At 37.7% G+C, this 288,358-nt stretch overlaps 4 long non-coding RNA genes across 6 annotated transcripts in view; 3 read left to right on the top strand and 1 right to left on the bottom strand.

Annotated features, from left to right (window-relative positions):
• The first annotated feature begins 68,942 nt into the window (after positions 1 to 68,942).
• On the top strand, positions 68,943 to 75,160 carry LOC115520273. The gene is made up of 3 exons (XR_003970744.1): positions 68,943 to 69,149; positions 73,469 to 73,725; positions 74,780 to 75,160. It is a non-coding gene; the product is annotated as an uncharacterized LOC115520273 (long non-coding RNA).
• Positions 75,161 to 102,106: 26,946 nt separating this feature from the next.
• On the bottom strand, positions 102,107 to 264,417 carry LOC116738279. Its single transcript, XR_004344023.1, has 4 exons — positions 264,353 to 264,417; positions 204,092 to 204,146; positions 182,869 to 182,998; positions 102,107 to 103,192 (listed from the first exon to the last, which is right to left on the bottom strand). It is a non-coding gene; the product is annotated as an uncharacterized LOC116738279 (long non-coding RNA).
• On the top strand, positions 206,831 to 253,059 carry LOC115520271. Of its 3 annotated transcripts, none has more exons than XR_003970741.2 (4): positions 206,831 to 207,088; positions 234,431 to 234,628; positions 236,129 to 236,249; positions 252,696 to 253,059. It is a non-coding gene; the product is annotated as an uncharacterized LOC115520271 (long non-coding RNA). The 3 variants fall into 3 exon arrangements; XR_003970742.2 differs by lacking the exon at positions 252,696 to 253,059 and adding an exon at positions 241,493 to 241,966; XR_003970740.2 differs by lacking the exon at positions 252,696 to 253,059 and having other exon boundaries at positions 206,835 to 207,088; positions 236,129 to 236,860.
• Positions 264,418 to 286,887: 22,470 nt separating the features above from the next.
• Positions 286,888 to 288,358, top strand: part of LOC115520274 — an 11,839-nt gene continuing 10,368 nt past the window's right edge. Inside the window, exon 1 of the long non-coding RNA XR_003970745.2 lies at positions 286,888 to 287,174. This is a non-coding gene — a long non-coding RNA (uncharacterized LOC115520274). The remainder of the gene's footprint in view (positions 287,175 to 288,358) is intronic.

Raw genomic sequence — 288,358 nt, 5'->3', positions numbered from 1 at the left:
GAATATTCTTACCCTATGTTAAGCTTGCAACTTTACTGTTCTCTATTTCTCAGAGTGTATCCCCCTTCCAGGACACAGGAAACCACAATGAGCCTCTGTCTCCCCTCCCTGGTCCTGCCTGGCATCCCACCCATGCTGCAGTTTATTGCTTTGGTCCAGGGCACTAGCTAGAGACTGCATGCTGGTTCTGTCTCCTGCTCCCAAGTGAAGGAGAATATGGGCATGAGGGATCCCCTGTGACAGCACCAAAGCAGAGATGGATCGCTGTCCCCTGCCACATTTGGTTGGCTGATTTCTAGCCCAAAGACTTTTTCTTCCTATAGGGACAAAATAAAAGTTTTTTTTCCCATTTTTTTCAGGCTATTAGAATAGACCATTTGAATTGAGTCAGAAACAGTGGAGCAAGGCTACTCTAACCCCAAATCCCCACTGATCAGTAAAACCAGTGACAAGAGAAGTTGTGACCAGTGATAGCACTATGGAAGATTTCAGACCCCACCCACAGGGATAAGAAACCAACGAGAAAGTGCATATTTAAGAACTGGAAGAAAGGATAGATTTGAAGGGAAAAGAGCAAAGTTAAAACGCAGTTCAATAATTCTGTGTTGTTGAATTTGAGCTGGTGCCAAGTGCACACAGGAAGACTTCTTAGTTGTCTGGTTCACAACGGTAATTAGTTATAGTTTTGTTCAAGTTGATAGTTTTACAAAACAGGATATATTAATTCATGTTACATGGGCTAACTGGGGTTGTTTCTAAGTCTTTAGTTAAAGAGAAATTATCCCCTTTATAATAAGCAGAAATATCAAAACCTGAATGTCTTCAACTGGCCATTTGCTGCCATTTTACTACCCAATCAATAATTCCCATTGCATTGGGGTGGCTGGGTGGCTCAGGTTGTTAAGCGTCTGCCTTCAGCTCAGGTCATGATCTCGCCATCCTTGAGTTGGGGCCCTGTGTCGGGCTCTGTGCTGACAGCTCAGAGCCTGAGCCTGTTTCAGAGTCTGTGTCTCCTTCTCTCTGCCCCTCCCCACCCACACTGGGTCCTCTGAAAAAAACGAATAACCTTAAAAAAAATTTTTTAACCTAATTCCCATTGCATTGAGTTTGCTTAAGAACCATCTATCCACTTCTATCATTGATCCTCAACGCTTAATCATTTAGACATTGTAGGGAAACTCCATTTAAATGACCTGGTAACAGGGATTTTTCCTACTTCTTTTGAAAGGTGGGTAAATATTCCATTGACATCTAACAGGGAATCCCTTGGATTTATTGCAGAATAAGACATTTATATTAAAAATTTTGAATCTACACTAGAAAAATACTAATCACTCATTCAGTACTGTAATTCAAAGACCATGTTAAAAGTGTCTCTTTGAAAAATATTAAAAAAATATTAAACATTCCAAATAAATGGAAACAAATATCTCTTTTAAACTCTCTTGGGAAATATACTTTTAAGGAAGTATAAATATTGAACAGTTCATTACCAATGACAATGAGCTACACAGTAATATTACATAAGCAGAGTTGATTAAGAAACTAAAATCTAGCAATTCTAAAACTGATGGGGAGCGCCTGGCTGGTTTAGTCATGGAGCATGCAACTCTTGATCCTGGGGTTATAAGTTCGAGCCCCATGTTGGGTGTAGGGTTTACTCAAAATAAAATCCTTAAGATAGATAGATAGATAGATAGATAATAGATATAGATAAAATATTTATCAAAGAATTCATGTGGTTTTGACATGATCTTAGGTCTTGTTTTTCACCGTACTAGGAAATATCATAATGCATTTTTGTCTTTCCCTTGAAAAATAGACAATTGTTGGAGGCATTACATTGCTTGTATTTTTTTCTTGTGTCTGATTAATCTTGCAATACTCAAAAGGGAAGCAGTTGGGATTATTCTTTATGCTAAATTGATAACCTTAAATTAATTACTGGTGTTGTTTGGAACATGGCTTTTAATCTCTTGATTGAAAAGGACATTAAAACAGATCTTTAGCTCTCTAATGACAGGAAACCCAATATCAGAGTGGATCACAGCGTTGCATATACTTAAGGACATATTCTTAACACAATAAACTAGGAAATGTTATTTTGAGGAAATATCTTGGAGGTACCTATCATTTTTTTTTCAATTATCTCAATAATTTAAGCCACCTCTAAATGCAAATCTGGCCACTTTCATAAAATTTGTTTGCAATTCAAAATTTTATCAGAATGGAAATAGTCAGTGTCTCTCTTGACTACTGAAAAAATGTCAACAAACAGCTGGAAACTAGCAGGGAATGCAACACTACCAACTAAAGTAACAAAGTAAGATTTAAAACAAATTGGTTTCTTAAGAAAACATTATTTTCTACATAATAAATAGACTCTAATGTTATCTGCTACATATTCAAGCGAGCAGAAAGACAATGTTTCCTCAGAGAGCACCCAGCCCAAATATCAGTAGATTATTTGACTATGTGACATCCCCAGAGGCAATTCTGAGCTGAGTCCATAACTGCCTGTGGAGCTCACCAAAAGGCCAGATGTTGCTACTAGAATGTTCCAAGGCTTGGCATCTGGCTTTGGCAAGCCCCAGAGATAGCCTTGGGTCTTGTGTCTATTGCTAAAATAGAAAACGAAAGAAAGTTCCACAGTGGAGTCTAAATGATTTTGAAGAAATATAAAGGAAGGAAAAGTAATTCAAAGTAACACTAGCTTCAGTAAATTATCGGTTTGTCTATACCACTTAAATCTACTGAGAGAATGTCAAAATAGTTTCAAGGCTTGGAAAATCATTTTCATTGACTTTAACTATGTTCCACAGTAATTGTATCAATTGGTGGAATTAGATTCCGGTAACTGAGCATGCACATTTTTCATTAGTGAAAGGAAATAACAGAAAGAAGGTAGTCATAATCTTACTCTCAGACTTTAGGTAGTTTAGTAGAGCATTTTTAAACTATTTTTAATCCCATTTCTATTAATTTAAGGTCTGAACTATAGAAGAAATAATATGGCTGTTGGTGTATAAAAGGAATTATACACCAGTTGTAGATTTATAGGTAGATTCTTAGTTGTAGATTTATAGGTAGATTCTGAGAAATTGCATGGCAGTAATAAGAACCTTGAAAAATTCACACTTTTAAATTTCCTCACCTCTTAGGAATTTGTCCTAAGAAATTAATTAGATACAGGCAAATGATTTATTGAAGGTAAATAGCTAACTACTGACACAAATATCCAGTAATAGGGGAGGTTACACACAATAGGGTATCTGTACCATTAAAATAATTTTAAGGACCCTTTAATGGCGTAGAAAATGCTCATGATATATTAGAGTAGGAGATAAAACTATATAAACAAGAGAAACTCAACTGGAAAAAAGTCAGGTGTATGCTGACTGAAGACTAGAAAAAATATCTGAAAGTATTAGCATATTATGAGGTACAGGTAATGTTTATTTTCCTCTTCTTAGTTTGCATTGTTATGTATTTTGAAAAGACTGTACATAAATTTTAAAAATATTATGCAAATAAAATTAAAGCAATGTGCTTTATTATTGTATTAGCAGAATGTGTATGGTTTGAAAATGCTGAAGATCAACCACAACGTCTTTAAACATGAAACACTAAAAATTCTTTAGCTGTTGGGATTTCTTTTTTGTCTTTACTGAGGACACAGCAACAAATCTGAAGAGGAATTCTGATACTCTTACTCTGATAGGAAACTATACGTGAAAAAGAAAGGAAAAATCCATTTTTAAACTAGAATAACATTTCCGGAATATATATATAGCAGTGCTGCATTAAGAAACAGTTTTCAAAAAGGAAACAATTTCATGATGATAAGTCCCCTCATTATAATATTTGTTTATTTCAATTTATTTCAAATGTTAAATCACTTACAGTGCCCTTCCCAAGATATACACCCTGTCCCATTTCTCCTATACTTAACACTGAAAATTAGTTGTAGCATTCTTACTGGGGTTTTTTTTTAGAGATTTTCAGTATTTCTTATTTTATATTACCCATTTATTTACGTTTAGCGCCTCTTAAGAGTATGTATCATCATATCAATGTATTAGATTATATATATTTGCAAACATACCTGGAACTTGAATACTTGAAGTATTTAATACCAATATCTATGTTTCCATGCAAATCTCGTATTTAATGACAAACATAAAACTCTCCTGCTTCTAATACCCTCTTGGCAGCTGGCTTAGTATTTTACTTACTTGGAGTTTAATTTTCACTGAACAGATTTTTTTTTTAATTCCAAACAAAATCAATGTAATCTATGTTAGATGCTCATTTAGCAATATTTCTGAGAGGTGGGGCTGCCTTTCAACAGTGGCAGCAAGAGAACAATACATTAAATCAGATTCCTTCTCTTTCGGAGGATGGCAGTGTGAGCTCAGCTGGCCCCCAGTCCTCAGCTCAGCCCTCGGCAGAAGCAGTGAATTCAACCATAGCTACGGCAGAGTCTGATCATTCTCCTGATGAAATTACACTGATCTAATTTGCACGCTGTGAAGACATTTGGCACTGGCTGGATCTGAGCCTTGACATCTTCATTGGAACTAAAAGTACACTAAGAAATTGACATTACATTTCACATTCTCTTCTGCCCAGGTTGTGGCATTTCATCCTCTTTAAAGGCATTATTTCAAGAACATTGAATTTGGCTTTGATATGCCTGCCATTTTGCTGGGTAGAACATACTGTGCCAGAAAAAGCTCAGCTGTAATAAAGTTTGGCACCAACAGCCCACCATATACCTGCACCATCCTGTGCAATTTAATTGGCATTCAGTGGGTTGATAAATGGATGTGGCTTAATGAGACAATATACTTGACATATGCAGGACTCTCCTGAGGAATAGGATTCATTTTTTCACTTCACACATCAACATGTTACAGATACCAACACAGTCACCTCTAGCAGTGGTGCTGTAGCCAATGGACGCCCTCCACTGGACTGACCAATAGCATTGTTATCTTCCAACTGTCTCCCTCCTCTCCCCGTCAGTACCAAGCAGAAGACGGCTTTTAAATATCATTGTATTTGTATTTTCCAAGACACAAGGAAGAAGATAACCCCCATGCTTATTTACATAAGTCTGTATTTTCCTAGGAGATCAAACAGCTTTGTGGCCTAAACAGATTAGTTTGACCTGCTATAAAACCGTGACTGTCGTATAAATAAAGTAATAATGAATTCTAGGTACTAACTACTGACATGCAATCATGTATAGGAGCGAGTGGGTGCCATTCTAGCTTCAGAAATGCTAGTTTCAGGGATGAATTAATTAAAACAACAAAGAGACACCATTTTTCACTCCTCAGATTAGCAAAGATTAAAAAGAACCATAACGCTGAGCGTTGGCAGGGGAGCAAGGAAACAGTGCGCCATGCTCTGCTGGTGGGATTCTAAATTAATACAACTTTTCTGGAAGACAAACGGTAATATGTGTCAAAAGCCTTAAAAATGGGCAAAAGAACATTAACTGGGCACTTCCACCTTGGAAATATATCCCCAAAGAAATAAAGATAAATTAAAAAATTAAGATGAATATTCAACAATGATCATTATGCTGATTATAACAGGAAAAATTTTAAAACAATCTAGATGTCTTATGAAATGGAGATTGCCTAAGTAAAATATGGAATACCTATATGCTCGAATGCTCTACAGCCATTAAAATAATGTAGAAATATTTGTCATGAAAACATGTTCTTGATGTCTTTTATGCCAAAGAAGTATTCTAAAACACTAGCTTCATTATTAATCAACTTTTTGTGAAAAATTTATATATAAATGTATCTAAATATTCATACCCAAAAAAAGTCAGGTATCAAAATAGTCACAAGGCTTGCTTGCCTCTGGAGGTGGAGTTAATTAGAGGCCTGTTTTTCTTGATGCTTATTTTTAAATAATTTACTTCAATGATTTAATGAAGATGGCATTTTAAACTTCTCAAGGAATTTCTGACAACTCCTTTCGGAAACTCTTTTACCATGTCATAAGTCAAATTCAATTCTCGTAGTTCCAGGTCATTTAATATTGTGTTGAATAGCTGTTCAGATAGATAATCCATCTTGGACAAATGAAGTTTCTTTCCACCTCCAGTTTCCTGGGATTTCTCCTTTCACTAGTAACAGCTTAGTAGTAGAGAGCAGCATATTTTTAAGGACGCAATTGACATTCAAAAGACTTCTGGAGTTTACAACTTGCAGCAACAATCCTTATTAACTGGAAACAGCTTTGGTCTCATTTTTTTGTTTTTACAGTGCTGATGATTTTTTTTGAAAGAGAGAAAAAATTAGAAAATAAGGATGCAGACATGAAAAGGCTATTTGTGAAGGCCCCATAGGAACCATATCGTGCCTGGCAATAGGGAAGATTGGGAGATTGGGTACCTGCCTTCAAGTCTGCCCAGGCAAATAGAAAAGGAAAGGTAATCGGGATGGAATGAAAGTGCTTCAAGGGGCAGATCAGCTTAGGGGAGCCAAAGTGCTCCATAAAGACCAATTGGAAGATTCGGTTAGCGTTTCAACCCAGGCAGGGTGAGGCTCCATGTGAACGGCGTCCAGGGCAGCTGCGCCGCTGGCAGCCTCGCTGTCCTCGGCGTCCCCACACTACCTGCCTCTGGCTTCCTTCCTGCCTCTGAGCTGGGGAGGACGCCCACGAGCCACTGCTCCTCATTTCAACTGGGTGCCAGTTTGATGCTCTCCATTCTGCTCCAAAGGAAGTTCCAACATGCAAATAAGCCCAAGGAAATGAAAAAATGAAACGGTGTGTGACAGTTTCTAATTACTGCATAAAAACAACATATGGAAACTTCATTGTCCATTTCATCGCCCAACATGTACCATCAAGTCAGACTTCTTTTACTCAAATCACTCTCTCGAGCATTTGGACCTGGTTTATTTACTTCAATCAGGTTTTTGTTTTTGTTTTTGTTTCGTTTTGTTTTGTTTTTATTTCTGATGGGGATAATAGTATTTGTTTTTTAATTTTAAACATCTCGATTGTTGGGAGGTTTTTATAACCTTGCTCTATTTTCTTTTTTTCTCGTTGTATTCTAGTTAGTTAATTCTATTCCCTGGAGTTACCTACAACCTGGATTGAAGTTGTCCATTCTTCAAAAGTTGAAATTAACTATCCCTAAGTACCTTTTATAAATGCTTGAATGGGCCCCTAATCACTTATTAGAGGAGGCACGAGGACTGATTCAGCACTTGTAGTCTGCTTCAATGTTCTAAAGGCATATGAATGGGAGGTCAGAAAAGAAAAATCAAGCAGGCAATGTTTGGTGACCTAAAAAAATAACAATAAGGCAAATGAGTGAAAACAATGTGCTGAGGTAGAAGGCTGGATCCAGAGTCAAGAGATGTGGGGTCTGTCCCCTGCTTTGTCACAATTATACCTGTGTGATCCAAAGCAAGTTCTTACCTTCCTCATCTGCTTTGAAATAGGATTTGGACTATAAGATTTCTAAGATTTGTTTCCTCTTTCCTGCCTTCTCAGCCTGTATAGAATGATTTCAGTACTATCTGTTTTCTGTACAAAACACTGCTCACCAAAGGTTGCTTGCATTTAAATGCTAACCTTGGAGTAAAGTTTAAAAGTCGAGGCAAGACCAAAGAAGCAAGGCATATATCAAGTGCCCGTTTGCTAAAAGCAAAACCTTCCAGTTTCTCCTCTCATCCCCCCTGGCCACAGAAGCAGAGTCGGTTAATGAATCAGAAAAAAGCTGGTTACCAGATGTCCTGGCTTATTAACACGCACATCGCATTCTGTAATGGCATTCAAGAGCAAGCTGTGTGGAACCGAGAGATGGCAAAGGCAAAGTTCTCCTCTCAGATGAGCTTCACAATGTGAATATGTTTTGATAAATTTCAGGAGTGGTTGCTACACAAGTTCATTTCGGCCATTGTCAGGCATTCTATCTAGCGGAGGCTTGCCTGGGTTATAAGGGCCTCTTCTCGGAGGTCATGGGATAGCATGCCTCTCTCAGACCTTCCTCCTTCCTCTGATCTGTGCAGAATTGCTGACGTGATCTCTTATATGTGGAAAGGAAGACAACAATAATAAACTTAGGAGCAATGCAAAGGAAAAGCCAATTCTGTTTGATTGGTTTTCACCACAGCTAATTTTAAAGCCACCCATTGTTCAGCTCTGCAGTCTAATTTTATGTTAATATCCTGAAAGTTGTCAAATCTTGGCAAAACCTATGCATAAATTACACAGAAAGTAGCTCACAGGAGGGGGAAAAGTAATGACTGTCATGGTTAGCCAAACCCATTAATAGTCTGACAAGCAATAACCCAGGAGCTCTGGTCAACTGCTGTAGACATCTGTGAAACTTTTGCAATTAATATCATTTTTTTCCTTTTTTTTTTTTTTTGTTATTGTTGTTGAAAGAGGTATCAGCTGTGAAATAGCATGCAACTGACTGATCATTATCAGCTCCGCCTGTAAGAGTTGGGTTTATCATCTCTCTTGGTTGACCATTGCCCTGCTTTTCTCAAAAGGCCACTTCTTTTTTTTTTTTTAAGTAATGCCATGTTTTTTAGCACAAAAATTGATAGTCTCTAGAAAACAGTTACCAATGGTGTGTGGCGACTCAAACAATAAAAAAAATAAAGATGCTTTAGTCTCTAATTTGTTACTGATTTTTCTCCCTGTGAGTTTGGAAAGAAATAAAGATGGAGACTTAAATTCCCTCTTCAAAGCTGCACCCTAGGTCCTAGCCTCGTTGGTAGATCATCTTACTATGCCTTCTCCTACCTTTTTCCATATGTTTTCTGTAGATAAGAGCTTCAGGGAAAAATAAATGTAGCCATCTGATTGATGGCTAAAACATTTTGAATATCACTCCATATGTATGTAGGTACTTGTATAACGTATACACATACAAACCTATTACTCATTTTCCCAGAGTATACTGCTGGTAGAATTAGCTGGGTTTCCAGGTATGCCTATAAAGAAAGGCTTCTCGGTCTTTCCCCAGAGCTGTAATCATTGATGCATCTAGCATCAGTACCCGGCACTGAGTGGATGCTCAAAAGCATTTGTTGAATGAATGGATAGATGGATGGATGGATGTTAGCAGGGTGTTCTCCCACTTATGACCTTGCCTTTGTAGCTTCATTTGTTGATTTTATACAGAAATTTCTTGCTGCTAAAAATCATTTCCTGTGCGTAGCATTTTCTCAGAAAATGCTGACAGAAAGAAGACTTGCTCTTATTAAAGCTTATAAGCAATTTGAAATGTCTGTATTACAGAATCATTTTGTACCCAAACTCTGTGCCAGGACCTGTGCTTGGGGGCGGGTATAAGAAGATGAATAAAACAGTTTCTGCTATCACAGAACTCACAGAATTGTCAGAGGCAGCTGTGTAGAAAGATGATTCCAAATGAAACACAGCACTTGCCATGATATAGGTTTCAACAGACTTCAAGGAGCAGCCCATTCTGCCTGGTATTGCAAGGAAAGGAATCATGATAGACATTTGGGCTGGATCTCAGTAACAAAAAGGACTGGCAAAGAGAGTGAAGAAAGGCTTTCAAGGCTCAAGGTATGCGTGTATCAAGACACAGAGCGGTAAAAGGGCATAGAATTTTAGAAAGTCATGAAATGGTGAGTGGCTAGAAGCAGAGGGCATAGGAAGAAGATGGCAGTTCATCCTGCTGCAATTGGAGGTGAATGGAAGCCTTGAACCAGAGAATCAATGGACAGTAGTGGTCAGGAGAGGTGTGAGGGGGATGGGAGAAGAGAAAGGGGCTGCAGAATCATGATAGGAAGGCCAGTGAGAAAGTCATTCCAATAGCCTCATAGACAGATGATGAGAAAGGAGAAAAGGCAACAGATTCTGAAGAAATTTCTGCAGCAGAACTGTCAAGATTGGGTGATTGACTGCATGTGGCGGTAAAGTAGCTATGACAGAGGAGGACTCCCAGCCTTGTGTAAATAGCGACACCTTTAATTAAGACAGGGACACAGAAAGTGGCTGGTTGGGGTAGACATAGGAGTGAGGAAACCACAAGGATATAGGAGAAGACAACATGTAAATGTTCTGGAGATAAGTCTTAGGAAAATAGTGAGTAGCCATACACCAAACCTTTTCCAATCACCACGGATAAAGCCAAAAAATCAAATGAGAACAAAATAAAATCTAACAGATGCATATCAAAGGCAAATGCAACTGGAAAGCCTTCTGTTTAAGGAAATATCAGGAAGAAAAACAACTAAAATATACAGATAATAATTAGTCCTTTGAACTTACATAAAAAGAGCTCATTAACAGGAAGCTGTTTATATATAGCCTCTGAGCTCTGAGCATTCTGAAATGAGTACTGAATGAAATGTGCAGTCTGACCTATTTCGCCTTCCTTTCCTAAATATTATAGTAACATTTACCAAATGAAAATGATATTTATAAAATATAAAGCCCGAAACAGTCTCAGTCTTCAGTTTGGCAACACATGTGGCTTGCTCTCCAGCCTTGTCAGAACGGAACATATTCTGGACAAATCAAGAAAGAAGAGAGTATTGGAGCAATCACATAAATGAATGCCAGTTGTCTGAAAAACAAGTCTGCTGTCATCTTGGGACACATCATTTTTAGAAACAATGACCCATTTGGCAGCCTCACACATGTTCCCATCTCTGAAGCTTTCCAACATTCCAGGCCTTACTTTATTTAGGTTTGAGATTTTCTTGATTATAAATCTTTGGTGAAGCAAGTGCAGAATCTTAATTCCATTCAGTATTACTCATTCCTTTCACACTATTTTTTTTTTCTCATTGTGTTACTGACCCTTGTTTTACTGCCTCAGAGACCTTGTCTGGGTACCTCATATCAAATGGCAGCAGTGTGGAATGTCTAATTATTTCACTATTGAACTTGTACAGCTGTCCTATGTGGTCTGTTTAGTAGTGCTGGTCCTCTGGCTTTTGAAAACAGCCTTTGTTACATGGCTTTCCTTATTAGAAAAAGTTACATTTTGGCTCAGTCAACATCTGAAGGGCTCTCAGTTAGTGCTGTTCAAAATATTAAGCTCCACTTTTTTTTCATTTTTTAATTGAATTTTTATTGAATACATAGAGTTTATAAAGGGTAGGAAGTCAGATGCCCAAAATCCAGAAAATATTCCACCTGTCTCCCAGCATCTGACACTATCACTTCTTATTAAATTTTGACTTGAAATGGTTCTCTTAGTATGCAGTTAACTCTAAAGTCCAAAGAAATTTCCTGGAGAATCTCTAGCCTGTAGATCTAGGTTGAGAGAGATTCTGGGGAGTTCAATGTTTCCGTTTGGAAAGGGAGGTCAGACTAAGTTTCAGGGAAAGGAAACAGGGTCACAGAAGTAAGAGTGGTAATTCAGTCAGAGAATAGGCCCCTTTGTTGGGGAAGCACAACATGGTAGAGCCATAGAAGCAAAGAGACCCTGTCTTCAGTGAAGGCCTTTGACTTCTGAACTCACCATCTCTTCATCCTTTATGGGGTTTTCTTCAATGTCAATTGCTCTTTTGTACATGTTTGCCTTTTAACCTGATTTCCATCGTAGGGTGATGATTCTACCCTCCCCATATTTAAGATCTTTAGACACAAATAGTCAAAATGATTCCTCCAAGTTCTTTGTAGGAATAGCCTGATAGGCTGTTTAAATTTCTGTTTCATTCAGATGCTCAGTTTTAGTTCTAACTGTATTGCTATGAAATGAATGTAATGTTTTCCCAAATTATTATAACCAGAACTAGTTCGTTCTTCATCTTATAAAATCATTGTCACAACAAAGTCATGTATTAATTCATAATCCTTGGATAGTTATTACCCTGAGACCATCAGAAGTAACAATTTAAAAAAGTTGAATTAACTCTTTCAAAGACAGTTTGCAGATATTTACATAGGCCAAATAAAATAATAAAATGTTAACAGTCCTCCTTTATAATTAAATGAAAACAAAATTTACCACTTTTCGTGCTCCCAAACATCCTTTAGGAAAACACTAAAATTGAAGTCTCTGTTTTCAGATTATGTTTGAACATGAATGAAACAACATTTTGGTTATGTTTTTCTGGTGAAGAAAAACTCAATTTTCAACGCTTAAGAATATTTAGGGGGAAATGATTGTGAATTGTATTTCCCAACTGTATCAGTTAACATGTATTCTTAAGTCTATGGATACATTCAATAAGTTGATGACATCATTGTGTGAGTAAACACATTCTTTTGAAAAATTAGTACATTACAAAATAAAAAATATACAGAATGTACTACAGTAGAGATCCCTTTTTCCCTTTAAGATGAATGGGCTAATTCACAACTTGCTGAGGGTCAACAAGGCCAAATGCTCTGAGCAATGTGGAGAGAAAACCCATAATGAAATGGCTAAAGACTACAAAGGAGTAATTGATTTATAAAGTGTGCAATCTTCTGGTCTCTGCTTTGTATTATGGACATTCCTTTATAACCCCTTTATTTGTGGATCAAGTAAGTCAGCCAAAGTGGCTGCCATGTAGAGGAAGCCTGGGGCCCACATTTGAGCCTCAGATCAGTTTTTTAGTAATTCAAGGTTATAACTTCTCACTTTTCCCACCAAAAATGAAGAAGGACTAGAGAATGCAAGATGCCATCTAATATTCATTCTCTGTCTCTTCCTCAGGAGCAAATATTTATTTGGGGTAGAAAGCAAGCAACCCAAAGATTACGGCTTTCTTCCTCTCTTACATGTAGGTGTGGCCAAATGAGGTTCTAGCCCATGAGGTGAAACAGAATTCTGGATAGGCTGCTCAAAGGGAACTGATTCAGCAGGGATATTCAATGTTTTGTTTTTTCTTCCTAATGTTTGGACTGCAGATGTGGGAATGGAGCTCTGGTTGCCATCTGGAATTATGAGGTAAACTTGAGGGTGGAATGGGAACCAAAGAAAAAGGATTGTGGATTCTTGATGATTATGTGGCTGTCACACCAGCCTGGACCACCTAACTCCAGATTTCTTCTATATGAGAGGGAAATAAACTTTTATCTTTTTAAAGTCACTATTACTATGGGTTTTCTGTTATATGGATCTAATTCAAGGTGGTAAGAGGAAGGGTATTATTTCAGTTCTGCTTATTGGGGGAGGGCTATATGACCTTCACTTTCTCCATATATATATATATATATATATATATATATATATACACACACACACATATACATATATATATACACATATGTACATACACATGTACATACACACATACATACATACATATACATGTACATATATAGGATTACATGTGATAGCATATAATTATAATAATGATATTACTATTATTTAATAAAAACTTTACGTGAGCCACCATCCAAGTTCTTTTTACAGGCTTTTACATATACAGTAAAACCTTGGATTGCGAGTAACTTGTTCTGTGTGCATTCTGCAAGATGAGGAAATATTTCTAATAAATTTTAATTTGATAAGCAAGCGATGTTTTGCAATACGAGTAGAGTGTGATGCCAAACATCACATGATCCAACTTAGCCAATGGTTCTTGAAATTTGTTTTGATACACAGTGCTTTGGATTACAAGCATGTTTCTGAAACAAATTATACTCGCCAACCAAGGTTTTACTGTATATATTTATATTGTAATTTAAAATATATTTATATAAGCAAATATATATACACTTTTACAGGTTTTTAACTTAATGTTATATATGTATGTAGTGTAGTTACTATATATATACCAACAAAACACTGAAGATAGGTGTTATTATTGTCTCTCATGAATAAGGAAACTGAGAAGCCACTTTTAAATGGTACAGCTGGGAACTGAACCCTAGACCAAAGTCCATGGTTTTAATCATGAAGTTAGTTACACTGCCTCCCAGTGAAGGTACTAGCCATCTCCTGAACATTTTTCCATCCTAGGAATAGTGTATTTTCATTTGTTATTCTTTTACCACCAATATGCCTTTGATATAAAGTGGAAACTCCACAGACTAGGATGTGTATATATAGATTCCTAGTCCTATCTTAACAGATTTAATCACAGAGCCCTAGGAGACTACCAGCTGAGCAAAATCACTTCTCAGACTCAACATTGCCAACCCTAATTGGAGTGTGGGGTGGGGTGGGGCAGGGGAGTATAGGCCAAATGGGCAGTGCTCCGTGACAAATAAAGTGTCATATCACTGTGGAAAACTAATCAACCACTATGCATTTGTCTTCCAGAATTCTGTTCAGGGTCTGCTTGAGTAAGGCAATAATAACACATACTAATATCGAAGCAACCTTGGAAGGCTGAACAAAGAAAGATCCTTGAAACATCTTCCAACTGTGAAGTGGAAAAGGGCATAGTCTCACTATTTTAAGATAAAAGAATTAACAATATCATGGAAAACAATAGCTTCTCTTCCATATTTGTTTGTTTTTTGTTATTGCTACTGCTACTTATTTGGCATGAAATACCATCAAAATATACATAGAATAGGGGCACCTGGGTGGCTCTGTTGGTTGAGCATCTGACTCTGGATTTTGACTCAGGTCATAATCCCAGGGTCGTGGGATTGAGCCTCGCATTCAGCTGAGCATGAAGCCTGCTAAAATTCTCTCTCTCTTTCCCTATGCCCATCTCCCCTTCTCATGCGCGCTCTCTCTCTCTCTCTCTCTCTCTCTCTCTCATCTCTCTCTCTCCTTAAAATATAATTAAAAAAAATATATATATATATACACATAGAACAACAGACCATTGAAACTGAATACTTTTTTATCAGGATAGTGTAGGCTTCCTACAGGAAAAAAAAAAAAAACAGAACTAAAAAAAAGATCTGCAAATCACAGAGCCCACAGCTAGGGACAAGAATTGCTGATATAAATAATCTGGCACTGCTCGTTAGTCACTTTTTTTTTTTTTTTTAATCAACTGCATCTAGTAATAGTCAAGTCTAAACCTCCTTTGGCGTCATTTGCAGATAAAGTCAAACCAGAGAAAATGCTTATGCTCCATGAAGCTCTCAGATATCCACTTAAAAATGTCTGCTGACAGCAGCCTGGTTTAACTCCAAGAAACTAACCATTTCTGGCAACTGGATTCAAAAGGGAGAAAGGACATGAGAAGGAAGTCCTTCAGAATAGATTATGGCTGATATCCTTGCAGGGGAAAAGGAAGGTCACTACCTCATTGTTTGTGGACTCGTAGAGAGAACAGTATCGGTGACGTCCTGAGTATTTGCGGAATGTTTTAGGAGGATTTGGGAAACATAAATAGAGAAAAAAGAATTTCAAAGCCTGATCAGAGTTTGTGTGGCATCATTAGACAAATACATGGGTCATAAGGTGTTTCCTTCCACCTTCTACATATACTATTTAATAAAAACTCTATGATGATAGTATTTTTCCTGACAATATTTTTCTTCACTCAACTATGTTTTCTTTTTTCTCTCTGAACAATTCTCTGTATTATATTTCATCAAAATTCCTAGTATCCAAATATTTCAACATATCCAGGTGCTTGATAGAAGTTTTCATTCTGAAATCTATTGTATCTAAAATCATATAATTCCTGCCATGATAAACAAACATAATTGCTATTTTAATGGCATACACAATGCAGTTACTCCTCTGCCATAATTAAAAAATATATTTTTGTTCTCTTTACGCTTTTAAATCTGGTGCGTTTCAGAGACAGCTGGAAGTCATTTTTAGCTAGCTATCTGTCCTGGGCAGATATAATGGCCCTAAAGTTCAAGATCTTGTGGCCAATACTAGGTATACCTGCATTCCACCTTAGGATCATTACTATTTGACCAAGTTACCCATTCCTGTTTTTGAGAAGCCACAACACATGCCCGTTTGTCTGCTCCTTCTGAAGGCAGGGCGCAAAACTATGTTGGGAAGACAGTATGGTGAAGGGAACAGAGTTGAATTCTATGTATCTCTGCAATCTTCTAAAAGCTTTCAACCACTGCTTCCAGTTCCCAGGGATTAATGCCATTATTAGAAATGACCATCCACACTACAGAGCCTTCTTTACCTAGACTCCTTTGTTTAAACTTCATTTGTTCAAAGTAGCATTTTCCTTAGATTGTTTTCTTATATCGTTTTAGAAGTTCTGGCTATTTTCTGACACGAGAGGAAACATGGGGGGTGGGTGTTAGCATTACCATTTTGTGATTCCATGTTGCTGCCGATAGAGTTTGTCAGTAATGACGGCACAAAGTGTATTTTACGAAGGCTGTGGGAAAGCTCCAACCAGGTCTGGAATAAGCAGGTCCCTTGACCATCTGCCACAGAAGGAAATAAAATTCCACCATTTCTTCTGCCTTTGCTACACCCTGACCAATATTCAAAGCTTCAGAATAGGGAGTTTTATTGACTAAATTTATTTCAGGGCCTAATGGAATCTAGTGGAAGAAACAGAAGGGAAAGCAGTTAGTTTTTCCGCTCGAGTAGGACTGCACACAGTGGGGAAAAGAGAATTCCCCAAAGGAAAGAATGAGAAGAATGGAGAAGGGGTTCTGGCTGACCGACAAGCAGTAAACGTTCACCTCTCCTTTTTGCTTTTGTGGGACAAGTGACAAGACTCACTGTCAGCAGAAACATTCCATGAAAGACCAAAAAAAAAAAAAAAAAAAAAAAAAGCTTACTAAAAAAACTGAAGCTGAAGAAAAAGGATATCTTTTTTTTAATGTTAGGCTGCTTTTTAAAAATGTTTATTTATTTATTTTTAGAGAGAGGGTGCACAGGGAAGGGACAGAGAGAGGGAGAGAGAGACAAGCTCAAGCAGGCTCTGAGCTGTGCTGTCCCAGAGGAACTCAATGCAGGGCTCAAACTCACCAACCAGGAGGCCATGACCTGAGCCAAAATCAAGTCAGAGCCTTAACCAACTGAGCCACCTAGGCACCCTGAAGGCAGATATCTTTATGCTGAATACAAACAAAAGATAATAAACTAAACAAAATAAAAACAAAACCTGCCTCCGAGTTGAAATAGGGCTGTTAACTTTTAGTGTCAAGATGTTTCTTTTTCTTTCTTTTAATTATTCTTTCTACCATGATATTCTGAAACAGAGCATAGCAAGGCATACCATGTAGTTCTACAGGTCCTACCAATTTGCTTGACTGGTTGGGCTACTGACTTTTGCAGTATTATTCATTGTTACTTATTTACCTAAATTTCCAAGCCAGGAGGATATAGTTTTGAAGTCTGGACAGACTTTACTCAAGTGGAGGGTAGATAAGGCTGGGTTTGGAATATGCTTTAGCTGCAGAAAGGTGGTGTATTGGGGCGTGGAGTAATTTGAATTCAAAGGGATCTTTGGCATCAAATTGAAACGTGACTGGAAAGGCTAAAAGCACAATTAAAGAACAAGTAGTTAGGAAAAACATACGGTAGAATCATAAAATCCTACGGTCATTACAGAGTTACATTGATTTGGGATGGCAAATACTTGGCTTACAAACTCATCTGATCTTATCCTATATTCAAAACATACCTCACAGATCATTCAAGATGCTCTCTACTGATTAGCTGCAGGGAAAACGGCCCATTGTTCTGCCCCTTCCCAGCCCACCTACCTTAACATTGTTCTCATCTTTTTAAAATTTCAAAGTAGATCTCTAAGACTCTTGACAGTCTTGCTCCAAAGGCACTTATTCCCCAACTCACATCCTCTGCTTCAAGTCACAGTGACCTTCTTAATATTTTCTTGAACACAACTCCATCGCTCGCGAGTTCATGACTCTATACATTTGGTTTCCTTTTTTCTCAAATACTCTGACCATCTTACCCACTGGCGAACTTCTTCCCATCCTTCGGAACATTTTGGCCCCTTTTTATCTTTGAGAACCTCCTGAATTCCACCGAACTGAGTTTGTTATTCTCATCTTCTGTACTCCTATAACACCTTGCGTTTCTCTAAGATAACTTTCACTGAAGTTTAGCGTTTATAGGTCTGTGTCCCTCATTAGGCTTCATGCCACTTGCAGGTAGACATACATCTTGTTCTTCTTTTTATTTGTCTTAACTTGAGGACAGTCTGGCCATGGTGGATGCTCAATAAGTGATACTGATTGGATAAATGGATGTCATTTGAGTTCCGTAGTCATCCCACCATAACCCCTGAGAAAGGAGGGGTCTTTAGACTCAGTGTTACATTTTTCTTCCCATTGAAAGGCACATATCTTAGGACTCGTGTGTATGGTATACGACCTCCCTTCACTTGAAATATTAAATTGAAGTTTATAGTTTTGCCTGTTTTATCTTGCTTTAGGCTTACTTGTGTATTGGTCTTTATAAATATAAATTAAAGTCTTATGCTATTTAGGGCAGCTGAGAGTAATCAAAACCCCTGTGCTTTAAACAAAATATCCATATTTATCACGTGAATTATATACAATTCTGTTTATTTTAACAACATTTTTCTGGATACAGTTCTGAATCCCATTGAGTAGATGTCCATTTTCCACCACATCTCATCATATAGTATTCACAGGAGTGTTTTGTTTAAAAATGCACAAAGGTATCTTATTAAATAATGTCACAAACATGAAGTTCATTATTATGCAAATGCCATCCTTGGAACAGATTTGTTAATTGCAACTCATTTGCATAATTAATGAACTCCCAAATGAATTATGCCTTTGCAGATTTGTGCAGCATTGTTTTAAAATAAATTATAAAATACATGTCAAAGGAAAAGTGCTTTCTGGGTTCCCATAGCATTGTTTGAAAATTAATTACCAAATGCTTGTCAAATTAAAATGAGTTTGTAGTTTTTACAATGTTATTTTAAAATTAATCACAAAATAAAATGTCACTGCATTAAAGTAAACAACTTGTTATTTTCTCTAAAAGAACCACAGAAAACAGCGTTTTAACTTCAATTATATTGTTTGGTATAGCGATTCTAGTGTTTTATTCATTTCATTTTTACACTGTGACTTAACAAAGTTGTTAGCATGTTAATGTTTTGGTAAATTGAGATTTAATTTAATTTTATTATGTAGCTTATTTTATACGGTTGATGATTAATGCATCGCATATGAACCCAGTATGGGTTTGTTCATGATAAATTGTAGTTTAAAAAACATTCAAGGTCACTTAAATCTGTTGTATAAATGGTATTTTTTAAGATTTATTTTATTGAAATTTTGACTGCTGCCAGTTAAAATGATTAAAAGCATATAGCTGGGATGTCTTTCTATCTTTTCTGACAAATACAGTACTAGAATTCTTTTCTTCAGTACAGTGAAAGCTTTTGGTCCCCCACACCACTTTCTTCACTCTCTGGAAATTCACCATTCTTGTACAGAAGCCATAGCTACTCCCCAGTCCTGGACTCCCCAGTCTGCATAGAACCCCCATCTGCCCAAAAGTTAGATGGGAAATACCAGTATACTTAAAAAATGATTCGGCCGAAATGACTTTCAATAGATTTGGCAAATAGTTTTCAGGAATTAATGTTGCCAACAAAATGCCTTTCAAAACATTAAAATACAATCATCATCACCAACATCATCCCTGCCTAGCGTTTATAACACCCAATCGTGAAAAACTCAGTCACTTAAGAAGACTTGTTTTTTTCTTTTTTCTTTCTTTCTTTCTTTCTTTCTTTCTTTCTTTCTTTCTTTCTTTCTTTCTTTTTTTCTAAACAGTAGTATCCTCTCTTTGCTCATCTCTCCTTCTCCTTATTCTCTGAAGCAAACCAATTGTCTGTGGTTTATATTCTATTTTGTCAGTTCTTGACCATGGAAAGTTAATCTGCGGGGGAAGGCCTTTGTTTGACATGAATGCAACTATGCAATTTGATTCCAACTAGAAAATAATTCTTTTTTTTTTCATTTTTTAATGTTTATTTTTGAGAGAGAGAGACAGAGTGTGAGCCTGGGAGGGGCAGAGAGAGGGAGACACAGAATCTAAAGCAGGTTCCAGGCTCGGAGCTGTCAGCACAGAGCCCAACATGGGGCTCAAACTCACAAACTGTGAGATCATGGTCTGAGCCAAAACTGAGCCACCCAGGCACCCCTAGACAATAATTCTTAAGTAAAAGGATAAACCATTTTCTTTCTGTTTTTGTTGTTGTTCTATATATAGCTGCCTTTCTAAACCCCTGGGAGCTATTCTATGTTACCTTTTCTGTAAACTGATAAACACAGTAGTCCATTTTGAAGAGACAATATTTCTTCTAATTTATAGCTGGTGTATGAATAAGAACACAGTAGTTCATGTAGAAATATGGACTTAAGCTTTTGCCATTTCATGTTACATTCTGGCACAGATATTACTCAAATACTTAAAAAATATATATATATATATATATATATATATATATATATATAATATATATAACAATCAAATCAAATATAACTACTATTATCAAAACTATGATGCTACCCTGTAAGTATTCCTTTGTTTAAATACCTTGGGATACTTTTACTTGACACCCTTTTCTGAAAGTCTACATCATTATGCTTATAAGTACAAGACAATAAAACACCTAACAGACAAACTATCTCATAACTAACATTTGAACCAATAACCACATACTGAAAGCATAAGTTAATTTGTACAGATACAGGATATTTGAATTAATTAAATTAAATTAATTCCCATTGAATTAAAGCAGAAGTGTTCTAAGAGAGAATTTGATCCACAGTTTATACTCTTCAGTGAAATGTAGTCTGCAAAGCAAGCTGAAGGCATTCCAGTCTTTGGAAAATTTCCTAATGATGAGAATACGAGTAAACAAAGACATAATTTTTGTTGATTGAATGTCAACCTTTTGCGAAGCTTTATAAGGATTACTGGTTTCTCTCGATATCATCTTCATTTTATAGAAATGAATTCAGTTACACTTGAATTTAGGCTTTTTAGACTGCATTCATTTCTGTATTTCATTAGACAAATTCCAGAATTTTAGACTGAATTCATTTCTGTATTTCATTACATGAATTCTAGGACATGAATAGGATTGCTATCCTGTGAAATAAACCAGAATCCAAGCTTTCTTTATTAAAACCATGGCATTTCAACTGAGTCTGGATGTCAATTTATACAAAATATCATACATGTCGGGCTTGGAGAGGACAGTGGAGTTTATCTCTTAAGCTCTCCTGGAGGCCTTTCCACATCCTCCAAAAGAAACCCTATTGGTTTTTTCTCTGGGGGTTTCACCAAGCAGCTTTATTGTCCAGATCAAGATGAAAGCCCATAAAAACTAAGTCTACCTATCCCTTATTTCCAAGAGTCTGCCAAGTAGAAATAGGCTCCATCGTGCTTGGTAAATCAAAACTATCTTTGAGGCTGCCATGTCTAGAATGTTAATTTCCTATGTTTTTTGTTCTATTTATCTGAAATCTACTCCTACCTTATCCTTTTCCTGGTGGTATTTCTAGGCATTAAATATACGCTATTTCAAATTTGTAAGTTGTATATATATTTCAAGCTACAAGTTGGAAAACATACATTTCTCCCCAAACAAGTGATGAGTTACTTTTGTATTATCACTGGGCATCTGTTGGTCATCTCCTTCATAAATAATTTTGGAAAATAAATTATCTTATTTATAACAATAGAAATAATTCTCTTACACAACTTTTATACAATATTGCTATATTTAAATATCTATAAACTTCAGTCTCTTTGATGGAGGAACACATTTAAAAATGCTCAATGTTATATGGGTAAAATAACTGAATCATATTTTTCCTTTTTCAATTACATGTTTAGTTTGTGTAGATACATGGAAAGAATAATAAGCATTCTGTGGCTTTGTTAGTAATACAGAATTTAATTTTATTTATTTTCTCATTTTTGTGTGTACCTATGCTTCTTTCTGAATCTTGTGATTGAAAGATTCACAGACTTATTAAATATTAATGCATGGAATTTGAGATCTTTCTTCCCTAGAGTTCAAGTTGAAATACATTGTTGATGTATGTCCACTGTGACATGATATGATACTCTTTTGCAGTTATTTTTAATTAGATATAAAATATTAATCCATTTGAGTTTGTGTAGAGAATGTATTTGGAGGAGGAGGAAACTTGAATAGGCATACTGTGACATAAATTTTAATTTATTTTAAAGAGAATCACATCAACTTGAAAGGCAAAAAAAGGTTTGTCTTTAATAGTCCCCTTTGTGGTCTAAAGGAAGGAATTCCCAGTAACTACAAGTTAACAGAGAACACTAAATTCCCTGTATGGTTTGGTTCCTCTTACTAACCCCAAATGGATAAAACAACTTGTTTTCCCCCAGGCTTAAAAAGCAAGAAGCTGAATTTGTGTATCTTCTTCAAATCATACATTTCTACCACTAAGGATATCACTTTATGCCGAGTTTCAGTGAAGACAAGGTAAAGCATCTAAAGAAACTATACTGGTAGCTGGACCCCCATCATGCAATTTCAGTTTCCCTTCTGAAAAGAGGTCTAAGGCCTAGAATTTAAAGAATTTGTGAAGGGTTCTCTGCTGAGACTATTAGATGACTATTGCTAAGGAATAAGAGTGACTTCCACCTCAGTGGTATTTTGGAGATGTGATTATTTAGAATTCCATCTGGTCACCACCGTTGCCTTCTTAAATCACTGGGTAGCATCAAGAACTTAGTCTGTGCATACACTGTGAAAACTCTATATGCATGACTTTGTCAGTGAATGTTGAGCCATATACTCTGATTCTTAAATGGTTTTTAGTTCCTTCAATTTGGTTCTATCAACTAAAGTGGTGGGTTTGGGGGACAAAGATGACAACTGAATGAGCAATTATCATTTGATACAATAAGCTCAATGATGGTGGTGTGTGAAAAGGCTGCTAGTAGAGCTTGGAGAGAAGTGAGTCAGAGAAGCCCACATGTGCTTCCAAGTATTTTGGCATCGCTGGAATTTTCCCTGCTTAATCCTTAGAAGTTATCTGACCCATCTATCTGATCCTATATGAAAGTATACTAGCAGAAAGCTGATGTAAGATTGGTGATTGCCCTGTGCAACAGCCTAGTACCCTGCAGTATAGGTAAATGTGGACACAGTATTATAGAATGTTACACTAGTTCAGTAAAGACAAGTCAGCCCAAATTCTCCACTAATTAAACCCTGAAGTTATCCTATATGCTTTATGTTTAGAGATTCCCCAAATAATTCTGAGCGGGGATTTTATGGGGATTGCCTACACATCACATTACTAATTTGGTTTGTCCATCATTTGGTCATCCTTTCCATTTCCACCCCCCACAATTAAATGCTGAAATTAGTTCTCCTTTATTACATCAAGTCAATGCAGAGTTAGATATACTGTTAGCCTTCAACTGACTCTGCATGAGAAGGAAAACATAATTGTCATTTCATAAAGTATGAATGGCCAAAATCTATCTCCTTTCATTCTTAAAAATAAGTACTAAGTGCTTTACGTATTTTATCTCAATTGTAAAAACTGTTTTGGTAATACTATTATGCTCATTTTACAGGGAAATAATCTGGTCTCAGAAAGGTAAGGATCTTAAAGTCATGAGAAAGTAACTTATTGTGTATTTCTGTATCCATGCTTTTAACTACTGTGCTATGTTGGCTCTACAAAATCACCATACTCTTGACAACACTATGTTGGCATATGCTTCCAAATTCTTTTTGCCTTGCCATAGTAGAATGGCATATCTAAATATAAAAGAAATTGAAATCCCTATGTTACACAATATGACCTGTCATATTCCTCTGATATTCAGAACTTCATCAAAGGTTGTAGCTATCATTTGTCACTCAGTTCTGTCCTCAGGGTGGAACAGCAGCAGCAACAACAACAACAACGACAACAACAACAACAAAAACAAAAATATTCAGTCTTGACACATTTTTCCAGTTAAGGGGCAAGATCTCTCCACAAAGTTTTCTCTGTGAGCCCAGGCTAGAGCCCCAAAGAGCAGCATGAGTCACGATTCATTCATGCATTTAGCAGATATTTACTAAGTAACTAGTGGGCATGTGGTCTGTGCTTCCCTAGAAAAGTAACATAAAAGCTGAAATCTCAAGAATGAAGATGAGCTGAAGATAAGAACGATATAAGAAAAGGATAGGAACCATACTGAGAAACTGGACATTTGAAGACATTCCAAAGATGTAAAAACTATGATGTAACTATGGTTTAGAATAAGTCTGATATGATTAGAACCAAGATATCCAACTAAAAAAAATTGGAAAGATGATGATGATGATGATGATGATAGTTCACATTCATCTCGAACCTACCACAGGACACATTGTTTTTAGCATATTACAATGAACTATGTCATATAATATTCATAACAAACCAAAGATAGAAATATTATTAGCAGCTCAATTTTATAGATGAAATAATTTGATCATAATCACATAGTGAGCAAGTGGCAGAACTTTGAACCCAAGGATTTTGATTCCAGAACCCAAGTGACCTCTGCTGCCTTCAGATTATGATGGGCCTTTTAGGGAATAAGAAGAATTTTAGTCTCTATCTTTGGCCAGGATTCTCAGTGTATGCTCCCCAACCCAGACCTACGAATTAGAAACTATGGGGCAGGCTAAGCCATCCATGATTCCACAAGCCCTGTAGGTAAATCAGGTACTCAGTAGTTTAAGAACTTTTGATATAGGCAATGAGAAATTCTGCAACATTTAAAAGATTTTTTTTTAATGTTCATTTATTTTTGAGAGAGAGAGAGCAGGGGGAGGTGCAGAGAGATGGGTACAGAAGATCCAAAGTGGGCTCTAAACTGAGAGCAGCAAGTCTGATGTGGGGCTCAAACTCACAAACCATGAGATCATGACCTGAGCCAAAGTCAGACACTCAACCGACTGAGCCACCCAGGTGCCCCATAATACTGCAACATTTTTAAGCAAAGAAGTGATGGTGTTTCCTGAAAGATGATCATTCTCTTATTTTTATACCTAAATGGCAAGTCAAAGGGTTGGGTCTGATGGTTCGCTCCTTGGAGTGAAGGGAGACCCAAGCTTTCTCATTTTCCCCCTCTGCACCTATAAAGAACCATACCTACTTTCCTTCACTTAACACAAAATGAAGTTAAAAATAAATACTACTAAAAGTGGTAGGACTAAAGAGCAATTGAGCCTTCTATTAGAGGACCTCATCTGACTGCTGAATTGAAAGAGATGAAAATATCCTTTGTGATCCTATTGCAAGAAAGATGCCACTAATCAGACAGTTGTGACTTAGGTAAATTTTAATCTATTAGACTCGCTTAGTTTTATGAGCCCCCCCAAAAAGTGCACATAGTTATTATATTTCTCATTCCCTGACCAAAGGATATTTTTCACTAGAAATAGCTGCAGTAATAAAAAATTATACACATATTTTCCAAAATATATTTCATGGTATTAGAGTTACATAAAATTTTCACTCCTCTATAAAGGGGCCAAATAATAATATGAATAAAAATCCAATAATCCTGCCTTTAGAAAGTCACATTCAATATGAACTCCAGAAGGATTACCATAGAATAGTAATTTTCAATTTGAAATTGTTTTGTTCCTTTCAACTAAATTACATCCATTTCATTAACTTGTGATGAATTCTTCCCCTACCAGTTTTCAAATTTTAATGTCCTTTAATCTGACTTTCAAGGATTATATTTAGGGTACTATGATTTATTTACTGAAACTTCAGTTGATCTAGGAACCAGAAATTGTGAAAAACTTTTCAAAAAACATTCATTTAAAAGTTGATTAAAAATCCCCAATGTGAGGAACACCTGGGTGACTCAGTCGGTTCAGTGTCTGATTCTTGATTTCCACTCAGGTCATGATCTCACAGTTGGGCTCCGCACTGGGGATGAAGCCTGCTCGAGTCTCTCTCCCTCTACCTCTGCCCCTCCCCTGCTTGTGTGCATGCACTCTTTCTCTCTCTGTCTCAAAAACAAACCAAAAGTCACCAATGTGAAAATGACTAATAATGTATATTCCCTTGAAGAATATAATAAATAGAAGCTAATAAATATTGAAAAATTAACAGAGCAAATGAGTAGTTTTCCCTTTAACTTGACTTTGAAATAATCTTAAGGATAAAAAAAGGACTTAATCTGATGCCCACACCTACCCACATTAGTGTAAATTATGGTAAAGAAAAAGAGTTTTCCTATTTGTCATATGGCTAGAATTCAACATGTTATGCTTTATTTTTAATTCACAGAAGAAAATGCAGGCTTTCTCTCTCTCTCTCTGTGTATGTATATATATATATATATATATATATATATATATATATATATATATATTTAAATAAGAAACACCATAATATATATAACTATACACGTAATCTTTATATATATAATCTATCTTATATATTTTTATATATAATTTATAATAGTTACATACTTTATATATAATCTATAATAGTCAAATACCTCTTTAAGCCAACCTAACAATTTGATAAACAGAATTTTAATTCTCATTAACTGAAGGATATGAGGAGAAGTGAGGGCTCAAGGAAACTGATGCCTTGCTTCCTTCTTCCTGAAATATTTCTCTCCCTCTCTTCTCCTCCCACTTTTCACTTATTCCTTACTAGGTCTTCATGACTCAACCTTAACATCATTGCCACTTTTCCATATGACCAGGATAGATTTCTATAAGCTCTCATGTTCTCTGTACTTCTTTGCTGCATTTATAATGATTGTAATTAAGATAGTAAACATTAGTTTTCTCCAAAAGTGTAACCTCCTCTAAAAGATTAATTTCCATTACGACAGGAAGCATTTCTGACTTGGTCCTTGTTATAAATTCAGCAAGTAATAGAGGGAAGGTAGGAAGGACCTTGCATGGGAAGGGCTCCAATAGCAAAAAGAGAAACACAGACCAGCGTTCTAAGCTAAACCTTCATGTGACTAAATACCACTGCATTTGGCTACATGAACTCAAAAAGCTCTACATTAATCAATATCTCCATGTTTAGGTGAATTATCATATGCTTATTGATGATGAGTGAAAGGAGACAAAGTTATCTTTCTTAATTCAAAGTGACTACAATGCATTTTGGAAATTATCACACGAATAAGGAAAATTCTGACCAAGGATGCATTGGGTATACCTACTCAGCAGAGACAGATAAATCACTTGATCGAGGGGGAAATAGCATAATTGATCTACATAATTCATGATCAAACATTTCCAAATAGAGGCCACTCTGATCTGGCATGTGGCTTACAAAGGAAGTATGCCAAAGATATAGTGAAATGAGGATCATGAAGAACATGTCTATATAAATAGCCCAGGTAACCTGCCTGTTGCTGCATAGGTGGGCTGGAAGTGCACACTGCTTTCTACTTCTCATAGCCAAGAAATCAGCTCCTGGAAGCAGCTGTTGAAAGAGTCAACCTTCTACTCAGAGTTATTGGAAATCAACCTTTACGTCTCATTTATTCAACCACATTCGACAAATATTTTTTGAGTACCTACTGTGTGCCAGTAGTGTTCTAGATGCTCAGGACACTTCAGTAAAAAAAACAGAAGCAGTAGGTGTGGAACACTGTTCTGGGCTTATAATAACTACTAAATATAGAATAAATACAAAAGGATAATAGGCACTAAAATGTATAAAATGTAATCCTGGTTGATGCACATAAAAACGGCGACCTACCATGAATAACACATGATGAATGTCAGATTGTCTAGTGCAGTAACTCAAAAATTTATTTTACATGCTGAATATGTGGGATTATGTCAGCGAGGAGACCACTTTGAACTTGGGGGTCCTGGAAAGCTTCATGAGGAGCTATCTTGAGTGGACCTCCCAGCCAAGTTTAGAAAAGCAGACAAGGGGAGCAAAAGGAAAGATGAATGCTCTCTGGAATCTCATGTACAAAACCCTTCTTGAAAATCATGTACTGGCTACATTGATCAGCTGAGCACCTGCTGTGAGCTGGATATTATAATATGCTCAGTAGAGTACAGTAAAGTAAAATTTCACCCTCAAAAATTTATGGACTAGTAAAGAAGTTGTAAAAACGTGCATTAGTCACTAAAACACAAAGTAGAAAGTTCTGAGAGCGATAAATAAGAGAGGTGCTGATAAAGTTTTATGACATTTTAGAGGAGAGAGACGTTCACTTATAGCTGGTTATCAGAGGCCTCATGGAAAACAGCTGGCCTTCGGTGGGACCTTACAAGATATGAATGCAAGAAGGAGAAAGTGACATAATGGCAGACTCAGGAAAGGAGCCTGATACACAAATGGGAGAGATTAGAAAGTGGGAGGGTCATTTCAAAGCTTATTGCAACAGTAAAGGTAGTTGTCCAGGTAAAGACACAGATATTTGTTGACTGGTTGATTTTGTAATTGGCCACATGTACTTTCTTGTTTCTCTCCCATCTCTTATAAATTATTTTGTTATATTGTCTGAATCATAATATAATGTGAAGTTCTCCTCACTATTTAACATTTGCATCCAATTCACATGTTTTCTTGCTTTTGTTTTCAGATCTTCAGATTTTTTTTGTAATTTTTAAAATGTTTATTCATCTATTTTTGAGAGAGAGAGAGAGAGAGAGAGAGAGAGTACCCACAAGCTGGGGGAGGGGCAGAGAGAGAGAGGGAGATGCAGAATCTGAAGTAGGCTCCAGGCTCTGAGCTGTCAGCACAGAGCCTGACGTGGGGCTCTAATTCAAGAGCTGTGAGATCATAACCTGAGCTGAACTTGGACGCTTAACTGACTGAGCCACCCAGGTGCCCCGAATCTTCAGATATTTTCAATCCCACATTTCATCATCAGATTTGATTAGTCTTCACAATGTTTAATATTATTTTTATAATTACAATCTCAGTTTTACCTGTATTTTCTTAAATAGAGATCAAGGCTTATTTTTATCTATTTTCTCTTGTTTGCTGCGGTCCCTGCGTGAGCTTTCTTCCCTGCCCCACTGACTTCGTATGTTACATATAGACTTCTAGTGATTTATTTTATAACTATACTGTATGTGGTGAGTTATCACATTATCAGAATAAACAACACTAAAATATATAACTGCCTTCCAAGTATTTCATGGTCTTTCTCAGATAGTGACACTAAAGAGAATTGTGTGAAGTGCCTGATTTTTTTCTCTGAGGTCAACTTCAGAAAGCTGAGAATGTACTTGAAATAATATAGTTTTCCACAATATATTTTCTCTGTGAAAGGGTCTGAATGTATGCTACGTGAACAGTGGTATGAGAATGGCCTTGGCCATGTGTGAAAGCAGCAATTTTTTTGGTAGTGCACTAAAACCTTTGCTAGTCTCAGAATAAATTATGTCCCATTCTTATGTCCCTGATGGTAGGATATCTGACACCCAGAGCCAAAGGGGGAGGGATTGAGTATGGGCTGAGTAGAGGTTTGGAGAGGGGAGAGGAGCTTAATACCTGGGTCCCCTCTGCTTCCTCAAGGGACCCCCACTATGCACAACAGCCCTAGAAAAGCTAAGAGAAGAATGAATGGAGGAAAGCAGAGGTTTCTCTACTCTTTTCTGTCTACCCATTATTTAATTTAAAAAAAAAAAACACACATTGGTTACCAACTTTGTGTTGGGGATGTAGTATGAGTTATACTTCTGCCATGAACCTTGACTGCTTTCAGTTCGTAATCCAGTGGGGGTGACAAACATGAAATGAATCACTATGAGCTATCACATCATTACAATTGTGACAAATGCTTCAAGGTGAAAGTGCAGAGTGCTCTGAGGAGAATGGCTAGCGTTCTGCACTGTGGCAGAATCCATCCCCAGAACAGAAGTAACAAGAGCCAATTGTGCTTGAAGCGTAGCACTTACTATCAGGACAAACTATACGACTCTCCTTTCTTGGGGCAACAGCGGTATAGATGATATCACAACAATGGCAAGGCATTTAGAAAACTTTGGGCACGTGATAAATTACACATAAAGTTTTGTTATTGTAAAGATGACAAGGAATCCCGGGACTGCTCCCCCCACCTTTTAATAACACATATTCCTCATAAAAAGAAGAGAATCTCAATTAAAATCCTATGCACCTGTGTGGCTAGCCAATTATTCACAAAGCATGATGGGCCTGATATATATTTTCTCTACCTAATTCTGTTAGACAGTCAATTTGTAAGGCTAAACAAAATGTGCACAGGAAACTTAAATATAGCATTTCAGATATTCTATGAATATTCCTTTATTGTTTATTGTGGGATATTTACAAAAGTCAGATGTGCACACACATCATCTGAGCACATGTCCATCTGTCATCTAGAATTGCCTATAAATATAAATAGTAGCAATTAAGAAAAGAGACTCTCATAATGAGAGAACTAGGAATGGATCATATAAAATGATCACAGAGCCACATAAAGATAAGTACCAGACAAGTCACAAAAATACATAATAACACGAGCAGTCCTTGACAATTTCTTCAAATACTCTATTTCTAAGGATTTTTGAGGTAATTTTTATTATGTAAATTCTTTCCAAATAAATGAGAAAAAGAAGAGTTTGTAAATGTACTCCACTGGAAGGAACTTAATTCTAGAAAACAAAACCCAGATTTTATAAGCCCCTCTCTCTCACCCCTTAAAAGTGGAGGCTACTTTTGTCTTTACACAATATAGTCATCAAAATTCTTTAGTTGCATTTACTAAAAAGCTATGTCTGGATATATCATTCTTGTCAGCATTCCTGAATTCCAAGCATCTCTAGCTGATATTCTTTTCCTGGGTTCTAGTGCACTTGGGGAGACAGGCCTTGACTTAGAAAGGAAACTCTCTTCTTGCTTGAATAAAGGTCTCTGGGATGAGGAGTGCAGAAGGAGCCGATTTTGAAAGTTTCCTGATCTTTCTAAACCTGCCATTACAATTAGTAAATGAGAAAAAAAAAAAGGAGCAAGAAACCCTTTCTCAAAAGCACCTGCCATCCAGGGAATCTCCACACACACAGAAGTAAATGTGCTCCTGGCTTTGCATTGTAGAAAAAATAAACCAAAGGAGCAAATAATGCATCTTCCATTAAAATAAAAATACTCCTGTTTTATAACATTCTTCCTATTGTCATAAAAAATTACAATAATGTATAGCTTATGTAGAGTGCTTTTCAGACAATAAAGACTTCAAGTACTGTCTATTACGTCAGTTCTCTTCTGAGAGGGCTGGAGTTGGTCATGGACCCACCCACATGTGGACAGTAAACAACTTGCCAAGTTATTAGAGCAAAAATCCCCAGATATATATATATATATATATATATATATATATATATATGAATGAAAAAAAGCTTCTTAACTGATGAGATTGAAACTCACAGTTACTTGTTTATTCAAAAAAGTAAGTTTAAGCTGGGAATCATAAAAAACAATACACAGAAATCTTAACATACTAATTTAACTAAAGGAATACACTACTCATTTCAAATACACCCACTCAAGTTCAAGTGTAGGGCCAAGATTATTTCTTTGGTATGGGGCTATTGGCTGGTGCCCTGAGATGATCATTTGCACAGACAAATCCAAACACATCTTCAATGAATACTACTTATTTTGTTTTATTTGTTTTGCATATGTTTTGTTTTGTATATTTGTGAAATAAGAACTTAAAGATATAGATGAGCGATTTAACATGGAATCTAAGGTTTTCTGATTTTTTCCAAATCTTTTCTGTTTTCTCACCTGCACTTAATTTGATAGCAATGTTAAAGAAATTTTCAAAATTTTCCAAAACATTAAATTTAGTGTTCACAGACATAAAAACCTTTTACAATTACATTTTATTTATTTAATATTTAATTAAATTTTATAGTTACAAAATGAGAAACAAGTAGCATAAAGAAGTTCAAGAATAAACACAAGTAATTCATGTTAAGAATAAAGAGTTATGTGCTTATCCTTAGGAAGAGCCTATTTTAAAAGATCATATAATCCAATAATTCCACCACTGGGTGTTTACCTAAAGAAAACAAAATACTAATTCAAAAAATATATATGCACCCCTATATTTATTGCAGCATTCTCTACAGTAGCCAAGATATGGAAGCAACCCAAATGTCCATCAGTAGATAAATGGATAAAGGTGTGGTACACACACACACACACACACACACACACACACACACACTGGAATATTATTCAGCCAGAGTGAAGTGCTGCCATTTGTGACAACATGCATGAACCTAAAGGATATTTTGCTAACTTACAGAATTCAGACAGACAAAGATAAATACCACAATATTTCACTTATATGTTCAATCTGAAAAACAAAACAAAAAGAAATAGACTCAAAAATACAGAGAACAAACTGATGGTTGTCAGAGGGGAAGGTGGGTGAGGGATGGGTGAAATAGGTGAAGGGGATTAAGCAGTACAACTTCCAGTTCTAAAATAAATAAGCCACAACAACGAAAAGTACAGCATAGGGAATATAGTCAATAATATAAGGTTGTATGATGATAGATGGTGACTATACTTGTGGTGAGCACTGAGTAATGTATAGAATTGTTGAGTCAATATGTTATACACCTGAAACTGATAGAACATTGTATGTTATGTTATACTATACTTCAATAAGTATCTTTTTAAAAGAGTAAATTTCCACAAGCATGTGGGTGTCATGGGGCAGAAGGAATGGAGAGTTAGCAAGTCCAGAAAGTTGGTCAAGTAGGAGGTGTATTAAGAGAACATCCATTGTGGGGCAGCTGGGTGGCTAAGTCAGTTAAACAACTGGCTTTTGATTTCAGCTCAAGTCATGATCTCCAAGTTTATGGGATCAAGCCCATGTCAGGTTCCTGCTTGGGATTCTCCCTCTCCCTCTCTCTCTGCCCCTCCCCAACTTTCTTCCTCTCTCAAAATAAGTAAATAAGCATTAAAAAACAGAGAGAGAACACCCAGGGGGGCCTGGGTGGCTCAGTTGGTTAAGTATCCAACTTCTGCTCAGGTCATACTTATCTCACAGTTCATGGGTTTGAGCCTTACCTCAGGCTCTCTGCTGTCAGCACAGAGCCCACTTCTGATCCTCTGTTCCTCTCTCTCTCTCTGCCTCTCCTGCACTTGGCACTCTCTTACTCTCTCAAAAATAAACATTTTTTTAAAAGTTTTTAAAAAGAGCATCCAGGGGTGCCTGGGTGGCTCAGTCGGTTAAGTGGTCGACTTCGGCTCAGGTCATGATCTCACGGTTTGTGAGTTCGAGCCCCGCGTCGGGCTCTGTGCTGACAGCTCAGGGCCTGGAGCCTGCTTCAGATTCTGTGTCTCCCTCTCTCTGACCCTCCCCCGTTCATGCTCTGTCTCTGTCTCAAAAATAAAATAAAATGTTAAAAAAAATTAAAAAGAGCATCCATTGTAATTGCTATATTCCAGGTGTTTCTCAATAATTATTACGGTGAATAAATTAGAATTAAATTTATTTAAAAGCATTTGATAAAAAAATCATTTGATAGTTCTACATTGAATGTAATTTTTTAAAACAGAACATTTCAGGACTATTGTTTGGCATGACCCAATGCTCCTACTCATATAAAGGGAATCAGTGACTCTCCTGGCCAAATAGTAGTAGACCTATGCCTACATAGTAGACCTATATGGTATTCTTTTAAAAGCTCCAGGAATACTCTGCATTGCACGCAAATACATGCCTTGCCTACCACTGATACCTGTCCATTTTCTACCCTAGGAGCTATGTTCATTTCAGCAAGTGGGTCTCAGAATTTCAAGGGCATAAGAATTACAGAATGAACCTTGAAAATGCTGATCAGAGGCTCTGACTGATGATTCTGACCCTGTAGTAATGGAGGGAAGCTCAGGAATCTGCTTTCTAACACATCCCAGGTAATCCAAACACTATTTTTAGACGCTATCTACACACAGAAAAGTTTCAACATTATTCAAAATTTCATCATCAAGGACCATGTCTTCTGTCTTTTGATTCCAGCCATCCTGGACTACCTTCAGTTCTGGAACAAACTAAGATTTATCTATCCTCAGGACCCTTGTCTAAACAGTTCCCTTTTTTAGGAATGATTTTCGCATACTTTTTAGATCAACTTTTTCTTCAGGTGCAAATATCATTTCCCCAGGGGAATCCCCTGCCTCTGTGGACTAGTTTATGAACTCTTGCCATACACTCCATCATACTCTTTACCTTTCCTTGACCAGCAGGTACTACTTCTGTTCAGTGTCTTTCTCTTTGCACTGGTCCCGCTTCCAAATCATGAGCTCCACAAAGAAGAAACCATGTGTGTCTTGGTCATCATTTCATCCCCAACACTTCTCAAGGTGCTGGGCAGAGTGACCACTTGGCATCATTCCGTGAGTAAAAAACATGAGTGAAGGTCAATATGCAAATCTCTCCAAGACAGGCAGTATTACCTGCACTTCCTCAGTTAGCTGCCATTTAGATCCATTTTTTTTTAAGTTTACTTCTTTATTTTGAGAGAGAGAGAGAGAACTAGTGAGGGAGAAGAGAAAGAGGGGGCAGAGGATCCGAAGCAGGCTCTGTGCTGACAGCAGAGGGCCTGATGGGGGCTTGAAATCATGACCTGTGAGACCCAACTGGGCTGAAATTGGACATCTAACCGACTGAACCACCCAGGCACCCTGGATCCAGTTTTAAGAATAGGGTTTAGTAGGGAAAAGAAAAAGGGTATTTATTTTCAGAAAGAAACAGGAGGATATGAAATTTAAAATGGCTCACTCTATTGTTAAGAATCATTTTTTAATGTTTATTTATTTGTTTTGAGAGAGAGAGAGAGGGAGCGTGCAAGAGCAGGGGAGGGGCAGATAGAAAAGGAGAGAGAGAATCTCAAGCAGGCTCCACGCAGTGCAGAGCCTGATGTGGGGCTCAACCTCATGAACTGTGAGATCATGACCTGAGCCAAAATCAAGAATTATGTTTAACCAACTGAGCCACCCAGGCACCTCTGTTAAGAATTATTATACACTAACAATGTCAAGGATGAGAGTTATGAAACTGCTGCTGAAGATCTTGGAAAAGAATTCTAGAGAAAAATGGGATGGTTAATTCCATGCTAATTCACTAAGTCGGCTTCTACTGTTAGATTTTGAGGCATTCGATTGTGGCTATTTAGCATGATCTCTCAGAATATAACAGCAACAAAACTGAGAAAAAATGTTTAATTGATTTTTACTAATAAAGCCATCCATTCAATATACATTAAATAAGCCTGACTGTTAGACAAAATTAATAAAACAAAGTTCCTATACTCAAAAGGTGCTTAATCTGGTTGGTGATTCCATCAACAACCAAGCTGAGCAGCAAGGAGAAAAAAGAATAATAAAAAATGACAATGGGTTAAGGGAACTTAGTGACATCATCACATGTAATAGCATTTGCATCATAGGCATCCCAGGAGAAAAGAGAGAAAAGGGGGCAAAAAATTTATTTGAAGAAATAATAGCTGGAAAAAAAATAAAAAAGAAATAATAGCCGAAAACTTCCCTAAATCTGGGAAAGGAGACATCCAGATCCAGAAGGTACAGACAGCCCCCAGCAAATCAATCTGAAGAGGTCCACATCAAGACATACAATAATTAAAATGGTAAAACATAGTGATAAAGAGAGAATTTTAAAAGCAGTGAGAGAAAAGAAAACAATTACATTTATGGGAGACCCCATAAGGCTATTAGCTAATTAATGTTTTCATCAGAAACTTTGCAGGCCAGAAGGGAGTGGCATAATATATTCAAAGTGCTCAAAGGAAAAAAATCCTGCAACCAAGAACACTCTATCCAGCAAGGGTATCATTCAGAATAGAAGGAAAGGTAAAAAGTTTCCCAAGTGAAAATTAAACGAGTTCACCACCACTAAACCCGTCTTATAAGAAATGTTAAAGGGAATTCTTTGAAGAGAAAAAAAAGGCCATTGCCAGAGGTAAGAAAATTAGAGAGGAAAAAATTTCACAGGCAAATACAAACATAATAAAAATAGAAGATTAATCACTTATAAAAATGGTACAGAGGTTAAAGCAAAAAGCAGTAAAATCAATTATGTCTATAAAAATCCATCCAGAGATTCATAAAATAAAAGGATGTAAAGTAAGTCATCATATACATAAAATGTGTGTGGGTGAGGGTAAAATTTTAGTCCTTTAAAAATGGGTTCTAACACAAATCAGGGAACTATAGATGCTGGAGAGGATGCGGAGAAACGGGAACCCTCCTGCACTGCTGATGCAAGCCGCTCTGGAAAATAGTGTGGGGGTTCCTCAAAAACTTAAAAATAGATCTACCCTATGACCCAGCAATAGAACTTCTAGGAATTTACCCAAGGGATACAGGAGTGCTGATACATAGGGGCACTTGTACCCCAATGTTTATAGCAGCACTTTCAACAATAGCCAAATTATGGAAAGAGCCTAAAGTCCATCAACTGATGAATGGATAAAGAAATTGTGGTTTATATACACAATGGAATACTACGTGACAATGAGAAAGAATGAAATATGGCCTTTTGTAGCAACGTGGATGGAACTGAAGAGTGTTATGCTAAGTGAAATAAGTCATACAGAGAAAGACAGATACCATATGTTTTCACTCTTATGTGGATCCTGAGAAACTGAACAGAAGACCATGGGGGGAGGGGAAGGAAAAAAAAAAGAGGTCAGTGAGGGAGGGAGCCAAACCATAAGAGACTCTTAAAAACTGAGAACAAACTGAGGGTTGATGGGGGGGTTGGTGATGGGTATTGAGGAGGGCACCTGTTGGGATGAGCACTGGGTGTTGTATGGAAACCGATTTGACAATAAATTTCATATTAAAAAAAATAATAAAATAAAATAAAAACTTTTAAAAAGTTAAAAAAAATAAAATAAAATAAAAGGTACTTTGAAAAAAAATGGGTTCTAAGAGTATACTTAACTTGATGAGTACAGAGAAATGGATTGAATTACTGACTCATTATATGATATACCTGAAACTAACATAACACTGTATCTTAATAATACTTGAATAAAAAATTAGTTTAAAATATTTTTTAAGAAATTCATTCTTTTACCAAAACAAGCAAATGCCCAAAAAACAAAAACACACACACAAAAAAACCAAAACAAACAAAAACCCCACACACCTGTGAAACAATGAGATACAATGATTATACAACAATAAACATCTGTTATGTGTCTGTGAAGTTTAGCTTATCTACATGGGTTCACTCATGTGTTTGAATGTAATTTGGGGGCAGGCTAATCCAGGCTGGTCTTGGCTAGATCAACGTGGCCCTGCTTCCTATGTCTCCTGCTCTTATCGTGGGGCCAACAGGCTAATCTGGGCCTGGTATTTTATGGCAAAGGCTGAAGTACAAGAGAATAAGCCCAATCTTTAAAGTACTTCTTCAAGTCTCTGTTTGCATCACATCTACTGATACCCCATTTGGCCAAAGCCAGTCATGTGCCTAAACTCAGAATCAAGAGGCAAGGAAAATACTTCACCTCTTGATAGGAAAACTGCAAAATCACATAGCAAAGGAAGGGAAGAAAAATCGGCATTTAACTCAATCTATTATAGTAATATAAACAAAGAAGCAAAAGATTAGGATCTAGTAAGAAATGGTCAGGAATGTCAGGATCGAGAAAATCAAGTGTATTACTTTATTTTTATACTATATTTTTAGCACAACTCTACTGACTTATTTTTAAACTTCAGCAGCAAGTCAATATGCTTGCTAAAACCTTACTAACTGGTCAAATTGAAGATCTATCTGAAGGATCAAGAATTCTCCATAAACCCTTGAATCTAAGTTTGCTGAACATTAGAAAAACATCAAGTAGCAAGAGTTTTAACAGCATGGGATAAGAGCTGTGGGAAAAAAAAGTGCTTTAGTGCTATTTTAAAACTACTAGATATCAGAATACCACAAGGAGAATGCTCTGAATTGTGTTTCCATTCTTTATTAAGATGCTTTGTGTAATTAGTAGTGTTTCTATCAGAATAAATAGTAATTTGGAATTCATCCAAATTAAAAGCCCAAATGAAACAGGAACATTAGTGATGAGTAGAATGTTAAAAGAGTCAAACTTCTCTAGGGTAGATACGTCTGTGCAAGTCGGAGCAATTTAAATCAAATCTGTAGAATCCATGTGGAGCAAAGCAGAATAAATAGAGAGGATGTTTGTGGGAGGAGGAACCAGGAACCCACACAGACTTCTAGCCAGAAGGGAAATTCACTTCCAGTTTTCTGAAAACTCAAAAAAATTGACTAACTTCTTTATGTGCCACTGTGAAATCTGCATTGGCAACTTAAAAAATAAAACAGTAAAAATGTGTGAAACAAGTTAAAGATATAAGATATAGTTCTACTAGAGGTGGGTGCTACAGAATGAAGAGTAACTTCGTCACATATTATAATTCCAGGACTACAGATACAATCTTCCATAGGGAAGGTTGTGAAAGCACTTTCAATATCACTTACCATGTTATCAAGAAAAGGGACTGAGGCCACATCATCTGGATCTAATTTGTTATCATGCCACCAGCACCTTCTTGTTTCAGTGTCTGTTGGCCATATAACAATGATTTGGCATGCCCATACACAGTTATATTGCATCCAGGGAATGATGACTAGTCTGTGATATTCAAAGTAAGTCATGTATAATTCCAAGGATAAAGTCAACATGGCAGTTCTGGCCTGTGCCTATCACAGAGGCAATTAATCACGAGCCTGGGATAATATAAATAAGTGTAGATATTCAGACCTTACCAGCTCCTACAAAACAGTGAAGATTCTGATGTAGTGGGCAGAGCTATGACCTACCCTCCCCCCCACAATGAACCTCGTATGCAAAGAAAATTAAGCTCTAGGATTAGCTCATACCATCTGTAGAACAACTAAAATTATGAAACTTCTAGGAAAAAACACAGGATAAAATCTTTGTGACCTTTGGTTGATCAAAGATTTCTCAGATAGAATGACAAATTGGACTTCATGAAAATTAAGAACTACTTTTCAAAAGACCATGTCAGAAAGAGACAACCCAAAATCTGTTAGCAAAACATCTACCTTTTAAAAGAATTATTCAAAATATATATAGAATCCCTATAATTTAATGAAGAGAAATGCCACAATTTTTAAAATATTTGACAAAAGATTTTGACATTTCACAAAAGAAGAAATACAGGTGGTAAAACAAACACATGTTAAGATTTCTCAACATCATTAAGTCACTAGCTAAAATCACAGTGAGAAACGACCTCACATCTACTTTATTAACTAGAATTAATAAACGGGAAATACCAAGTGTTGGAAAGGATGCAGAGTAATCAAACACTCACACATTGTGGTGGAAATGCAACATGGTAGAGCAACTTTAGAAAACAGTTTAGAAATTTCTTGTAGCGTTCAGAATATACCTACCATATAACCCAGCAATTCCATCTCTAGATGTTTACTAAAAATAAGAGAAAGACCTGTATAATAAATACAAAATAAATACAAAGACCTGTATGAGAATATTCATAACACTTTTTTTTTCATAATAGCCCCAAACTGGAAATAACACTGATGTATATTAATTGGTAAAGAGATAAATTATGGTGCAACTGGTACTCAGCACCAGGAAGAACAAACTACCTCTACGAGCACAAGTCAGATGAATCTCACAATCATTATGTTCAGTGACAAGCTAGACACACAGGATACATACTTTAAGATTTCAGTTGAATGACAATCTTAGGATAGAGAAGAGATCTAATATTGTTACTGGTTGGGAGGGGTGAGGCGATTGACTATAAAGGGCCATGAGAGAACTTTATGGGATGATGGAAATGTTATGTATTTTCATTGTGGTGGTAGTCACACAACTGTTTACATTTGCCAAAACTTATCAAACTGTAAAACTGAACATGAGAATTTTATTGTATATAAATTAATCTTAATAAGTTGACCTTTAAAAAAATGAAAGAAACAATGGTGGTTTAAACCAGGGTAAAGAGAGGAAACGGAAAGAAGTGAAGGAATAGATAGAAAGTTGGTGAATATGGTGCCTTAGAGGCTCCTGAATTCCCTTCCTCTCCACAGACATACCAAATGTACAGCCTCACACAGAGCAATTATCTGTGAGAGAAATTCAGAAACTAGCTGAGCAACTCCTACACATCAGGTGAATGAGAAAACACCCACAATGAAATGGGGAAGACTGGCACACTCTTGCCATAAACCCCAACCTCGATACAGTGCTATACAATTGGAAGAGAATTCCCAATGGCCTGCTTCTCTCTCAGGAGAAAAGGGTTCGGACTTCATATTTTTTTTCTTTTTTTTATGTTTTTTATTTATTTTTGGGACAGAGAGAGACATAGAAGACAGAGAGGGGAGGGGCAGAGAGAGAGGGAGACACAGAATCTGAAACAGGCTCCAGGCTCCGAGCCATCAGCCCAGAGCCGGACGCGGGGCTCGAACTCACGGACCGCGAGATCGTGACCTGGCTGAAGTCGGACTGGACGCTTAACTGACTGCGCCACCCAGGCGCCCCTCGGACTTCATATTTAATGCCCCCAACTTTTAAGACTTCCATCAGAGGGATGAGTTCCCAAAACACCTAGCTCTGAAAACCAACAAGGCTTTCATCCACAAGACCCACAAAACCAAAGCAAAGGAGCAGTGGTTAATAGGCATGGAAACTCCTCTCTTGGGGCCCAATATAGAGGGAACAGGCATAATCATCCACGTCCCAGGCTTTCCCTGAAAGGGGCCACCCACATAATTTGAAAGCTGCTACCTGCTGCTGATTAGCACACATCTAGGGACTTGCTGTGATCCTCCCGTGAAACCAAGGAAGTTAGTGGACACCTTCCCTTTCATCTACCTGTAGCCTGCTCACTACCTCCTTGAAAAACACTTATATACACACTTTCACCCCAAATTTGGAAGCTACTATCCAAGAGACAGGTCCCCAGATCACCTGGTTCTGATAGCCAATGAGTTTTCCATACACAAGTTCCATGTATAGGGGTAAGCTTCTCAACATTGGTCTTGGCAATTGTTTTTTGGATATAACACCAAAAACAAAGGCAACAAAAGCAAAAACAAACAAGTAGGACTATATCAAACTAAAAAGCTTCTGCTTGTGAAAGGAAACCCTTAAGAAAATAAGGCAACTTAAATAGTGGGAGAAAATATTTGGAAACATCATATCCAATAAAGGATCAATATCCAGAATATACAATGAACTTACACAACTCAAAAGCAAAAAAGCCCACAAGTAACTCAATTAAAAATGGTCAACAGGTACATGAAAAGGTGTCCAACATCACTAACCATGAGGGAAATGCATATCAAAATCATTTCAAACCTATTAGGATGGCTATTATAAAAATGATAAGAGATAACAAATGCTCTAAGGAAGTGGAGAAAAAGGAACCCTTGTACACTGTTTGTGGGAATTTAAACTGGTACAGCCACAGTGGAAAACACTATGGAGGTTCTTCAAGAAATTAAAAACAGAACTATTGTATGATCCACCAATCCCACTTCTGGATGTATATCCAAAGAAAAGTCAAAGATTAACTCAAAGAGATATGACCTGCCATGTTCAATGCAACATTATTCACAATAGTCAAGGTATGGAAATGATTCCAGTGTTTGTCAACAGATGAATGGATAATGTAAATATGGTATATGTATAGAATGAAGTATTATTCAGCCTTAAAAAAAAAGTCTACCATTTTGACAGCATGGATGGACTTAGAGGGCATTATGCTAAGTGAAAAAAGCCAGAGAAAGAAAGACAAATACTGTGTGGTTTCACTCAAATGTGGAATCTTTAAACACACATGCAAACACACACACACACACACACACACACACACACACACACACACTAAAAAGAAAAAAAGGGGGCACTGGGTGGTTCAGTCAGTTGAGCGTCTGACTTCAGCTCAGGTCATGATCTCACTGCTTGTGGGTTCACACCCCACATTGGGCTCTGTGCTGATGGCCCAGAGCCTGGAGCCTGCTTCAAATTCTGTGCCTCCCTCTCTCTCTGCCCCTCTCCCACTCATACTCTATCTCTTTCTCTCAAAAATAAATAAACTTTAAAAAAGAAAAAAAGAACCCATAGAAACAAAGAGTAGAAAAGTGGGTGCCAGAGTGTCAGGGCCTAGAGGATGGGGAAATAAGGAGAAGTTGGTAAAAGGCTAGAGACTTAAGGATAGAAATCAAGAAAGATTTTATCATGTAAATTCTAAGGAAACTGAGGACTAGGTGGATCATCGTGAGCACATTGGAAAGGGCAGGAATTAGTAGGCTGAGGGAATATAGGCAGGAGGAACATTCTATGCAATGAGCAGTTTGTTTGAAAACCCAGACACAAATGGTGCCATGGTGCGTTCCCAGAATCAGTAGTGTTGAGGGTGGCTTGAGCACATAGAAGTGCAAAGGGTGAAGTTGGAGAGGCAAATAGAGTCCAGATTACACTGGGCCTTGTAAAGCATCCTAGGTATTTTAAACTTTATCCTTAGAATAATGGGAAGCCGTTGAAGCATTTTAAACTGGGACAGATCCATTCTAATTTATGCTTCAGGAAAATTACATTGGCTTCAACATAGAGGACTACAGAAAGTAGTGGTGAAATTAATGGAAGGATCAATGGACATAGTGCAATGGAATGGAAAAAAGTGAAGGATTCCACAAATTCTTGTAAAAGTATAAAATCCAGAGATTGATTGGACATCAAGTATAAAAGAGTGGTAATAGTCAAGAATTATGCCCAAATTTCTGACTTAGGCAACTTGGAGAATGATCATATCAATTATTAAAGCTAAGAAATATCATAAAGGGAGCATGTTAGAAGGGAAGATGATGGATACTACATAATCATCATCAATTATTATTATTATTATTATTATTATTATTATTATTAGGTCATGCTCTAAAGATGCTAGTCGCATGGTATATCCATCCCCTTTTTTTAAAAGTCAGTGTTTCTGTGATATTCAGAACCGTAATTCTTTTGATGTTAAGAGCCTTTAATCTTCTCACTTTACAAGACATTTTCTTCCTAAGTCTATTGGCACATTTTTACTATCAGAAAAGGATACAAAGGACATTGGAGCAAAAGCTGCTTATGACAAAGATGGTGGTTAAAGACTCATTTTCTTTCTCCTCCTTTTTGAACTGATGAAAGATATGAGCCAATTATCTGAGTTTTAGGCAGAATCAACTTGTATCTTCTTATAAAGTTGCCCGTTTTTTTCTTTATCCAAGTTTAATATGAATTTATTTCTTTTCTACATAGCTTTGCAATTATAATTATCTTTTACATTCATATTGTTTTCTGTTGTCTAGTACCAACTCCTTCTGTCTCGAAGACAGAGGTTCTGCTTATTTTGAACAACCCAAGTAACTTGGAAAATCCTATGAATTATGTGAGCACTTAATAATTGTTAAATGACTAGAGTCTGTATCCTGAACCTGCTCATCTAATAACTTGGTTTAGGGGCACCTGGGTGGCTCAGTTGGTAAGCGTCCGACTTCAGCTCAGGACATGATCTCACGGTTTGTGCGTTCAAGTCCCGCATCAGGCTCTGTGCTGACAGCTCAGAGCCTGGAGCCTGCTTCGCATTCTGTGTCTCCCTCTCACTCTGCTCCTGCCCCACTCACACTCTGTCTCTTTCTCAAAAATAAATAAAGATTTAAAAAAATTTTTTTAAATAATAATTTGGTTTAAAAAGTCATTCCATTTTTTAATACTTTTTGTCAAATCCTTTAGCACCATCTACATTACTAGAACAGATGATGAAGTCTTACTCTAAATAATGTGGGGATGGAGGTGGGGAGGTGTGAAATGGATGAGGGAGGTCAAAAGGTACAAACTTCCAGTTGTAAAATAAATAAGCACTGGGAATGTAATGTACAGCATGTCAAAAAAGTAGAGTAATAAAAAAGAGTTCCATAAAGAAAATTCTTTCATAAAAAATAATTTAAAAATCAATCTTTAATTTGTTTGACATTATTCCCTTTATTTTTAAAATATTTATTTAATTTCAGTCCTTTTAAAAATTTATGAGAAAAGGCAATTTATCCTTCAAAATGTTTAGTCACTCAGACGTTAGAATACTTAAACTATAGTTGTCTAGGATGTGAATGATTGAGTGCCTTTTATGAGTAGTGAGACCACAATAGTTGCAAAAGTACTACGAAACACATAAACCATGAAAACCAGAATGTATGACTTTCCTCAACTGTCACGGATTGGTTGTAAACAGTTAGTGTGGTCAGGTGAAGCTACAAATGATGTTACCAAAACTGTACAGGAAGGTCGTAATCAGAACTTGAATTGTGTTTTGGAATTGGCTATAAATGTGACTTGTGGTTTAGTTCAAACATACATTGTAGGTTCATTGCACTTGCATACTTTCCTGATAACTGAAAGATTCTCATTTGTTTGTTTTTAACTTTTTAAAGTTTATTGATTTATTTTGAGAGAGAGAGAGAGATAGGGAGAGAGAACAAGGGAGCATGAGTGGGGTAAGAGCAAAGAGAGAAGGAGAGAGAATTCCAAGCAGCCTCTGTGTCAGCACAGACCCCGATACCAGGCTTGAACCCACGAACTGTGAGATCATAACCTGAGCTGCTATCAAGAGTCCAACACTTAACCAACTGAGCCACCCAGGCACCCCTGTTTGTTTGTTTGGTTGGTTTTTTTAATTTATGCCATCTGGTTAAGAAAACAGAGCTTGTGATTTGGGTTTTAGTAAAAGATTTAGTCTATTAACATATATGCTATCTGAAAAAAAAAATCCATATCCTCCAAATGACAGATTTAAAAAGCAAAAGGAAGGAAATGGAAAATGCGTGTTTACCTTGAGTCACTACTTAATCTGATACAGTACAGGGAATGGGTCTAGTATCAGTAAAAACGTCACTGTTATCTGAGCAAGGCCCACATGGCAGCAAGGCAGAGTTCTTTACTCATGGAGGAATTCATCATGGTGTTTGGGAAAAAAATAAAATACATTCCAGAACTACTATCTATCAGTATTTGTTTTAGAAGGGTAAGGTAGTCTAGGGATTAAGAACCTAAAGGCAGGGTGCCTGGATGGCTCAGTGGGCTAAGCATCAGGATCTTAATTTTGGCTCAGGTCATGATCTCATGGTTTATGAAATTGAGCCCTGTGCCAGGCTGTACAATGAGAGTGCAGAACCTGCTTGGGATTCTCTCTCCCTCTCTCTCTCTCTCTGCCCTTCCCCATTCGCTCTCATGTGCTGTGCCCTCTCTCTCAAAATAAATAAATAAACTTAAAGAAAAGAACCTATATGCAAAATTTGTTATAAAATGTCAAATAAACACCCTGCTTTCTTGGAAGCATCCTTTTTCAACATCATACAATTTTATCTTACAGTTTATATGCCTTTGAGTAGAAAAATAACAAGTATCACTTGACCATATTATAGCAATTGTGAACATGGTCGATTGGTCTATATACTTCTCCCCTGGAACATATACATATATAAAGAGAATAACAGAACAAAATTTAATTCATGCCTTGAATCTCTAATAATTCAAAATTTGGTCCTATTCCAAAGCCTATAGGTCTTCCTTTATAAAAACTGAATGGCCTACAAACATTTTGTATACTGGACTTTTTATAAAAATTAGTGGATGTGTCCACTAATAAGTTTTCTGTATATGAGGAATTATGTGTTATAAATATGTGATTCAAGAGAGCAGGCCAATAATTAAGTCAGAAATAAATTCCTTGTCTTTCAAATTTCACAGAGACAGGGGGGCTCTGAAGTCAACCAGGAAGGGATAAAGACTAGCTTATGAGCAGGAACTGTTTATTTTCTTCTCATTGGCAATATTCAACAAAAATAAGAAGGGCATGGGGGATTTACTACTTTGTGAAATAAATTAAGTTTTAATCTACATCTGGCTTGGTTCTCTATGAACTAGAGAACCTATAGCAATTATTTTTCCATATCATCAATCATTCTATGATAAGAAAAATTCTGATTTCTGAAACTCAGAAAAACAAATTCTTTGGTATTTAAGTGAGCAGTGAATATATAAAAACACTTACCTGATGATTAAAGGGAACAAGAGCTAATTGACAGTTTACCATATGGAATAAAAGGATTATTTGATTGCCATATCCTAATATACCAGACAGCTAATGCAAAAAGAATGAATTTCTGGGTAAGTTGTTATAAGGGAAGAAGATAGGAGAAAGAGTGAAAAGGAGACAATGAAAGCCACACATTTGGGCAGTTGTGCAATCTGAGGAACTCCACGACTACTTTGTGTCCAATTCAACATCTCTTTAAGGTACAAAGAGCTTTTGCAATGAATGTGATTATGCACTGACAAAAAAAATGTCTACTCTAGAACCATATGTATGTGACAACAAGGAAAAAGCAAGCATTTCATCACATAAAGGGTGATACAGGATCACATCTCAAAACTCAGCCACTCATTCTCAAGAGATTTCATGAGTCTACATTCAACTGTAACGACTGCATCTGGGTTCAAACGTTTTGCATCTTTGAAAATCTTTGTTCAATTCAAATCTTATACAAAATATAATATCTGAAGCATGTAAAAATGGAACTGCTTTGGTTTTGGGGTAGGGGGTGGCATTAGCAACCCCAAATAGTACCCACTAGCAGCCTCTTTCCCTGCTGTTCCTATGTGGTAGCTCTCCAGGTTAACTCAGTGGGATCACTATGGTTGAAAGATTTAAAGAGCAATTTAGATGTTTCAATAATACAGAATGAAAATACTTTCTGTTGAAATTAGACCTACTGTTTGTTGATTCCCCAGATCCCTGGCAAAAACACAAGGCTTGACAATTGTCAACATCTAGTTAACATGGCAGATTGAACAAATGTTTATCACTGCTCTCTAATCCTTAACACTCCTCAAGTAATAGTAAATCAACATCATTACTCACAAAGACAAAAGGAAGAAAAAGAGAAGCCAGTGTTAACAAATGTTGGGCAGATGGAAAATTGAAATCTGTAGGTCCTGGGAAAGTGAATTGATTCATGCCACAGAACCCCAGAACGGCTTGGGAATTGAAGGCACCAGCTACTACTGAAGGTTGAAATAAAGAGAGAGGATTATTTGAGCTAAGTAACAATCCCTCAGTTATCTTTCCAGGAAAGAGAAGGTTTAATTTCTAGTGAGGACTCAGACTCAAAGATATCTTCCTATAAAAGAAAGTTAAAAGAAATGTGTACTCTCTTTCAGCTCTCTTTCTCTGTTTAGCCTTTAGAATATTGAAAATGGGTGATTCAACACATACAAAAGCAAAAGAAAATCCTCAGGTGGTGGCTCTGTACCATCCTAGAAAAGCCAGTCTAGAATGCAATAGAAAATGGAAAGATACCAGAAAGGCCTCTCCAGGAATGGTGCTTTTCCTTATTAGCTTTACAGTACTTTAGTGCAGGTTGTTTTTTGTTTTGTTTTGTTTTGTTTTGTTTTGTTTTTTAAGTAGGCTCTACATGGGGCTTGAACTCATGACCATGAGATCAAGACCTGGACTGAGGCCAAGAGTGGATGCTTAACTAATGGAGTCACCCAGCCAAACCAGGTTTATAGTACTTTAAACAATCATGTATATGTATATAGGATAAAAATAAATTTCATTACAAATAAAGAATACTCAGTGTTTGATTACCATTCAGGTGAAGGAAAAACAGTAACATAGCTTTTGAAAAAATAGATTTCTAAACATCATTTATTCTTGTCCTTTGAAAAATAGTTACCTTCTTAACTGTCTCTTGATCAGATTCATAAAAAACATTCTGTGTTCAGTGACTACTTTGGGAGGAGATAGGGGCTATAAAAGTTTACAGGAAAGTAAGGACTAGTAATATCTATTATTGTCGTGGATAATTCAATCACAAATAATCCAGTTCAAATAATCCTGTTGACCACTTAAGGAGAATCCCTCATTTGATCATGTATTGTCCAAACTGAATTTTTGGACACATTATACCACTTCAGAGTACTAATGTTAAAAAAAAAGAGCCAAATCATATTTCTTCATATACTGCATAAATGGAATTTGCCCCCTTTAAAGTCGAGAGTGGTTTCTTACTTTCTGGCAAATTCATCTGTAAAGATTTCCAACTGGAAATGTATTTTGCATGATAACAGGTTGAAGTCATGAATCACTTGGTAATTCATTAGAGTGACTAGCATCAAAGGATCCCTTAGGAATTTAGGGGAAAGGTAGTTAAGCAATTAATGAAGTTATTTAAAATCCTGATATGGTTGAGCCTGCTTTGAAGACTGCTAGGGATTAATATTTATTTAATAGATTGTCAGTTTCCATGCCAAAAAAAGAAATGTGACAGAAGTCACCCTAGTCTAAATGTAAAAAGGTAGCCCATTTGGAGCATATTTTATTGCGGTAGTTGACACCATTATAGTCTGTACCATTATATCACCATACAAAAGCCATCATTCTCAAGCTGAAATTAACATTGCTGTTGTTTTCGATTAGAAGAATTGGCTCTAAATCCAGCAATTCTCTGCAGTGATTTATATTTTAGTAGCTGCCATCTTGCACCAGGAGAGAACATGGCAGAGTATAAGTGCTCTCTGATGAGACATAAGGTATTAAAATTGATAGGAGATGACAAAATGGGAGAATAGCATTGTAGGGGTAAAGTTTTCACTTGAGAACAGTCTCTGTTATGGCTTCATTCCTGAGACTCTCTGCTAATCTTTATGCTTGATTCAGAACCTAGTTCTTCCCATGGAAATGTAGAGGATGTGAGTCTTGTGTTATAGAATTGGCTCTTATCTCTTGCATAAAGTACTGAAAATGTATTAAGTGCTAGGAAGATCTCATTTGTAAGAATAAATGATAGCTGAGTTGAATGACAGAATGAACTCTCCTAAAGACGTTTGGGTAGTTTCCTTCATTGTATCAAGATTAATTTTTAGATGTTGTAGCTGGTCCCGCCTACTTTTATCACTAACGTCTTTTTTAAAAGCGGTGTAATTAGTGACTTTTACCCTGAAGTTCAGGACTAAAATCTCAGGATATTTCATAATATTTTATCATACTATTTAGTTTTTAAACTACCTTTATCCCTGAAAACAATCAGAACCCTCTAAAATCTCCATTTTGGATTTCTCTTCCTCACCCATGAAGCATTCTGAAGCAGGGCTGCCATTAAGAGATAATACGCATAAGTAGAAACTTTTTTCATGTCCTTAGCACAATACCAGACCCCTAAATTAATGAATAAAATGCCACAAGTGTTAAAATTTATGGTAACATATAATTGTACAAAAATATTAAATACCAATAAATAAGCATGTTAGATTTGATTTCTATTCTGGGTCTTGAGGAGAATGTCCTTTAGGGCTCGTGCATTCCTTATGTCCTAGATACAGTATACTTTTTTACTCAAGGTGCTTTCTTAAGGACTGCATATTCTCTTGTCTAGCTTCTAAAACAATGAAGTTGCCAGTGAAGGCTGGTAACTGTCTCTATCGTACCACCTCTAGATGAACATGCAAAATAAATAAAAAATAAAAATAAAATCTTAAGCTTCTAATTTTGCAACAATGGCACAGTGGTAGCCATGGTTGAATGGAGTGGTAAGGTTGGAGATGGAAGAGAATGTATTTTCAAGTGGCTGAGAGCGGCCAAATATCAGTAAATTAGTTCTAATGCCTATATCATAAGACCAAGACCTTGAAATGCATAGTCAATGCCCTGTGAAATGCCTTATGTAAGTAAGACAGGCCAGACAAGTAGCAAGTCAGGCAAATAAGGCATGTAAACAAAGAGTCTTACTGACTGTGACTTACTCAACAGAAAGTATTTTATGCCATAACATCAGTTTACCACTCACCACCTAGAAATAATTCAATGTCCAAATGTCAAAATAATGTCACCTATTAATAAGTTAGAAAACTTATTAGTTTCATCCCATAGTAATCTTTTTTTAATGTAATATTATAAACACTGAAAATGTGGATATATCTGTGTGAATTCTATCTCCTTTACCATACTTTTCACCTCTTTCCCAACTTCATTTAATAATAGAAAAACCAAGAACCTAGTATTACTGTCCTTGGAAGGTAAAGTTATTTTGTGCCTGGGTAAAAATACTGTATGTTTTCACTCTTATGTGGATCCTAAGAAACTTAACAGAAGTCCATGGGAGAGGGGAAGAAAAAAAAAAAAGAGGTTAGAGAGGGAGAGAGCCAGAGTGTAAGAGACTCTTAAAAACTGAGAACAAGCTGAGGGTTGATGGGGGGTGGGAGGGAGGGGAGGGTGGGTGATGGGTATTGGGGAGGGCACCTTTTGGGATGAGCACTGGGTGTTGTATGGAAACCAATTTGACAATAAATTTCCTATTTAAAAAAATAAAAATAAAATAAAATGAATAAATAGCATTAAATTAAAAAAAAAAAGTCATTGTGTAGAAGAAGAATTGTATTACTGCATTCAAGAGAAAAGTTCTGAGTAGGGTTTTCACCAAGCAATTCAGAGATGCTTTTTATCTGCCTGAGGGTTTGTTACCTCTCACCAGTGACTCTACCAATAGAGTAAGACACATTTGAACCCCTCTCTCAGATGTTTGAACGTCCAAATTTCACAGCTGCATTTTCCTCTTATCTATAGCTATTCCTCCCTGGTCATAACAGTGGCTACCAGCCATATAACCTAGTCTTTTCGAAAACCACATGATATGCTTTCCCTTCTCATCCTCTACGTCTATTCTCCTCATACATTGCTAATATGTCTGCACAGAACCACCATTTAAGCTTGAAATTCTTTTTTGACTCCTTTCTGCTCTCTGACATTTCTAAACACAGTTTCTAAACTATCCTCAAGCTCCCATTATCTCTTTCTCTCTGCAATTGTAATATTCTCCTAGAGTGCATTCTGAATTCTCATCTTTTCCTTGCTGCCAACCATCTCTATGTATTCTCATTATAACCTTACTAAAACCAATTTCCTGATTATTTCACTCTTCGAATATCATAGCAGACTCAAATGCACAATTTTGTGTTTATCACATCATGTCTTCTTCCCAGGGACACAGAAGGACCGCATTTCCTAGACACTAGATTAGAACCTCATGACTATATTCTGACATATAGGAAGATGAATCGACATAATGTGTCACTTCTGCCAATGACACATGAAAGCCAATATGCCTCTGCCATTTGTCTCTTTCCCTTCCTTAATTATCTGGGAAGCCATGTCTTCAGATGACAGTGTCATTAGATGGAAGGAACCTGAATCCCCAACTAGGGGAAGGACATGACCACCTCACAGCAAACATCTCATGAGCAGGAATTAAACCCTTTTGTACTAAGTCAGTGACTTTTAAGGATTTGCCTGTTGGAAAACTTGGGCTTACTTACCTAACATTCTCAGGAACTTTCATTTCCAGAAAACAACCTCTTACTCAGACACTTAAAGTTCTTCATGATCTGTTCCTAAGATAAACAGGCCCTGATTAGATGCCAGGCCCTGAGTTTAACGCTACATATGTTGTTTCATTCATTTTTATAACAACCCAGTGAGGGAAACAGAAGTTCCAAGAGGTAAAATAATTTACATTAGTTCACACAGCTAACAAAGCGTGCAAGACCAACACCAAAACCCACTCTCTTAACTACACCCAATTTTTCTCTCTCTTTGGCAAGGCCTCTCCTAGAGATGTGTCAAAAACATGCTCTATAGTCCATTGGGCTTGAGACTGCTGTATGTTATACTTTTCTTTAGCTGTGGGTCTAGTTAGAAATGGGGTCTTAGTTGCCTTGGAATAATTACAAGCACCAAGGAAGTTCTTTCTGATTACAGGGCAGCCTATTTATTCACACTCATTAAAAACTGAAGAGCACTATGGAAAGGGAGGCATGTGAATGTACCTGCTCTAAGCTGAACATGACATTCTATGCCATAGGAATTTCTGGGGCCAGAGCAGGTCCACCAGCAACAAATCTTACTGCTCTGTTAAAGGACATTGTGAACCAATACACGTGAGAGAGCCTTGAGAAGTTAGGCAGCTCTATGCAAATGTGAAGTAGGACTGTTTACTTTCTCCCTAAGTCTCTATGGAGTGATATCACCTGACCGCCAAGGCAACAAACATTAGGACCCTTCCATCCTGACTTTCAAACTCCTCTCATGTTTCCATTAATATCTGGCAAAACTCCACTGACAGCTGCAAATTTCCAGGGAGCTGTGCAAGCCGCTCTGAAGAATGAGTATCAGTAAATGGCAGAAACGAAGCAGAAGAGAAAGCTTATTTATAGTCTTGGGCAGACCTAGCTTCTAGGGCAGAACAGGCTTTGTGTTCAAAGACTCCTCTTAGGTTAAAACATCCTATTTTATGTAAACAGAAAGTCTCTGCTGGCAGCTACACCACGTTGACCAGATATAGGATTTTCTCTGTTACTTGGCATAAAGACATGCAAAAGTTTCCTAATATGATATTCTTGTAACTTGGAAAAATTAGTAACTCCCACCATGCAACCCTTGTAGGATCATGTGCTAATGAAGAAGATGCTCTAATAATTAGGCCTAGAGCCCACTGAATGTAACACCTTCCAATTAGCACTCCCCAGCATGAATACTGCCATTATCATTAAACAACAAAGACAAAAATGGGTATCAATCCACATAATAGAAAATAATTGATGAAGTTGGAGGGCGTGATTATTTGTGATTACTTTACAGTCATGCACAGAAAGTAGGAGAACCACAGCTAGTGGTTAATCTCTGGCTACCTCTTTGAAGATAATGAAATTGGCTTCCTACTGATGATTATTCATTAACAATTAATTCTTTCTCAGTGATCTGCCTCATTTTCAGCTTCTCACTACAAACATGCAATGGAATAATTACAAGTGGAAATGAAAAAGCAATTAGTGGCAGATAATGCCAACATCTGATTAAAAAACAGTAGAACAGATTAGCAGTTTCGTAACTGCGAGTCTGCTGCCTTCAGCAGGGAGGTGTAAGTCACCCAGTTATACTGCAGTTCAAGCTGTGCTCTCTCTTTTATTGCCTCCCCTCCATCATGGTCTGCCACATTAAATGCTCTCTTTTATTCTAGGGGGCATTGGCTGTCGTAAACACTTTCCACGGATTAAGTAGCGTTTGAGATGATTTGTGGTCCTACGTGCTGAAATACTAAAGGGCACTGTCTCACAGTATGAGGGCTAAAACCTGTATCTATACACCTTGCTTTGGGGACCACAGAAAATATCATCCTACATTGCTTTGCTTTTGTTTCAACTCAACCCTTGTTTAGTTAGGTGTCTGCAGAAGACGGGTATCATTCAATAAAAAACCAACACCTTCTTCAAGCAGGTTGACTCTTTTGTTACCACATGCATGGTTGCCTTGGTCTCGTAGGTTGGTTTCTCGCTTTGCATAATGTGAGACATAAACTGGCAGTTCGTGGATTTTTTACTTAATGTTTATAAAGGGTTAAGATGGTTCCGGCTGCTGTATAAATAATCTCTCAATAAAATGCTTATAATTTCACTGTTCTCAGCAAGCCAGCTGGTGTGTCAGTATTTCATATGATGTAGAACTACATGGGGAGTGTCAAAACCATTGGTTCAGAAGGTAAAAATGTAATTCTCTTTTAAATAATTTGGAAGATATGTTAATTTGAAGCTCTGGTAAGATCTCGCCACAGAACTCGACATGGTAGAACCATAGACCAGAGCTGTTTTAGGAAATTGGGTTTTGTAAAGAACTACGTTGACTATAATATCATTTGGTTATATGTTATTTTACCAGATCCACAAAGATCGACATAATACAGAAAGAAGGTATGACATGGAAATAAAGCAAACTTTCACGGCGTGATATTCAGCTGATATGTACCAGTTTGGTGCTTTTATGAACAGTAAAACAACTGTTCAGCATGGCTGTTGGAGATTTTTAGTCACCCCTGAATATTATTAATTTTATTATTCAGATTTTATTAAGCATCTTTTATGTACGAAACTGTGTAGGGACATCGATATTAATTAGATATAGCACCATAGCCCTCCAGCAGTTCCAACTCTAGTGGGAGAGAAAGATATGTAAAAAAAATGAGTGGAAGAAAATGTAATAATTGTCACATTGGGGCATTTGCAGGGTAGAAGAGGGAGTTCTGCAGGGTACAAGAAGGGGCAATAGTGACTGGAATGACTTCATAAGCAGCTAATGCTTGAATTAAGCCTTAGAAAGTGTCCTTTAACACAGTAGTAAGACTTGTTGCTGATAGACCTGTTGTGGTCCCAGAAACTCCTATGGTACAAAATTCCATATCCAGCTTAGCACAGGTACATTCACCTGCCTCCCTGTCCATTGTGTCCTACCGTTCTTCAATGAATGGGACTAAATAAGCTCCCCTTTTAATCTGAAAAAACTTCCTCAGTGCTTATAATCAGTCTCAGCTAACCAAACCCCTATTTCCAACACCCAGGGTAGTTTTCAAGATCATCTATATACCGGTGACTTCCAAATTTATACCTGCAGCTCTGGCCTCTACTCTGAACTCAACTTGTGAATCCCACTGCTCAGTCAGCATCTTCACAGGATGCCTACCTAATAAGCATCTCATATCATCTGGTTTTAAACTCAAATCTTGATTCCAGCTCCTTCCCACATCTGCCCTTGTCCCTAAGTTCCCTTCATCAGAGAATGACACCAAAAACCCAGGAGCTGTCCTAGATTCATCTCCTTATCTGTGTTTGTCTGTTTGTTTCTTGATCTTGTATTCTACATCCAACCAATCCACAAATATTATTTACTTTACCTTAAAAAATATCGGAATCTGACTGCATCCAATCTCTCCCATTGCTACCTACTGGCCTCCTTATCTGTCACCCAAACCTCTGCAGTAGACTTTTTTTTTCATTTTTTTAATGTTTACTTATTTTTGAGAGAGAGAGAGAGAGAGAGAGAGAGAGAGCAAAACCAGGGGAGGGGCAGAGAGAAAGGGACACACAGAATCAGAAGCAGGCTCCAGGCTCTGAGCCGTCAGCACAGAGCCCGATGTGGGGCTTGAACCCACAAACCGTGAGATCATGACCTGAGCTAAAGTTGGACGCTTAACTGACTGAGCCACCCAGGTGCCTCTGCAATAGACTTTTAACTGGTCTCCCTGTTTTCCTCTTGTTCATTCTCTCCAATGACAAGGAATTCTTTAAAATATAAATCTTATTACTTCTCTATTCAAAAGTCCCATGGTTTTGCATCATTCCTTGCCATGACCTGTATGCCTGGCCATGATCAGGCCCTGGGTCACCACTCAGTCGTGTTTCCTGCCACTTTTCCCATCACTCACTTGGCTTTATCACAGTACTCTTGCATTCAGGGGATGAGAGTACAAGCTGGTTCACGGAGGGTAATCCAGAATTCAGTCAAAAACATACTGATTGGGACATCTGGGGGGTTCAGTAGGTTTCAGCTCAGGTCATCGTCTCAGAGTCCCTGAGTTTGAGTCCCCTTGTCAGGCTCTGTGCTCTGAGCACTCTTAACGTGGAGTCTGCTTGGAATTCTCTCTCTTTCTCTCTCAAAATAAATAAACTTAAAAAAAAAATATTGATCTCAAAATCCCTTGACACGTCTACAGATGTCAAGAGAGCAGTTGCAAGACAGATCTTACGTCTCAGCGGGGAGGTCCGGGACTAGAGGTATGTATTTGCAGGTCACCTGCACATAGTATCAGCTGAAACTCAGCATGGATGTTCCAGAGAGAGGAGGTAAGGGACCACAGCATCTGAAGACCTAGAGGAGGAGTATGACATTATAAAAGAGTCAAAGAGACAAATAAGCAGTCCCCAAGAGGCAGGAAGAAAATTGGGGGAGTGATTTGGACGAAGCCCAGGGAGGTAAGAAACAGATACAGCTGGTATCTGCACTTCTTCAGAGAAATTTGGTAGTAAGGAGGAGATGAAACGGTTAAAGTAGAAAGATACGTGATCAAGTAAAGTAAGTTACTGTTTTAAAATTTTTAAGTTTATTTATTTAGTTTTGAGAGAGAGACAGAGAGAGTGAGCGGGGGAGGGGCAGAGAGAGAGAGGGAGACAGAGAATCCCAAGCAGGCTCTGCACTGTCAGCACAGAGCCCGATGTGGCGCTTGAACCCACAAACCGTGAGATCATGACCTGAGCCAAAACCAAGAGTCGGAGGCTTAACCAACTGAGCCACCCAGGGGCCCCAAGAAAGTTATTTTTATACCTGTGATTTGAACATACTTAAAAGCTAAGAATCACACAACTGAAGGGAGAATGGTAAGTAAAATTTTAAAAAGGGGGCAAATAAATAGCATCTCAGTTTAAGATGGTGGGATGCCCCGGAATCACAAGCACAGCGAATTAATTTTGGAAGCTAATCATGTAGAAAATAAACATTTAAAGATGTTTCTTTTAAAAAAATGAATGGTTGATTATCTAAATACAAACCTTATAGCTTAAAATTACTAGAGAAGAAAATAAATAAAAGAAATCTCAGATAATAAAAGGAAAATGAAACAAAGAAACAGGGATAAGCAAATAAAATTAAAGAATAAAAGAAACAAAAAGAGAAAGAGAAGGAATGGGAGGGCCAGTCCATAAATAATGATATAAAAATGAATAGAGAGAATCCATTGTTGAAATAGAGATTCCCAAAGTTTGGTCAAGAAAATGAAATCCTACATGCTACATACTTAAGAGCTACAGAAAACATACATAATAAAAACAAATGCAGCTCAGAATGAATGAAAGGAAAACTGTTGGAAAACATTTCTTCATTTAGAGAACAAGAATTTTAACTTGTTATAAAGATGGCCACAATCTATGGTGAAGGTATAATTGTTGTAAGCTTAAAATGCTGAATAACTTAGTATCAAAGTATTTATGAGGCAAAACGGTAAAAAAAAAAAAAAAGACAAAGAAAAAACAAAACGGTAGTGGGAAACTTAACTAGAGCTCTCTCAATCTTTGAAAGGACAAGCAGATAAAAGTGAATATGGATATACAGAGGACATGAATAATATCATTAATACATTTTATTTATTGGCTATACCATGAGTTCTATGCCCTACAAAGGGGAGAATCACCATTTTTCAAGTGTCTCTTGAAAATTTACAAAAAATCAGCTATAGGTAATAACCCCCAAATAATCATTACAAATATCCTAACATAGACATAATATGAACCATTTGCACAGATCACAGTGTAATAAAATTCCGTAAGTAATGTTCTCTCAAAGAGCATTTGGAAGAAGCCATTTGCAGAATGTATTTTAATATAAAACATGTCGGAGATAATGAAAAATGTAGAGCTTACCCACTCACTAGTCATTCTCCTTAGCCAAGTATTTATGAAGATATTTATCAAGTGAATATTCATCATTTTCAGAATATTTTCAGTTACTTCTTTCAAAGAATTGTTTACAAGGTAATTCACACCACTATAATAATCTAACTCACTCAAATCAGGGTATGTGTCCCGAAGATTCAGATCTGCAACTACCACATTCATTTTCAATTTCATGTGGAATAAAGTTCACTTGCCTTGAAAGGATAAGTTTAGTTTAGTCAAAGGAGGGAAATATGTATCTTTAATATGCTGATCTGCAAATCCAATCCAAATTATGCATATGCTTTTACGCATTGTGTAGATTTTATCACCAAAGACATGAAGTTTTTCTTCAAGTTACTGCAGAAACCAGTAATTGGTTGCAATCGATGTGAATATTTTCTTTAAGGTGAGAAAAAAAATAGAGAATTCAATTTGCTTGTCCCTAATGTGATTAAAAATCTTTACAGCTTGATTACTTTCTTTCCTTAAATTTTGAAAGCCATTTCTGATGGTGAAAGCTTTCCTCATGCCCGAAATAGTGAGTAGATCTTGTTTCCAGTACGACAGCTTGAATACATGGAACAAATTGTTGTCATTGGATACCACTGCCTCGGTGCCATCTGTGCATACCCCAATGCATCACTTGCATGTTACTGTTTATCTTGAAGTTATCAGTAGTATTAAAATCTCTTCTCCAGTTGTAAGAGTTAACAAAGCCTGGCCAAACAACACGTCTTCGGTCTCCTTTATTCAGCTCATATCTGACAAAAGATCAGTTGAGACGCTAATACCAGGGAATTCATCTTGGAGTCTCCAGAGAATATTTTGGAGTTTTCTGTACTAAGGATAATAACTGCTGCTCTACATCTGGGCCATATCTGTCACTGTTGGATAAATTATTGTATTTGACAGAGTTGCCCCATCAGAATTTCTTGCATTGTCCCAGATAGTGTCACTTGACTGGCAGCCAAACAGTAATTGGTGTCTCACCAATCAGTTGAACAACTGAACCTTGGCAATTGAACCTACCACTATAAACAAGGCTTCTGCAACTTTGGTGATTTCATCTCCTACCACCCTGTGCTGATGTTTCTGAGTTACTTGAATACCTTCCTGCTTTGCTTTTAAAAAGTCAAGACTTTCCACAGCAGTCTTTGCACATTTCAGAATTGGTGTTTGAGATAGAATGTTTTCTTGTCAGAATTTTGAGTGTCCCCAAACACTCTGTACCTACAGGAAGGCGTTTACCGGCCTTGTCAGTCCACTGAAATCCAAATTTTAAATAACTAACATGATATTTTTACACCATATTTGCATGATATTTTTGTTTTCTTTGCAGATGGTGTTTTTACAACAGTAAAGAGTGTTTGCAGGTAATTCATCCATTTGGTCTTTATACCATATCTCCAAAACTGATTTTATCACAATTACCATTGTACCTACATTTCCATCAGAATCTTTAGCATTCTGTTTCAGAAGACTTATTTTTAAAGCACTGATCCATGATAAGCTCAGGAGAAAAGAAAATCACAGTGTGTATAATCTCAATTTCGATTTATAATTGGTATTTTGCATATTAAAATGATACGCAGGTGTATCACTGAAAAGAATGGCATAATAACAGAAATTTTCAGTATATGAGAATCTATCTTAGTGCCCAAGCAATCCATATTATACTTATATCCTAAAAGCTGAACTACTAAGAGTTTCAATAGGTATGCCTGAGCACCACCATAAAATTCATGTGGCCTATGTGGGTTGCCCACTGTGATCACTACTTTAGCCTCATTCCGCACAAAAATATTTTGAACCATAGATTTGATTAAAGTTAAACTTTTAAAAATACATATTTAAATGAATAACTTTTGAAAAAGTTTAGCTACCACATGTGTTCCCTTAAATCTCGTGCTATGCATATTACACATTTGGAAACATCATGTTTGAAACCACACTTGATAAAGCAGATTTTTTCGTGATTAAATTTCACCTCTAACACTTCATAACTGCAGGGCATGGAACAAGTTTCATAACTTCTCTAACCTTCAGTTCTTTTACCCATAGAAGGAACAATACTAGTACTTTTATCACAGAGTTACTGTGAAGGTTAGATGAAATTTTTCACGCATAGTGCCTGGAAGATAATAATCTTGGCCGCTATAATGGTATACGCTAGATTTTTATAGTTAAAAGTAGCTTTTTAAAAGTTTTGTTGTTGTTGTTAAATAAGAGTATTAGTATTAGAATTTGCATTTGCATATTAACCCATCAGTTCTAGTCTCTAGGTCCTTAAGCAAGAGCAAAGGAGACAGATTACATAGCATTTGAGTCCGAACTACCACCCAGATAAACTCAGAACACGGCTGACCCTATCATAAAAAGTGGCTACAGTGATTGTAGCTCAGTTCACATGTTTTAACTCAGGGTATGCTCATAGAACATTAGGTCACACTCAGTTACAACCATCCAACCTCTGTAAGTTTGGTAATATATGTCACTACCATTTGCTTGAAAGTTACAGTAGTTGTTATCATTTTCAAAATGTGGAAGAGTGCCATTTTGACCCTGAAAAATGAAAGGATATTTGGTAGGCCAAGCTTAAATTAAAGCTTGAAAATTTCCCCAAATTTGAAAACAAAGTATTATGTTTTAAAATTATTTTCTAACACTCGGGACACCGGGGTGGCTTAGTCAGTTAAGTGTCTGACTCTTGATTTTGGCTCAGGTACTGATCCCACGGTTTGTAGGTTCAAGCCCCGCATCAGGCTCCATGCTGACAGCAAGGAGTCTGCTTGGGATTCTCTCTCTCTCCCTCTTTCTGCCTCTCACCTGCTCATGCTCTCTCTCTCTCTCTCTCTCTTGCTCTCTCAAAAATAAATAAATAAAACCTAAAAAAGAATAAAATTATTTTAAAACACTTAAAAATTAATTTTGAAATATTTATAAGTATCTAAAATGTTTATTTAAAATGTTTTTCAGGAGTGAAAAAGAAACATTAAAAGTGCTACATTCATAGTGGCTGAATTACAACTTCATTATTAAGAAAACTTATCATAATGGGGTTATAATGTACTTTAAAATATTCTGTCATAAATTTCTATTTTTCTTTCATTAAAAAATGTATGTGGCAGTTATTTTACTGGACACTGGAGAAATGTAGTAAACAAGGCAGAGAGGTGCTTACCCTCAATGAGCTTATCTTCTAGATCGTCACTACAGTCAACTGATAAGAGAATTTCAGTAGTTTGGAAAAAATTAAATAATACAGAGGTAACTTTTCAATGGCTTAAAGGCTAATAAAATTTTGAGTCCTGTGGATTCAGTTTCTTTCATCTTACAAACATAAAACAATCTGTAGCTAATTCCAAAGAAGCCGGAAAAAATCCTCAGATTTTACAAGTAATTTCTTCTTTCCTGAAAATAAGTGAATAATTTTATAAGCCACAATCTTATTTTCCTTCAGATTAAAAAAATAAAAATATTTATTTATTTGAGAGAGAGAGAGAGACAGAGACAGAGAGAGACAGACAGAGTGCGAGCAAGGGAGGAGCAGAGAGAGAGGGAGACATAGAATCCAAAGTAGGCTCTAGGCTCTCAGGTGTCAGCAGCCCCGATGCAGGGCTCAAATCCACAAACTGTGAGATCATGACCTGAGCCAAAGTCAGATGCTTAACTGAGCCACCCAGCACCCCCAGATTTTTTTTAATCAGCAGTATTCCATCACTACCATCCAATAAACACTGGGAGTTGAAATTGTGGCAGAGAAAACAACAAATTAATTATGAAAAATGATAGGAAAATTGAGAGGCTGAATTTCGGCTCCATGGAATACAATGATCTAAGAATCATCTTTTAGTGGCATCTTATAAAACTAGGGCATATCTGAAAGGGCACAAATGATTCTATTAGTATGTTTGCCACAGTCCATTATATGGCAGTGGGAATACCAGCGGCCAGAAAACTCTATTTCATGATTTGTAAAGACATCATCTTTGAACCAGTACTGTTGGCCACATTTAGTTTTGAAAGTCAAATATAGATGTGCAACTTCTATTTGCTCTATTTGAAGTCCTTTAAATGTTTTACTTGGCCAAGTTTGGAGGACAAATTGCAATATGGATAAGGCTTCTTTATTCTAACGGCGATTAAACAAATTTAACTAAACACAGTCAAAAATTTTCTGAATATTCCTTTAATTGAAAATTTCCTCTGCCTTCTGATTTATTTGGTATTGCCATACAAAATAAAAATCTCTACCTCGTTGATAAAGTGTAAAACTTAACTTCTAAAGTATTGGTGGAAGAAATGCCTTTGGAAAAAATTAAGTTCCTTGTACAAACCTGTTAGGCTCAGGGACGTAAGCAGTAATTCTCCACCCTGGTTTCATATTAGTCTACAGAGCCTTAAAAAAAAATGAAAATAAAAAATAAACGTAATGCTGGGACTCCAGCTCAGAACAACTAATTCAGAGCTTCTTAGTGGGGCTCAGGTGTATTTTAAGTGTTTCTCAGCTGATTGTAATGTACATCAAGTGCCGCTAACCCCCATGTTAGAAAAACCGTGCAGAAGGGGGAGCAAGGGAAGCACAATGTAACCGTAATGCATTAGATCATTGGTATCACATCGAAATACAAAGTGAGTAATTTTAAATACTTTTATATCTACATTATAAAAAGTAAAAAGAAATAGGTGAATTTTACTTTAATAAATTTTACTTAACTCGGGGCGCCTGGGTGGCTCAGTTGGTTAAGCGTCCAACTTCGGCTCAGGTCATGATCTCACAGTTGGTGTGTTTGAGCCCTGCGTTGGGCTCTGTGCTGACAGCTCAGAGCCTGTAGCCTGCTTCGGATTTTGTGTGTCTCTCTCTCCCCTCCCCTACGCATGCTCTCTCTCTCTCAAAAATAAAAAAAACAAACATTAAAAACTTTTTCAAAAAAAACAATTTTATTTAACCCCATATAATCAAAATATTATTTTGTGCAATGAATAAAGTTACTAATAAGCTATTTTACTTTTTTATAGTAAATCTTCAAAATATGATGAGTATTTTACACTTATACTTCAGTTTGGAATAAGCATACAGTAAGTGCTCAAGAGCTATATGTATCTACTGGCTACCATATTGAAGAGTGCCTTGCGTGCTCTGTATGTATGACTTATAAAACCCTAAACTTCATTGAAAAATGCTTACTTCTGATTATATGATGGAAGGCTATGGGCATTCACAAACAATAAAATACTTAGGCATAATTTTAAGGAATTATATTCTATAGATAAATTAGAGATGTAAACTCCCACCCTCCCTCTCTTTCAAAACATAGATTACCCTTACAAATGGGTGCATAATATAAATTTTGTATAATGTTTAGTTATTTATTTTGAGAGAGAGAGTATCCACAAGCTGGGGATGGGCAGAGAGAGAGGGAGAGAGAGAGAATCCCAAGCAGGCTCCGCACTGTCAGCACAGAGCCCAATGCAGGGCTCAAACTCACAGACTGTGAGATCATGAGCAGAGCTGAAACCAAGAGTTGAATACTTAACCAACTTGGATTGAGCCACCCAGGAACTCCAGGTACATATTCTATATACCTTTATAATTGTTTATATGGTATAACATGGAATAAGACTGACTGGGTTTGTATTCTGGCCTCACTACATTCTATCTGGGTCATTATAGGAAACCTCTCCATACCTCAGCTTTTTAATCTATAAAATGAGACTGAAAATAATAAATACATCACAGAGATATTATGAGGATTTAATGAAATTTACAAATAAACCATTCACTAAGTGTTAGTATTAATATTAATAATTTTACCATTTTATTAGCATTGTTCATTATTCTAATACTTGTGTGTCATTCCACACTGTGGATATAGAAAACTTAATTTACCAGTTTTCTGTTAGTGACATTTAGGTTGTTTCTAATCTTGGGTATTACAAAAATGCTCCAGTGCGTATCATTGGGCATGCATCATTTTGCACATTAACCTGTATATGTAGACGATAAATAAGTACTTAGAAGTGGAATTTCTAGGTCAAATTTTATATGCTTTTTACATTTTAATGTATGTTGCCAAGTTGCTCTTCACAGAGGCTCTACCAATTTACATCCTCACAACAATATATGGCAATGTCCATTTCTCCTTTCACGGGAAGTTAGCAATTTGAGGTGTTTTTAACATGACATGTGAAATGCAACCCGATATAAGAAGCACTTCTGGGCTTGATTGAAGAAAGCATATTGAACTGATTTTGCATGAAAAAAAATCATCAAATAATTGATTTTAGAGTTTTAAAATGTAGATCTTGGAAGTCTTAGAACTCTAAGAAGACATACAATATAGGAGAAAAATAAGAAAAGATATCACCACTTAATTTCTCCAATATTTTCTTCTATCTGAATGGAGAGGTCTAATATTTCAATGTCTCACAATAATTAACAAGTTAATTTCACTAATTTATCACTTTAGAAAGTTTAATTATTTCTATAGATCATTTTGAATCACTTTACATTCAATTAAGAAATAAAAGTAGTGGACCTATGGTATTACAATTTAATTTATACATTATGGTTTTATAACTAGCTCATATTATTAAAATAACTTGTTTCAAAATTAGACTCCTTGATTACCGATCCGTGAATTACTACAGCCTATGATTATAAAGGACTAATGATAAAGCTCCTGGGAGACCCCTTTGTCCTTATTCTAGTTAGGCCCATTACCCCTGGGTCAGGGCATGAGCTGTGCCAAAGGAGTGTGCTGCCTCAGGCTTCCCTCTCATTAGCAAGAACAAGAAAAAAAGAGGAGGTCCCAGAAATTTTCTGACAAGGTGGTAGCAAGTACTCACAGTTAAGCAAATTGAATGAATCTGACAATACCTAGGAAGGCAAATTTTTAAAATGATTATGCTTTAGATCGACTGGGAATAAAGATTTTCTTTCTTTTTTTCTTCCATTTGTGACCACGGAAACTCTGAACACCTGCTTCTCTCCTGGCTTTGTTACTTTCAATTCAGAAAGAGATTCCCGTTGAGCACTGAGAGGTTAAGTGCCCAGAGATATTGCACCAAAGCATAATATTGTAGAGGGAGAAAATCGGCTATAGAATAGCCTCACTTGGGGGGCTATTGTTTAGGGGAGGTTTCATCTTGGAATTTTTCCCAAATATCACCTTTAAAGGAAAAATACAGAGGCAACAAGTCAGCACTGTGAATGAAATCCTTCTTTGGGGATCTTTTTTTCCTTTAGGATTAATATTAGTCTTTTCATCTCATGAGTTCTTCCTGAATAAGATGGATGGAAGGATGGATGGATGGATGAATGGATGGATGGATGGATGGATGGATGGATGAGGAAATAACATATAGATATGGGATAGGTATGAGCTAATGAGAAAGGGAGAGAGCCTGAAAAGAAAAGAAAATAGGAGAAACTTTCAGGGAAGTAATACATGAAGTGAAGGATGGTGAAACCAGATGACTCCCTGAAAAATAAAGTACACTGATATTTTGATATTTATGAGTTTGGAGTCCCTAACAATGGGTAACAATAAAACTACCCATGTCATATGCCTTGTAGGGGTGATCAGTGTGTTCATTTCTAGAGTGATAATACTGAGCAATATTCTACCTTTTTCCATAACCCTCCTCTTCATACCTTGAAATAAAATGGGGAAACATTAACAGACAACCCATCAAATTGAAAAATGGGTGTGTATAACAAAAAAAATTATCATGACCAACTTCACTAAGAGAAATTAAATATATAGGACTAGTTTTTTTGTATTTAATGTTTTAGCTTCAATCATGTCCATATTCTCTAATTCTGTATTCATTTCTGTAAGGAGTAAAAATAGGAAAATACAATACTCTTGCTATATTCCAAAATTTGGTAAAATATTAGTTATATATTATTTGTTGTTATATTCTATGCATAGCATTAAGGTTTTATTGCCTCATAACAAAAAGAAAAATCATGAGTCTTTAATTTGTCTTTTTCTTAGGTGAGATTATATCTGAAAATTCTACATGAGAAAATTAACTTGACACCATAAAAATTTTCTATGTGCTTACCTATGTAAACTCAAATAGCCAAATCAAGAAACAGGAAGAAAAAAAGGAAATGGGTTATATAGCTGCTGTAAGTCAAAAGCGTACTAAACTCCGCACAAAACAAATCCCCAAACTGTCCTACTTTATGGTACAGTATCAAGTAGCAAGTCTAAGCAAATAATTGATCTATTCCTTGATATTGTATTTTCACCCTGCGCTATAAAATACTCTCATAAGTGACATGCCAAGTTTTGTCTCTACTGTGTGATTTCACCGGTGCCTTCTCACAATCAGATGTCTCTATGCTGTGTCTCATGAGCACCAAGAGAAAAGACAATTAAGCCAAAGAGGTTCACCCAGAGTTTAAAAAAAAAAAAAAAAGTGGAGTCGCCTGGGTGGATCAGTCAGTTAAGCGTCCGGCTTCGGCTCAGGTCATGATCTCACAGTTAGTGAGCTTCAGCCCCGTGTCGGGCCCTGTGCTGACAGCTCAGAGCCTGGAGCCTGCTTCGGATTCTGTGTCTCCCTCTCTCTCTGCCCCTCCCCCACTCATGCTCTGTCTCTGTCTCTCTCTCTCTCAAAAATAAATAAAACGTTTAAAAAATTTTAAAAAGTGAAAGATATTTGTGTGCATTAAAATTCAGGATAGGCAAAAGCACACATTAGAAGAGACAAAGTTGTAGATAATTATAAATACTGATAGCAAAGAACTTATCTATCCACTACATAAAATAACGTTGAGGTAGTTGTTTTTTACTTAACATGACTGAAATCATTGGCTCCCATGGAGAAACTCAACCACTGTGGCAATGCTTTTAATAAAGGAAGAAAAATCAAAATTGAAAATCAGAGTGTAAGAAAGGAGAACTCAAAACATGGACTTGAGGGTTTGCGTTTCTGAGTTTTCAGCAGCGAGTACTGGTTTCAAAGGTAGTGGCATAGGGCGTGTAGCAGGTGTGATGCTAATGACATTTACCATCTCCCTTTTTAGAGTCTGCTGCTGGTATCACTTTTGTCGATGCACATATCGTACTCAATTTCCTCATTTATAAAGAGAGAGTATTTGATTGGGTGGTTTCTAGAATCTTCTCCAGCCCTCATTTTCCTAACCTTACACAACCTCTTTGGGGTAGTGACAGCGTGTGAAGAGATGCGAGCAGAGGGAAATTCTCCTCTGTTGACCATTTATTTACATGAGCTCATTCCATCTGCCAAACCACACTTACACAATACAAGCCTTCTTCTCTTTTTGCCAGGTAAAGATGTGATGCCAGGAAGTGGAATAGCTTTCCTCACACAGGTGAAGGGAGCAGGAGCGTTGGGAGTCAAATCAGTGACCAATGGACCTAAACACTAGCTCTTTCCATGCCAACACAATGCTCAATATTTTATTTGACTTTCCTGAGACCAGTATTTATGTAAGCCATCGACTGCATGTTTCCTCAGACAAATTTCTCCAGAAAAAGAGCTGAAAATATTATTTTAAGAAATCTATATTTTCCTTAAAGTGAATAAATATGCTTACATCTGCTTTTGCTTTTTACTACTATGTAAAAACAGTACTGTGAGGTTCCTACAAATTAGAGTGAATTTTTGCAAGCCTGTATGGTTAAGACTAAAGCAGCTTATGCCTGGCAAAGGGAAAAGCCATGCAAGCACCTATTACAAAACTGTACTTCTCCCTGACTGTGCACCAAGATGGAGCCCACCTACCAAATATCTGTAACCAAGTTAATATGGGCTGGAAAAAGAAAAACCAGTCAGTCCTCAGGTACCGTGCTAGACACTGGTGTGAACTAAACAGGAGCTTAGAGTGTAAAGCTGGATCAGCCAGCAGGGTCCCCACTAGTTTCATGTGGCTATTTAAAAATAAATTAATTCAAGTTTGGGGCGCCTGGGTGGCTCAGTCGGTTAAGCGTCCGACTTCAGCCAGGTCACGATCTCGCGGTCCGTGAGTTCGAGCCCCGCGTCGGGCTCTGGGCTGATGGCTCAGAGCCTGGAGCCTGCTTCCGATTCTGTGTCTCCCTCTCTCTCTGCCCCTCCCCCATTCGTGCTCTGTCTCTCTCTGTCTCAAGAATAAATAAAACGTTAAAAAAAAAATTAAAAAAAAAATAAATTAATTAATTAATTCAAGTTTAATGTAATTTTTGGGGGTACCTGGGTGTTCAGTCAGTTGAGTGTCCAACTCGTGATTTCAGCTCAGGTCATGATCCTGAGGTCTTGGGATCGAGTCCCACATCAGGCTCTATGCTGCGCATGGAGTCTGCTTAAGATTCTCTCTCTCCCTCTGTCCCTCTCCCCAGCTCTCTCTCTCTAAAATGAAAAGGAAAAGGAAATTCAATGCAATTTTTAAAACTGTTTGTTTATTTTGAGAGAGAGAGTACACAAGTGGGGCGGGGCAGAGAAACAAAGGGAGAGAGGAGGGTGGGGAGGAGAGAGAGAGTTAGCAGACTCTGGGCTAACAGCACAGATAAGAGAGGCTTTTGATCCCATGACCCTGGGATCATGACCTGGGTTGAAATCAAGAATTGGCCACTAAACTGACTGAGCCACCCAGGCGTCCCCCCTCCACTTTTTTTTTTTTTTTTTGAGAGAGAGAAAGCACAAGCAGAGGAGAGAGGCAGGGGAGGGGGAGGGAGAGAGAGAGAAACAGAGAGACAGAGAGAGAGAGAGAGAGAGAGAGAGAGAATCCAAAGCAGGTTTCATGCTCAGCGCGGAGCCTGGCACAGGGCATCTCATGATCATGACCTGAGCCTAAATCAAGAATCCAATGCTCAACCAACTGAGCCACCCAGGCACCCCAAAACTGAAAATCAGAGTGTAAGAAAGGAGAACTCAAAACATGGATTTGAGGGTTTGCGTTTCTGAGTTTTCAGCAGTGAGTACTGATTTCAAAGGTAGTGGAACAGAGCGTGTAGCATGTTTTTTTGATTTCAAAATTATGTAGATAATATGTATCGAGCCTATTGTGTGTTAAGAACATTATATGCATTCTTACTTGATAAAATTTCTCACAACTGTAAAGTATAAATTATCTAGTTTATAGATGTGAAATCTGAGGCATATAGAGATTATGCAATTTGTCCAAGATATTTAAGCTGCACCTATCTAAAACCAAGGCCTGCACCTATTAAAAATATGAAATATCACTTCCTTTAGGAAGAAACATCTGTCAGTGTCTCAGTCATACATAATTCCATAAAATGAATGCATTGGGTTTCACGAGTGTTATATCAACCTGAAAAAGATACGAGTTTTTACTGACTGTGATTTTAAAAGGTCAGGGAGCACTGGGCTGAATATCATAGTCTAAATTAAAACAATATCACACCAAAACTCAAGCAAGTCAGTTTGCAGCCTGGTCACTGTTATTGCTTAGCCAGGCACATTTTCTTGGTACAGTCAGTCCCCCTCTGTAACATCTTCTCCTACTATACAATGGGATAACACATCCACTCTATCTTTCAGAGTTATTGTGGTAATAAATGAGTGAACATGCATAACAATGCATGGGGATAATAGAAATATTCAGGCCGATGATATCTAGAAGCCATTTCGAAAGCTGACCTAGCAAATTGCATAATAGCTTCAGATAAAGAGACAATTTAATCATAGGTCAACCCCTCTCCAGAACATTCTGCCTCACTTAGCACATTTTGTTCTTTTCATACTAAGTCTACAGGGTGCCTAATGGTCATTTAATATGTTTCCAAGCAACCGTATTTCTTTAACCTAGAAATAGCAATATTAATAGGTGCCACCATGTAGGCAATATTCGTCAGAAGGTCTAACGATTTCAATTATTTTTATGTAGGAAGAATCTGAAAGAATTTGAAGGACGTATTCTTACAAAATGTATGTGGCTTTCATTTTCAGCACTTCCTATTTTCATTTAGTATTTTCTCACGGGACTTACACACTTCTGCTTCTAGATGAACAGTTGAAACCCTAAGTAAACTTGCAGGAGGATCATCATTTCTTATTTTACCCAAACTGACTTATACATCTCTAGTTTCATTCCTGAGTCAGTATAATCGGTTTTGAGGGAGAATTTACAGTGAGGAGCTGGGGGGGAGGGGATTTGCTTTGTTCTACAAAACAGCAGCTTTCTGATTCACCATGTATTGTATTTGGAGATTTTTTGAATGATTTATTTCTCTAGAAGTAGGTCTTACAAACTCGTGAAGCGTGTGACTTGCTTTTCTTCCTCTCTGGGCATTACCATCTTCCTGTCTCTGCCATGATATTACCATTTTCCCAGCAGTATCTTAACTCACTCTAGCATTTCCTTGCACCATGTCCTTTCTGTCCCCAAGGTCCCTAGGGGAGAGCCACATCCACTTTAGAGATGAGAAATATAAGAGATTTTGCAACCTGCCCAGAGTGATTAAGCTGGGCCTGTCTAAAGTCATGCAGAAGAGAAAGTCACCTATCTGCCACTTTTATCCTTATCTAAGCTGTCCCAGTTTGGGCTTTATTGCCTCAAAATTCAGCTAATCTAGCTCCAGTGTAGCTCCCTTCTGAGCCCCTGCACATCTTCTCATGCCTCTACCCACAAATTCCCCCACACTACCATTCCCTACCTCAAGTCCTGACTGGAAGTTTTTCCTCTGTCCTGTCCCATTTATACCAGGGATTCTCAGCTTGACTGAATATTTAACTCACTTTGATAGCTTTTAAACCATATAAATGCCTGGACTTGACCTCAGACCTGTCAAATAAGACTTTCTTGGGGTGGGACCTGGACATTCGCCACTTTAATATGCCACCAGTGTTGAGAATGACAAGCTTAAATCTACACATTCTTTACATGCCATTCTAGTTTTATTTTTTTTAATGTTTATTTTTGAGTAGGGGGGGCGGAGAGGGAGAGGCAGAGAGAGAAGGAGACAGAGGATCTGAAGCTGGCTCTGCCCTGATAGCAGTGAGCCTATGCGGGGCTCAAACTCACAAACTGTGAGATCATGACCTGAGCTGAAGTCAGATGCTTAACTGACTGAGCCACCCAGATGCCCCTTTAAAAACCATCCTAAATCCCAGTTTCTGAACTATAGCAACCCATTTGGCTCTTATGCTCCTCTGAAGGCCTTCCATGTAGTTCCCTAAATTTTTATTATCATTAATAATTATTTTGGATTTTTTCATTATTCATTTAATGAGCACTCGAGTACCTATTGAGTGCCTATTACTTGCAAAACCTTATGTATGTCATATATATGATTTTCTCTCTTCAACTAATTAAAACAAGCTTGAAGTTATGTCTGATACTTTTTCTCTAACCAAAATGGACCTATTGCAATTATAAGCTCATTTTGTATCTCAATACTATTTGGTGAATTACTCTAGTTTTGGATTTTGTTCTTTTAGCCACCCAGTTTTGCAGTAAATATTTGTTGAATTCCTAATTATGTAGAAGATACTGTGATAGAATTTTTCGTTTTAAAGTATAATCGTAACCCTGCCTGTCTATAACACCCTTATTTTCTTCTTTTATGGTTTTCTGTTTTAATGTTTTGAAGTGACTTGTGGTCTTTTTAAATTTATATTGGACAATGCATCATAATAACTAAACGTATTAAATCTTCTTATATGTCAGACATTTATCTGAGTTCTTTGCATTTATTAATTTATTCAAAAGCCCAGACTTGTGAGATAGTACCTTCACGGGGGGTACTTTCTGAGAGGAGAAATAACTTTTCCTAAGGTTATCTGTAAGTAAGAGGCAGACCTGGGACTCCAACCCAGACCTCAGAGCCCACCACTTTGCCTCAGGAAAGAGACATTTTCTGAAGAGACAGTTTTAAAGTAAATGGTATTCCTTCACTTCAGGGAACATAGCCACAGTGTCTTTAGATCCTTGGGCTATGCATGATTATCAACTTGCCAGAAGAATTCAAAAATAATTGTAAAGCAAAACCTACCATTACTGGAACTAAAAGTTGTTCCCACTCAAATGTCACTGATAGCACTAAAATATTTTGCAGAAAAAAGATCTAAGAAACCTCAACAACCAGTGAGAATAGCCTATTTGTTTTAAATCTTTGTCACTTTAGATTATTAAAAAATATTTTGAATCTCTACAACGCCCCCCAGATGAGGTTAGCATTTTTAAGTAGCCGCGAACAAACTTCTCCCTTCTAACTTCACGTTTCATTTTTTTCAAAGAGGAAAAAAACAAAGGTTTCAGTTACTAAAGTAAACAGTCTATAAATGTACATCCTGTCTAAAGAGGCAGAGAATATGAAACCAGAGGATTCTCAAAATTCAAGAAAGGCTGAAATTCATAGCTAATTTACAAATATCTTTGTTCTTCTGGACATTTTTCCTTCACCTGGCCGTATCATTTTTCTTCCCCCCGTTTCCCTCCTTTTTCATAATTTATCACCTTTTTTATTTCTCTTTCATCTGATTCGTTTTTGAATCTCTTTGCAAGTGTGAACAAAATTCTTAAGACATTACAGAAAATTTTCAAAATAATAAATGCTCTTCTCCTTTCCTCATGTATCTGTCTTCTTCATCCATCCTACTCTGCCCATCTTCTCTCTTTTGTCCATCTCTGCACAGTGACAGTCTCCACATCTCACTCTCCATGTATGTGAAATCATAAGGCGTCTCGTTTCAGCAAAACCCAGCTCTTTATTAGGAACATCTAACTTGTGAGGAGTTAGGAATTAGGTGCTTCTTCCTCAGTGTGATGTTAGTACTATTCAAAGCCTAATATTTACTTAATAAATTTATTATCAAGCCTCTTGCCAGGCACATTTAAGGTACAAGTTAAGACGATATAAATGGTAAAGGCTCATACTTAGGCAGAATTGAGAACTGAATCAACAGTGAGAGGAAAGAAGACAAGTAACATGAAAACTCTCAGACATGTCTACCAAGCTATGTATCAAATAGGCATGAACATTTGCACTGAACTGTCTAAAAGAGACCAGGTATGTCTTCTGGGTCTAATCCATCCCGTCCAGAAAATACTAAAACAACTGATACCGGCAAAGAAAAGTCAGCTTCTTCTTGGACCCTATGAACTGACTGTTTAAAACAACACTACCTAAATGTGGCTTGCTTGTGGTAACTCATCCTATCCAGAAACCCAATCAACGGTTTTATACACCAGACCTAAGAAAATAGATAGTAAACATTCACGGTAAATAATAAGTAGCACATTTTCTACTCTTGTGGCCAAAGGCAAAAGATGTTGATTACTAAGCCACAGGCAAAGCAGGTATTTTTACCTTCCCAAGTATGCAAAAAAGGTCATGGTTAGTGTTTGTGTGTGAGTGCGTGCGTGTACATGTGTGTGATTGGTAGAATGAATAGTATTGTTATCTTTGCCTAAAGGGCTTGAGGATCTTTGAAAGAGAATACCAAAACTGTTAGAACAAAATGTTTCCACTTCACACATAAAAATGGAAATATAATTGAGAAATGAGAACACTCAGCAAGAACTACATTCATGTATATTTACTTCACAAATATTTATTGGGCACTTAATTTGTGATTTACAACACACTGTTCGGTTCTCAAATCAAGTTGTCCTGAGTTCCCCTCTTCAGTACTATGAACTGTTAACTGTAATACAATTAATAAATCCTTTGTAACATTAGCTTAATAATCTCTTTGCAGGGTGAAATTGTATTTATATTTTATTTATCCAGGGAGGTAATAAACTTTCTATAATCTAATGAAAATTTGGAACAGCATTGCTCACAGCTGTCAAGAGATGGAGAAAACTAGAAATAAATCCATAACTGATCATGTTTTAACTGGTATATTCACATCACGGACAGGCGCTCACTGTCCTTTATCAACACTCACAGGCCAACTGAACACTCATTGTGAAGCATGGAATTGTCAAGGCTTGTGTTTTCCTTACAGACCCCATTTTGTCAACATACCTCAACTGTTTTAACACATGCTCTGCAAGATAAGAAAGCACACCACATTACAGATATGTATGTGTGTATCTGTATATCTATATGTCTAGAGAGAGAGAGAGAGAGATACACTCAGAATTGGTACCACAGGTTCAAACTGTCACTATAGCTCTCCAAACCACAAACAGTGCCTCCACTTCGCGGGGAGAACAACTGAAGTATTTTAAGCAATTTTCTCGTACAATGGTTTCTTTTCTGTTGACAGTTAGCCTGAGCCTCTGCCTTGGCTTGCAGGTCAAGGAAACTGTGCGCTGTAACTTTCGATGCCTCTCCTCTGCTGACTCCTGTGTGGAATCCTTCCCAGTCATCCCTAAGAGGACTCTGCCCTGCGGTGAGCGCTGCTGTGCTTTGTGCGTTGGTTCCACAAGGAGTCAGGATCCAAAGGCCCACATTTCACGCTCTGAACTTCAATCTACACTTTCATTGTTTCACAAGACGTATTTCCCGAAGCACACTGGTGCTTCTCAGTTTAAAGCCCTGCGCTTACCAAGGTATGTGGCACAATTTACAAACTTCCAGTGAAGAGTAAATGGCTCCCTCTCACTCTTTCAAAAAATGTCCCCCTTCTTTAAGGTACACATCGTTGATATCAGCGATTAGTTTAAAAAAGGAAAATAACCAAGATTTTTTAAAATCTCCAAATTTGTGGTATTGTGATGGACAGAGCACAATTGTTGAGGTCAGGATAACCCCTGTTTGGATCTCACTTAGGACCTATGTGGCTTTTTTCACCCCCTACCAGGACCTGTGTGTGTGGCCTTGGGCAATTTACCTAATATCTCTGAGATTCAAGTTCCTCACCAATAAAATGGAGAGAATAAATATTTACCTCCTACACTTGTGTGGGGTTTAAATGAGGTCAAGTGTCTGGCATTCTGTGGACACTCAGTGAATATTAGCTCCCTTCCCTAGTGTGGGGAAGAAAGCCAACTAAGTTCACAAGCTTTGATTATCATTGAACAAATTTTCTATTATTCTGAGGGGAATTCACAAATTTAAATTATAATACAAAGAGGGGCGCCTGGGTGGCTCAGTCGGTTAAGCTTCTGACTTCAGCTCAGGTCATGATCTCACGGTTCATGGGTTCGAGCCCCACATCAGGCTCTGTGCTGACAGCTCAGAGCCTGGAGCCTGTTTCAGATTCTGTGTCTCCCCCTCTCTCTGCCCCTCCCCTGTTCATGCTCTGTCTCTCTCTGTCTCAAAAATAAAGAAACGTTAAAAAAATTAAAAAAAGAAAAAAGAATAGTCCTCAATCTCTTGTCAAAGAAGCAAGCTTAAACACCAATCTGTCATGACCCATAGCTAGATAAACTCACAAATTTTCATCGTTAATGAGGGCAATAGATATAGATACTCAAATCTCCAGTTCTAGAAGAGATTTCAAAGAATCACAACAGTCAGACTTACCACAAAACCCAGTTTGTAACCATGGCTAATCAAATACCACGGCAGCTGTGGAGTCAGTCAAAGACAACAAAAGGATCATTTCTGTGTCATGTGAAGAAGAGGGCTCCTGTTTGATGCCAACTTTCCCTTTATTGCCAGCTGGTTAGGTGCTCTGTGGACATGGCCCACGGAGAAGGACAGGCATGATATGATTCTAACTCTTGGATCATACACAGAGTGACAACTGGAAGCTAAGACTCCAGGACCCTGAATGTACTGCAACCAAGATACCAAGGTGTGGGTAATCTTTTTTGCACCCTTGACATCAAATTAATAAATGAAACCTGCTGAGATATGGCCGCCGGTCCTTTCCAAACTGGTACATGGACTCTGTAGTAATTTTCGATCCTAATTCTGCCACTTAGCTGTCTGGCTTCGGGTAAACTACTTCCTCATCTGTAAACTGGGCATTTTACTAGTCCCCACTGTATAGGGTTGTCAGGATTGTTAACTAAGTTAATATATTTGTACTTAAAACACTGGCTGGTCTGCAGGAAGTTATTTCATAGACTTTCTTAAATAAAAATAGCACATTTCTCACACAGAGGATTAAGATATTCAGAACAATAATCTCAGATCTATGCCAAAATCTTATTTTCAACTAGGCAAGGAATCAGACAACCAAGTTTTTTAATGATTGAAATATTATTTTACTTATTTAAATAAAAGAATCAAATACCTAACATCATATATGAATGGCATATATTTAAAAGAAATAAGGAAATATATAAATCACATATACTATACCTCACTTATTATCTATTTAATTTAACATGCGAAGGTACAGGGTTCTACTTTTAAGTGTGATCAATTTCAAGATCAGACTTAGAAGTATTTAGTCTGTGTGTGTGTGTGTGTACAGTGTTTTCATATAGCTCATAACATTTCTATCCTGCAATCAATTAGTTAAGAATATGATTGACTATTGTGAACACATTATCTACACTGCGTTATTTTCAAGTTAATGAAAATCCGATTTTACAAAGTTGGCTGTGCAAAGTCAAGTCACTGACTAAACAACCTTTATACAAAGAAACAAGATTATGATGTGGTCTTAACTTAAATAATAATCACATTTGTGGTCCTCATTCTTTTTGTTTGTTTTTAAAGTGTTTTATGTATTTTGAGAGAGATAGAGAAAGCAGGGGAGGGGCAGAGAGAGAGAGAGAGGGAGAGAAAGAATTCCAAGCAGGCTCCATGCTGTCGGCGTGGAGCCTGACATGGGGCTCAATCCCACGAACCATGAGATCATGACCTGAGCCAAAATCAAGAGTTGGATGCTCAACCGATTGAGCCACCCAGGTGTCCCATGTTTGTGGCCTTCAATTTTTTTTTCTTTTACATTTTGTTTTTGTGACAAGGTGCATGTCCTTCATTCATTAAAAATATTGTAAGAGGATAAGGAAACAGAGGACTTAGGGACTCTCATAATTTACATTAGAACTTCCAGCATGTCTTGTACATGTACACTTCAAAATTCTTCACTCTGGTTTGCAATTAGGAATACTGCAGAGCTGTTAAGTGGCTCCAGTTTTTCTCCTCTGTGAATGAGCGTCATATTTCTATTGACAGGCCTACCGGTGGATATTTGAACATATATATTTAAAGCATCATGGGGTATTTTTTGTGGTTTCTCAATATCATATTTGAAGTTAGACAAGAAATTTTTAAATATATAATTATAACCTAATAACCAATTGAACAATAAAAACAAGATAACATTAAGAAACAAAACAGATGAACACAGGAGAAGGCAAAGAAAAAATAAGATGCGAACAGAGAGGGAGACAAACTCTTAAATACAGAAAACAAACTGAAGGTTGCTGGAGGGGAGTTGGGTGGGGGATGGGCTAAATGCATGATGGGCATTAAGGAGGGCTCTTGTTGTGATGAACACTGGGTGTTATATGTAAGTGATGAATCACTAAATTCTACTCCTGAAACCAAAGTTACACTGTATGTTAACTAACTTGAATTGAAGTTAAATCTTGTAAGAAAAAAAACAAGATATCAAATCAATGATTATTTTACTTATGTGGGGATACAAATTCTACTCTCAAAAAATGTGTTGCATTATTTTTCTATCTCCTCCAATAAGAAATGCTTCCTGGGAACTATGACCCTCAGCTTGGATAACACATTATTCATTAAAACACACACACACACACACACACACACACACACACACACAATAAGCATCCTACCTATTTCCTTCTTGAGCTGGCATTTTTTGCATAAGTTGAAAATGGTTCTTTAGCCATCAAAACAGTGTAATATTGGATTCAAGCAGGAATTGAAATCAAAGCCCTTGGGGTGCCTGTGTGGCTCAGTCTGTTAAGCGTCCAACTTGAGCTCAGGTCATGATCTCACAGTTTGTGGGTTTGAGCCCCATGGTGGGCTCTGTGCTTACAGCTCAGAGCCTGGAGCCTGCTTCAGATTCTGTGTCTCCCTCTCTCTGCCCCTCCCCCACTCACACTCGCGCGCGCTCTCTCTCTCTCAAAAATAATAAAATAAACATTAAAAAAAAGAAATAAAAGCTCTCAAATGACATATTTTGGGAACCATCAAAAAGCTGACTTCATAGGTGCCTGGGTGGCTCAGTCGGTTAAGACTCAGTCAGTTAAGTATCTGACTCTTGGTTTTGGCTCAGGTCATAATCTCATGGTTTGAGTTCCAGCCCCACATCGGGCTCCGTGCTGACAGCGCAGAGCCTGCTTGACATTCTCTCTCTCCGTCCCTCCGCTGCTCACTCTCTCTGTCTCTCTCTCTCAAAAATTAATAAGTAAACTTTAAAAAAAAGCTGACTTCATAGTTCAAATAGGGATCACCAGGAGTCATGTGTACACAATGCACATATACAGGTATGGCCATATGCAAGGATAGGATTTTTGCACCTAAATTAGTCATTCACAGCTGAAGACCAAGATCAAACTTTTGTTTAAAGCTAAGGCATGGGATACAATCTGCTTTAGTATAATAAATAGCACAATAATAACTGCTTCATCGTAAGAAAATCCTGGAAAAATTGCACATAAATAGTATTTTCGATAATCAAAACTGTTGCAATAATCCAGGAGAAATTGGATGAGGCCTGAACTTCTGTAATTGTATTGCTATCAAAGAGAAGGGGACAGTTTTGAGACACAGGTGTTAGAATGCACAGGTCCTGGTGGTCCAGTGGATGTAGGAAGGAGGGAGGAATGAAAATAATGGTCTAGTTTCAAGTCTGAGTGTATGGGTGGGTAATTGTACTATCTGTTGAGATCAGGAGCACAGGAAAGGAAGCCGATCTCGAGCTTGGAAAGAGGGAGAAGCCTGAAAAGATGAGTGTGTTTGGGATATGTTTGAGGTATACATGGAACATCCAAATGAGGATGTCCAGTAAACAGTATGTCATTGAAACAATGAGGAGCTACACTGAAAGCATAAATTTGGAAGTATTGCAACACAGGCAATCATTGAAGCCATGAGTGTGTATCAGATCATTCCAGAAGATAATGTAGAGCAAGAAGAGGGAAAAGCATAGGTAAATGGTTTGCTATACCATTAAAATGGTCACTAAGAGGTATGGCTTCATTGAAACATCGAAATATTGAAAATATATGCTATGATAGCATTGAGTGATATTGTTTAGCAATAATACTGTAAAGCTGGGCAAGGCTGTAAATTAATTTTGCTTTCTAACCCCTCCGACATCCTTTTGTTACCCAAGTGTGGTTTGCTCAAGTTACCACACGTAACTCCCGGGGCTGTTGAGGCCGGCTGGTTTCACTTTATGCCACACAAACAAGCATGTGGCATGAGGTTGAATCCTCCTAGCCACACATCTTATTTATTTGTGTTTTAAAAAATATAGACTTACAACTAAGGAATTTAATTAGCATTATAAAAATCTTCTAATTTCTCATAGATAAGTTACTTGTGCAAATGACTGATATCATACATATTTCACAACTGCCCATTTTCAACTTCCTCTCCAGTTTTTTTCCACGTCAGCCTAAAAGAAAAGAAATAAGTGATTTGAGTTTTTGCTTTTTTCCTCCCAAGCTTTGTTTCTTTCTCTCTTCAGAGTCCAACACCTCACTAATCCCAAGATCTTTGTCAGATCCTAACAGAAAGGACATTCTATAATTTTTAAACTCTATGTTGAACTTTACTAAAGAAGCAGGATTCCATGTATGTCTCGTGAATTAATGTTAAACGAAATCAATGTGCACAAACAAAATAATCCCAGGTTGTATGTGTTACTACACACGATTCTTAAACTGGCTTCCAAGACCGTTAGCATTCTAATAGCTGCTATGTACTCCTATGAGATTGGTCCATTTTCTTTAAGTAAAATTTAAAAAAAAAATTTTTAATGTTTATTTAGTTTTGAGAGATAGAGTGCACGCAGGGAAGGGGAAGAGAGAGAGGGAGACACAGAATCTGAAGCAGGCTCCAGGCTCCATACTGTCAGCACAGAGACCAATACCAGGTTAGAACCCACAAACCATGAGATCATGACCTGAGTCAAAGTCAGATGCCTAACCAACTGAGTCACCCAGGTACCCTGAAATTTTTTAATAGTTCAAGAAATCTGAGTTACCTCATAATATCAAATATATGAATCATTTCTATTCCTGTCATAGAAACCAGGGTTCCAAATTAATTTTTTAAATTATCTTTTAAGTCTGATGAGCTTATGAAAATACTTACCCGCATGTCAATTTTACACACACAAAATTCGTCTTCATTTATGTTTTTATACATTATAAATTTCCCTATTGGAAAGTCATTGAATCTTCCTTCTCAGCTACAATATCACTAACTTCTATAACTTAAAATGTCTATAAATGTCTATTAGAAAGTCAGATTGTTTCCAAAGAAAGGCTGTAATGAGGGCATAATGCTCACTCTGACAGTGTGAATATGACACATTTCTGTGATCTTTGGTACCGTGGGGTATTTTTACTTCCCCTTCATCTTAAAAAAAAAATGACGTGTACTCTCAGAATATTTAAGGCAGGAACTGACTCTGAAAGTTTTAGGTTGCCTGTGGGATTAAGGAGTGTTTTCCTGGCTGTTTTCCAAAAAAAAAAGTATAAAGCTAGGTTGAATATTTCAGGAATTGTCATTTGTTAATAGAGTAATATTCAGACTCAGAAAAATGGTGGGGAAACTAATACTTCGGTGTGATCCCCCAAAAAGAATCTAACTGCTTCCTCATGATCAAGTGAATTTTCTTAAAATGGAAACAAGAGAAAAGCACCATCACCTATCCTCTATATACTCCTACTGGTTTGAATGGCGTTCACGAGCATCACCTTTTTGTAAGGGAATGATGTGTGCCTAGAGAAATATTGGAGAATGCTGTGGTGGGTCTGAAGTTCCAGTACTTGCAATCAGGTCAAATCAAAGACAATGTTTTCTCTGCCCTATGTGTAAAATAATAAAAATTATTTGAACATATTTCCTTCCTCTTTACCTTAATCTTGAATATTGATGGGCTAATCTGTCCTAAACACTCAGCCTCTAGGTTACCACACGACTGTTTGTACTGTATCTGCTGTACTGTACTTTAGCAGTCTGCTTGTTAACCTTCCTTTGGACTCGGAGCCCCTCAGGGATAAGAATGGATGCAGAATGAATGAATGCTCATCTATATAAACTCAGCATCCGAAAAGGTATCCGGCTCATCACAGGCAATAATAAGTGTTTGCAGATAAATGTACCAGATAGACTAAATGGATCATGGCGATATTAATTTAGAAAGAGAATAGGGAGGCAGTATGAAGTTGTTAGAGCATAGCTTCTGGCACGTCAACTGTAGGTTTAGCTCTCAAATCCATCATTTACTAGCCACATAAATGGGGAAATTGTTTAGCTTTCCTGAACATCAGTTTTCTTTCTCTAAGAAGGGAATAGTAATGCCTGTCTTTGAGGATTATACGAGGATTAAATAAGAAAATGTATATAAAGCAGTTATCACTGAATATGGCTCAGAGTAAAGCTTTCAATAAATGATGACACAAACAAAATGAGTTTAAATAAACAAATATCTCTAAAAGGAGTATTTTTTTTCTTATTCATTGTTAAAAAGGAACTGGACTTTTGGTTCAAAATAACCAACCGAATGCCTATATTTATCTCACCTCTCTCCTGTGAACCCATTTCAATGACAGTAAAAACTGACAAAAAGAATAAATCTGTGACAGTGTTAAAAATAAAACCTCAAGAGAATTAAAAACAAAACTAGCCACAGTGGGAGAAAATATTTCCAAAGGACACCATATCTGATGAAGAACTGTTATCCAAAGTAAACAAAGAACTCTTAAATTCAACAAGAAGAAAATGAAGAAGCCAATTGAAGAATGATATAAACCTGAATGGACACCTCACCGAACAAGATACATAGCCGGCATATTCAACATGATATGTCACTAGGGAATGTCAAATTAAAACAATGAGATACCACTACATAACTATTATGATGGCAAAATCCAAAACAGTGACAACACTAAATGTTGGCAAGCACATGGTTCAATTCAAACTCTCAGTCATTGATTGTGGGAATGAAAAATGATACAACTGCTTTGGAAGACAGTTCGGCCCTTTCTTACAAAACAGAACATGCTATTACCATGTAATCGAGCAATCCTGTTCCTTAGTATTTACCCAAATGAACTTAAAATTTGTCTCCACACAAAAATTTGCACATACACATGGATGTTTATAAAACTTTATTTATAATTGCTAAAACCTGGGAGCAACCAAGATGTCCTTTCGTAGGTGAGCGAATAAACTGTGGTACATCCAGATAATAGAATATTATTCACTGATGAAGCGAAATAAGCAATTGAGCCATGAAAAGGCATGGAGGAAACTTAGAAGCCAATTTGAAAAGACTACATATTATATAATTCTAACTACAACACAGTCTGGAAATGGTAAAACTATGGAGACAATGAAAAGATTAATAGTTGCCAGGGGTTAGGGAGAAAGGAGAGATGAATAGTCAGAGCACAGATGATTTTTAGGGCAATGAAATTAATCTGTATGATATTACAATGGCAGATACATATCATTATACATTTGTCAAAATCCAATAAATTATACAATGTCAAGAGTGAACCCTAAGGTAAACTATGGGCATTAGATGTATTAGGTGGGTTCATCAATTATAACAAATTGATTCTTCACTGTGGTGAAGAATGTTGATAGTGAGGTGAGGGAGTTTGTATGTGTATGCATGTGTAGTAGGGACATGGAACTCTGTGTAATTTCCACTCAATATTGTTGGGAAGCTGAAATTGCTCTAGAAAATGAAATTAAACAAAAAAGAAAACATATTTTCTTATATTTAATTAAAATATAAATACATGTGTTATTTTCTTCAAAAGCAAAACAAAAAATCCTGGTTATTCACATGCAACGTTATTTGCTACATTATTGCTTGCTATTTTAACTTCATTAAATAATCAGTTATCATGTGATGATATTGAGGGCATCACTTCTAAATGTTGGACATTCTATAATTACTGGTTTCTTAAGAAGTATCTTCATTGATTTCTAAATATTTCATCACATCCCCTTTCCTCTTAGGGTAAAGTATTTTGGAGTTCTCTCTCATATTTTGAGGTAGCACAACTTCAAATACACACAGCTAAGTGATAAATATTTTTATAGGTATAAAACATACTGGATATTAAACTTTTATTAGTTCATATCCCCTGCAGGATAGAAACAGGAGTCTTATAAATCAATATATGTTAGTTAATAGTTTTCTTCTATAAACTGCTACCTGCCTGAAGTTCCTATTTTATGGTTAAACACAAGCAAAATACCTCAGACATGATTCAGAAGTATCAATGTATCACTGCAGATCTGTAGAAATTAATTTACAGATTAACATGAATCATTTTTATTTCCGTGGAAAAGCAATTAACCACTAATAGTAACCTAGTTTAAACCTTAGTCATTAGATCATTTGTTCTCTTCATTGCTATGGCTGACTCAAGATGGAAATTAAAATATTGATTTAATTTTTACTTCTTATCCTAAGTGTCTGGACACATATTTACAGCCCCAAGTGGTACTGGATTTGAATCCTATAATTAAAATGTGTCCTCATGAAAATTTCCAGAGCAGGGGCGCCTGGGTGGCGCAGTCGGTTAAGCGTCCAACTTCAGCCAGGTCACGATCTCACGGTCTGTGAGTTCGAGCCCCGCGTCGGGCTCTGGGCTGATGGCTCAGAGCCTGGAGCCTGTTTCCGATTCTGTGTCTCCCTCTCTCTGCCCCTCCCCTGTTCATGCTCTGTCTCTCTCTGTCCCAAAAATAAATAAACGTTGAAAAAAAAATTAAAAAAAAAAAAAATTTCCAGAGCAGTTTCGTGTAACAAAAATATGACACAGAAGCACAAATAGAGAAAGATCATGCATGAGAACAAGATAAAAAAGAAATTTGAAAATCTTTTTCTTGTATTTCTCCAAGCCAAGTAAACACACATGCATGCGCGCGCGCGCACACACACACACACACACACACACACACACACAGCAAAAATTAATATTACATAAAATAGAGATTAAAATGGGAAAAGATGCATTCTTTCAAATAATACGTGGCACACACCTTTCTAAGGCATTGATTTGCTGTGACATTCTAGGTTGCTTTATTCTGTTTTGCTAAATTTTCATGAGACAAGGGAGGCACAAGTGATGATTACCAAGGTGGACAGGAGAAGGAGGGGTTGGTATTAAAGTGCATAGATGGGGATGGAGCGAGTATTTTAGATTAATCATAGTTTACAGGAAGGAAGAAAAAATTGGTATAAAAGTCTTCTCTTACTTTTTGGTTCCACAGAATTCACATTTCTGTTGCATTATGGCTTGAAATATGTGGGAAATACAGAATGTTTATAATCCTATCTAGATCTATTGTCTATGCTCAGATTATCTACAATGACAGATCAAGTAATTATATCAAAGTCTGAATAAATTACCTAAAAATATATAATGGCTATTCTCTGGTTCTTTAAGAGCATGGTTTTGTCTATGTAACATCTCTCTGTCTCTCTCTCTCTTTTATTCTTTTTTTAACTCTATTCCAAGTTCATCCACAGCAATTCTGCTCAGTTGTATCATTTGGATTCATGTACCACCAACCTGTGCACCCACTCTTTCCCTGGCCTCAATGGAGTTCCTCACCGAGCTTAAATGCTACTTTCCCTTGACCATGGTGATTTGTTCAGTGGTGAGGAATGTAACCAAAGGCAATTCTTCCCAAGAGTTTTGTCAGGGATATCTGCAAAGCTATTGTATGATTTCAGAAATATACGAGCAGCATATAAAGAACTGGTAAGTTGTTTGGAAGGATATAAAGGCAAACTTAAATACATGGAAAAGCATACCATATTTCTGTAAAGGGCAGGAAGACAAAAATTGATAAAATATTCTCTACAAATTAATCTATACATATTATTAATTGTAACCAAAATTTAAGAAAAAAATAGTAAGAGAATATTGTTTATCTGAAAGAATAAATGTATCAGAATAATTTGGATGGAACAGATGAATTAGATTTAAGTGTAAAAAAGCTGGAAAAGGACTATGACCCTCAGGTATGACTCTATTCTTAAAGGGGAAGTGATTTGTGTTACCACAGATCTCTATATGGTGTGGTTTCCAGGAATGCATTTTGGACATAAATAAGGACTGGTTGTACTATTCCAGGATGTGACAATGGAATAAACCAACATTTGAGTGAACACTCAAATGCACCCAGAAATCAACTACTGTATAAGGTACAAGACAAATAATGATTCTAATGAAACTTGAGGAACACCACTAAATGAAATTTAATATATTGCTCCCTAACTTATCTTTTTTTTTATGACTCTATATGGGGCTAATTGTTTTCCTCAAACCTGTGACAAAAAGAATTGGAGGGAACAGGAAAAGCAAGAACAATCTAGTCTCAGTCAATTCTCAATAAATAATTGTTGAACTGTAAAAACAAACAAACAAACAAACAAACAAATAAATAGGGGCGCCTGGGTGGCTCAGTCAGTTAAGCGTCCGACTTTGGCTCAGGTCATGATCTCACAGTTCATGAGTTCGAGCCCCACATCGGGCTCTGTGCTGACAGCTCAGAGACTGGAGCCTGCCTCAGATTCTGTGTCTCCCTCTCTATCTGCTCCTCCTCCACTCACACTCTGTCTCTCTCTCTGTCTCTGTTTCTCAAAAATAAACATTAATTTTTTTTAAATAAATAAACAAAATTGACAAAACTTTGGCTAGATTCACTAGTAAAAAAACAAGGACTCAAACACATAAAATCAGAAATTAAAGAGGAGACATTACAATTGATACCACAGAAAAACAAAGGATCACAAGAAGCTATTATGAAAATTTATATGCCAACAAACTGAATAATCTAGAAGATGTGGATAAATTTCTATAAACATACTACCTTCCTAGACTGAATCATTAAGAAATAGAAAATCTGAGCAGACTACTAGTAATGGAACTGAATGTAATTTAAAAACAAACAGAAGTCCAATACCAGAAGCCTTCACTGATAAATTCTACCAAATATTCAAAGAAGAAAGATGAGTCTTCAAACTCTTCCAAAAAATGTAAAAGGAAATACTTTCAAACTCATTTTATGAAGCCAGCATTGTCCTGATACCAAAACCATACAAGGATACCACCAGAACAGAAAATTACATGGCAATATCCCCGGTGAACATAAATTCAAAAATCCTCAACAAAATTTTAGCAAACCAAATTCAACAATACATTAAAAGGATCATACACAATGATCAAGTGGATTTATTCCAGGGAGGTAAGAATGGTTCAACATCCATAAATCAATGTGATACACCCCATTAACCAAAGGAAGGGGGAAAATTATATGATCATCACAATAGGTACAGAAACAGCATTTGACAAAATTCAACATCAATTTATGGTAAAAAAAATTTCAACAAAATAGCTATAGGAGGAATGTAACTTAACCTATTAATGTTATATATGACAAGCCCACAGCTAACATCATAGTCAAGGGTGAAAAGCTAAAAGATTTTTTTCTAAGATCAGGAATAAGACAAGGATGTCCACTCTCTCCACTTTTATTCAACATAGTATTGGAAGTTCAGGCCAGGGCAGATAGGCAAGAAAAAGAAATAAAAGACATTCAAATTGATAAGAAAGAAGTAAAACTGTCACTATTTGCATATGACATGATAATATATATAGAAAACTAAAGACTCCACTGAAGAAACTGTTAGAACTAAGAAATTCAGTAAAGTTGCAGTATACAAAATCAATATACAGAAATATGTTCCATTTCTATTCACTAAAAACTATCAGGAAGTGAAAATTCCATTTACAATAGCATGAAAAAGAATAAAATACCTAAAAGCAAATTTAATCAAGGAGATTAAAGACCTGTACTCTGAAAACTATAGGACATTGATAAAGAAATTGAAGAAGACACAAATAAAGAGATACTCTGTACTCATGGGTTGGAAGGATTAATGTTGTTAAAATGTCCATACTACCCAAAGCAATCTACAGAGTCAAGGCAATCCTTACCAAAATTCCAACGACATTTTTCACAGAAATAGAACAAATAATTCTAAAATATGTATGCGACCTCAAAAGACCCCAAATAGCTGAAGTAATCTTGAGGAACAAGAACAAACCTAGAGGCATCATGTTCCCTGATTTCAAAACCTATCACAAAGCTATAGTAATCAAAAGAGAATGGTACTGGCATAAAAACAGACACTTAGATCATGGAATAGACTAGAGAGCCCAGAAATAAATCTGTGAATACATGGTGAATTCATTTATGACAAATGAGACAAGAATATACAATGAGGAAAGAACAGTCTTTTCTATAAATACTATTGGAAAAACTGAACAGTTACATGCAAAAGAATGAAACTAGATCACTATCTTAAACCACATGCAAAAACTAACTTAAAATGGATTAAAGATTTGAGCGTAAGACCTGAAACCATAAAACTCATAGAAGAAAACATAGGCAATAAGCTCCCTACATTAGTCTTGGTGGTGATTTTTTGGATTTGGCATCAAAAGCAAAGGCAATGAAAGCAGAAAGGAATAAATGGAGCTACATCAACTAAAAGGCTCTGCAGACCAAAGGAAATCATCAACAAAATGAAAAGGCAACCTATCGAATGAAAGAAAATATTTGTGAATCATGTATCTGATAAGGGGTTAGTATCCAAAATATATAAAGAACTCATATCACTCAATAGCAAAGAAAAAATAATTTTTTTAAAAGTGTGCAGTGAATCTAAATAACTATTTTTCCAAGAAAATATACAGATGACTGACATGTACATGAAAATACCCTTAGCATCACAAATTATCAAGAAAATGCAAACCAAAACTAAAATGGGATATCACTTCACATCTGTTAAGATAGGTATTATTAGAAGGACAAGAGATAATAAATGCTGGCGAGGATGTAACTATTGGTAGGAATATAAATGGGTGCACTCACTATGGAAAACAGTGTGGAAGTTTCTCAAAAAATTAAAAATAGAACTACCATATGATCCAGCAATTGCACTTCTGGGTATTTAGTCAAAGAAAGCAGAAACACTAACATGAAAAGATCTATGCAGCCCATTTTCACTGCAGCATTATTTACAATAGCCAAAGTAGGGAAACAACCTAAGTATCCATCAGGAAATGAATGGATACATAAAATGTAGTATATACGATTGACCCTTGGACAATAGGTTTGAACTACACAAGTTCACTTATACACAATTTTTTTAAATAAATATGGTACAGTTCTGTGAATTTATTTTTTCTTTCTTATGATTTTCTTAACATTTTCTTTTCTGTAGATTACTTTGTTGTAAGAATAAGGTACATAATATTGTAACATGCAAAATACGTATTAAGCAACTATTTGTGTTACCAGAAAGCTTCCAGTCAAGTAGGTTATTAGTAGTTAAATTTGGAGGGAGTCAAAAGTTATACTTGGTATTTCATCTGCATGAGGGATCAGCACCCCTAACTCCTGCTTTATTAACTGTAGATACAAAGGAATATCATTCAGTCATTTAAAAAGAAGGAAATTTTGCCATTTGCAACAATGTGCATAATCTTGAGGGTATTATGCTAACTGAAATAAATCAGACATAGAAGAACAAATACGGTATGATCTCACTTTTAGGTGGAATCTGAAAAAAACAAGAAGAAACAAGTCCATAGATACAAAGAACAGATTGGTGGTTGCCAGGGGTTGGGGGGCGAGGAGTGGGTGAAATGAATGAAGGGAATCAAAAGGTATGAACTTCCAGTTAGAAGATCAATGAGTCACAAAGATGTAATATACAGCATCGTGACTATAGTTAATAATACTGTATTGCATATTTGAAAGTTGCTAAAAGAGTGGATCTTAAAAGTTCTCGTCACAAGAAAAAAAAATTCAGTAATTATGTATGGTGACAGATATTAACTAGACTTACTGTGGTGAGCAATTCACAATATATACAAATACCAAATCAGTATTTTGTAAAGTTGGAACTAATATAGTATTGTATGTGAATTATACCTCAATAAAAAAAAGAGGGATTTGGTTAACAAATGAAGACATAATAATAAAATGAATGCTAAATATCCATTAAAACATATACAGAGATCTATATGATTTTATATGAAAAGAAATTTCTGCCATATTGCAGGATAAAAGATTTTAATTACAAAATGTTATAAAAATATGCAATATTAATTGTAATTCAGCTTCCATCTACTGAGTGCTTATCACATGCCAGGCACTAAATTACACACCAAGTGCCATGTATGCAAAAACACACATGTGCAAACACGTACTCATGTATACATGCGTATATGCATCAAACTTTTATTACCTTTGTGGAATGAGATTTCTGGAGCAGAGAGTGGGGGGCAGGGAGAGGATTGAAAGATAAAGAGGCCCAAGAAGGCTCAGGTTCCCTTTCCTACACAGAGCAGTATTTGCTTCAATTATTTTTATCATGGACATGTATTTGCTCTATTATCAGGAGAAAAATCAAAGATGCTTTCATTTTGAGAGAAAAAGAAATATATGATATTTTGTTCATTCTTAGAAAAATTTTCAGAAAGATCAGCTGCAATTTTTGTATAATTTTTATAATCTTTATAAAATATGATTATTTTATAAAAATATAAATATATATAATATAAGCTATATTTTATAAAATATAACTTTTATAAACTTTTCATACTTTTTATTAAACAGTATAATTTTTTGTACAATTTTGTATAATTTTGCTGTATAATTTACTTTCCTAAATATGGCATCTTATTCATATTTGCTTCTCATATAGTTTCTTCACATGAACAATTATTAATAAATGGTGGCTCAACTGAATGACAATTTACTTTTATTAGAACGTCTTGGGAATAATAAGGTTTTATAGATTGGGTCTATTAATTAAGAAATTAATGCTATAAAATATTCAGTTTTTAAAAATATGTATTTCTCAGGGGCACCTAGATGGTTCAGTCAGTTAAGTATCCAACTCTTGATTTTGGCTCGGGTCATGATCTCATGGTTCAAGGGTTCAAGCCCCACACTGGGCTCTGTGTTTACAGCAGGGAGCCTGCTTGGGATTCTCTGTCTCCCTGTCTCTGCCCCACTCACACACTCTATCTCTCTCTCAAAAAATAAATAAACTTTAAAAAGTAAAAATAAAAAAAATATGTATTTCTCCATAATATACTTATTTAAAATAATAAACAAAAGTACAATTTCAGTTTTTATGATTAATGTTGCTCTTTGGATATTTAATATTTTCTTTTTGTTGTTTATTTATTTATTTTGGAACAGAGAGAGAGAGAGAAAGTGCAAGCAGGGGAGAGAGAGAGAATCCCAATCAGGCTCCTCACTGTCAGCACAGAGCCCTATACATGGGGTTTTACTTCAGAAACCATGAGATCATGACCTGAGCCAAAACCAATAGTCTGACGCTTAACCAAATGAGCTACTCAGGCACCCCTGGATATTTAATATTTTCAAACACAAACATAGTTTATTCTGTTCCCTTTGGTAAAGAAAAATTCAAGTAAATTTATTAACTACATATTATAAACAAACATATGTATGCACACACATATTCTGAATATCTTTAACATATATATTCTGAAACTGATATGGTCTAAGATAAGAAAAATCATTTGTTTTACAAGAGTTACTCCAGCAAATAGCATCTTATGCCATCACTCCTACAATCCCTTTTTAGGATATATTTGGGCTCAAAAACACATGATTAAAATATCTTGTCATATAATAAAACACTTTGACTCAAGGGGCAGAACTATCCACCCAGATTTAAAATAAGGAGAATGACAAAAAGGGGTCTTAAATTCAATTTTAAAATTCATAAAGGGTCACTGCCACAAGAAACATTTATCACTGAAGGTTTGACATTCTGCATTGCTGTATTGCTACCTTTTTGTGCCACTTATTTTATGAAATATGACCGCATCAACTCTGAGGGAGATTATCCCATTCAATCAAATGAAACCAAATAACCTGAAAAGTTCTCACCTCTGTGGGTTGGAGGATTTTTTCCCCAACAGTCAGGTGGCTATGTGTCAAGGATCCTCTTGATTAAGACGTTCCATATCTTTGGAAAAGAAATACTAAAAGCCAAATAGCATTGCACTAAAGTCACATGTGGAAGTATGGATTTGAAAATCACAAATACAAAAGATTGAAAGATTCATTATTTGACACCAAGTCACCCTCCTGAATATGATGCCCTCACTGTGAAAGTGTGTGTTAAACAATAAATGGTAATGTTTTCGTATAAATCCCTGCACTCTTTTCCAGGAATACACTGCTGAAATGATTTTGACTGAGTATTCAAGGATATGGGGCAGCTGGTCTACAGAAGGACTGTCTTTCACAAGAATATATTGTACCTTTTTGCTACAAGATATGTCTCAACTTCAAAATCAGACTTTAAAAATTGCCATTTTGACTCAGAATTCATATATTAAGTAATTATAATTTGGAAAATTGTATGAAATATGATCTTTTATGAGTGAAAACTGTTGGGTCCCAAGGCAAGAAGATATTGAGTGACTGAATGACTAACTATTTTCACTCTTAATTAATACTAAATAAAATTAGCTAAAAGAAGAATGAGGTAATCCTCATTATGAATAAGCAGATAAAAAACAATTAAGAACTGAGCACACCTACATTAAAGGAATATGTTATGGAATAAAGATATGAGATATGTCTTGTTCCCTTGACACTATTTTACAAAGCATTTTGTAATTATTTTGTAAAAATTAAATTCTCTTCTTTGCATGGACAAAGATTACTTTAAGATTACTTAAAGTAGATCTTTAACAGAAAAATCACTTTGAAGAAGAAAACACTTCAGTTTGTGTTTTTGTGTGTAAGAGCGATGAGACTTTAGCATGCCTACAACACTGCTTGCTAATTCAGCCCTTGGAAGCATCCTATTGGGTTGGTCGTGGTCTAAATGAAAGGTCTGATAGTGATGTTTAAATGCCATATTAAAATATTATCATACCTTTAATAAAAAAATCTTAGAATGTGAAAACTAAACTAGAAACCAAGAAGTAACTCTTTGGCGCCTGAAAGTACATAGAAAGATACAAGAAGGCAGTTTGGGCAATTAATCCCAAAACCTTATGTCTTGTATCCATTTTTTAAGGGGGAAAATAATGGGCATACCTCAACGTATTAATTGTACAAAACCAGAATTAACCAGATTTTAATCTTCTATATTTCCCTAAAGCTAGGTATACTGCTTAGCAACATAAATCCGAGTCCACAGGAATTGTGGGTGAAAAATGTACTCACCAAGACTAGTATGACAAAAAATAGCAGAGACCTATGCAGACAGTAATCTGAAAGAATTCTTTGAGCAGGAGGAAAAAATACACCAATTGTTAGCAATGATATTTTGCATGGGAATATATGGATTGTTCTGTGGTTCTAAAAGATGAGAGAGTAGAGATGTGGGGGCAATGAATTTCTAAAGCAAAGGCCATCTCCAAAATGTTTCTTAGAAGGATTGGTTTAGTTTGTTGTCTTGAGATTTGTCTGATTACAAGAATCACATGGCATACTTGTTAAAAATACAGATTCCCAGCGACGTTCCCCCCAGTCCCCATTCCAAACCAGTAGGCTGGAATGATGACTTAATCTGTATTTTTTATAGGCATAAATAAAGTAGATTTAGGAAATCCTTTCCTATTCTCTTTAATTGTTCAACCTTGCTCTTGACCAACATGCCTGATTACTAATCATTCAGTACTGAATAAAGAAAACCACCCTCATTAAAACAAGCAAGATCTATGAGAGAACAGAGTTTACATTAGTTCAATGGGCACCAGTCAAAAAGTAGAGTAGTTAATTTATGTCTTTTGCTATCTCAAAATTTTTTTTAGTTATAACGCTAGTAAAAAGTAATTTCCAGAAGTCATAGCATGTTTTCATACTGTTGTTATTTGACATGGATGTCTTTTCATTTAAATAAAAGAATGAAAGAAATATATTTATTGCCGCTTCTCCAGTCTTTATTCCATTTTGCCCAATCTTCTCCAAAACAACAATTTAGTAATTCTTAACATACAGCACTGCTACTTACGTAATTAAGATTTTCTGGTCTTCAGTAGTTTTGATGATGTGCCCCAGTCATCTCATGTTGAGATTCTGAAGCCATATTCAATTATTGCTGATATGTATTCAATAATTCATATTACATATTCAATTTAATGAAGCAACCCATAAATCAGAAAAAAATTAGAAAGAACTATTTTGCAATTTTAAAACTTTTTTTAAAGAAACTAAGCCCAAGGACAAGTAATTTTTCTTTGCCATGATTATTAAAAGTCTTTAATATTGAGTAATCCTCTGAGGATTTTGGGTGACTTTCTTATATTATCACAAGGACGCCAATCTTCCCAATTGTTTCTTTGTTCCCAAAGTGCATGAAGCTATCCTTCTTCAGAGGATGAGCTCAAATCTGCTCTCATTAAATGCCAACTGAAAATATTGTCTTAAAATAAGATGGCTGCATCTATCTCTTAACTTACTATAAGTACTTCCTTAAATCAATGAACTGGACCAGGAAAAGGCTACATAGTTGAACTGCACGAACTTTGTTCTTCGTGGACAACTTCACTGAATATCTATTATTAAGACTTGGGCTTTTGTCAGAGGATCAAACAAGGAACCACACGTTACTAGTTTTCTTTCAGGAATATATTGTTGAAAACATGACCCATTGTTATCATAAAATGCATAAAAGGTAACTATGTTAGTCCTAATGATATACAAAGACATATCCTCCCATACAAACGGGCACAGGCACAAACACATCTACACACATATTGTCTCTGATTTTCCTTTCCCTCCCCCCCAAATACTAAGAAAAATCCTACTTCTCATTTTGAACATTTTAGAAATAATCCACTTCAGTATTTTGTGGGACAAGGAAGGATTTCCTACTCCCTTTCTTCTACTCCTCGCATATTTACTACTACCACCAGCACCAGTACTAACCAACAATCATTTACTGAAGTTTGGTCCTAGGTCCTAATTTTTTTAAGTCTATTTATTTATTTTTGAGAGAGAAAGAGCACAAGCAGGGGAGGGGCAGAGAGAGAGGAGACAGAGAATCCAAAGTAGGCTCCAGGCTCTGAGCTGTCAGTACAGAGCCCAACACAGGGCTTGAACTTACAAACCATAAGATCATGACCTGAGCCAAAGTCAGACACCCAACCAACTGAGCCACCCAGGCGCCCTCCTCCCCACCCAGTTCCTAATTTAATCCCATCCACTAACCACTGTGATATGTTGTAAATTTTAAACATAGTGATATTAAAGAAACTCGAAAATTTGATTAATTTTGACAGTATAATTATTTGAAATAATAAACAACTGTCATATATCAGTCTTTATTTTCCATTTTTAGTCAGTGATATTTGTATCTTACAAACAGAGCTTCGTACTTTATTGGTTAGGGGCTGTGTCTTCTTTTTACTTTATACCATAACAATTCAGGAGGTAAGTCACAGTTATCAGAAAAAAAATGGCAAAAAATTGTCAACTGTTAAATAAACAACTACTATTAAACAAAAAGAAATTACTCTCATGTTACTTAACTATTCTAGACTGAAATGCAATACTCCTGTTCTGCTTCACTATTAGGTTACCTCATCACCAACATATTGTGTTATACTCCAAAGTCAAATTACTAACAGAGATGTTAGGAGATATCTATAATGAGCCTACCTTACCTGATTCCCCTCTGGTTCTACGTGCCTCCTCAGATCCTAAACCTAATTCTAGGTCACCAGGTACAAGAAGTACACTCTATTATATCTGCCTTAACATAAAATTAGTTTCTTTGCAATGCTCTTCTTAGAAAGATGGATCTTGGAATGCCAACTAGAAGGTAGCCGTCTACATTTTCTGCTAGTGGTAAGCATAAATTAGGCTGCAGATTCTTGGAATACTGCCATGAAGGCAGGTGGTCCCTAACATTTTTATTCAGGGCTCATATTTCTAAGTGCTGAGAAACCACAATGATAGATGACATGAAATGCATGGCTAGATATTCAAGGAATTAGTTTAAGTCAAGTATTTATCAATTCTATCTTTTGACATTTGCTCTCTAGAGTTAGAAACTGGATTTTCAGTTGCCCTAGTCTATCAAGTCATGTCATGGTAGACCTCAAAGCTTTGTATGAAATTTCCTATAAGGCCTGTTCCTCATTTCCATGGAGACATGCAGGATATTCCTGTAAATATGAACGATAAAGATCGGCAATTTATACCAGTTTCCTCAAGCTATTTATTAGCAACATTGAAACAACAGAAACCAGTTTTTAACCTTGCTTGCATTAAATATATATTTTGAAAATGTACTTTATTGCTTTACATGTATACCTAGATAAAGAAAGGTAGCAATCTTCTTTAACAGTTACTTTTATTGGTATAAAAGTGAACCAAGGTTATGGAAGTTCCACATATGCCCAATTTGTACAAGGCAGAAATTACCATCAATCATTCCAGCATCTTATCAATCACTATCAAGTCATGTTGCTTCTTAGCTTCCACATCTAATCAATCATAAATGCTACCCATTGAACTCCCTTACAATTTCTCAGACCTATCCCTTCCCTCCATCACCACTGACATAGCCATTGTTCAGGTTACCATTGTCCCCAGTCCAATTAATTACCATTGTCTCCTACCTGGGTCTACGTCTGTCCTCTTCCCATTCATCCTGTATACTACTGTCACAGTGTTATTTCTAAGAGCCAGGCTTAATCGTGCCCCGCTCTTGACTAGAAACTTTTAATGACACGTAACCAACTAAAAGTTCTAAGTCCTGTTTAGTATGTCAAACAAGGTTCTTTAAAATCTGGCACGTGCATACCCTTCCAGGATTACCTCTCATCATTCACTCCACTCCTCCACCACAGGGATTAGGAAAATGCTTTACACTCAGTAGATAATCAGTATTTGCTAAATTAATAATTGTCTGAAGACACTGATACACAGAAAAGTTAAGTGACTTGTTCACAGTCTATACAAGTGATTTGGCTACCAAATATTGTTTTACAACTTTTTAAAACCATCAAATAATGAAAGAGGTATGCATTTGTATTGACCTTTGCACGATACATCCATTAGCTCACACTTTCAACAGGCAAGCATTTTGTCCTGAGTAAAATTTCTCCCTCCTTTCAAGAAGACAGACAATAAAAAATGGATACAAATGGGGTCAGGCTCTGAGTCAAGTTAAGAAGTTGCTCCTGTATTCATATTCTCTATTAATACCTTCCTCGTTTTGCCATTTCACTGTATAGGCACATCTATTCAAACCATGTGCTGTGAGCTGCCTTGCATATACTTCCCCTATGGGCTATTTCAGGGAAATTACCAGCTTTCAAGTGAGTTCTTAGAGTAATGTGTGGGCTCCAAGCAACTGTGTGCTACTTTACCATGATCCCTTATGTCTTTGATAATTTGCAATTCTATAAATCACAACATAAACATAATTTTAAAATAATTTTATTCATATGTTCCTACTCTCATAGGAAATTTTGCTGTGCTTAATGCATTTAATAAATCATTAAATAAACCAAATGAAAGCAGAATGTGATATAAATAGACATGAAAGGCTTTCCCTGGATAAAATTTAAGTTTACAAATGAGCCAAGAGACTTGACCAATGGGAAGGAAGCCAGAATGTCTCTAGGGGGAGAAAAAGCAATATACAAACAATTGCATATGGTTCCATGTCAAAATGACTCCTGCCTGTTTCCCCTGACATATCGATACAACTATTGGGTTTTATGTTTCATTTGCTCTGAATTTTAGAACTTTTTAATGTTATCCTTTGATAGGGATCATCATATAGTGATAGTATTTCAGGTTCTTCTAAGTTCACAAAGGTGAATTATGACTCTTTCTGCCTGAACACTTGAAAGCTCTCACTGCTTTTCCTATGTTCTTCCCAGCATCCCCAGTATTTTAAAAATGTACAATAAGTTAAATATGATTCCTGCCCTTGGTATTCAGTGCCAATATGTATTGGGAATTAAGGCTTGTACTATTCTTTCAATCATCTCTTCAACCTTGAAATCTCCAATTCTTTTTTTTAATTTTTTTAATATGAAATTTATTGTCAAATTGGTTTCCATACAACACCCAGTGGTCATCCCAACAGGTGCCCTCCTCAGTGCCCATCACCTACTTTCCCCCTCCCTCCCACTCCCCTTCAACCCTCAGTTTATTCTCAGTTTTTAAGAGTCTCTTATGGTTTGGCTCCCTCCCTCTCTAACTTTCTTTTTTTTCCTTCCCCTCCCTCTTGCTCTTCTGTTAAGTTTCTCAGGATCCACATAAGAAATCTCCAATTCTGAGTTTGCAAAAGTAAAATACATAGTTAATTATGTCAATAAATGTTATAAGTATTCTTAAGACTATTCTTAGAATCATGGATCAAAAATACACTATGCAGCAACTTACGGTATATAAAAAAAAAACAGTCACTGTGAACAAAAGTTGAAATACTTTTTTCTAATAAGACAGACAGGGAAGGTTCAACCAGTTTTTCTTTTATACCCTTATATGTAGAGTCACATCAATGAACAATAATGCTTAAAGAAAAGAAAGAGAGATTATGGAGAAAGATTTTTGTGATGTACTTTTCAAGTAAAGATTTTGCTCTTTTGGTTGTATTTAAGATTATAAGGCCTAATACTGATTACATACAAACTAGTTTTCAGGAAGCTACCTACTCTCCACTAACGAAATTTCAATTCCTTAATCTGGAAATTAGAAACATTGGGTTGGATGGCTTGATCTCTAAATGTTCCCTAAAGCCCTTTGTGCTTGAAGCATTCTGTTCTTCATGTATATTATTTCTCAATCCCACTCTACTAATTTTCATGTCTGTCAGAAATGCCTTATTTATTTTATTTATGGCTCAATGTTAAAAGGAATACTTTCTTTGCATGAACATTGAGGGAACATAACATTTTCATAGCATTCGGGAGGAAGAAGCACAACCTCAGAGAGACAAGATACATCATAAAAAGTCTTCCAATTAAGGTCACATATTTATTATAATCATACCTTGAGAATGGGTGGTCTGAACTCTTTATTTTTGAGATCAAATGGTTATCTAGAGTGAAGAATGTTTTAACTGGCCTTTCAAGACAATAAAAAATATTGAAAGCTATATAATGGTCGTATCTAATATTTTTGTAGTTTTTATTGCCAAAAGACTCAGTGCTTTCAAAAAAAATATGTTCTAAACAATTGTCACTCCTGAAGTAGGAAAGCACCAAGGAAGCTACTTGATTTTCTACTTAACAAGAGCATTTGAGTCCAATTATTTTCTATTGGATAATGAAAAAAAACTATATAGTGGAAACTATCTTAGGACATCTGCCCAGCCCATATCATCTTTGAGAAGTCCCTCCCACTGCCCTGTAGCAGCCATTTTTTATACTTTGCTTCCTGCTCACAGATGATTGGACCAAGAGTGGAAACCCTTCCCTAGCATAGTCAATCCATTGGCTGAGTTGTTAACAATCAATACTCTCAATAATTGTGTCAAGAGATACTAGCCATTTGGTCAGTGTCACTCAAGCTGGAAGTCCGTGTAACCTAAGAATGGGTACCATTTGCACTTTAAAGTATCAACAGAGTTGGTGTGCCTGGGTGGGTCAGTTGGTTAAGCATCCGACTTTGGCTTAGGTCATGATCTCACAGTTCATGGGTTCAAGCCCCGCGTCGGGCTCTGTGCTGACAGCTCGGAGCCTGGAGCCTGTTTCAGATTCTGTGTCTCCCTCTGTCTCTGCCCCTCCCCTGTTCACGCTCTGTCTCTGTCTCAAGAATAAATAAACTTAAAGAAAAAGTCAAGTATCTACAGAGGAAGGAAGGAGAGAGGAGTAAGGGATAGAGAGTGCCATATTTTTACACTTAAGTTGTGTTCTAAAATCTACATTCCAAATAAATTCTAACTCAATCTAATTTGCTTTTTTATTCCTTGTAACAAATCCTTTCCTAAGACCCAATGACTCTGAACTTATTCATGATTCTCTCCCTAAACCTTCTTTTACTGGAGCAATGTGCTATCTAGTTAATGCCACCAACATTTGCAAAAGCAGGTAAGGAGAACTGCAAGGTATAAAACAGTCTCTAGAGGTGCCTAGGTGGCTCAGAGGGTTAAGTGTCTGGCTCTTGATTTCGGCACAGGCCATGATCTCATGGTTCATGGGTTCGAGCCCCACATCAGACTCTCTGCTGTCAGCATGGAGCCTGCTTCAGATCCTCAAACTCTCTCTGCTCCCTGCCCCCATTCGTGTTCGCTCTCTCTCTCAAAATTAAACATTAAAAAAAATGTTTAAAAAAGGAAAAAGCATAAAAATATGACTTCTGACTTTAACAATTTACCCCTAATTTAAATCCCTTTTTTGCGTGTGTATCCCTCAGGTTATATGGGTACATGTGGGTATACCACGTCAATTAGAAAAGCAGAACCATTATGAATGATTTAGAAAAGGGATTTATAATGGACTTAGAAAAGGGATTTATAATGGGGTTTTGATCTTACACAATTGTGGGAGCTGGTTAAACAATTTTTGAACACTGTTGCTTCTGCATCTGGTGCTGGGCCTGAAGTCAGGCGGGCAAGCAATAAAGAAGCAAAGTATGCGAGGATAAACTAGAACTAAAGTCAATTTCTCACAGCCTCCCACGAGGATGGTGTGGGTGTCCTTCAGGAGAAACTCATACTCCTTATCACAGAGCTCAGCCCGCACCTGGCCGGGGAGTCAGAGCAGCTGAAGTTCTGGCAGGAGCTAGAGAAGCTTCAGGCCCACCACGGTCCACACCAACAAGGTGAGTCAACGCCTGAACAGCAACCTCTGTGAGCTGCTGGCTGAGCGCCGTTCGGGTGCCCTGAACGGGCCTTCTGAGCGTAGAAGAACACGCTTTTGGCTTCTCTTCCACCTACGAAATTTCACACACAGTGCCTCTTGCATCTCACATTGACGTGCAAGTAGGTAGGCAGGAAAATTCTGGAAAACTTATTTCCAGCTTCACTAAGTTGACATAATGCAAATCCACCATACTGTGGTGATTGCTTGTTAACATCCTCTTATCAGTGAGAAACAAACAATACCCAAATCTTAAATGTCTCCGTTATTTGACAAGGTATTCTTGTGCCGAAACAAGAAAAATTATAAAATGGCCAAGCTTCAAGTTCCCATATTTTCCCACCAGGAACCTGTGGTTCCTGGCTAATAATCAATGTTAATAATTAATATTGCTAAAGTGAATTAAATCTGATTGAATTAGGTGCTTTGCAACCCATAACCTGGTACTTGACCTCATCCCTTCTTTTTATCTGTGTCAGTCAGTGTCCCTTGATCAGGTCAAGTCCATATTTATTCTTCATTTCCTTTCTCTTCCCAGCTCTTTCTTGAGCAATTGCCAGTAATGTACAACATACTGTAACCTATGATTAGTTCCCATGGCTCTTTAAATTGTTCAGATTGTAAAGAGACGGTGTCTGATGACAAATAGCTTGGACTTCTAGAATATCCATCCAAATGGAAAATATGTTACTGGTGTTGTAGTGTACTTGTTTGAAAGCATAAATACAGCACTTTCTTTGTTCTACACTTTGGCTATTTGCAAAGCTTTTTTGGGTTTTACAGCTCATTTTTCATACGAGATAAACCCTTGTCTCCTACTATTAGTGGAGCTCTGGTTTCTCCCACAGTTTCTTACTATTTGGACCCTCATGAGAATGTATAAAGGCTATGCACTCTCCCTTCAAAAAAAAATACAAATAAATATACATGTATACAATTTTAGAAGAGTCGATGACCCTCTGGAGCTTCTCTAAAGATCCCCTGAAATACTTATCCACCTGAAATTAAGAAATCCTACTTTTTTTTAATGATGATGGTTATAAGGAATACGTGACATCTCTAGGATATTAATCAAATGTATCTTGTTACATTGAAATCCCCTTAGGATGGGGATGCTTATGCCACATTTTTAAAAGACTTAATGAGTATCTACACTAGGCAGTGACTATCATTTTGAAACTGTTTTGGGGTTTAAAGTTTGTCTCCCCCCCATCCAAACTGTGTCTTATATTTTTGTTACGGTTTGATCACCCACCTGGTTTTCTAACAAAATTTTTTGCACTTAATTGATGCCTGTGCATGTATTTTCATACATTTAAAATTACCAAATAGTAATGGATATTTTATTCTTTATGAAAATGTTTTCAAATTTTCTAATCCTACTTTTCTATTTGGTGCATAGGCCTCAACGTTATTTTCATTCCCATATGGTGCTGATCGAATATCAAGGTTTGGACCCTGGAGACAATCTTGAAACAAGGAAGAGATTTCAGTTTTAATAACTAAACCCAGTTACATTTGGAAAGTAGTTTCCCACAATTTAAAAAAAGTCCAGTTTGCATGGAATGTTTTTGAGCCTACACACATCTGTATATATTGTCCATCATCTAAATCACAACATGAGGCTCTGATTTTTAATTTGTTCTGGCATGAAATTGAGAGTAACATCTGTTTTGCACATGTTTCACCTTTTTACCCGTTTTGCTCATTATGATAGTTTTCTACCTAAAGGTTTCCAACTGCAAATTTTTTGAAATCTTGATCCTTTTTCTTAAAGATAAGAAGCTTTAAAAAATCAGTTTACTGTGCTTAAAATTCAGTAAAAATGATATACTACCAAGGTGAGGAAATCTATCAATTAGGAAAAAAAAAAAGAAAGATTCACATAGCTTTGTCTAAAACTGGCTTCCCTTTAGCGAGGTGGTGAGGGAAGATATAAATTATTATTACAGTATTATCATGCCTTCCTGATCACTGTGGTCTTCCCTCACGCATGGTATTTGTATAGATCAGGCTCCATAGCTCCCTGCATGGCTTTGGAGGCTAATCCGAAGCTAATTAGCCAGAGCTCTACCTCCCTGAACATCATTCGAATGACTCCCAGAAAAGTAAGGAAGAGGGAGAATGGGTTGAGGGACTGGTACCGATGTACTGTATTCAAAAGGTAAAGAAGTCATAGCAAAATGGTGTGAGTGTAGACAGGTGATTGCAGTATATCTTAAGTAATTTAATGGATTTTTTTCCACCTATGTGTTCTGTTTCTTATACCCTCAGATTTCTAGCTGGTAAACAGGCTTAAAAAATTTTTTTTAACGTGCATTCATTTTTCAGAGACAGAGAGACAGAGCATGAGCAGGGGAGGGGCAGAGAGAGAGGGAGACACAGAATCTGAAACAGGCTCCAGGCTCTGAGCTGTCAGCACAGAGCCCGACACGGGGTCCTAACTCACGGATCACGGTTCGAGATCATGACCCGAGCTGAAGTGGGACACTCAACTGACTGAGCCACACAGGCACCCCTGGTAAACAGGGTTTTAAATTTCTTATCTAGAGATTCTTTTTCTCTTTTTAATTTTTAAAAATGTTCATTTATTTTGAGAGAAAGAGAGTGTGTGCTAGTAGGGGAGGGGCAGAAAGAGAGAGGGAGAGAGAGAACGAATCCCAAGCAGGCTCCATGCTGCCAGCACAGAGCCTGACTTGGGGCTCAAACTCACGAATCGTGAGATCATGACCTGAGCAGAAATCAAGAGTCAGATGTTTAACTGACTGAGCCACCCAAGCACACCTAGGGATTTTTTTTTAAGTTTATTTATTTATTTTTGAAAAAGATAGATTGAGAAAGAGGCAGAGAGAGGAGAGAGAGAATCCCAAGCAGGTTCTGCACTGTCAGTGCAGAGCCTGACATGGGGCTCAATCCCACAAACTGTGAGATCATGACCTGACCCCAATTCAAGAATCAGACGCTTAACCCACTGCCACCCAGACACCCGTTGTCTAGAAATTCTTAAGCCATTTCCTTCACTCCCAGAAGACATTCTTCTAGGTGACTGGGAGGGGAGGATGGGGAGGGAGGGTGGGGTGGAAGGAGAGATTCCCTAGGACATGAACACTAGATAGAAAGAACTCTGCAGGTCACGTGGGTACGTGTGTGTGTGTGTGTGTGTGTGTGTGTGTGTGTGTGTGTGTAGGGGTTCCTGCAGTCAGAAGTCACATGCATATGACACTGCCATGTGAAAATAGTAACCATCACCCACCAGTGTCTGGGAAAAAAACAGGAATAAATACACCAGAAAATTAAAGGACTTGTATTGAAATGGTTTGCTCTTCTACTAGTCTGCATTGAGATTTTTAAGTACTAATTTCTTTTTTAGTAAAAAAAGAAACATTTTCACAAAACAAAGATATTAACCTCTTTTAGCTCTGTTTTTCAAAATGGGGGTGATTAGAAGCAGGCCAGTTGGAGCGACATAATTTGGGTGCTTCAAGATGTTTTTCTCCAATTACTGCAAGAATTTCTCTCCACACCATTATATGGTAATTTTAAATATACCCACACATGCTAAAGCATTCTTGAAGTGCAGTGCTGTATGCAAAGTAATGCTAGACGCCACAATAAAAGAAGCCAGATATGTGCTAAAATACAAGGTGAAAATTAATAAGAAAGAACTCTCAGAGTAACTTTTTAACATATTCAGTATTGTGCAAACTTATCAAAACTGTAGTTTCTCTCTACACATATAGCTGAAAAGCTCTAATTTGGGAGATGTCTCTTAAAATAACTTTTTCAATTATTTAAATCTTTGAGAAATTCCAGTAACTGAAAATATTAATTGTATGGTGAGTGAGGAAATCACTCATGAAGAAAAACAACCTGAAATCCATTCTAAAACAATGCCGAGGGCACAGGGGTGGCTCAGTAAGTTAAGCATTCGACTCTTGATCAGCTCAGGTCATGATTTCACAGTCATGAGATCAAGCCCTGCATCAGGCTTTGTGCAGGGTATGGAGCCTCTTAAGATCTCTCTCTGCCTCTCCTGTAAAAAATAAAAAATAAAAATATTTAAAGCAGTGCTATAATTTGGTTGAACCATATCCCTTGGTAAGTCACTTTCGAAATGAACATTTAAGAGGAATAAAATTCCTTTTGCAAAATAGTAACTACAAAAAACATAAAGCTTTCTAAATCTGCCTAATTATATCTTCACTTATATGCATATTTAATGAAGAACTCAAAGTAATTGCTAACTCTGTAGTAAGTAATGGAGTATACAAACCTATTTATTTTCATTTAAAAAACACACAGCTGTCCCTTTGAGAGCCTTCAGGAGGTGGTTATATGAGTCACCACTGCAGGAAGTTCCCAGCATTTATAGCTTACACACGCAATTTTTTTCACAACTTGTTCTTTACATTTGGTAGTGAATGGCTTAATTTGGAAAATGCTATGTCTTGTCACTGAAAAATAACACTACACTCTGTAGTCTAAAGACTTCTTTTATACTCAGTAAATTTCTGAAACCCAGAGTGTAAACATGGGTGTAAAAAAATTCCATCAGCCAAGTGTTGCATCTTTTAAGTAGCTTTAAAAAAATAAACTTTCAGGGAAATCGCAGATATTTTTGTCTTCCAGCTTAGACCTACATTACTCTTTATCAGAAATGGGAAGTTTTGCTCTAAATTAATGCAGATTATGCCCTGGGAAGTTAACAAGATATATGATAGTATAACCATAAATAATGAGACAGGTTTTCTCTACCACAAATGGAAATTTTGGCATTGTATTCATTTTCTTACATGGCAAGTAATAATGTTTTCACCAGGTAATTCAGGGTGGTGGGCAAGGACACAGAACAAAGGACAGACAGCATCTGAAAGAAGGGAGAATTGTGTCCAGGCTGTGTTTTTCCTTCAGGCACTAACTCACTCTGAACCTTGGTCTTCCCACCTGTGGAATGGACATTATAACAAGCACCATACATTTGATGTGAGGATTGAATACTATTATGTCTGGAAAGCACGTAGTCCAGTATCCCACGTAGGAGTCTTTGATGACATTGATATTACTGTGATCATTGCTATGAGGTCAATAGAAATTGTGGCTCATGTCTGTGGTCTGCCAAATTCCCTCAGTTCCCTTCATATTTTCCTGGATCTAGTGTTTTACCTTCCAAAAGCCACAGCTGTGACACTTCATCAGAAGGGTAGGCTACCCTCAGCCTTCCAGAGCCTACTTTCCCTACCTAGACAGAGAACAGAAAGAACCTGGAGATTTGTGTTGTCCAGGTACTGCCTGTGGCCACTGGCTGATCTTGTGTGGGTATTAATACACCAGTTCCTAAGACCTGGGCCACGGCAATTTGAGGTGTGGCCCACATGCCTCCTGAGTTTGTTAATGGAACTGAGTCAAAGTTAACCTTCCTGGAATTTGGCTTAATATTGCAACCTTACTTGGCCTCCTCTCCAGTCCTACCGTCTGCTCCACTTCCATTTTTTCTTGGGGGCATTTCTCAGTAAACCACTTTTCTACAAATTCTCATCTTAAGGTCTTCTTCTGGGGAACCCTGATCCAAACTAGTGATGAAGAAGGAGACAGAGGGGGATAGGAGGAAGGTGAATATCATGGTTAATATTATGCATCAACTTTATTGCATTCCAAGGTACGTAGATATTTGGTTAAACATTATTTCTGCGTGTGTCTGTGAGGGTATTTCTAATTTTTAAAGATAAATATTTGAATCTGTAGATTGAGTAGAGTACCCTTCCCAGTGTGTGTGGGCCTCATCTAATTTGAAGACCTGAATAGAACAAACAGCTAAGTAAGGGAGAATTCACTCTCTCCACCTGATGGCCTTCAACTTGGGACAAACCTTTGGACTTGGATTGGAGTTTGCACCATTGGCACTCCTGGTCAGATCTTGGGACTTCTCAGCCTCCATAATTGCATTAGTCAATTCTTTATAAGATAGGTAGATAGCTAGCTAGCTAGCTAGCTCCTATTGGTTCTATTTCTCTGCAGAACCCTGATACAGAGGAAGATTCAGAAGTAAAGAAGTTCCTAACATTCTTCCTTCCTTTGAGTTTGAGTAGGAATGGGGAGTAGGGGTGTGCAATAAGCCTGACTAGAGAGTTTCTATAGTAGCTGATGGAGCCAAGACCAGTGCTCCTCTCTCTCTTCAAGGAATATGTGGGGGCACACAAAATGTGAATCAGAAGACTTTTCTTTCCTGTTCGATTTCCAATGGATACAATTACTGTCAATCTGCAACATTTCTCTGTACTAGTCTAGAATTATGCTCCTATGAGCTTTCTTAAGGTCACCTGCTTAACATAAGGGGCCACCTGTGAATCCCCAGTGCGTATTGAATATTTGATGCATATGTTAGTGGTTGAGTAAATCAATAGAGCAAACTTTACAGAATTATCCCATAAATGCCATATTTTGAGCATCATATTTCATAACATGTGTCTTTAAGAGAAATGACACAGCATGATGAGAAGAACAGAGCCAAGAGTCGGGAGCCCTGAATCCTGACCATTGTGTTGTCACGACATACTTCCCTGACTTGGGACAAGTTGCCATTTTTTTGAAGTTCAATTCATTTACATTTTAAATGTTTGAATTTTGAATATTCCATTAGCTTTTGTAAATGTTTATCTATTTTGAAAGAAAGAGAGAGAGAGAGAGAATGGGAAAGAGAGCACGAGTCCAGGGGTGGTAGAGAGAGGGAGAAAGAGAATCCCAAGCAGACTCCATGCTGTCAGAACAGAGCCAGATGCAGGGCTGGATCTCACAAACTGTGAGGTCATGACCTGAGCCAAAATCAAGTCAGTGGCTTAACCAAATGAGTCACTCAGGTGCCTCCAAATATTCCATTAGCTAAACATTATAGTTTGCTACATGAAAAAGTTTGGCTGGGGAAAAAAACAAACAAACATGATTTTTGCATTTAAACAATGTGTAAAATTCAGAGTGATGACTAGAGACCAATCCTAAGACCTGGGGCATGTAGAATTTTGCAGCCCCCTTTAGGACTACAAAGTTATAAATTCAAAACCCTCTACAAAAGTGTGTGTTTTTTTAGACAAGAGGCATTCTTCATTGAAAATGAGAATGTTATATGAACAACTATATAAAACATGCCAGTGCCTAGCCATTTGTAAATCAACATTGCAGTCCATTAATATTAATATGCAATTTATGAAAGGCTGTGAGTACAAAGGTCTTTTTACTTTTTTATTTTTATTTTTTTATATAATTTATTGCCAAGTTGGTTTCCATACAACACCCAGTGCTCATCCCAACAGGTGCCCTCCTCAATGCCCATCACCCACTTTTCCCTCTCCCCCACCCCGCCCCCCATCAACCCTCAGATTGTTCTCAGTATTTAAGAGTCCCTTATGGTTTGCCTCTTTCCCTCTCTGTAACTTTTTTTTCCCCTTCCCCTTCCCCATGGTCTTCTGTTAAGTTTCTCAGGATCCACATATGAGTGAAAACATATGGTATCTGTCTTTCTCTGCCTGACTTATTTCACTTAGCATAACACTCTCCAGTTCCATCCATGTTGCTACAAATGGCCAGATTTCATCCTTTCTCATTGCCATGTAATATTCCATTGTATATATAAACCACATCTTCTAGGATCCAGCAATAGCACTACTAGGAATGTATATTATTTTAAATGAGAAAAAAGTCAGAACAAATTACAAAATTCAAAAGCTAATAAGTGGTACAAATAAAATTTAGGAAACTGTCCTAAATTTGTTGACTGTGTATTTTTTTAAGAGAGAGAGAGAGAAAGAGCATGCTTGCTGGGGGGGTGGTCCCAGAAGGAGAGGGAGAATCTTAAGCAGACTCCACACCCAGACTGAAGCTCAGACTCACAATTGTGAGATCACAACCCAAGCCAAAATCAACCTTAACCAACTGAGCCACCCAGGCATCCCTTGGATGGGTGCTATTTGATTGCCTCTCCATACGATGATAATTTGCAACGTCAAATAGAGAATAGGAATATATTTAGTCTTGCTTTTGCATGATTGGAAAGTTGCCTTTTATTGATTAGAAAATACTTTAATGATTTTAACATTGGAGGTTTTAAATTCTATTGTAAATATGCTAAGGGGGTATTTAACATTTCAAAGCCTCTGCCAGCCTCCTATCTTTTTTTTTTTTTTTTTGGCTTCCACCATACTTCATACCAGTTATATTTGAATGTTGATCTGATTATCAGTTATGAAAAATATACAAAATTAAATTGAAATTGTCACACATAGTAGGTCAAACCATTTGCTGCTCCACGGTACTGAGCACTATACTTGTGTAATAAATTCTTCTATCATATATATTGACTTACTGATAGATATATGTCAATTTCCTTTCCTGTAAACTAAGTTGATTTTATAGGGTGATTATTTTCATTATAAACTTTCAAATATAGAACAACAGCACAATCCTCATCCATATACCCACGAACTGGACAATTATTAACATTTTACCGTATTTACTTCACATATATATTTGTCATTTTACAGTACCAGTAACTATGTTGCATGCTATTTCATCTGAACCTGCCAGACTTCCTTAGGTAAAGATGAGCAAGATTCTCTAAAACATAATGTGCTACATTTAGATACACAAAACATGCAATTTGCACTCAGAGGTATTCACTGTATAGTACAGCACTAGAGTTTCTGACAAATTCTATTTTGTGTAATTCCTCCACATAGTGTATATACTGCACATTTAACTATATGCCACATTGACCAGTATATTCCTGATAGAGGAGAACTTGCTTTTTGATTAGGCATGCATGAGAATCATGTCCTTAGTTTCCCAATTTGCTCATATTCTGATTGGATGGCCTTTCCCAGATTAGCTGTGGCTCCACTGATGTTGACCCATTGTTTCCTTCAATCCCCAAGTACTTCCTGCACCAGGCACTGTAGTTCATGTTGTTTTAAGACTTCCGCCAATGGATAGTAAGAGTGTTCCTAGAAGTCATGCATATCCCTGGAGAGCTAGCAATAACTTCACATTGCACAGTAGTCATTGTGAGCAAACTAAGTACAATGTTTTAAGTGCAATCCTAAATATGTTCACAGTCATTCCAATCCCACTTTGATATGAGTGTGTGTGTGTGTTTGGGGGTGAGGAGCAGGGGATACTGCAAGGGAGGAGAAGCCAGACTGAAATGCAATAATGGTCTTAAGCAATTATGGCTAAGACAGTTTTCCCTGACAAGTTTAAAGTAAATGACTTTAAAAGGAGCCTGTATAATTGGGAGGGCCAGAAGTTGTAGTGGTAAGAGCTTCGTGATACATCTGTCTCTGTCTGACCTCTCATATATCTTTGTTGAAAACTAAGTCCAAGACATCCAGAGATAGGACTCTAAAATCATCCTTTGAGTGGGCTTCTGATCATGGAGGAAAATATTTTTAATTTCTTAATATAATAAGCTGAAGTACTTAAAGATGAAGTGTCCTGACATCTATAATTCATTGTAAAATGACTCGACAAAATCATAAATAGGTATACATGCATGGATGAGGCAAATCGTGCAACATATTAGCAATTGTTGAACCCAGATGCTGTATATATGAATGTCCATTGTACCATTTCTTCTACTTTTCTGTGTGCTTGAAAGTTTTTATTAAAAGTGTCTAAAGGGGTACCTGGGTGGTTCAGACAGTTAAACATCTGACTTTTGATTTATGTTAAAGTCAAAATCTCAGGGTTCTTGGACATGCTGACAATGTGAAGCCTGCTTAAGATTCTCTCCTTTTCTCTCTCTCTCTCTGCCCCTCCCCTGCTCATACATGCATACATGCACACTCTTTCTCTCTCTTAAATAAATAAATAACTTTGAAAACTGTCTAAAAATAAGGCATCAAATAAACTCACCTACTCAACCAAAACTGAAGCACAGAGAAGCTAATGGATTTGGCCAAGGTCACAGCACAAGCCGCTCTTCCTTCTCTATGGCTGCTTCTCCTGACAAGAGGAACCAGGATCCTGCTTAGGGGCTTTCCCGTAGTAAAGATCAGGTGTTCATTTGATTCATGCTGCAATGGTTCCTTTTTGACACAACAAAAATACACGGATTGTGATAACAACATGCTAGAGAGTATAATTGTTCCCTTCTTCCATTCATGAGTAAGACCTAAGCCAGATGATGACTCTGCTGCCCACTGACAAGCCTGGGAGCCAACACAGAGCACTGTAGCTAATCTCCAAGAGTGAATTTCTTGGTTACATGCTAATTCTGGTGTTTCCTTTATAGATGTTTGGCCGTTTTCTTAGCGGGTATATGGGGTATTATTCTCCCAAAGGAAGCAGATCACTTGGGAAAATCTAGAAGACACTTTCTTCAATGTAGGAAGTTTGCAACCATATGAAAATGGACAAGGAAAAAACTAAAGAAAGGGGAGTCTATCCAACCTCAGCTGCAATTTCTATCGCACTGTGTGGTTTCACTCTAGAGAACCATCCTTGGCAGTTGGGCAGTTCACAAATACGTACTGAAGATTTTTCTATGTCCATATCTATCCTAGTACAAGGTTGTTACAAGGTAGACAGTGACTGAAGTAAAGATGCCAAGAGCAAAAAGTACAGGAGAAGAATGCAATAAATCATCTGTGAATGAACAGCTCTCCAGAGTTAGAGGCATAGTGAGAGTCCCAGTGGAGCAACAATCTTCAGAGCCCCCAGATGATGCATAAATACCACCTAATTAGGGTGATGAGCCTGTCAGAGCCTTAAAAATGCTCACTTTTGCTATTCTAAATTTCTTATATAACCCCACCCGTGGACTGCTTTAGAGAAGCTGGCTCTATGCCTGCTTGCTCACCAGATCAGATAACCAACATCAAACACTCCTCCATATTCCTGGTAATTTACTGTGAGACTCACTGAATGGAAGGTCCCAGGCATTCCAACTCTTCAGGATAGACTTCAAGCCTGTCAGGGAACCCTTCCCTATAGCAGGCTTCTGGCAATGCAGCAGTGATAAAAATGCAGCCACTGCCCTTACAGAGCTTAGAGTTCCGTGGTCAGAAAGACATTAAACAACATATTTTAAAAATTGTAAGTAATTGCAAATTCACAGAGCTTTGCAAGAAAGAAAAGGGAGGCAATCATGTAAATATGGAGAGCTACCTCTTGGTCTATCCAACAGATACACACAAGTACACTTTACTCCAAATACACTGAGAGCCTTGCTATCAATGGTAACTTCTCTGGTTACAAAGAACAACTCTTAAATAAGTGCTCTCAAGTATATGTTAAAATAAAAAAGGGGAGAATCTCGGACATCCTGCTGGGCCTCATTGAACCCCACAAGTCACAGGAGCTCAGTCTACAGAGTCCCTAAACACGCTAAGGAACTAGAAGTACATCGGTTTTCCAGAGTAGCTCTTTCTACTTGGTTAACTATTTGCACCCCTACCAAAAGAGTTGCATCAGTATCAATAGCATTACTGAACATAGATTAGGTCATAGACATTATTCTAACTGCCTTACTTTGATGGTACATAGAGAAGGAAATTAAAACATAGGAAATTTAAGTGACTTCCCGAGTACACAGAGCCAAGATTTGAACGTGGAAGCCTAGCTCCAAAACTCTCTCTTTTACTTTTCTTGCTATAGTTAGTTAATGTTTCTCTTTTTGTCATTACTCACTAACCACCTTATCCTCCACTCTGGATAGTACTCACACTCTTGCTTGTTAGGTGATGTTTCACAGCTTCTGCCACTGACTTTTCTCTGTGTGTCTTTATACTCCTGTTCTTACTGTCAACCTACTTTATCTCTCTATCTCAAGTTCAAATTTTAGAGGAAATTAAATTGTCCCTACCAAATAAAATTCTGGGAGTAAGCCACATACTCATTCTGTAATTTGGCGGTCCTCAGGTCAGATGCTTATCTGTCTTAGTTGTCTACTGCCGTGTAACAAGTTACCCAAAACTGTAGTGGCATAAAATAGCCATTTATTATGCTTACGGATTTTGCGGGTTAAGATTTCGGATGAGGGAGAGTAGGGACCACTTGCCTCTGTTTCACTATGTCTGGGCCTCTCTCAGCAGACTTGAAGTCTGGGGACTCTAAGTATCTGAAGGCTCATTTTCTCACTTATCTGGTGATTGACAGTAAGAGGAATCTTGGAAGTTGGGGACAGGAACAGCTTGGTCTCCTCGGGCATCTCTCTCTATGTCTATATCATCTCTCTAAATGATCACTCTGGGATGGTGGCCTCAGGGTAGCTAGTTTTTATATATCCCAAGAGAAAGGGCCAAGGGCAAACTGTATTGTTTTTTTTGTGTGTGTGACCAAGACTTGGAAGTCAGGAAGCATCACTTCCCTCTTAGGCTCAGACTCATCCAAACTCAAAGGAAAGAACCCTAGACCAAAATTAGGAAAGGGACAGTGGCACTGATAAATAGGGAGATGCTTATGGAAATACTTATCTATTTGCTAGTTTCTTCTACGGGCCTCCCTGGCCTCAAACTCATATTCTGCATATCCTTTAGAGGCTGTGCCACAGTCATTTGGTCCAAATGTTAGAACTATGACTGTCCTACTAGAAAACTGAATTGTCTGAACTGATTCCTTGTACTTAGCTTGTGGTTCTCTTCCAGTATGGCACCTTCAGGACCATAAAGCAAAGGAGCTATTTATTTTCAATGTAATATGAGTTCATGTGGAAAGAGAAGTAGCTACATTATTACATATGGAGAGTATAAATGATTCTGGATGCCATTTTCTACCCCAACCCTTTGTCAGTGTGGTATCTTTCCCAACCTTCTGGACAAGAGTCAGAAAAAATATCTCCTTCAGTTTTGGATTGAGCCAAGAAGATGCTACAGATTCTATGCTATCCTGAGAGAAAAGGGATTCTATTCATCCCCCTTTTAAAGTAATTAATTTGCATGTGTTTTACAAGTATGATTGCACTATTCCTTCTATTGTTACAGTCCAATTGTAAACTCTCCTATATTAAATTATGGTTATGTTCCCTAATCTACAGTATGGCAAGTATTTTGTATGATAATATTTTTAGAGAATAGACAGTTATCAAGAGACAATGATTCCCTAAACACTAGAAACATTTTTGATTCTGAGGAGTTCTAAAATAATACAATCAACCTTTCCCTCTTGGAGCTATTATTTGCAGTTAGATTTACAGAGGCCTTTGGTGGTTTGTTTCATTGTTGTTGTTTTCAACAAATTATCTTCTCAAGGAAATCATACTATAATGCTGTATTTTTTAAAGAAGATAGATTTCTCTTTGCCTTTTGATTATAAGTGATATATTTTCCCTCCATATTAAATTTGAAAGCTAAAATCACTGACTCCAGACAGATAAAATGTGAACAGAAGCTTCTCTTTTGGGGCATTCCCCTCATAGATCATTAATATCCTAAGCATGAAATTATGCAAATTTGCAGCAAGCTTATTCTTTTCTCTCTCCAACACCTTAAGCATGCATTTAAGGTACCCAAAAGATAATTCTTTGACAAGACCTATCAAACTGATAAGCCTCCAGCCAAAATGTCAGGGGAAAAACAGAAAAGACGCAAATTACCAATACTAGGAATAAGAAAGGAAGCATCTCTGCAGATTCCAGGCTATTAATGGGATTATATGGATAATGAAAATTTCATGTAAGTAAATTTTAAAATCTAATTAATTAATAAATTAATAAATCCCTTTGAGGACACAAACAGTGAATCATCACTAAAGAAGAAATGCTAACCTGAAAAACCCTATATATAATAAAGGAACCAAAATTATAGTTTAAAATTTTCTCCACAAAGAAAACTCTGGTTTAAATGGATTCATTGACAAATTCTATCAAAAACTTAAAAAAGAAATTATACCAACTCTCACAATTCTTTCAGAGAATTAATGCTCATTCTATGAAGTTACCACTTTTCTGAAGTCAAAACTGAAAAAGATAGTACAAAAGAAGTAAACCATAGGTCAATATATTTCATAAGTATAAGCAAAAAAAAACCTGTAAAAACAAAAGCAAGTCTAATCCACCAATATATAAAAAGGATAATATATTATGACCAAGTGAAGCATTATCTCAAAAATCCAAGACTGGTTCAACAACTAAAAATCAATCAATTAAATTCACCATATGCAGAGACAGGGAAGATGGTGGCATAGGAGGACGCTGGGCTCACTTCATCCTGCTGATTGCTTAGATTCCACCCACATCGGCCTAAATAACCCATAAAACCACCAGAAGACTAGCAGAACGGACTCTCCTGAGCCAAGCATAGACAATAGGCCCATGGAAGAGGGTAGACAAGAGGCCCATGGAAGAGGGTAGGAAGGGCGGAGAGGCGGTGCGTGCTACACAGACTGGTGGGAGGCAGCTGGGGCAGTGGAGGAGCAGCCGGCTCTGCAAGGCAGAGCCCCCGAGTCTGGCTTGCAAAAGTGGAGGGGCCGGACTGTGTGAGTTCTGACAGCCAGCAGGACTTAACATCTGGAATGTTAAAAGTGAACAGCTCTGCTCTGGTGGGGGGGGGGGGCAAGAGGACCTCAGAAGGGAGAGTTGTTGAGTCCCAGAAGGACAGAGCTTGGGGAGGGGGAACAAAGGCTCTGGCAAGCACCTTCTCCTTCTCCCATCCCCCAGCCAAAATTCCAAATGGAACTTGCTTGCACCATGCAAATGCCTAAGGCTGTGCTTCTGTGGATCCATCCCTCCCATGGGCCTGCCTCCCTCCTGGTGCTGCAGGGCCCCTCCCACAGGGGACCACCGAGGATGGCAAAGTGAGCTAAGCCTGCCCCTCCCACCCCTGTGCACCTTCTGGATCCACCCCATCTGATAGGCCCTTGGCCAGATCCCGTGGAAGCAGCACCCCAAGCCAGGCAGTGTGCAAGCAGCCCAGTCAGGGGTCACACCACTCCACAGTGAGTCCTGCCCCTGGGAGAGGGGAAGATAAGATAAACACCTGTCTGACTGTGGCCCCAGCAATGGCCTGGGGGCAGACATCGGGTCTGGCTACAGCCCTGCCCACCAACACAAGTTTCTCCGGACAGCACAGGGGAAGTGCCCTGCAGTTTGGAGCTATCACAGGGACTACCCAAAATGATGAAATGGAAGAATTCTCCTCAAAAGAAAGTCCAGGAAATAGCAACAGCTAACGAATTGATCAACAATGATTTAAGCAATATAACAGAACAAGAATTTAGAATAGTAGTCATAAAATTAATCGCTGGGCTTGAATCACAGCAGAGAATCTATTGCTACAGAGATCAAGGGACTAAAAAATAGTCATGAGGAATTAAAAATACTATAAATGAGATGCAAAATAAAATGGAGGCAGCCATAGCATGCATTGAAGAGGCAGAGGAGAGAATAGGTGAATTAGAAGTTAAAATTATGGAAAAAGAGGAAGCTGAGAAAAAGCGAGATAAAAAAATCCAGGAGTATGAAGGGAGAATTAGAGAACTAAGTGATGCAATCAAATGGAACAATATCTGTATCATAGGAATTCCAGAAGAGGAAGAGAGAGAGAAAGGGGTAAAGGTGTACTTGAACAAATCATAGCTGAGAACTTCCCTGATCTGGGAAGGAAACAGGCATTGAAATCCAAGAGGCACAGAGAACTCCCTTCAGATGTAACTTGAATCGATCTTCTGTATGACATATCATAGTGAAACTGGCAAAATACAAGGATAAAGAGAGAATTCTGAAAGCAGCTGGGGATAAATGGGCCCTAACATAGAAAGGTAGACACATAAGGGTAGTAGCAGACCTATCTACCAAAACTTGGCAGGCCAGAAAGGAATGGCAGGAAATCTTCAATGTGATGAACAGAAAAAAATATGCAGCCAAGAATCCTTTATCCAGCAAGTCTGTCACTTAGAATAGAAGCAGAGATAAAGGTCTTCCCAAACAAACAAAAACTGAAGGAAATCATCACCACTAAACCAGCCCTACAAGAGATCCTAAGGGGGACTCTGTTAGTAAAATGTTGCAAGCACCACAAAGTACCAGAGACATCACTACAAACATGAAACCTACAGATATCACAATGACTCTAAACCCATATCTTTCAATATTAACACTGAATGTAAATGGACTAAATGCTCCAACCCAAAGACATAGGGTATCAGAATGGATTAAAAAAAACAAGACCCATCTATTTGCTGTCTACAAGAGACTCATTTTAGACCCGAGGACACCTTCGGGTTGAAAGTGAGGGGATGGAGAACTATCTATCATGCTACCGGAAGTCAAAAGAAAGCTGGAGTAGCCATACTTATATCAGACAAACTAGACTTTAAATTAAAGGTTGTAACAAGAGATGAAGAAGGGCATTATATAATAATCACAGGGTCTATCCATCAGGAAGAGCTAACAATTATAAATGTCTATGCGCCGAATACTGGAGCCCCCAAATATATAAAACAATTACTCATAAACATAAGCAACCTTATTGATAAGAATGTGGTCATTGCAGGGGACTTTAATACTCCACTTACAACAATGGATAGATCATATAGACACAGGATCAATAAAGAAACAAGGGCCCTGAATGATACATTGGATCAGATGGACTTGACAGATATATTTAGAACTCTGCATCCCAAAGCAACAGAATATACTTTCTTCTCGAGTGCACATGGAACATTCTCCAAGATAGATCACATGCTGGGTCACAAAACAGCCCTACATAAGTATAAGAAAAATTGAGATCATACCATGTACACTTTCAGACCACTATGCTATGAAACTTGAAATCAACCACAGGAAAAAGTCTGGAAAACCTCCAAAAGCATGGAGATTAAAGAACACCCTACTAAGGAATTAATGGGTCAACCAGGCAATTAGAGAGGAAATTAAAAAATATATGGAAACAAATGAAAATGAAAATACAACAATCCAAACACTTTGGGATGCAGTGAAGGCAGTCCTGAGAGGAAAATACATTGCAATCCAGGCCTATCTCAAGAAACAAGAAAAATCCCAAATACAAAATCTAACAGCATACCTAAAGGAAATAGAAGCAGAACAGCAAAGGCAGCCTAAACCCAGCAGAAGAAGAGAAATAATAAAGATCAGAGCAGAAATAAACAATATAGAAACTAAAAAAACGGTAGAGCAGATCAACGAAACCAAGAGTTGGTTTTTTGAAAAAATAAACAAAATGGATAAACCTCTAGCCAGGCTTCTCAAAAAGAAAAGGGAGAGGACCAAAATAAATAAAATCATGAATGAAAATGGAATTATTACAACCAATCCCTCAGAAATATAAGCAATTATCAGGGAATACTATGAAAACTTATATGCCAACAAACTGGACAACCTGGAAGAAATGGACAAATTCCTAAACACCCACATACTTCCAAAACTCTAATAGGAAGAAATAGAAAGCTTGAACAGACCCATAACCAGCGAAGAAATTGAATCAGTTATCAAAAATCTCCCAACACATAAGAGTCATAAGCCAGATGGCTTCCCAGGGGAATTCTACCAGACATTTAAAGCAGAGATAATACCTATCATTCTCAAGCTGTTCCAAAAAATAGAAAGGGAAGGAAAACTTCCAGACTCATTCTATGAGGCCAGCATTACTTTGATTCCTAAACCAGACAGAGACCCAGCAAAAAAAGAGAACAACAGGCCAATATCCCTGATGCATATGGATGCAAAAATTCTCAACAAGATACTAAGAAATCAAATTCAACAGCATATAAAAAGAATTATTCACCATGATCAAGTGGGATTCATTCCTGGGCTTCAGGGCTGGTTCAATATTCGCAAATTTATCAATGTGATACATCACATTAATAAAAGAAAGAAGCATATGATCCTGTCAATCGATATAGAAAAAGCATTTGACAAAATTCAGCATTCTTTCTTAATAAAAACCCTCGAGAAAGTCAGGATAGAAGTAACAAACTTAATAATCATAAAAGCCATTTATGAAAAGCTAATATCATCCTCAATGGGAAAAACTGAGAGCTTTCCCCTGAGATCAGGAACACAACAGGGATGTCCACTCTCACCACTGTTGTTTAACATAGTGTTGGAAGTTCTAGCATCAGCAATCAGACAACAAAAGGAAATCAAAGGCATCAAAATTGGCAAAGATGAAGTCAAGCTTTCACTTTTTGCAGATGACATGATATTACACATGGAAAACCCGATAGATTCCACCAAAAGTCTCCTAGAACTGATACATGAATTCAGCAAAGTCGTAGGATACAAAATCAATGTACAGAAATCAGTTGCATTCTTATACACTAATAATGAAGCAACAGAAAGACAAATAAAGAAACTGATCCCATTCACAATTGCACCAAGAATCATAAAATACCTAGGAATAAACCTAACAAAAGATGTTAAAGATCTGTATGCTGAAAACTATAGAAAGCTTATGAAGGAAATTGAAGAAGATACAAAGAAATCGAGAAACATTCCAGCGCATGGATTGGAAGAATAAATATTGTTAAAATGTCAATATGACCCAAAGCAATCTACACATTCAATGCAATCCCTATCAAAATTGCACCAGCATTCTTCTCAAAGCTAGAACAAGCAATCCTAAAATTCATATGGAACCACAAAAGGCCCCGAATAGCCAATGTAATATTGAAGAAGACCAAAGCGGGAGGCATCACAATCCCAGACTTTAGCCTCTACTACAAAGCTGTAATCATCAAGACAGCATTGTATTGGCACGAAAACAGACACATAGACCAGTGGAATAGAATAGAGACCCCAGAATTGGACCTACAAAGTGTGGCTAACTAATCTTTGACAAAGCAGGAAAGAATATCCAATGGAAAAAAGACAGTCTCTTTAACAAATGGTGCTGGGAGAACTGGACAACAACATGCAGAAGAATGAAACTAGACCACTTTCTTACACCATTCACAAAAATAAACTCAAAATGGATAAAGGACCTGAATGTGAGACAGGAAACCATCAAAACCCTAGAGGAGAAAGCAGGAAAAAACCTCTCTGACCTTAGCCGCAGAAATTTCTTACTTGACATATCTCCAAAGGCAAGGGAATTAAAAGCAAAAATGAACTACTGGAACCTCATCAAGATAAAAACCTTCTGCACTGGAAATGAAACAATCAACAAAACTAAAAGGCAACTGATGGAATGGGAAAAGATATTTGCAAATGACATGTCGAACAAAGGGCTAGTATCCAAAATCTATAAAGAACTCACCAAACTCCACACCTGAAAAACAAATAATCCAGTGAAGAAATGGGCAGAAGACATGAATAGACACTTCTCTAAAGAAGACATCCAGATGGCCAACAGGCACATGAAAAGATGCTCAGCGTCATTCCTCATCAGGGAAATACAAATCAAAACCACATGCCAGTCAGAGTGGCTAAAATGAGCAAACCAGGAAACTATAGATGCTGGAGAGGATGTGGAGAAATAGGAACCCTCTTGCATTGTTGGTGGGAATGCAAACTGGTGCAGCCGCTCTGGAAAATAGTGTGGAGGTTCCTCAAAAAATTAAAAATAGATCTACCCTATGGCACAACAATAGCACTGCTAGGAATTTACCCAAGGGATACAGGAGTGCTGATGCATAAGGGCACTTGTACCCCAATGTTTATAGCAGCACTTTCAACAATAACCAAATTATGGAAAGAGCCTAAATGTCCATCAACTAATGAATGGATAAAGAAGTTGTGGTTTATATATACAATGGAATACTACTTGTCAATGAGAAAGGATGAAATATGGCCTTTTGTAGCAATGTGGATGGAACTGGAGAGTGTTATGCTAAGTGAAATAAGGCATACAGAGAAAGACTGATACCATATGTTTTCACACTTATGTGGATCCTGAGAAACTTAACAGAAGACCACGGGGGAGAGGAAGGAGGAAAAAAGTTACAGAGAGGGAAGGAGGCAAATCATAAGAGACTCTTAAAAACTGAGAATAAACTGAGGGTTGATGGGGGTGGAGGAGAGGGGAAAGTGGGTGATGGGCATTGAGGAGGGCACCTGTTGGGATGAGCACTGGGTGTTGTATGGAAACCAATTTGACAGTAAATTTCATATTTAAAAAAAGAAATTCAGTCTATAAAATTAACTCTGATATGCTGTGATGAAGCATAGTTATGACACAAAGCCAAAAATAAAAAATAAATTCACCATATGTATTAACTAAAGAGGAAAACCATATGATCATCTCAATAAATGCAGAAAAAATATTTGATAAAATCCATCATCTGTTCAAGATAAAAAAAATCCTCTCTGCAAATTAGAAATAGACAAAAATTCCATCAAGCTGATAAAGGATATCTAGAAAATGCATAACCAACATTATACTTAATAGACAAAGACTATATTCCCCCAAAGCTATAGAGCAAAGCAAAGATATCCATTTTTACAACTTCTATTCAAAACTACATTGGAAATTAGCCAGTGCAGTAAGGAAATAAAAGTAGGAAACTTCTCAAACTCAACACCCAAAAAGCAAATCATCCAGTGAAGAAATGGACAAAAGACATGAATAGACACTTCTCCAAAGAAGACATCCAGATGGCCAACCAACACATGAAAAGAAAAAATGTTCCATATCACTCATCATCAGGGAAATACAAATCAAAACCACAATGAGATACCACCTCACACCTGTCAGAATGGCTAACATTAACAATTCAAGCAACAACAGATGTTGGCGAGGATGTGGAGAAAGAGTATCTCTTTTGCATCACTGGTGGGAATGCAAGCTGGTGCAGCCACTCTGGAAAGCAGTATGGAGGTTCCTCAAAAAATTAAAAATAGAACTACCCTACGACCCAGCAATTACCTACTAGGTATTTATCCAAGGGATACAGGTATGCTGTTTCAAAGGGGCACATGCACCCCAATGTTTATAGCAGCACTATCAACAATAGCCAAAGTATGGAAAAAGCCCAAATGTCCATCGATGGATGAATGTATAAAGAAGATGTGGTATATATATACAATGAAGTATTACTCGGCAATCAAAAAGGATGAGATCTTGTCATTTGCAACTACGTGGATGGAACTGGAGGGTATTAAGCTAAGTGAAATTAGTCAGTCAGAGAAAGACAAATATCATACGACTTTATTCATATGAGGACTTTAAGACACAGAACAGATGAACATAATGGAAGGGAAGCAAAAATAATATAAAAACAGGGAGGTGGACAAAACAGAAGAGACTCATAAATATGGAGAACAAACAGGGTTACTGGAGGGGTTGTGGGAGGGGGATGGGCTAAATGGGTAAGGGGCACTAAGGAATCTACTCCTGAAGTCATTGTTGCACTATATGCTAACTAATTTGGATGTAAATTTTAAAAAAAATAAAATAAAATAAAATAAAATAAAATAAAATAAAATAAATAGCTAAATATATAAATAAATAAATAAATAAATAAATAAATAAATAAACAAAAAGGAAAAAAAAATAAAATCTTTAAAAAAATCGTGTGACCAAAAAATTTCTAAAATTTATTATGGTGATGGCTGTCTAATTCTGAATATACTGAATTGCATACTTGAAATAGCAAATGGTATGGTATCTGCAATATATTTCAATGAAGCTACTTTAAACAACTGATCTATAGAGCTAATGCAATTCCATCAGCATCCCAGCAAGCATTTTTTTTTAATTTTTTTTAATGTTTATTTATTTTTGAGACAGAGAGAGACAGAGCATGAATGGGGGAGGGGCAGAGAGAGAGGGAGACACAGAATCAGAAGCAGGCTCCAGGCTCTGAGCCATCAGCCCAGAGCCTGACGCGGGGCTCGAACTCATGAACCGTGAGATCATGACCTGAGCTGAAGTCGGACGCTCAACTGACTGAGCCACCCAGGCGCCCCATGCATTTTTTTAAAGAAATCTATAAACTGATTCTAAAGTTTCTATGAAAACACAAAGGAATTAGAATACCCAAAAACATTTCAAAGAACAAAGATAATGTACTCACATTACCTGATTTTCAGACCTGTCATACATAAATCATTACAGTGTAGTATATTGGAAAGGACAGACATATTGATCCATGGCACTGGATAAAGTATCCAGAAATAAACTCTCACTTATATGGTTAATTGATTTTGACAAAGGTATAAAACACATTGATGGAGAAAAGATAATCTTTTCAACAAATCGTGATAGAAAAATTGAATATTCCTGTTTAGTAAACACAACTTCTATCGCTATCTCACACCATATACAAAATATTTGCACAGTTATTTCACCAAAGAAGGTATGCAAGGGACAAATGAAGACATAAGATACTCGACACAATTAGAAATTAGAAATTTAACAAATGCAAATTAAAACCACATTTATATTCCAGTACGTACCTATTAGAATGCGTTTTGAAAAATGGCAGTACCAGTTGCTGACAATGATGTAGAACAACCAGGACTCATATATTGGTGGTGGAAATTCAAAATGGCATAGCCATATAAACCTACCATATCACTCAGAAATCTCATTCTTAGGTATGTAACAACAAAAATGAAAACCTACGATCGCACAAAAATGTGGATGGTAATGTTTACATTGGCTTTATTATTAACCCCCTAAACTAGAAACAATCAAAATGCCCTTCAACTAAGAAACAGGCAGACAGGGGGTGTCTGGGTGGCTCAGTCAGTTAAGCATCTGACTTGGGTTCAAGTCATGACCTTGTGGTCCATGAGTTTGAGCCCCAGGTGAGGCTCTGTGCTGACAGCTCAGAGCCTGGAGCCTGCTTCGGATTTTGTGTGTCCCTCTCTCTCTGCCCCTCCCCTGCTCTCACTCTTTCTGTCTCTGAAAAATAAATAAACATTTAAAAAATTAAAAAAAAAAAGAAATAGGCAGACACAGTAGGTGACATCAACAGATCGAGTACTATTCATCAGTAAAAAGGAAGGTACTACTGATATATGCCATAAGATGGATGTCGCCAAGGGCACTATGCTTAGTGAAAGAATCCAGACACAAAAAGGTAAATATTGTATGATTTCACTATGTGATGGTCTTGCAAAGGCAAAACTATAGGAAGAGAAAAAAGATCTGTGATTGTTAAAGTCTAAGAAAGGTGGAGAGATTGACTACAAAGGAGAATGTGGAAAATGGGGAACACGGTGAGAGAACCATTCTATATCTCAATTTGGGTTGTAGTTACACAACTGTGCTAAGTTTGTCAAAACTCACAAATCGTACACCAAAAATTTGGATTTTACTGTATCTAAATTACATATTAAAATGGAAAAAAAGAAAAGCAATTAGACATTTATGACTTAAAAAATTTTTCAGAATATTTTATTTTTGATGACTCCAATTTTATATAATAAAAACATTCATAATCTAACTCAAATTCATGTTTCCAGGTTTTGGCTTTGACAGATTTTATGATGGCACCACTATCCAAAACCAAGTCAATGAGCTCAGTGAGTTTTCACAGTATCAGGACCATAAGATAGACTTAATGGCAGAAGGGCTTGGAGAGAATAGAGCCAAGTAGTGATCCATTCCAACACAGTGGAACATGCATCTACGATAAACAAGCAGCTCACTTTCAGCTAACTCCCTAGATATCTGTGAGTTTAAAGAGCTGCTACTTTGTTCCTTTTTACCCCATAATATTTTAAACATACTTATCAGGGTGAAATCAACAACCTAAGAGTAACTGAATAAATACAGGCAATGCATGTGTATTTCCTCCAGCATAATTAGAGTTCAACTAGTGAAGTAGATGCTTTCAGAAGACATAATCCCTGTGGGTAGAAAAGTGAGGAGGTAGAAACAATATAGAAAATGAAGATGTGCTCCTACGATGGGTATTTTCAAGATAAAATATTGTTATTTCCAGCTTTACAGGTTTTTTAATTTATATTTTTAGACCAAAAAAATAATAGAACTTTAATGAGGAAAAGTAAATCTTCTTATCTCACTAAACTGTACTTTACATTTAAATCACTATCTATTTACTGCTTTCATCTGAGGAAATCATTCAACAATAGAATTTCAAAAGCAGAAGAGATCTTAGCTAAATAACCCTTGCCCTTTACATATGAGGAATCTAAGATTCAGAGAAAACAAGACAGTTGGCAAAGATAATTCAAATAGTTAATGCCAGAACTGGTACTAAAATTCAGGTCACTAGATTCTTCAGGAGTTTCAAATTATAGTTTAAAAAACTATTACTAGCTATCTTCACAGTAGAGAAGGAAACAGGATGGGAAATGTTTAAAATGGCATTAGTACCAAACTTACAAGTTACTTTAGCAGATAATTTAAGATCCTGTTTTAGAACTGATACAGGTTAAGTCCATTGCAATAATATATAAAATAAAGGATAAGAAACGTGATTAAGGAACACAAGACATAGTTTATGTTATCAAAGTTGTGGCCATTTTCCTAAACATTTCAGTTTTCCTTTTTCAATGTTACTGCAATAGTTTAAAATACATAGGATTCACTAGAGGACACTGTGTCCAATTTTGAATTTTACATAATCATTCCTGGAGACACCTTCAAGTCAAGTACACTAATGCCCTTCTAGAAAAGTCCTTGGAGAATTGATAATAAAACAAAGTAACTGAGTTTATTTCTAAATGATTCATGTAATTATACTTTAACATAATTGGACATGAATTTTTATTGAAGTTTAATTTCTGTATTCTGGAATATATATGGTGGGAAACGTTTGGTCGTAACGCATCTTTCCTTCTCTCAAGGATGTAAAAGCCTTTGACATTGCTGGATGATTCTGTCACTGAGGAGATGGGCACCATCTGTCCCTGCTTAGTTGTGTTGAGAATTTTGACCTGACAGCATTTAGCAGAAGTGAAGAAACCTGAATGAGTATCTCCATTCTTTTTTAACATAGTAATAAGTTATCTGGAGTGTTGCAAAGCATATGAGCTTGTGTCTGCAAAATGAAGACAGTAGAATTATTCTCAGTCTGCAAAAAGATTAATTATGGGAGTTTAGAAAGAGAAAGACTTACACAGAAGCTATCTGAGTTCAGAACCAATAACCTTTTCCAGCTGTCATACAGAAGTAAAGGGGAGAGACAGAGATTCTCTGTTTGCTGATGATCTAATTGAGACTGCCGAGTTAGAGACGTAGGTGAGGGAAGGCATATTAGTGTGAAAAGAGGCTACATTGATTGAGGACATTGTATGATTAGATTACAACAATATTGTACTTAATTCCCAGTAACTTGGGAGGATAGATTTGTAATTGTAATTCACCTTTCATTTTAGTCTATTATAGTCAAAGACCAGAAAACAGACACAGATGTTAAACAACTGAAGAGGTTTTATTTTCTCTAATTCAACATATCTAATTTTATTAGCCCATTATCTCCACTAATATTATATATGTGTAACTAATTAACTCATTGTGTTCTCTCTGAAATATTCTCTTCCTCCTCCTTGTGTGCTCTCACTTTCTATTAATGGAACTAACATCACTTCAGTTCCAAAACTTGGATTCATTTTAGCCCCATTTCCCCATCAGTTGCTTGGTGATTGATTCAACTTCCACAATTTATCTCCCATTTCTTCCCTTTGTTTTCCATATTGCAATCACAATTCCTTTTTTACCATGTGTTTATTCTCTTAAGTATTCACTAGCTGTATCATGTATCCCCAGTCTTCTCTATGGTCTGATCTATGATTCATTTTCCTAGAGAATAACTCTAGTCACATTTCTATGATGTAAAATTTTTGGTTATCCTGAAGTATCTATTGAATAAAGCCCCGATGCAAGCAATCATCACATCCCCTTCAGTGACTTTATATTTCCTCTATCCGCCTTCATGTTCCCTGCTCTGAGTTTGTCTCTTTATCTTATTTATGGAGTTTCCTCTGCCTGGAATGTCCACTCACTTTCGATTTATCCTTTAAGACCTATGGGGCACCTGGGTGGCTCTGTCGATTAAGGGTCCGACTTCAGCTCAGGTTATGATCTCACAGTTTGTGAGTTCAAGCCCCACGTCAGACTCTGTGCTGAAAGCTCAGAGCCTGGAGGCTGCTTCGGATTCTAGGTTTCCCTCTGTCTCTCTGCCCCTCCCCCACTCATGCTCTGTCTCTTTGTCTCTCAAAAATAAATAAATATTAAAAAATTAAAGTTAAAAAAAGACCTAGATAAAATTTCACATTGACACAGAACTTTCTTGGGTTACACAGCTATGAACAATTTTTTGCCACATGAATGTTCAGAGAGTGGGACTAAAAAGTAATCAGCCAAGAATTTTATGGGGACGAGGTGTTGAAATCATAAAACTTGACCAACATATTTATCTTTGCAGTTTAGACCACCATGTTACAAAAGAATGGTAGACGGCCAGTATAACTCCCTACCCTAAGATACTATCCAAGTATGACTCTGGAAAATAAAGATTGGTCAGCTTTCCCCCCACACCTAGAAATTTGAATAAACTCATAATAAAAAGAAGCACTAGTAAAAACTTAAACACACACACACACACACACACACACACACACACACACACACAAAATACCATATGAGAGGGGGGAACATATTTTTAAAGAGAACAAATGCTTGAATAAACCACTAGATTTTTTTGAAAGGATAGATAAGCATGAAAGTGATATGGGACCAATAGATACTGCAGTTAGACTTCAATGCCAAAGGAATATTTCCTTTCACTCCATCCCCCATATCTATAACAATCTTTTAATATTCTTCACAGTTCTTTAAAGAAGCCATTCTATTCATATGTCTATGCTTATTCATCTTCTTCTTGCTTTGTGGGGATATATTAAATGTTATCTCTGTTTAAACCTTCCCCCAAAGCAGAGAAATAAATTCACTTTCATCTTTAATCTCCTGGTATTTTGGTCCTATATCAATTATGACACCTCTCACTATAGTGCCTTAAATACCTCTAACTTATAGATAAGTCCCTGGACAGTAGTGCCTGAATAATTATTCATTCATTCTATCACTAAAATTCAGTGAAGTGCCTAATACATAAAAAAGTGTCCAATAAATATTAGATAAATGAACGAATGAATGAAGTTATGATAGAGACTACTAACCCCAAATTTAAAAAGAAAATGAGACTCAAAATTTAAATTAGTTTTGCTCTATCCAGCCAACTCATCAGTAGAGTTAACATCAAAACCCAAGTTTTCTTACTCCAAGGCCAATGCTCATTTCCCAAATAGATGGACTCACTTGAACTTGCTAAATCCTTGAATATTCAAACCAGGCAACACTTTTGGAGTTTAGCTAGGTTTTTGAAAAACAAGAGGCTTGCTTACTTCTTTACACAGAGGCTGGACTGTAATAGGATTAAATACAAATAGCCACATAAAAACAATTACATTTATGAACAAGACACATTCACAAAAGATTATTAACGTAAAGCAAAAGATATTTTAAAAATTCTTAACTTTGAGAGAAGCATGCTTTTCTTCACAAACCTGCCCTTCATGTAACTGTAAAGACAGACTTGAACGCAATGAATCTGGGTCTGAACCAATATTTGGTTCAAACATATTTCAGCATGATAAAAGACTATGGAGTGCCACTTGGTGTTTGTGATATTAAGAGAACATAAACTGATTAATGCAACCTGCTAAATATACCAATTTATTTTTTAGTCAGGCAAAAGAACTATATGACTAGGTTTCAAAACACATCAACCAAAAACAATTGAAATTGTTTTAAGTGCTTGTAAGTGGGATAATAGCAGTCAAATCTTATGTCCATATTGTAAACTGATTAGCCATGCACCCCATTTCATGATTGATTCCAGCTGTGTCTACAGGCTTGGCCATTGAGCAATTCCAAGAAAAATTTCCACCTATCAACACTATCCTTCTCACTGGCAGGACTACTGGCAGAGATAAGAAGGATTGGTTAATCTGCTTATACCAGTATTGAGATGAAACACTCTAAGTTTGACAGAGATAAGAAGAGAACATTTTTAAAGGAGCCATTCTGCCCCATCTGATCTCCTTTATTAATGAATTTTTTTCCTACCCAAACGTGATATTGGCTACTTCGAGGATGAGAGTTCAGACTATGTGGATCGTTGGTATGATGCATTGTAGCCATATTTGTGTTCTTGCCTTATGCTCTCCTTAAGCACTCTTTCTCGGTGCTGATTTTAAAGGGAGATTATGCAATTTGTTGTCGACTTATGCAGAACTGCTGAAGTGTGATGTCACTTTGGTCAAAATTAGATTGCATGAATTCAGAAACCCTAATCTGAGATCATTCAAGTTCTCAAATTATTAGATGTACATATTCATAATTCCTAGGGTATTTTTCTTTTTACCAGATCTAATTGCAACCAGAATTTATGACTAGGGAACTTTTAAAATCCAAATGCAATGGCTAAGTGCTTCAAGCCTGGAGCCTTGCCACACTGTTACAGAGACCCTCAGTTGGGTCTGAAAGGTTGGGGCTTTGCATTTTACCCTGTTTTCCCTCACAGAATTGTTCACTCCACACTGTTTAATATATACTCACACACTCCCAGAAAACCCTACTGCCAAATGATGGCAACAAAAGCATTTGTGACCATTGATTCAAAATATGTTCACTTTTCTACAACATTTATCTTTATCATGATACATACATAAAATTCAAGAAATCATAATTTTTCTCCTTGGATTGATCTTAACCAATTTCCATAGTATCTATGAATTTGAAAAGAAAAAAAAATTGGAACCTGGTTTCTGTATGCATGTGTGTTCTGAGCTATGAGTTTTGAGTGTCCTGCCTTTGAAGTAACAGGATCTTCTTCAGAGGAAAGGAGTTAGTGAAGAAAATCCTGGTTCATTCAAAAAACGCTTATGCCCTTGATGGCTGGGAGAAGCAAGCTTTGTTTGGCGGAATATTTCTGTATTCAGTAAAGAGAGTTTATGTGTACATGCACATGCTTACTGGTCGGTTAAAGAGCCATCCCAAAGGCTGTAGTAGGTTGGGTTTAAATGCAAAACTCTTTTGGCCTAATGTAAAAACAAAATGAATGGCAGTATGTTTCTCACTAAAGATCTTTCAATGAAGGCTTCTTTAATGCATAGTCTACTTGGACAGTGATTAATCTGAAACCAGAGAAGAAAGTCTTCAGCCGCTAACAGCTGAGCAGAGAAGCAGGACCAAGACTGAGAACTGAAGTGGAAATGGTATTCCTCAAAAATTTCTCTATATTAAATTCAATTTTACAAATATTTTTGAAGGACTTCTCTGTGAAAGGCACAATTAATGTTGCAGATATAAAATCAGTTCCTGGGTCTTTATCTTAACAAGAAGAGTAAGAAAACTTCACAAACAAAATACAAGGTGCTAAATGATACGTGCATAGGTGAGGAGCAAATTACTGCTGTGTTCAGAGATTAAAGAGAGATCACATTTGAGTAGATAAGAAAAGGCTTTGTGGAATGCATTCATGTAAAATAGACTTGAGATAGAGAAAGAACTGGGTAGGTTGAAGGAGGGGGTGATTTTCTAGGTATAGTGGAAACACCACATGACCAGGAGAACAGAGGCATGGGACAAGTCTAGGTGATATTACATAGTTTGAATGTTCTAGGAACTTAACTAAGAAGACCAAAGAGCTGCTATTACAACATACTTTTGGGCTCATATTGGAAAGAACATTAAAGCCCTAAAGAAATTTTTACTATTTGTGTAGGCCTGAAAGAGGTCTTCAGCGGGAAATTGATTTTCGTTTACTTTGCCTTTAAGTAAGGGTAGAGAATTTAGAATTAAATTATAGTTTAAACTGTAGTCTTTGGAAGGGTTAATTAATATTAGGTGCTTATATAGCAAGTTAAATGTGAGGGGATGAATCAGTGGTTATCTAGGACTTATCACAGTAATATAGGCAGGGGATAAACTGGGTTTCAAATTGATCCCCTCCTTCATTTAACAATAACAATGATAGCAATAATTATAACAACTACTCACTGAGTATGGTAATTACTATATGACACAGTATATGTGACCTATTATTTCATTTGCTTATATTATTTCATTTATATTATTTATACTTTATTTATATTATTTAATTCTTACAACTGCCCTATGAGGTGAATACCCATTATTTCATACATGAAGTAACTAATATGCCAAATCTACATTAAATACCTAAGAATCCAGGTTAAACTGGCCAGGCTGCACATGCTTGACCACTACTGTCTCATGACTCCCATTGGACACCAGACAATTCTTCCCCCCTGTTGGTAGATGTTCAAACACAATTGTCCAAACAGAGCCTTAGAAGAACTTCACTAACCCACTTCTTCTTCAGATCAGCACCTCTGCTCTTGACAAAGTCTATGAGTATGTTACTAGCCCTTCAGGTTTCCCTGTCTGAGACTACCTGAAAGAGTAGACAGCATACCACGATGGTACAGCATGGAGTTTGAAAATGAGCTGCAGGGGCGCCTGGGTGGCGCAGTCGGTTGGGCGTCCGACTTCAGCCAGGTCACGATCTCGCGGTCCGTGAGTTCGAGCCCCGCGTCGGGCTCTGGGCTGATGGCTCAGAGCCTGGAGCCTGTTTCCGGTTCTGTGTCTCCCTCTCTCTCTGCCCCTCCCCCATTCGTGCTCTGTCTCTCTCTGTCCCAAAAATAAATAAACGTTGAAAAAAAAAAAAAAAAGAAAATGAGCTGCAGAGTTCAAATATGGTCCCTGCCACATGCCACGTGGGTGGGAAAATACCCCTCTACTCCTTGGTTTACTTTACCTAGAAAGCAAGGTAATAAAGGTACCACCCTCGTAGATTTGTTTTGAGTATTAAATGAGGTAGCATATGTGAACTATTTAAAATTTTATCTGGCAAATAGTGAGGATTCAATAAATGTTAGTTATTATTTTCAACCAAATACCAGACTCAGTTACACAGTTATACCAAAGGAGAACCAAAACAAATAACAGATTTCTTTATTTGGTGGCACCATGATGCTCCTATTTGTAACTCCCTTTCTCTGTCTTTGGATTCTTTCTTATTTCTATGTAGGTAAGCACAATCCCTGATAAGTGTCTTCCAAGAAACCCATAGAAGGTCAAAGGCAATGCATCTAAAAATAGGAGTATTTTTAAATCCTCTAGCCAGGAGATCATAAATCATTTGCAGAATACAAAATAAAGTTCAGTTGTAATTATAGAACAGGAGGAGCACAATTATCTTTTCAAAACCACTCTAGCATCATGTAAAACTTTCATCTGTTCTTTTAAAAATGGCAGAACTATTCTTTTTTTTTTTTTTTTGAGGATTCTCAGCTATGTGATAACTAGATAAGCAGTATGCAATGATATAGACAAGATAAAGAAATGAAGGGGGAAATGTAGACTGAAGTCTTATCTGGCCACTGAACACTCATGTGTTCCTATTTTCGACGACCATAAAATTCTCTTATTTCAATAGAATTGCAATTTTGTTTGGATTGTAGTTATAGAGAAGAGAAAAACATCAACATTTTCATCAATATTTACGTCCCAAAAGTTTCTTGGGAGGCAGCCCTCAAAACTTTAAAATACTCTGTGTTAGATAAGGCAATATGGGCTGGCTGGCTGTGCCGCATTTTGCCCAGATCTGTTCAAGTCCTTCCCTTCCTGTGCTCTCTGTTACAGGAAGCCACATTTCCCAGGCCCCCTTGCCCTCTAGCTTGTAGGTAGGTTTGGCAGATGGGAGGTAATGATAGAAAACTGGAGGAGTGCTAAGGAGTGAGGCCAAAGTATTTCTCCCATCCTCTCTGCCTTCAGTGACATTGTTAACCTTGACTGAGTCTCCTCTCTGATTCCATCTCCAGCAAATAGCTCCTCGCTCTGTGGTTCTAGCTTCCATTGCACAGTCCCAGTCTCTGGGCTCCAGTTACACCACTTCCGTTGTGTCCTTCCAGTCCTAGGGGGTCTGGTGGCTTCCCACTATGGTTAATGTCTGGATTTGCTCACCATCTCCTATTTGGCTCCTTGGCCCTTACATCACCCACGTAAACAGTGTCCAACATTAACTTCCCTCTGTTTGAAATATTCACATCGGCTTTTTTATTCTCTGACTCTACTAACAGTGTATAACCCTTTCATCCAAATGTCATTGGTCAAGGTTTCCCTTGCCACAAGTGTGAGGCAGGCATTTTGCCTTCCATTATTTCCTCTTTCTCATTTTGCATCCACATCCTAACTTCATGTTTCTGTTCAGGGACCTAGTGGCTTCAGAGTGTCAGCATATGATAACTCATCTCCCGTCCTCACCTAACCTGTGCCTTCTCAGAATGCCACATTGGCAAGTAATCAGAAAGTTAGCTTATTATCATAATATCTGACATGTTTATGTGGGACCCGTCCCAGGGTTATTTGGTTAAAGTCACTGTTTTCCCCCAAAGCCAGAACCCTTCCAGCATAAATTATATTTTGCAGTAGAATTTTTGCTCTTTTAATTCCTCTTGCTCAAAATTTACCCTCACCATTGTTTCTATAAGCAATTAGCTTGCTTAGGGAAAACCACTCTGGTCTATACAGATTCCATGAGCTGCTTCAGAAACAAAAGGGCCTTGGAGATGAGATGAGGTTCATTGGCTGGGTTTGAGTTTGGGTTGTGTTTGATCAGTGTCCTATGGCTAGCCAAATTCTCTGACATTTAGAACCATTAAAATACTGGGTTTTAGTGCTACTGATACATTTAAGAACTTCCCAAGAGACAAGCATGCCAGCTGTTGATATTTATGAGACCTCTATAAAATGATCAAGAAAGAAAATATGTATTTGAACAGTTTAATATTATAGATATTCTGCTAATTTATCTCAGCTAATGAGAGCTTCCAAAACAGCTCCTAAATCTTTTGCTGAACATCTGTGCTAAATGTAGGTGGTTATGATATACCAAGTAAATTCAGTTTTGGCTAATTTATTGCCACAAGCTAAAATTTATAACACAATTCTTTTATTCAAAATAACAAGGTGCTAAAATCATAGAACATAATGCTTTATATGAAGAAATATTATCCTATTTTCTTTATTTTTTGTAAAATTCAATATTCTAAATATTAGTGTCAAAATATTTTAGATGAAAAAAAAAGTATAGAAATTCTATACATGAGTGAAAACCTGTAATCACTTGTCTGCAACCAGTGGCACCTAAAGATGGCATGGCTAGTTTTGGTTCTCTTCAGGTCAAATTATCTGTTGGCATTCATCATTTTTTCTCCCTTCTATCTTGTGCTGGTCTGCTCCTTTATTTCCCAATATTAAGCCGGGAGAAATGTCTAGAGTAATGAAGGGGTATACTTATCAAGTGGCTGGCTCCTTTACTTTGCTTATAAACTCTCAGATGAGTGATTATATTGATTATAAACTTCTGTAGTTTTTATAGATGACTTTACCACTCACCCAAATCATTGGTTCCTCTCTGTCTCTCTTAATTCATTCAAACTTGAGTATTTTGAGGACATAAAGGATGACCAATGAGTTGACTATTCACAGTGCAGATCATTATAGGAGACTTTGCAAAAATCCAAGACCCCAAAGTTCCTCCACTAAACCCAATCTTCATTGTCAAGTTACATAGCATGACCATTCTTGAGAGAAGAGATTTAGTTCAAAGGGGATACAACCATCCATCTATCCTAACAGGAGAAAATGAGTCTATTGATTAATATGGGGTTATTTTTATAAATTTAGGCCTGAGAAAATAACAAATATTGACTGAAATAAAACTATAATTTAGAGGCCACATAAAGAAATTTTGATATAATTAAAACATAAGAAATAAGAGGAAAAAGGAAAAGCAAGGACAAAATTGATAGTTAATCTCTATTTTGTAAATATTCAGTCATTGAAGCGGCTAAAAAGGTCAGATAAGTGTATTTACCAGGAATTTGATAAGTGTAATAACAGAAAACCACTAACTCTGAAATAAGAAGAAAGGGAATCTTGGAATTCACACATGTACAGATATAAATTTACATTATTTATCTACATAATATAAGGCAAAACTATTTTCTGTCTAATTCCCAAATATTTAAGACATAAATATCTTCTTGGCTTTTGTTACCTAGATAAACCTGGACAGCTCACTCTACCTGACAATTTTTAAACTGACTTTGGCTTTAGTAGGGTGATGGGAGGGCTAAAGATTCAGGTAATAATTGCCATGCTTTAAATCAAGGAGTATTAACAAGCTCTATGAAAAAAAAAATAGATTTTGTATTTTCTTAAGTTAACTTAATCTTAAAATCTAATGAATTCCAAAGAGAATGACAATCAATTTTGGGGTAAAGAAAAATTTTTCTAGAAATCACTTGAATGACAGTCATGAAAAGATACAAGAAAATGCAGAAAAATGAACAGATATTCAAATATTGCAAAGTTAGCTTTAAAAATATATTTTTGAAGTAGGAAGAGAACACATAGGTATATTGATGGAACAGGATAAAAACAAAGACGAACAAATAAGAATTTAACATATGATAAGGTAACACTTCAAATCAGGAAAAATGGACTATACAAGCATATTGAGCTCAAATTGGTTATGAAATATATATGTATGTATGCATGTCTACAAATATATATGTTTACCTATATTTATTTACAAATAAATGTATGTATATTTAGATCGCTATCATGTACACAATATATATGGCTATACTATACTTTATACCAAATGCCTCCAGGTAAAGTAAAAGAAAAACATAAGCCAAAAAATATTTGAACAAAATAAATGTAAATATAATTTTTCCTCAATGAGGGAAAGTTCTTTTTAAGTTTTACAAAATGTTGAAACCATAAAACATGTAATTGGTAGATCTGACTACATGAAAATGTAGAAATTCTCTACTACAAGAAACAATTTTTTTAAGAAAAGGAAAAATGGGGGCATAAATATTTACACCCTATATGAGAGACTTCAATTCTATCTGATCTGAACATCTGAATCTGTATGTACATATATATTTATAAAACAAATAACATCTAGGGAATATCAAAATAATGCATTTTGCCCTGAATAAGCTCTGGTTTGTAGTTGTCCTGAGGTGCCCATCTCTAATTGTCAAAACTAGTGGATTCAGCTCAAAAGCTTTCTTCCATGCTTAAAATTTATCCCCAGGGGAGCCTGGGTGGCTCAGTCAGTTAAGCATCCATTTTAAAGCATCTTGATTTTGGCTCAGGTCATGATCTCACGGTTCCCCCACATGGAACCCTGTGTTGTCAGCACAGAGCCTACTTGGGATTCTCTCTCCCTCTCTCTCTGACCCTCACTTGCTCACTCTAGCTCACTCTCTCTCTCTAAAAACAAACAAACACAAACAAACTTACCCCAGGAACAGAATATAAGGGGAGTTCCAAAGGAAGTTCCAACTAGGCAGGAAGAGCAGGAAAACCTGCTGATTCTACCCTACCTGAGTGTGGAAAAGAAAAATGTAGGGGAAGTAAAGAGTCAGATAAAAGTACCCTAGCTCTTCTCTCTTGAACCAAAATCTGGCAGGAGTGGGGTTTTAATTTTTTTTTAATGTTTTTATTTATTTTTGAAGGAGAGAGAGAGACAGAGCATGAGCAGGGGAGGAACAGAGAAAGGGAGACACAGAATTTGAAGCAAGCTCCAGGCTCTAAGCTGTCAGCACAGAGCCCGATGCGGGGCTTGAACTCATGAACCATGAGATCATGACCTGATGCAGCGCTCGAACCCACAAACCATGAGATCATGACCTGAGCCGAAGTCAGACGCTTAACCGACTGAGCTACCCAGGTGCCCTAGGAGTGGGGTTTTAGAAAGATGAAGAGAAAAGTCATAAGCAGGAGAGGCTTATCTCCCACTTCCAATGTGAAACTGAAAAAGACAAAAATGGCCACCTGAAGTGATAGTAAGAGAAAGAGCCTGAGTTAATAGTACCAGTCTTTCTTTGGCTCTTGCTGAGTATAAAATGTTTCCAAGGCAGAAAAGTGGAGAAACTAAGCCAAAGCTAGATAGAATGTGACGAGGCTCCAGCTGAGGCTGCCAAGGGGGTCACCAGGCGCTGACCAAGCCGAAACCAGCATCAGTAGAAGATTCCATCAGAGAGCCAGATAACTAGATAGATAATAAAAATCACAGAGTATTACACAAAAACACCTTTGTACCCTTTGTCAAATCACATTCCGCCCCCCGCCCCCCCCGCCGCCACTGTATGATGGGATCACATAGGGATCACTGTAGGGATCACATAAGTCCCTATCCCTGCCAACACACAAATTTAATCAGATATCACTGTGGTTAAGGAGCAGGGAGAAAGAAAATATACCTTAAAGTCTGAGCATTTACTTGAGATTGAATTATCTAAAGAATAAATCTGTTTAAATTAGAGCTGTCTGAAATATTCTCACTGATAAGTTTAAGTTCTGCTTCTACACAACTTTTACCAACCCCCTTACCCAGGAGAAAGATTAGAGTAGTTGTAGAAAATTAATAAGCTAAATTTCCTTCTTTCTTGATAGCACTAAGGAAATCAGTGACTCTCCTACATATATAAAAAGCTCTTTTAATGCAATACAAAGAAAAATGGGCTAAAAACATAACTAACTCACAAAAGAACAAATTAAAAACCTACCATGACACCAACAGTGAACTCTAAAGTAAACTATGGACTCTGGGTGATAATGATGTGTCAACGTAGGCTTATCAACCATGACTCTAGTGGGGGTGTGTTATGCACATGTGGGGATGTGGGGGCGGAGTGTATGGAAAATTTCTTTCAATTTCACTGTGAACCTAAAACTCCTCTAAAAAATAAGGTTTATTTTTTTTAAAAACCCTACTATAATAACACATTCGACTTATTAGTAAAAAACTATACATATGGAAACCTGCATTTTCTATCAAACTATTGAACATATAGTTTTTTAAGTGCTTTCTCTTGGTAAAGGTGCAGGGCCACTGACTTTGGTATAAACTAGCAGGTGTTTCTGGAGGCAATTTAGCAGTGTATTTTACAAGCTTTAAAGTTCCTTTTCTGAAATAAGAGAAAATAAGAAGCCAGGTGACCACCTGCTCATGAGACCTTCTTTCATTTTCATTTATAATACTGAAAATATGGAAACAAGAAGTGATTGGTAAAATATAGTTGTATAAAATAGGATGATACATTTTAAAATGTTATAGAAGTATAGCTTTGACAAGGAGAAGAGTTGCGCAATACACAGTTGGGGGGAATTAACAAAAATTACAAAAAAGTTACAAAAAATATGGACTAAAAAACAACTTTTGCAATTATATGTATATAGATTTAGGTAATACAAAAGAGGGCACCAATTGATTAAGACTTTATTTTTTTCATATAATGGAAAAGCGATGTTTAAAACTTACTATTAATTTTTTTATCTTTAATAATGATGTTTCTCCTTTGTTCTAAATGCAACAACTCTTGGAAGCTCTTTCAATTATTAGAATCACTGAAGTACTAGTGGCTAATGTTAATTGAGCTCTCACTGTACCTGGAGCAATATTAAACACATATTCATATATTTAATCCCCATGACTACACATGAGAAAGGTGTAATTATTATCAGCCCTGCTTTATTGATGGAGACAGCTGATGGGCAAATTGCACAAGGTCATCAGCCAGAAAATGACAGGGGACAGCTTTAAATGGGAGCTGTCTGGATCCCTAAAGGTATTTAACCATTAGGCTACACACCATCCCTAGCAGAAAGGTCGCTGCAAGACCAGTATCTAGTCAATGTTCAGAGGAAAAAATGATAATTAGGTATATTTGGCAAGGCAAGGCCCATCTCTTAGATGCTCTGGATGGGTGAAGCCAGATAGGCCCCTTCCCCCAGGTATTCAATTATATCCACAAATTTATGTAGGGGTCAAGATGATTTCTAGAAGAAAATGGATCAAGGTCAAAATTCAATTCATTTTGTGATTCAAATATCTGCTCTTTTGAAGCAGGGGGTACCTGAATGAGACATGATTGGAGGAAATAATAACTAGAATCTGGAAAAAACTTAGGCAGCTACAGCCAGCAGGTTTGTACTTATGGTCCTATCTCTTGACACTTGACCTAGGCCATCAGGAGACACTTGATTTTGAGAACAGTGTAATGCTAATACCTGATCCAATCCCCTGGGTACCTAGAAGTGTACCTGGAGAAAAAAGTAATAATCACCATATGTTGGCCACAGACTGATTACTGAGAGCTGTAACTCTGGGGCTTACCAGTTCAGGAGAGGTATATCCATGACTGAACTTAGCACCCCAGGAAGCTGCCTCCTTCTCCTGTATGCCAAGGAAGCACTGTGTGGAGTGGGAGCAGTAAGGTGAATGGGGCATACTGAAGGTTGGCCAGGTTCTGCATCAAGGTGAGATGCACCAGAGGGCTTCTCTGGCTTGAGTCTAAAACGAGTCTAAATTCTTGGCCACATCCTATAAAACACTAAGATGCATGGAAAGACCAGGGTTCCATAACCATGGGCATACAGAGGAAGTTTTGCAATTTTAATATTGATGGAAACATGGCCTCACATTGGTGTCATAGACTACTGAGTCTCGAAGACATCTGGTTTATGTGCATATTTATGTCTGTGAATTGGGAAGGGAGTGAAGGGAGATGTCTATTGGTGTGTATAAAAACCCATATAAAAGAATAAATACCAATGCAATAAGCATAGCTGTTGTTGGGCAGGTGGGATTCTCATTATTTGAAATGTTCTTTTGTCTATATTTTCTGATATCAAGTACTGAGTTTTCAACAATAAAAAAGCAACTTTATTTTAGGGAAAACCACCTGAAATTCCAGTTAATGTTGATCTTGCTATTTAGTTTTTCTCCATGATATTTAGTAAAAGTAGGCACTTTGTAACTTACACCTTCTCCAAAATGAACACATTTTCATTTGTCCTTTGACAAGATTCACAACAGCAATGATCTTTTATTTTTCAGCTCAGATGAATATCTCCATTCAAGGTATATGACAGAGAAAATTCACAGAATTTTCTATAAAAGAGATATGTTCGGAGATTAAACATAAAATATTGTTCAGATCATTAAAGCTTTATTATTTGGAGCCGGTGTTGTACTCTCAAATTGGTAACAAAAGTGAAAAGATTAAATCAGATTTGTTAGACAATACTATTTGCAAAATGACCTACAGCTTTCTCAAGACGTTAAGTTGTTGGCAAATAACCAAGTTCCTGTGCAGGCAAGGCGATGAATGTAAATGAGAGAACTTTTATTCACGATACAATTTAGTGACGCAGCCTTCTTTCCTTTATTCTCAAAGAAAAACGTGAGAAGGATTTTAACATTCATTTGTCAACCGCAAATGCAGTGAACTTCTGTTGTCTCCAACTTATCAGTGCAGTGCCTACTGGGGGGAGGAAACACCTTAGTACATTCAGTGAGGGCACTCTTATTTCCCCCTTAACCACATACCCCTTAGGACTTGATGTACCCTATGATATCACTGCATTGGCATCGGGTTAGTGGAATCCAGAGGATTTAGTGATATGCTCAGAATAACCATGGTGGCAGGGGCCTCAAGAGGAAATTGTGGAATTAAGACATTTTATAACTAAAGGGACTCGAAAAATCAACTAACCCACGAGTGTCATTTTACAGTTGAAGAAAACAACTGGAGACCTAGAGAGATCAAAGGTCACAAAGCTAATGCTAAACAATGCCAAGGGGAGTGCAGACCTTTTTGTTTCCTAAACTAGTACAAACTTTTTTACCCAAAGTTTAACAAGGTACAAGGAAAGCTGAACCTTAACCTAGTTTTAATTTATTTTGGATTCAAAGGTATTAAGAACCATTCTTCACCCCCTTAAGATTCATTATTGGACTATTTTTTCAAATACAATTTCTAGTGTATATTTTTATTCAATAATTTTAGGTTCTCATGTTTCAGGCATTTTTTTAAATTTTTTTAACATTTATTTATTATTGAGAGACAGAGCATGAGCAGGGAAGGGGCTGAGAGACGGGGAGACACAGAATCTGAAGCAGGCTTTAGGCTCTAAGCTGTCAGCACAGAGCCCTACACAGACTGGAACTCACAAACCGCGAGATCATGACCTGACCCGAAGTCGGACACCTAACCGATGGAGCCACCCAGGCACCCCTCAGGCATTATTTTAATTGTATGATTAAGCAATGGGTAAGAGTTATCCAGAGAAATAGAACCAAGAGGATGTATAGAGAGAGAGAGAGAGAGAGAGAGAGAGAGAGAGAGAGAGAGAGAGAGAGAGAGAGAGAAAGAGAGAGATGTATTTTAAGGAATTGGTTCACCTGATTGTGGAGGGTTGGCAAGCCCAAAATCTGATGGAGTAGACCAGCAGACTAAAGATGGAGGGAAGAGTTACAAATTGAGTCTATAGGCAGTCTGCTGGCAGAATTACTTCTTGCCCTGGAAGGTCAATCTTTATTCTAGTGCGGCCTTCAACTGATTGGATGAAACTCAGCCAATGAGGGTGATGGAGACTGCTTTACTCAAAGTCCACAGATTTAAATGGTAATCTCATCCATAAAAACACCTTCGCAGAAACATTCAGAATAATGTTTGACCAAATATCTGGGCACCATGACCTAGTCAAGTTGACACATAAAATTAACCATCACAAGCAAGGCCGCAAGTAGATCAGGAGCTGTCTTTAAACTGAAATCGGGTTTGGCTTTAAATTACGAGAACAAGGTTCTGGTTCCTTTATTACTGATGATGCCTGATTGGATGACTAGTTAGTAGACACATTCTCTTAGGCCCACCAACGCCTAAGAGAATTAATGAGTCACATTTTTTTTAAGTTTATTTCATTTATTTTTGAGAGAGACAGAGACAGCCTGAGTTGGGGAGGGGCAGAGAGAGGGAGGGAGAGAGAATCCAGAGAGAGAATCCCAAGCAGGCTCCACACTGCCAGTGCAGTGCTGACGTGGGGCTTGAACCCACAAAACTGCGAGATCATGACGTGAGCTGAAACCAAGAATCAGTCACTTAACTGGCCGAGCCACCGAGGCACCCCTTAATGAATCACTTTTATGGACACAGAAGAGTTGTTAAGAGCTGTAAATTTTCTTTAATTTGTCTTGCCACAAACTCTAGGAAAATCCAGGGACTCACAGAAATTGGTATACAAGGAGACAATACTCAGGTTCTCCATTCCAAACAAGCAGGTGGAAATTATAATCCAGCAGTCCTTGTGTAAAATGCCTTCCCGCTGGCAGGTGAAGTGGCTTACTGAATCTTTACTCAGAAACCAAAGCTAGTCCTTGTATGAAAATTAGACATCTAATTTCCTGAGAGCTTGGCTATTTAGTGTCCTCCCAAAGGCCTCAAAGTATAAGACAGTATCCAGTGTATTCTTAATAAGAGAGGAAGGGGAGGAAGACCAGGGATGAAGCTTTTCTTTGAGTGGCCTTGGTGTGTTTGTCTTATAGGGAGGTGTGGCCACTGTTTCAGACCATCTGAGGTTGGAAAGAAACCACACTTCAGATGAACACTATAGGATGGCAGGGTAAAAAACATGTGTATCTCTCTCCTTCAGCCTTCATCCATATAAAGAAAAGTTTGAGAGTCTAACCTCAAACCCAAATACTACATTACACCGTGTCAATTACATAAGTTCCTTCGGAGGAGGTATCTACATGCAAAATATGAATTGCACATCTCTATAAACTACCTTTAACCTACTGAAATGAAAACCTGACTTTAATTCAAGTAATGAATCATATTCGTCTTTGGAATATGAACTCTACTAAATCTAAACCACATACTATATATTTCAAGACGTTTCTAGGCTTTTAGAAATGCTAACTGAACACAGATCAGTATCTAGTTTTATACCCTGTTAAGAATAATCTTTCTCCCTGGGTTTGAAGAGCACAGCAGGTCACCTAGTTCAGTATACTCCCTCAAGCTACATAAAAGAGTGCCATTATTCCTCCTAAATTCTTTTGGTTGTTTTCAAGTTTATCAGAACCAAGATAGCTTAAATGTCATATGATCACTTTGAGCATTAGCAGTATAATAAAACAATAATTAGTTCTTTAAAATGACTTGTTGAAATAGCTTATCTTTCTTGATGATTTCTATTCATTCATGAATAAAGAGACACTTTAGGATAACTAGATGTTTTCAGTGTAAAAAAATATCAAAATGCATAAGAAACTGTCTGCAGAAAGTATCAAAACTCAGAAAAAAAATTCCTAAATTAGTCTGAAATTTTGAATGTCTCAAACATCAGCTGGTGAGCCTTGGAAAAATATGTATTTTGATTAGGTAAATCTTTCTGTGATTATTATCATTTTTTAGTACTGATGTCTATCCTGTCAGACTCAATTCTAATACATTCAATGAGTATGTTTTTGTCACAATTCATTTTCACTGACATAAAAAGGTGCTTAGAAATTTCCTTTTTAGAGGGCACAAGTTCTCAGAAATATTTGGCTTTTTTATCACTTTATTCCTAGAAGTTTAATCAGGACCATCTTGAATTAATACTTCTTCTCTGAACTTGAATAACAAAGATAATGGACTTCTAACTAAAAGTATTTACATATAGTCCATATACATCCATTAAGAGAAGAGATTCTATTAGCATAGAAATCTTTGAAAGTTTTGGAAATGTTCAATTAGTGAAAAATATAAATGATTATGATTCGGGCTCAGTAGTTAAAGTAGCTCATAATAAACACTTTAAAGGATTCTATTTATAGAACAATGTGTGTAAATACAAAGGAAAGTTGAACTAGATATATAATTGCCATAAAGTTTGCCTCCTTTTAATATTTTGAATAAAAAAATTACTTAGAACTAGTTAAGTGAGAGAGAATCTGAGATAAAGCTAGAAGTTCTGAATTGCAAGATTTGACATTAATATCACTTGAGTAACTGTGGAACAAGAGTTAAAATTTTCCTCTGTGAAGCAGGAGGCTCACTAAAGAATCATCCTAGAAATTAAAATACCGTGTCTAGACATCATGTTCTCATCTCTTTCTAATCTACATTGCATCGCTAAGAAGTCCTTCAAAAAGTGTAAGTATACTTAAATGCGTTTAAGTCTTCCATTCGTGCCACACACACCCTCTCTTCTCACGCCCAGAACCTGACATCCCTCTTCAATGGCCACTCTTGATAGCCACGTTCAGAGTTGTTTATCTCTTGACCAACTTACCTCTTCTTTTCTCATCTCAATACCCTCTGAATTCTGCTTCACATTTTAGTTGTAATTCTCACCATATTTTTAAATCAAATTCCTTGTTTCTAAATCCAAGAAAACATGATTTCTCAGTGTCTGGAACTGCTGACCCCTTCCTCCTGGTAAAACACTGGACTTTCAGGACAATGGATTCTAGTGGATTAGCCCATCGGCCCAGTTAGTTATTAGTCTCACTGACAGACTTTTATGTCTCATATCTGATTTTTATTTTATCTTATTTTATTTTAATGTTTAACAAACATTTATTGAAAAATACAGCTGGGGCACCTGGGTGGCTCAGTCAATTAAGCATCTGAGTAGGACTCTGGTGGCAGGGAGAAGCCTGCCTGGGATACTCTCTCTCCCTCTCCTATGCCCTTCCCTTTCTCATGCTCGCTCGCTCTCTCTCTCTCTCTCTCTCTCAAAATAAATAAATAAACTTTAAAAAAAAAAAAGTACCAGCCCACATTCACCTGCTATAGGGAACTTCACTCAGATGTAGGTAGCATCAACTAATTAACAGGGCTAACCTAAACTTAAAAAGCAGTGGCCATAGCTTGGTGGGGAAACACAGGAGCTGTTGTGTCCTCCCTGCTCGTGGGCGTCCAGGGCCTGGCTACTGGAAAGCTGAGTGAGACCTGTAGGCAACCCCCAGCCCCGGAGCCCTGCCAGCGTACCCCTGCCTCTCCTGGGGCACCTGGGATACAGGGGAGCCCCTGGCCCCTCACAGGCTCTGGAGGCTGCAGGAAGAGCAGCAGGTGCATGAGGCCCCCATGGGACAGGCTGGACCTTGGGCCCCGAGTGGACCAGCCTCTGCCTGAGGTGGTAGCCTTCTCTCCTCAGCTCCTGGGGCTCTCTCTCTGCCGACAGAGGGGCCCTCCCACTCTTGCGGCCTCTCCCCTTACTCAGGAGGACGGCCTCTTTGTAAGAGGAGGTGGTTCTCTGAGATTTTCTGCCCAGGTCCTCAGCCATCTTCTTGTGAAGACTGCGGGTCCCACAGGTAGCATCCAGGCTCCCGCATGCCTTGGGAAGCTGCTTCTCTCCATCTCCACACGATGTTTCCTGCTCAGCCCGCTTTCCCTCCAGTTGCAGGACATGCTCTTCGCATGCCTCACGCTGTATTTGGAGCCTGACCTGGAGCTGCTGAATCTCACTTTCCAGCTGGGCATTTTCGACGTGCAAAGACACTTCCACAGCTTGGAGGTGTGTCCTTTGTCCTATGAGGTCCGCAATCCTCTGATTTTCCTCCCTTAGTTCCCTGGACAGCTCTTCTTTCTCTGCGTTGGGACTGTCTGAGGGTACACTGAAGTCCCCCATGGTCAGCCGCACCTGTCTGAGGGACTGCTGACAGGTGGACAAGGCCCCGACTGGTCTCCGCCTTCCTGCTCCCCACTTCTCCAGAGCCCTGGAGCTCAGGTCTCTCTCGGCCCAACTGCCCTACAACACACCTAGAAGGAGGGTCGTGGCAGGGCCATGCCATCTCCCTCCTCTGCATGTGTGCTTCTGGCATAATGGGACCTGTCTGTGGGCCAGGATCATCCCCCTATTCACAGCAGCCTGGTCCTGCTATGAATGTCCCAAGATCTCCCCCTCTGAGGTTCCCTCTGCCCTTGTCTTTGGTTGAAAAGGAGGGGCGGGGTACAACTGAAAGGTGTCCCCTGAGGTACCAAGAGCCTAGATTCAAGTTGAGACAACAATGGAACTGGCAGGGTCTGAGATTTTCATGGATGTCAGTGCCGCCCATTTTCCACATTTAATCCAACTGTCCTGGAAGGGGTGATCTACTGTTGGGGGGGGGGGGGCAGTGACACTAATGTGTCACCTTCCTTATTGTGGCCCTGTGATTTTCAGCTAATTCTTCTCAAGGTGTCTCTGGGGAACAGTCTCAACTCACCGAGTCATCTTTGGAAAAGGCGTCTGCACAGGGCCTGGTCTTCCTTTGCCTGAACTTGCCGCCTCTCATTTGGCCATGTCTGTATTTTAAATCCTGAACCTTTTCATGGGTTTTCCCTTCTCATTTTTACACGGTCATAGTTTTTATCATAGGCTGATCAATTCCAAATTAACATCTCTAGAACAGACATCTTCTGCTCTCCAGATTCGTGTGTCCAGTTGCCTACTATGAAATTCCAATTAGAGCCTCAGCAACACCTCACACTAAACATTCCCCAAATATCGTCTTCTGACAAATAATGCAGCTCCTCCTCGTGTCGCCCGTCTCAAGTTCATATAAAAGCACAAGCTCAGAACATGATTACCATCTTTTAATTTCCCTTGCCATCAGCCCCGTACATGAAATCTTTTCCAGACCCCCTTCATAAAATGCCATCCACTCAATACCCCCTACCTTGTTTCCATGATTTCTTCTTCTCCCTGGCATTTTTCGTAACCTAACGCACTTAATGTTTTATTGATTCGTCTTGTCTACTGGCTGTTTTCTCTTCCTACACATAAGTTCTCTGAGTTCAGAGAGTGTCTTGCACACAGCTGGAACTAGTATCTGCATAGAGTAAACTCTTTTTGTCAGCACTATTTCTAGGTTCACTTTTATCGTTTTATGACCTGATTATCAGATGTTTTTCCTACTTTTCTCAATGTGTAATAATTTTTTATTGAAAGCTGAACCTCGGGAATAATATATTTGAGAGGCTCTGCAGGATTTGTCTTCTCAAGGCAGTTGAGTTTTGTTATGGCAGGCAGTTATGTTACTGCAGATTTATCTTATCGTGTTGGGACCTGGTTTGAGGCTGTTAGGATGGCCTATTCTCATTTTGCTTTTACTCTTAAAACATGATACTTACTCCTACAATGTGCTTTCTAGGATCCAGTGATATGCTAGCAGTTTCATCAGGGTCTCCTCACTCTGGCGCAGCTTGCACTCCAACATCTTCCCTGCACTGAAATGTCTGCTTAGCTCTCAGCCTTCTGGAAGAGGCTCTCCTTTGGAATTTCATCCTACACATGTATAATTTAGGAGTTGACCAAGGACCTAAGAAGGATTTCCAAGGATTTCTTGAGTTTCTTCTCTAGAGGTCTCCCATATTTGATGTCTTAAACCCAAATATCAGCCAACTGAACAGTCAACGAACTCCTTCATTTGGCAAAACAGATGCTCTTGAGATCTCACTCCCGGTATGAGAGTCTGAACTATGTCCTTGGAGAGAAAACCTGTGTAAATCTGGAGGTTACCTCATGTGTTTTTCCTTTCCCAAGGATTGTAGCCCAACACTGAGTGGCTAGGCAATGCCTGCAGATACTATTTTGTATATTTTGTCCAGCCTGCATAGTTATTTACAGTGAGCATGTATATCTAATATCAGGTTTTCCATAATGCTCAGACACAGAAATCCAACAAATATTTTTCGAGTGGATCAATCATCAAATCCTGTTGATTCTATCTTCTTAATATTCCTGGAATCCATCTTTCCTTTTTCCTTAGTGCCTCTATTTTAGCTTAAGCCACCATTACCTCTAGCCTAGCTTATTGTTACAATACTCCGACTGACCTTCTCATCTCCAGTTCTGCCCCACTACAAATCCAAATCATTCACCACACTCCAGTTGGTATTTCATCTTGTTTTAAATGTTAATATTATATGTTACTCCTCTGTGGAAACCCTCCAATGGTTCTTCATTGCCCTCAGGATCAAACCCAAACTCTTGGTATTCCTCTATAACCTCATCTCTCCCTGCTTCCCTCCTCCACTCCCTCCTCCCCTAATGTATACTATAAGTTACTTTCAGGACCTGGACATTTATGGTTCTCTCTCACTTCTAGGCTCTTTCACATGCTGCTTTCCTCTGCCTGAAACGATCACATATTCTGCCTGATTCCAGTCACCCACTCACATGCCATGGCTTCTGGGAAGTCTGCAGGGCTTTCCCTGGGGTGGATTAGGTGCCCACTTGTAATTGCTTTGCTCCACACTTTTCCCAATCATCACCTTCATTGTACACTTTTATAATTCTGCATTTCCTTCTCTGTACTCCCACCACACCAGAAGCTTCTTTGAGGCAAGTTCCCTGGGTCATGAATTATTTTAGTCTATTTACTAGATTACCAAATATCTCTTGAATTAAAGCATATTAATTTTTAGCAAACTTCCTGACAAGAATATATTCCTTTTCAATGATATGTTCCCATTTTATGCAATAAAGAAGTAAATGCATAAATGCACCTACCTCCAAGAGTGAGTGAAGCAGAAGTCAAGGGACACATATTAATAAGAGTAGGTAACTAAAGTTACACAAAACAAAATGAAAAGCTTTGGATATATCTGTGTCAGATATCTAATACACTAAAGCCCCCACATTCTGGTTTTGTGTTATATGAGTCAGGTGAACACAATTTTGAGGAATTATCCACTTAAGTTGTAATACAACTGCTACAGTATATGCAATTATGCTGACTTCCTACTATCTTACGAGCACTACACAATAGTTAGTGAAGGAGTTCACCCTCTTCATAGACGCAGAGCTGAGTTTGAAGAAAACAAAGTGGCCTGCCTGAATTCCCAGTTAGTTGGACGGTAGCACTATACCCCACGTTTCCCGTGCTCCCTCGATTGTCTTCCAATGTATTACGTTCTTTATGAAAGAAACATAGACCATCACCAGCATGCACTAACATCAAAGGAAATAACTCCCTCACCCCCCACATTCGTTTCTTATCTTAGGACCCAGTTAGAGAACTACCAAAAGAGTAACCACAAACACATTAGAGGAACTGAAGATTGGGTGGGGTCAGAAAGAGGGCCTTCCATGAGGTGTCAAAGACTGCGATAACATGACCACTTGCTGTCAATTTATAGTCAGCTCATAATCTAAAAATAAATAATATGGCTGTTTAATCCCAAGCTTTCTGACAAGTGTCTGTACCTTAGAAAAACATTTCTTACTCAGTTTCTGTTGGATTTTAATGAATAACACATGCAGCAGAGATGTGTTCGGATGAAACTGAGAAGAAAAATATTGACTTCTTTCCATCGAGGTATTAATACTGAAAGCCACAAGATGACAAAAGTAAGTATATTTTTTGAACATATTCAACAAGTGGTTTCCAGTGGTCTTAAATCCGTTTTGGAACTAGGTGGGGTAACTTAGAAATGAAAAAGCAAATGAGTTTTAGGTTTGCTTGTAATAAATGAATGGCCAAAATCAAGTAGTGGAGTGGACACAATCTAGGAATCAGTTACATTCCAGCAACATTTCTTATTCACGTAATTTAGGGATCTAGATGCTTAAAAATGTTTATTAGAAAAGTGTCTCATATCATGGCATTAATGTTATTGTTTTGGAAAAGTTTTGACTAATAAGTTGAGTTATCATACAAATCATTTTCTGGTCCTGCTTTACGCCTCCCCAGAAGAGCTAAAAGTGCTTGTAAGAATGGTCTTATTTTTTTCTCCCAACATAGCTATAAGCAACATTGAACTAACCTACATTTTACAAACAGGGACAGTTAGGTATTTGGGGTTCACGCTTCTTATCTAGCATCATAAAACCATTTAGCACCAGCCTCAGAAAAGAGGGAGAAAAACAGATTAGGCTCATAAAATCAACCTAGTTCTGAAGGCAGATAGTCACGTGAAAGTAAAAGCATTGCCAGCACGGGGCTCTGCCCAATGGACAGTCACACTTATTAATACTTTTGATGTGCAGAAACGAATTGCTTTATAAGCATTAACTCATTCAATCTGTCAATATCTCCATTTTATAGATAAGGAAACAGAGAGGCACAGAGTTTACTTGCTTTAGTAGCCCAGGATTGAAAGCAAGAAGTAACAGAGCCAGGACTTAAAGTCAGGAAGTCTGGCTCTAGCATCTTTATTCTTAATCACTTACCCTGTTCTACTGGCCCACATAACCCACCTTTCTATTTTACCTCACAAATGCTGCCTCAGTGAGAGAACAAGTTCTTCCTCAATTCCCTTTTGATCTTTGCCTTCTTCAACAAGCACCAATAAAACAGCTGAACATTTTTATTTTATTAAAATGAGTTCACTTAGGGTAGCAAGGATTTTAAAACTCAAGGCTAGAATTAAGCAAGTAGGGACCTCACAGGAAATGTTTATTTGTCCCAAGAGAATCATTACAGCCCTTCTAGCTTAAGAAAGTGATACAGTATATGCTTTTGAGGATTCAACATAACCCTTATGTCAGCTGTCCCAGCCAGTATTCGCCAGAGAATTCCATGTATCTAAGGTCTCATGCTCATGTTTTAAAATGAAGAATATTAACATGGTGACAATGCCAAAAGTCAAGTTCCAAATACTTTAGCCCAGACATATGGCTTTCATCAACTCCACAAATCTTGAGAGATATTCTATCAGCCCCTAATCAAAGGAAGCAGCAGGAGCCGATACAAACAAGAGACACGGGCAGCGTACTCCACTCAAGCACACCCCAGGGCAGAGCGTCTCCAGGAACAGAGACAGCACATCAGCATTTGGCTGTAGTAGTCCAATGAATGAAGGTCTCTTGAAAGGCAAAGCCCTGAAAACAGGGAGCTTAAAATAAGATCCTGATTTAATATGATGAGGTCCTCACTCAGGTGTATATTGCTATAAGAGAGATCTTACTCATGTGAAGGTCCTGTGAACTTGCTTTCAAACATGAATGGAGTGAAGCACAAAAATCATGTGACTTTCTCAAGTGTGCTTAGCTCTGAACAGATAAAATGGCTTCATTTGGAATCATTGGGGAGGAAGAGGGAAAGGCATCTGCAAACCATGAAGCTTATTAAACAAATTTGTTTCCCAAGTACTTGAGGTACTCTCAGTCCTAATTAATGTCTCCTGCAAATGCACCCTCATAGCTAACGCTCACTTTCCTAATCTAAGCCATATGTTCCTTCTACCATTTTAAGGATATAAATGGAAATCATTGGTGTTTTTTCACTGAATATTTCTGTTACAAAAACGCTCTTTCCAAGCTGATGCCCTGTGCTGAGATCAGTGAGTTAGAAAATCCCTCCCTGGAAACAGTCTCCCACTTTTTTGTCTCTTCTTATTGCCCATATCCAGAGTTGAAGCCTTATGTATGACTTTTAAGTGTTGTATAAAATACCTCCCGAATTGGAAGCAAGCTTCTCTAGTGGTACAACTTTCCACATAAAGAGCAGGTAAATTGAAAAGGGTAGCTGAGTCCCATATAATGCCTGTATGGTTGACGTACAGTGATCACATCCCTCTTAAGAAGAGGTTTAAGGTTTGCAGTGAGGTTTAGAAAATAGCTTGCTCTTTTTCAGAAGCTAATAACTTAAATCAAATTCCTTAACCTTCTCTAGCTACTGCTGTATATCTGCATCCAGTTTAAAAAGCACTCTTTATGTATGTGATGACAGTAAAGAGAGATGTGTACAGATGTGCAAGATTCCAGACCCAGAGACCCAGCAATGACCCAGTCAAGTGGTCAGTGAGCCTTTCTGTGTATCCCAAACACCTGGTGAGCTTGGAGACTGGTTCTTCCCCAGAGACAGTCCAATAGACCTGATGTGGACCTGATGTAGACAGATATGTTATTTTTCAAAAGCACCCTAGGTGTGGGGCGCCTGGGTGGCGCAGTCGGTTAAGCGTCCGAGTTCAGCCAGGTCACGATCTCGCGGTCTGTGAGTTCGAGCCCCGCGTCGGGCTCTGGGCTGATGGCTCAGAACCTGGAGCCTGTTTCCGATTCTGTGTCTCCCTGTCTCTCTGCCCCTCCCCCGTTCATGCTCTGTCTCTCTCTGTCCCAAAAATGAATAAACGTTGAAAAAAAAAAATTAAAAAAAAAAAAAGCACCCTAGGTGATTCCTATATGGGGCCAAGCTCAAGAAGCATTGATCTTGTTGACCCATCTCTTTTGGGGCCAGTGATATTACCTTGTTTTCTTTTATGTCCATAAACAGTTGTTAGCGGCAGAGGCAGGACTATAAACTCAGGCTCTAGGCCACGCCTATGACTTGTCCTCCACATTATATACTTCTTAAAATCTGTGTTTTTTCAAAAAAATAGAATCAATTTGGAGACAAAAACAAAACAAAACCTAGAACTACTCTCTACTCTCCCCTTTCCAAAGACCTCCCCCCATCTTTTATTTTTCTGTTAGTACAGTCTCTCCAGAATGCCAGCTGTACATTAATAGGTGTAACTACATAACCCCAGAATTCGAACGAAAGTATTAGTGAACACATTCCAGCAACACACACACACACACACACAAAGTACGGCCTTTAATGGTGCAAGACACAAAGAAATGACTCCTATTTGCTCTCATATTAAATCATGAAAGTAGCAGCCAAGTAAGCAGTCTGTGCCAGGTCCTGTACCCTGAGTGTTCAATTGAGATCATCTCATTGCATCCTCAAAACAACTCGATGAGGTCAGTATATTATTATTCCCATTTTGTGAATAAGAAAAATGAGCGACCATAATTCGAGTTATTTCCCCAGTCCCCCCAGTTTGTCATTTTGCATGGCTAGGAACTGGTAGTCAGCTTAGTCTCAAAAGTTATAATGTGACACTGCCCTTCAAAAGTAGCTTTCTGTAATTAATCATGATAAAATAATATTTCCAAAGCATTTTTAAAAAGAACACTTTGCTCATCATTCATATGATCTCATTTAAACATTACAAGATTGCTTAACATCACCATTTGGTTGGAGAGAAACCACGGCTTGGGGAATTCAGACTGTCCTCACAGGTCGTAGGTGGCCAAACCCAAATGGGAGCCTTTGTTTGTGACATGTGGGGTGTTGCACTCAATCCACCACACTGCTTTAAGTCTGAAGATTGTTTCATGGCTCTAATGAGCATTTCATATGATCAGTGCTGCTAGGAAATAGTATAACGCTGACTATAAACAGCCAAAAAATGAATGCCTTGCTGCTCAGATTAAACTGTTGATTGTACTGAAATTCATGGGTACACTAAGAAACAAAATAAATTGCAGCAAATCTCCCCAAAGATTTTGTTGTGCATCCTTTTATTTTTATTCACATCATCTGTGTTTACTGAGCTGCAGTAAAGGATGCATGGGCTATTTTTATTCAGAGAAAGGCGATAGCACCAGCCAAGCAGAAGGACCCATCCATGACCAGAATGCAATAGCCTTCATTATCTTCCAACTCACTCCTAAATGACTCACGGAGAGCTGGCAGATGGTGTTTTCTCTCACCCCTTGCCTCGCACTTATTTAATTATTTTGACTTACTTTTTGTTCTGCTACCATGATACCTAATAGGCACATATATTTCAGAGTTGGTTTCTTCTTCTAATATTAACCAGTGCATCTAGAAAATCTCTCAGCCTCTAAATTCTGGATCAAGTGAGAGTAGAGAATAACGATGACAAAAAAAAATTATTACTAATGATAACTAACACTTACTGGGCACATACACCCTGCCGGATACTGAGCCAATGAATTTGCATGCATTCCTCATTTAATGATCCGATGACTCACAAATGGGGAGGCTGAGGGTTAGAGAGGTTAAGAAACCTACTCTGGGTTAAAGAGCTAGTAAATGGCGGAGGCAGAGAATCTGAACCAAGTCCCTACTCTCAATCTTTATGCAACGCTCATGTGGTAGCAGTTATAAGCTCTAATACTGTAGGGAAATGAACCAATACAGCAAAATGATAAGGAAACACACAAAGTTAATAGACATGAAGTCATAAATAAGGCATCATAGAACTGAAGGCTCCCAGAAGACTCAGAGATGCACTACCCTCACCCCCCCCACCCTGTGCAGCCATAGGAAGCAAAATCAGGGGGTAGCCTCCAGCAATCAGCCCCAATTGGCTTTAATGGCAGAGAGCCACCTCGTCCACAGTTTCACCCTACCTGGGTAAGTCTGCATCCTGTGACCAAGCCAGGCAAGGGTACAAAAGTCCAGACATTTTGACCCGAGGCTCTCACAGGGAAGGCCTTCTTCAGAGGTGTCTGCCGGGTTCACCAAGATTTTGCTAAGTCTGCTTCACAATTTGACTTCTTTTTCTAACTTATCTTAGTTTCTTCCCTTCTCTCCCACTGGTGTTAATTCCTGATAAACCTCTTGCATCCTAACTCTGAGAAACTAACCTGTAACAGTGCATCAAAGACATTTAAATAGAAAAATACACACACACACACACACACACACACACACACACACACACACTGCTAGGAACTTTTTGAGTCTCAAGAATTCATACATGTGGCTATACCAAATAGTACATATTTGACACTAGTCTCTAGACAAAGAGTTTCCCAAAGGGGAGAGGTGGGGGGTGTGTAAAGGTGGTAATCCTTCTTCAAACTAAACTGATTAGGTAGTTCAGAACTTTCTCTGTTTCTGGCACAAAAGCAGGAGGTCAACATGTCCATGAAACCCTCTAAATGAAGGTCTATATAAACCACCATATCCTCTTAGATCCATAGTTCTCCTAAAAGGTTGTCCCATATTATTATCTGATGCAGCAAGACCTATGTAATTATGATATCAGTTCCATGTCAGATGATTTCTATAAAATTATTTTTAAGACATTTCAAATATAAAAGGTTCTCCTCAATATTCCTCAACAGTTAAATCCTGTTACAGATGAAATCAATATTCTGCATAAAAGTTGCTAACTGAGGGGTGCCTGGGTGGGTCATTCAGTTAAGAGGTGGACTTCAGCTCAGGTCATGATCTCACAGTTCATGAGTTAGAGCCCTGCATCGGGGTCTGTGCTGACAGCTCAGAGCCTGGAGGCTGCTTTGGATTCTGTGTCTCCCTCTCTCTCTGCCCCTCCCCTCATTGTGCTCGCTCGCTCTCTCTCTCTCTCTCTCTCTCTCTCTCAAAAATAGACATTACAAAAAAATTTTTTTATTAAAAAAAAATACTGCCGACTGACACACAATGTAGAATCACCTGAATCAGTCTCCATTCCTTATAACTTTCCAACCCTTCAGGTACCCTCCCATCCATTATGATGCCTGTTCTAAGTGCTATTTCACTCTATTACTGTTAACTGTATCCTATTAAAGCCATCTCAAGAAAATTTGCATTTTTAAAGGCACTCTTGGAACCCAAGAAAACTTTCTGGACCCCATACAATGAAGCAATCACGGTGGAATTAAAAGGCATATGGCTCATGTTTGGTGATAAAGGACTTTCTGTCACTCTCAGTGGAGAAGCCAACGTCAGGCCCTGTGGCCAGGCTTGTAGATGAACCATGTGTTAAAGGAGAAGGTGAGAGAAAGCCAAACACATGCTCTTTCCCTCTTTCTAGTGTTCCACCTCACCACAGACTAAGGATTAGTTGGCACAATTTGATAATGGTTTTAGTTGAAAAACTGGTCTTCATTTCTTAACAGTGTGAAACACTTGAGTGTTTTTCAGAATGTTAATCCTACAAGAAAAGTAACTTTATTTTAAAAGGAAGGCATAAAGAAAGAGGGAGAGAAGAAAGAGACAGAGAGAGAAAGAGGGAAAGAAGGAGAGAGAGAGAAAAAAAGAGAAGAAAAGAAAAGAAAGGAGGAAGGAAGAAGAGAAAGAAAAGAAAAAATGGAAGGGAAAATAAGAGAAGGGTAGGGAAGGGAGAAAGAAAAAGAAAGAAAGAAAGAAAGAAAGAAAGAAAGCAAGAAAGCAAGCTTAATCTTGATTAACTCTTAGAAATGTGTATCTACAGGATCCTGGAGAATTAAACAATTGGTGCATAATATAAACATGCCAGTTATGTGGGTAATGACTGACATTAAAAATTTTGATAAAGAATCAGTGATGGATATCAAAAAGGGAGAAGAGAATAAAAATATTTGGTTGCAATCTTACAATAAATCACTCACTTTTTAAATTGTATGTATTAAAAAAAAAAAACTAGTCACAAATCATGGAGATAACTATTGATCAAGTCCTAAAACTTGAGCAAATAAAAAGAAATACATATTTGGAACTGATATGCTGTGTCTCCTAAACACAAAAATTTCATAAATTACTTTTAAATCATTCCAGTGTTCTTTCATTCCCCAATGCTGAACTGGTTTTCTATTCTCTTCACTCTGCTCTCAAGTCATTAAAACTAATCTAGGAATCTACAGTTTAAGCAGTGCCTAGATAAAATGAGTTACTTCAAAGGTACATGTTTTAATGAAACATTGTATGTTGTCTGACTGAAAACCATAGTTCTACTCAAAGAAAATTGTCCACAAAATCCTGTTTTGGAGCTCAGTGCTTCTATGAAAGGACAGAAGCAATTTAGGGGCTTTGTGCAGCACAACATGGGCCCCACATCCCAGGAGTCCTGAGCCCTCTTCCTGCTGCCTCTGCTACTAAGGCTGACCCCAGAGGCAAGGTCAACTGCTCTTGTCACCAGAGGACTCTGACCAACCTTTGGCACAAATAAAAGTGGAACTCATTCTGCAGTTTCTATCTCCTTCTAGATAATGCTACCAGCCTCAAATTTTCCAAACCAAATATATATCGTAAATAAAGTAGGAAAGCCAGATTAACAGATAAAGACATAGTACCTGCAAAGGAAAATAGTCATTGGAATCCTCATTTTCACATACCTTATTTTAGTTACTTAACACTTTTATTTTTCAATGTGGTTGGCTACCTTCTTCACTAGAAGAAGTATAGACATCACTATGTCTATGTATTATTTTGATTTTACTTAGATTGTTTGAGGTCCCCCAAAAGTTACACTATTCTTTTTTTTAATGCTTTATTTATTTTTGAGAGACAGCATAAGCAGGGGATGGGCAAAGAGGGAGACAGAGAATACCAAGCAGGCTCTGTGCTGCCAGCACAGAGCCCAACGAGGGACTCAAGCCAAGGAACTGAACCATGAAATCATGACCTGAGCTAAAGTCAAGAATTGGCCATTTAACCAACTGAGCCACCCAGGTGCCCCAAAAGTTACACTATTGTAATAGTTGAATATTTTTTGAGAGCCAATCCAAATGTGAGATGTAAAATTATAGATAACCTATTCTCCCAAACACTTTACTTGAAAAGGCAAATTAAGTGTGGTAGGAGACTTTAAAGTAATAATAATGAAGCTTACATATGAGCCATTCTCCATTTTATAGATCCCAGCCATGCATACTCTGGCTGCTAACATAAAACAACCAATCAAAACCTACTTTGTGTCCCCGAATGTATTAGTTTTCTGTTGACAGTGGGATAATCTGACCACTTGTGCTGTGATAGGAGGGGAGGCCATGCTCCTGAACTGTGTGTTGAAGCAACTGACCTCAGAATATTTTTCTACTGACCTGTGTCAATTTGGTCAATTGGGTTAGCTTTTCTGAGCTTCCATTTTATCTAATGAAAATGAAGATATCTTCCCTTTTTTAGAGCTGTAGGAAGAAAGAAACAAGAAATACACACCAGGTGCCAGGCTCACGGCTTGGTAAATGGTGAATGCTTGTTGTAGTAATTATGGTTGTAATGGTGATTTTCTTTTCGTTTCTTTTTACATTGGTAGCAGTTATTCCACGGAGAAGCTAGCTGGGAAAAGATCGTATGATAACCACATGTTCCCCAGTGTTCCTGAATTCCGGTCAGTAAGGCAATTATCTGCATCACATAGCTTTTCCTGCTGTAATACATCCATATGTGGGAAAAGAACAAACATGGGAGAATATCCTCTGTCCATACTCCAGGTCACAGGCATAAGCAGAGAATTAATCATCCAGAAGAAATCATTTCAGGATCCAAAGTATCCACCAATCCTTACACTTTTCCATCACTGGTGATTTCTGGCAGGACAAATACAAATTTGGTTCTCCAAATATTAGATACAAGATGTAGTCCACTTACAATGTATCCGGAACAAGATACAAGAGAGAAAAGATGAGGAGTGCTCCCTTCCTTTCCCTTGAGGAGCTACAGTCTAATGGAAGAAAGATGGGCATGTAAACAGAACAGTGAAGGGACCAGGAAAAGAAACCAGCAATCAAAGATGCGAGAGGAAAACACTGAGTAAGAGGAGCAGTCCAAAACTCCAGGGGACTGGGAGCCTGTAGATGGAAGCCAAACACAAACACTTCTACCCGTGCCTGGTTTTCCATTTGTGTTCATGGTTCCCTGGGCGTTCCTTATACTTTCTTTTCTTTTTGCTTCATTTATTTATTCATTTTTGAGAGAGAGAGTGAGCAGGAGTGGTGGAAGGGAAGAGAGAGAGGGAGAGAGAGAATTCCAAGCAGGCTCCATACTGCCAGTGCAGAGCCCGATGTAGGGCTCAAACCCACAAACTGTGAGATCATGACCTGAGCTGAAATCAAGAGTCAGACGCTTAGCCAATTGAGCCACCAGGCGCCCCTTAAACTTCTCTTTGTAAAGCCTCTTTCATGAGGTGAAGAAGGTGGCACATTTGGTCAATAGCTATATAATGTATCATTAAGCCATAATTCTAACAAACAATCTATGCTAACCCCTCAAATCAGTTGTAATATTTCATAGGGTAGCACAGAGGCCAAATCCCACATTCCTTCGTTAAGATAGAGACATAATTTCTAAGTATATACTAAGACACATTTTCTACATTTATTTGAATTGAATGAGGATTCATGCATATTACAAATGCTAACCAGAACTTTTAAAACATCAGTACACTGAGAAAGTTTGAAAAAGCCATTGAAGGAATCAGCATAAAGAAATCTTATTAGAACTTTCCTTATCTGATAAAAGTAGAGCCTCCTGTAAATATGGTTGCTACAACCCCCTTCTGGAGCACCTTCCAGCCTTCTTTCAGGAAGGAAACTGCCCAGTAGAATCTCCCATGCTTTCACACTGAAGCCCTAATACACACACACACTGATATAAAAACCCTTACCTCTGGCTGTTCTGCTGGCTACTCACTGCTGAGTTCAACCACATGCATAATAAATTTTTCTCCTGTTAGGCTGTCTATTGACAATTAATTCATGGACCCCACAATGAAACCTAAATTGGAACCATTCACTTTCCCACATGAGATGAGGGGGGAAAAATTCTTCCCTTTCACTCTACAGGCAACCTACTATAGATCTGAAGTCTAGACTTTAAGCATGTTTTATGATTTATATTTGTTGATTTTTTTTTTCAAAATTTATGGAGTTTGGGAAGTTTTGTCACATAGTCAGATGCTACTCCTCTATTTAAGGACCAAATCAGCATGCCTTTCTACTGTATCTTGTTAATTTTTGCAAGATGTTATAAAATAATAGAATTTTTACTTAATACAAATGTTTGTGGTTAACATTTTTTTTTTGGCTAAGTATGCTTACATCAAAAATTCAAATGCACTGAACCAAGTAAAAGCTGTTTTACAGGATATCATCTCCAACAAAGCAAAGTGTATGTAGAAACAAAGCATGAAAAGTACTAAAAGGGTGTTCTGTGATCTTGGTTTCATGGACTCAAATTGAGAGAATCATGCATTAATTGTGGTGGTCACCACACCCAGAACAGTGATGTTTCCGTAGTAACTGATACAAAGAAACACAAGTGATATGGAAGAAGGAAAAGAAACTAGAGTGAAAAATAGAAGTAACTGGCCTTGAATCTATAATGACAGCAAAAAAAAAAAACCCCACTGAGGTAAGCCATGTCAAGATGGTGTTTTATCTCAGGAAAATATTAGAAACTTAGAAGAGTCTAAGATGAAACTTCTTTGAATCTTCATGTAGTCTAAAATAGAGATGTGCACATAATAGGCACTCACATACTTGATGGAGAAAGAAAGAGAGAAAAGGAAGAAAGTACAGGGGAAAAGGAGGAATAAAATGAGAACATCCAAGAAAACAAACACTTCTGTACTATCAAATCAAAAGGCATCCAAACAATAGGGCAAATATCAGGGATCTCTTTTGCCATCAATTCTCATACATAAGGATAAAGGGGAAATGGCCCTTATTAAGACCTATGATTGCAGGTGTTCATGAATTCCCTTCGAGTCAGTCCTGAACTCTGGTTGCCACTGTGCTAAGAAAGACTCAACCTGAAGGTGAATTATTTTCCTAAGTTTGAGTTTAATTCATTCAGCCAGTTTTGAATTCTGAGAAGAGAAAAACATATGTTTCCTTCCCCAGTGGCAATTTTACACTCAAATAAGTCAAGTAACTATTCTGTTAATAACTCAAGTAATTAAAAAAAAAAAAGCACGATGTTAAAGATTCACACACTTAACGCACGTGGACATTTTACAGCATGTTGGTAGGTATTTCAGTTTTTCAAACGTGACTTTTAGGGTTTGATTTCATTTTGTATTTTCTGTTCTAAGCCTACCTATCTTTAAGCTTACAATAGTAATTAGAAATTAAACCGGCCACACTGGAGAGATTAATTTATTTGCGTTGCAGATTGAAACAAATAATTCATGTTGTATTTACAAAGCAGTTTGCCTCTATAAACCATAATGCTCTCTAAAAACATCATCTAGAAGTCCAAATTTTGAATTATTATGCTGACTGCATAGAAACCAACCGTGTGCTTCTGTGACTTGAATGTTGCACACACATCCCTGAGATCTTGTTAATATACAGATTCCGATTTACAAGGTATGGCCAAGGTTCACCATTTCATCTAGGCCATCCTGAAGCTGCTTGTCCACAGACCACATTTTGAGCAGCAAGGTTTTAGAGAACTAAAATCTTTCCTTAAATATTTCCCATTTTCTTTCTTTATAATTTGTGATTGATTCATTTAGAATTTTAACCTTTAGAATAGCTAAGTGTTCCATCTCTCTATATTTTTTTAATATATAAAAAACACCGCACACACAGAGTTTCTTTAGAAATCTGTAAGAATTACTCACTCCAAAAGGTTAATTTGATTGTCTTTCTGTCTTTGGTAGAGATAGAGAGTCCTGATTATTTTAAGTCTAACTGTTACAACAAGTTTCACTAAATTTACAAAAATATGCTAATGTTAAAATCTAAAAGAAATAGTCAACAGTACAGAAGTATCACAAAACCTGATCAACAATAACATTTTTGGCAACATATGGAGGAACAGGAAGCTATAATGAGTTTCTTTTAGTCCAAACACCGACCACAAACATATCTCCTACTGTTATTGGAAAAACAGAATCAATGTCCTCCATACTGGCCCGCAAAAAAAGACTCCATTATAATGCTGTTGGAAGCAAACAGGAAGACAGGGAATCTTTGGGGAGTTCTCCCATGGCCTCCACTCTATTAAAAATATAATACATACACATGAAGATTCTCATGATTTTTTACATTGAGCTTTTTGTTGTTTTCCATTTATACACATAATTTCAGTACAATCTTGCATAGGTAACCAGGCAATTCAACCTGGCTACATACCCACCTACCTAACTGTTATTTAATTGATCTTATTCACCTGGTTAATATGTTACAGTTTTTAATGAATATAGATGTTCAATGAGCAGAATACTTTATAAGGAAAGAGTAGAATTATGCAGATTTATGTACTTTCATACTAAAATAGAACAGAATTTCAGGAGGTAAAGCAAATATATAGATATGACAGCAACAGTAATTATCATTTTTTTCAAAAGCATGATGTTCAGCTTCTTCTAATACACATGTACTAACTTACCTCAGTTTATCTTTGCTAAAAGCTAGTGTGGACACTAAAATACTGTTATTACCATGACTTCCTTTTTCTTAATTTGTCTTATAAGCATGCCTCTTAAGACAGAGTGAAAAAAATGGTTCGTGATTGACTATATACATTAATGTGAGTCAAAAAAGCAAATTAAGTGGGGTTTCAGGTGCAGAACTCTTTTCAAAACCTCAATTCATGCACATTGGATTCATCAAAGACACTAAATTATTGTAAGAATGTAAATTTGATGTGCTCAAAATGTTTCAAAGTATAGTTGTAAATACTGTATTTGTACCCACAAACAGAATACAATAACTTTAAATGCTCTGATTCCTATATTAAATTGGCAAATACATTCACCGAAGCATTTTTTAAATGTTTATTTATTTTAAGAAACAGAATGTGAGTGGGGGAGGCACAGAGAGAGAGGGAGACACAGAATCTGAAGCAGGCTCCAGGCTCTGAGCTGTCAGCACAGAGCCTGACTTGGGGCACAAACTCCCCAACTGTGAGATCATGACCTGAGCCGAAGTCGGATGCTCAACCTACTGAGCCACCCAGGCGCCCCTCACTCAAGCATTTATGAAACAATTCCCCAAAGCTCCAGAACTCTGAAAGGCATCACAATTTCCTTTTGATGTCTGAAGTTATATTAATCTTTTTCATTTGCTATGCAACTGAGGGCAAAACCAAAAATCCCTAATCCATGAGGTTGTACAACCTCCATTTTATTATTACTTTTTTTAATGTTTATTTATTTTTGAGAGAGAGAGCAGGGAAGGGAGAGAAGGAAGGAGGGGGAGAGAGAGAGTGAGAGGAAGAAAGAATCCCAAGCAGGCTCCACACTGTCAGTGCAGAGCCTGAACTTGAATTCATGGGCTTGAACTCATGAACCGTGAGATTATGATCTGAACTGAAATTATGAGTCAGAGGCTCAAACACCAAGCTACCCAGGTGCCCCACAACCTCCATTTTAAAGCACAGACACCCTAGAAAAGTAAGAAGAATGAATTTCTTTCACATTTGTTCCCAGTATCTTAATTATTCATGCCCTTATGAGGATATCATATCCTATTTGGTAAGGCTTTTCACTAAATTCAGAATGGAACGTTAAATTATAATGGGTGACACCAGAATTTCTTATAATAAAGATATTTTCTTATATAGTCAACATTTTCAATTCTGTATAATGCATTTGTACTTACAGTTATAGAAACCAACCCACATGATGCTAAATACATTTCCAAGATTCTACTAGAACACAAATGTTTTCCTTCTGATGTAAATAAGAAGGAAATATTTGCTGAACTTTCCCTTTTTATGCACGAATCAATTTTTCAAAGATTATTATGAAGCTTAACTGATATAAATAAAGGACAAAATACCATTCCTGAGATTCTATAAGGTCTTGATCTAAACAATTAGTGATCAAAGTTCAAAAAACCTGTCTTTTCAGTTACCTCAGTACCACTGTTTCCTTGGAGAGCCCATGGGACCTTTCTTTCTCTAATCTAGAGACTGCATCCAAAATGCCATGGGCCACATTCGGCTTAAACATATGGGTGGCATCATGAATATGTTTCAGTGTGGTTTGGTTTTTGCAATTTGGTATTTGGAAGGCTTTTAGATGGGGCCTGACCTTGCCGCATCACCCCACATCTCACTTTTCCCTTTTGTTTAACATTCCATCATATCCACTCATTTTTCTTACCTGTCTGATCTCTGCTCTAGTCCCTGAATCATGAGCCAGCATCAGTGGAAAACCCCCAAATAAAACAGCACCCACTGAGACATCTTCACATGGAGGGAAAGCGCCCCTATTCTCTTGCCTTACACTGTCATTGCTAAGTGTCCTTTCATTTTATACAACAGCGAACCAATATTTGAAACGCTACGAAATATTCAGCACAAACCAGTTTCGGCAGGATTTCAGCAGCTCTTTTGACTGTGAGCATCCCGGAAAACTGCTGATCTGTATGCTGCTCAGCTTGGTATCTGGTCTGCTTTGCAACATTATCTTGCACAACTGAATGAAAATGTGCGATCTTCCCTGTGCCCTATCCCCCTATCCTCCCAACCCTTCAGATGATGGAATTTTCCACCAGAAAGAGACACTACAGTACTTGAAGGGGAAACTCAGTTTTTTGTTCTCCTTCTTGTGTCCACTATAATACAAAGCTTTGCTCCCCCTCTCGGGAAAATGTAAGGCTGGCTGGCAGTCAGTTTGACAGAAGGAGAGCAGTGCAGCGGAAAATTGGATAACAGGATAAAATCTATGGGGCCACAGGAATCCCATCAAAACCGGCTCCTCCTGTCAAAACCTAGACAAGTGACAAGGACAAATATAGAATGTTATTTATATTTAAATATTTCTAATGATATCATAATTATACTCTGCCTCTCTTAGGCAGCCATTTTCCTGTGAGCCACCATTCTGCAAACCAAATGTTGTATGTTGGAGAAAATCTGCATAAGAATCAGACAGCTTCAATCAGACATCTAGGAAAATCCTATAAGCTCCTCAAATAGCTCTTTCTAAAGGACAGAAAATAACAATTTATTTTTTCAAAGACATTTTTCCTAGAATACAATAGTCAAGTTCAATAAAAACAAATTATTCCCAGCTCTGTGGGAATGGGAAAACTAAGCCATCTAGTAGGTAGCTAACATATCGATTTCACTTAAAATTAGGGCTGGTATTTTGGAAAATTTCCTATTTTCTTTTTTCGCAATGTGTCATCTTGACTCATTCTATAGATGGGGTTATTGACGGTCTTAATTTGTGGAACTTCACAGTAAGTTCAATAAACTAAAATGTAAAATTGCCAAAAGATGTAAAATTTATAATTTTAAAACTTAGGGAAAATTTTTGATGTAGATATTCTAAGTCAATATTTATTATACTTAATTCTATTATTAAAACATTATGGAGTACTATTTTAATATACTATAAGTGATACCAAAGAATTTAGTAACATGATGGAGGGCATTTATAAAGATACACTCTATACAGAATACAATTCACATTAGACTTTCATAGAGCTTTAATTGTAAGATTCCTAAGCCCTTAATGGTCATCTATAATACATATGTACTTTTTCTGTTTTGTAGACCCTTACAACAGAAGATTGTCAGCATGCAAACTCATTAATTGATATTAAAAAATATAGTTATTGCTCATAATACACAAGACAACATGCCACATGCTGGGAGAAAAAGAAAATATAAAGGGGTATTCAGTCACAAAAATATGCCACCTAAAACTTAAGTTGGGAGTACTACAAGCAGAGAATAGAGGAGGTGAGGAATCTGTATGTCATTTCCAGTCTAAACACCTCTGCCATACTAGGAAGGCTCCCGACGACTTGAACCCATTTTACTGAACAAATTTAATTTTTCGCCTTCTGCTAATTCCTTCCACTCTGTTTTAAATGACTCTCTCACTCTTGCTAAGATGTACTGTTCTCATCCTTGCCTTCTCTTGCGTACGCTCTTCCTCTGCCTGCATTGTCCTTGACCTCACTCTCTCTTGAGCAAAGCCTTTAAGATTCAGCTAAAGTGTCATTTCACCTTGAAACCTTTTTTGACTAACCCAAAGGACTGTTGACTTTGTGTAAGGCAATGTTCAAAGTGCTTAACATATGTGACCATATCTATCACAGCTTCATAGGGAGATAACACTCTGTTTCAGAGATGCAAAAAGCTCAGAGCAGTAAAATAGCTACCTCAAGATACACAGCAAAACAAGTAGTAGAGTCCAGATTCATGCCCCATATATCTGATTCAGACACCTGTGTAGGTAAGGAATTACTCTGTTATTTTGTTCCCTTTCTCATACTTTTCTATCTGAACTCATATTTTACACAGTGCCAAATTATTCAGCACTTATTAGTTCTTGGGTTCACGGTTACTACTCTGGGCTCTTCAGTTAGACTGCAAATGCAGAGAAGTTTGTCTACCACTCCAGCCTAAGACCATGCATTTCACTTGATGGGTTGAAGCTCGTTAATCTACAGCATTCTAATGTATTAGACAGAAAGCTATGCTTCTCAGATGATTACTATTTTGCCACTGGTTTGGGTTGTCTGTAGTTGTATTCACTCCATGGGACTCTTTGCCTTCTAGTGCACTATAAAATGTGAAGTTCCAAAGGAATATCTTAATTTTCATTCAACAAGTCTTTATTGAGTGATGATTGCGTGATAACATTTTGCCAGGCAGATGGGGAAAAATACCAAAAAGGCTTAAGGCAATCTCTACTCTTAAGAACCTTATTATCTTGTTGGAAAGAGATTTTATCTATATTAAATTATAGACATATGTTATTTTATTAAGTATATGTTACATGTAAGTATATAATATACATATATATATATATAAGTCTATACACAAAACATGAGTTTATACATAAAATATGCTTTAGTACAGCGTGTAGCATATGGTAAGAACTTAATAAGTAATTTATTAAGGGGTAGGGATAAGGGGATGGGTGAAATAGGTAAAGGGGATTAAGAGGTACAATCTCCCAGTTATAAAATAAGGAAGACGTGGCAGTATAATGTATATCATAGGGAATATAGTCAATAATATGGTAACAACTTTGTATGGCGACGAATGGTAACCAGACATTGTGGTGATTGTTTCATAAAGTATGCAAATATCAAATCCCTATGTTGTACACCTGAAACGAATACAATATCGTATGTCAATTATTCTTAAAATATCCATCCAGTTGTCGTAAATGGAATATAGTGCACAAAACTTAATCTGCCATCATTCATAATAGCTATCATTTATTGCCGCAGATATCATTCAGCAAATATTTAGCATGTTTCTAAACAGAAACTTAACAGTCTGTCAAAATCAATGCTGAGAAGGAAGTATGAAAAACATAACAAACCGGACTTTTTCTTATGGAGCTCTCTCCTGAAAAATGTCTTCTGGACTAATTCCTTGGCATGAGCTCACTTTTTCCAGTAACATTTCTTTCTCCTCGAAAATGGGATACAGGAAAAAAGGACAATATTTTTGTACATCTAGTTCAGATGAACTCTGATTCTTATTTTATTCTAGTATTAACATCAATATACAAATGCTCTCTTTTATGATTGTTTACATTATATGAATTTGTATACACCAGCTTAGGGTGAGGTAAATTAAATGGAAAGATATCATCATTAAGTCTAGTATCAAAAGCCTTATGTGGCTCTTCAATTCTGTGACTTACTTAGTGGATTACAATGAAACCTCAGCTAAGGGGCTGGTAATTTAAATTATAAGCAGAGGGTTCAACGCTGTGGCTAATTCATTACTCACACATCTCTAGTTGAGGTAGTAATTTAAAGTCATGTGTGTCGCATTAATTGTAATCTTGTTTCCAAATGACAAGATAAATATCTCAAGGAACATAATGTATTATGGTCATAGGTCAAACCAAATGAATGTCTAAAATAGATTAGCACTAAGTGCATGCAATATGTCATGTTTATAAATTTTGAAAAGGATAAATTATATTAGCATTTAGCAGATTGTTCATTACACATCATCAATGTTTAGCTTTAAGTGCATTAATACTTAATTCAGTTACCGCATTGTCTGAAAATACCACACACAGAGATGCCACAAAATCTCTTACTAAAAATCTAATATTTAAAAAAAAACAAAACCAGAGCAAGCTAATTCATACCCTCTCCCACCAGGATTTTATCACTTTGTTTCACCTATGTGTGAAATCGATATATTGTGGCCCTGACTTGAGTCAGATAAGGGCAATGTTACAATTGGCAAAAGAAGAAAATTGCCAAAACGCCAGGTCCCTACCAATTTGCATGTATATCTCTTCTAATTTAAGTCTCTCCATCAGCTGGCACTGCATCAGAACCTCAACCACTGTCCTAGATTAGAAACCCCAACACCACATGGCAAAATAAGTGCAAAATAAGGATGCAGGCTGCTACTGAAATTATAAAATAGACAGCTGGTTTTTAGAGTTGAGCTGAAATTTAACTGTTGTGATTTCAATATGGATTCATCAGTTTTCCTATCTACAAGCCGTGACATCCCTGGTGATTTATCCAACTCTCTCTCACCATCTCTACAAGTCGTTGTACACTGGTATCTTAGCTTCATATTACTTGGATCAGTATTTTGAAAAGCCACTCGAGGTAGAGTGAGGACACGGAAGAAGGAGCAGCAAACCAGCTAACCCCAGCTCACAGAAATATTCTGTTTAGCTAGCACAGGTGTCTTTGTGGTTTTGCAGTTTGTGTGTATGTTTTTCATGGAATTGGAGTGTCTTTAAAGCAAGGCAGACAGCCCCCAGCTCATCAATGGCTTCCTCTACTCCCTCTTTCCTTACACAAGCCGTCCCACAGCAGTGTGAGCCACAGGCAGTAGAGTTTGCAATAGATGGTTGCTGCTCCGCTAAAGATAGGACGTTTGTTTTGCCAAGTGCAGTTTGCATGGATCCAAAATGATCAAGACAACAGAAGAGGTTTTTAGGGTCTCTGGAAGGGAAGAGAAGGGGAAAAAATGGCAGCTGAGACCACTGGGAGGGAGAGGGAATTTGAGGATGAACACCAAACTAATCATATGGAGGTTCTGCTGGGCTGTGTGGAGTGGGAATCCTACACTCTGGTACAAAAGAGTCTTAGTAAAATATTAATACCTCATAAATGTATTCTAAAATTGGATGTGTTCTGAGGAACCAACCAAGTGTTCAGTGCCTCAGTACAAGGCAGGGATTGAGGATATCTTGGGCGACCTTTGGCTTAACACAAAAGAGTAAATCCATGCGCTGGGAATTCTTTCTCCATCCACGTTATTACATGAGAGTGTCCTGCCACACGACTAAGAAAGTTAACTGTATTTAGCTGGCAGAGAGGTGTCGGGTCCATGACCAAGGCTTGGCCAGTCAGATGTTGCTGCTGGCGTTTAGAAACTTGAGAAGGTGAAGGAGAAGGACACAGCGACAGTTTGAAATTATTTACAGTTCAGTGTATCCCAGGAAAACATTTAGTCATAAGTGGAGTTTTTCAAATAGTCCAGAAAACTCAGAATGGATCTTTTACTCTGTTCTAATGGGGACCAAAATATTTTTTTTTTAAGAATAGTTAACATATGGTGTTATGTTAATTTCAGGTGATTCACAATGTAGGTGATTCAGCAATTCTACATATTACTCAGTGCTCATCATGAGAGGTGTACTCTTAATCCTCATTTCCTATTTCACCCATTTTCCCTACCCATCTCCCCTCTGGTATAACCATCAGTTTGTTCTCTATAGTTAAGAGTCTGGTTTTTTGTTTTTGTTTTTTGGTTTGTCTTTTTTTGTTTCTTAAATTCCACAGGAGTGAAATCATAGTATTTGTCTTTCTCTGACCTACTTTCCTTAGCTTTATACTCTCTAGATCCATCCATGCGGTTGCAAATGGCAAGATTTCATTCTTTTCTATAGCTGAGTAATACTCCATCATACACACACACACACACACACACACACACACACACACACATATATTGCTTCTTCTGTATCCATTCATCTATCCATCCATGGACCCTTAGGCTACTTCCATCATTTGACTATTGTATATAATGCTGCAATAAATATAGGGGTGCACTTATATTTTTGAATGAGTGTTTTTAGGTTCTTTGGGTAAATATGCAATAGTATAACTACAGGATCATATGGTAATCTATTTTTAATTTTTGAGTGAACCTCTATACTGTTTTCCACAGTGGTTGCACTTGTTTGCATTCCCACCAACAGTGCACAAGGGTTCCTTTTCTTCACATCTTCACCAACCCTTGCCGTTTCTTCTGTTTTTTATTTTAGCCATTTTGACAGGTATAAGGTATTATCTCATTGTGGTTTTGATTTGCATTTCCCAGATGATTAGTGATGCTGAGTGTCTTTTAATGTGTCTGTTGACCATCTGGATATCTTCTTTGGAGAAATGTCTATTCATGACTTCTGCACATTTTTTAATTGGATTATTTGTTTTTTGGTGTTGAATTGTATAAGTTCTTTATGTATTTTGGATATGAACCCTTTATTGGATAGTTCATTTGCAAATATCTTCTCCCATTATGTAGGTTATTTTTTAGCTTTGTTGATAGTTTCCTTTGCAGTGTAGAAGCTTTTTGTTTTGCTGTAGTCCCAATAGTTTATTTTTGCTTTTATTTTCTTGCTTCAGGAGATATTTCTAGAAAAATGTTGCTAAGGCCAATGTCAGAGAAATTACTGCTGGTGTTCTTTTCTAGGATTTTTATGGTTTCAGGTCTCACATTTAGGTCCTTAACCCATTTTGTGTTTATTTTGTGTGTGGTGTAAGACAATGCTCCAGTTTTGCCAACACTGAGACCAAAATAATTTTTTAAACTTCATATTAAGCTTATTTAGAAACTACATCAACATTTTCAGTTTAAAAAATATGTACAGGATACAAAATTCACAGGGAAAGTATAACTGTTAAAACCTTCTTGCCTGGATTTATTAACATACAGTATTGTGGATTCATTTTGAGAGCTCACATTCCAGTTGACTATTATCAACTGTGTGACTGTGGACAAGTCACCTCCCTGTGCTTCGGTTTCTTTATCTACAACTTCAACCACTAAAGGCAAAGTGGGGGATGACTAGCATAAAGGGCAGCAGAGTCACAGCTGCAATCAGAATAGTCTGAGTCGTGCAGACCTATGGTGTAAACTAGTATTAGTCAGCTGGAACTGCCCTAATGAACCCCACGGACTGGGTGGCTTGTACAATGGAAAGCTCTTTTCTCACACTCTGTAGGTGGGAAGTTTAAGGTCTGCTTCCTCCTGAGGCCTCTCTCCCAGACCTGCAGATGGTCTGTGTTCTTGTGTTCCTACATTTCTCTGTGTTCCTACATCTCTGGTGTCTCTTCCACTTCTTCTTTTCTTGATGTTTATTTATTTATTTTGAAAGAGAGAGGGAGCACAAGCAGGGAAGGGGCAGAGAGAGAGGGAGAGAGAGAATCCCATGCAGCCTCCGTGCTGTCAGTGCAGAGCCCAACTCGGGGCTAGAACTCCTGAACCAGGAGATCATGACCTGAGCGAAGACCAAGAGTCAGACACTTAACTGACTGAGCCACCAAGGCGCCCCTGTCTTCCTCTTCTTGTAAGGACATCAACCATAGTGGATTAGAGCCCCCACATTTATGACCTCATCTAACCTCAAGTACTTCTGTAGAAGCCGCATCTCCAAATATAGTCTCATTGGGGGTTAGGGCTGCAACATACTGGTTTTGGGGAGACCAATGCAGTCTCTAATAGGTATGAAGAGTGCCTACTTCACAGTGCTGCTAGGGTAATCACATAAGTTAATATCTGTAAAGTATTTAGAACAGTGGCTGGTATGGAGAAGGGCCATGAAAATTGTTTATTAAATGATTTTGAAAAAATGTAGACTTTTTTAAACCTGAGTTAATATCCTCACCTCTAAAATGAGAGAGGCCTTTCTCTCTTCCTGACAGGTAAGAAGAATCAGGCATGTATGTTAGTGACCTATTTCTACATAACAAATTGACCTGAAATTTAGCAACTTAAAACAAAAATAAACTTTTATTATCTTGCACAATTTCTGTGGGACAAGAACTCAGGGGCATCTTAGCCAGGCCATTTGGGCTTAATCTCTAATGAAGCTGCAATCAAGGCATCAGCTGAATGCTTAACCGTGACTGGAGGAGCCACTTCCAGGATGGGTTCCCACACATGGCTGACAAGTTGGTGCTGTTTTTGGCAGGAGGCCTCAGTTCCTTACCATGTCTACTTCTCCAAAAGGCTGTGTTAAGTGCCCTCACAAGATGTCAGCTGGCTTCCTCTAATGCAAATGATCCTTGAGAAAGCAAGGCAGAAATAACAATGTCTTTTATGTTTTGGTCTGAGAAGTTACAAACCATTACTTCTACCATATTCTATTGGTCACACAGATCAGCCCTAATGCAATATTGGGGTGGAGCTGGGAGGTCTGCACAAAAGCATGAATACCAAGTAGCAATCATCGGTAGGAACCCATCTTAGAGAATGGCTACCATACTTGGCCAGCCAGATGCTCCTGCCAGGACTTCAAAATCTGTGGAAACGAAACAAAGATACAGTGGCGGTAAAGATTACTTATATCAAGTGGGGACAGCACTGGTTATAGCCAAAAAATTATCCTGGTGTGTCCTGCACTGTATTTTTGATTGTCCAACTTTTTTATTTTTTTATTTTTTATTTTATTAATTTTTTTTGTCTAACTTTTTTAGATTCTCATTCTCTAATCTTATGTCCCCGTCTTCCAAACAATTCTGTCACAGGCCCAATATTTTTCCAGTAGTTTGTTTTTTAATCTGGTGTCAGTTGGCTTCCATTGTTTGTGACCAAGAACCCGGACTGATCTAATGTAGAAATCTTCCCCACCCATTAATCTACTTCCTCCCTCAGACTTCATATCCCAGGTCACATACTATTTCCCCCCCACCCCCACCCCGAGCCCTCAGACTAGAACAAAGCAGAAAACGTGACTATCATGTTCCACACTATATACCTCACATCTCACGTGGCAAGCCTCTCAAAAAAAAAAAAAAAAAAAAGAAAAAGAAAAGTCTAATACAAACTTTTTACTCTCTTTATGATTTTTGTGAGAAAGCGGACATCCTTCAATCATGCATTTTAGTTTGAACTGAGAATGATACCACCTTTGTTCATTTTTACATTGTCCAATGCATTTGTTTTATTAATTTTGAAATTAGTGTTATCAAAGCTCAGTTTAATGTTGCCATCCTCTGCCACCAAGGAGTCCAGTTGAATACGTACTTTATTTAGTAACATACATACTTTATTCTTTCCCTATAGAGAGGCTAACATGTAAGTTTTCTTTACGAACATGGAATTTAAAAAGGAAGGGGTTAATTATTTGAATTCATTGTTCAATGGCATCCGGCTAAGGAAACATGACTGAGAAGGGAGATACTCCTGCCAAGATGTCTGACGGGTCCATGAGCCAGGACTGCCAGTGCAGTCCCTCTGCAGGGATGGAAAGTGCCAATACTTGACTCTCTGGGGCTCATTTTTCTCTGCCGACCCACGACCCCTCCCCTCTTCCACTTGTTTTACTCTCTCTTGAGATACGTTCCTAACACCCACACCTAAATTTGATGTGGGAATAATTTATTTTAATTATATGCTGATCAGGTTCAGAAGCTAGAAAGCAGAAGAAGGAGTTGCAGAATTCTTAGGAATAACTCTTTAAGCTTTGGTTTCTGTTTTTGCGGGTTTTTAAAAATTAATATGGTAAAATCAATGTGGCCTTCATTACCAGCTTGAGGTATAATTAAGATCATAAATCTTTTTAATATTCAAATTAATCATTCAATCCCCCACAGGACCAATTTAAAACGAAGTCCAATGGCTACCTCTTGAAATCTTTCCCTTTCTTATGTAACCCAATGGGGTCATCTCTGTTTCTCAGTTACTCATTGTTAGCAGGAGAATTAACAAAGGAGGCAAGGAGGAAGGGAGGGAGAGAAAGAAATACTAAAGAAGGAGAGAAGGCAGGCACTCCAGCTGTCTGACCAGTACCAGCCCCAACATTCAACGGTCATTTCTGTTGTCACCGCTATACCAACTCACTGCACTTAACAGATCTAGTCCAGTGCAACCATTTGAGCCTTCTATCCTCCCCAGTTACACAACACACCACAAAGGTACACCACATATAGGCTTCCAAAGTTACAGGTCTCCTTTTACCCTTTAGGGACATTGTTCTCACAATGTGCCTGTTGTGACAGAGAGGTCTTCCAACCACAGACCATTAAGGGATGAATCTTCCTTCATAATGTTCTAGAATTCGCTAGTCAAACATCTGTCTTCCCTCAGGGCGAATGCTCCTTCAGAGACACAGGGAACTTATTTGAAATCATCTCAGTCATATGATGCTCTTCTGATAGATGGTCTCCATTGAAATGGGGAGATTGTTTCCCCCTTAGAAGTCTTTGACAATGCAGATTTACTTCACTTTCCCAAAGTTTGCATAGCAAAGGTTCTTTGGGGGAAACGTTATCAAGCCACAAAATATTCTGACATATACTTCTCCTAAGTCAATAGTTTCTCATTTTTTCCATTTGAATAAGAAGAGGGCTTCAAGAAACTCCTCAGAATTAAGAAAAATGGCTCCAATTTGGACCCTTTGGCTCCAAACTGTCACCTAGCAGAAAAGTAGCTTGCAGCTTCTTCACCATGCAAGAAAAAAAACCAAAAAACAAAAAACTGTTCTCTCTTGCTGGGTATCACTCATACCTCTATTTTAAGGAAAAGATATAGCCCATAATTATTAAAGATATAAGAAAATGTGGGACTGACATAAAGGGTATAATAGATAATTGCAACATTTGGCAGAGTTACCTTTGGTAACAGTACTCTAAATTTTGTCCAAATATCAAGCCATTCTAGATGCAGCCTATGTGTTTGCAGTCAACTGACTCCCCACTATCATGTCTATGAAAGGAAGCACATATCATGAGTCTAAACTAAGTCTCTTTCCCTGGACACAGTGATAAGGGATGGGTCCATGGCTCAATATCAGTCTATAAGAACAAAGTTTTTGCTCTACTCTTGAAGGAGAGAAGTTCTCTTTCCTGTTAGATATGGAATCACCACTAAAAAGCCTATTTTAAAATGGAGCCAACCCAGAGGAAGCATAACTAGCAATAAATCCTGGTCATGGCAGATACAGAGTGTTCAGTTAATGAAACAACAAACTTCCTTTTTGGTTGACTTATTTTGGTTTGGGGTTTCTGTTGCTTTCTCTCCAAAGATTTTCATATGATATCTATGAACAAATTAGCATATCAGAAGGTTTGATGATGAACTGGGTAAAAGGAAAAGGGTGGGGAAGCACATTTCTTTTCCTCTTTAAATCTGTGCCTCTTGTAACCACTATAACAACAGGAAGTACAGTTTAATTGGAAATGGGCTAACATACTTCTAAGAATAATCATGTAAGGCTAACTGCCTGGGTAGTTTTGAAGTCAGATAAATTGGCTCTTTTGTTATAAAGTGCATCTCTCCTGATTAGTACTTGATTAAACACCAACAACAAAAATCGCCTCTTAGAACTGACATATCAACAGCTTTCTGGATTCCATTTTCCTTAGCAAGATAATGAGCATAGTACACTGTTTAGAATATTTTTAATTGGATGTATATTAGATATACACGTTCTTCTATCACCAATGCCTTGTGTGTTAAGAATTTCATTACATCTCAGAATTACCACATAAGATTTTCTTTGTATTTGTCACAAGAATATTCCTACGCACAGAGATAATCGCCACACCTTCACCATATATGTTGAGCTTTTCTTTAAAAGTATCCACTTGAAAGCTTCTACTTTTGACCACGATTTGTCCTTTTTCAAAACAGATATATTATATATATATATATATATATATATTATATATATATAATATATATAACATATATATATATATAACATATATATTTTATAAAGGAAGAAAATTTGAGTGGATTTTTGTTTCAAGAGTAAGTCCTAAGCAGCTACTGATGGTGTACTCCATGTAGTTCTGTAAGAAAAGAGAAAGGAAAAATGTGGTCCTTGCCCTTTAGAAGTTCATGATATGGTTCTAGTTACAAAACGGGCAGGGTGACAATTTTTTAGCACTATTTACACAGCAAAATACAAACTAATACAATCCAGGATCATTATATGATGAGAAAATATTTGGTAAAAAAGCTCTTAATAAATATTTGTTGTCTCTTGGAGGGAAATAAGTTAGCCGTCTTGTTAAACATTCATCGATACCTAGAGTAACATTGTATCCCCAAATCAATGATTTTTATCATTAATCTATTCAATAAGTGATTATATACATTCAATGTTTTAGCTGCTGTGTTAGACACTCATGGTCCTTCTGGCTTTAGTCTTTTACATTGATGCAATCAATTGTGCAGAATCATTATCCTTGGTTAATGACACTATCATTGATTCATTTGGGAGCCACAATTGGGTTGTTTCCAGTGTAGGGCTATTATAAACATATTATGTTTCCTAGTACACATGACTGTGTGTGTGTGTGTGTGTATATATATATATATATATATATGTATATATATATACATATATATATATTTGTAGAATTGCTGAGTCAAATGGTATGCAATGCTTTCATTTATAAGATAATGCCAGAAATAATTATCATTATTATTACAAATAATTATTTTCTATTTATATCCCAAACAGAAATGAATGAGAAACCCCAGTGATCCACATACTCACTAACACTTAGTATTATGACTGCTTAATTTTTTCCAGTCTATTGTATGTAAAATGGTATCTCACTGTGGTCTTGTTTTCCTAATTAACCCTAGGTTGAGCATCTCTTCCTATATTTTGTGGTAATATATGTATTTTCTTCCCTTCTATTATTGGCTCTGTTAATATCCTTAACATTATCAGGTACAGATATAGATATTGAAAATAGAATAGCAAATAAAGATTCTAGGGTCGCCTAGGTGGCTCAGTTGGTTGAGCATCCAACTCTCGATTTCGACTCAAGTCACAATCTCATGGTTCATGGTATTGAGCCCCACATTGGGTTATGCACTGACAATGCAAAGCCTGCTTGGAATTCTTTCTCTCCCTCTCTCTCTGTCCTCCCCCAACTCATGCTACCTCAAAATAAATAAATATACATTTATTTAAAAAAAGGTTCTAACAAGTCAACAAAATATGAAGGATCACTTAAGAGCTAAAAGTCTCTCATATTCTTTGCTTTGTGTGTGGTGGGATGGATATGTGAAAGAAAACTTGTACTTCAGTCTAGTAAAGAAATATTAACTCCAACTATTATTCACCTTATATTACATTAGACAGCTTCGCATAAGAAGACCTCAATTTCTCAGCCTTTCCCAAACATAACCTCATTCCTATGGCTCATAGAATTCCAATCAAGTCAAAAGAAGAAAGTGTGGACAGAAAAGGCCCCTTTTACACAGAATGACTCTGAGTGGCTGAGAGGTTCATGAGTTCTGGTCATGGTCTGAAGATTGGCCAGGAATACAAAATTCTCAGGTCCCCCTGGAGCCACCCCTGATGGCCACAGTGGGACAATCACACTGTGAGACTACAGAAAATTGCTTCAAGTAAAAGTAGAATTGGAATGTACATTACAGTCAGAGGGCCAAGGAACATTTGCTTTAACCACATGACAGAATATCAATTATAGTCACACTCTCATGTTTTCAATTTCCAAATGTGAAAGAAAGATAATGATTGTGCAAAAGCTTTTGCTTCCCAGAGAGTCTGACACTTACTGAAAAGCACAATGAAATATTGGAGACACTGTATAGCGATAAAGACAAACCAAAAATAATTTAACAAATTAACATAAATTTTTAAGAGGTGGAAAGAAATATATACATATTCAAGCCATATTCAAAATCTACAAACTTTTTAAGATCGTGGTTTGTTTTATTCCTCCAATGAGAGCAAGAAATTACAAAGCTTCAGGATCCAGTTTCCAAAATAAGCCTAAGAGATGGAAGAAGTCTATTGTAAAGTTGTAGTGGTCTTCATTTGCATTCACAGACTGTTGTCTTAATCTACTCTAGCTGCTATAACAAAATACAAGAGACTGAGTAACTCACAATCCATAGGTTTATTTCTTACAGTTCTAAAGGCTGGGAAATCTAAGATCAAGTTGCCAGCATGGCTGCATTCTAGTGAAGACCTGCTTCTTAGTTCGTCTCATGCTGTTCTCACATGCAAGAAGGACTAGAGATCTCCCTGGAGCCACTTTTATAAGGCATGAATCCCATGCATCAGGGTTCCACCTTTCTGGCTTGAGGACCTTTCAAAGGTACCACCTTCGAACATCATCATCACGGTGGGCATTAGGATTTCAACACGGAGATATGGCAGAGATACAAACATTTAGACTATGGTAACTATATTCCTATTATATTTTTCTTCAACATTCTAGTATTTTCAGAAAAGGCGGATGTTGAAATTTGCATTTTTTACCACTGGACAAACTGAGTCAAAGAGAATGATGGCTTTCCAAAAGCCACAAGGGGGGTTAGCCCCACAAAGAAACCAAGAAGTCACATCTCCCAAATCTTACTGGCCTGCAGTTGGGCAAACTTCTTTCTGTTTCTCTTGTGATAAATAAGTGAAAAACAAATAAACAGCAACAACAAAAACAAGTATAATTCCAATAGTACATCAACTCAAAGCTTCTCTAAAAAAAAAAAGCTATAAAAGTACCATGTGATCAGCCATTTTAATTCTGTGTATATATAATCTATAAAAAGCTTATGAAACTAGTTACCAGTCACCTCAACCCTTTCTGTGTGTCCTTATGAAAAAATTCCCAGATGTCACAATTGTCACACCTACTTGTTAAATTGGAGAAATTCTTGAACCACAGTAAGCAGATGCTAGAACAGATGGAAAATTTCTTTTTGGGCTGAGAAAAAGAAATTTCCAATTAAGAAATGCCTGGACACTATTTTATCTCCCTTCTAGTTGACTGAACTATGAGATTTCCTTATGTCACCATTTAGAATTTTAAAAAAACTTTCTATTTCCTCCAATATTCTTTATTTCTTCATTATATCCATAAGCATTAGCTTAACATCTGCTCATTTTTATGTCCCCCTCATAAAACTGCTACGGTGCTTTCCAAAAAAGTAGGAAATTAATAAAATATTTTCATGTGATGCTTATATTCAATGCTTTTATCCTTATGCACGTTGTATCAAGTTTGCCTCATACATTTTCTCTCTGTTCGTGTACAACTGTATACAGTATCTATTAAGTGCCTAACACTTGTTTCGTCAGTATGTTATCCCCAAGCTACCCCAAAAGAAGCATTACAAAAAGCAAAATATTTTCCTTGAACAAATAAGGAAGCAGAGGTCAGCTTTTCTACCAACTATCATCCCAGCCCCCCAGATGCAATCTCCAACCAACAGTTACCTTCCTTAGTATCTTTCTGGAGGAGAGGTGAGCTGGTTGACTCCTGAACCAACCACCTGGCAACTGCTCCTCTGACAGGTACTCTCGCCATGCCCTGATTCTTCTTGTGAGGCCTTTCATGCTTCACTGCTAGCACAACCCCAAGCTCTTTCCTCCCCCAATTTACCACTAATCAGAGGATACAGAGAGCAGCCTTCCTAGAAGGTCTGTGGCATTTCAATGTCCCCAGCCATTTCAATGTGCTTAATTTTGTAGTGCAGTTTTACTTTCACAGCAAAACTGAGCAGAAAATAGGGAGAGTCCTCCTATACCCCCACTCCCACACACGCTTGTTCCACTATCAACACCAGCACCACAGTGGTATGTTTGTTAAAAATCAATGGACCTACAATGACACATTACTCCAAATATATGATTTACATTACGCTTCACTCTTGGTGTTATGCATTCAATGGACTTTGACAAATGCATAAGGACATGTATCCACCATTGTAATATCACACAGAATAGTTTCACTGCCCTAAAAATCCCCTGTACTCTGCCTATCCGTCCCTCCCTCTGCCTACCCCTGGAAACCACTGATCTTTTTACCATCTCCATAGTTTTGTCTTTTCCAGAATGTCATATAGTTAAAATCATACAGTATGTAGCCTTTTCAGTTTGGTTTTGTTTTCACCTAGTAATATAAATTTAAGGTATTTTCATGGCTTGATGGCTCATTTCTTCTTAGCATTGAAGATTATTCTACTCTCTGGGTGTACCACAGTTTATTTACACATTTACTCCCAAAGGGCAACTTGGCTGCTTCCACGTTTGGTTCATGATGAACATTATGAATAAAGCTGCTATAAACATCACTGTACAGGCTTTTTGTGTGGACAAAAGTCTTCAGTTCATCTAGGTAACTCCCAAGGAACACATGTGCTAGATCATATGGTAAGAATATGTTTAGTTTTGTAAGAAACCACCAAACTGTCTTCCAAAGTGGAAGACCATTTTGCATTCCCACCAACAATGAATGAAAGTTCCTGTTTGTTCCATATTTTGTCCAGTGTTTGGTGTTGCTGGTGTTTTGAATTTGAGCCATTCTAATAGGTATGCAGTGGTATCTCACTGTTGTTTTCATTTCTAATTACCTAATGACATATGATGTTGAACATCTTTTTGTATGCTTATTTGCTATCTGTATATCTTATTTGGTGAGGTGTCTGTTCAGGTCTCTTGCTCATTTTTTAATTGGGTTGTTTGTTTTATTGTTGAGTTTTCAGAGTTCTTTGTATGTTTTGGATACCAGTCTTTTATGAAATGTGTCTTTTGCAAATATTTTCTCCTGGTCTGTCTTCTTGTTCTCTTGACATTGTTTCTTCAGGAAACTTTTTCATTTTAATGAAGTCCAGTTTATCAATTATTTATTTTATGGATCCTGCCTTTGGAGTTGTATCTAAAAAGTCGTCACCACACTCAAAGTTGTATAGATTTTCTCCTATGTCATCTTCTAGGAGTTTTATAGTTTTACACATTACATTTAGGCCTAGGATTAATTTTGAGTTAACTTTTGTGAAGGATGTAAGGTCTGTGTCTAGATTCATTTTTCTGCATTTGGATGTCCAGCACCCTCAGTCATTTCTTCAGTGACTGCACTTCCAGATTCCCTGTGCTTCCCAAATTCCTGTTTTTTTATTGTAAAATAGTTTTCCTATTTTTCATCTCCTCAGTTCTTCCAGAGGGTTTCATTTTTATAACCAAACACACTGATCCAAAGAAACAAGACACTCCCTTACGACATGTCCTCCATTAGCATGTTAGGGAACATGTGGGTAGGAGGGATGTGCTCACTGACTTTGCCATAATTTTGTTGCAACTACAGATAAAACAGATCCAATGATATCATATAAAAAAATAAGAAATTATTGTGCTGGCATATTTCCAATTTTCATCTTGTGCTTTTTCATTCTTATCTTTCTTTCTCCTCTTTTTCAATGTTTTGTGAAATAAAACCACAAAGAGCCTTGATAATTAAATCCTGATTAAAGAATTTAAGAAATGATGGGGCACCTGAGTGGCTCAGTCACTTGAGCATCTGACTCTTAATTTCAGATCAGGTCATGATCTCATGGGTTCGTGAATTTGAGCCCCAAATTGAGCTCCACACTGATGGTGTGCGGCCTGCTTGGGATTGTCCCACTCTCCCTCACACTCTTTCTCTCTCTGTCTCTCTGCCCCTCCCCCACTCTTTCTCCCTCTCTAAATAAATAAATAAATAAACTTTAAAAAAAGAATTTGAGAAATGAGATTACTTGCTGTGTTTTATTTATATATATGGTCTCTGTTTTATACTTTATGTATCTCTTTGCCAATATTTAATAAACCCTCTTAATTATCAACTTTCAAATGTTTACTCTTGTATCAGGATTCTGGCATTTCTTAGCATCATGTTTTCAAAGATATATTTTTTATATTATTTTATTTGAGAAAGAGAGAGAGAGAAAGAGAGAGAGAGAGATGGCAAGTGGGGGAGAGGGGCAGAGGGAGAGAGAAAGAGAATCTTACCCAGGCTCCATGTTCAGCACAGAGCTTGTTACGGGGCTTGATCCCACGACCCTGGGATCACAACCTGAGCCGAAATCAAGAATCACATGCTCAACAACTGAGCCACCCAGGCGCCCCCTAAGATATATTTGAAATAAGTCAACACACTGTAGGAAATCTTTTAGTAAGTGACAAAGCACCTTCTTCCCACTTGCTTTCCAACTTCAAGAGAGCCACTGTAAAGAACAATTATTACATTTCTTACACAATTCGAGAAAAGATTTGAGGTGCCAACTATTGTGATTCGTTTGCAAGGTATAGTAGAAAAGTTTCTTAAGAAATTATATGTCATTCCTATCCCTGATGACGTCATCAAATATATGAGGAAAAATAAAGTAGTGAGCGAGAGTAAGAAGTGCCTACCACATAGGAAGTGAACGCTGGGAAATGTGAAGGAGCCGTTACAACAAAGTATCTATGTAAACAAGGAGTTGACGATCAGACAGCGGGAGGCGTTTTCCTGGGGTTCCACCTGTGTCCGAGCCCATTAATTTTGGGTAAATGAAGTTCCGCTCAAGTTCCTTAGAGTCTTCAGCTTTGAGCTTCTATAAAAATATGCCTTAATTGATTTTGAAGAGTTAGGAATATTTCACAGACACTAACACTTATTATTCATTTGTGTTTCAGCCTTTACTTTCACAGGCCTTATAACAACTTATTGAATAAGTTGTTATAAATATTTATAAAGACACTCCTCATATCCTGGAGTAAATTTGGTGTTCTCCTGCCTTCTATGAAAGCAGGTAAACAGAAACAGAGAGGAATTAAATGAATTTTTTTAAAAAGATAAGAGAAGCTTGAAGATACACAGGCAATCATTCTAAACTATCTTCCCTAGAAACTATTTCCTTTCTACCAAACTTCTGAAAATGAAAGGATTTTCCAGTTAAAAAGGAGGAAATGTCTAAAATCCAACAATGAGGGTCACATATAAGCATCAACACATAATTTTCCTCTAACAATTTAAACATTAATTGCCAAGGCTCTATAAGACTGGTGATAAATTAAGATTTAATACCAATGAAAAAGTTAAAAAATAAAACTTTAACCTCATTACAGAGTTAGGCTTTATATATTTATCCTTTTTTCCTCTTTAAATTCTGTTTAATTTTATATGTAATTTGTAGGTTCTCTGCTATTTTTCAATAATGCCTTTGTTTTCCCAAATAAAAGATGTAATGATCTCATGAATTCGCTCTAAATTAAAGTTTTACAGAGACGCCTAGGTGGCTCAGTGAGCATCCAACTTTGGCTCAGATCATGATCTTGCAGTCTGTGAGTTCAAGCCCCACGTCGGGCCCTGTGCTGACAGTTCAGGGCCTGGAGCCTGCTTCTGATTCTGTGTCTCCCTCTCTCTCTGCCCCACCCCCACTCATGCTCTGTCTCTCTCTCTCTCTCTCTCTCTCAAAAATAAATATTAAAAATAATAAAAATAAATAAAGCTTTACAGTAAAACTCGTTACCTCTTTATGTTGTTCGTTGCTTTTCTTCAGAAAACAAGTTTGAAAGTTAAATACCTCCATCACAAGCCAACAAAATATGATCAGTTTGGTTTTTTTTTTTTAAACTACTGCCCAATGCTGCATTTGGGGCCTCTTTCGCAAACGTGTGATTACATTTTTATGCAATTGAAGCAATAACAATTTCTCCTCCAAATTACTTTGTATCCCCCAACCAAGTGGGCTTTAGTGTATAAAACAAAAGTTTACTGAGGTTTGAAAAGACTGTCCGAGACTGTCCTATTCAGAGACTTGGCTGATTTAATCTGAAATGAGTGCGTCTCCATTTTTTACTCACTGCAAACAAAGAGCTCCCAGCTTTTTGGTAGCAACAATGAGAAACAATTAAAGACTGGTGAGTCACTGTTCAAATCATCAGCCCAGCTGAGGAATTGGCCATTGACAGCTGGACTGACGGAATATTATGAGTCGTCAAAGGAAGCCCATAAGAACCATATGGAGTGACATACCAACACTTTTAATGTGCCCATCAGAAACTCCCACAGCTGATGGCGTTCACACAGCTGTAGGTTATTAGGAAGGAGCCTTAAATGAACGAGGGAGCCCTCTTTAGGGTCATTCGCTATCATAATAATGTTAACTAAAACCTGCTGGTGGCAAAGCAACTTCATAGAGAGGAACCATATATCACAGTTTTTTGACACCTGACATAAGCTATAGGGAGTTCTATCTTTTGTGTGTTTTGAGAAATTAATTTTATGTCGGAGTTTTATAGTGATCTCCTAGGGCTAATAAATGTAGCTTTTTTACCTGACTTGCAGAGCTCTTAAAATTTCAAAATATGCCTTTATTAAATACATAAAATTTTACTTAAACTACACGTAAAAAAAAAAAGAGCTAAAAAAATAAACACAAAGAGCCTCTAAATAATTTCTTGAATATCTCAAGTAAATAACAAAATAACTTTTTTGGTCTACAACCAACATGAAAGTTTTGAAATATTATTCTGAATAGCCAAGGCTCCATTTGAAGGGAAGATATAGGAGTAGGTGCACTTCTCTGAAAATTATTTCTATAATGTTACTGATAACAGGTTAAGGATATATTACTTATTAGTAAAATCAATCACTAAGTAAAGAGTAGTTTTAGGATAAACCCAACCTGTAACTGTCATTCTACAGTGGAGAAGCCAGGTTCTTTGCCCATTTGAATTTCAAGTATGCCAGAGTTTAGAAAATTATGGTAAAATAAGTCTCACATAGTCCAAAAACATTCTGTGACTCTCTCTACCGTTCTTTCAACAAACACTTAGTAAGTACCTGTTATGTGTAGGATCCCAAGATCCCCATAATTAATAACTCTGACTCAATTTAAGAGCTTCTGTTTCTGGACATGGCTAAGAGAAATGAAGTCAAGAATTAGGCTAAACATATTGGCCTCTGCCAATAAGGAAAGCCAGAGAACCACTCATGGCTCATTATAAGATAATGATCAGATTTTTCTCATATATATAGATGCTTTACTCAACAAGGTTAATATGGTTGAATCAATAAAGCACTTAATCAAAAAGCACCACCAAGAAACCTATTAACTAAAAGAAAAAGAAAGTTTTTAAGGTTTCCTTTTCCATTATAAGGCTTCTCTATAGACGAATAGCACCTGAATTAGGACCAAGGCTAACAGAAAGCATTACTTTGATGCAATACCATTTTTCCTCTTTCCTATGCACAGCTGTCACTTCATCCACAGACCACCGCATGTGGCATTCACGTAGATGAGAAGCTGCAGCCTCAAGCAGGTTTAGCTGCTGACAATCCAACGAGCAAATGTCTAAGAAGCACATTCAGGGGAGGCATGGTGGAAAGTGACTCCCAACTCCAGGACATTCCCTTGATTCCCCTCTTGATTTTTAAGTTTTTCTGTTCTCAAATTTCTGTTTTGTATTATTTTATGACGTGGTCAGGGATGGCCACAGGAGGAGACAGAGGAGGGACTCGGGAAAACAACATTCACTGTACTCACAAGTGGTAGAGACAGGAGGCACAGCAGGGCAGGGCACAGTGTGTAGAGCCACAGGGAAGCTCACCAGGTGGCCAGGAGGCAGAAGACAGGAATGAGGGCAGAGCTTGGGCCTCAGCATTTACTGGGGTTTCTGCAGAAAAAGCAAGCCAGGGCAGATAAATGGTTTGGGATTGGCTTGTTTGAATAATTTCAGCAGTCTGTGGACTATGGAGATGCTTCTCCAGCTGTTCAGGACCTGGCCCTGGGATGAGTAAGGCAAAGAACTGTTATTCCCGGGGTGTAGGAGCCAGATAGAGATGTGGCTCTGGGTTGGATGGTTTGCATATAAAGGCATGCTCTGACTGGGCCCTCCGCTATGCTCTCTCTTAAGAATTCTCTAGTCCCAAGAGGAACAGAGTCTCCCCAGCCAGAAAGATTTTTGTTAAGATGTCACAACATCATAATATACAGAAGATATATATATATATATATATATATATATATATATATATATCCACAGACACACACACACACACACACACACACAAAACACATTGCCTTAGAATGAACTCAAATAAGGAAGAAAACCCTTACATTAATTTATCTTTACACAAAAACAGTCAATGATGGCCATTTATACATTAGGCTTTTCGGGGTGCTTTAATAAGACTGATATTGATTTCTTCCCCATCCACCTTTTTTAAGCAGCATTTTTTTCATAATTAAGCAGCAATTATATCATAATTCAGCAGGGGGCACCTGGGTGGTGCCAGTTGGGTGTCAGGCCCTTGATTTCAGCTCAGGTCATGATCTCATAGTTTGTGGTATGGAGCCACCCATTGGGCTCTGCGCTGATAGCAGACTCTCTCCCTCTCTCTCTGCCCCCCCAAATAAATAAACATTTTTAAAAATAATAATCAGCAGAAAAACCAAATAAAGACTCAGAAGTCCCATGGTCTTAACCTCACTTGTTCTCTCACCTTTGAGCTGTGTTTCCAAACCCCATTTTTCTTTCCTTCCTCGTACACTACATGAAGACTTGGATACGTAATGTTTGTTTCTACCTAAAACGGAGCACAGCATAACAACCAACTCTTTTGACACACACAGGTTGAGCACAAAGTGTTCTCTGGCTGAGACTCAGACTTTTATAGAGAAGACAAGCAAGGAATTTTTGAGGCCCACTTTGGTGAGGCTCCAGGCTCTGGGGAAAATGTGTGAATAAGTGCTCAAGGCTGAAGAGAAAGGGACTAGCTGAAAATGTTCACATCAAAGGATGTAAAGACCCACAAGAAATAGATGATGTCCGTTATTTCTGAAGTGATAAAGACTCTGGGAAGATTTGCCTTCTCTATGCTGCATGGCTAGGTGGTCACATATCTTGTTGGCCCCTTTCCCTGCCGGTTTACACCTGTTGTTCCCGGGGAGTTTGAATAAGCACTCTTTTATTTTCGAAAGTGTCCTGATGCTTTTAATTTAGACTCTAGCTCCACTGTTTTCTAGGAAAACTGGAGCAAGTTTCTTGATGTCCGTTTTATCATGTGTAAGTGGTAACAGTGGTACCTCCCTCATAGGAGGCTTATGAGAACTATATTAATGCCTGTGAGGTGCTCAGAATAGTGTCTTGTACTTAGCAAGTACTAAATAATAGTTATGATTTTCTGTCGTGGCATTTTTTTTTTATGAATCAAGAACTATTATGTGGTGGTTTCTTATATTTTGGAGTCATCATGGGTTATCTGCCTGTAAATGTGAAATAAATATCAGATTTGGTTTCTAGAAAGAATACACATTCCCATGGTATATAATGTGTAATTTTTTGGCCACAGGTAAATAAAAAAAATATATTAGTTGATTCTTTTTTTCAAGTTTTTATTTAAATTCTAGTTGGTTAACATGTTAGTTTCTCTGATTCATCACTTACATACAACCCTCAGTGCTCGTCATATGAGGTGCCCTCCTTAATACCCATCACCCATTTAGCCCATCCCCCACCCACCTCCCTCCATCAACACTCAGTGTGTTCTCCATAGTTAAGAGTCTGTTTTATGCTTTGCCTTTTTTCCCCACTATGTTCATTTGTTTTGCTTCTTAAATTCCATTTATGAGTGAGATCATATGGTATTTGTCTTTGACTTTTTTCACTTAGCATAGTACTCCCTGACTCCATCTACATCATTGCAAATGGCAAGATTTTATTCTTTGTAGCTGAGTAATATTCCAGTGTGTGTGTGTGTGTGTGTGTGTGTGTGTGTGTGTGTGTAGGTTGATTCTTTTAAATTGGAGTTTTTGTATATAAGTAAATGTAGAGTATGCTATTCAATACAAAGATGTATTTTTCTTTCAATAACTCTCAATTCAGAAAATAGCTTGCAATCAATGTATATAAAAGTGTGGTATTCCCTATTCCATAAATTTGTTTTATAATCATGATATTTAGAATCATGAAAATAATGATATTTGGAAATATATACACACATATATATGTATATATTTATATTATATGTGTGTATATATATCAAATATCACCTTCTCATATGTGTGTGGATATGTGTGTGTAAAGTGGCTTAATTAATAAAGATACTGACACATTTGACCATATTAAAATTAAACGACATTTTAAGAAAGTGATAAAACTGGCCACAAAATGGGAGAAGGTGCTTGTCACACATATAACTGAAGGTGATAGTATCAAGAATATATAAAAGGCATACATATCAACAAGAAAAAAAAATAGAAAAAGCAGGGGAAAGTCAGGAATAAGTATATCATACACAAGAAACACATTTGGCCAACAAACAGATCAAGTTGGTCGCTGTCATGAAACACCTTGACAATGTATATTAGACCACAATGCAACATCATCTTTCAAAATATGCAGCCAAAATTAATAAGTCTGACAATACTTGGGGCGCCTGGGTGGCTCAGTCGGTTAAGTGTCCCACTTCAGCTCAGGTCATGAACTCATGGTTCGTGAGTTCGAGTCCCACATCCAGCTCTGTACTGACAGCTCGGAGCCTGGAGCCTGCTTCAGATTCTGTGTCTCCCTCTCTCTCTCTGCCCCTCTCCCTCTCATCTGTCTCCCTCTCTCTCAAAAATAAACATTAAAAAAAAAAGTCTGGCAATACCAAGTGTTAGAAAATGAAACTATCTCAGCAGTCTTATAAAAACAACTTGTAAAGTTGTAGGTCTTGTAGATTTGAACATTTGTATCCCCAAGGCCAGCAAGTGACTTCCAAGGCGCACATGCAGGGTAAATGTTTGCATGTGTGGACCAGGCACCAACACGAGAGAGCTCCTACACCACACTTCAGGGTGGCAAAAGCTTTGAAGATGCCAAATGTCCATTTGCAGGAAAATGGGCTCATTGTGGTGCATGTTCATGTGGTGTATGTTTGTTATAGACTAATTTAAAAGTGAATGAATTACAAATACGACAACATGGATGAATCCTAGTTACATACATGTTGAAAAGAAGCAAAAGTAAACAGAATCAAACAATGCGTTGTATAGATATATGCAGATCTTCATGCTTATGTATTTATGATGAAACTATTTGTTAAAGGGGATAAGTTGGGGTGCCTGGGTGGTGAAGCGTCTGGCTCTTGATTTTGGCTCAGGTCATGATCTCATGGTTACTGAGATCAAGGCGTACGTTGGGCTCTGTGCTGACAGGGCAAACCCTACTTGGGATTCTCTCTCTCCTTCTCTCTTCCCTTACCCCGCTTATGCGTGCATGTGTGCGTGTTCTAACTCTCAAAAATAAATAAATTTTAAAAATAAATAAAAGGGATAATAAATAAATATGGGATATCGGTTTCCTCTGAGGCAAGCGACGAGGGTCGGAAAAGAGTGTACGGATTAACTTAAGATAAACATAATATTCCGGTTTTGGGCTTAAGTTGTAGGCTCATGGGCATCTTTATATTATAAAACAAACAAAAGAAGGTCATGCTTATTCAAATGATGATGGTATATCCTGGAGCAAAAAGTATGACTAACTCAATTCCAAGCATCTGGGGTCAAGAAAAGACAGCAATTGGCTTTAAAGGATTAGTGGTGAGTGGGTTATTTGCTTTTACAGACTTCGCTTGAGCATTTTGTGTCATACTGAGTATCTTACGAGGGTCACTCCACATGTCATTACTTTGCCTTTTTGTAACCAATGTCAAAAGTTAGTTTTACAGAATAGGAAAACATGTGCTTTGACATTTTACAGTATCTACTATGATGATCACTGCTTGGCAGGGTGTGGAGAACAGAGGTGATGCCTTCAAAACTGTTTAGGTAGCATAAAATAAGACAGAACAAGCAAACAGACTAAAAATAATATAGAAAAGTCTATTTGTTTTTCTTAATTTTTCTTGCAGTCACATTTATTTGGCAGATCTTTGGGTGCTGCGGCTGCCATGTGTTCCGTGTTCCCACTGAGAAGCACAGATCAGGTGGAGGTGAATAACGTCCAGTGTCAAATTTGAAAATATGAACGTGGGGGGTACCTGCGTGGTTTGGTCAGTGAAGCAACCGGCCCTTGATCTCAGCTCAGGTTGTGATTTTGCGGTTCGTGAGACTGAGCCCCATGATTGGTTCTGTGGTGACAGTGTAGAGCCAGCCTGCTTGGGATTCTCAGTCTCCCTCTCTGCCCCTCCCTGGCTCTCTCTCTCTCTCTCTCTCTCAAAATAAATAAATAACCATTTAAGATACAGGTTTATATTTTCTTCCCCCTCCCCCCACATTTTGGTTTAAATTCCAGTTTGTTAACATAGAGTATAACATTAGTTTCTGGTATAAAATTTAGTGATCTATCACTTAACATAGAACAACCAGGGCTCGTTACGAAAAGTGCACTCCTTAATACCCATCTGTAGGTACAATCGGAGAGAAAAATGTATGGCACAAAATGGTTTTAAAAAGACTCAAGGAGAAAGAGCTTTTGAAATTCATTAATCTTGTAATTATTACTCCCTACATTCAGAATAAGATGTTACAGAAAAGCACAGCTTTAGACACATTATGTTTTGTACTTGGTCATTTAAAGTTTAAAATTAAAATTCGCTACTGTGATCAACTGAACTCCTGGCAACAGAACAAAGAATACATAATTTCGAGGTGTCCTAAATGTAATAAAATATCGTAGGCAGATCAATATACTGAAGATAAGAACATAAAACCCTGAATTCGAGCCAACCTAAAAAAACCCGTTCATAAACACCTAATTATTTACTCTACATAGAATAATCTTGACTAATTCCAGAAATGAAAAGGCAGCACTTTTCTCAGAACTTTAAGACTATGACAACAGACTTGGCGTTTGATCAAAATCTCCAAATTGGTGATGTCAAAAAGTTCAGCTGAGGAGCACATGTGCATCTGTTTCCTCACATGGTCGCTTCCGCGGCCACGCTTCACGAGTCATCTGTGCTTAGCCAGAGAGCTTTCTAGTTCAAGAGGAGTTGGGAGTGGGGATATAATGAGCAAGAAGGGGGGAAAGACCTGTGTGGCATTCCTTCATTTGTGCAATAAATATTTATTCGTGTCTTCCACGTGCCACATGCTGTGCCGGTTGCTAGCAACACCGGCTGAGCAAAAACAGCAAGCCCCCTCCCCTCCCCGCGCCCTGCAGCTTACCATGGCGGGGGGGGGGGGGGGGGCTGCAGCCCAGAGAAGGGAGTTGCAGACTTCGGAGACACGTGGGCTGTGACAGAAGCACCGGGGGCTATAATGCTTGCAGCAGTCCAAACTTTAACAGTCCACAAACACAGGGGTGCCTGGGTGCCTCAGTCAGTTTAGCATCTGACTCTTGATTTGGGTTCAGGTCATGATCTCATGGACATGAGATGGAGCCCCACATAGGATTGATTCTCTCTGTGTCTCTCTCTTTCTCCCCCTCGGCATCTCCCTCTCTTTCTCTCCAAAAAAAAAAAAAGAAAAGAAAAAGAAAAAGAAAGAAAGAAGAAAGGAACCCACAAACATAGTCTCAAATCCAAGTGTTCTTGTGTAAGAGTAAACCAATGTCTGCACATTAGGATCACCTAGGATTGTTTATTTATTTATCTATTTATTTGAGAGAGAGAGAGAGAAACTGTGTGAGCTAGCGGGGTCTGGGGGTGGGGCAGAGAGAGGAGGACAGAGGATCTGAAGCAGGCTCCACGCTGACAGCAGCTGTCAGCACAGAGCCCGATGTGGGGCTTGAACTCACGAACCTCAAGATCGTGACCTGAGCTGAAGTCGGAGGCTCAAGTGACTGAGACACCAAGGTGCCCTATCTCCTAGGACCTTTTTAAAATTGCAAAAGCCAGGGTCACCCTCCAGATTGACCTAAATGATAAGCTCTGAGGATGGAACACAGGCATTGGCAAATTGTTAAGTCCCCCAGGGGATACTAATGTGTCCACAAGTTTGGGAATCGCCAATCTAAAAACAGGAAGATAAACAAAAGCCAACTGGAAATGAGCTCTGCATAATGCACTTGGTATCATTTTCAGACTACGAACTACAAACTCTGTGTAAATGACTGCAACTTCTCTTTTAAGGCCCCAATTGCACAAGGTGGCTGAAGTTTCTCTTACATCTTCCCTTTGTTCTCAATTCACTAGGGCTGGGGGTGGGGAGAACAATAAAATACCAAAGCAGCAGAGAGGAGTTGGCAGTGATGAGGATCCATCTCACCTCCAGCTAACCTCCACCCATGTTGACTCCACTGGGTCCCCTCAACACACATCTTCTCCAGTGTCAGTTTCTGAGACCCTCGTGCGGCTGCTAGGGTCATGCCATCCACAGGGACTCTGGGGCCCCTAGGTCTGCCGCTCCCAGCCTCACTGCTCCTGGCCAAGGCCCAGACATTCTGCTCCATCCCACTTTATACTGATGTTCAAGGGGGCAGGGTCGCCTTTAAAAACAGTGTAGGAAGGAATTACTGGGAATGAAAAGCACTGTTTAATAATATATCAAAATAAATCTTGATTCTTGTTTCTCCCTATCCTCCATTAATTAGGCAAAGAAACTTTTACATTAAAATATGCTTTGTCTGTATTATCAATATTACCTTCAACCCTCTGCTTCTTGCCTGAACTGTTTTTTAAGCCACTTGTCCATTTGGTCAGGGTTGATTTTTTTTTTAATTAAAAATGCAATCCATAAACCTCCTTAATTGAATGCACAAAGCTGCAATACTGTGCAATATACTGAAAGTTACCAGGCTGGGAGGATGGTGCCATCAGACTGTCCACTTCAGAGAACTCCCAGGATGCCCTCCAGAAACCTCCTGAATCCCAGGTGACTCAGACCTGGTTAATAAGGCAACAGTGTCAATTCCTTGTTGAGAGCAAATTTTTCATAAATGCAGGTTAAGCCCATGTAAAGATGAATACTGGCCAGTTTCTGTCTCATAGTACTTTAGTTCCTGTGTGAATCTCTATTTTGCAAACTCGTATCAGGATTGTGTTTCCAGCATCAGCAAATAATAAGTGATTGAAGTGAGAGCCTGTGTCTGTGGTTGGCGAAATTATTGTTGATTTGTGATTTTGTGCTATTTAAGCTTTTAATTTCATTAAAAGAGGCAACAATCCACTGGAATATACCAGGATCATTTTTGTTAGGTGAGGAAATATTTAACATGAAACATAATAGCAGTTCAGCAAAACTTTTACCAAGTATGCTTACCACTAGGTAAAAGGTGTCTGCAGATTTGGAAAAATACTAGAAGGAAACAAGAAATCAAATTAGTGATTATGTGTAAGGTAGCGGGGAAATGGGCATTTTTCTTTGAGGTGTCCTTGAATCCTTTAGTGATTATTATAACACTCCATATTTTTTTTTAATTTTTTTTTCAACGTTTATTTATTTTTGGGACAGAGAGAGACAGAGCATGAACGGGGGAGGGGCAGAGAAAGAGGGAGACACAGAATCAGAAACAGGCTCCAGGTTCTGAGCCATCAGCCCAGAGCCTGACGCGGGGCTCGAACTCACGGACCGCGAGATCGTGACCTGGCTGAAGTCGGACGCTTAACCGACTGCGCCACCCAGGCGCCCCTAACACTCCATATTTTTAATAGTGTCTTGATGCTTATTATGCTAGATATAAACACAACTACAACTCTGCTCACTAGAATATAGTTTAGGGCGTGTCCAGGCTTGAGTAAAGTTTCTTAAAGTAGACTAAAACTCCCAAACTGTTTATAGTCTGTGGTACGAGAATTATGATAGTCCTAAGCATCAGCATTGTAAAGGACTACTGCTTTCTACACAGGCTTGTCTACATCTGAGAAGTAAGGGTTCAAAATGGTAGGCTTATTTTTAAACCGCAATATGGTGCTAGGGCATGCCAAAGCATTTATCATTCATCAATAAAAATTGTGCTCAGGCTGAGTGCTTTTAAATATGCATGACTAAGTTCCCAGTGTACTCTGTGGTCGTTTATTTGCTATGTGGCAGCTTGCCTGATTGCCTGTTATCTGATCAGAAGCAGTCCAGAACTCGAGGTGGAATAGCAGAGAAAGTTCAGGTTCAGAACACTAATTCTGAAGAGTGAGTGCTACTATATGGTGTCTGAAAGAGGAAATAAAAAGTCCTAGGTGAGAACAAGAATGAGCAAATCCGTTGCCTTTGCCTTTTTACTGAGAAAGGAGTGGGAGAATCACCCTGGCTAGGATCAACTTTCCAGGAGCATCACCCTGGCTAGGATCAACTTTACATCTCCCAGATCTTCCTGTACAGTGATGCTTTTCCTCCTTGAAATAAGCAGATTCCAGGTCACAATCTGAGCCACAAAAGTGAGTTTTTGCAGACATTGTGGATGTAGTATCTGGGCGGTGAGAGAAAGAAGAGGGTTGGATGGCCCCACCTTCTTTTGTTAAGAAGTAGATGGACTGTAAGTTCTGAATGAAATGAAAATACCCAAACACAGACACTCTTTCCTCCCTCTCTTGGCAAATGCAAATCAGACCAAGCTTCAGCTATATTTAGGTGCTATTGACAAAGACTGTGCGAGTCCAGAGACAGTCTGACCTCATGCATCTTCTAGTCAAGTAAGAGTATATAAGTGTAAACAGCTAATGTACAAGGGAAAGTTAAGGAATGGGCCACAGAAGAGAGGAGTGAAAGTTTAAAAGAAAGTAAGGAGGCTGGCCGAGAGGATGAGGAAGAGTTTGGGGGGACATATAATTTGAGGTGGACTACCATGATAGGTAAGATTTCAATAGACTGGATGTCAAGAAGACGTTCCTGGGAATAAGAACTACAAGAACAAAGGCTAAGAGGTGAGACCATGGAGGTCACAGTGGGAAAAAGGCAGGGCATAGAACTTAAAGTCTATATAGGGGAGAAAAATATACTACATATAGAAGGAACACACTTTCAGACCATAAGCTGAATTTAGCTATCTAATGACTTGTTTGACCTGGTCAATATTTACTTTTCTTTTTTAACTCAAAAGAGAGAGAGTTTTGTTTGAATGAGCTACCAGTATTTAAATAATGGGAAGTTACACATAAAACTCTAAATGTTTGGCTTCTCTTGAAAAAATCTAAAGTTCTGGCAGCAATGCTAGGCCTGTATTTCCACATATCAGTAATTAGGAGAGATGAGAAGCAGACCTCTGAACAGGGCCCAAAGTCTGTTGATGGCCACAGTTCCTATCACCTCCTATCACCTCTGCAAATGTCAGTTACCATTTGTTATTATGACTAGGCTGCCTTATTCCTGTTGTCATTTGTAGTAAAGACACAAGTTTTTCTTAAACCTTGCTTCCCATATGTCTGATGCCTGTAGGGTATTTGAGTTGTTTTTACCTCCAACATAAAGGGAGACATTGAACATCAGCTGGAAGCATTTATTCTTCACTTGGTAGCCAGCAAAACTTTGAAATATTTGGAGAATTTAAGTGGCTGAATGGCCTGTGCCTTAAGAAGCGTAATCTAGAAAAGGAAAATGAATTAATGGCAGAGGGAAAATCGAGGTGGAAAAAACAATGAGAGGCCAATTCTTCAGTCAACTAAGAGTAAAGAGGGTTGGACTTTGGCAGCATGAGTGGGGAAAAAAGACACACATCAGAGATACTGCAAAGATAGGAGCAAGCAACTACTGAATTGGAAGAAAAGATGAAGAAGGTGCAAGCAATTCAAATGACACTTAGGGGCGCCTGGTTGGTTCAGTTGGTTGAGCACCCAGCTCTTGGTTTCAGCTCGGGTCATGATCCCAGGGTTGTGGGATGGAGCCTCACATCGGGCTTCATGCTGAGCATGGAGCCTACTTAAGATTCTCTTTCTTCCTCTCCCTCTGCCCCTCCCCCCTCCCCTGCACACACACTCTCCAAAAGAAAGAAAGAAAAAAAGAAACAAAGAAAGAAAGAAAGAAAGAAAGAAAGAAAGAAAGAAAGAAAGAAAGAAAGAAAAAGAAAATGACAGTGAGATCTGAGACCACAGTAGAATGGTGGTTCCAATAACAGAAATAGAAGTGAATTAAGTAAAATACAGTTAAGTCTAGAGTGGCTGCTATTTTTTGCCAGGGGAAACTATCACTTGCTTTGAGGCATGGTGAGTTTGTGCTGCCTGCTGAACATTCTGGTACAAAAATTCATAAAGAGGTAGAGCCTTTTCTAAAAGTCAATACAGCAGAGCAGTTAAAAGCATGGGCTTTGGAATTAGATAGAGCTCAGACCCTTCATCTATAAAATGAGGGTAACATGAGACCCAACTTACCCTGAGAAGCTTAACAAGAAAATGTGTAATGTACAATGGCTGCTTAATTAAAAAAAAAAAAAGTTGTTGGGGCACCTGGGTGACTCAGTCTGCTGGGTGACCAACTCTTAGTTTTGGCTCAAGCCATGATCCCACAGTTATAAGATCTAGCCCCACATCAGGCTCCACCCTTACCATGGCCCCTGCTTGGGATTCTCTCTCCCTCTCTCTCTGCCCCTCCCCTGCTTGCATGTGCACTCTCTCTCTCTCTCTCTCTCTCTAAGATAAGTAAACTAACTTAAAAAATTGTTAAGTATTTGAGCTGAGAATGGGAGCTATGAGAATGGAAGAAGAAGCTAAAGAAAAGACTGTAGAAAGAGAACACGTGATATGGATGTCACTAAAAAAAGAAAAAAAAAAACAACTAGAAATGCAGTGATAACTAAGCCAAGCTTTCGGTGATTTGGGATTCAACATAGATTGACAGTCCCTGGGTGCAGAGTTAGGGACCAGAAGTCTCAGGGAAACAATATACCTGCTCTTAAACTTCCAGGTGGTCTCTCCTTTTTGATTGTTAATCTGTTTGTACGTGTATGACTGGAAGACTTATCTCCAGAAGTATCTACTGGCCTCATGTCACATCCTTCCTCGATAGACAGGACTGGTGACAGAGAGGGGAGATGATGGATTGAATAGTACTGCCAGAAATTAAAAGGATTTTGTCAAAAGATCTTACCCTAAGTTACAGATACAGTAGACTCCTGAATTAGTAAATTTAACCTTTTCATTTTTAACCTCTCACAAAAGTCAGTAATACTCAGACAAAAGAGAAAACTGGCTAGTGAATAGGCCTAGTGAAGTGTTGCCTTTTATCTCAACATGTCTCTCTTGGCAGATAAATAAGTAAAATAACAAACAAACCATTTCCAACTTCTCTTCCCCAAGATCTTTAACCCTAGAGCTGGCAATAGAAGGAAAGGAGCCGATGAAAGTGGGCTGTGATGAAAGGCTGTCTGTAAGACTGGAATTTTCGATTCAGCAGTGACTTAGTGTCTTGGATTAATACGAACATTTCATATAGAAGCAAGTTCAAGCAGTCGAAGAGCAGTCTTCACCTACACTCCAGCCAGAATAAATGTTGTTTACTTAGCAAGAGAGAAAATTTCATTAGAAGTTGGAAAGGTGGTTAAAATGTGGTAAGTGGCACAAACATTCACTTGTTAATTTGGGAAATCAGGAGATGTCCTGGGTCAAGGGTATACAAATAGTGGTGAAGGTGAAGGGGTTAAACTGAATGACCTCTAGTTTTGAGACCTTCCAGCTCTGACAATTCATGACACTCTATAGAAATAGGTTCTCCAGTATATACTGTGTTAGTTTTCCATTCTTTTTTTTTTTTTTCACATCTCTAAATTGTATGTTTGGGATGCATAAAAGAGCTTCATCTGCTTCACAGAAAACATTGATTTTTGTTAATTTCCTTCAGTACTAGGTTCCAGAATGACTATAAAATGGAGCCATTAGATGAAGGCAATTTTCCAAGTGAATAGTTGGAATAGGGTAGCCCACAGATCACTTCCCAAAAAACAAGATATGTTTGAAAGAATTTCTAACCAAGAGAATCACAAGGGACCTCTCTTAGCTTCTCTTTGCACATAGTTCAGTTAGACCCTTAGCCTCCTATTAGTTCCTCAACAGAGGCCAATATCTACCTGGACTCTGCTCTGCTTGCCAAATTCCCTTATTCAAGCAAGAGGCAGTAGTGCAAAGTTTCAAGGCACTCAAAAGTGCCTCAAATTAGGATATATAATCTAATATTACATATTTTAAGTTTATTTATTTATTGTGTGTGTGTGTGTGTGAGAGAGAGACAGAGAGAGAGAGAGAGAGAGAGAGAGAGAGAGAGAGAGAGAGAGAAGGAAGGGCAGAGAGAGAGGGAGACAGAGAGAATCCCAAGCAGGATCCTCACTGTCCATGCAGAGCCCAATGTGGGGCTCAAACTCATGAACTGTGAGACCATAACCTGAGCTGAAACCAAGAGTCAGATGCCTAACCGACTGAGCCACCCAGGCAACTCAATCTAATATTATATATTTAATGGCTCAGTTATGGTTCTTGACCAAACCTTGTTAGAGTGAGGGCAGCACGGGTTATGGGGCCCAGTCTCTAGCTTCCTCACACGTATCTGGATTCAGCTGGAACAGACATATACAAAACAAAATCATCAGAACGATTTTTCCTCAAAAGATACACTGATTGTTCTTCTCTGACTGAATTCTGTTCATCTTGATATACTGAAAAGCGATTTGTAGTAAGAAAAAATATATATTTCTCAACAATATTTTTATAATAACTTTTACAATTTTAAGGTTGAAGAATTTATTTTGAAATATTTGACCTATATCAAAGTTTGACTGATTTTAGACTATGCATTCACAGGGCAAAGCTCTGCTCTTTGTGGCTTTCATTATAAAAACAGTCCCAGTCTGCAAAACTCCAAACTGAAACCATTCTGTATCAGACTCCGAAATCTGTTCCACTTGCTGGATCTGACTGCTAAAACAGAAACGTATTCAAAACACAAAAAACATTTCATCGGCGCAATGTGGGCAAGGACCCCTTAAAGAGATCACAACGCATGCCAAACAAATCACAGTAAGTATGTTCAGATATGTTCAGAATATCAAGAATTTATGAGCGAGTTATAGTATATCTGACAACTTTATGGTGTGTACTTTCACGAGTTCTAGAAGCTCTTCCTTGAATAAAATGATCACAACAAAACTGGATAATCAGAGTTACTCTCAGCCTCTTTGCCTGGGTCACACGGTACTTGTCATTATTTTTAGAGTAGCATCTGAAAATACTGATGCTACGAAATAGTCCCTTCAGTGTCAGAAGGTCAGAGCCTTCTAATTTTAATACTAATCAAACTATAAACCCTTTGGAAGCGCCCTGACTTCTCTTGCTTCTGTAGCTTATTATATTCATTACCTCACTTCCATCAGGTTCTGGATGACTTGTTTCTATTCTAGGCAGATTCCATGTAAGAATGGTTTAATCATACTAATAAGGATTGGCCTGATTCTCCCATCCCAATGCTCATGTAACTTCCATAAAGCTACAATCCCCTTCAAAGTGCCTTAATCTTGAAAATTCATGTGCTGCCCATATGGGAGTATCTGTACATCTTTAAGATGATTGGAGGTTTTTGCCATTATTATCTTCTCAAAACAAATAGAACAAACAGTGCATGTCAGGCCCATCTTTTTCAGACAAGAAATCTCCATGAAGCACTTAATGGGCCAACTGGAAAATGCTCTAACAATACAGTCTTTCCTGGTTTTTCAATTTACTACAGGTGGATAATCTCTGAAAAACCCAAGACAGTGAACAGATTGAATCACTTTTAATAATTTGAGTCTTGAATGAATTCCAAAGTGCTTAGAGTCAAGCTGTTTTTCCTTTAACTAATACCTCAAATAAAGATTAAATAATTTTTCTTTGAAAATTGGCCCAAAGTACCGGAAAACTGTATGCTTCAGAAAACCACATTCATTATAAAATGAGCATTTGGGCATTATCATTACTCTGATATTTTAACTGGTGTTGCCATAAGTTCTGGGGCAGGGAGTATGTCTTCACATTTTTCTTTGGTATGCTGAAGTTTTCTAAAAGAGACACAATCCTAATAAATTGAGAATTAAAACATAACTGGGAGATTTTAATACATAAATATTATAATGGGCTTTGAAAAGAAAAGTGGCAGACTTTCAATACCAAATACACTAAAGGTATTTTTCAACATTTTAATGGGCCTCAGAATTTTAGTTTTGTATAAAGTCTATCACCAGAATCATAAAACTACTCTAAATTTAGTACCAACCAACATTTTAGGCTGAACTCGCCATCAGCTGAAAAGTAAGGTCAGGAAAGCAAATGTATGTATGCATATGCCTTAAAAAAAAAGATGGCGTACTCTGCCCCTCCCCCGTTCATGCTCTGTTTCTCTCTGTCCCAAAAAAAAATAAATAAAAAACGTTGAAAAAAAAATTAAAAAAAAAAAAAAAAAGAAGAAGGGGGCGCCTGGGTGGCGCAGTCGGTTAAGCGTCCGACATCAGCCAGGTCACGATCTCGCGGTCTGTGAGTTCGAGCCCCGCGTCAGGCTCTGGGCTGATGGCTCGGAGCCTGGAGCCTGTTTCCGATGCTGTGTCTTCCTCTCTCTCTGCCCCTCCCCTGTTCATGCTCTGTTTCTCTCTGTCCCAAAAAAAATAAATAAAAAACGTTGAAAAAGAAATTAAAAAAAAAAAAAAGATGGCGTAGTCCATTCAATTATAATGCACACAACAAATCAAAATATAAAGCTTGACCAGCTAGCATGCGATCTCTAACTGAGATTTAATTTCCGAAAACCTGAAAATAATCTCTTTTCTAAATATGTATATTTCGATGTCTTCAAAATTCACTTCAATTTCCATTGTTAATGAGTATGGCCAGAACTACCTTTTACTTCCTTGATTTAAATATGGCAAATGCTGAAGAGAAAGATAGGTTACTGATTCTTGACATAAATGAAATAGCATTAGCAGATTTATCATCATGTATGAAGAAAACATACTTTTTATAGTCATCCTGTGTCAAGAAAAACCTTTCAATCAAGCCATCTCATTCCCCCATATGCACAGGAAACATTTATCGTCATAATCACAAGGGTCAATGAACAGTGTAGAAACCACACTCAGAGGTTAAATGAGCATAGACTTTGCCATCACTTTCAGGCTGACAAATGTGGCCAAACTTACACTGATTCTGGAAGAATATGAGATATTGAGAAGGAGACATAAAGATAATTTATCCTAGCAGTTGCTTTGGAGTTTGAACATTAGAAAAAAATGAAATAAAATAAAATTTGGCACCTGTGTTGTCTAAAATGCACAGCTACATAAGAAAATCTCATCTTTTTGTAAAAACTTCTGTTTCCCCAGTTGCACTGCTTGAAAGTGAATCTGTGTACCAGAAGGTTGTTCAGGATTATGAAACTTAATGCATTTTACCACAAGCAAATATAAACATTTTCAAGGAAAGCACAAGGCAAGAGACGTGAAAGACCATATGTTTTCAATGCTCTCCATGTCAAAACAATACCAGTCTCCAAGAAATCACTGCTAGTCATATTGAATTATTTTGCCAGATATCTTCCAAAAGTTACTTGGAAGAAAGTGCAGGGCACTCCACGTACCGTGTAATAGATAAAAATAGATTTCCCCAGACCAAACATATTACATTCATGAATTATTTTATTGGCCATAATACTTGAAAAGATTCTGCAGTTCTACTGCACATGGGTTAGTGGCAAGGTAAAAATGAGATAAGAGAAAACCGAGACTTAATTCTTTGGAAAATGTTTCTTAACAAGCTGTGTAAACTCCTTTCAGATAAACTAATGTTCTTAATACACAATAACAAACAGGGCATTTTCCTCTCTCTTCCAGAGTCTAAAATTATTTTTTTTTCTTCCTGCTGAGAGTCTACAACCTTTAACAGGTTCACGCCATTCTTGCCATGCTCCGTTTTGAAGTTCAAACACATACAGAGGACAAGAACAAATCAACCTGGAAATGGAGGGGCTGAGGTAAAGGTTTTATAACGCCTTCCAGCTCTAACACCCCCTGGGCTACCTTTTAACTGGTATCAAAATACCACTCAGGTGAGCGGATAGACAGGCACCCCAAATGAGGTGTTCAGCCAATCATCCTTCCTCACACCGCTCTAGAAATGGCCTCTTAAATTGCAAACCACTTTCCAGAAAACGCTATCAAAAGCTTGGGGAATGAGTCCTCAAGAACAAAAACTCTATTACCAAAGGAGCAAGCCATGCCCTAGAAATAGTCACTGATACTGAAGATAGGGAAAGAGGAGGGAAAGCAAAATGGAAGGATTCTTCGCTTGTGATTCTGGTAGGATTATTTGTCCCTTCCAGAATTTCCTTTCTCATCTCTTTATATTTTGAGCACACCCCGATTTGCTTCCTAATCCTGCTACTTATTGAAAGTCTACTGTGTATCAGACCCTTTGTGAAATGTTTACCATATCTTACCACATCTAATCTTTTCAGCAACCTAATGCACACCTTGACACACAGAACAGACTAAATAAATTTCAGGGCCCAGTGAAAAATAAAAAATGTATGGCCCTTGGTTCGATAAAACAGGTAAAGAGTGTCATTAGAGACACTAAAATCGAAGGACTTCCTTTCATTTGTGGTCTCTGTCTCAGGTGCTTTTGTTTGTTTGTTTTTGTTTTGTTTTGTTTTGTTTTGTTTTGCTATGCAATGTTAGTTCCCTTGGGCTGAGGCCAGTCAGCACAGCAGCTCACAGAGCTGTGGCCTCACCCATCGTGTGGAGTGTGTGCACGTCTACAACATGTGGACACTCATCAGCTGCCAGGTGTCCCTTCTTGCCAGTCACTGAACACACACACAGTACCCCAGTTGGGGTCAAGGGTACTGAACCAGGCATCTTCATTATCCTCCCCTCCCACAAGCTCAACACCCCAGCCCAAGACAGATAGGTTATACTAGTTACTTAGATCAGGAGTGGGCAAAAGGCTGGTCCCCATGTGTGCAATGCACCAAGGCCCAGCTCTTAGATACTGTGGGATGGGCAAGACCCTCTCCTCAGCTGTTCCCAGGACCCTGCAGAGGGAGGAAGATCTGGGAGGCCAGAAAGCGTCCAGGGATCAAAGGAGCCAGCAGCTAAGAACCACCTCAGGGTGGCAGGGCATCAACTGGGAGGTCCTCAATTCTTCTCCATTGTCATATCCAATTTCACCTACCGATAACACAATTAAGATAAAATGACTAAGAATCTTAGGATAGTGGCCATAGAAGCTTCAATCAAGTGGGAGATCCTGCTGACCATGGAGCCCTTTGCAACTGCACTGGTCACATGCCCATGAAACCAGCCCTGCTGATGTAGAGAAGACAACCCCTACGTACCTGTTCCTGTCTCTCCCCCAAACTTTCCCTCGCTCTGAGAACCCCAAAGGAAAAAAAGAATCATTTTTTGGCTCTTATTTCCTTTTTTTTTTTTAAACAAATGAAAAGAGTGATGCAGAGAAAGCTTAAGTGACACCTAAAACCGATGCTCCTTGTGGTGTGTATGTAGTAGACCTGGATCTAAAACCAGGGTCCTTGGCCTCTTCCATTATGTGGAGCTGCTGGGGTAACTAAGAGGGAAAAATGCATAACAAAGGCTTCCTAACAAATACATTGATATCTGACAATGTTACAACCCTACTTATACGATTGACTTTTAGCAAAAAAATAACCAAAATATCCTGACACTTTCAGCAAACGTTCGTGAAATATTCTCCTTTTGTGTGTTATGGTTTTAATGTGAATGCAACATTTATTAGAAGAACAAAAGTATCTTTGAAGCTGGCCATCATTAACTTGTTAATTACTCACATATGGTATAATTTACAGATGCCGTCTCACCGATTTATACTTTAGAAAGAAGACATACCTAACTGCAATCCTATTCTTGTGATAGTCTTGAAATGCACTGTAAAATTAATCTTTTAATGGTCTTGAAATACACATGTGTGTCATTATATGTTATATAAGCCAATGTATTTTACATAACTTTTGTTTTATTCTTTAATTCATATTAACCAAAACATCAAAAAGTCATATTACAGAAAATTTGGAATATAAGGAAAAGCAAATAGGTTACCCATGACCTTTCCAGTCTCACACAACCAGTTTTAATTCTGGAGTATGTTTGTCCCCCTAATACTGTTATATAAGCAACAATAGTAGCCATACTGTAGTGCTTTGCTTACATAAAAGGAAAATCTAAAACGAAAGGTAAATGCCCTTACATGATTTTATTATTTACCTAAAGACAGAGACATGGGCTAGATCTTTTAAAAGATACTTTAAATTATAACTACTTTTTTTTAATTTTACTTATTTAGAGAGAGAGAGAGAGATTGAGAGAACGTGTGTGTGAGTGAGAAGGGGAGGGGCAGTGATAGAGGGAGAGAGAGAATCTCAAGCAGGCTCCACTCTGTCAGCGCAGAGCCTGACATGGGGCTTGATTTCACAATCATCACGAGATCATGACCTGAGACAGAATCAAGGGTCAGACACTTAACTGAAGGAGCCAACATGGTGCCACCCAGGCACCCCTAAAAGTGAAATTATAATTTCTTAATTTGAAAAACACTAAAGAGAAAAAAAAAGTAAAAATCTCCCAAAGTTCACCTTAGAAGTGAAAGTTTCTCTCTGTTCCACCCACCCAACTCCATCTCCTAGACTAGACTCTTCAAGTTTGGTATACATCTGGCCCCAAATTTTCCAAACCTAGATAGACACATATCAATGTACATGAATATACACATGAATTTTTATAAAATATGAATCATACTACAAACTGGTCTATAACTTTATTTGTTTATTCAACAGGTTATAACGTGAGCTGGTACTAAAATGTTAAATCACAGGTTTTTTAAATATTTATTTTGGGGAGAGTGCAAGCAGGGGGGTTGGGGGGGTACAGAGGATCCTAAGTGGGTTCTGCGTTAACAAGCTGACAGCAGCGAGCCTGATGTGGGGCTTGAACTCACAAATTGCTAGATTATGACCTGAGCCGAAGGTGCACGCTCAACCGACTAAGCCACCCAGGTGCCACCTAAATCACAGTTTTGACCTGCTTATGTTTACTAATGTCTATCTAAATAAGCCTAAAGGGCTAAGATATTTTCAGGTCAGAAAATAACATTTCTCGCACTGACACACCTAGAGGTTTTTTGGTTTTTTTAACATGAAGACTCTTTTATTAACTCATCATCAAAACAAACCTAATGTATCTTGTTTCTCCTGTAGTTATTAGAACAGTGCCTTGTATAAAATATGCCTTGTAGTTAATGTTTGTTGCTCAAAAAAGTGAATGAATGACAGATGTGATTTACTTCAAGTTGTTTCACTAACAGTAGTATGCTTTGCACTCATCAGTCCAGATTCTCATGTAGTCTTTGTCATTAACCAAAATTTGACATGACAATTCAAGTTAAGTAAGTGAGAACTACTGAGACAACCAATAGACCCCTGTAACAACTAAACTTGAAGCCTTGTTCTCTATCCTGATCATGAACAGGGGACTTGCATTAGGCATTATAGCCTTTAAAAATATCCTCTTACATTTGATCATCTTTAACCCATTTGACTAGCTCAAGAGAGTAACAAGCTTCTAAAACCTTGACTCTTTTTAATCTCTGGGAATAAATAATTATTCAAATAAACCTTTTTTTGTAAGATTTGAATTTACAGTCCTATCAAATTACATACATGTCTTTATTTATTAATGAATACATATATACATGTCTTTGTGTCCATTTTAAGTTCTCTATTCTTTTTTTAAAGTTCATTTATTTTTGAGAAAGAGAGAGAGCATGATCTGGGGAGGGGCAAAGAGAGAGGGAGACACAGAATCTGCAGCAGGCTCCAGGCTCCAAGCTGTCAGCACAGAGCCTAACGCAGGGCTCAAACTCACGAACTATGAGATCATGACCTGAGCAGAAGTTGGATGCTCAACCAACTGAGCCACCCAGGCATCCCTTAAGTTCTCTATTTTTACACAACCCTGACCTTACAAATAGTATTTTCCCTTGTTCAAGTCCCTGGTTTTTTTTTCAGGTTTTGCTTATGCAGATTTTCAAATGTACACAAGACAGAATAGTATAATAAACCCATCCTAAAATTTTAACAATAATCTACCAGATGTTTACAATCCCAAAAGGGACATAATTTGTTCCCAGAGAATCAAACAGCAGTTCTTGTCAAGCTCCTTTTCAAGTGCTAGACAAGGCTTTCTGCAAAAGTAAACAGGACAAGAGTCACTTCAAAACAAACGATCCTCAGGAAGTGAAAACCGGAACCACATGTGCACCCTAACTGCAGCTTTCAGTGCAGGACAGGCTTTATGCTTCAGCATGTTGCTCACAAGGTAGAGCAGTAGAACACAGAGTTAGGAGAAGTGACTGCATGTGACGAAGGCTGCTGCGTGCACAGAATTGCCCCGGACCTTCTGGAATGCACCGAGAGGGTATGAAGCATAGTCTTCGCCATCAAGGAACTCATACATTTATGTGTAGGAAATAATAAGCTATCCAATTATCAGAAGAAATGTATGCATGTAATTTGATAAACCAGAAAGAAATTATTGCAACGGTGTTGAATCATTTATACTCTATGTATGTTTTTTTCAATCTAAGCAAAAAATGTCCTTGTTTTCAAATCACTAAGCAACATATTAGTGATAAACACATAGTTTGGTAGAAAATTCCAAATTTTTTACCTTTAACTATTAACAAAACCATATAAAACTAAAAAAAAAAAAAAAACTTAAAAAAAAAAAAAAACTCATGTCATACATATGTTACCAACAATCTTTTTATTTGTTGTAGCCCAGGAGTGATCTTAGCATGCTAATATATGATAGAACAGGTACCTTCTTTTTAGTTGACTTATCTGCAGCAAAGTGTTAAAGAAACTACTTCCTCACCTTACTCTGTTGGTATCAATTCACCCTGGCTTGAGTAGATTAGAAGGTCAGCCCACTGTTGGGAGAAAAGAGAGAAAAATGGAGTGGAATCATGAGATTTACCCCAATCTCTCCTCCACATTATGGAAGTGTGGTCCAAGGACCAAGAGCAGAGGCATTCCCTGAAAGCTTGTTAGATATGCAGTAATGAAGGCCCACTCAGTTCTACTAAAGCAGAATTTACGTTTCTATAAGATCCCCTGCTGATTGATATGCCCATTCAAGTTTGAGAAGTATTGTCTTAAACTTTATCTCTAGGCAGTGACTATGACACCACAATACAACTATCAATTGAGTTATTTTACCACATTTCTGATAACATGGTCTCTCTCTTGATTAGAGAATCAGGTTTCACATACCTTTTTTGAATGATATATATGTTCACGGATACATTTGATGTAGCAATATTTTGTGTATACATCTCAAGCTAAAAGCCTAGCCCTTTTCCTGCCCCCCACTTTAAAGTTAATACTTACAGTTCAGACCTTTGATTTCTAGAAATCAGAAATCTAAGCTAGAAAAGAAAATTATTTTACATTTCTTTAACAATCAAAAGATTCATCCATGATGCTCTGTCTCAGCAAGAGAAAGAGTAAACACTAAAACCAAATATTAGATTGAATAAATGGAAATATTGCCATTAGCATAATCTAACTCAAGACATTATAAGAACACACACACACACACACACACACACAATTTCATGGCATCTTTCATAGCCATTTTGTATAGAGAAGATAAGAATTTAAACTTTAAAAGATTTTAGTTTCTGAATATCTGCAAATTACTTTTAACTGGAGAAGTATGAGAAGGCTAAAGTACTTCCCATTTTATTACATTGGGCCATTTAGAAAACTCTGGCTTTGAAAATTATTTGAAATGTTAATAAAATATTTTTATTTAACTATTCCTTCATACATTTGACTTAAGCAACATTATAATACAGATATACAATTTAGCTTTGTCCTTGTATGTGGGTTAGAATACATGTGTCACAAATGTCTTTATGAATCCACAGAGTATTTAACAAATCTCTCCCAATTTACTACTTTTATTTATTTTAAATTTTTTTTAATGTTTTATTTATTTTTGAGAGAGAAAGAGTGCAAGTGGGAGAGGGGCAGAGAGAGAGGGAGACACAGAATCTGAAGCAGGCTCCAGGCTCTGAGCTGTCAGCACAGAGCCTGATACGGTGCTCAAACTCAGAGATCATGAACTGCGAGATCATGATCTGAGCTGAAGTCAGATGCTTAACCGACTAAGCCACCCAGGCACCCCTTTACCACTTTTATTTAAACATACATACACACACACACACACACACACACACACACACACACACACAGAGAGAGAGTCTGATCTCAGTAAACTAACAGTTCCTTTGGAAAACTAATTTGGAGTGGAAATGAGATTAAGTGGCAGACCAGAGAAGAGTTTGGCTTGGGTAATGGCTAAAAGGACAGACCCAAATATTGGGTATTTGGTTGACTCTAGGATGGGGTATCCCTCTTCTTTCTTCTCTCCACATTCTCCTCCCCTCTTCCCCCTCCACCATCAGGGCCAGGTCCTATGCTTATCCCTTCACAGATCAAGGACTCCTCTCCTCACCCCTTAGGAAAGGCCAGAAAACATCTTTAGACTGTTCCCAGTAATTTGCCATAGGCAGATTATTAGGGACTATCCTTGAAGACAGAAACACCTAGTGGTCTCAGCTTTAAATTAATCATATCCATGATTTTAACACAGGTCACAAAATAACAGGTATGATCTTAGTAGTTAAGAACCTCCCTGGGGGTGCCTGGGTGGCTCAGTCGGTTAAGCGTCCGACTTTGGCTCAGATCATGATCTCGTGGCTTGTGAGTTCGACCCCATGGTGGGCTCCGTGCTGACATCCCGGAGCCTGCTTCAAATTCTGTGTCTCCCTATCTCTTTGCTCCTCCCCTGTTTGTTCTCTCTCTCTCTCTCTCTCTCTCTCTCTCTCTCTCTCTCTCTCTCTCAAAAATAAATAAAAATTTTAAAAAAAGAACCTCTCTGAAGCTTTTATTATAAAACACGTCTCCTTAGTATGTTTGATTCATAAACATAAGAGCAATTCAGCATTGGACTTGCCAAAACTTAGGCTGCTTCAGAAAGGGAAGATTCTGGAATTAGGCAGACCCAGGACAAAGAAATGAAACTAAGTTCATCATGGTTCCAGAGGACGTGGGCAGAAGTCTAAGCAAGACCCTCCAGAAGGGCCATGGAGAGGCCCATTTTAGCCTCCATGAACAATGGGACCCAGACCTGTGTCTGGCAGCAGTAGGCAGCAGCAGGCACTGTGATCAGGGATAGTCCTCGAGGACAGCCAGGTGGTACCATTCTTCTGAAATATTTGTCTTATTTTGGTAAACAATTATATTTTGGGAATTAGACATTTGAGGCTCTTATAATAGTGTCTAATAGTTTTTCCTAAGAAACACTTGGCATCTTTGCTCCTTTTGCTTTTCTTATGCCAAAACCCTCTTAAATTTTAAATTCTCTTCTCCAATCTGAGATCATCTTGACAGACACACAAGCTGTAATGAGACATTTCCTCCTCCTGACAGACCCATGTGTTTTTCATCATAAGCAATGGTATCAAAAAAATCATGTTCTTCAACATTATTTGTGAAGTCAGTGTTTCACTTCCCTTGTTCAACTTTCTGTTCCAAACTCTTGACTTTCAAAAGCAGGAAGAATTTTTTTTTTTTAATTTCTGCCCATATACTCAAACCATTCTGTTTCTATATTTGAATCAAAATTTACAAGAAACACATTCTACTTCTTTTTCTCAGTGGTATCATTTTCTTCTTGGTGTATTAGTAGAAGCATGTAGAAGTTGGTAGGCGGTAAGAATCTTGACACATCTTGCGATTTGCCATGGACACCACGTCAAAGATCACTATTATTCTGTAGAATGTGGTTCTGCTTCAGCAAAAGGTAAGAGTTCATATTTTATGAGAAAAGCCTTATTTGACTCCAGAAGTAGTTTCTTCTTCAACCTTTCCTCTGTGACATAACACGTGCATTCACTTGCCAATATTTTAACCTTAATATTTGTTTTCCTACACCTCCTCAAACTACTTATTTTGTGTCTGGTTTTTTGTGGGTCTTAATGGTTTGTCTAGGAGCTCTTCATCCTCCCAAATTAGTTAGAGTGAACCCAGTCCACTCCTCAAAACGTTTTTCAACATTTTGTTGTGTTTTTCTCTATCACGTAGTAGCAACATATTTTACATACTCGATCATGTCGTATTGTCAAGCTTTCCATATGTCATCAAGCTTTTCTTCTCTCCCAAAGGACTATATTCTCTTCAGAATGTATTAATTTCTTTTTAACCACCACCACAACCAGCATCACCACTACTGGGCCTCACACACTGATGACATCAAATAGAGATCTAGCAGTGTTTACTGAATTACAAAATGAACCAAGACCTATTTCTGTTTTGACCATAATTCTTTTAACTGCAAATGGATTATAAACTCGTACAGTAGAACACTACTGCAAATTCTTGAGTAACAGGGGGTCCCTTTGAACTCTGTCTCCTTCTTGGGTCCAAAAATTAGTAATCTTCTGTGTAGTTATCAATTAGCACATCGTCATCCAATGAGCCCAAACTCCTTCAATAACCACAATAGCACCCTCATATTTTTACCAGCAGTGAAACAAAATATTTCACTCACCTCTTCCTGCCATTATGTATGTATCTTACCGCTTCCTGCTTTGGGAACATGAGAGTTTTAGGAATGACATTTTAAAGCCTTGTCTGGCTATTTTACCATCCCTTGATTCCTCCTGTGAGAAATTTTCTTTTCTTTTTTCGTTTTCTTTTGAAAGAAAGAGAGTGAGTGAGCATGTGCACGCATCCAAGCAGGGAAGGGGCAGAGGGAGAGGGAGTGAGAGAATCCTCAGCAGTCTCCACCCACGGCCCTTCCAGGGGCTCTGTCTCACGACCTTGAGATCACCTGAGCCGAAATCAAGAGTCAGATGCTTAACGGACTGAGCCTGAGCCACCCAGGTCCCCCTTCTGTTAGAAATTCTCTATTTCTTTTTTTTTTTTAATTTTTTTTTCAACGTTTATTTATTTTTGGGACAGAGAGAGACAGAGCATGAACGGGGGAGGGGCAGACAGAGAGGGAGACACAGAATCGGAAACAGGCTCCAGGCTCCGAGCCATCAGCCCAGAGCCTGACGCGGGGCTCGAACTCACGGACCGCGAGATCGTGACCTGGCTGAAGTCGGACGCTTAACCGACTGCGCCACCCAGGCGCCCCTTTAAATTTTTTTTTCAACGTTTTATTTATTTTTGGGACAGAGAGAGACAGAGCATGAACGGGGGAGGGGCAGAGAGAGAGAGAGGGAGACACAGAATCGGAAACTGGCTCCAGGCTCTGAGCCATCAACCCAGAGCCCGACGCGGGGCTCGAACTCACGGACCGCGAGATCGTGACCTGGCTGAAGTCGGACGCTTAACCGACTGCGCCACCCAGGTGCCCCAGAAATTCTCTATTTCTAATTTAACAAAATATTAGATTCCGAAGAATAAATAAATTTATACTCTACATTTGCATAATCAAAGTGAAACAGAAAACAAAATTATAAATCCTGTGTAACATTTTGGTCATTTTACCTTGGTTTCCAAATATCTTTAAAAATCTTTTCATAATTGCATAATAACAACAAGGGAAAAAAGATTAACAGATTCTTAAATGGGCGACAGAGATATAGCATGTAAAGTGTTACAGTTAGAATTGAAAATCAAACTCCAAGGCAACCATAATTCAATAAATGCTAAATACCAGCAACATACTGTTCACTGAAAGCTACTTGTTATCCATAAATCTTTACAAAAATTATTCATCCTTGAACTTGTAGGACCTAGCATGGTGCCTAGCTTGTAATATGTCAGTTTAGCTGAATTATACACAGTATTGAATCAGGTACTAAGGAGAGCTGTGACAAAAATTAAGGATATTTACTTTTAAGAAATCTGCAATTTAACGTCTGCAATATATAACAAATGTAACATAAGTATTGGAGCTTATACTAATAAGATTGGATACAAAGTTAGTTTCCTTACTGAAAAAGTTCTTAGAACATTTAATACATTCAAGTGCACTAAAAAAGATAGATATAGGGAGCAGAATGAACCAAATTTAGTTTACCGTGAATTTCTTTCCCTACACCTCCGAAAGAACACTTATTGATATCTTTCAAGAAAACAGTGGTCCCTAAAAAACCTTTCAGAAAGTGATGAACTAAGATAACGGCACTGACTAAACAAGACATCATTAAGCAAGAGAAGATTCCTAGACAGAAGTGCTGAATTGAATTTTGACACGTTTGGAAAAGATGGGGAAAGACATCAGAAGGCAAGACTAACACAGGGTCTTTCACTCCCATGGAGAAGGGTTGCAAAGAATTGAATATAGACTAGCTTAACTGTAGTGGTATCAGTAAACCAAAGCTAACAAGGAAAGAGTATTTAGGTAGAATTTACTAGCATAGATGAAGAGCAGACCCACACCTTTAAAACGGAGGTTATGCAAAGATGGTGTTTGCAGGTACATTGATATTGATGTGATCATTGGCACACGTTCAAATTATAACAGCATGAAAATGAAGTCTGTTACTTAACCTAAGTAATATTAATCTACTCCCATGTCTCGCTACTTCAAAAATAGCTTCCCTTATCTGTTTGAGAGACTAAAGTCCTCTTCCAAAATTGAGGGTCCGCTTGGACAAGTTGAAATGCATTCAAGCTTTTGTATTTCCTCACTGAAAGGAGGAAATAGGAAGTATGTGGGAGTTGGAGATTGGAAGGACCTAGGGAAAACCAGAGGGAAAAAAATGATAAATAATGTGATGCCCTGGCATCCTTCTGCCAGACAGTTCTAAGGATAGGTTTTGCAGCATATAAGGAAGAAAAGTTGGATTCAGAGCTAAAGCTTCTATTTTCCAGTCAAACTCTGAGATCATGGGCTCTGGGACCTAGATAAAACTTTAAATGAATATGGAAAAAGAAGCATCCCCACCACTGTTCTGAATAAGACTGGAAACATCTGGTGAGGGCTGCAGAGCAGTGGCCAAGCACCCCTGAGGCCAACAGAGACCAAGGAAGCTGCTTTCCCAGAAAGGCATCAACTGCAGGGGTTGTAATGTGATACCTACTCCAAATGACTTGGTGGCAGCATGGTAGAAAACATGAGTGATTTTTTTTTTCATGTGCACATATGAGACATCATGGAGATTTTAAGAAATAGGTGGTGCTAAGATGTGTAGTCAGGTATATAGAAGAACCATAATTATTTAGCAATAATGTTAATGAGACTTTATTTGAACTTGTAGGTTGGTCAGACCTGGCCATATTTATGTAAGGTAAAAAGATACAGTGTTTTTATATGGTATCAGATGCATACATCTAGATCAGGAATTGCAAATAGTAATGTCTTTGAGAGCTGTGCAATGAACATAAATAGGAGTAGGACACCAGGTATGATGCAATACGTACAAAACAGATAGTATCCAATCCAGCATCACTCTTGCTGGATGTTATGTTTTAAAACACTATCCAGGCATAACATGAAGGCTGTATAAAGCTAACAGACCTCTGTTGTTTCACCTTGCTCTCAATGCTTCTCTTGACCCTTTCATTACTCCCCATGTCTTAGAAATAAAATCTACTTTCATTGGCTTGTCACATAAAAGTCCATCATAATTTGTTCTATCATTTTGTCTTCATTTCTCATCGGCCCTCATATATGCTCTAGTGTTCAGCTGAAAATACATGATGAATAAATAAATAATAAATAAATTTCATATCCAAAACACTACTAAAAGCATGGTTGTGAGGCTCCTGGGTGGCTTAGGCAGTTACGCGAACCAACTCTTGATTTCAGCTTATGTCATGATCTCACAATTCGTAGGTTCAAGCCCTGTATCAGGCTCCATGCTGACAGTGCAGAGCCTGCATGGCATTCTCTCTCTTTCTCTCTGTCCCATCTCTCCCCCCTCACTCTCTCTCAAAATAAATAAAATAAACTTTAATAAATAGATAGCCTGGTTGTGACAAAACTTGCCTAACTTTTCATCAAGAGTCTGAGCCAACATTTCTCCATCAAATGGGCAGAGACTATAGGACAATAACATGAAATACTGTCACAGAAAAAGAATAGCTCTAATTCATTTGCGGTATGCCATTATTTGGATGAAAGATTTCTGTATACCAAAATTCCTGCTTGCAATTGTTCACAAAGATGCAAAACCTTCCTGGTGCCAAAATGGTTCTGCATTCTTTAGTCCTTTCAAAGCTGGAGAAGCTGAAGCTTACCCATAAACTAGGCTTGTGAACACATCCCATAATGTTGCCATCATTTCAGCATCACCCTCTTCAAAGGCCCTAAGATCCAGGACACAAAACTTAATTCCGGTAGACCCTCTCCATCCTATCTAAATAGAGATACTGAGGGAAGTCACCACCCACAAATCACCAATTTCAATGAAGGCTTTCCTGCCATGACACTGCTACTCATCTACAGAAATAATTACTGCCAATGTTTCTCTGCTTTGCCTAAATTAATACTATTAATCACTTCTGACCCCTGTCCTTTGGACTACTCTGTATTAGTCATTGAAATAAAATCTGTATGCCATCAAGAAAAGACCATAGATCCGAACACATTCTTCCTGAGGACTACCCATCACTGTAGTTAATGGATTAGTTGCCCCCCAAGCTCTCTCTCATCAAGATGCTGCAGATAAACTACTCCACTGACATATAGCAAATGTATTTGGTTTGGTTCACTAAGACTCACATGTTTCCACAGTAAAAATTGCTCTTCTGGGTCCCAGCCTAGGATAATTCAAAGTAGGATTTTGAAACCTCATTTCTGGTCACTCTGCTTTCTCTCACAATAATAGACTAAAATATAGTATTTTCCTTAAAATCATTTTTTTGTCTAAAAGTATTTTGAGTCTACAGTTATGTTTGAAGAAAGCCAACAATGATGAAAATATAACTATTTACTAATTGAGCCAGGTAACTAAAAAGATGTTATATGTAACTTCTTTAGGATACAAATTGTCTTCAGCAGGAAACTGTTGAGACAATCACTTGGTCAGGCTCATCTTCTCTTTTTTGCTGATGATAAGTAGGCTCAAGAACCTTCCTAGCTCTCTGGTGCAGATGCTGCCTCTTGATAAAGTGTCTTCCTTCTCTGTAACTGCCTTGGGAGACATGCCAGCTACATATAGTTAGTGCAAGGATGAAATTTCAGATTCTTGGAACTTTAAAAGCACTACCACCTGCAGGATTTGAAAAGGTTACACCATAGTAACCCCTCTGATATGGCATAGCTGATTCCTCTCCCATTTAAAAGGTCATTTCAAATCCTTCATATTTTTATGTCCCATAACCAACATCCATTTTACAAGCCAAGTGCACTAAATCTAAGACTTCAAAGAATCACAGGCTTCAGATGGAGTTTGAGGAATTACTAAAAACAAATTCTTGCTTACAAGGAATGCTACACTTAAGCCATCCCAGAAAACTACCCTATTTTTAAAGACCATGACAGAAAGTTTTTCTCAGTTTGCATAACTATCCTATTACAAACCCCTAGCAGTCTTCCTTCACAAGAAGTTCTTAGTAACATATTATCAAAATCTTCCATATCCTAGCTTAAGTACGTTTTCCCCTACTCCAATCCTTTGCTAACTCACCATCTTTCCTACCAACTTCCATTGTTTATTTCAGTTGATGGAATTATTCTCTTTACTTATCAGGGGTCTAAATTGTAGCCATCTATCTTTTATGACTGCTAAGTCATCACTTGACTGATCACCAATCAATCCTTCTTCTACAAACTTCTCTGAATCCATCCATATTCCAAGAGTCTCCAAGCTACTCACTATGCTGTCTAGTAAATGGGATAAAATGGAAAGAATGCTAAACAGAATCCTAGAAACATCTCCAGCATTGGTTCTGCTCAAAATAAATTAATGATCTTGGATAAGTCTTTGCATTTTCTTGAGTAAGTCCTCCTCAATAAAATGAAATAATTAAATTTATCAGGTTAGTTTACCACTTACTACTCTGTAAGTTTATGATTCCTCAAAACTTGTTAATGGGTTCTCTGTTTTTGTATTCCCCTCATCTGCACACTGTCATGAAATTAAAATTCTCAAGATGCCATCATCTGTTCATGAGGAAACTAAGGTTTATAGAGAGTAATTTACACCTCCAAGGCCACATACTTCATAAGCGATAGAACCAGGACATGTTTAAGGCCAAGACTAGGATCAGGCAGACAAAGTACACAGGGAACAAAATTTAAAGTAACACTTACTCTCTGGCTAGTGCAAATGCAAAGTTGGCACCTAACACTCTACCCTGAGTGCCTTATTTGCTATATTCTAAAGAAATATATTCTCTTAGCTCTGGAATTATATGATCATCATGACCTTTAAATTTTATATTACTATTATTTATGCCATATTAGATATGAAAGGACATAAAATTTTGTTCAATAAAGCACTTCCACTATTATTCATCTTAAATAAAATAAAGAAACATGCATCCTGTTTTATTTTAAAATAAAAAATTCCAGAAGAGAGCAGGAAGATAGCAATGGACTAGGAGGAGCCTAGGCTCACAAAGCTAGATATCCCAGAAATCAACCTGAAGACTGTCAGAATAAACTCCACAACTAAAGGGAGAGAAGAAGCCACATTCGGGAAAGTAGGAAGATCAGAGACATGGTTTAGGGGAGAAACCAATCATGGGTGCTGTGATGGGGAAGGAGACATAGTCACAGAGAAGGGCAAGAGAGAGAGTAACACACAGGTGAATACACAAGGGAAATGTTTCCCCAAAACCATTGGCTTGGAAAATGAGAGGGGCTGAATTTCTTATGTTCTTACAAGAGGAATCAACAAAAGCAGGCCAACATCAAGACATATAGTAATTAGATTTGCAAAACATAATAATAAAGAAAAATCTTAAAGAAAGTAAGACAAAGAGGTTATTAACTTACAAAGGAAAATCCATAAGTTTAGCTGGTGATCTTTTAAAAGAAACTTGGCAAGTTAGAAGGGAGTGGCATGATATATTCAATGCACTGAATGGGAAAAATCTGCAGCCACTAATACTCTATCCAGCAAGGCTATCATTCAGGATAGAAAGAGAATTAAAGAGTCTACCAGACAAACAAAATAAAGGAGTTTGTAACCACTAAAGTAGCCCTGCAGGAAATATTAAAGAGGACGCTTTGAGGGGAAAGCAGAGACAAAAAGTGACAGTATAAAGGCAGGAAACACAAAAACAGTAAAAATGAACATTTATGGAGAAGTCAATTAACTCACACACCAAAAAAAGGGATGTAAAATATAGGGAGCCTGGGTGGCTCAGTCAGTTAAGTGTTCAACTTTGGCTCAGGTCATGATCTCACAGCTAGTGAATTCAGACCCCACATCAGGCTCTGTGCTAACAGCTTGGAGCCTGGAGCTTGCTTTGGATTCTGTGTTTCCCTCTCTCTCTGCCCCTTCACTGCTCCTGCTCTGTCTGTCTCTCTCCCAAAAATAAATAAACATTAAAAATATTTTTTTATAAAAAGAATATAAAATGTAATAACAAATACCTAAAACATGTTGATGAGAGGAGAAAAGAATGGGTTGAAACTTGAATAACCATCAACTTAATATAAACTGCTATATGCAGAATATGTTATATACAAACCTAATAGTAACCATATATCAAACACTGCTAATAAACATGCAAAAGAGAAAGAGAAAAATCCAAACATATCACTAAAGAAAATCAGCCAAACATTAAAAAACAGAAAGACAAGAATGGATCAGAGAACATCTCCAGTAACAAACACAAAACAAGTAATAACATGGCAATCAATACGTGTCTATCAATGATTACTTTGAATTTAAATGGACTAAATGCTCTAATCAAAAGACATAAGGTATCAGAATGGATTAAAAAAATAAGACCCATATATATGCTGCTTACAAGAGACTCATTTTAGACCTAAAGACACCTGCAGATTGAAAGTGAGGGGATAGAGAAACATTTATCATGCAAATGGATGTCAGAAGAAAGCTAGAGTATTATATTGGACAAACTAGACTTTAAACAAAGACTATAACAAGAGACAAAGAAGGGCACTATATAATAATAAAGGGGACAACCAACAAGAAGATATAGCTATTTTAAATATTTATTCACCCAAACACGTGAGCACCCAAATACATAAAACAATTAATAATGAACATAAAGGATCTAATTGATAATAACACAATAATAGTAGGGGACTTTAATATCCCACTTACATCAATGGACAGATAATCTAAAGAGCAAATAAACAAGGAAACAATGACTTTGAATGGACCATATGGAGTTAACAGATATATTCAGAACATGCCATCCTAAAACAGAAGAATACACATTTTTTTCAAGTGCACATGGGACATTCTCCAGAATAGATCACATATTAGGCCACAAAACAGACCTCAACAAATTCAAGGAAACTGAAGTCACACCATGCATCTCTTTTGACCACAACACTATGAAATTAGAAGACAAACACAAGAAAAATCTGGAAAGACCACAAATACATGGAGGTTAAATAACATGCTACTACAAAAATAAATGGGTCAAGAAGGAAATCACAGAAAATAGAAGAACAGATCAATGAAACAGGAGCTGGTTCTTTGAAAAAATTAATAAAATTGATAAATGTCTAGCCAGATTTATCAAAAAGAAAAGAGAAACAATCCAAATAAAGTCACAAATGAGAGAAGAGAAATAACAACCAACACCACAGAAATACAAGCAATTATAAGAGAATATTTATGGGGGCGCCTGGGTGGCTCAGTCAATTAAGTGTCCAAATTTGGCTCAGGTCATGATCTCACAATTCATGAGTTCAAGTCCCACAATAGGCCATCAGGCTCTGTCCTGACAGCTCCAGTCCTGGAGCCTGCTTCAGATTCTGTGTCTGCCCCTCTCTCTGCCCCTCTCCCACTCACACTCTCTCTTTCTCTCAAAAATAAACATTAGGGGCGCCTGGGTGGCGCAGTCGGTTAAGCGTCCGACTTCAGCTCAGGTCACGATCTCGCGGTCCGTGAGTTCGAGCCCCGCGTCGGGCTCTGGGCTGATGGCTCAGAGCCTGGAGCCTGCTTCCGATTCTGTGTCTCCTTCTCTCTCTGCCCCTCCCTCCTTCATGCTCTGTCTCTCTCTGTCTCAAAAATAAAATAAAAACGTTAAAAAAAAAAATAAACATTAAAAAAATTTTAGAAAGGAGAATATTATGAAAAACTATATGCCAACAAATTAGACAACCTAGAAGAAATGGATGAATTCCTAGAGACATATAAATTGTCAAAAATGAAACAGGAATAAATAAAAAAACTTGAAAGATCAATAACCAGCAAAGAAATTGGATCAGTGATCAAAAAATTCCCAAGAAACAAAAGTCCAGGACCACATGGCTTCATAGGCACATTCTATAACACATTAAAGAAGAGTTAATACCTATTACTCTCAAACTATTCCAAAATATACAAAAGGAAGGAAAACTTCCAAATTCATCCTATGAGGCCAGCATCACCCTGATACCAAAACCAGATAAATACAGCACTAGAAAAGAGACCTATAGGCCAACAACCACAATGAACATGGATGCAAAAATTCTCCATAAAATATAAGCAAACTGAACCCAACAATGCATTAAAGAATCATTCACCAAGATCAAGGGGATTTATTCTTGGGTTTCAAAGGTAGTTCAATACTCACAAATCAATCAACATGATATATCACATCAAAAAAGAAAGGATAAGAACCATATGATCATTTCAATAGATGCATAAAAAGCATTGGACAAAGTACATCCATTCATGATACAAATTCTCAACAAAGTAGATTTAGAGGGAACATACCTCAACATAATAAAGGTCATATATGAAAACCCCACAGTTAATAGCCTCCTCAGTGGGGAAACACTGAGAGGTTTTCCTCTACAGTCAGGAACAAGACAGGGCTGTTCACTCTCACCACTTTTACTCAATGTAGTACTGGAAGTCCTACCCACAGCAATCAGACAACAAAAAGAAAAAAAGGCATCCAAATCAGCAAGGAAGAAGTAAAACTTTCACTATTTGCAGAGGACATGATACTCTATATGAAACCCCGAAAGACTCCACCAAAACATTGCTACCACTAATAAATGAATTCAGTACAGTCACAGTACCCTAAATCAATATACAGAAATCTATTGCATTTCTATATACAAATAATGAAGCAGAAGAGAAAGAAATTAAGAAATTGATCCCATATATAATTGCACCAAAAACAGTAAGATACTAGGAACAAACCTAACCAAAGAGGAGAAAGGCCTATATTCTGAAAACTATAAAACACTCATGAAAGAAACTGAAGATGACACAAAAATGGAAAGACATTCCATGATCATTCATTGGAAGAACAAACATTATTAAAATGTCTATACTGTCCAAAGCAATCTACACATTTAATGCAATCCCCATCAAAATACTCACAGCATTTTTCACAGAACTATAACAAACAATTTTAAAATGTATATGTAACCACAAAAGACCCTGAATAGCCACAACAATTTGGAAAAAGAAAAGCAAAGTTGGAGGCATCACAATTACAGACTTCAAGTTATATTTCAAAGCGGTAGTAATCAAAAAAGTATGGTACTGGCACAAAAATAGACAATTAAAACAGTATAGAAAACCCACAAACAAATCTCTAATTATATGGCCAATTAATCTTTGACAAAGCAGGGAAGAATATCCAATGGGAAAAAGAGAGTCTCTTCAACAAATAGTGCTGGGAAAACTGGACAGCAACATGGAAAATAATGAAACTGAACCACTTTCCTACACCAGACACAAAAATAAATTCAAAATGGATTAATCACTTAAATGTGACACATGAAACCATGAAAATCCTAGAAGAGAGCCCAGGCAATAACTTCTTTGACATTGGCTGTAGCAACTTCTTTCTGGATACGTATCCTGAGACAAGGGAAACAAAAATTAATTATTGAAACTACATCAAAAGAATAAAGCTTTTACACAGTGAAGGAAACAACCAACAAAACTAAAAGATACCCAATGGAATGAGGGAAGACATTTGTAAATGATCTGATAAAGGGTTAGTATCCAAAACATATAAAGAGCTTATAAAACAACATCCCAAAAACAAATAATCCAATTTAAAAATGGGCAGAAGTCATAAATAGACATTTTTTCAAAGAAGACATACAAATGGCAAACAAACACATGAAAAGATACTCAATATCACTTACAGTCATGGAAATGCACATCAAAACTACAATGAGATATCACCTCACACCTGTCAGAATGGTGAAAATCAACAGCACAAGAAACAGCAGGTGTGGCAAGGATGTGGAAAAAGGAGAACACTTTTGCATTGTTGGTGAAATTGCAAACTGAGGTAGCCACTCCGGGAATATAGTATGGAGGTTCATCAAAAAGTTAAAAATAGAACTACCCTATGATCCAGCAATTTCACTACTACGTATTACCCAAAGAATACAAAAACACTAATTCAAAGGGATACATGCACCATGATGTTTATCCTAGCATTATCTACAGCAGCCAAATTATGGAAACAGCCCAAGTGTCCACCAATTGATGAAAGGATAAAGTAGGTGTGTTATATACATACAAGAGAATATTATTCAGCCATAAAAAAAAGAATGAAATCTGGGACACCTGGGTGGCTCAGTCGATTCAGTGTCTGACTTCTGCTCAGGTCATGATCTCATGGTTCATGAGTTCAGACCTCGCATCAGGCTCTGTGCTGACGGCTCAGAGCCTGGAGCCTGCTTCAGATTCTCTGTCTCCCTCTCTCTCTCTGCCCCTCGCCCACTCACGCTCTCTCTCTCTCTTAAAAATAAATAAACATTAAAAAAAAAAAGAATGAAATCTTGCCATTTGCAACAACATGGATGGAGCTACAGTATTATTATGCTAACTGAAATAAGTCAGTCAGAGAAAGACAAATGTCATATGGTTTCACTCATATGTGGAGATTAAGACACAAAATAAATGAGCAAAGGGGAACAAAAGAGAAAGAGAGAGAGAAACCAAGAAAAGACTCTTAACTATAGAGAACAAACTGACAGTTACCAGAAGGGAGGTAGGTGCAGAAATGGGTTAAATAGGTGATGGATAATAAGGATTACTTGTGATGAGCACAGCGTTATGGAAGTGTTGAATCACTATACCGTACACCTGAAACTCATATTTTAGTGTGTGTTAACTGGAATTTAAGCAAAAACTTTAAAAATTAAAAATGGCACAGAACTTGAAACAAAATAAATAAAGAATTCCAAGATAACTGTATAATATGATTATTCTATATTTCTTCATTTGCCTACAAATAAACAAACATGATTTACACATGGATGTTCACATCATAATTTTGACCATCATACCATCATAAGATGTAAAGCACTAAATTTTGAGACCCTCCTCTGCAACCTTTGAACTAGAAGCAGGCCTATTACTTCTGAGAGGACAATGAAGTTTCTCTTCAAAGACCCAGATGCAGTTGTTTATTTTATAATGTACGATGGTGGCATAAATTCTTGTCAATGAACATGTCACAGACTGAGATTCAACTCTGCTGACTCCAGGATTCAAGCCTGAGTGGACATATTAGGGAACTGTTAAAACCCTACGTCCTAGCCTCAGGCACTAAGAATCTTCTCATTAAACAATCAAAGAGAAAAGATAGTAGAGCTATACATGTTTTAAGAACAGTAGGTCAGTTTCAGAGGAACCAAAGTTTCTAAAATAGCATTCATTCAATAATCATTTGTTGATCCCTTATTTTGCATCATGTGTCATGAAAGGTGCCAGACATGCAAAGGTAAACAGGACCCATTGCTGCCCTGAGTACTTCACAGTCTAGAGTATTGGGAAGGTTACCGTGTGTCATGTCATCATACGTTTCATGGGGTTTAGAGGCCAGGCGAATGTGCTGTGAGAGCACTAGGGGAAGCTCTCCCCCACACTGGGGCAGTCAAGGATGCTTTCCTATGGGAAGTGACCTCTGATCTGAATCTTGAAAGGGAATCAAGAGTTATCCAGGCAAAAATAAGTATGAAAAGCATCTCCAGCAGAGGAAGCAAAATGTGGCAGAGAGAAAAGACAATAGTTTCTACTATTGGGAATGCCCTCTGTGTTGGGGCTATCGATTCACATGATAAAGTAATAATCAGAAAAAATATAATCAGTAAAAAACAGAGAACTACTTCTCAGAAATCTCCATAGGTTACCAAGAAGACAGAGTGTCAACTCCATCAGTACCAATTGTCTCTGCAATGACAAGAACACAGTGCCCTGAATATCCTTGAGGGATTAATGGGTATAAATAGTTATCTTAAAGTTTTTAGCTGACATTAATAACAAACATGTAAAGAATTTGGCCTTGCCGGAAGACAAGGGTTGGCCTTTGGTAGGTAATCTCAAATTCTGGGAGGTGGTCTCTCCTGATAGGAATGACTTTAGTTACCTTGGGACCTCAGGTCATGCTGCATAGTCTAAGGAAGTGATTTAGGGTGGGAAAGGGCCGCACCCAATGGTATTTAGGGTGGGGGCTGACCACGTGACTGTGTCTGAACAACCAGCAATGCAACCTATGGCTGGGGTGGGGAGGATTTGAGTCATACATACCCAAATGGGCTAGAGACTAGAGATTGAGATCAACCACATGGGCATGCCTTCATGGTGGAGCCTGCAGTAGACACTCTGAACACCATGGCTCAGGTGGGCTTCCCTGGTTTGCAATGATCTATGTATCCAGTCACATACTGATAGCAAGTAAAGCATCCTGACTCCAGAGGGAAAGACCAATGGAAGCTTTGTGCTTGGTGCTTCTTCTAGATTCTGCCCTATGTGCTTCTTTGGCTGATTTTAATCTGTATCTATTCCCCATAATAAGCTGTACCATAAGTTTTCAGTGAGTTCTTGGTGCCTTTCTAGTAAGTTATCAAACCTGAGGGAAACCCCTAAATTTGCAGTTGGTCCTGGAGTTGAGGGTAGTCTCTTATGGGAACGGTTTCCCCTAGCTTATATTGGACCAAAGTTCTCACAAAAGATAAAAGTTATAGCAAGCCAGAGAAGGAGAAAAGAAAATGGGAGGCACTGTTTATGGAGAATAAATGAAACATCCACTGACGACTTCTAAATAATTTAGTAGAAAACTGACAGGGGATAAAATTCTCTCTGAGTAGGCAATGGTGTGGCTGAAAATTTTTTCTTAAAACTATTGTTATGATTGTATTTTAACCCTTTATCTAGTATAGCCTGAGAAATACAGGATGCATTTTACTGTGAACATTCTATTTCCTGTCATGGCCAAATAAGCTCCTCTCAGGCAAACCCTTTTGTAGGTAGAACTACAAAACTCTACATAAAATGTAAAATAAAACTACTTGAAGACACTGGAGACTGAAAAAAAATAGGATTCAACACTTACTAAGTGTAGAGGATTCAAAACTTAAACTAAGGAAAGGGCATAATGTGCTTCCTATTTTTTTTTAAATGTTTGTGGGTTTGTTTTTTTTTTTTATGTTTATTTATGTTTGAGGGAGACAACATGAGCAGGGGAAGGTCAGAGAGAGAGAAACAGAGAGAGGGAATCCCAAGCAGGCTCTGAGCTGTCAGGGCAGAGGCTGATGCGGATCTTGAACTCATGAACCATGAGATCATGACCTAAGCTGAAATCAAGAGTCTGACACCCAACCAACTGAACCACTTACACACCCAGGTTTGTGGGTTTTTTAAACCCAAATGTAGGATGGTGCTATGAAGGGCACATATATGGGATGGCTAGAACTCAGATAGAAAGCCATGGTCTTATGACCTAAACCACAGGCAAAGTTTAGGACAATTACAACTGCTGGAAAATGGGGATGGATTAGGAGATAAAACCCTCATTTTGCACGGGGAACAACAATTAAAATGAGTGTCTACATCTCAGCAGAAACACTGGGAGCTAAAACACCAACAAACACCTCTCATGAGTTGAAAGGGAAAATAACTGGTCAACCTAGAATTCTATATCTAGTGAAAATGAAGTCGAGATATACATGCAGGGAGACGCATGCCAATGAAAACCGTGTAAGTACAGAATTATTTGCTGTTTTATCCCTGCTTTTTCATTCCTATAGAAAATGTGTTTCCTAACTTGCTTCAAAAACTCGAGATTTATAACTGTTCACATAAAGCACCCTCTACCCTCCACTCAGTATTATAATGTTTACCTGCTGGTTTACCCATTACATCAACATGTTTTTAAACTTTATGGGATTGGGGATATACCTTTTTATATCTTTTCAATGTCTTCCATGGTTATATCATTGCCTTTATGAATGTGAGACATGTCATGACCCTCAGCCATCAACAAGAAAGCTGACAATACCTCCCTTAAAGAGTAGGCCAAGAAAGCGTTTGGGATTACATCAATACTTTGAATGCCTTATGCAAAAGGATATCAGAATGTTGTTTACAGCAATATTAAAAAAATTAAACTGTTTGGCACTCAGATGTAAACATAGATCCTTAAATTTATATAAAGTGTTTTGAATTTCTCTGACAAAATAATCATGTAAACAGAGCATATTCAGATAAAATGATCCTAAATATGCCAGATGTCCTAGATGATAAACATCAATATAAACATTGCTGTATCCATTTTTTTCTTTCTGTTTCTTAAACCTACCAAGTTAAAGTGTTTCTTGGAGAAATCTGATACAGAGAGATTTTTGTTTTCTCTTTGCACGAATATTAATCTTTCATGAAACAAAATATTGAGTGTTGTTTATGTTTAGAATATTGGTTAAGACTCCTGAAGACTATTTTCCTTTCTTAAACATCTGGTTGTCAAACAAGAAATGTCAACAGACTTCCAAGTTTGAGAAGCCAAATAAGCAGAAATTTTTTCACAATGATGCTCGTTTCAGAGACTCTCCATTAGCCTTTCTGGTGGGAGTTCTGACGGGGGAATTGAGAAAGCCATGTGGAAAATTCTACTGTTAACTGCAAAGTTCTCAGCCAAATACAGTTCAGGGAGCTTTGACTTTGTGGCTTGGTTTTATACATCAACCTTCTCATGTTACATTCACTAGCCTTAACCCTGATATGAACTCTTGAAAACTGAAGAGTCATTTTAAATAAGCATTTTCCCACCACACAAAGTATTCTGTAAGAATTCTGCCATCACAAACCACACACTCCAATTGATGTGTTTGCAAATCTTCCCTCACATTGGTCATTTTCATTCTTCAAAGTCTCACTTGCCCTGAGTTATTCAAGAAATAACCACTCTCTTCTTGTGTGAGAACACCAAATTATTTTTTTCTCATTTTAGAATTTTTAAATCCACGCTCTGTGTTTGAAAGTCAAGTTATACGTTATAAAGTAATTCAGCGTGGTTACTGGAATTGTGACAATGCGAGTGAATATATGAATACTCGTAAAGCTGCGTCTTGCTTCTCTGAATGCCCCCTCTCTCCTTTTCTTTTCTACTGACAATGTATTTTATGCTTACCCAATACCAGCTATGCCAATAAGTTTTTGTATGCATTCCCTGACCTCATACTCACAATTGTAAGATGGTATTATTTTTCCCATTTGAAGTTGAAAAAAACAAAGCATATTTAACTTGTGTTAGTGAGTAAGGGGCAGACCTAAGATCTGAAACATCAAGTGGAGTAGATTCTATTACTTATGCTACACTGTTCTCCTATTGTCTCTCTTTTAATCAAATATATTTGAATTACGTGTATGTATGTCACAAAACTACATAACTATGTATGTTTACATAATTACACATTATAATTATACATTGTAAGTATATGGTTATTTTATATATTATACTTAAATAACATATAATGTATAATTATGTATGTTATAGTGTAAATAATATGAATATGTATTAGAAAATCATATAAAATATATCTAATTCGGGGTGCCTGGGTGGCTCAGTTGGTTGGGTGTCTGACTTCGGCTCAGATCATGATCTCACTGTTTGTGAGTTCAAGCCCCACATCAGGCTCTGTGCTGACAGCTCGGACCCTGGAGCCTGCTTCAGATTCTATGTCTCCCTCTCTCTCTGTTTGCCCCTGCTTGTGCTCTGTCTCTCAAAGATAAATAAAGATTTTTTAAAAATTTAAAAAATACAGGGGCGCCTGGGTGGCGCAGTCGGTTAAGCGTCCGACTTCAGCCAGGTCACGATCTTGCGGTCCGTGAGTTCGAGCCCCGCGTCGGGCTCTGGGCTGATGGCTCAGAGCCTGGAGCCTGTTTCCGATTCTGTGTCTCTCTCTCTCTCTGCCCCTCCCCCATTCATGCTCTGTCTCTCTCTGTCCCAAAAAATAAATAAATGTTGAAAAAAAAATTTAAAAAAAAAAATACATATATATATATCTAATTCATGGGGTGCCTGGGTGGCTCAGTTGGTTAAGCATCTGACTCTTTGTTTCAGCTCAGGTCATGATCTCACGGTTCGTGGGTTCGAGCCCTGCATCAGATGCTTGGAGCCTGTTTGGGATTCTCTCTCTCTCTCTCTGCCCCCACCCCACTCGTGCTCTCTCTCTCTCTCTCTCTCTCTCTCTCTCTCAAAATAAACTTTAAAAAATCATTTAAAAAATAATATATGTAATTCAATACATACATTATATATGCAATACGTATGTGATTATAGCATCAGGGTTCCAAAAAATTTGTAATCTATAAGTATAAAGTCATGAGAACCAAGGTGTTCTGCAGATATAACTGAACAGGAGTCAGTACGTTTTAGTCCTATCTCATACTTTGAAAACATCCCTGTTCCAGACCTTTATAGCTCTCAAATTATGATTGCCTCTTCACACAAGCCAGTCTAATAATGGCCCCATAAATTATGCCACTCTAAAAGAATTATGACTATTTCAGCCAGGAGTGGATGTGGCAATAGTTTTTGTTAAAGCAGCTTGTATTCATTACAATGAACAAGACTTTACTTGTAAAACTAGTCATTCTACTGAAGATCATGTGAAGCTATGGTTTGGTGACGTAGAAAGAAAATAACCTGCTGGCAAACGTGTTGCTGTTTTTCTTTATGTTGACAAAGATCTAACAGTATCCACCAGAAGAGTACATAGCAAATGAACATGTGTCTGCCATGATTAGTTGTTTCCTGTGCTATATTGGTTAAGTACTTTTAAAGTAACCCTAGATACATAATAAACACAGCTTGAATTTTCCTGTGCTTGTGTGGTAAAGATAAAGATTTAATAAATGGCCCTAACACTCATATTTTAGGCATTTGGTTTAGAAATAACAGCATACATTTCCTTTGTGGTCCCTTTAACTCATTTTCAATCTACATCAGTAGATTTGGGCTGGATAAACTTGTTTCTGCCAGATAAAAGTACATAGTCTAATGAAACATAATATTCAAATAAAGGAGACTGAAGGCTATTTTTTATTCAAGAACAAAATTTCAAAGGACTAAGATCAGCTTTAAATGATCATTTGTTTTTTTTATACGCATGCACCAGCGTGGATATCCACATATATGTCTCCATTTTCTGTGACAGCAAAGCAGATTTAAAATGTAAAACTGACAATTTGAAACTTTTATTGGATAAGCTGGTGCTTGGTTTTGTTTTTGCTTTTGTTTTTTGTTTTTTGTTGTTTTTTTTTTTTTTTTTTTTTTTGTGCTGAGATCTTAACTTGCCAAAAATAAGCTCTTTATCTTATCTTTACCATTTCTTAATAGTATGGTATATACAGCAATGATTTCAAACAGAAATATTTTCTACTTTGCTTTTTGGTAGAGCAGGCTATTTCACTGCACATAAAAGAAGTGATATGGGCAGCGTATAAAGGAGCTAAAACTAATGAGCTCTAGTATTTAAGAAAAAAAAAAGTGTGAAGCCAAGTTAGAAGTGGGTGAGAAAAATGTATACAAAGTAACTACAAGGGCAAGCCTGAAAAGTTATGCAGGCATTAGTTTACGAATAGGTGTGAATATAACTTAAAATGCTCGCAGAAAAAAAAAGTGTAAAACAGGGTGTAGAATAAATTAAGTGCATGTTTACAGCTGTGATGCTTAAAAAAAAAACAAAAAAACAAAAAAACACTCTCACCAACCAGACTAAGAATCATGGGGCCTTAAAGATACTGCCTGGTCAGAAATAATGTAATTTCCATAATGATACTAATAGTTGTCTTTGAAAGGCTATAAGACATCTATAAAGACATCTACGCTGGGTTACTGACTAAGGATAGCTTGGAGTTTCCAGCTGGGCAGTTTTGATACTCCTAGAAATCGGCTCTCTTTGACTTACAGTTGAACTACAAAGAATCTCACTATGCATTTCATTCCCAAGAGGTAGAAAGTGTGTCTGAGTGGGAAGACACAAATTAACTTGTCATCTGGAAGGAGTGTGGGACATAGAATTTTAAAAGATGGGTAAATACCTGAAATTTTTTAATGCTTTCTTTTCTTCAGTTTAGATTTGCCTTAATTTTTAAAGTAAGCCACAGTTAGACACATTTTCATATAGATTTTAGGTGTTTGCCTTGACATTCTTTTATTCCGTGTTAATTAAAACATTTATGATATGTGTTCTTTGTGAAATAAAGATCATGGGATTTGGAATCAGAAAGTCAGTTTAGTTCTGGCTAAACTTGAACAAATCATTTATCTTGCCTGAGTCTAAGTTTCTTGGGGCTATTAAAATCTTAAAAGCATTGAGTAAGTCAGTCAAATGATAATCACTATTTTTTTTAAAAACAGAGTAGGTACTAAGGTAGATGCTTTAAAATTATAATTCATTTAACCCTCATAATTCTCAAGGAAAGGATTATTCATTTCATTTTTCTGATGAGAACTAAAAGCATAAAGAGGTAACTAATCAGCCTCAGCTCACACAGGTGGTAGGTGTGGGAGCCACAAATTAAATCCAAGCCTGTGTTATCTCAAAGACCGTGTTCTTTTCATTATGGCACCTTATCCCCCCTAAAGGATATGACTGTATTTTATAAACTGAGAAGTTTATTCTATGTTATTCTAATTGAATGCAAGGTTAGTGATTAGGATTTTTATCACTTAATATAATCAGTTAACCCTTTGCTTCATATTTTGAGCATGTCATAATACACTGTAGCAATTTCTTCTTTCCACTTTCTATCCTGGTTGACATGTAAACGAAAGCTCAGGAAGAAACCTGTGACAGATATTTTCTCTCCCTTCTGGGCCCACAGCCAGACCACCTTTCCCAGCCTCCAATTCAGTTACAGCAGGCAATGTATTTAAAGTTCCAGGTGATGAACCATGGGCAGAAGTAATGTACAGAGCCTCTGGGGCTGGCCCAGAACACTTTCCATTTTTCTTTCTTCCCTTACCAGCTGTTTCAACGCCAAGGTCCCAGAAGGGGACTCCAAAGCCCTTGGGGATGGTAGAGCCATTAGACAAAAGGAATTATGTCCTTAAATAACTACATAAAATACAGCTTCTTCTACTCCCAGACCATGCCATCCACACTCTGCTCTAACTTGAGTAATCCACCTTTGCTGTCTTAAACCACTCAGATTTGGGAGTAATTCATTACATTCGTTAGTCTGCCCTGACTCATTTAAGAGCATACCTAAGAAATGGTTTATTGAACCTGACCTGTGGCCCATTTAGCTCAGGTGCCTGTCTCACCTTTGCACAGGGGTACATTACATAAGAATAATGAAGTAACAACGGCCGCTACAATTCTATAAAGTACCTACTATGTGCTAAGCTTATAGTTAAATGTTAAGTACAAGCCACTGACCTCAGCTTTACATATTTTATTAAATCTTCACCCTATGAGAAGGGCACTATTCATTATTTTCACTTTACAAGAAAAAAAAAAAAAGATTCTAATTCAGTTTAAGTCACTTGCTCAAACTCTAATACAATTCATTCTGACTCCTAAACTATAAGTCTGTATCCATTATACAGGAAGGTTTTGTTGTCCTGGATTCCTTAAATAATCTAACCACAATGTATCATTATAAATTTACCTAAACATTTAAGCAATGTATGTATAGTTTCAATTTGAACCACCAATATTTAGACCTTTCCAATCTTTACTAATTTCTTTACATGTCTTCGAGCTTTTTGCTTGGAGCTGTAAGAAGTGACCCCTCATTCTCTGCAATTCACTGGCTTTCCTGATGCAAAACCTCCAAAATATAGCTTATCATGTAGTTTTTGAAACTCCATTTTTAAAATAACTTCATAAAAGTATTTTGGTTGACCTCAAAGAGGTTTTCTACTAACTTCCAGGATTTCCTTTTTGGTCATGAAAGAACGTTGAGCCAATTTTTTTGAAAAAAAAAATCATCTATAAATTGTCCATTAGTTCTGAAATAAAGTTCTAATTATTCTCCGTAAAGACAGACTTACCCTTGTGTGTATCAAAGTTACTGGCCATTTTCTGCTCACTCTCAGAGCCTGCGGTTTTTTCTCCTCTCAGATTTTACTGGCCAGAAAAGACTGTATCATATATAAACTTGAACATTTCCCTCTGCCTTCTTTACTCCAATACTCAATAAAACAACATCACCGCCACTAATCTGCAATGGACACTAGTGGCAGTGCTTTATCTATGTGGTAAAATAACTGTTCGTCATTAGTCAGTTCTTGGTTTTTTTAAAGCCAGTTCCCAACCACTGATGTATGTGGAGGCTGTCTGCCACTTCCAGGGCTTGGTTTATACCTCTCTCACCCTCCACTCTGCCTATTGCCCCCACAGTCGCACAATTCCATGTCACGTCCCCAGGAATCCTTCCCTGAAACTGTCATCCCCTCCCCTACCTCGGGTTGGCTACACCGACTTTCCCTTGGATGTCATAATAACCTGCGCCCAACACCATCACTGCTTTTGCCCCGTTACGTTTTAATTATCTATGTACCTGTCTTCATCATTATACTGTTAGCTGGAGGGCAAAAACTTTGTCTTTTGTTTTTACATCTCAAGGTCCTAGCGGATGTTCCAGCACATAGCAACTGATATTTCGCAAATGAAAACGTTAAGTGTATTCACAGTAAGCTCATGTGACCACCCAAATTAAGTTCTGACAAACTTCACTGATATGCATGTCTGTGGACGCTGCTGCCTCAAATCTGGTCTTCCAGCCTTCTTTTTAACTGAGGACCTCTTTTAACTGTATAGGGTTTTTTGCGTTGTTTTTTTGTTTTTTGTTTTTTTCCATGGCTATAATCCTGCTTCTTTGAAGGTTTTTTGGTTTTTTTTTTTTGTTTTTTTTTTTTTTTTGGTACCTTATCAAACATTGTCTGGGTTTTTTCTTATTTTTTTCTCTCTACGTTCTCATACAGTATTTTGGTTACTTGGTAATGGAGTGGAGTGGTTGGCAAAAATTATACTACAACTTACGTGTTTTTTTTAATTATCCTTAACTAGTTGTACATGCTATGACATTTTGATAACAAACTATGACATAACCAACTTAACTTATTTCAAAGTATGTGCATCTGCACCCGTTTTGACCATCTGTAGATTCAAAATTAATATCGGTCTACACAGTAGCTTTACTGATTATTGGTTGCAGATTATGCTAGTCCATGGGTGTTTCAAATTTCTGCATTCTTGAAGCTGAGGGTTTCGTCAACTTCCTTTCCTCCACCTCAAATTTTCATAACAAATTTTGCTGCAGTTAGGACATACCAACAAATATACCTATGGGCAGAACATTTTGATTGTTTATAATGCAGCAGAGTAAAAAGGTACTTGATTTTATGATTAAAGGAAAGCTAAAAATGACTTCTTGTGACAGTTTTTAGCGTCTAAAACTTTTCACCTCCCAAAGCGCAAAGTAAAGACTGTGCATATGTTATGCTACAAGACACACAAAACTTACAAATAAACCAGGAAAAACTTTGCCTTGTACACATAGAGTAAGTCTATTTACTCTACAAAGAAACTGACAACAGTGACTTAAGGAAACATGGCTTGTTGGTACACTAGCAATACGCAAACATTAAAGTAAGACATAATGGATATCAAAATGTATTTCCAGTAAAACTTAAATGATTACATCGAGATGTTAATAGTATCTCTCTTTAAGTGGACGAAATACAGGCTTTTTTTTCTTCTTCTCGATTTTCTGGATTTTCCAGTTTTCCAAAATAAAGATCTGTTCAAATAGGAAAATTACTTCTGTTCCAAAAAAAGAAATAAACAAAGACAGTATCTCTGCCTTTCTATAGCTCACATTTCTAACCATAATCTCTACTAATTTGCAGGTTTTAATGTATTTTCATATTTAAAATGTCATTTGATCCACTCAAGAAAAGAGAGTCCTACAAATGAGAAAAATTAGGCTCAAAAATTAAGGAAACTTTCTTAAGATTGCCCAGCTAGCTATTAAGTGGCAGAGACACTTTTTAAACAAATTCTGATTATATCTTGAGTATTGACTATTTTGTTGAAAAAGGTAATCATAGACATGTGAAGAAGGTACAGGAGGGAGAGAGCCACAAACCTGGAGAACAGGAGGGGTTATCAGGAGGAAAACCAAGAGCTAACATTCACTCACTGTGGACCACATGCCCCACACTGAGTTAAAAGGGCGGCACAGAGAATGGCCTTTAATCTTCTATGAAGTACTTATTATTACCATCTCAGTTCTACAAAAAGGGAAACAGAAGTACAGAGAGGCCACGAAATTTGGTCAGTCACGGAGACGTAAGTGGCAGGGCCAGGATTCAAACCCACACATTCTGACGCATTCTGAGTCAACACATTCTGACTCCAGGGCTGCCCCATGCTAGCTAGTGGCATAAGCATAGAATCACCAAAAGACCTAGTCAAGTTTCAGGTTTCCTTGAAAGACCAGAATGATTAGCAATGAATCAGTTTTCAATCAGTTCAGCAACCTATGATCTTTTAAAACTCACCATTTAAAAAAATATTAGTTTTTGTTGCTTTTTAACAGATGAAGGGAAAGCAAAAGATTAAACAGCAAAATGTAACCGTGATTTAACAATCTTTTTAAAACCATGACTGTAGGGCACCTGAATGGCTCAGTCAGTTAAGCATCCGCCTGTGGCCAAGATCATGATCTCATGGTTCCTGATCTGGAGCTCCGCTTGGGATAAAACATGAGCCCCGCTTCTCTCTCTCTCTCTCTCTCTTTCTGCCCCTCGCTCACTTGTGCCCTCTCTCTCTCTCTCTCTCTCTCTCTCTCTCTCTCTCTCTCTCTCTCTCAAAAAAAAAAAAAGATTGTGGGAGAAAAAATGCTTTTATTGCATGAAAATACAAATCAACTGGTTGTATTAATCATGAAGCAGATTCAACAGCAGAATCGACACTAACAGAATAACCATCTGATTTTCAGGTTACAGCATCACTTCAACCTTCCCCGTTTACTAATAAAGCTAACATCCTGGCTTTGGTTTTCCTCTTGCTCAGAGCCCTAGCTGTCATCATTTTAAGTGGGAGAGCAAGGAAATGTGTATATGTGTCTGTGTGTATGTAACAAATATACATCGACAGAGAGAGACTTTTTAAGGGTCTTGACTTCTCATACTAAACTCACCAGTGGAGTATTTTACTTTGGACTTTACTAGACTTTGCTGAAAATAAATTTTCTGACCCATGACGCCTCCTGAGTCAAAAAATATTTTTTTTTTTAATCTTTGAGTTCTATAAAATTAGATTTGAATTTAACCACTTAGCCATTCCAGATTACAAGTCTGGTTTCCTCCTAGGTATAAACCCAATGAATATAAATCATTATCTATTGCAATCCCACTTGAACATGGTACACTTCATAAAACAAGCACAAGAAGAGTGCAGCTAGATTCTAACGCAAACGCTAAGTCTCAGGTTTATTTAATTTCCTTTAGACTTTCTACATGGAATTTAGTGAATCAATTATTAAATATTAGCGTCACTCCTGGCATTAGATAATCTACTAGCTTTCCTGACCTAAGTATTACCAATTCACTTCCTTTGTCTGCACTGATTTTCCAGAGAGAGAGAGAGACCCAAGATAAATTGCCTGGTACATTTTAAACTCTTTACCTTTAGACATTTCCTTTGCTGTTTTTTTTTTTTTTAATCCTTGCAAATTTAGACACGACAGAAAACTGTTATTTGCCTCATAATGGCCTCTTCAGTGTGTTTCACAGTCTTTTGTAGAGAATAATGACATAATGATAGTGTTCTCAGACCTATATTTTCTACTTGATAAACTAGCAATTATATGATTAAAGCATTTTTAGAAACTCACATTAAGTATATGATACCCTAGAAACCAGTCCATCATGTAATTACACAGTCAGGAGAGAAATAATTTACATAACTAAAAACCATCTGAAACAGTATTCAGGACCAATATGTGATTTTTCTAGCAGATTAAGTATTTCAAAAATATTAAATAATTTAATTATAATATACTTTTAATGTTAGGATTAAAAATTCTGAATTTTATAAACTGTATTTAAACTTTAAATTTTTGTACTTACTGAAAGGAAACTATGCGAAACTCTGCTGAAAACATGTGCTAATGTGCTGGGTACATTAGGACCAGCATAGAGAAACCTTATGATTTCTCTTCACAGAACACATACTTACAACAGAGAAGGTTCTGTTCTAAGCAGGCTATGCCTAGGTATTCAAGCTCTATGATGAACATCAACTTTGCCCCGGACTTTTCTTAGGTATAGCTTATAGGCAAATTTGATTAGATCTTTGTGATTTTTTTTTTTTGAACATCAGATTACTACACCTACATCGTGTTGAGTTGGAGGAGATATAAACATATTCGTACATATCATTTTCTTTAGAAAATAGGAAAGACACTTAATGGATGTCCAAGAGATTCAAACACCATACCATAACCAAAGGATATAAACACCATCCTTAAAACATCAAGATAATGTCTCTTTTCAGTTTTTTGCTCAGCTTCTGGAAGAACCAGTTACTTTGCTTTTCCCAAATTCACTGAGGAAAACTATAAAAAATTATAGAAGTATATCCTGAGGTCTAGCCCTTCAAAGGGATAATTTCATACACATAATCACAGCAGTGAGAACTACCTCAAAAAGTAAGCATGCGTTATTAAGTAAAAATAAGGGTGCCAAACACTGTGTATTAAGACACTGTGTGTTTAAGAAAAACAATGTATATTTATATATTTGCATGGGGTTATAAGCATAAAAAATTATTTCTGTGAATGTACACAAGAAACTTATACCTGGGTTACCTTGTTCATATCCATGGCGGGGAAGGATGTGTGTGAATTAAGCATGTAGGCAGGAAACCAAGCATGACTTTTCCTGTGTATTGTATACTTTATGATTTTCGAATCATTTGAATGCATTATGTACTCGAAAAATATGTCAATCTCGGGGCGCCTGGGTGGCGCAGTCGGTTAAGCGTCCGACTTCAGCCAGGTCACGATCTCGCGGTCCGTGAGTTCGAGCCCCGCGTCGGGCTCTGGGCTGATGGCTCAGAGCCTGGAGCCTGTTTCCGATTCTGTGTCTCCCTCTCTCTCTGCCCCTCCGCCGTTCATGCTCTGTCTCTCTCTGTCCCAAAAAATAAATAAATGTTGAAAAAAAAAAAAATTTAAAAAAAAAAAAAAAGAAAAATATGTCAATCTTAAAAAAAAAAAAAGAAAAGAAAAAGGAAAAGAATGCAAGGGGTCTTGATCCGTGTGTGGAGATAAGAAATATAGACCAAGTATGTTCTTAACTATGATACCAAATGAGTTTTAAGAGCAAAAAACAGCAAAATTAGATGCCTCTTGTTACTAGTTTATTCCACCACCACTACCAGCCCTCAATGAGGTTGGCTTTTATGTTTTCTAACTCAAAAAGAGTTAATGTTAACATTTTGTGTTAATAATGATAGCAATAGAATCAGACCACCACAAGGCATTTGGGTATCCATATCTGATGATCAGCAAAATCGTAAATACCCTTGACAGTTTCTGAGAGATATGATGAGGAAATCAGCCATGGCCAACAACTAATTGCCACCATCATATATAAAGCTTACCTTGACCCTCAGTAATGTAATCAGGATATCCATTCTCAAAGCCTCTGCTATCTAAAGCACTATAAAGGGGTGGAGATAAAAACAAAGATAGCGAGGAAGTACATAAATACCATCACAACATCCCTGATCTGACCAAACTTATGTGCTGTTATCTGTTTTTTCCAGATCTACACTTCCTGAAACATTCGCTTTACAACTGAGTAACCATCCCCTCTGATATTAGGAAACAAGAAAAAAAGAATTGTTAATTTGTCAGTCCTGTGTAAAGAATAATAATGATGGAGATACCATCTGACATTGGCATAAAGCTTCACAGAACTATCGCTTACAGCACCTCATGGCCCCATCATCTCTGGGAATTAGGTAGGCTTGGCATCATTAACTGTACTTGGGGGGGGGGAGGTGGGGGGGAGGGGAGAGCCTATTTCAAGGCTAGCAAGTGGCAGGCCTAGGACACATCCCAGGTCTTCTGAGCTCATGTTCATTGCCATTATATGCTGTGTGTCTTCTCAGCATCTGGGTTTTCTCCTTCCCCAAAGAGCAAAGGCTTGCCACAGTTGTGGACAGTTTGATACATAATAAAGTTTACCGCTCCATTGAGGAAGGAGGCCAACAACATGCTGTTGTCTAGGTCTCTAGTGAAATTTCTTTATAAAGATCAAAACTGTTAAAAAGGAACTGCAGTATTTTGCAAAATGAAACAAACATCGATTGCAACATTTGAGCTTTCAACTGGGACTTAAGAACATCGTGTCCTGTAATTTGGATTTTAGATAACCAATTGTAACTACTGATACAACTCCTGGCTGACCTTGTCAGTTTACATCTAGGGATGCATGAATGGAAAAAATATTGAATTGTTTCTTTATTCTATTTCTGCCTGCTCGTAAAAATCCCATCTTCCTAGCCACAATGGGAGGCAATGTGGTAGCATAGCAATATAATACACTACAGAAATGAATCAAAACTTGATGGGAAATCTAAATCACATTATACTTTGGGCTATTCAAATAAGAAAAAAACAACCTTGAAGAAGTCTGTTCTGAGTTTATTTGCACTGCCCTTTGGTATATGCTGGTAGAATTTCATTGCACCCTCTAAGGTCTTCAATGTAAACCTTTAGAGGTCTTGAGTTCAGGCAGGCTACACTGTTGTCACTAATTTCTTGTGCTAATGTTATACTGAAGAAATTTTTAATCATTTGGTATAAACAGAGCAAGATAAAAAAGAAAGCTTTTCAAAACTAGACTTTCAGAAAATTAAAGACAATAATTATGACATTAAAAAATGTCACCATTTGTGCCTTGATAATATGACCTATCACAAAAATGCCATTTTAATTGTTTTACCATATATTTAAACATTTTGTGTTGTTTTTCCCAGTAGGGCCAAGCTTAGTTTAAGACTATTTTTAAAAATTTTTTTAATGTTTATTAATTTCAAGTGAGAGAAAGCACCAGTGGGAGAGGGTCAGAAAGAGAGGGAGACACAGAATCCGAAGCAGACTCCAGGCTCTGAGCTGTCAGCACAGAGCCCAACACAGGACTCAAACTCACTAACTGTGAGATCATGACCTGGGCCGAAGTCGGACGCTCAACTGACTGAGCCACCCAGATGCCCCGAGACCATTTTTTTTTACTAGAAATCATGATACTACTGAGCTCTAAGGAAAACGCTATCCATCACACTTCTGTTGCAGTCATAAAATAATTACTAACGCTTACATATAAAGTATATATAACGTAAATATGTGTATGTGTATAACTTGACAGGTAAACTTTTTAAATAAAAAATGAAACACTTTAGTTTTTCTCTTTTCCATAAAACAAATCACGTCTAATGAATTTCACTTAAATTTTACAGATAGATGAAACAAAAGAGAACACAACCCAGCAAAGAATTTCAGTGTATGTTGAACAGCACTCAGGTCCTGTTGATAAAGACACCTATCACAGGAGCAGATAATCCTGGGATTTGGGGGCAGGTACGTGAAAGGCTCTATGATAACGCTGCTGGTGGGTGCTCTTGGGGTCAGAAGATGTGGATGCCAGCCCTGACCTCTCCCGACCTAGCCATCCACTCTACGCTTGAGAGTTGAATTCTCACCTTCACATCTTTACAATGGAGATCCCCATTCCTGTTTTAGGTGGTATTTGGGAAAATTAAATTCAGCATCTAAATGAAAATGCCTAATATACTGTAAAATGCCACATAAATGTAAGATAGCACTATGACTAATAATACCTGAATTTTAATGCGAAAGACCATGCTAAGATTGTAGCGTACAAATTCAAACAATACAAAACGTTGTAAAAGTGAGTAGCAAGAATAAAATAGGCTATCATTTTAATTTTTATTTCATATGTTTTTAAAAATACAATACAGATGCTATTTATACTGGGGGAGCAGCAAAACATCTGTACCTATTCTTAAAGATTCATTTACATCTCCTACTCCTGCTTCTCAGGCAAAACACAAAATGTTCATCTCCTACTTGCTAGACGGAACACATAGATGTTAATAGCATTATTTTTTTTTAATGTTTATTTATTTTTGAGAGAGCAAGAGAGAGAGCACAAGCAGGGGAAGGGCAGAGAGAGAGGGAGAGAGAGATAAGGAGGGAGGGAGAGAGGGAGACACAGAATCTGAAGCAGGCTACAGGCTCTCAGGTGTCAGCACAGAGCCCAAAGCGGGGCTCGAACTCACAAACCATGAGATCATGACCTGAGCCACAGTCATAGGCTTAACCGACTGAGCCACCCAGATGCCGCAATAATGTTACATTTAATAAGGCAGTATGGGAGCTGGGGTCTTGAATCTTACAAACCTCTCAAAGTCCGCTAATTTTGTGAGCGTGGGTACATAATGTGTTTCTGTTTCTTCAGTTACGAAAAGCAGTTAACAGTCGTACCAACGCCTCAGAAGACTTAGGGATATAAATGATCAAAGGTTTAGAGCTTAGCACACTGTCTGCCACATAGTAAGAACTAAAACATGTCTGCTGTTTCAATATGATTATATATTTCCTCATATGGGCATTTCAGACATGCCGACCACTTTCCAAATTCTATTTATAAACACCAAGGAGATAGGAATGCAACCCAGATTCACTTTCTTTCATGAGTTGGGGCACTTGCCCTATAAAGTCCATTCAGATGAAATTTAAGTGATCTTGCTTTCAAGTGTAGCTAGTGAACTTGATAACCAAGATCAACTCACCAAAAAAAGTTCTAACACACTCTAATAGCTTAACAACTGTATTTTCTAATCTTTAAATTTTTTTTTAATGTTTATTTATTTTTGAGACAGAGAGAGACAGAGCATGAACAGGGGAGGGGCAGAGAGAGAGGGAGACACAGAATCTGAAACAGGCTCCAGGCTCTGAGCTGTCAGCACAGAGCCGATGCGGGGCTCGAACTCACGGACCGTGAGATCATGACCTGAGCCAAAGTCGGACACTTAACCGACCGAGCCACCCAGGCGCCCCTGTATTTTCTAATCTTAAATGATTACAGTAGACTTAGTAAAGTTTTTTTTTTTCAAATTCTTGTCTTGTAGTTTTTATTTCTTCATTTTTTTTTTAATATTTATTTTTGAGAGCAAGAGAGACAGAGCATGAGCAGGGGAGGGGCAGAGAGAGAGGGAGACACAGAATCTGAAGCAGGCTCCAGGCTCTGAGCTGTCAGCAGAGAGCCCGACATAGAGCTCAAAACCACAAGATCATGACCTGAGCCGAAGTCGAACACTCGACTGACTGAGCCACCCAGGTGCCCCCCCTTCACTTATTTAAAAAAAAAAAAAAAAGGTATTTACGGAGCCCCCTATGACATTCTAGGTATTGTATTTGGTGGTGGGATACAAAGTCAAGCAAAAATACCTCTGCTTTCCTATTTTATCAACGTTTATTTATTTTTGGGACAGAGAGAGACAGAGCATGAACGGGGGAGGGGCAGAGAGAGAGGGAGACACAGAATCGGAAACAGGCTCCAGGCTCCGAGCCATCAGCCCAGAGCCCTATGCGGGGCTCGAACTCACGGACCGCGAGATCGTGACCTGGCTGAAGTCGGACGCTTAACCGACTGCGCCACCCAGGCGCCCCTGCTTTCCTATTTTAAGAAAGATTGACATGGGGCCCCTGGATGGCTCAGTCAGTTGTGCGTCTGACTTTTGATTTTAGCTCAGGTCGTGATCTCACAGTTCCATGAGTCTGAACCCCACAACAGGCCCTGTGCCCTGGCCAGTGTAGAGCCTCCTTGGGATTCTCTCTCTCTCCCAATCTCTCTGCCCCTCCCTTGCTCGTGCTCTCACACTCTCAAAATAAACATTTTTTTTAAAAGATGGATATTAATCACAATCACTCCACAAAATGAATATAAAATTACAACTGTAAAAACTACTATACAGGAGGAAAATCTAGCCCTAATGGGAGTAGGTCATTAAAAGGAAATGAACAAATTATGTCAATGGGGAAAGCTTCCCTGAGGAAGTGAAAATTGAGTTAATATCTGAAGAAAGAGTGGACTTAACAGGATAAGAAGTGTAGAAGTGTAAGCTACTGTGTTACAAGATTTACGATCTGGGTACTGGTAGGAAGGAACTTGGCCCCTTTCGGGCCTAAGGGAAGGCCAGTGAGACTGGACCCCAGAGAAGCAGCAGCCGGGAGGGCATCGATGAGGCTGGTGGACTGAGCCACGCCCTGAAAGCATGGGTAAGACTGTTTTCTTATCCTACCCGCAAAGGAAAACCACTGAAGAATGTTAAGCCTGGGTACGTGAGTGGTTTTGAGAAGAGGAAGAGGTTGACAGGATCCAATATGAATTATGTGTATAATCAGTTTAGCGGGGGTCAGAGTGGTTGTGGAGAAAACAGTTAGGTGACTGCTGCTGGCGTTCAAGAAAGAGAATGTGAAAGCTTAGATTAGGGCAGTTGGGCTGGATGTGCTTATAAGTGATAGAGCAAGAGCTTGGTTTTCCATAACGCATGTATTCTTCTCTTTGATTGCACAGGCCTGTTTTTCATGTAAAGACATTTTTCTCTTGAAACATTCTCTTGAAAGGCTAATGGTGGGTATGCCATTTAGAAATGCCAATTTCTAAATAATCAGAACCACCTCCCTTTGGTGAAAGCCTTGCCCTGTATTTCGGTAAAACATGGACTGAGAATGAACCAAAAGAAATAAGGTCCATTGAAATACTCTTTTTAGTGTGAAAATGCCACTGATTAGCAATCACTTAGGAAAAATTAGATCAAAGAGCAGTAATATCTTTGAAATGAAGCCGAAAGACAGAAAAACACATCCCAGAAAGGAAAAGAGTCAGAGGAAACAGACTCTACTAACAGTAGTAATTCTAAAATAACCAATGGCATCATCTTTAGAATCTCCCCCAAAGACTAGCTGCTGCCTTCGCAAAAGTACCTCCCATATTTTGGCCACTAATCAACCGTACCTAATACATAAAAGTGACACACAATAGTCAAGACACCTTATAGTACCACACACCAACTGAATGCAGAAATACACACACATACACACACACAGCACTGAAATGAAGCCCACACATATCAAAGGATTAAGCAGAAAAGCAAAAAGGATAGCACAAAACATACCTTCATTTTGCAAACCAGACACACAGAAGCATCCATTACAATTGCCTCTAAGACAAATTGTATCTCTCAACTGAGAGGGAGAAAAAAAAATGAAATCGTTGGCAGCCTAGTTCTCCCTGAGTAGAAGTGAGGCATTAATTTAGATCATTGTGCACATTGAAAAGTTATTGCACTGCAGGGATTTCCAATTACATAATGCAGACTCGGAACTCTGTTTGGGTGTCACTTGGCTGCCAGCATCCATGGGTGAGCTGTGTAACACTCCTCTGTCATGTAGCTCATGTGAGAAAAGAATTCTGCAGTTCCAAGAAATGGCACTCATCTTGGAGACCTTCCCAGTTACACAAAAGAACATAATTTCCACATTATCCCCAGGCATACTGTCTAGGATGATAACTCTATGAGAGCTTTATGTGTAAATTATACACACAGTTCTACTAACGAAAGGCATGCAGACTGCCTTTTGGTGGTGGCAGGGCCAAGATGCAAAACCAATTTGTTTTTCAATTTTTTAAAAATGACACCTGAGCTCTCTAATAATCAAGCGAGACCGTGAGGGTTAGGTGGTAGATAGGGTAATTGCAGCATGGTTATGTAACAGATCAGAACTAGAGCTGACAAGCAATGTCGAAAGTGCAGACCTAACAACCACCTCGTAGCTGGCTTATTTCAGTACTTCAGATTTAAGTCCTTCAAACTTTTAATTTCATACTAATCTCAATTTTTCATCAGGAACTGCACTCTTGCATTCTGGTTTAATTTTTCTGAAAAAAATGGAATGAAAGCACACTTACGAAAAGAAGAGGCCGGAAGTTAAAAAAAAATAAAAAGATGGATATTTTCATATTTATCGTCTATTTGGTGACAAAATTCCACATGTAGTACACAGTGTGTGCCAGACATGAGATAAACCGGAAGACGAGACCGTGTTCTTTTCCTCTAGCACCTCACACCTCCCTTTCTAAGAAGTCCAAAATATGAAAGCTTCTGTGTACTGCTTATCAGTACCATTTGGAGGACTTACTTTCTTGTACTAAATTCAATCATTTTAAACCAAATGAAGAACAGAGATTAGAAAAGTGAGGCAGGCTTAAGAACACTGAGCATTTGTTGAGAATTTACTATATATATGTAAGCTTTGCACATATTTAAACCTACTGACGGTCTTGCCATTAGATCATTATGTTCGTCATTTTAAAGATGGGGACACTGAAGTTTACACGAGTTAGAACACAAGATCCCAGATCTAAGAAGTGTAGTGTGAATTCAAACCAACGTGATCTGATTCCACAGTGCTCTTTTAAGTAGGTGACACACAATGTTACATTAGTTTCAGGTCTGCAACATAGTGATTCGGCAAGTTTGTATGTAATGTTGTGTTCACAAGTGTAGCTACCATCTGTCATCATACAACACTATTACAATACCCCTGGCAGTTCTCAAGTTTTGTTTGTTTAAGTTCATTGCTTGATGTGGGAACTTTTTTCCCATCCATTCTCCCTTTTATCTTATCTAGAAGAACTTACGGAGGAAATTAACCAAGCGTTTTTCTGGGTTATTTCATTATTGTTGAATACATAACCATGCTGCTCTCTCAAACTATTCTTCTCTTGCTTTCAGGCTAAAATTAATTTACTCAGCACCTGTCATCTGCCAAGCACTGGGTTATATGCTTTATGAGTAAAGATATGGTCCTTGCCCTATACTTACAGGAAAATCAGAATTAAGGTAATAAAAAAAGATCTAGTAAGTGATATGGTAAAAAGAGTGCAGGGTGCTAAGGAAGCAATGGCCAGCAGGGGGCTCAGGTGAGGCTACCTGTAAGAACTGGCATTGGAACTGTTGCCTGAAGCTTGAGGAGTACCTGGACCAGGTTCAATCTTTATGTCTCCCACCTTGACCTATCTCCCAGAATGTGGCTTTTCTCCATACTGCTCAACTAAATTCGCATTCTCATTGGCCTCCAACCATCACCTAATTTTCCAACAGAAACTAAACAGCTAAACTCTCCTGAACTCTTCTCCCTTTTTTATTTTTTTATTATTTATTATTTTTATTTTATATCTAGCATTTGCCTTTATTTTTAGTCTTTCATTCAACATAATTATTTTTTAATATTTCTTTTTTTAATTTTTTTTTTAATTTACATCAAAATTGGTTAGCATATAGGGCAACAATGATTTCAGGAGTAGATTCCTTAGTGCCCCTTATCCATTTAGCCCATCCTCCCTCCCACAACCCCTCCAGTAACCCTCAATTTGTTCTCCATATTTAAGAGTCTCTTATGTTTTGTCCCCCTCCCTGTTTTTATATTATTTTTGCTTCCCTTCCCTTATGTTCATCTGTTCTGTGTCTTAAAGTCCTCATATGAGTGAAGTCATATGATATTTGTCTTTCTCTGACTAATTTCGCTTAGCATAATACCCTCCAGTTCCATCCACATAGTTGCAAATGGCAAGATTTCATTCTTTTTGATTTCCAAGTAATACTCCATTATATATATGTACATCTTTTTTATCCATTCATCCATCAATGGACATTTGGGCTCTTTCCATACTTTGACTATTGTTGATAGTGCTGCTGTAAACATTGGGGTGCATGTGCCCCTTTGAAACAGCATACCTGTATCCCTTGGATAAATACCTAGTAGTGCAATTGCTGGGTTATAGGGTAGTTTTATTTCTAATTTTTTGAGGAACCTCCATACTGTTTTCCAGAGTGGCTGCACCAGCTTGCATTCCCACCAGCAGTGCAAAAGAGATACTCTTTCTCCGCATCCTCACCAATATCTGCTGCTGCCTGAGTTGTTAAGTTAGCCATTCTGACAGGTGTGAGGTGGTATCTCGTTGTGGTTTTGATTTGTATTTCCCTGATGATGAGTGATGTGGAGCATTTTTTCATGTGTCGGTTGGCCATCTGGATGTCTTCTTGGGAGAAGTGTCTATTCATGTCTTTTGCCCATTTCTTCACTGGATGATTTGTTTTTTGGGTGTTGAGTTTGATAAGTTCTTTATATATTTGGGATACTAACCCTTTATCTGATATGTCATTTGCAAATATCTTCTCCCATTCTGTTGGTTGCCTTTTAGTTTTGCTGATTGTTTCCTTCTCTGTGCAGAAGCTTTTTATTTTGATGAGGTCCCAGTAGTTCATCTTTGCTTTGGTTTCCCTTGCCTCTGGAGACATGTTGAGTAAGAAGTTGCTGCGGGCAAGATCAAAGAGGTTTTTGCCTGCTTTCTCCTTGAGGATTTTGATGGCTTCCTGTCTTACATTGAGGTCTTTCATCCATTTTGAGTTTATTTTTTGTGTATGGTGTAAGAAAGTGGTCCAGGTTCATTCTTCTGCATGTCGCTGTCCAGTTTTCCCAGCACCACTTGCTGAAGAGATGGTCTTTATTCCATTGGATATTCCTTCCTGCTTTGTCAGGATTAGATTAGTTGTCAAGATTAGTTGCTATATGTTTGTAGGTCCATTTCTGAGTTCTCTATTCTGTTCCATTGATCTGATGTATGTTTTTGTGCCATCTTCTCCCTTTTTTAAATACCTGATTTAAACTAATTCCTCACCTTTTTTTGTTGATTTTCCATTGCATATATGATATTCTTATATATTTATATATAAAACATGTAATGTGGTATATTAAATTATGTACTATATATGACATTAATAAAAAAATTATAAATTCAGTTAAAATATTTAAAATTGTGTCCCTATCTTAAAAAATATTCTGTTATAGGAATCATTTTTGTATTATATGTGGAATTAACATACGTTAAGATTCTTTTGAAAAGCAAATAGATTACCTATGCTTGGAAATAACAACAAAAAATTACAAAGAATAATAAATACGTATTCATACCCAAAATGCCATTGATCCCCAGATCTTCCTTTTGATTTATCAAGGGACAGAGATATTAGTTTTTTGGATTGGAGCCAGAAGGAAGAGTGGCATTTTTTTCACAATTTCTAAAATTGAGAGAAATGTTACTGTCTCTTCAGATAATAGACTTCATGTAGAAACGCCTATGGCTTTCCAACAGCCCTACCATTCAAAAGTATCCAAAACATGAGTGAAACTCTATACTGAATGGGATAAATCAACAACATCTTTATTTTGTCACAAAGATGAAAACCCAAGTATTTCACGAAGTTAGTTGAAAACAGACTTTGAAGCTGGGAATGAATAAATGTATCTGTAGGAGATTACATTTACTGAATTTACTATGGAAAATGTAATCATATGATTGACAGGAGTTAAAATTGCATCAGCTTCCTAAATTTGTCACCTTTGTAGAGTAAAAGAGAACACTCAGAATTAAGAATGTTAACAGTTCATTAAAAGGTCATGGATAGGTCTATTTTTAGCACTTTGAGGAACCCCCATACTGTTCTCTAGAGTGACTGCACCAGTTTGCATTCCTGCCAGCAATGCAAGAGGATTCCCCTTTCTCTGCAGCCTCGCCAACACCTGTGGTGTTTCTTGTGTTGTTAATTTTAGCCAATCTGACAGATGTGAGGTACTATCTTATCATGGTTTTGATTTGTATTTCCCTGATGATGAGTGATGTTGAACATCTTTTCATGCATCTGTCAGCTGTCCATTGACTGATGAATGGATAAAGAAGATGTAAGATGTATGTGTGTGTCTGTACACACACACACACACACACACACACACACAATGGAATATCACTCAGCCAACAAAAAAGAATGAAATCCTGCCATTTGCAATAATGTGGGTGGAGCTAGAATATATTACGGTAAGCAAAATAAGTCTATCAGAGAAAGAGAAATATCATATGATTTCATGCATATGTAGAATTTAAGAAAAAAACAGATGAACAGGATGAAAGGGAGGAGAGAAGAAAGAGAAACAAACCATGAAAGACTCTTAACATTAGAGAACTGAGGGTTCATGGAGGGAAGTGGGTGGGAGATGGGTGATGTGTATTAAGGTGGGCACTTGTGATGTGCACTGGGTATTACAGGTAAGTGATGAATCACTGACTTCTACTTCTGAAATCAATACTGCACGTATATTAGTTAATTTTAATTTAAATTTTTTAAAAGATCATAGAATATATTCTATATATGAATAAATTTTGTCTTTCTCTCCTTGCCTCCTTCTCTCCTAGTAAGGTAGGAGTTGATGAGGGAGTGATAAGACTGTAATGGCCCAGCATGACACATGGTACTGTGGTATTAGAGCCCAAAAGGGATTAGGAAGTTGATTAGAAAGAGGGAGAGATGGTGGGCAGAAGCCTGGAGCATAGTTGGAACCTGAGCAGGATAAGGAAGGTACCTATTTAGGAAGCAGTGGTACTGAGGCATGGAGGTGGGAAGTTTTACATACAGGGGAGGTCATATTAGTATAGGGAACCTATACTCACTATACATATGATTTCTTTATGGAAAGGGAAAACACTGAAATGAACTTCATGGTATTGGATCAGAATTGTAGTATCAGTGTAAATTCAAGGTTTTCATTACTCATTAACAGATATAAAAATACAAAATAAGTGTAAATTTATGTATGCATATATTCCCTAACACTGTCTACCAGGAGAACCTGGGAGCATTGACACTCCAGCAACAATAAACACATCTAACACCCAGATGATGGTTTCTAAATACCATCCTTTAAAAAAAGAAACAGAGACACTTGGAGAAAAAGCCAGGGCAGAAAAAGTACAGCCATGTGCCTTCTTGTGCCAGAAGGTAAGAAACTCCTCAGTGAATTAAGGAACATGCTAAAAATACACAGAAGCCAGAATAAACTCCCACTGGCAAATCTGGGACAAAATAAGCATCAAAATAAGTAATGATATTAGCAAATGATAAGTCATTGGATAAAACACGAATCCATGAATTCATACTAATAAAAATAAATAAGTGATTAAATGGGGAGAATAGAAGGATTTTTCTTACAGTAGACTACAATTAATAAATGCAGAATGAATGATAGAATTCAAAAATCACCATTTGTCAACCATCACAATAATTCAGTCAAGAAACATGAATAAATGTTAAAACAAGGGGAGTGAAAGTTTGATAAGAAATGAGATATTTGCACGGTTTCAAATTATCTCCATACAAATAGTGATTAAGTTATGAAGGGAAATGAGTAACTTTACAACGGAGAAACCTAACAAACATAACCTTAACCAACAGATCAAAGTTCCATCACCAGTACTGAGATAAATAAAGTGAAGCAGCGGGCTATGTAATATCCTGGAACAGGGTACAAAAAACATAACATCCCTTCTGTAATATTCACACCACAATTGCAAAATCTAAATCTAATATTGAGGAAACTGGAAACATACTTAAACTGAAGAACAGTCTACAAAATAGCTGACCAGTGTCTGGGTTACAAAAGCAAGGAAACACTAAGGAACTGTGCCAGACAGAAACTTTAAGAATCACAGCATTGCAATGTCACATTATCCTAAACTGGATCCTTTTGAGACAATGGGTGAAACTTCAATAGGTTCTGTGGATTAAATGGTAGTAATGTATCAGTGTTAATTTCTTGACTTTGATGGTGGTACTGTGGCAATGCGGAAGAATATCCTTATTAATCGACATTATACACTAAACTATTTGGGGGTGATGTGGCAACTTGGTGTCACCTTACTCTCAGAAAAGTTCTTTGTATTGGACTTGTCACTTCTCAGTAAAACTGATGTTATTTCAAAATAAACTTATATACACATTTGTGTGTGTGTGCGCGTGCACACACATTACACACACAGGAAATACGTGAAAGTCAATTTTCAACCAGTCTTTTTTTTCTCTCACAAATTTTTTCACTTAACATGTGCAAAATGTGTAACTTTCTCTCTATAGTAGAAAACCAGCATTAATTTTTGTCATTTGCTAAGGATGTTTTCAGTTCTGAAGCAAAGCTTTATCCACAAAAGAATCCCATACAAGTAACACTAATGTAGAAATATACGGATATTCTTACTCTTTTATCTGGCATCTACTTTTCCATATGGCACAAATGGGCATTTCTTCCATTTGAGCAGGGAAGGACAGCTGCTGAAAACTGAGGGGAAGCTCCACAGTGCGAGAAAAAGAGGAATTTTCCTAAGGACAAAACTGCTAATTGGCTCTGGAGGTCATGCATAATGATCAAATAGAAAGAGAGCCCCCCCAAATGTGCTTTAAAATGATGGGTAAGCCAAAACACTGCAGAAAAGAGCTATCTGCATGGATTTTGTTTTTGCCAATAAGAACCTTCTAAATGACACTAACATTTAAAATCAAAGGGCCCATATTCATATTCTTGCCATTTTCTCTTAAACTGACTTCACTTGAGCTTTGGCCAGAACGATTTTACCCAAATTGCTGTTTCTAAGACCACCAAGGACCCCCATATTGCCATACACACTAGTTATGTTCATTTTCTTCTCACTTATTCTGTCAGCAAAATTTTACAGTAGTGATCACCTCTTCCTCCTTTCTTCACCTTGCTTTCATGTCAACACTAATCTTCCAAACTCACATCTGTGGAATGATGTGCAATCTTGGAATACCCCAGAGGAGGGACCTTAGACATCTTCTCTATTCATATATTGCTTAAGTGATCTCATCCATCCTCTTAATGCAATCTATAGCTCTTAATGCAATCTATTGAGGCTGGACCCCTCCCCTGGTTCCAAATTCCAACTAAGAAATTGTCCACTTAATACCTACTAAATATTGAATAGAGGTAACATGTCTACACTCCTGACTCTCCCTTCTAAGAGCTGCTTTTCTGTCTTCTTATCTCTATTAATGGCAAATCCACCTTGCTAGCTGATCAGAACAGAAACTCTTGGAGCCATTCTTGACTTTCTTTCATACCCATATCAAATCTAATGCAAACCCTGTCAGCTCCAGCTTCAAAATATATTCAGAATCCCACTGCATTTGACCACCTTCACTGTCACCTTCCTGGTTCAAGCCACCTTCGTTTTGCCAAGAATACTAAAATGGTCTTTTAAGTAGTCTCACTGCTTTATCCTTTGCCCCTGTAGTCTATTTTCAACACAGAAGCCAAAATGATCCTTTAAAATTCATCATATTATATTATTGTTCTGGTGAAAGCCTTCCAATGGCATCTTATTTCAAAGAGTAAAAGCCAAAGTACTTACAATGCTGTATAAAGTCCACACCATCTACCATTCTGTACTTTTTTTCTTTAACTTCACCTTATAGTTCCTTCCACTTGGTCACTCTACTCTAGCCCCTCTGACCTCCTTGCTGCCTCTAGAATATTCCTGGCATGCGCCAACCTCAGAGCATGTGCTGTTTCCTCTAGTAGGAAAGCTCTTGCCCAGATATTTACATGGAGACCTCCCTTTCGTCTTGTCATCTTTTCAGTGAGGCCTTCCCTGGTTACTCTACCTAGAATTACCACTCTTCCCATTTCAATCCACTCCAGGCTCTCAAATTCCCCTTTCCTGCTATATTTTCTTAATAGATATGCATAGACAATGCCTAACATTGTCTATCTAATATGCTATATAATACCTTTGTTTTGTTTCATGTTTATCTCCCTGCTAAAATATAAAACACAAACATATTTTTTCTCATCTTTTAGTTTACTGCACACATTTCTAGTACTAAATGCCTGGCACAGGGTACTCCCTTCATAAATATATCTTTTAATTATTTTTAAGTTTATTTATTTTACACAGAGAGAGAGAGAGCAATCAGGGGAGGGACAGAAAGAGAGGGAGAAAGAGAGAATCCCAAGCAGGCTCTGTACTGCCATCGCAGTGCCTGATGTGGGGCTTGAACTCACTAACCATGAGATCATGACCTGAACCGAAATCCAGAGTCAGGTGCTTAACCAACTGAGCCACCCAGGCGTCCCTCTGTAAGTATTTATGAATGGATGAAACTTCATGGGAAAACAATAAAGTAGGTCACCCAGCAGCTAGAACTTGATGGACAATGTGGTAAGGTAGGAAAGAGAGAAAATAGAAACCACACCCTTATATAGCATAGATACCAACCTCAACTTGGCAGTAAGGTCAGCCTGCCAAACTATAGCTGTTTGAAATCTTCTTGGGCAATGAGGTATCTCAGCATGAATAAGAATTACACCCTAGTTACTTCTGATCTCATCAGTGCAATGTAGTATGTACTGAAAGGAAGAAAGGGCCAAGGACTTAGATCACAGACTTTGACAAACTAGTGTCTACACAGAATTTCAAATATTAAAAGTTAAAATAATCAGCACAAAGGCTGATGTTAGTTTAATAACTGTGCTTTTAGCAATTCTAAATATCACAGGAGAGTGGGACTGGTCATTAGCTGATTTTAGCTACTTAAGATTTGGCAAATCACAGAATCTTGACAATTTATATATATATATATATATATATATATATATATATATATATATATATGAATAGTATTTTTAATATTAGAACCTCTTGGGAGAATGAGAGCAGTGCTTTTGAACCTACACAGAATACAATCTCATCTCTCAGACATGTCCCTGGTCCTTTATAGACGCTGTATAGATTCCTTATGTATATTTGCAAAAGGTTGTCTGGCAGCAGGACTGAGCAACTTAAAGCTCATGCTATGAATGTTTAAGTATTAGTTTTGTGACCTTGAGGGAATAATATAATCTTTCTTAACTTTATTCCCATCTATAATATGAGAATAATAAAGATAACGTCTTCACTGGGTTGTGAAAATTAAATGAGATATTGTGGCCTATTACATAAATGTTAACTACTACAGTCACTAGCACATATAGTAGATATAAATACAGAAAGAATATAATGATTAGGACTCACCTAGGTAAGTAAATACGACATAATTTGTGTTTGTAGGATATGTCCTAAAAATATTTTTTGCTCCTTTCTTGCACTCTCTCATTCTTTCTGCTTTGAATGTCCTTCTCATATGGCCAGTATTCACATATTTATTCTACCCTCTGATTTTAATCGTCAGGATCTCATAAATGAAAATCTAAAAAGTCTAATTTTTTTTTCCCAAAGTAATAGCTCTTAAAGAGGTTATCCTCTAATTGCAGGATTTGACCAATCTAAAAGCAAGTAGCAGTGATAGTCTTTCTAGTATCAGGAAATCACAACAAATGTGATTTCAACTCAATCAGTTTCTTCATTTGAATACCTGCTATGTGACGGGCAGCATCAAGTGCCGGGGATACAGTAGTAAGCAGAGATATGTTTCAGACCCCCCAAAGTTTACAACCTAGTAGAGAAAGACATAAAACATGTAAATAAATAAATAATTACAGAATATAAGTGCAAGATGATTAAGTTCCATGAAGATAACAGGCAAGGCACTATGATAGAAAACCAGAGTACTTAGATGAAAAGTTAGTGGATGGGAATGCAAGCTGGTGCAGCCACTCTGGAAAACAGTATGGAGGTTCCTCAAAAAACTAAAAATAGAACCTACCCTACGACCCAGCAATTGCACTACTAGGCATTTATCCACAGGATACAGGTGTGCTGTTTCGAAGGGACACATGCACCCCCATGTTTCTAACAGCACTATCAACAATAGCCAAAGTATGGAAAGAGCCCAAATGTCCATCGATGGATGACTGGAAAAAGAAGATGTGGTGTGTGTATACATGTATATATATACACACACACATACATACATACATACAATACATACAATGGAGTATTACTCGGCAATCAAAAAGAATGAAATCTTGCCATTTGCAACTACATGGATGGAACTAGAGGGTATTATTCTAAGTGAAATTAGTCAGAGGAAGACAATTATCATATGACTTCACTCATATGAGGACTTTAAGAGACAAAACAGATGACCATAAGGGAAGGGAAGCAAAAATAATATAAAAACAGGGAGAGGGACAAAACAGAAGAAACTCATAAATATGGAGAACAAACTGAGGGTTACTGGATGCGTTGTGGGAGGGGGCATGGGCTAAATGGGTAAGGAGCACTAAGGAATCTACTCCTGAAATGATTGTTGCACTATATGCTAACTAATTTGGATGTAAATTTTAAAAAATTAAAAAACAAATTAAAAACAAAACAAAAAACAAAGCAAAAACAAAAACAAAAAGTTAGTGGAAGCTTGACTTCAGAGGTATTATTATTTAGGTCAAGACGTGGAAAATGAGAGAACATCAGTCATACCACAAAACAAAGGGAAAAACATTCCACGTGGTGGTAAGTCTCTAAAGTAGGAAAGAGTTTGGAGTTTTCTAGAAAGTAGAGTTGCCAGTGTGACTCAAGCCTAGTTAAGAAGGATGTGGGGGCACCTGGGTGACTCAGTTAGTTAACAGTCTGACTCCTGGTTTTGGCTCAGGTCATGATCTCATGATTCGTGGGTTTGAGCCCTGCATTGGGCTCCATGCTGCCAGTTCTGAGCCTGCCTGGAATTCTCTCTCTCTCTCTCTCTCTCTCTCTTTCTTCCCCTCCCCTATTTGTATGCTCACTCTCTCTCAAAATAGATGAAACTTTAAGAAAAAAAGAAGCATGTGAAGAGTTCAAGGTAATGTTGGACAAATCTCTTATATCTTGTAGGACATTATAGGGTGTTTGGATTTTTATTTTATGTGCAATGAGAAGGATTTTTTTTAAATATGATTTGACTTGGTTTACAGTTTTAAAAGTTCACAAAACTTCTATATAATAAATGATTATGATGGGATAAAGAGGAAGCAAAGGAAGGAATAGGGAGACTAGTTAGGAGACTGTTATGGTAATCTCAATGAAAGATGTCTGTACCCTCAACTAGGATGACAGAGGTAGGGATGAAGAGAAATGAATATACATTTAAGATATACTATGGAGGTATAATCTATGATTTGCTGAAGGATTGGGTATTGGTCATGAAGAGGAAGGAGAAGTCAAGAACGATTTTCAGATTTAAGTTTGAGCAACTTGTGTTTGCTGGTATCACATACTGAGGGGAAAAGCAGCGTTAAGAGTTTAAGACAACTGTGAATCATCCAAGTAGACAGATCAAGAAGCTAGCTAGACAAGGCTTCCACATGCAACCAAAATGAAGTTGGAACAACACAATAACCAATTATGAAATATCTTTTCCGAGACATTTGATATGAGCTGAGTCTTAATATGATCTCATTTAAATCCCTGAGAAAGTTCCCACGAGGTGGCACAGGGAAAGGGAACATGGCAGATGCCCTGTGTTGAGTAGATAGAGCTAACTGTATAGGAAAATCAAGAAGGCTAGAGTTCATAGGACAGAAAACTGGAGAAAAGAGAGCTGCACTAAGAGAGAACTCTGGAAATCTACAGAGAACTCCTTTAAGTGTTCAGGAGAGCACTGACCATTACATGCATTTGAAGAAACTACTTGAGCACTGAGAAGGAACAACCTGGAAGGATGGGAGGGAATAAAACTTAGAGTTTTCATGGGCTGGGAACAGTCCTGTACACAAAAGCCAGACTATAATTGATGGGGCATTAGGTAAGTACTCAGAAGATCTTGCTACAGTAATGATCATTGCTCTAAACACTGCTCTGATACCACCTAATAAATCTTTAAAGATTTAAGAGAATCAAATGGTTTCCAAATGACATAAAGGCATCCAAAAACAAAGCTCAGGATTATAATAATAAAAAAAAATCTAACAGGAGCAAGGTAAAATTTACAATGCCTGGCATCAATTCAAAAATTACAAGACATGCAAAGCACCAGAAAAATATGACCCATTATAGGGGAAAAAAATGAATCAAAGCCAATCAATGAAACTGACCTAGAAATTACACAGATTTTAGAATTAGCATTCTAGAATATTAATTATTATAAAATTGTTTTCCATATTTTCAAAAACTCAAAGATCAAGACATAATAAAAGACAACATTTCTGAAGATGAAAATGACAATGTCTGAGATGAAAACTACACTGAATTGTATGAACGGCAGATTAGTCATTGTGGAAGAAAAGACTTAATGAACTTAAAGATATGGCAATCAATCGAAATTATCAAAATGAAAGAATGAGAAAAAAAGAACTGTAAAATAAACATAGCTTCACTGAGATCATTCTAAAATTCATAAGGAAATGAAAAGACCTAGAATACCCAAAATATGTTTGGGGGGAAAAGCTATAAGAGTAACACTACCTTATCCAAAGGATACAAAGGATACAATTGTACTACTAGGTATTTATCCAAAGGATACAAAAATGCTGATTCGAAGAGGCACATGCACCCCAGTGTTCATAGCAGCACTATTGACAATAGTCAAAGTATGGGAAGAGCCCAAATATCCATTGACTGATGAATGGATAAAGAAGATGTCATGTATATATAGATGTGTACATACATACATGTGTATACATACATATATATACACACAATGGAAAACTACTTGGCAATCAAAAAGAATGAAATCTGGCCATTTGCAACAATGTGGATGGAACTAGAGTGTATTATGCTAAGCAAAATAAGTCAGAGAAAGACAAATATCATATGATTTCATTCATATGTGGAATTTAAGATACAAAATAGATAAACATAGGGGAAGGGAAGCAAAAATAAGATAAAAACAGAGAGGGAGACAAACCATGAGAGACTCCTAAATACACAGAACAAATTTATGGTTGCTGGTGGGTGTCGGGTTGGGGGAAAGGCAAGGGGCATTAAGGAGGACACTGGTTGGGATGAGCATTGGGTGTTATATGTAAATGATGAATCACTAAATTCTATTCCTGAAAAATAAATAAATAATAAATAAATAAATAAATAAATAAATAAATAAATAAATAAATAAAATTTGATTTAAAAAAAAAAAGAGTAACACTACCTGATTTCAGTATAAGCTACATTAATGAAAGTCATGTGGTACTGGCATGAAAACACACATATAGATCAATGAAACAGAAAAGAGTTCAGAAAAAGACCTACATCTATATAAACAACTGTGTTTGCTTTTGTTTTTGTATTTTGTTTTTGGCAAAGGTGAAAAGGCATCTCAATTGAGAAAGAATAGTCTTTCCAAAAGCAGTTTTGGAACAACTGGATACCATATGCAGAAAAATGAAGTTTGATCCATACCTCATACCAAAAAATACTATTGATAATTAATTCAAAATGGGCCTTATATTTAAGTGTAGAACATAGCATTATAAAAATTCTGAAAGCAAATACAGGAGAAAATTGTTATGACTCTGGTTTAGGCAAATATTTTTAAAATGCGACACCAAAAATGTGATAACAGAAAACAAAAGATCAGTCAATTGTACTTTATCAAAACTAAAGACATTGCCTCTTTGAAAGGTGCTGCTAAGAGAATAAAAAGACAAGCCACAGACTGGGAAAAAGCATTTGCAAATCATATGTCTGGTAAAAGACTTGTATCTCAGTAAGACACATCCCAATTAAAAAATAGGCAAATACTTTGAACAGATACTGTACCAAAAAATGATATGCATGTAGGAAATAAACACAGAAAAGAAACTCAACATTACATGTTATTAGGGAAATGCAAATTAAAACTACAATGAGATAACAGTACACACCTATTAGAACTAAAATTAAAATTCTGACCATAACAAGTGTTGACAAGTCTAAGGAATAGCTAGAGCTCTCCTACCCTGGTGGTGAGAATAACAAAGGCGCAACGACATTAGAAAACAATTCGGCAGCTTCCCCCAGTTTTTAACATATGCCTACCATGTGATCCAGCCAGTCCATTCCTCAATATTACCCAAGATAAATTAAAACATATATCCATACAAAGCCCTACACAAATATTTATAGCCACTTTATGTGTAATAGCCAAAAATTGGAAGCAACTCAAATGCCCATCAGCAGGTGAATGGATAAATGAATTATAGTGTATTCATACAATGGAATACCAGTACGGTGGAATGCTACTTCTCAGCGATAAGAAGGAATGAACTATTGATAAATGCAACAACATGGGTGAATCACAGAATAGTTAGCATGAGCAAAGAAAAGCCAGACCCCCCCCCCAAAAAAAAGGTAAAAACATTATTTCAAATAGCTGTTTAACCTTTTTGAGTTATATTTTGTCATTGTAAAGCTACAGCCCTGAAACCCTTTAAGTACGAAAGAAACTTTCCATTCATTATATCAAATCTTTCCATTTATAGGGGCGCCTGGGTGGCGCAGTCAGTTAAGCGTCCGACTTCAGCCAGGTCACGATCTCGCGGTCCGTGAGTTCGAGCCCCGCGTCGGGCTCTGGGCTGATGGCTCAGAGCCTGGAGCCTGTTTCCGATTCTGTGTCTCCCTCTCTCTCTGCCCCTCCCCCGTTCATGCTCTGTCTCTCTCTGTCCCAAAAAATAAATAAATGTTGAAAAAAAAATTTAAAAAAAAAAAAAATAAATTAATTAAAAAAAAATCTTTCCATTTATATACAATTCTAGAATATGTAAACTAACGCACGGCGACAAAACAGCATTTTGGTTGCCTAGAGACTAGTGAGGGGGCGGGAAAAATGAAAGGAATTAGAAAAAGTATGAGGGAGCTTTTGGAGGTATCATTAAGTTCACTCTTGTTTGTGGTGATGGTTTCACAGGCAAATACATATGTCAAAACTTACTACATTTTACATTTTAAATATGGGCCATTTATTTTATGTGAATTATTTCTCGATTAAGCTGTTAAGTGGAAAAGGAAATGCAGGAGGATGAGGAAGAAAAGGAGTTAGAGAAGCATGTTTGCTGCAGATCTAAATGTGGTACTCACTAGTGTGTGGAAGGTACCTAGGAGGAATGAATGAGGCCACCTAGGGAGAGAGGACTCAGAAAAGAGATGGGAACCTGGGATTCTGCTTTAAGAGACACCAAAATTTAGATGATTAGGAGAAAGAGGTTCATGACAAACTCTTTGGTCTTCTAACGTTGTTTAAATCCAACCAGTATCAAGTTTGAAGTATCTCATCATCATTGTTTTCACTACAGGCTGAACCAGTAGGAATACAGATTTATGTAAGATAATTTATAACTTAGCAATTACTGTGTCCTTTTATACATGTTCCTTTTCATCAGTCCTTAGCATTTCACACAGTTATTCATCTTAACTTATAGAAGTTGTCTTTTGTTTTGTCCCCAATGTTAACTATTTTCAAAAGTGCCACTCAAAACTCTCCACTATAGAGAAAATATTTTCTTATATTTCTATGATACATGCTAGCATATTCTGAAGATAAAATGCATTCTAAATTAATGTTAAACTAAGTGTTTTACTTGCCAAGTATCATCAACAGAGTATTGATACAATGTAGTCACAGAAATGCAGGTGTGAACATTGTCATTTTAATGTTTTTAAGCATTTATTCACTTTGGAAAGAGTGTGAGTGGGGAAGGGGCAGAGAGAGAGAGAGGGAGACACAAGATCTGAAGCAGGCTCCAGGCTCTGAGCTGTCAGCACAGACATAGCCCGACACGGGGTTCGAATTCATGGACCACAAGATCATGACCAGAGCCAAAGTCAGCCGCTTAACCGACTGAGCCGCCCAGGCAGCCGGTGAACACTGTTGTTTGAATTGATACTCATGAGATATGTGTGTGTCCAAAATCAAGCTCATCAGAGTTCAAAAATAAGTAAAATTTGTGTCTAAGCTTAATATAATTTATTCCAAGCGACTCTTTAAATTAACTTTGTCCATTCTATGTCTATTTTGTTATATTAAAGTGATAGCCCTGAAACCTTCTAGATACCACAGGAACCTTTTAGATGAAATCCTCAGAAGTGGATCAGAACTGGAGTTTTTATTTCCAGAAACAAAATATGAAGGGCACCTCTTCCCTCAATCTTCTCTCTAGCTCAGACTACCGGCTCTGCTTCTTCCTGCCCATTATCAGGTATTTCTGCAGGTGCTGTTCGTGCTCCCCGGCTTCACTTCTGTTCCTCTCAGCCAGTCACTCTTCCGAAACTGCTCTCTCAACACCCCCATAAAGTCCCAGGTACCAGCTTCCCTGAGCTCGCTCCTGTCCCCCGTCACTGAGCTTTTGCTGCAACCCTTGACACGGGAGATGTCTGCCGTCTTCTCCCAACCCCCTTTTCCTACTGCCGGGTTTCCACCCTTCTTACTTAGCTGGCTATTACTTTTCAGTGTCTGAGCTTTTCCTTCTCAGCTCTCATTTTGAATTGGCCTGCTTCTATTTTCTACCCTTTTCTTTCTCTTCCCTCTTCCTGGACAATCTTATCCCCATCCCTCCAGCTTCATAAACTATGTGCAGTTCTGCAAAAGAAAGACAACTCTCCCTTTTGGAGCCAAAACATCTCTGCCTGCCTCAGTTTCTTGGCTAATTTGTACTGGATCCGGAAGATGCAGACCAAGACACTATGTTATTTTTAATGGCTCAGAAGTCATGTCCATTCCACAAGAAGCAAGTCTATTAACAAGGAAAACACTTTGCTCTCACTATCCGAAAGTAGAGTGCTGCCATGAAAACTTTTGTAAGCCAGAATGGAGAAAAGCAAAAATGCCATTACCGTTAATTTACATGGAAAAGATGTTGAGCATTCCTAGACCTCAAAAATAACCTCTCTCAGGCTTTTCTGATACCTTAGGAAATCTTAAATGGAAGCACAAAATACACCTAGATGAAGCACAGATACTCTCAGACACAGTTCAAAGCTATGGCGGCTCGATGCTGAGATACTGGGCGTGGTTCCTGGGAAAGAGCTTGGTGGGGCCTGCTCTCATTGCTGGGGTGCACACAGCCTCTATCACTGCGAAACAAACACTGCTATTTTTGGTTTTTGGCTTTTCTAAAAGCAAAAGTTCTCTTCATATTTCTCTCAGTGAAAACAGGTACCAGTATAGGTCTCAAGTGAAAGCAAAGCGGCACAAACAGACATTCAAAATGAGGGGGATACCTGTAACTGTGTCCTAATAATATGTAAAGTGACAGCCAATCAGTTCCGATATCTAACACATTTACTTGAGAGGTTGCTTTCAGGAAAACAAGCAAAAACAAACTTATGGTTATCGCTTACTGAGCAGTATATAAAACTTGTGGGGAAAAGCTCTAGAAAATGAAATACAAGAAAGATTCTGAACTTCCCACTTGGCCTAGAGCCAGGGCTCATTCTACATGAATCATATAGACATCCTGTCTAGTTGAAAGTAAACAAAAGTAAATTAAGATATAATTTGCAACCAGAACATACACCATTATGCCGAAGCCCAGAGAAGCTCTATTCCTCATATCTGGGACTCTTCAGCATCCTAGATGGAGCCGACTTTATGCACAGACTTTCGCAGTATCACCCGCCCTGGACAAAGCCCAGATGTATCTACAGTGAGGTCCATTTTATTGGTTGAGAAACCCGGAGGATTTGGAAAGGCTTTATTCATGTAGATGACATTAATGGAAGAATATGTCTCATTGTCACAGAAGCATTTTGCTAAACAAAATGATTCACTGAAGAAATTCTTCAACAAAATCATAGTTTATGGATAATAAAACATATATAATTTGTATCTATGTGTTCATAATCATGTAAAATTAGCCTGTATGATTTTTTCATTTTTAGGAACATTTTCTTTGCATGTTCTAAATAAAATTTTAGTGCTTCTAGCTGCCATTATCTGAAATTATATATCGACCTCAATCTTTCAATTTTCATCAGAATATTCATGTTTGCATGTGGTAAAGAAAAAAGTGTCTGTGTGTGTGTGTGTGTGTGTGTGTGTGTGTGTGTATATAGGAAGAATATAAAACAGAATGGAATTAAGAGATGGTAGAGAAATTAAGCATTTATTCAAATTAATTTTGCAATAAGATAAATAATGTGTGGGTCATAAAATATTAAAAGTTTTACTCCACACAGCAAATTTTAGTTATGAAGTTTTTAAATTCTTAAAGATCTCCATATTCACAGGTAAAAATGCTTGCATATTGCTCATTATGTTTCCAGCAATACGCCTATTTTTATTTTTTTAGTTTCATGATTTTCATACCTGAATCACATTAAGACATTTAGTGAGCTTTCCAAATTAAATTATGTTTAAACATATTTCTCAGCACTTCCTATTATTTAGAGAGTAGCAGATAACATCAGTACATGTGTATAGTTAAAAGAAAGACATTCTGTTTGTTATTCTTTGGTGACCCTTTACTGAAATGAATTATATTCATGTAGTTTTAACATGAGAACAGAAAATTATAAATCTTAGAAGAGACTAGAAGTATGGAGTAGATAGGTCAATGACATTTATAAAGAACATTATCTTAAACAGCTGTCCATTAATATGCTTCTGAGCATGTTGCTTGACAGACACATTTATAATACAGAGAAGAGTCTGCTAAGGCTTTTATTTCAATTACTGTAAAGATTCTCCAGGGTGACTCTAGGTGTTCAGGATGAAAGGCCATTGTAGTTAGTCAATACATCTTCTGCTACTAATTTTCTCTACTATTTTCTCTACTAATAAGATTGAGGTATATTATTTAATTGTTTTAAGTTCCAAGACCTTAAAAAGGGTGAAGATGTTAGACTTTACAATTAAGCAAAACCCTAAGGTACTGGAGGGTTCTCTCTATAGAAACCTGTCTTGTCAAGAGTCATTGAGCTGAAGTCTAATGTCTATACTGACGCTTGTCAGAACATGACTGGAAGGACTGCCACATGTTAATACTGAAAGTAAGCTTCTCAGCTCATCAACACATGTAAACTTCCCCAAAATTCTGAAAGCATGGGCTTTCAGCATGGCTTCCCTATTTAAGAAATCTAGCTCATTAATTTTAAAAAGGACACTGCAAAGCGCCCCCCCCCAACTCCTCCCTACCTCCACCTTTTCAGAGGAATTCATTTAAAGCAACAAAAGGTAAAAGGTCAATCATGAGACCACAGGAAGAGCAGCAGCCTGACTTACCCCTCTTTATATACTGCAGATTTCCTCCAACGTTGCTTAAAAAAAAAAAAAAGTGAAAGAGTATTTCCATTTTTTTTAAGTTTTTGACATATTTCTTTTGAGCTTTGCCAGTTCACACAATCAAGACTTCTGTCCTAAACAAGTGATTGTCAAAGCCCAGTATTTGTAGTGAAAGAAAACAATTACTAATACCAGCAATTTGTTGCTGGTTGATGATTATTAAGAACGCATGTTTGAAATTCAGAATTCTTACATGGTGTTAGTCTATCACCCACCCTATGTCTCCTTTTCATATTATGCACATTTGTTTTTGAGAAAAGGAAAAGAGTTTGGTTTTATAAATATGTTCATGGAAGAAATTGCTTAAGAAACCTACAGCTCAGAAAAAAATTCTTAGAATTTCCCCCCACCCCCAACTTCAGGATTTAAACGTCTTTTTCTCCTCTCAGAAAAATAATTTTTGAACTAACTTAAAAATGTCCAAATGGTTTGTGGCATGTGTTGGCTCAGTTTCTTTGTATTAGCATAATTTTTAATGTTCTTCTCAAGTTATACCACTGATGTCCATCTTTTTTTTTTTTTTTTTTATTTTTTAGAGAGAGGGGCGCCTGGGTGGCTCAGTCGGTTAAGCTCCTGAGAGAGTGTGCAAGTAACAGGAGAGGGGGAAAAGGAGAGAGAGAGAATCTTAAACAGGCTCTACACTCATCCTGAAGCCCAACATGGGGCTCAATCCCACAATCCTGGGATCATGACCTGAGCCGATTTCAAGAGTCAGTCACTCAACCGACTGAGCCACCCAGGCATCCCCTTTGATGGTCATCTTTAGAACAGTCATAAGCCAGAAACCCTGTAAAGATAGGACAAGTAGCACACTTCTATTGTAGCAAAACCATTTGTGTCTTCTAAAATGAGTCACTATGAAATTTTATCTTTCCTTCAGGGAGCCTAAGTTTAGAATTAGTATCCCTAAATTATCCTATTTAAAGTGAAGACAAATGGGTAACTGAAAACTGCCATCCAGTGTCTGTGAAAATAGGACATAATCCCACCCTTAGAGCTGGTAGGAAATACAACCAAGACTAATGAATATAAAGCTCAGATGACTGAAAGCCAGGATAAAATGGATATATTCATTCTTACCTGAAAATACGTTTTTTCCTGGTCATGAATTGTATTGTTAATGATTCAAACCGTATATTCTGCCTCCGCTTTCTTGCATTTCTAAGACAATGGGACTTTATTTTCAGAATGTATACCATTTCTAACTCGATGTTTTTCCCCCCAAATTTCTGAGAGTTCCATAGAGTTCTTTTTATGTATGCAAACATGTTACCATTAATCACTGTTGTCAGCCTCCCAGGTGTACCTCCCTGGCTCAGGAGCCTTAAGGTCCCTAGTGAACCATAAAAGGCCCAAGCAGTCAAGAATCAATTTCATAGTGTTTCTTCAGAACTCCCCAAAGATGATGGGTAACAGCCACAGACCATCAAGGACTCATTGCATGAAAAACAAACGTAAAGTACATAGTAAAAGACAAGTATCTTTTTCAGAGAATGCAAGGAGATTTTAAGTGGTAGACAAAGGCAAGACTTCAGTATGCTTCCTGGAACCTCTAGCAGAATATCAACACTGACTTGCAAAGGAGAGTCTTTAACTGGGGCGAAATCAGCCAGCAGGAGTCAGAGGCTGACACTGTCAAGATGGGGGTGGGGAAGGATGCCGTGAGGCATACCCACCAGTGCACACGAAGCTGTATCTCACACTGGCAATTTTTTAGTTGCCTTTCAGCCATCTTTCAACCTTCTGACTCCCTTTCCACACCCTGCTCAACCATCATCCTGCACACTCTTCCCCAGATAACCAACCGTTACAATCTGGCAAGCTATTTCTGTACCCATTCTCATGAAATCGTGGATAGATAGAAGCTGTGGTCACTGCTTAGGGTCCTGTCATATACACATTTCTGCATCTGCACTTCTTCCTTAATCCATTTTGGAAACCCTTCAATGATATCAATCTAATGCATTCTTCTCCATAGTTGGGTAAGACTTCATGTTATATCTCTCGATTCATCTGAGCATTCTCTTACCAATGGGCATATTCCTGCTGTTTATTTGTTCATCTGCTACTATCCAAAATTCATTCGGGCAGCAGGTGTTTATTAGATGCCCTCTAGCACTTAGTGACTTCTAGGAATGGAGCAGTGAACAAAGTCCTCACCCTCACAGAATACCCATTCTAGAGAGGGGACAGACAACAATTTATCCTGCAACATAATGTTGTACTTTTCTAAAGCTAAATAAGGAGATAGAAGTTAGAGAAAGTTACTTATTACTTTAAATGCGGTGGTCAGGATGGCCTCTCTGAGGGGCTAACTGATCAGAGACCTGAAAGGTTTGAGGGAGCAGGCCAGGGACAGTGTCAAGAGAAGAGCAATCAGGTAGACGAGAGTGACTGGGAACGGATGGCAGCGCATTGTGACTGCTGTGTGATGAGGCACCAGGATGGAGGCAGACAAAGGGGTCAGCAAGATATCCTGCCAGGGGCCCGGATGCTGTGGGGTGTGGCAGGCTGTGGTAGGCAGTTTAGAAAATACCACAATAAACGTCACAGATCTCGCTAGATTGGCTTCCAAAAAAGCTGTCACAATTCACATTTCTACAGGCCTTCTAGGAGTGTATTTTTCCCTGAAACCAGGTGCAATTTTCTACCTTTTAATAATCTGATGTGTGTAAAGTGATATTTTATTGTTACTTTAATTTTCATCTCCCTGTCTCCCGGGGGAGTTGAGCATTCACTTACTTCTTTCTGTCTACTTGATAAAAACACAAGAGCACTTGCTGTGTGACAAGCCCTGCTGTTAACAATTCATATGAATTATCTCATATAACAACCCAGTGTGGTAGAAACCATTACTTTACAGTCATGGAAACTAAGGCAGATGGCAGTTAAGCATCTTATCTAAGATCACATACTTAGGTAGCAGTGGATTAAGAATTTAAATGTCGGCATTTAGGCTCTAGAATCTACACAGCTTTTTGCCACCCATTTGAGTTTGCCATTGATTAAAATCCACACATAACCTACAAAGTATCAGGAGAAAAAAATCTTTGCATATAAAATCTATACACATGCAAACTATTCTTGTTAGTTTATCAGGACTGTCAACCCAAAGAGAGGTCTAGATATCAGATCTACCAGTGAGAAATAGGACAGTGTTGCTGTGAAAAACAAAATCATCTCAGGTTGGGAAAAAAAAAAAGAAATTCTGGTGTAATCTCAGGTCCAATGGCCTCTACAATAGTTGCCAGAGCCAGACCTGGAGACTTCAAATTGGCACAGAGAGAGCACCAAACTATTGGATGGGATAGGCTGCTAAGAGGCCCAACATGTATCACACAAGAAATAACGGTCTAGGTTGGAAGGAAGTGGTCTCTTAAATATGTCAAAATGCCAACTTTCAACTGTAATTATAATAAAATAGTTTAGGTCAATAAAAATGTGTACAATGTGTAAAAATCAAAATTAAAAGGACGTTTTAAAATTATCATTGTTCAATCTTTTCTCAAAACATCTGGTCTTATTTCTTAATTGATACATCTTAGTTGATCAACCTTACATTCTGTGAGGGAGGAAAGGGGAAAAGTGGAAACAGCCTGAAAAAATCACAAAAGCCCTAAAGCTCAATGGGTGGCAAAGTCTTGAAGAACACGAACCACAAGTACGTGTCAAGTCTATGTTGCTTTTTCATGGCAAGGCAGGTTTAAGGATCCCTTAATAATCTAACACAATATAGGAAAAAAACTGCTTCAAACACTGAAACCTATAGAATTTGTAGATGATGATAAAACACTCATTTAAAGAGGTCATGTACTGGAGTCCCTGGGTGGCTCAGTCGGTTAAGCGTCTGACTTCGGCTCAGGTCATGATCCCACGGCTCATGAGTTCAAGCCCTGCATCAGGCTCTGTGCTGACAACTCAGAGCCTGGAGCCTGCTTCCAATTCTGTCTCCCTCTCTCTCTTCCCCTCCCCCACTCACACTTTGTCTTTCTCTCTCTCAAAATAAACATTAAGAAAAATAAATAAAAGAGCCATAAACCCCATGTTCACCAAAAGGAAAGTAAGAAAAATCTTAGACATGATACTGAATCCACCCCAAGTTTACAGCCCCTGATGGGGGAGAAAAGAGGAGGCCTGATGAACAACAGGCCTTTTCCTTTGTGGGTTATACTAATTTAAGTTTTAATCTGCACTTTGGGTTTAAAGATAGACTTTTAGAATGAAACAGCAAGAAGAAATTCTTCTTAAAAGCCAAGGAATTAATAAAACTTCAGTTATATTTTCTAGCCATCATCTGTCTTTTAAAATTCCAATAATCTCCCATCAAAAAATAAAGCATTTCCTCTTGTCTAGACAACATAACCTGCTTCCTTCTCAGGGCATTTGGGACCCCAGACTCTGTCCCATTTCACTCACGCTGTCTATGGCACCACAAAAACAGGGCCGTAAGTCCCTTCCACGCCCCAGATAGGGAACCCTGCGAAGCAGTGCTTCCTTCCTAGCATTCTTGCCCCAATGCCTTTATCAGATTCTGTTTTGAAAAGCATTTGTTCCTGTTCTGTTTTGTTTTTTTTAACTTACCTTCTGAAGTTTCATCCCTGTGACACCTGACAGTGGCTTTGGGTGTAGGCTAACTCGAAAAGAGAAAGCAACAAGTAGTGGTTAGGGAGGTGGCTTTCTGTGGAGCAGACAGATTGAGCAATCTAACACAGAACGTGCCAAGTTCAGGTCAGCCGCCAAAGAGTAAAACTGAAAAGTCAACGGTAGTGTAACATCAGGTGGCTACACGTTTTCACTACATCCACACTGAGAGTAGTGAAGCATTCTGGCTGCATAATTTTAATTACAGACTTCTGCTTTTTAAAAATATTTCTTCCAGCTTACAAAGATTTTTATAACTGTATTCTTGAGAAAGGGAAGCCTTCTTCCTGTAAGCTATATTATCCAGGAACCATGATATGCATCTCTTAGAATGCATCGCTACTGCATCTTCTAAGTACCTTCAGGCAAGGATCCGTCTTGTGTTTCTTCACATTCCTCATGATACTGGCACAGTGTGTTCGCAGGAGGTGAAGGTGTGCATGTACATGTTGTTTGCTTGTTGGTTCATCCACTCATCCATTTATTCGTTCATCTAATTTATTAGCCATACACATACTAAACTTCTCCTCTTTGTGTCTTGAGGCCATGACCACAAATAAAACATAGTTCCTGCCTTCAACGAGGTCATAAAATCTAGCTGGGGAAAGAAAACTGAGCAAGTAACTGTGACTATCGTGCGAGAGATAGGATAATAAAAGTGTATACAGAATACATTGGGCCCCAAGTGGGGAGATGGGCAATCTAACTGGAGTGAAAAACTTGATCAAAGGAGATTTTTAAAAAAATTTTTAATGTTTATTTATTTTTGAGAGAGAGAGAGAGAGAGAGAGAGAGAGAGAGAAAATGAATGGGGGAGGAGCAGAAAGAGAGGAGACACAGAATCCGAAGCAGGCTCCAGGCTCCGAGCTGTCAGCACAGAGCCGACACGGGGCTCGAGCTCATGGACCGCGAGATCATGACCTGAGCTGAGGTTGGACGCTCAACTGACTGAACCACCCAGGCGCCCGATTAAACGAGATTTTTAACCACTGGTGAGACTATTGTGTGGGCATTTTCCGTGCAAGGATATGCTTTCCCCACTGGAGGCCCCTAGTGTATGTACAGATCCAGAGGCACAAAATAGCTTAGCATGTTTTGAGAACTGCAGACAGCTCTATACTGATAGAGTACAGAGAATCCCGACCACGGATGACATGGAGACATCAACAAGATGACGTTTTAATGTCAGGAGGCATTTCTCTCATAACAAAAATAAATGGCAAGCGTACCCATGTAACACTTATGAAATATTTTAAAGATCGATCATTTTAAAGAAAATTGTGAACCAAATGTATCAAGGTGCTTTCAATAATATAGCCCATGCCAAAAAAAAAAAAAAAAAAAAAAAGATGTTGGCAGATTTTTACAATGGTGAATGTTCTAAATGCTACCTCATGAAATACATTTTAAAATTCTAATCCCTTTTGGAGAAACTATATCCACTTTATTTTCATTTAGCATAATGACTTAGACCTAATAGAAAATCACAGTAGCTTTAATAGTATCTGGCACATGGTAGGCACTCAATAAATAGATGTTAATGGAAGGACCACATACAGCTGCATTTGGCAAATAAAGAAATGCTTTGTGTACTGACCCTGGCTCTCCAGCTTGTACCTGCCACTGCTTCTTTGATACGTAGTCTTTTTCCCTTGGGACCCCTAGAGTAGCATTCTCTTGGTCTCTTTCTGGTCCCTCCTCCTAGCCAACATTTCCTCTATTCCACAGAGAGCTTGAGATACTTGAAAATGTGGTCTCTAGGTGTGTCCGGGACAGTTTGAAGGATACAGTCATCGTGCTATTGACCTTGGACATGCAAACCAAAGGAGCAGAGCAGCCATTATTGCCATCAGTGGCAACTGAAAATGTGCAAATCTAAAAGCGGAAAGCAAGAGCTCCAGGAAGCAGATAACCCATTTACTTTGTGCTCTGCTCTCTACCGTTTGGGTTCACGTGGCTAGGGGGCAGGGTGGTAAGGACACTGAAAAAAGTGCAGGAGAGAGAAGAGAGTCATTCATGAACAGAAGGCAGTCTAAGGTAGACATGTAAATTCTCAGGCCAGACCCAGATACCATTTCAAACTACAGAAGTGCCCACTCTTGGACCCTCCTGCCCTACTTAGCTCACCACGTCTTGGCATGCTGCCAATCACTCCCCATCCTCTTTAGAACCTCTTTTCTCTGACTCCTTTCATCCCTTTGTTCAGAAACCACTCCACTACTTTCGTTTCACCAAAATGGATCACTAATAAACTATGAGCTGGATGGGATTTTGGAGACCACCCAACACAAACCCCTCATTTCACATTTGAAGAATGGAAAAGACATCCAAAAGCAGGAAAGGTCTAGCTTCTCCTTGAAAATGGTGTTTCTGGTGTGTAGAGTTGAACCTCTGTTTCCTGACAACCTCCCCCCACCTCCACCAAATTCAGGCATTTCACCATCACCAGGTGATCACTGCTCCTACCAGCTTGGTAGTGAATGATTATGGCTTTAATATAGGTACCACAAACTACATCTAGACTCTGTCCTCGTAACCCTTTCCAACAAATCATCAATTCGTGTTAGGTCCTTTTTTTCCCCCATGCTCTGTGCTTCTGTTCCATTTTCAGTGGCTCAAATACTTTTTGTTCCAGCCTCAGTTGTCCTGCCCTTTTACGAATCAATCTATCTCAATGTCACCACAGTTCTCCATCCTTCTTCCAAACTCATAGCACCTCTCGTCTGAACTTTATTTTGGAGGCATGTGTTTACTTTCTTGATTAAGCTCTTGAATTGCTATTTGGTTTACTTGTACATTTTGTTCTTGCCTAGAAAATAATCATCTTGAAAGCAGAAACCATATTTTATTTGTTTCCGTATTTAGCCAGCAGCTAGGATTACGCTATGCACAGGATTTAAGAAATATTCGCACAATGAGTAGACCCTAACAAAATGGATGCTTTAATGAAAGAAGGTTGCAATGAAAATAAACATTTCTTAGCACATAGATTTCAAACACCCTGTAAATCCTGCTATATAGCTAACTTGCACCATACCAAGAAGAAAAATGGGCCAAGCAAAGGTGTGACGATTCTTTAGCCCTAACCTGTGTTTGTGAATTAAAGGAAGAGGAGGATATGCCTAACTTGGTGATCTCTGAAGTGCTACCTGGCTCTTAAATTCTAAGTGCTACACAGCGAAGGAAACAATCAGCAAAACTAAAAGGCAACCGATGGAATGGGAGAAGATATTTGCAAATGACGTATCAGATAAAGGGCTAGTATCCAAAATCTATAAAGAACTTATCAAACTCAACGCCCAAAAAACAAGTCTTCCAGTGAAGAAATGGGCAGAAGACATGAATAGACATTTTTCCAAAGAAGACATCCGGATGGCTAGCAGACAAATGAAAAGATGCTCAACATCATTCATCATCAGGGAAATGCAAATCAAAACCACAACGAGATACCACCTCACACCTGTCAGAATGGCTAACATGAACAACTCAGGCAACAACAGATATTGGTGAGGATGCAGAGAAAGAGGATCTCTTTTGCATTGTTGGTGGGAATGCAAGCTGGTGCAGCCACTCTGGAAAACAGTATGGAGGTTCCTCAAGAAAATTAAAAATAGAACTACCCTATGACTCAGCAATTGCATTACTAGTTATTTATCCAAAGGATACAAAAGTGCTGATTCCAAGGGGCACATGCACCCCAAAGTTTATACCAGCACTATCAACAATAGCCAAAGTATGGAAAGAGTACAAATGTTCACTGAGTGATGAATGGATAAAAAAGATGTGGTGTATGTGTGTATATGTGTGTGTGTATAATGTATATATACATATATATATATATACACATATATATATATACACACATACATACACACACACACACACACACACACACACACACAATGGAATATTACTCGACAATCAAAAATGAAATCTTGCCATTTGCAACATGCGTGGAACTAGAGTGTATTATGCTAAGTAAAATAAGTCAGTGAGAGAAAGACAAATATATGATTTCACTCATATGCGGAATTTAAGAAACAAAACAGATGAACATAGGGGAAGGGAAGCAAGAATAAGATAAAAACAGAGAGGGAGACAAACCATAAGAGACTCTTAAATACAGAGGACAAACAGGGTTGCTGGAGGCGTGTTGGGTGGGGGGATGGGCTAAATGGGTGATGGGCATTAAGGAGGACACTTGCTGGGATGAGCACTGGGTCCTATATGTAAGTGATGAATCACTCAATTCTATTCCTGAAATCATTATGACAGTATATGTTAACTAACTTGGATTTAAATGAAATAAATAAAAATTTAAAAATTTAAAAAATAAAATAAAAATATAGTTTTAAACACTAATCACTAGCAGGAACTAAGAAGATGTTATAAATTACAATTGTGTATTTTTCTATTTAGAAATTCAGCATCACCTGCTAAAGAGTGGAAAGAGAGCTGTTCTGATTTCTCCTGATAAATCTGAATATCATATTACATAACGGCAATATGTATAGTTTTAATAAAATAGTTCTGTTTTACCAGTTAATTTAGCATTTGTGGTTGGAAGGGAGTCAAAACACAGAGCGGCACTGTATCCCAGGGTCATACATATGAATGTGAAGCAGTAATGTGTTCTCAAGGTCAGAGGAAAATGAGCCTATAAACTACAAGAGTTTTGGAAGTTACCAAATAAAAAATTAACTCATAAAAAATCTTTTTGTATTCATAAAATATGACTGTTACCCACCAGTGGCAGAATATGCTTTGATAGAATATTGGTCTCAGAAGGCAAAGCACTTTTGGGATTTCAATCTCTCTACCTTTAAGTTGAATATCCAATCTCACATGGTGCGAGATGTAAACAATTTATCTGACTAAAATAGTGAGAGTTATATTTTCTTGGTGAGCCTTACCTTCGCCTTAGTGTTCAAAGCAGCATTCTGTCTCCTTTCTCTTCTCTACAGCAAATGTGAATAATCTCTCCAGGCTTCAGGAATGTTCCTGAGGGTTATACACACATTGACAGTCCTCATGATAATGACTATCTTTTATTTCTTCTAGTAGAGGCCTATTTGAAGTAGGTGCTCATTTTGCAGATTACAATAAAGGAGCTTGAGATACTACAAAAGTCTATGTTATTCTTAATGAATTTATAACACTGGTAGGTTCAGAACACTGCAAAAGATGCTTGTGGGGATTATATTCTTCTGTCCTCTAAAGAAAGTAATAATATACCTAAATTTGATTAAATCAATTTCATTTTTAGCAGGATTTATATTTAATTTACAAAGATATGCTTGCAGAAACTTCCATTCAAATAGGTACTTTATGTAATTAGTTTTGACAAAAACTATTTTAAAATGTTCTACTGTAGAATGTGAGAATATAGTTTGAGAAAATATAGTCATCATAACGAAACACTTTTTGGGTAATTTTGAACATAAAAATAAGTATTTTGGAAAATGTATAATAGAATAAAGAGGCAACCCTAAGTTTCATTGTCTGGTTGGACTGTATGTTAGTTATCACATATAATATTAAACCAAATTTCACAGTTGAAAATTTTGTTATTACTTCTCTTTTCCTTTGTCATTAAAAAAAACATTTTGTGCACTTAAATGAAATAAATGAATTAAAATCATAGCTGTCCCATAAAAAAAGATTCTAAGTGCTACAATCTATGCTAATAGTTGGGATATGGAATAGTTAGATTTACAACATTCTTCAAAGTGTTTTCCTAGAATCACACTGAAAATTCAAGCAAGCAGCCTCATTCTTTAGCCTCTTCCTTGATGAACCTCTGTCTTGTTCCTGAGAAAATATGGGAGGATGTGATCTAAACTATGGGTTTTGGTTTGTTTGTTTGTTTGTTTTATGTCAAGACGGGAGGTCAAGATGCAAGTATGTTATGGGAAATTACCTCGGAACTCAGAATGTTTTTCCTTTCCTTAACAATACATAGAAAGTAGAGCCTAAAACATAATTAGTTTAATTAATTCTATAGTTGAAATATAGGTAAAATAAATTTTACTATTTAGACCGAGAACAAAAGCTACTGCCATTTCAATTTTATATATGGAAATCTGCATATAAAATTCTAGAATACCAAATTACAAATAGGCATTTGGAACAAAATCTGTTCATATATTAAAGAATGTTTGCAGCTACATTTTATCCAGTAAAATCAATGCTCTTGAACTTTTTTTTTTAATTGAATGTGGCTATACATTTGAGTGTATCTATAGTCTTTCCTTAATTGGCCCCATAAGAAAGGAAAGAACTTACCATCTCATCACTTTGCAATTTCCTTGCAATATGTTTTTACTTCCTTAGGAAGAAATGAACTACCATATAGCACTTAATACATGCTACCTCTCAGGACAAATTTCACTTCTCTGCATGAAAATTTTAAACCGTATTCAATTTAAGCTTTAGTTATGTATATTCATTTTGAATTGAAGCAACACTTGTCCACTTAGTTCAGTTTAAACTAAATTACCTTAAGGTGCCTGGTGGCCCGGTTGGTTAAGCGTCCAACTCGGTTTCAGCTCAGGTTATGATCTCACAGTTCAGGAGTTCAACCCCCCCCATCGGGCTCCATGCTAACAGTGTGGGGCTGCTTGGCATTGTCCCTCTCTCTCTGCCCCTCCCAGGTGCACACACCCTCTCTCTCTCTTTCTCTAAACAAACAAACAAACAAACAAACAAACTTTAAATTACCTCAACTGGAAACGCATAATATTTTTAATAGTTGAATATCTTGCTCTTAGCCAGAATCACATCTTATCTGAAAAGGTGGCTGGTATATATCCTATACACAGCTGTATGTGAAAGTACAACAGAGGTTTTCTTTTAATTCAACCAACTGTCAAGCATGAGTTACATGTAGGAACATGTATCAATCTAATCTCGGAGTCCACTGAGTTTAAAGGGTGCTCTCTCTGCTCTCAGGCAAGCTTCCATCACTTGGTAGGGCACATCTGATGTCTTTATCCACATTATTCAGGTGACATATCAGCAAAAACTGGACTCAACTTTTTAGTGTGAAATTTCCAGGAAGCATTACAGGAGTGGCATGGCGTGGAAGAGCTCAGTCAGTCTTTAGAGACAGATGTGGATTTGAATCCTGGCTCTGCCTCGTATTAAGCAATCTGATTTGGAATAAATTAATTAACCTCTCTAAGCCACAGTGTCTTTCTTCATCTGTAAAATAACGCCTACCTCTGCGGATGATGTTCAACTACCACAGAGTTACTACCGGTTAATAAAAACTCGAAGCACTTGCATCTTTTGGGAAATGGCTATTGCCCAAATGCCACCAATCCCCATATCCCGCCCTACACCAGGATCCTCTGGACCTCCCCAAAATTCAGGAAACCAAAGGGTCAAAACCTCACCACCAGAGAGTCTTCTGGGATTCCACTCCAGTGCTGCTATTCTGATTGGTCAGTACCCTTGCTCTACTGGTTGTTAAACATAAAACAATAAACATAAAATACCTCACACAGCTATTCTTAGGATTTAGTGGGATAACAATGCCTACCATTTAGCAGGGATTTGTGCTCTATGCTGTCAACTGTTTTATCTATATTCAGTCTCAAAATACTGAATATGCCTGCTGTGGCTTATCAAGAAAATCCATTACTTCATAAGATCATAGAAGCTTTTACCCCCAAATCATTTCCTTTCTTTGATCGCTGGCAATTCTGATTTGTATGTCTTTAGTATGCATGTATTTAGTGATCTTAAAATGCAGGAAAAATCCAAGATTTCTAAACTATCAAAATGGGTTAGTAGATGGACTTTGAATTTCAAATTTTTTTTTTTTTTTTACTTTCCTAACGCTTAACTCAGTACGAGTCTGTACATTGTTTCTCTGTTTGCATGGTTTGTCTGACATACAATCGCATACACCCAAAATGAAGGAGAAAAAGTAAGGTTTGTAATTTGGTTTAACTCTGAAGGGGGAACCTCATTTTCATTTCCTTGTTTCAGGCAAAGAAATGTTCAGTTCTCAGAAATCATAAAATAAATTCCTTTTCTCCAACTTTACAGCTAAAGACAATGGCTAATTCCGAAAAAGCAAAATGCAAGAACTATATAAATCTTTGACTTTGAAACGACCAAGTATAAAAGCAAACAGATGCATTGCAGAGATATTTGTGTATTTCCCTGGTTTTGCCGCTAGTCCCTCTAGCAGGGAACGAAAACGTGACTGTACATCCCTGTGCATTTCTACTCAAAACCGACCCTGTGTCCATTGCATCAGAAGCATTTCTGCTCCGCTCTATTCCTGTTGGCCTTCTAGGGCACAATTAGCATCGGACACTAGGTAAGGCAAAGAGCAGATAGCTTGCCAATCAGATTTACTATTGAAACAGTGGGTGTTGCCCCTTCTAGCCATTTCTGACAGTACGGTTAGGAATTAAATCATGGCATCAGCCGAGCGCTATTTGGCTGTAGAAACCTAGTAGGTCATCAGTTTATGCCCCGCACCCTCCAGACAAGTGGCAGGTGGAACACCGCTGGCCCCTGCTAACACCACGAGCTAGAGGCTCTGGCCAGTAGATGAGACTTGACAGGGTTTTGTTTTTTTTTAATTCATCAGGCCATATGCTGCCAGGCTCTCATGCAAATAGACAAAATTACAAATAATAAAAAAGGACCAACTGTTTTAGTGGTTGGCTGTTTTCGGTCACTATTGCCATCTATGTGAGAGGCCAGTTAATGAAAGAGGAGTCTTGGACTCCCAGTGACATCCACCTAAAGGGATGGGATACTTCAAAATCCAAGCTTCATTCAAACCATGTTAAACCTCTGCCCTAGGTTAACTCAGTGCCAGGGTCTATTTGGCTGAAAAGCAGGGGAGCCTGGCTTCCAGCTGGCCAAGAGATCGGGCGAGCTTTTCTAATGCTCCCTGCAGCTGAAACCCATTGTCCGCTCATGTGAGCAGAGAGAAAAAGGTTAAGTTGAGGCTCATGAGTTTATCAGATTCAAACAGAATAAGCAGCTTTTGAAATAAGAAAGATTAGTCGACGCAGTTTTCTGTTTTAAAATTACAAGAAAATTAGCATTGATAAAAGCTGGTTGGAAATCCCTAACTTTTTAGTATCAAAGACTGCAAGAAAATCTCTCCAAAAGCATATTTAAACTCTTCCCCTGAAACACTTACATTTAAAATTAAAACGTTGCTAAACTTTTGTATAATTTCTGCTATTTCTATATTCATAATTATTACCAAGTTTCCAGTCTGTACAAATGGAGGATTTCACACCCTTGATAGCATTCACACATCTATTTCCCATTTTAAGGCAATAAACTTCCAAAAAATGAAGTAGACTGACTGAATTCACGTCTATATGTGTGCATTTAAAATGATTCCATTTTAGAAATGTGCTAATGTTCATTTGCACCTCTACCAGGTTGCTTTGGAGCCATAATTTATACCTTTTTAAAGACAATTCAAAACCAGTTGTACTTACTATGCAATGTGCTACAATCAAGAATTATCAAAATGAGAGTACCATGGAAATATACATCCATGTATGTGTGATACTGGGTGAAGTTTGTGACGAGAATCTCTTGTTCAACTCTTGCTATACAACAAGGATATACTGATGAGTGCTTTGCCCATGGTAGCTGAGGCACAGAAAACGTCTTCCAGGCAACAAAATGCAAATTATTGTCCTTCCTTTTTCCCTACCATGTTACCAAAACCCGTATTCCTTAGTATATCACTGGGTTTGTTTTTACCTCCTGGCTCATTTGTAATCTCAGGTGTGCTTACAAAACACACACGGGCATAACTCTATCGTCAGCAACAGTTCCCAGATCTACTGAGGGGGCAAATCACAGTCACAGGCTGCAAAGGTTTGTCTCCAACAAATTGTCATAAATACATTTTACCAAAACCTGACAGCTTTTCAATGATGAAAACAAGTTGGTTCATAGCGTAAATTAACATTGTTAGAAAAGCTATTTCATGTTGCATGTAACCAAGAAGGGCAGTGAAAGATAGTGCTATTCAATAGAGAGCGATTATGGAGTCCTGTAACAGGGAAAAACAGACTCTATTTTCACTGATATTCATAATCCTGTATTCCAAATCAAGTTGAATTTTTTTCTAATTTGAAAGGATTTACTTCACTAGGAGGCAAGGCCCATCATGTCTTACAAAGAAAGGTCTACCTTTGCCACAAATTTAAAGCTCAGAAAACAGCACCCGGATTGGCCCTTAACTTGAACATACGTTAAAGCAAGGAGTAATTCAGCCAGTTCATGAAGGATAAATGACAAGATTTTCTACCATTTTCATGCTATGGGAAATTACATAAGAGCAATGGAAGAACAGGCGACATTCTAAAAGCTGGTGGGAAATTACAAGATGTACTACTTTCCACAATGAATTCTAAAATTTACAAATTCACATTTAATGGTGATAAAAATTCTTCCCTCACATGAAAATGCACATCCCTAACAGGAAAATTTATTTACATGATGCAAAAATGTACCTGGAAATTACAATGGACTCAGGTATGACAGCTAGCCATAAATTTTAGGAACAAAATGGCTAATTAAATTTAGCGGTTAAAAAAAAAAAAGAAAAACAAGGACATAAACAACTTACTGATGAAGGGGCGCCTGGGTGGCTCAGTCAGTCAGGTGTCTCTTTGGTTTTGGCTCAGGTCATGATCTCAGGGTTCGTGAGTCTGAGTCCCACGTCGGGTTTCGCACTGACAATGCGTAACCTGCTAGGGATTCTCTCTCTCCCTCTTTCTCTTTGCCCCTACCTCATTCACTCTCTCTGTCTAAATAAATAAACTTAAAAAGAAAAAAGGAAAGAAAACAACTTACTGATGAAAATCTCACTTTTGATTGGCTAAAGTGATAAGGCCATAAACAAAATGCAGATGGTGTGTGTGTGTGTGTATACATACACACACACACACACACACACATATACATAAACACATACATATGAAGCAAAACATTTAATCATATCCTTTAGTGATTATTTTATAAATGATAGATCCAATCACATCTTTATCCCACTGAACTCCAAGTAAAGCTGTTTTAAAGAACAAAGAGGCTGTACTCTGGGGACACAGCTGAGTTCATGCACTCATTCATTCAACAAATATTTATTGGACTCCCCTGTATGTGCCAGGCACTCAGTTTTTCTAAGCACTGGGCATCCATCTTTGATCAAGAGAGTCTCGAGCCCCACGGAAAGGCAAACTCTAAAGAGGAAAATAAACAAACAAACAAGATCATTAGAGGCTGTGGTAAAAGCTATAAAGAAAATAAATAGGTTATATAATCCAGAATAACTGGCTGAAAAGAGCCATTTCAGACAGCTGAAAATGATTCTTTCCCTGGTATGAAAAGTGTAATATCATTTACTTATGCCATATTCAGAGAGACACAAAATCACAGAGTCAATTCTTTTCAGAGCTAAAAAGGGCCTTAGAGAGCACTCAATGTTACTCCCTCATTGTATACAATAAAACCAAACTTCAGGTTGGTTAACTGGTTTACTCAATGTCCCCTAACTTTAAAATTTTTTTTTCAACGTTTTTATTTATTTTTGGGACAGAGAGAGACAGAGCATGAACGGGGGAGGGGCAGAGAGAGAGGGAGACACAGAATCGGAAACAGGCTCCAGGCTCGAGCCATCAGCCCAGAGCCCGACGCGGGGCTCGAACTCACGGACCGTGAGATCGTGACCCGGCCGAAGTCGGACGCTTAACCGACTGCGCCACCCAGGCGCCCCAATGTCCCCTAACTTTAGCTGAACAATTAGCTTTTGCTGTGAAAGAGTAAAAGGAAAAGTTTTGTTGGCATACATTTACTAATTATTCCATGTTGGTGGGACGTACATCTAAGTGGCATAACTAAATCTGGTTATCAATTTAGTTACAATGGGAAGAAAATACATAAATATGATCTTCATCTAATTAGATTACTTCCTAACTCTTATATGGCACGTAGACCTGAATATTTTACATTAAGTTTCCACTTTTATCCCTTCATAATAAGGTTTTTTTTTCCCCCTTTCAGAATGATCTAAAACAACTCTATTCCTTGAATATAAGATACATAGGTAGTTGGACAGAAAACATTAGCAACAAAAAGCTCTCCTGAACTTTGTAAGAAAGATCATCATCATCATAAAATCTATAAGGCCAGGCCAGATCTTAAAGCCTATTTAACAACCATCATCATCATCATCATCTCAATCTCATGTATTTTCACTAGGACACTTATCCCCTCACAAACACATATCACAGAATCATTGGGTACTTAACACAGTGCCAAGATCCAGGACAGAAAAAGAGACGTTCTTTATGCTCCAGCAGCTCATAGTGTAAATGTGTGTTCTCTCTCTCTCTCTCTCTCTCTCTCTCTCTCTCTCGCACACACGCACACACCCCAAAATGGATCAGCTTGCTTGAACAATGAAAGCAGAAATGGCCCTCAGCAGCCCGATCTTCCTTCATGGTGTCTCACTCACAAACATTTCCCTCTTCAAATGTCCCATTTGTAAATTCTCAGCCACGAAGGTATCAATAGTTCCTCGTGTTAGAACACTGTCAGGCTAGCTTGTCTCCTCACTTTCTAAGGGTCATATTAAAGAACACACCAAAGAAGCGCATATGAGGCATTATGACAGACTAATCTGCTTCTACCATTAACATAAACGCAGTATATTTAAACTGTAATGGACAAACAGAGGCAGCCGAAGCCAAAGAAGTGCCCCAGGCATCAAAATGGTTTCATTAACTAGGAAATTTGTCCCACCAGGCTAAAGAAACCCACTACAGAAAGACAGATTATTCCGTCATCTTGTGGCCAATATTGCTATTATGTGAGTCCAGCTCAGCACAACGTCCCTAACCGCAGATGAGTTAGCCATTGGGATTGCAATTGCTCGCGCAGAGGCTTGCTTGTAAAGCTCTAAAATGGCCCATTACATCAGGTGGTTCAGAGGCATTTCACAATCCTGACTTCCAGAACAAGCATAGATAATTAATAAGGCTGACAGAGCCCATTATTTTTACACTCAAGTGCATCACATTAAATTAACAGACAGAGGCCACATGATGTGTGACATTTTTTCCACTGATAATCATTTACGTGGTGCCACTTTTGCTACCACATTTTTCTCTTTCGCTGGCTGAACTCCAATCGCCAGTCGCTATGCAGCCGTTCTTTCAGCACCCAGGTTTTTGTTCGGTTTTGTTTTGATTTTCCTTAACTGGGAAAGCTATTTTGAGTCATTCTCACTGGCGGGACTTTGACATGGTGGGAAAGAAGTTTGACATAAAATATTAGCATAAAGCAAGACAAAATATACAGCTGACGCTGTTTCAGCCAAAGGACGTTCAATGTTGATAGCAAAAAAAATATGGCCTTAGAGTGTCTGTTAGAAAATATTTGACTCTACCTTCATATATTCAGAAATGAGTCTGTGGATTTTAATGAATCATCTCATAAAATGCAATGGTTCTTTGAGGAATTAAAGAGAATATTCTTATTTGCTCTGTACTTTCCAGTTACATGATGTGTGATAAATCCTCAGGTTTAGACATAAAAAAATAACTTAGAACGTCTATTATCAGTAATGATACAAACAGTACACTTTTGCATTTTGTGTGGCTTTCGTTACGGAAATAATAATTGAAGAGTGATCGCTAAAATTAAGTAGTTCATGTGCATTAAATCTGACTGGAGAACAGTGAAACCTATTCGGGACAAACGCACTGGAACATGTATAGTCAAATGTTTGCTGCCATCACAGTCTCCTCAGAAGACATCGTGAAGCCAATGTTGCTCCTATTTGAAACTAAGCGAGAATTTGCAATACATGAGTGTAAGAGTGTTCTTCATAGTTACATGGTCTTTCTTCCTTCCCTTTTTCTTTCCTTCCTTCCACCCACCCTTGCTTCCCAATCTGTCTTTTGACCTAAGACAGTTTGCTAGAAACTGACCACCTATCACATATGGTGATCTTCATAAGTAAAATATCAAATCGACCTTAAATATTGAAGGATTCCCAGCAGTGAAATATTCACCCACCACATAGCTCGTATTTGTAGTGCAACCTGCTTTCCTACGGAACTCAAAATTGTGACAAGTATTATTAGCCTTTAAACACTACAAACATACATACATACATTCACTAAGGCTCAATATAGCGACAAATCCATTTGACGGGGGGTACTTCTGTGGCTATGTAGAAAGTGCTCACTCCCAAACAGAGTCTGTCTAACTGACAGTAGACGAATTCCACTTTGAAAATACTATTCCAAATTATTAAATCAATTAAGCTTTCAACTTGCTACAACAATGTCACTTACGGACCTCACCTGCGACTAGAAAGCTCCTCATCCCAACCCCTACATAGCCACCTTTACTTCTCCAGCTTCCTGGCTTTATTGGCTAAGAAATTAAAATCCTGGAGTTATCATGTTGTTTTGAGACATTCCAGTCATATAAAAAGAACACCTTCTCACCATTCTGCTGATACATTTGAAACATCGGCATCGAAAATTTTCAAATGGTGTTCTCTGAGCTTTGTAAGGCAAACTTTGGCCGGCACACTGCCCTAGGCTCTCTGTCTCACTGATTAAGTCTGTCATTTATTGGAGAGCTGCAGGCTTCTCCCTGTCAGCTCAGGTTTGTGTGCAGAGAAGTCATGTGTGTAAAGCACATGGAATGCCACCCTAACAGATGCCCATAAAACATGAGATACGGATGTCATTTTTAAAACATCTCAGAAACAAAATCATCTGCTGAGGCAGTCTCAAGAGCCTGATAAGCAAATGTAAGTTTTTTTGATTGACCTTAGGTTGATTGGTTTTACAATCAGTTTCTTACAAACCTGAGAATGGAAACATCCCTGTGTAGAAAGAAGACAGAACTTACATGAGGACAGAAGCCATGAGGACAGAAACCACTTGGCACAGTATGATTCAAAAAGATATACTTGATTAGGTCACCAGTCTCCCCCCGCCCCGCCCCTCCCTTATTACCCTGCCTGGCTTTTGCCATAATGCTATCTTCATTTTCTCATGTGTTAAAGACCACAAAAGCTGAGGTGGTGGAGGGGTAACAGAAAGGATGACTTCAGTAGATCAAGGTACCACAGATAAAATTCTTTTTTTCACACTCTTGTTTAAGACCTTGCTTGATTATAACGACCTAACTCCGTAAAGATGTAAACAGTCTTTCCCCCCTAAGTAACGTCCTCCGTTAATTTTGAAGACTACCGATCCTACCTAATGCCTCCTTTTCTCCCATACTTAAGGTCTACTAAATTAGATGTGTTTTAGAAAAATTGGTTTATAGAAAACACTATACCTTGATTTGTATCTACTTGTTGACCGTCACTATAGTTTTAGGATTCAAAAAACACCAGCCCTAAAAATTAAATTTTTTTTTAATTTTTTTTTTCAACGTTTATTTATTTTTGGGACAGAGCGAGACAGAGCATGAACGGGCGAGGGGCAGAGAGAGAGGGAGACACAGAATCGGAAACAGGCTCCAGGCTCTGAGCCATCAGCCCAGAGCCCGACGCGGGGCTCGAACTCACAGACCGCGAGATCTTGACCTGGCTGCAGTCGGACGCTTAACCGACTGCGCCACCCAGGTGCCCCAAAATTAATTTAAAAAAATCACCTTTGTGAATATTAATGGTTACCCCCATGTGTTCTGCATAAGAAAGCCCCACACACCTGGGGCTGCATGGCCACTGACAACCCATCCCTACTTCGAGAGTCTAGAATCTTAACTATTCTCCTTTCCCCCAGATTTGAATTTCTTATTATCATACTTTCTCAATCACTTCGCCCTATGGATCATCACAAGGACAAGATCATTAAAGAACTAACTTCCAAAATTTCCCATCTTGAATCATGTTTCAGATTATAATTAATCTCCTTTGCTATAAAGACTGGAATGTTTGTGTCCCCTCAAAATTCATGTTGAAACCTAATCCCCAGTGTGATGATTAGAAGATAAGGCCTTTGAGAGATGATTAGGGCATGTGAGCAGAGCCCTCATGAATGGGACCAGTGCCCTTACAAAGAGACCCCAGGGAGTTCCACTGCTCCTTCTGCCCTGTGAGGTTACAGAAAGATGACTGGGGTCTATGAGCCAGGAAGCAAGCCCACATCAGACACCTTATCTGCTAGTGCCTTGATCTCAGACTTCGCAGCCTCCACAACTGTGTGAAATAAATTTCTGTTGTTTAGAAGCCACCCAGGCTATGATCTTCTGTTATGACAGCCCAACAGGATAAGAAAAAAATTTTAACCTGCCTAAATTTGCCTTCCTTCCTCTTTTAATAAAACTTGGGGACTCCTTTATTTCAGCTCCCCTGCAAAGCATTCTATACTCCTTGTAGCCAGTGCTTTTAAGTTTTTACTTCAAGCCACTTGGGCATCTAGTTAAAATGCAGATTTGGATTCAACAGATCTGGATGGGGCCTGAGATTTTGCATTTCTAACAAGCTCCTCAGTGATGCCTACATTGCTGATTCTTGGATACGCTCTGAGTAACAAAATTCTCTCCTATAACGGTATCTACTTCCTCCAAGAAGGGCAGAGCAGGCACCATGGATGATTGATTCATGTTTATGTCTCCAGTGAATCACACTGTACTTGACACATCACAACACTCAATAAATATTTGTTGAGCAAATGACTGACTGAATGAATAAATGTGTAACATTCACTCTGGCACTTAGATAATTCTGCTTAAAAGAGAGTATTTTTATATGTACTTTTTCTTTGACTGAAACTCAGTTGAGGGCAGATGACATGTTGTACTTCTTTGTATCCTTACAGGGCTGTATATACCCTACGTGTCCACAGAAAATAGGCACTCAATGTAGTATGGATTATGCAGTCAGTTGAGAACAAGGATTGATTAAGTATCTGGCAAAAGAGAGGCGTCGGGTGTAACCCGCACATGAGGTATCTGAGAGGCCAAGGTCATTTGACACACTGGCTGTACTTACACAGAGAAAGCTTCAAGTCCAGCAAAAGGCAGAGTAAAGGGGCAAAGATATTAAAATGAGCAAACAGGAAAATAGGCCCTTTGTAGACACAGACACATTCTAATGAAAAACGTGTTCCAGTTAGTTAAAATGCCAAGCCAGTGGTTGATATGCTTGGGAATAAAACCAAGCATTATTACATGGGTAGGCAGATGGTGCATTTTTTTTTTAATTCAAAGCTTCACTTTTGTAAATAACAATGGAAATTGAACAACTGGCACATACCAAGCTTTGCAGACTGTGTTAAAGGTTTTCAGACATGAATTTCCTCAACCATTTCTGCCTTTGGAGTATTTAAATGTATACTGACTTGCAGTAGTTTTTATTCACTATTTCACATCTGTGTGTTATCGTCTCCATCAGGCTACAGCCACCCAGGGGTTGGGACCTTACGATGCATATGGTGGGCCCGCGGTGACGCTTGTCGAATGAATAAAATATGCGGAATAAGTTGGAAGGCACACCATTCTGGTTCCAGATGTGGATCTAGTATTAGGCAGAGAAGAGCAGGAAAGGTCGGGAAGTGGAATCTGTGGCATGTAACTTCAGTGGGTTCCCCAACTGGAGAGGGACTTCACATGCCCTGAAGATAGATATCTTTCCTTTCCTTCTTTCTTTCCTTTTCTTCCTTCTGGCCTTTCTTTCCTCCTCCTTTCTTTCCTTCCCTTCTTTCTCTCCTTTTTAAATTCCATTTCCAGAAGGTAAACTAACTTAGAATTCTGCCAATTACTGGTTCTTAAAGATATCATGTCATGTAAATAGATGACAACCTTGTTGCCCTGGAGCTTCCCAAAGCACATCACCAAACGTTGGCTCTGCCATCAAATTACAAGTAGGCCAGATACAAATAACTTAGCAGTAGAGGCAATATGTTATTATCTTCTCTGTCAGAAAAGTAATTGAGGTGTTGAATTTTAGAAACACACACACACACACACACACACACACACACACAAAGGCTCAGATAACTATATGGTTGAAAATTTACCTATAATGCTTCAGATTCATGTTGTAATCTATTAACTACCTAGTCTCTAATTACTTGGACAATTATGCTTTAATTCCTCTTAAAAAGAATTCTGGAAGAACAAAGGGGCTTCTCATAGAGTTTCTAAAATAGAATGGAATTAGCAATCTGTAACTTAAAATTCTACATGACATTTAGCTTCATTTAAAATTAGAGCGCCAGAAGAAGCAGATTTCCATGGCATTTTCATTATGCAGAGAGGTAAACAACAAATAAATAAGCCATACATGAATGTGAAATTAACAGCATGATAATTGCTTTACTCCTACAGCGTATACGATATTAAATCCTCAAATAAACACTTACTTAACCTCATTCTCACATATGCCTATTGCTTTTTATCAAAAGCAGCATACCTGGAAAGCTCCAACTAAGACAGCTTCCACCATGTGGCACCAAGTCCACAGACATTACTGCCATCCCCTGGACATTTCAGAGCGATTTCTTTGTAAGACCTAGGATCGACCGTATAGTCCAGAAGCAGAAAAGTGAGAGGAAATTTAGAAGTCGATAAAAAAAAAAAAAAAATGCATTTTACGTATCATTGTTATTTTGTATATGACATCATGCTTAACTTCTCCGCTAGTTCTTCGAAGCACCTCATCCAGATCATGAGCACAACCATTCCAGGGAAGTGCTACCACCTGCCCAGACCAGGCCCAAGCTCTCCCTCTCTAACACAGACCGCTGCCAACCTGTTTTACAACATTCATGCAGGAAACTGGTAACCCTTACTTCTGCTGAATTTTTCCTTCTCTGCAGTAAGCAGAAATTTTTTGTAGTTTCCTTATGGCTCCTAATAACAGCTGAAGCCTATCTTATGCTCTGGGCCCAGCCTTGCCCTAAATTTAACCCCAAGTAATAGTTTCTCTGTCTTACTCAGAACCTGAAACTGACTCATTTATGAAGAGGTTTCTGGCACTATTGGAGTTTTCCAGTAAGCAAGAGTTCGAGGGCCAGTAATAATGTTACCTCTGCCCTCACAAGTATGAAACTGTTGAGTTTCATAGAGTTCAAAGTTGTTTGATAGAACTCGAAAAATGTCTTATCATTTTCCATAGCGTACTCAAAGGTAAGGTTCGGAAGGGAAGTACAGCTTGTGAACACGTGACACGTTCTTTCCTTGCACAAAGTATCAACCACTTCACTGCAGAGCCAGGGACTAAAAAACAAAAAGAAAACAAAAATAATAAAACAATTACAAGATCCCAAAGGAAAAAAAATCTTGTCCAAAATTCGCATCTTTAAAAATTATGAAGTTCTCTTGTTCCAGCAATGAAATTAGTAGGTCTTTGTTGATCTAAACTTAAATTTGACACAATGGGTAAATTTCGGCCCGAGGCTTGTATGCCATTATCAGAGCCTCTGTCAGTGAGTGCTTTAACCTAATTACATTTGATGCAGCAAATCAACAAAACCACTGCTGGTTATGACCTCTGCCAAGAGCACTAGCGAGCTAGACAAATGGAGCTTAAGATGCTATTAGTTTTTCTGTTGCAAAGTTCCAGATACAACCCGACAGGAGGCTGTTGCAGGGCTTGGGCGTGCATCCTCCAGATGGCATTCTGCATTGGCTTGTGGCAAAGCTCACAGGGATACTGGCACATTTTCTCTGTCAAAATGAAAGTTTTCCAATTACAAGGAGATAATGTGAGGAGATGCAAACTTAATCTCTTGAACAAAAGGTTGCAAGCTGTGTAACAGCCATTTCAGGGGAGAGATTTCGGTATCGTTCAATTGATTTAAACATTACAGATCACAAAATGGGCTATCTCTCCTAATAAAACCAAGGAATCGGCTACAGTTGATTTTATTTCCTAGAACAATGTTGTAACGGTCTCATCATCTAAGGGAGGCTTCTAAATGAGGTCTCTTCTGAACTGAACCTTATGATTGTTTTTTTCCCCTAATGTGTTAACAGGTACAAAGAAGCCATTTTTCCTTTTAGTTAAACACCAAATGCCTTACATGAAGTTTCAGGTGTCATGTTATCACAAACCACTGTGGGATATCAGATCACAGGATTTCATTAGCGAGACTACACATGTTAAGTGTCAAGAAAGCACGATCATCAGCAAAACCTGTGAGACAATTTAGCTAAAAAGTTTGCTTCATTTTCTAATCCAGAGAGCACTAGTAAAAACCACATGTAGAACTATCAATAGGTATGAAAACGAAGGGATCTGCCTCGATATTGTCCAAAGATAACTGACCCATCAAAGCAAGGCAGTGGGAACTTTGTTATAAGGAGACTTCCTCTCGGGAAGATGTGGATTTGTCACGTGACATGACATGCTGTGACAAAGGAGACCCACTGTATATCCGCTTCTACGAATCCAATAGGGACCTTACATCGGCTGAGAGCGTGAGAGTGCGCATGCGCTGGCTTCCCGCGGAATGTTCGCGGCTAACTGTAACCACACCCCTGTACTGAATGCGATACCCAGAATTTCAGCAGAAGGTAAATGCAAATGATCATACCATTCCAGTGTACTCACTGGAATCAGAGATCCTTCAGTATTTATGCTCGACTCCTTTGTGTGTGTGTGATAAGGAGAATTATCAAATCCAAAATTTCTAAGCACACATTCAGAATGTTAAAGGGGACAAGGTAGGCTTCCAAAAAATTAATTACGCTAACCCCCACACAGAAAATACTTTTACATCAAGTTCCAAAATCATTTCAAATATATGTTTTACCCATTCGATGAAGATCAGTGTTGCAAGGTTGTATAAAACACCAGATTGCAGTCGATAGGGTAAAACTATAGTAGGCAGATGCCTTTTGTCGTTTCCATAGGAAGTAGTGAGGAAACTGTCATTTCTTTACTGAAAATTCAGGCAGCTAAATAAAGCAGGATTATAAATTCTAAGTAGTCTCAACTGTAACATTGTAAGATGTGTAAATCAGTCAGAAATATAAGCAGGCCCTTCAAATCACTCAGAAAACTTAACAGATTCCTACTGAAGAGTTAACATTTTCAAGCAATGAGCATTTTTAAAAAGTCTCAACATCAACATAAAGTGGTCTAGAACAGCTGTTGTAAAGCTCAACATCAATTTTATGTCGGCTCAACTGCTAAACAGCAATCACAATGACATCCCTTAGGAGGCATTTAAGGGCCCAAGTGTATAGCAATTTAAAAACTGAGCAGGAAATCAAAACTAATTCCTCGTCTGTTTACAAAATTACTTCTCCCTGTGTTCTTGTACCACCACCTAGTGGTTACATAGCTCTCAATCGGCCCATTAATAAAAACCAAATCGTAGCTGTTGTGATATTGTAAAATGAAAAGGAGAAATAAAGGAAGAAGAGAGGGAAGGAAAGAAGGAGGGAGGAAGCAAAGAAGAAAGGAAGAGAGGGAGGAGAAAAACAAAAGAGAATATAAAAAGAAAAAAAAGGAAAGGAAAAAGTAAAAACAAGACAAAAACAAGCACACATCTAATTTCCAGGTCTTAGGATCTACTTCCTGATAAATTCATAGAATATTATCAATTTAAATTAAAAGATTATTTAAAACCACTTTTTCCTTGTGCATTTATCAAGTACATGAAAATTCTACTGTTGAGAGAACCAACTATTAAGAAAAAAAATGGGTGAATTTCTACGGAATTATTCCACAGTATAGAACCTACAGATTCTACAGCCTGTACAATTATTTGTGATAGCTTTACTGATGATCGACAGAGTTGTTTACATAAATCATGGCACATTCGTAAAGAATGAAATAGATCTTTATCTTGCCATGGAACAATCTCTAAGAAATTTGGGTATGTGGGGGGCAGAGAGCATACTACCACTCGTATTAAAATATAGGTCTTCCTTTACATGCATACACTCTCTGAAGGATAGACAAGAAGCGGGAAAAATTACATCCACAGAGGGGAACTGGGTGAATTGGAAGCCAAGGCAGGAAGGAGATCTTCGTAGTTTACACCATGGGGATATAGTCCCCATTCAAAACTATGTAAATTTGAAACCTAAAAAATAGTACACATTAAAAGACCACTTAGGGGCGCCTGGGTGGCTCAATCGGTTGGGTGGCCGACTTCGGCTCAGGTCATTATCTCGCAGTCCGGTCCGTGAGTTCGAGCCCCGCGTCAGGCTCTGTGCTGACAGCTCAGAGCCTCGAGCCTGTTTCAGATTCTGTGTCTCCCTCTCTCTGACCCTCCCCCGTTCATGCTCTGTCTCTCTCTGTCTCAAAAATAAATAAACGTTAAAAAAAAAAATTTAAAAAAAAAAGACCACTTAAATAAATTTTAACCCTAAAAAATAAGTATCTGATTAAAAGAAACTAAGTATTTTACATGTGGCTTTTTTAAATCAATAAAACCATCTGTGAAACTTTTCATTTAAAGAAATACTTGTCACATTGAATGTGAATGTGAATTTCACGTAAGTGTGACCAACACTGAAGTTTCAATTTTCTCCTGTAAAAGGAAATACTGCTGTAGTTCAGAGGGGAGAAGTTATTTGTAAAAGGCGTAACATTAAAGTAATGAAATTCTAAAACCATTTCGCCCGCAGTTTGACGAGGTCTGCAAACCCGAGCTGGGGCCTGTGCTTGCCAGAAGAGCCAGGATGTTTTGGGCCCTCACGCTCTGGGCTGAACTGCGTGGGTGCTTAGGAAGGTCCACTGGAGGAATACTAACTGCTCATCAGATGTCTAAAGGTAAAGAAGTTGAGAAAAATTAGGGAGTGAAAAAAAGTAGGGAAGGTGTAGGAAATCTTGAATAGAGGTGAAATTAGGCCAGGACCATTTGTACTCAGCTCAACCTTCACAAAGAACTATGCTGTTAGAGGTTAGCCATTTAGCTTCCCAGCGGCACGACACCCATAAGCCACAGGGAGAGATGGGTACAACTGACAGAGGAATTAGGTCCACTGTAAGGTGATGTGTTTAAACGTTCATTTGTTGAATACACACATTTAGGGGCGCCTGGGTGGCTCAGTTGGTTAAGCATCCAACTCTCGATTTCAGCTCAAGTCATAATCTCGGGTTCATGGCTTCGAGACTGATGTCAGACTCCATACTGACAGCATGTGGAGCCTGCTTGGGATTCTCTCTCTCCCTCTCCGTCTCTCTGCATGCTCGCACATGTGCTTCCTCTGTCTCTCTCAAAATAAACTCGAAAAAAATTTTTAAACATACATATTTAACATATACCATTGTTTCTGTACTCCTGACTTGGCAGTACAGTTGCTTCGCTTTTGTTACGCTGGGAGTCTCGCAAAATGCAAATCTCTGAGAAGTCCTGGAAAAGATCCTGAGTATGCAGGAGAAGCTAGAAAATACGTTTAGAAAGGAAAAGACAACAGGTGTTGGGTGAGACCTGGGGAAAGTGAGGTCACAGGACTGGAGAAGAGCATATGAGAACAGCAAGGTAGGGAGGTCCGGCATGGGTGAACACAGACAAGGAAGTGCTTTCCCTGCCTGCTGCCCTAAGAGAAATGCACTGGAATGCCTGACTTTTCTTTCATGACCCGATAAAAACTTTCTACTATTGATGTGCCTCTTTTGATATTCATACCATTCACTCTATTTCAAAGGTCAATATAAGCTTAATTTTGCATGTCAACTTGACTGGCCCATGGGGTACCCAGATATTTGATTTAATATTATTCTGTGTAGGTCTGTGAGGGTGTAGGTCTGTGAGGGATGACATTAATATCTGAATCTGAGGGGTGCCTGGGTGGCTCAGTCGGTTAAGCATGGGACTTTTGGTTTAGGCTCAGGTCATGATCTCATGGTTCGTGAGTTCGAGCCCCACATCCAGCCCTGTGCTGACAGTATGGGCCATGCTTGGGATTCTCTCTCTCTCTCCTTTTCTCTCTCGTCTCTCCCGCTTATGCCCA

This window comes from Lynx canadensis, chromosome C1, assembly GCF_007474595.2.
Source record: "Lynx canadensis isolate LIC74 chromosome C1, mLynCan4.pri.v2, whole genome shotgun sequence".
NCBI classification, from domain to species: Eukaryota; Metazoa; Chordata; class Mammalia; order Carnivora; family Felidae; genus Lynx; species Lynx canadensis.
This window is presented reverse-complemented; position numbering and strand designations above follow the sequence as displayed.